This window comes from Salvelinus namaycush, chromosome 25 (assembly GCF_016432855.1).
Source record: "Salvelinus namaycush isolate Seneca chromosome 25, SaNama_1.0, whole genome shotgun sequence".
In the NCBI taxonomy this organism is placed as follows: Eukaryota; Metazoa; Chordata; class Actinopteri; order Salmoniformes; family Salmonidae; genus Salvelinus; species Salvelinus namaycush.
Genome location: NC_052331.1, coordinates 15977819 through 16181137, shown reverse-complemented (window position 1 = coordinate 16181137; position 203319 = coordinate 15977819). Strand labels below are relative to the sequence as shown.

Below are 203319 nucleotides of genomic sequence, written 5' to 3'. Positions count from 1 at the left end.
GCGTGACAAAGGGCTCTAAAAGCCAAACTCAGAGATTAAAACCGAACTGTCATCATATCAGAGACAGATTATTAAAATAACAAGTAGCCTAGGCTACTGTATTATAGAAGATGACATTTCCATAATATTAGCCTCACCCATAACACAACCAAGAAATGTAAAGGTGTAAACACAAAACGAAAATGTCAGTCAAAATGTGTCTCCAAACCTTTGTTAATTTACAGTTCAGATGCTCTAAACATCTGTCTGAAATGTATATCCTGTCATTAACTAATTAACGGTGAGTGACTGCTGAACAGTGAAACAGTATCTATGATAACATGGAACAGTGACAAACACTTCAAGTACCATTGGAAGAGTGTTACAGTTCACATAACTTAATTGCCATTTAACAAACAATACAGTAAAGGCTATTTTTAGTAAGGCAAATGTTGCTTCAATACACTGTATACCTGAGCTGAAGAGAACATTATCTTAATTGAGCCAGAATGAGAACCACCATCAATTCTTAAACATTTAAGTCCTCTATTTAGGGGATTTTAAGAGGTTCTGGACCGGTTCCGACCAATTTGTTTGTGTACATTGGACTCGTTGAGCGGCGCAACATAAATTGTTGTGCGGTCCGTGACAGCTCTGGTTGTACCACTTTGCATGCCATTCTCCCCTCTAATCTGAGATGCAGTCTGTGAAATCTGACACTTCATTTGCATAGGGAGTGACACGTCACATTTTCTGGCCTATCGACCCAAATGATGGAACTCCCCTGGCTGTGAACGTTGCAGTTCAGTTTACAATATGGCACATGTAACGGGAGACTAGCGGTTGCAGTAAATGCAGTCTCATCTCACTGTGATGTTCTCAGATGGATTAAGAGGGTTCTTAACATGAAAAAATACAAAATGATTTCATAGAATTGGAACACCACTTTCTCAAAATCACCTTGTACTTAAAGCTTAAGTTGTAATGAGTCAGCAGGCACTTGAACGGTGTCTGTGCAGAGCATTCAGAAAATGCTCTGTCATCAGTTATATGAAATGGTGCCAATTTAGTACTGTCATTACCCACTGGGTACACCAAGTCATTTCAACGTGGATAATTGGGTAATATTTGGTTAAAGATGTTGATCAATGAGATCACAACCTATATTCACCCACTCAAAAAGAGACAAAAGTTAGTTGAATTTCAAATGTATTTTCACTGTGCTCCAGTCTAAACCATCTAAAATCACAACCAAATGCTAGTGGAAAAACAAAGTCAGGTTTTTGGTTTAGTTGTCACCCAAATGTCTAACACTGCGCTATCAACTATTTAAAAGCCCAGCAAACCTAAAAAAAAATACACACAGTTCAAATGGGAATTTAAAATGTCAGATATTTTGTTTATTTATTCAACAGATTCATGTGTCATCACTGTGCCTCATCTAATAGCAGAGCCAAATGACCTGGATTGCCATTTGAGATTCTGCACAGATTATTACAGCAATTGTGAAGATCTCCACAGACCTGCGACAACCTATGCAAGCTACTATCTTGAACATGCACGCTTTATATGATTACATAAGAATACAATTATAGTTAGACTAAACTCAAAATGTGGCCATGGATGTGTTACTCATTTTAAGGTTGAATGTTAGATAGGCTTTAGGCTATTTACTGCATAGAGCCCCACAGTGGAGGTGTCATAATACCTAGCCGTCAAACAGGGAAATGGTTCCAATATTTTTCCCACCATTCATTTTTCCCACAGGGGATTTTAGAAACACTTCAAATAAGGCCTGTGTTTCGTGTAGGCTTACCCTGGCATGACGTTTTGATAACCATGTAAATCTCTTTCGGACAAGGTGATTTATCAATATATTTGGCTCTATTTACTCTTATAATTTCAAAAATGATAATTAGTATCAAAGTAGACATCATGCAAAACTACAAATCCCTGCAAGCTCCTGCACGTCATCTCTAGCTGACACCTTTGCTAACAGGTACTGTGTCAATTTAAAACTGGCACAAGACAGTTCACAGAATTGTCCATTTAAGAAATGTAGCCTATTTATTCATTACTACATTTAGCTAACATTAGATAGCTAGTCCAGAGATTCTTACCGTTGCCTCGATCCAGCAGTCTTGTCCAGATCATCATGGCATTGTAGTTTCTTATGACAGCCACATCAGCAGCTAATTAGCATTTCATTTTTGGGGGTAAATACAGGCGAATATATTGATAAAAGTCACCTTGTCCTAGAGAGATTTACACAGTTATCAAAATGTAACACCAGGGTAAGCCTACATGAAACACAGCCTCTATTTTAAGTGTTTCCAAAATCCCCTATGGGTAAAAATGAATGGTGGTAAAAAGATCAGAACCATTTCCCTGTTTAACCTCTAGGTTTTATGGGTGTTATGACTCATACTATGGTACTGTATTACACAAGTAATATTGAATTGTGTTTGGTTGACAATGCAACCAAATATCAACGTTTAAAGGAGTGGTATCTACTGCTTGGATAGTTTCATCTGAGCCACTGGCTTAATCCCATTCTTTAACTTTTGGTTGAGTTAGAGACGTGAATCCAACATATAACTAGTTAACAAGTTAAAAGGTGCAATGTGCAGAAATCGCTCCACAATGTCCTGGTTGCTAAAACTCAAATAGTTTCCCTAATACCAGTTTATGTGGCCAAACAAGCAGTCATTGTGAAGAGAATCATTGTACTATCTAAACCGTTGTGAAAAAACTGCAAAATATTGTATTTTCAGCTGTTTGAAGCTGGTGTACAAAAACACAACTTAAGAACAGGAAACATAGAAATAGGACACATAGAACATAGAAGCGCTTCTTAGACTTGCTGTCAATGAGAATGACAGTTCTATAACTACATACAGTGCATTCAGAAAGTATTCAGACCCCTTCACTTTTCCCACATTGTTACATTTTGCATTATTCTAAAATGGATTATATAAAAACATTTTCCTCATCAATCTACACACAATACCCCATAACGACAAAGTGAAAACAGGTTTTTGGTCAATCTGACAGAGCTCCAGAGTTCCTCTGTGTAGATGGGAGAACCTCCCAGAAGGACAACCATCTCTGCAGCACTCCACCAATCAGGCCTTTCTGGAAGAGTGGCTAGACAAAAGCCAATCCTCAGTAAAAGGCACATGACAGCACGCTTGGAGTTTGCCAAAAGGCACCTAAAGGACTCTTAGACCATGACAACCAAGATGATGTTGTCTGATGAAACCAACATTGAACTCTTTGGACTGAATGCCAAGCATCACATCTGGAGGAAACCAGGCACCACTCATCACCTGGCCAATACCATCCCTCTGGTGAAGCATGGTGGTGGCAGCATCATGCTATGGGGATGTTTTTCAGCGGCAGGGACTGGGAGACTAGTCAGGATCAAGGGAAATATGAACAGAGCAAAGTACAGAGATATCCTTGATGAAAACCTGCTCCAGAGCGCTCAGGACCTCAGACTGGGGGAAAAGGTTCACCTTCCAACAGGACAACAACCCTTGGCACACAGCCAAGACAACGCAGGATTGGCTTCGGGACAAGTCTCTGAATGTCCTTGAGTGGCCCAGCCAGAGCCTGGACTTGAACCTGATTGAACATCTCTGGAGAAACCTGAATAGCTGTGCAGCAACGCTCCCCATCGAACTTGACAGAACTTGAGAGGCTCTGCAGAGAAGAATGTGAGAAACTCCCCAAATACAGGTGTGGCAAGCTTATAGCATCATATCCAAGAAGTCTTGAGGTTGTAATCTCTGGGTCTGATTACTTATGCAAATGTTACATTTCAGTTTAAATTTTTTCTACATTTGGAAACATTTCTAAAAAACCTGTTTTTGCTTTGTCATTATGGGGTATTGTGTGTAGATTGATTATGGAAAAAATGTAATCCACTTTAGGATAAAAGTGTGTCACTAAAGTGTGTCAGCGCTAAGGCAGAAACAAAAACACGTAACCCCCGGGCCCCTGGGACAAGGACTGGGAGATATCGGTCCAGTGCAAAAGGCCTACATGCCATTCAAACCCCTGGACAGGATATTGGCATGCTCTTCCGGAACGTGGTCGATAAGTGGCTTCCACAGCCTCTCCAAAGGGAGAATCCTAAATATTTACCTGTACCACATTGTTACAGTAGGTGGTGTGTTGTCAACCCATTAACAAAAACAAAATGTCCCTGCCAACAAAAGCAGCTGTTCCAAAAGTTGTTGTTCGATCATATCCAACCGAGATAGGTCACGATGTACACGGAGTAAAAACAATCCTGGGTCTTTATAAATTCTTGAATTGAACATAATGCTCAATTCAATTGAGATTGTTTTCAATTAAAACTCAATCTTTGGGCAAGCCCAGAATCAGTGACAATAAGAGCCGATGACTGTTTGGGGGAATATCTGTGGGCCAAACTTGCTTAGAGTCTGAGGGTTTAAACAGAGCATCTGTAAGATTTTAAACTGGGTGTATATGAGCCTTTTTGATTCCTCTTCGAAGGAGAACTTTGAACAAAATTCCCACAAAGTTCTTACCAGGGATACCATATATAGTTTGAATATGTTGGAAAGACATGACCACCTTATCCTGGAATAGATCATTCCCTATCTTCACCCATCTGGTGTGCCATGAGTCAAAGATACCACTCTCAATACCTGGGAGGAAAGGCCTTGTTTTATGTTATTGATATGAGTCTCCTTTTTCCCTGTATACTTTTATATATCATGCCATATTCGTATTGTGCTGCTAACAATGGTGTTCTGCCTGATCTCTGGAAGTAGTTTAGGAAGATCACTGGTAAGCAAACTCAGCATAGAGAATGGAGCACAACACCACACATTTATTATTTGTATTTATCATTTAACTAGGCAAGTCAGTTAAGAACAAATTCTTATTTTCAATGACGGCCTGCACCGGCCAAACCCGGACGACGCTGGGCCAATTGTGCGCCGCCCTATGGGACTCCCAATCACGGCCAATTGTGACACAGCCTGGATTCGAACCAGGGGGTCTGTAGTGACGCCTCAAGCACTGAGATGCAGTACCTTAGACCGCTGCGCCACTTGGAAGCACACCTCCATCAAGAGCAACATGCGCAATGGGTGAGACACATGTCTGGTGAGTATGCACACCATGGAATAACTGGGACATTTTCAGCTTCCAGGAATTGTCAAATCAAATTTTATTTGTCACATACACATGGTTAGCAGATGTTAATGCGAGTGTAGCGAAATGCTTGTGCTTCTAGTTCCGACCATGCAGTAATATCTAACAAGTAATCTAACCTAACAATTTCACAACAACTACCTTATACACACACAAGTGTAAAGGGATAAAGAATATGTACATAAAGATATATGAATGAGTGATGGTACAGAACGGCAAAGGCAAGATGCAGTAGATGGTATCGAGTACAGTATATACATAATAGATGAGTAATGTAGGGTATGTAAACATTATATAAAGTGGCATTGTTAAAAGTGGCTAGTGATACATTGATGTAATAAATGTTTCCATTATTAAAGTGGCTAGAGATTTGAGTCAGTATGTTGGCAGCAGCCACTAAATGTTAGTGGTGGCTGTTTAACAGTCTGATGGCCTTGAGATAGAAGCTGTTTTTCAGTCTCTCGGTCCCTGCTTTGATGCACCTGTACTGACCTCGCCTTCTGGATGATAGCGGGGTGAACAGGCAGTGGCTCGGGTGGTTGTTGTCCTTGATGATCTTTTTGGCCTTCCTGTGACATCAGGTGGTGTAGGTGTCCTGGAGGGCAGGTAGTTTGCCCCCGGTGATGCGTTGTGCAGACCTCACTATCCTCTGGAGAGCCTTACGGTTATGGGCTCTCCAGAGTAATTAATTATCATGAAAGGGCCATAAACAATACATAGTAATGCTTAAACTGCACAAAATTTAAAAAATCTCACCTTTCTGGTAAAAATAGTTAGGCACTGCTGAGGTGTAGATACTTTTGAGGATACAAACTCAAGTTCACAGTACAAATATGATAAAAATATGAAAAATCATATGATTTCTTTCCTATTCAACAAAATTAGGGGAATAAGGCTGGTAATGACAAATAATTATTTACAAAATAATGAAACATAAAGTACGTTTTATGCGACATCTTCTTGAGTGTGGACCATCACACCTTTAGTTTGCAATAATATTTTTAATAATTATTTTTGAGTGACTACCTCATCTCTATACCCCACACACGCAATTATCTGTAAGGTCCCGCAGTTGAGCAGTGATTTTCAAACACAGATTCAACCACAAAGATCAGGGAGGTTTTCCCAATTGGTAGATGGGCAACAACAACAAAAAGCAGACATTGAATATCCCTTAGAGCATGGTGAAGTTATTAATTACACTTTGGATGGTGTATCAATACACTCAGTCACTTTCTGAAGGCACTGTATATTTATTTATATTCCGGACTCAGACATGGCTCATTCTGATACTGCTTGTTCTGATATTTCTTCATTTCATGTTTTTTTAATGTGTATTGTTATTGTATTGCTGTTGGAGCTAGAAACTTAAGCATTTCACTGCGCCTGCAATAACACCTGTAAATGTGTGTACGCACCAATAAACTTTGACTTGATTTAACTGCTTGGTTGTCTGACTGATCTATCTCCTGGGTTGTACACAGACTCAGTTACTGCATACAACATAACACAGCTCCTCCTTCTGGATGACCATCAGATCATGCATAAAGCATCTCAGAGTAGGAGTGCTGATCTAGCATCAGTTCTTCCCTGTCCAAATAGGCACGCCTACACTAAAAAGCTTTATGAATATTGGCCCAGGAGTGGCAGTCCCACTGCCAGCTGTAATATCCATAAAGCGACTTACAATACAGGGAGTGCATACGTTTTTAGTAAGTGTGCCAGCTTGTTTATTTATTTTACCTATTAATTTATTTAGGTTACCATGAAGGAAATCAGTGTGTAAACAGTGAGTGAGTCACTAAAGTGAGTCACTAAAGAGCTTAGGGGTGCATTCACTCTGACTATCTATTATAATTTCAGAGCATCCGCAACACCCGTTGAATATGACCGATGTCAGTACACATAGAAAAAAAAACGTAATTCAATTGTTGCCAGCAGCACAGCTACAGTCACCAGCTCACTAGATAACATGAAAACAGTCTAACCAGCTCTGCAAGGGCAAGTAAAATGATCAGAGTGAGGTTTTCACTCATGTGTCTGGAAGTAGCTAGCAAGCTAGCCAACTTTACCGGTTAGCTTGGGTGCTTGACTGCTGTTTTGAGGTCAGAACGCTCAGATCAACCCTACTCCTTGGCCAACGCTCTGAGGACAATCTGACAAGGCTCTGAATTTACCAATGCCCAAAGCGCACTCTGGCACTCCAGAGTGAATTTACTAGATGGGCTAAAAATAGCAGCAGGTTTTTCTTTCCATGGTCATTTCTGTTCCTCTTAACAAACCACAGATTAGTTATTTTCTTGAGGATTTCAGTCCAAAAACCCAATCTGGAGTAACAACCAGAAAACTTGGGTTATTAAACTGGGCTTATTCTACATAAGTGTGTGCATTCCAGACCCCAAAGCAGCAGACCATCTCCTATCGCTAGAGGATAACATATAAACGTATTTACCTGTGAGGACTGGTACAAGGACTTTACCTGTTTAAAAAACTTTTAAAAAACAGGTTAACACTCGCAAGACCGCTGGGCCAGATGGAATACCAGGGTGTTCTCAAAGCGTGTTCTCTTCATTCAAAGACTCAATCATGGACATTCGTACTGATAGTTGTGGCTGCTTTGCGTGATGTATTGTTGTCTCTACCTTCTTGCCCTTTGTGCTGTTGTCTGTGCCCAATAATGTTTGTATTATGCTGCTACCATGTTTTTGTTATGTTGCTACCATGCTGTGTTGTTGTTTTAGGTCTCATTTTATGTAGTGTTGTGTTGTCTCTCTTGTTGTGATATGTGTTCTGTCCTATATTTATATTTTTAATCCCAGCCCCGCAGGAGGCCTTTTGGTAGGCTGTCATTGTAAATAAGAATTTGTTCTTAACTGACTTGCCCAGTTAAATAAAGGTTACATTTAAAAAAAAAAAAAACATTTGTATTCGGCGCAAGTGACAACATTTTTTCTTTTTAAACTTTTCAAGTGCAATGAAGTGCTAATGATCAAAACCCATTAGACTGAAAAGGCTCCAAGACACACATTTCTGTGTGTGGGTGTGTGTACTCTAGTTTAGGTTGGATCAATAGCCAGGAGCCCTATTCCCACTGTGGAATCTTCTTAATTCTGCTGATACGGCAAGTAATCTGGGAGAGGCCAGCCACCGTGTGTGTGTGCCCATGTGCCCTGTCTCTTCCCTCCAGGGTTTTTCTCCAGAGACTCACGTTACCTGTGCTGAACTACAATACAGAGTGCAGGGCTGGGGCTTACCCTTAACATGGGAGGCCACACACCCATGCACACACAAGCAAACAGACACACACATGGAGAGAGACACAGAAACAGGAAGAGCGAGAGAAACAGAGAGGACAAAATGAAGAGAGGGAAAAACTATAAATTGGTATCTGATGGCAATAGAGAGGTAACACCTATGAGTCAGATAGGATTTATTCATATAGATATATTGAGGACCTTGACGAGTGAAGATTGTGCAGGAAGTTATGAGATGAACATGTGGTTGTGGGTCAACACTCATAAAGACTAGCTGTCAGAGAGTTAGGTATACATATAGGAAGTCCAGAAGAACGAAAACAAGAACACAGATTATGTGGAAAATAAGAAGTTACATTTATAAACATAAACTAATTAAAATGCTAGTACTGAATACATTCCCAAATATAATTCCAATGTACAGAATAGAATATAATAGAGCCTGTTCAAGTCCTATACAATCCATCTATTATATCAAAAAATATACATTGGTTCCTTTCATGCGTGTGTCCTGTGCTCTGATCTTATTCTGTGAGGGTTCAGACCGTGCTCTGAGGCAGGCCAGGGCCTGTGGCAATGATCAATAATCAGGTGACAGTGGCCACCTGCTTTGATCCTAATTAGCCTAGCTTTAGATGAGATTAGCCTGCACCTGAACCCTATTCTCAGTCTTAACAACAACTCCCTCCCAGCCTCACTACCCAGAACCCCTAGCATCAGCCCAATACAGGGAAAATAATCTGGGCCGGCAGGGACAAGACACCTCACTTTATGCACCAGATCTCTCTCTTCACAGTAACATTGAAAAAGTCATAGCTTGTCTTGTAGGTGATTCAAATCATATCTATTTTTACTAAGCTACTATGCTCTTTGAATGGGTCATAATCATGGGATATTTTTGCTGACCTGGATAGCTCTGACAGTCCTGTCAGTCTGCATAAAGAGAAACATGAATGTTCCCCCCTCCTTACCAATCCCTGGCAAAGACATACACTCTGAAGTACACACACACACACACACACACAACTGACCCCAAATGCCACCTTCAACCATCTCAAAACTCAAACACTCCAAATAGATGTCATCAAGTCCCTTCACCAGATTCAACATGCTCAGTTTATCTCCCCTTTTATTAACTCTCTCTCTTACACACACACACACACACTTCAGCCGGTCTCCTAGTCAATCTACTTCATCATTCAAAGAGACACAGGGATATTTGCAGAAGTGATACCAATGATGATGGCTCTATTAACCTGCAGGCTGCTGGGTCAGACAGGGACCTTTACACATCTACCATCTCATCCCTCTCTCCTGCATTCTTGTATGACCTCCAGTCACTGCCAATATCACCACTCACACTCCAGCAGGCCTGCTCAATTGAGGCTTCAAACGACTATATCATCCTATCAATGCAAGAAGAATCTTATCCCTTTGTCTATTTCATTAGTTAATTTTATGATGTGAAAAACAGATTTCACCTCACTCCTGACATTAGACACACTGTTAGTAGAAGGTAGAGAATAAGAAAAACAAAATCAAAGGAAAGAGGTAAGAAGAGTAGGAGAAAGGTTATGATGATAATCATCAATGATAATGAACATTTACAGTAGGGGATTGTGGGTAAAGAAATGAAGCAGAGAGAAGCAATGAAGAAGAGGGAATTATTCCTTAATGAATGGGAAATGGGATGGGGTATTTTTGGAACATATGATTCTAAACAGGGTTCTGATGTATGTGTTTATTGTGTGTTTGGTTCCCTCGGTTGCCTGTGTGTGTGTGCCAGACACTAATTTGATGAGAGCGCTGGGTGCATGGTGGGCATGATATGAGCTGGCCCTGCATGACTCCTCGCTCACTCGCACGCACACACACAGGTCTGTTCAAGGTTACAGCCTGCCTGTTCAGATGAACATGTAGGGACCACGGACCAGTAGGCCTACAGCTGCATTATGATCGGTTATGTTTATTTCACAGGGGTAATGCTAAATAATCAACATTTCTGTAAATCTGACAGATTTAGCCATTTCCAAATCTCACAAATTAACTAGAAATGACATACACAGACACAGTAATAACCTCCCAATCCTCACTGACACCCGTATGTCAGTTTCTGCCATCATAACTGTGTGTTTTAGAATAATTAGCGTGGAACTTCAGCTCTTACAGTGATTCATAATAACCTCTCCTCTCGCTATCTCTCGCTAACACTGGAGGACCCTGAACATGAGACTCATGCCATTAAGTCTGGACATTCACACTGGGGAACATAGACAAACACTGGGACACACAAACTGGAACACACTGGTGCAACCATGCACACACACAGTGCTCAGGTAACCTCCCTGTCAGTCTCTCCTTCCCCCTCGATTTCTCATCAACCAGGCCTATAAGAACAGATTCAGACCTTTAAACAGATGGTGACTCAGCTGGATGGGAACTTTTCTCACACAATATGCACTAACCTCAGCCATCAACAACCAAATCAACAGTAAGGAGTCAGGCAGAACCACCTCTGATGAGTAAACTTGCCTGTATTGTTTTGGGATGTTTACCGTGGTCTCTTTTTTCCCCACATCTTTGTGGATGTTTTCAATAAGACATTCTAAGTGAGGTCCTTCCCTCTGTATGACCTTTCACCTTTGACCTTGTGCGTTGTAAGAGAGGTCTGTCCTGCTTGGACCTTAGCAGGCAAATCCTCTCCCATAGCCATGCCTCCACCTCATGCTCTCTCTGGTTTCATTAGGTTTCTCACTCACTCAATAGATCAATACAAATGGAGACTCATTTCAGAATAGACAGAGGTCCAGATAAATAACTAAAATAGCTTAAAGATGGTCATCAAAGGACCAGGATTATGCCGTCAAAATGGCGAGTAGTTCACACGTAAAATTAAAAAGCTAATGTACAACATTATGATGGTCCAAATGAGCTCTCTGGTTTTGCTATCTACGGAAATAATGCTAGTGTTCACTTCACCTTGAGCAGAGCAAAACATTGTCCCAGAAGAAAACAAATCTATATTTCCTCTTACCCATGCATTCTAATTGAGAGATAGCCTGACTGACTGCAGACTCTCCTGGCTTCTCTGTCTGTTCAGAGGAGTTTTATTGAATCTACAGTCTACATACTGGCATCTACTGTTAGCTTTGGGAATGCAAACTCCCCCAATTACATATAGCATATTATGAAGACTGCAGTGATGATACAATTGTGTGAGAGAAAAAAGGACAAAAGTAATGCAAATTAATTCATAATGTTGTTGACAGTATTATATTTTGAAGCGTTGCATGAGATCTCATTACGTTGCATAAAAGCAAAAACACCTAAAGTAGCTAGCAGTAGTTGTAAAAAAGTACAAATACAATCATGATATCGAAGTATACACTTGGTTCGGTATAGAACATTTCCAACAACAGAGTTATTGTGCGTGATTAGGCAAAACAATATATTCAATGAGTAATACAAATTATATTTTTAAAGGGACACACTGGGATTTTGGTAATGATTTGATCAACTTCCCCGGAGTCAGATGAACTCATGGATACCATTTGTATGTCTCTGCATGCAGTATGAAGGAAGTTAGAGGTAATTTGCGAGCCAATGCTAACTAGCATTAGCACAATGATTGGAAGTCTATGGTATCTACTAGCATGCTAGCAGTTACCATAGATTTCCAGTCATGGTGCTAACGCTAGTAGCAATTGCGCTAACACTAGTTAGTAACTTCCTTCAAACTGTATGCAGAGACATGATATTTTCATCCACGAGTTCATCTTACACTAGGGAAGTAGATAAAGGGATATTTCAGGATGAAGCCCTTTAACACATTCTCATGCCATGTAACCACAGTATAACTATTGATAGATATTGATATGGTAAATACTGTACATGGACGGGAATACAATAGTCCAGGTTCAGCAATAGCCAGTTCAATGAACTGACTCTCTCTCTGTGACGTTGCTATGTACTTGAGGTTCAAAGCATGTATTTGGTCATGGTTGTGTGTATTTGGCCAAGGTTGTGGAAAACAGTTGGCCAGGCACATGGATTAGGTATTGTACTGTGTTGGAGTTAATACAGTATATCCTCCATAGAGTGAGAAAAAGGTTCAGCTATATGATTATATTACTGTACGCTACAAAGAATAATATCATCTGATCTCACAAGCTACATCAGCATGTTATATAATGTGTGTGTGTCATGTACAGCATGCGCACTGGCCTCATTAATGTCAAAAAAACAGAGCAATCAGCAAAGCCTGTACATCTGAAATATACTGAATTAGCAGTGAGAGAGAGAAATGTATGCTCACATGACTAAGTCGCTTTGGATAAAAGCGACTGCTAAATGGCATGTACTATTATTATATTATGATGTATAAAGACATGACACGCTCAAAACTCCGGAGAAGAAAACATTTGCCCGTCCTATATCAAGAAATACTTCTCCTTATTGCAGCTGAATACTCTTTTCTGCCTTTCAAGAAGAGACAATAACACATAACATCTCAGTTCCAGTTTAGTTAACCGAATAAGTATCAAGTATCCAGAAGACTATTCGACTATTCAGTCCTCTGCTGCAGACAGCAGCGCTCCCTCCACCAAGAGGAGCGCGTTTGAAAGTGTCTTAAGGCATGTTTTTTGGATAAGGGAATAATCACCATGGAATCAAACGGCCGTGGAGTGGATATGGGAGGAGCCCCAGAGGTTCGGACACCATCAGACTCCACCCCTTGACCGCTCAGACGACTTCAGACTCGTGACGCGCCAACGCCAGGGGTAGCGTGGCCCCACACGGGCCCTGGAAATGGTACCTGTACAGCAGAAGCACACACACACACACACACACACACACACACACACACACACACACACACACACACACACACACACACACACACACACACACACACACACACACACACACACACACACACACACACACACACACACACACACACACACACAGCAAGGATAAAAGGAGAAATCTGAGAAATGCTCACCAGTGTCCCTAAGGAAGTGTTTGGTTCTTAATTTCCCTGACACACATCTGATCAATCAGATCTAAGACCAAAGAGCTAATAACGCTGACTGATTTCAAACCTGACAAACTGTAGATGCAGTAGAATCATGAATAAAACACACTTTATCAGGCTCCGTTTTGGCGAAGAATCCCTATTTGATTAAATATATCCCGTTTAACTTAAAAAAAAAATATATACTATTTGACTTCCCCAAAATGTATTTGTATTTTGCACATCAAGAAAATGAATTGAAATTACCCAAAGAAACTTGTATTACGACAAAAACATATCATTTTCTAATAGTGGTGTGCTGTGGCTTACGTGAAGCGTGTGGTCTCAGAGGTGGTCTCAATGTTGAACTCTGCTACTGGCACGCCCCTGGACGCCACCTGGGGGGCAAACATGGCTGCCGGGTACACTATGGAGGAGGTGCCAACCTGCGGGCAGATATAGGGCATAGGCACCAGCAAAGCCATATAGGAGATATGTATGTATATTATACATTGGTCTGAACATCCGTTTCAGGTGTGTGGTGCTTTACATCAGGCTCTATCTCTACAGCGTATGACAACATCTTACTACATACTAAAGTGTGTATATAAAGATTGAGATACATAGCAACAAGATTATCCAGCGACTATGAGGCCAACTCACCACCAGACACAGATCACAGGTGTCCAGCACCGTCTCCACCTTGGTTAAGACGTGCGAGTCCAGAGTTTCCCCGAACCAGGTCACATTGGGCCTGAGCAGACCATGGCAGTCAATCTTCTCACACCTGCACATAAAACCACCAAGGGATGACATCACACACGTTATGTGTGACGCAGGCAAACATCACACATAACAGGTGTATGGTTACTTAGGATTGAGAAGAGGTCAAGTTAAAAGCAAATAACACTACCGCCACCATGTGGAAAAGATTTTATCACTGTGGCTTGGATTTTCTGTGGTAGACTTGTGTAAAAAAGTCAACAAATAGACAGAACCATACTAATCCTCCCCTACCTTGGCAGCTCCTCTGGGGGAATCTTGGCATCACTGGTATCTGGGTCAGGAGAACTGTGGAACAATTGAAGACAACCATTTTTCTAAAAGTCAAGTTACACATCCAATGTAGAAGATTCGCCTGAGCAGGTGGTTGTATTGTACTGAGGCGCTGTACTGCTGCTTACCCTTTCCCCTCTAGGGCAGCGCATATTGGGCTGCCTTGGTTCACAGCCACATGTCCACAGCTCACACAGCGCGTCTCAAACAGACTTCCTGATGATTCACCAGGGAGAAAAACAGAACTGAGCACCGTCCAGACACTTTGGAGAAGTCTCTCAAAAACATGCGGATAATGACAACATTTGTCCAAGTAGAATTTACCTTCAGGGACAATAAAGTCAATCTTATCCTTATCTTATGTTCAACGTTTGACAACAAGCTTTGGAAGCCACCACTCGAGCGAGGGCTAATTATTTGAGTACATCTTCTGAGCTTACTTATTAACAATGGAGCCTCTCTTGAAACAGTGCCTTCTAAAACATATTTGCCTGCCTTGTCTGAACCAATCCCTGCTGCCCAGCCCATTCCAGCCATCTAAAAGACCCGCTTAGCCCTGTCCCAGCCCAGCCCTCTCACCGTGGATCTTGAGGACATGTCTGGATCCGGCCTGGCGGTGCAGATCATCTATGACCTGGGTGATGACTACCACAGAGCGGCCCTGCTTCCTCAACCGGGCCTCACACTCTGCAATGGCCAGGTGGGCCTTATTGGGCACCTTACTCAGCATCACTTCTCGTCGGTAGTGGTAGAACTCCCACACCAGGGAAGGGTTCCGAAAGAAGGCCTCAGGGGTGGCTATGTCCTGTGGACAGAGATGGACAGGGACATGGGTGGGGAGGGTTAGGGAACAGAGTTCACAGGATGAGGAGGTAGAGTCTAAGGGTGTCAGGGTGGAGATGGATGGGATAAGTCTACATTGTTATGGGCAGACTGGATGAGAGTAAGTGACTAGGTAAATAGCAGGTGGGAGGACTGGGTCATAGTTAGAGCAGAGAAAGGCAAGGCACGTTGAGTTGTAGATATAGAGATCTTAGGGAAAAAACAAAATAAACATGACATTTTCACATATTTAAAAGAGTGTGAACAAGGTCCCATAAATAAACACTTGGGGGCACAGGATAGAACAAACACAAGTTGAAGGTTTGTTTTGATTCTCTCTCTCAAAGTGAATCTCTGATGAGACTGTCCTACTTAGATTAACTGATACTGGCTCCAGCTCCTCAGCTCTCCCTGGGAACTGCACACAGTAACCGTGGTTACGCCTAAACCCTCCCCCCTCCTCATTGTTGTTGTCAAGACAAATCCATTGACACGGGAGTACACTCCCCTCCGTATGTATTTGGACAGTGAAGCTAACACTTTAAATGTGTCTCAATACTCCAGCATTTTGGATTTGAGATCAAACGTTTCATATAAGGCGACAGTACAGAATGTCACAATGACTACATAAAGCTTGTGACTACAAACTTGTTGGATGCATTTACAGCTTTGGTTCTGTTTCGGATTATGTTTTTCCCAATAGAAAGTGAATGTGAATAATGTATTGTGTCATTTGAGTCACTATTTGTAAGTAATAATAATAATAATAAATTATTATTATTATTATTATTATTATGTGGGTGCTTATATTTATCCTATTTCACACATGTACAAGCGTTTATACAACGGGTAGTTTGGAATTCCCGTAGAGTCTATCCTGCCCATGATATACTGGACATTATACAACGGGTGGGTCTAACCCTGGATGCTGATTGGTTAAAACCACATTCCAGGCGGTGTCTATTCCACAAGTTACCACCGGCTAAATCTATGACGTTGAAATGCCAATTTACTCTGTTCCATCTGACTGCGCAATCCACTGTCTCATCAGCCCAGCCAGGCAATTATAAACTTGATCTCCACTATAAAAAGCATCTCGACATTATCTCCCATTTCTTTTAGACTAGCATTTGATTTTCAACAGCGGAGATTTGTATAAACCTTGCGGTCTTTCTCTTCGACATTTGCGACATTGAATTTCAATATTGAAACAAATCTCCAGCTGTCCCATAGTAATGAACGTGTCGGGAGTCAGGACGAGACAGACAGAGCTTTTCTCAGCCACTCGAAATCATGAATCAGCTGGCATCATTTTTATGGATATATACAAAGAAATGTCAATAGAAAACAGGTCAAATGAAACAAAATGCAGCTTTTTTTGCCATAGCAACCTACAAAGTTCTGGAACTATCAACCAGCACTTGGGTAGTTTTGCTTTACATGGCAGTCAATACGAATTGAACTAATGACCAGGGTATGGCTAAAATTGCAATTGACCACCAGTGTTTGTGATTGTAGCACCACGTTTTGTTGAAAAATGTATGGTTCGGGAAATAATCTTGCTTTTTAATGCTGGTAACCCATTGCATAAAAGCAATAATACTCTTGAGCCCATGTGTTATGGTAACATTTTTAAATGCATGTATGAATTGGAAATGTGTTTTTTGCATATACCAATTCACCAAGACACTCTAGGAGAGTGGGGTCACGGCCACGATCATGAATTGTGAATGATGATGAGTGAGACGGACAAAGATCATACCTCCCCAAAAAAGCTAACTATTGGTCATCGTGAGAGGTAAGCATGTGTTGTTGTAGCCTTCGTAACTTTCTCACTCATCACTATTAATTCATGATTTTTCTAAATTGTTCAGAAACATCTTATTTACTCACTTCGAAAGAATTACTCTAGTCATCATTCCCCATTCAGTTCCTATTGGGCAAAACATAATCCAAAACACAACCAAACAAACTGCAAATGCATCCAATGTATTTGTAGAGTAACAAGCTTGATGTAGTCATTGGTCCCATATTCCTAGCACGCAAACACTAAATGTTTGACTACTTTAATACCCTATAAGTGAAATTGTCTAAAAACTTATGACTTCTTCAAATGGGGGGGATTAGATATATAAAGTGCTTTCATTTCTAAAGGGTAAAACTGATATGTATGAAAATACCCTTCTGTACTGACGGCTCATATGAAACATCTCAAATCCAAAACGCTGGAGTATAGAGCCAAATGTAAAATTCTAGCTTCACTGTCCAAATACATACAGAGGGGAGTGTTTATAGCATTATGTAAATGTCTGCGTGTACATGAGCATGAAAAGATTGTGAAATGAATGCCTGTAGGTCGGTGTATGTCTGTTTTACATTACCTGAGATTGCCATTTCCTCCAGTAGCCCGCAGCACCCCTAAAGGTAGGCACTCCACTCTCTGCACTCACACCCGCCCCAGTAATGATGGCTATGTGCCTGGCTTTAGAGAAGACCTTTCGGAATTCAGACATATCTACAGAAGATAAAAATGTATACATTAACAAGAGCCATTAGAGCAGGGATGGGAATCATTGATTGGGGGGCCACAAAAACCTGAACTCATCATGAGGGGCCGCAGTGGCTTGGGGGTCTGCGTACCTACACATGCAGTCAGAGCCAGCCCTAGCCTTTTGGGGGCCCCAAGTAAAATTTTGTTGGGAGGCCCGCCCAACTTGCGAACAAAACATTTTCTCCGCCACCCTCTTAACAGCGGGGAGACATTTTGGGGGGTTTTATAGTTCATTTCATGCAATTCTACTCATTTTCCCATGGGGCTTAGAGAAAAGTTTGCAGTTTTGAATATGATAGCTGAGTGAGAGTGACTAACAAAATCAATTGGGCCTGGTCGGTAATTCGACCATGATTACAACAAGTTTAGATAGCTGGCTAGACTACCTTAGCAATCTAAAAATGTTTAGCTGACATGGGGTAATTGAGTGACTGTCAGTGACTGACATAACAATAGAAAAACTGCTGATGCCCAACCAAATTAGTTTTTTTATTTGGGGGGGGGGGGGGGGGGGGATTGATCTGAGGAGTTGCCCTTCCCTGCATTAGACTGTTCACTCAGCAGCAGCCTAGGCCTACTACAATGTACACTAGAATGTAAAGCCAATGTATGGAGAGCACTACATGCCTGGATGAAAAGAGGAACTTATGAATTCAGCTCATGCATGTGGTAGGACCTTACCTGAACTGGCAGACCTGGTCAGCTCTACCAAAGGCCCACGTGTCACTGGAGAAGACACGCGAGGACCAAGTCCAATTGAAACTAGATGTCGAAGAATCATTGTCACTACAGCTCTGTAAGAGAAGACAGAATGTTAGGATAATTATTTTCTGACTGCCTTAGAATAGTTTGTCCTAGTTAAATATAGGTGACACAGATGGACAAACTATATCATTACACATTTGCATTGATCAACTTTTAAGGCGACGGTCATTTATACACGTATCCTCATCGTGTAATTTACTTGTTTGAATGTGGGAATGAGAATTGTCACCAGCGCCTGATCAATGTCAACTGGCTGCGATATACATATTTACTTTTTACATTTTACATCGCGTTGTGTATGACAGCCTTGAATTTGAACAAGTTTTGCGTGGGCATAAGATTACGCATTCTAAATGGTATTTAGGCTAAAACGTGTCCAGACCAGCAGTCTACACAAGAAGTGTTAAAAGTTGTGATTGTCAGTGAGCAAACTCAAATCAGCTGCGGCTCGTAAACCAAATCGTTTTTTATAAAAATGAACAGAATATTGAAGAAATAAATATAATTTCCTCAACGATACTATAGCCTACATTTCTAAAACTTTGAAAACAGGGGTATAAAGAAGAGCCATCTTGAATACTAAAAGTAGCTAAATAGCAAAAGTAAAAATGTTACATGCAGGCAAATAAGTTCTACAACGATCATTACATGTAATTGCCTTTTTCAGAATAACTCGAGTTTACGCATAACACGTCCATACATACCCAGCAGAGTTACCAGATGGCGAGGTAGAGTTTGTTTACTTTTCTTAATGTAATTAATTTGAAAAACCGTAAAGACTCCCTTGCTGTCGCAAAGCATTGAAGATTCCGCTCCAAAATCCACTATTGAGGGTAAAGTTGTAGGTTAGTTTAGTTTATAGTGCCCTCTGGTGGTGTACATTTTTTTTTTAAATCTCCCCTGACCTCAGACAAGATTTCCACTTGCTGATACATCCATACAGGAGCTTATATTTATAATTTAACTCCACAAGTCCGTATTGGATAGGCTATTTTGAAAATGTAGGCCATTTACTTGATTATTCATAATTTTTTCCCTTTTTTCCATTCTCATTCTCCTCTGTCTGCTGTTGGGTTAAGGAGCTTTGTAGTGGCGGCTCCACCTCGCTTCAAAAGTCACATCTCCCTCTCGGGTCTCTACCGGTTCAGTTTTTTTCCTCCCCATCAGTACCTCCTCGTGAGCGGCGGTGGCTCTGTGTCTGTCCCAACCCTCCAGTCGTCACTGGACGCTGGTCAAATTGATGGCGGCTTCTCCAGAGGAACATATAGACCGACGGCCGATCAGGAGAGTCCGGTCCAAGAGCGATACCCCGTACCTCGCCGAAGCCAGAGTTTCCTTCAACCTGCGCACAGGTAGGTTGCTTCTCACGTTTGGCCAGTGATTTTCAGAGCGTTCGATGCATTGTAGCATATAATGCACTGCACCTAACCTTACTAGCCTATTGTAAACTAACGGTTTTGTAACACATAATTCTATTTTATAGTATTTGTTTTACTGAGACTGTGCTTGATCTGCACTATTGCCAGTGGGCTCTAGTGCATGTAGCCTATAATGTGGAAGTTTGGTTTTTCCTAATTTGCAATTTTGGTAGCATTTTGGACAAGTTTATCATATCAATCGAATTGTCTGATTGGTAAATTGATCGTTTGCGATTAGGTTTTGTAAGAAGAAAAACAAGACTAATGGTCATTGTTCAACGTGTGCGATTTGATTTCGTAAGAGAACGGCATTAGGCATTAATTCAATTCAGTTACATAATAGAGAAGCATTCGAATGGCAATCTGAGCCCCAACGTGATCGTAGTCACCAGCAAGGTGTCCAGGATTAGGCTACACCGGATAGATCCCTGACAGAGAACAGATTGGTGTTGACTGTTAAAGCTCCCGTGTACAGTGCATTCGGAATCTATTCAGACCCCTTCCCATTTCCCACATTTTGTTACGTTACAGCCTTATTCTAAAACGGATTAAATGTGTTTTTTCCCCCTCATCAATATACAAACAATACCCCATAATGACAAAGCGAACACAGGTTTTTAGAAATGTTTTCTAATTTATTACAAATAAATCAACAGAAATAGCTTATTTACATTAGTATTCAGACCTTTTGATAAGAGACTCGAAATTGAGCTCAGGTACATCCTGTTTCCGTTGAGCATCCTTGAGATGTTTCTACAACTTGATTGGAGTCCAGCTGTGGTAAATTCAATTGATTGGACATTATTTGGAAAGGCAAACACCTGTCTATATAAGGTCCCACAGTTGACAGTGAATGTCAGAGCAAAAACCAAGCCATGAGGTTGAAGGAATTGTTCGTAGAGCGCTGAGACAGGATTGTGTCGAGGCACAGATCTGGGGAAAGGTACCAAAAACATTTCTGCAGCATTGAACGTCCCCAGGAACACTGGCCACCATCATTCTTAAATGGAAGAAGTTTGGAACCACCAAGACTCTTCCTAGAGCTGGCCACCCAGCCAAACTGAGCAATGGGGGGAGAAGGGCCTTGTTCAGTGACGCTCCCCATTCAACCTGACAGAGTTTGAGAGGATCTGCAGAGAAGAATGGGAGAAACTCCCCAAATACAGGTGTGCCAAGCCTGTAGCGTCATACCCAAGAAGACTCAAGGCTGTAATCGCTGCCAAAGGTGCTTCAACAAAGTATTGAGTAAAGGGTCTGATTACTTTGTCATTGTGGGGTATTGTATGTAGATTGATGAGAGAATTAAAAAAAATACATTTTAGAATAAGGCTGTAAAGTAACAAAACGTAGAAAAAGTCAAGGGGTCTGAATACTTTCCGAATGCACTGTATGTTAGATACATCCAAGTTATTACATACAGTGTAAGTATATATTAGTGTATTGGATGTTGATTAGATTTAGGTTATGGCTTGTGGGAAACGTGCACAAATTGCTCCCCTCGCGGACCTAGATGTATTGCATTCCTTGTTACCATGGTGACTTGGCATATTTCGGGCTGAGTCAGTTGTTAGCCCATGAGGTATTCATATGTTTTGCATTGTAATAGCATACAGCCTGAACCAAATGCAGCCTTTCAATAAAATATCGTAGTTATTCATATTTCGATATCATGCAAAATATGGTCTGAGTGATTGCCATTTAAAGACATATATTTTTACCTTTATTTAACTAGGCAAATCAGTTCTTATTTACAAATTCTTATTTACAATGAAGGCCTAGGAACAGTGGGTTAACTGCTTTGTTTAGGGGCTGAATGACAGATGTTTACCTTGTCAGTTCGGGGTTTTGTTCTAGCAACCTTTCGGTTACTGGCCCAACACTTTAACCACTAGGCTACCTGCCTCCATGATGAATATGTTCATAAATAAATAGTCTCTGAGCCTTTTGCACGGATTTAGTTGACAAATAGTCAATGCATCAGTTCAATAGTCTTGCAGTGCTTCTGTCACACAGCTGGCTGGCTGTGGTGCTGAAACTGCTAGCTGGCCAAGTTTGCCCGCCAGTTGCGTACGTGCAAGACTTCAGATAACTTAAGGTAAAGTCTTTGAATGTTTTATTTTCTGGGCTTGTTTTGTCTTAATCTGCTATATTTTGTTAAACCAAACCATATTGCTACATTTCTGTTTTGATCATCATCATCCATTCCTCCATCCAGGCGAATTGCAGCTGTTTTTCCAGTCACACCCACACTGTGAATTCTGCTGTGACTAAACTGCAGCATCAGTCCCGATGGTGTTAAGATTGGCTTTGCTGTGTTGATTAACACACAATATTGCACACCAGCTGGTAGTCCTTTGCATAGTTTTGGGAAGAAATACTTTGCAGGCTATTGATGTATTTTGGAAATGTCTACATTCTTGTGTTTTGATTTGCCCCAAAACATGTTTTACTATAATCTGCAGAGAGAGACAGAGAATCACCAAGCCATTTGGCCCAGATGAGCCCTGAGGTAACCAGAACCTGGTTCACACTGTCTGTTCTAATGAGCCTGTCAACCGGTGGAGGGGAGCAGGCTGGGAGGGTTATGACTTTGCATGTCTCAGTCTTCCTTTTGCCACTGTGGAGAGGGGGCAGGAGAATTGGGGACCACCACTACTAACAGCTGAACTATACCCCACCAGCACCTACGGGATTCTTGGAATAGGCCTGAAGCAAGCTGCTAATGTATATTCCACTGTATATGACCACAAATCTGTCTTTGCCAGACACCACAGATCACAATATGGTGTCAGATATCCCACTCACTCATAGACACACACAAACTCCAACAGACACAACATTCTGAGAGGACAACAGTACAATTGTCTGAGGATACAGTTCCAAAGGCACTCGATTGTCTGACTGGCCGATGAACGTGGTGATCAACACAATAAAGATTTTTCATGTATTGGCTTGAAGAAATCAGTATGCAGTTCTATTCTGAAGTGAAACATTTGGTTCCCTGTCCCCCCAGGGTCACATAGAGTAGGCTCATGTAGTCTCTGCTGTCAGGCTAGCTCAGCCCTGCAATGTTATAGCACCATGGCATCCAATTACTTTATGATAGGAATTACCTCATAATTGAATCAGGGGTGAGTACAGTAAGGACTGAGTATGACAAGACATAGGTATATTGAATTGGCCTGTTTAGCATCGTGTGGCTAATTTGATTGGTCTCTTTGATTAGATTAACCGAAGCTGAGTCATGCTGCTGGCTGCCATGTGAGTTTATCCTTAATACAGTGGAGGTTTCTGTTGTTGGAAACAGCAGCTAGGCTAAGCCTTGTTGTCTCTCACTGTTATGAAGCACCCAGTGATGTGATGCTGTACAGGTGAGTCCTAAATGGCTCCCTATATAGTGCACCACATGGGACGCAGTCGAAAATCAGAGCAGCAGGTGACCATTCCAAAGGAGTATGTATCATGTATTAGAGGTCGACCGATTAATCGGAAGGGCCGATTAATTAGGGCCGATTTCAAGTTTTCTTAACAATCGGAAATCAGTATTTTTGGACACCGATTTGGCCGTTTTTTAAACATTTTATTTTTGTATTTTTACACCTTTATTTAACTAGGCAAGTCAGTTAAGAACACATTCTTATTTTCAATGAAGGCCTAGGAACGGTGGGTTAACTGCCTTGTTCAGGGGCAGAATGACAGATTTTTACCTTGTCAGCTCGGGGATTCAATCTTGCAACCTTTCGGTTAACTAGTCCAACGCTCTAACCACCTGCTTTACATTGCACTCCACGAGGAGCCTGCCTGTTACGCGAATGCAGTAAGAAGCCAAGGTAAGTTGCTAGCTAGTAGCATTAAACGTATCTTATAAAAAACAATCAATCAATCATAATCACTAGTTAACTACACATGGTTGATGATATTACTAGTTTATCTAGCGTGTCCTGCGTTGCATATAATCGATGCGGTGCGCATTCGCGAAAAAGGACTGTCGTTGCTCCAACGTGTACCTAACCATAAACATCAATGCCTTTCTTAAATTCAATACACAGAAGTATATATTTTTAAACCTGCATATTTAGCTAAAAGAAATCCAGGTTAGCAGGCAATATTAACCAGGTGAAATTGTGTCACTTCTCTTGCGTTCATTGTACGCAGAGTCAGGGTATATGCAACAGTTTGGGCCGCCTGGCTCGTTGCGAACTAATTTGCCAGAATTTTACGTAATTATGACATAACATTGAAGGTTGTGCAATGTAACAGAAATATTTAGACTGATGGATGCCACCCGTTAGATAAAATACAGAACGGTTCCGTATTTCACTGAAAGAATAAATGTTTTGTTTGAGATGATAGTTTCCGGATTCGACCATATTAATGACCTAAGGCTCATATTTCTGTGTGTTATGTTATAATTAAGTCTATGATTTGATAGAGCAGTCTGACTGAGCGATGGTAGGCACCAGCAGGCTCGTAAGCATTCATTCAAACAGCACTTTCGTGCGTTTTGCCAGCAGCTCTTCGCAATGCTTCAAGCATTGCGCTGTTTATGACTTCAAGCCTATCAACTCCCGAGATTAGGCTGGTGTAACCGATGTGAAATGGTTAGCTAGTTAGCGGGGTGCGCGCTAATAGCGTTTCAAACGTCACTCGCTCTGAGACTTGGAGTAGTTGTTCCCCTTGCCCTGCAAGGGCCGCGGCTTTTGTGGAGCGATGGGTAACGCTGCTTCGAGGGTGGCTGTTGTCGATGTGTTCCTGGTTCGAGCCCAGGTAGGGTCGAGGAGAGGGACGGAAGCTATACTGTTACACTGGCAATACTAAAGTGCCTATAAGAACTTCCAATAGTCAAAGGTATATGAAATACAGTACAAATGGTATAGAGAGAAATAGTCCTATAATTCCTATAATAACTACAACCTAAAACTTCTTACCAGGGAATATTGAAGACTCAAGTTAAAAGGAACCACCAGCTTTCATATGTTCTCATGTTCTGAGCAAGGAACTTAAACGTTAGCTTTCTTACATGGCACATATTGCACTTTTACTTTCTTCTCCAACACTGTGTTTTTGCATTATGTAAACGAAATTGAACATGTTTCATTATTTATTTGAGGCTAAATTGATTTTATTGATGTATTATATTAAGTTAAAATAAGTGTTCATTCAGTATTGTTGTAATTGTCATTATTACAAATACATTTTAAAAAAAATCGGCCGATTAATCGTTATCGGCTTTTTTTAGTCCTCCAATAATCGGTATCGGCGTTGAAAAATCATAATCGGTTGACCTCTATCATGTATGTATCTGTAAGCTATACATGGCTCTGCTTTGAGCGATTGGAAATGCATCTGTCAGATGACTTAACAAGGTGAAGCCAGGATTCCAATCAATCATCCCAACAGGAAATTACTGCTAACCTGAGAAGCTGGTTGTCACTTCCATTTCACACTGTGCACACAAATGCAGAATGAATAGAATCCAGTCCCATCTGTACAGGCAAATGATGGATTAGAATGACAGGCTGCGGAGTGAATGTTTGGGTGGGAGCTGTGTGTGTGCATTTGTGTGTGTGCATGCTTGCCGGTCAGTCCAGCAGCTCTCATTAGATTAGTCTGTTTTGTTTGCGCATCACTTAGGCATAGCTTAACAACAGTCACATCTGTTATCTCCCTCTCCCACACAGATACACAGACACACACACACTCTCACACACACATACATTTCTCCCTTCCCTATACACACTCCCCTTTATTTCTCCTCATTCATTCTCTGTCACACTCTAGCATACTGTCATCTTGTTTCACACAGTTCCACTTACTGAAGCCCACCTTTGCCTCTATCTCACAGTCACACAGTGTGTTTTAAGTTCAGATGTACTGGTTATCAGTGCTCCCTTCAGTTAGCTGTTACAGTGTTTTGTGGAAGGCATGAACCTTACCTTTGTGAATGGTGCTCTTTGGCTCTCTAACATGCGGTCAGATGGAAAGAGATATATACTTTCTCTGTGTGCGCGTGCCCGTGCATTTGTGTGACAGACATACAGAAAGATGTGTTATACTGTAGCTGTGACTGTTGACTCCTCAAAACCCCTACAGCAGTGGTATTCAAACTTTTTCAGCAGGGACCCCAATTTTTTTTTCTCAAATTTCTTGCGACCCCCACCCCAAATCTAATGAAACAACTTTAAAATCTGTACATTTAGATTTTTCCATCAACAAATAACCTTAAATTCATTGCATTTTCCTTTCTTATCAAAATGAAAAGAAAACAATAAGTACATTTACTCAATAAAATTGTATCTTTCAAATTGTCTTTCTTAAAAACGTTTGTATATTGTCCCATACAATAATCTGTACTCTTAAAGATGCACTATGCAGAAGTTGCTGTGCCATTTCCTGGTTGCAAAAATGTATAATATTTCACCTAATTTCAGTTTGTGACAAAACAAGCAAATATATTGTAGAAAATCATCGTACCATCTGAACAGCTGTGAAATATAACAACAAATATTGTATTTTCAGCTGTTTTGAAGCTGTTTTTACCAAAAGTAAAAGACGCAAAAACAAAACTTGAAAAAAAATGTGAAGTATAGAACTAGTGCATATAGAACAGATCTACTGCTTCTTAGACTTTTAGACTCACATTTCTGTGACTTTTGTGAGGTTTCCCAAAAAGTAACATATTCCGGCTGTACATTTTGGCGACCCCACTGCAGTTCCCCCGACTTTGAATACCACTCCGCTAAAGTATTGTGAAAAAAAATCCAATCAGACAGTGGAGCCTTTCCATCTGTGTGATTTTTAGATTTTATCTGTTTTTGGTTTAGTTTAATCACATCTTTTGTACACTCAATATAGGATTGCTACACTCATTGTTGATCTGTCTTACACAGTATTTGGTTTATCTTGTAATGTAATGGATGTGATACACTGCATTTCACAGGGCTACTGTGCAGTAGTTAGATGTCCTGGGCAGCTGAATACTGTGTGTGCAGACTGAGGTGTGGGACAGGGGACACTGATGGCTAGATCTCCATTGCAGCACATGGGCTGAATGTAAATAGCCTGTATGGGCTGGAGCCTGGACTGGACTGAGCTGCATTGCAGGGGACATGAATTTGAAGCTATTTTCATACACTTACACATGGATGCACACATGCAGTACACACACACACACACACACACACACACACACACACACACACACTCTCCATTTAACACATGACTCCCTTCCTCAGCACCAAACATACTGACAACCTCTTTACAATGTTACGGGAACATTATTTCCCATTCCCAGATGCCTTGTATCAGTGTATAAGCATTACCTGTCACGCCCTGATCTGTTTCACCTGTCCTTGTGCTTGTCTCCACACCCCTCCAGGTGTCACCCATCTTCCCTATTATCCCCTGTGTATTTATACCTGTGTTTTGTCTGTTCGTTGCCAGTTTGTCTTGTTCATTCAAGCTAACCATCGGTTTCCTGTCAGCGCCTATCGTTTTCCAGCCTCTCTTTTCTCGTCCTATTGGTTTTTGACCTTTGCCTGTCCTGACCCTGTACCCGCCCGCATGACCTCTCTGCCTGAGCCTGCCTGCCGTCCTGTACTTTTGCTCCACCCCTGGATTATTGAACTCTGCCTGAGTCTGTCTGCCTGCCGTCCTGTACCTTTGCCTTACCCTGGATTTTCGATCCCTGCCTCCCTTGAACTGTCTTTGTCTGCCCCTGTTGCCACAATCAACATTGTTACTTCGACAGTCTGCATCTGGTTCTTACCTTGATTTCTGATAGTACGAACTGGCCATGACTGACCCAGCAGACTTGGACCAGCTCCGCTATGCCATCTCCTCCTAGGGAGCCACCATTGGTAGGCATGAGGAGTTGCTTCGCGGCATGATGGAGGGGTTCCAGGCCACGGCCGAACGTCACGACCAAGCATTGGACATGTTGCGGGAGCAAGTCTGTGGGTTGCCTTCTAGGCAGCCAGCCACGAAGGGTAACCTCCCAGCCCCTCTGTAACCCGTCTGGTAGCAGTGCCATCACCCCAGTTTCCCGGGAACCCCGTTTACCTCCCCCGGAGTGCTATGATGGAGATTCCAGAACCTGCCGGGCATTTCTCTCCCAGTGCTCCCTTGTTTTCGAGCTGCAGCCTTCTTGGTTCCCCTCGGACCGCTCAACGATTGCGTATATTATTACGCTGATGTCCGGGAGGGCACTCGCCTGGGCCACGGCGGTTTGGGAGCAACAGTCTGCCTCAGAGGTATTCGTGGCGAAGGTTAGAAAAATATTAGTGGCGGAGGTGAGAAAAGTGTTCGAGGCTCCGGTGTCCGTGAGAGAGGCTGCCCGGAAGTTACTCCAGCTCCGGCAGCACACCCTCAGTGTGATAGACTATGCGGTGGAGTTCCGCACGCTAGCAGCGGAGGGTACCTGGAACCCGGAAGTGCGGTTCGACACGTTCCTGCATGGATTATCAGAGGAGGTAAAGGATGAGCTGGCAGCCCGAGAACTACCAACGGGTCTCGACTCACTCATCGCTTTAACCATCCGGATCGATGGTCGGCTACGGGAATGTAGGAGGGAGGAGGTTTGATTGCGGTACCAATCGCTCACTCAGGGATCCCACCTTGAGCTGATAAACTCTGGGCGTCCCTGAAAGGATCCGTGTTTACCTGTGTCCCTCCAAGAGCCTCCGGAGACCGTCGATTCACCTCTTCCCGAGCCGATGCAGCTCGGCAGGGCTAGGCTGTCTCCAGCCGAATGCGTACGCAGACTTGAGACCCAGAGTTGTCTGTATTGCGATACTGACGGTCATTTTGTGTCTTGTCCCTTCAAGAGAGCTAGCTCATTCGTTGGAGTGCGTACACTGGTGGGTCTGAATGATAATTGTTCTTCTCCCCTTAGTCTCCCCCCTCTCTATGCCACCCTGCTGTGGGGCGACCAGTCCAAGTCTCTCCAGGTACTCATCGACTCGGGGGCCGATGTGAGACTCATGGACGTTACCCCACCGTCCGAGCTGGGCATCCCCACTCAAAAGCTCTCCATTCCCATGGGTGTTAGAGCGCTGGACAGGCGCTCTATAGGCCGGGTCACACACTAGATCACCCCTGTCAGCCTATGAGTGTCGGGGAACTACAGCGAGGCTATCCTATTCCTGCTGGTTGAGTCCCCGCAGGTTCGCATGGTATTGGGATTCTCTTGGCTCCAGCGACACAATCCCTCCATTGACTGGGCTAATGGTGCCATCGTGGGCTGGAGCCTGTCCTGCCACACTCATTGCCTGAAGTCAGCTCTGCCTGCCCCGGGACGTCTTCCTAGGGGCTTGGAAATTCCCCCGGAGAGTTCCCTCCGCAGAGTACCAAGACCTCCGAGAGGGGTTAAGTAAGGCCTGGGCCACTTCGCTTCTGCAGCACCGACCGATATCCAAGAAGGTCAAGTCTGAGGCACTGGCATGTTGCTATAGGGCTGCGGCCACACCCCCGGAAGCTGAGACCTGTCCCCCCTCCCCCCCGCTCCAAGATCATTAGCCCCTTTGCTGTTCGTCCTCTTTTGCCCTGTACCCTCCATATCTTCCCAAACTTTTCTGTGTCTAGAGTCAAAACCATGTCTGACTGCCCCTTGTCTTCTGTTTCTAGGCTCACCCCCCCCCCCCCCCCCCCCCCCCCCGTGTCATCAATGGCACGGCTTGCCTTGACCTGTCTTTGCCTGCCCCTGTTGCCACAATAAGCATTGTTACTTCGACAGTCTGGGTCTTACCTTGATTCCTGATATTACCAGCCCATTGCGGTACAGTAATGTTGAGTTCTCACCCTCCCTGCTTCTCTCTCCTTCCTTCCCTCCTGGTCTCTTTAATCACTCCTGTTCCAGAGTACAATCAATATGGCCAGACGGATGGTGGAGGGCGGCAGGACAGAGCCCATCCAACGCCACCCTCTATCTTCCTGTCTCACCTGGGCCTTTCTGGGGGAAACGATAGTGTGTCAGAGGGAAGCACATCACATAACCACCGCCAGACAAGATCCACTCCCAGTTTTAAGGCTGCCTGTATTTGATATCTATTTGAGCCCGTCTCTGATCTACCCTGAGCGGATCTATCTCCTCTACTTCATACACTTTGCTTGTGCCTGGTTACTCTGACTGCCTCAATGCAGGGTAGGGTTTCATATACAATGCATTTGAAAAAGTATTCAGACCCTTTGACTTATTCCACATTTTGTTACGTTACGGCCTCATTCTAAAATTGATTAAATAGTTTTTTCCCCCTCATTAATCTACACACAATACCCCATAATGACAAAGCCAAAAACAGTTTAGACATGCTAATTTATAAAACATTTAACTGAAATATCACATTTACATAAGTATTCAGACCCTTTACTCAGTACTTTGTTGAAGCACCTTTTGGCAGCAATTACAGACTTGAGTCTTCTTGGGTATGACGCTACAAGCTTGGCACACCTGTATTTGGGGAGTTTCTCCCATCCTTCTCTGCAGATCCTCTCAAGCTCTCAGGTTGGATGGGGAGCGTTGTTGCACAGCTATTTTCAGGTTTCTCCAGAGATGTTAGATCGGGTTCAAGTCCGGGCTCTGGCTGTGCCACTCAAGGACATTCAGAGACTTGATCCGAAGCCACTCCTGTGTTGTCTTGGCTGTGTGCTTAGGGTTGTTATCCCGTTGGAAGGCCCTTCTTCCCCGATTGCTCAGTTTGGCCGGGTGGCCAGCTCTAGGAAGAGTCTTGGTGGTTCCAAACTTCTTCCATTTAAGAATGTTGGAGGCCACTGTGTTCTTGGACCTTGAATGCTGCAGGATGTTTTTGGTACCCATCCCCAGATCTGTGCCTCGACACAATCCTGTCTCGGAACTCTACGAGAAATTCCTTCGACCTCATGGCTTGGACATGCACTGTCAACTGTGGGACCTTAGACCTGTCTATATGTGCCTTTCCAAATCATGTCCAATCAATTGAATGTACCACAAGTGGACTCCAAGATGTAGAAACATCTCAAGGATGATCAATGGAAACAGGATGCTCCTGAGCTATATTTTGATTCACATAACAAAGGGTCTGAATACTTCTTTAAATATAAGTTGAAGTCGGAAGTTTGCATACACTTAGGTTGGAGTCATTAAAACACGTTTTTCAACCACTCCACAAATTTCTTGTTAACAGACTATAGTTTTGGCAAGTCGGTTAGGACATCTACTTTGTGCATGACACAAGTCATTTTTCCAACAATTGTTTACAAACAGATTATTTAACTTATTATTCACTGTATCACAATTCCAGTGGGTCAGAAGTTTACATGCACTAAGTTGACTGTGCCTTTTAAACAGCTTGGAACATTCCAGAAAATGACCTCATGGCTATAGAAGATTCTGATAGGCTAATTGACATAATTTGAGTCAATTGGAGGTGTACCTGTGGATGTATTTCAAGGCCTACCTTCAAACTCAGTGCCTCTTTGCTTGACATCATGGGAAATTAAAAAGAAATCAGCCAACACCTCAGAAAAAAATTGTAGATCTCCACAAGTCTGGTTCATCCTTGGGAGCAATTTACAAATGCTGGAAGGTACCACGTTCATCTGTACAAACAATAGTACGCAAGTATAAAAATCATGTGACCACGCAGCCGTCATACCGCTCAGGAAGGAGACGAATGAATTTACTTTGGTGCGAAAAATGCAAATCAATCCCAGAACAACAGCAAAGGACGTTGTGAAGATGCTGGAGGAAACGGGTACAAAGGTATCTATATCCACAGTAAATCGAGTCCTATATTGACATAACCTGAAAGGCCGCTCAGCAAGGAAGAAGCCACTGCTCCAAAACCGGCATAAAAAAAGCCAGACTACGGTTTTCAACTGCACATGGGGACTAAGATCTTACTTTTTGGAGAAATGTCCTCTGGTCTGATGACACAAAAATAGAACTGTTTGGCCATAATGACCATCGTTATGTTTGGAGTAAAAAGGGTGAGGCTTGCAAGCCGAAGAACACCATCCCAACCGTGAAGCACGGGGGTGGCAGCATCATGTTGTGGGGGTGCTTTGCTGCAGGAGGGACTGGTGCACTTCACAAAATAGATGGCATCATGAGGAAGTAAAATGATGTGGCTATATTGAAGCAACATCTCAAGACATCAGTCAGGAAGGTAAAGCTTGGTCGCAAATGGGTCTTCCAAATGGACAATGACCCCAAGCATACTTCCAAAGTTGTGGCAAAATGGCTTAAGGAAATACAAAGTCAAGGTATTGGAGTGGCCAACACAAAGCCCTGACCTCATCCCATAGAACATTTGTGGGCAGAACTGAAAAAGCATGTGCGAGCAAGGATGCCTACAAACCTGTCTCAGTTACACCAGCTCTGTCAGGAGGAATGGGACAAAATTCACCTTATTTTGGAAAGCTTGTGGAACGCTACCCGAAACAATTTAAAGGCAATGCTACCAAATACTAATTGAGTGTATGTAAACTTCTGACCCACTGGGAATGTGATGAAAGAAATAAAAGCTGAAATAAGTCATTCTACTATTACTCTGACATTTCACGTTCTTAAAATAAAGTGGTGTTCCGAACTGACCTAAAACGGGGACTTTTTACTGGCATTAAATATCAGGAATTGTGAAAAACAGTTTAAATGTGTATGTAAACTTCCGACTTCAACTGTATCTTTGTAATGAGGGATTTTTAAGGCGGTAACACCACTGACTTAAAACTGAGGGTCAGACATTATACTAGCAACAAAAAATATATTTTAATAGCCTTATTTGTTTTTATTGATCTCTATACAATATATTCAATACTTTTGTTCACCTTCTAGTATTAAAAATAATAGATAATAATATATCTCTAAATCCCTAAAACATGTTGCTACAACTCTACACATCACTACTGGGACAAATCAAATTGCTTACACTAAGTACTTTAAACAATGCGTAAACATAAATTGTTGCATTATAATTGACTTGCATTATGTTTTATCATTGATAAACAGTTCAATATAAACAAACATATGATATTTAACTTTTTGTAATATTAGAGTGTTTTTCAAGGTTGAAAAGTCAAGGGATGCAAATGCCACCTCAATTCAAGAACGACCCAGTAGTCATTGCGTCCTGGACATGGGCATCTACGTAACTATGGCTTTAACAGAGATGACAGTTTGAGTTTACCACCAGTTTAAGGATTAACGAGTTTAATTACTCTTTTTAAATTTCGACTCCTACCACAACCGGATTAGATTATCCTCCTTCTTTTTTAGCCCCAGTACAAATTCAATCATATATTCTGGAGGTGTTTGCAAGGTCAAGATTGTCTGGCAACATTTGCAGTCAGTCGTCAGTCCTAACGTGCCGATTCTTGTTCCAGTTAAGGTGCAGTGCATCTGAGATTGATTGCTTTGGGGTGGTGCCAGCATGGACTCTGCTGAACCTGCAGCATGTTAGCTGTTTGGTAACAATACGCACGACTATTATTAAGCATGTTCAACAAAGTGGCAAGAGGTTACACCCTTCACACACACACGCGCACACTCTCATTTTACAGTCATGCAACACACGTATTCTTATAGCCATCCATGTGAATCAGCACAGGTTGTACCCTACTGTATCATCTCTGAATAAAACATATCATATTGAAAAATGGCTGTATAGCTGTGCTGCACTGAGGCAACTAATAGTGCTACGAATCCTTTCAAACATCAGAACCAACCACCTGACTAGGAGATCTCCCATCATCCTCTACTTCAGATGAAAGAAGGAGACAGGCAGATGTCAACCATGAAAGGCCTGAAGAGATTGCATTTATTTTCTCTCTGTCTTTCTCTCTGTCCCTCTATCGCCCTCCCCATCTCTCTCCTGGAGTGTGGGAATGACTAGCTGTAATATGCTTTCCACGTGCCCTCCCATCCCCCATGTGAAATAATGCGTTCTGCAAAAGCTCTCCAAGCTGGGGAACGCTGCGTGACAATGAGGTTATTAATCATATTTATAGTCAACGTGGAAGAACGTTGGGGAAGGACGGTGGGGGGGATAGGAGGTGTTGAGGCACTGAATCCCAATGACAGCTCCACCACTGCCAAAAGCCAATATGCTGCCTGGAGGAGGTGGAGGAGTGTCTCTTTCTCTACACAGCCTGTTTTATTTGATTCAATCTGCAGGAAACCCGGTGGAGCGCAGTGAATTTACCTCTGTTAGAGTTTGTGCAGGCAGTCAGCATTGTTGTGAAACAATATGGAGGGAATGGCATAACTGCTTGTTGGTAGTATCGCAGTACAGTTCCCACTGCACACCACCAGCTCTTTATGATATTTCTGCTGACAGAGGAGAGCTCTCAGAAAGAACTCTCACAATGCGATACTCTCTCCTAAAAGGGTTCTTCGGCTGTCCGCATAGGAGAACCCTTTGCAGAACCCTTTTTGGTTCCAAGTAGAACCACTTTGGTTCCAGATAGAACTATTTTGGGTTCCATGTAGAACCCTTTCCACATAGGGTTCTACATGTAACCAAAAAGGGTTATACCTGGAACCCAAAACGGTTCTCCTAAGGGGACAGCCGAAGAACCCTTTTTCTCTCTGAGTGTATTGTACAGCAGTAACCTTGGCGTACATTCAGTCCAAGTTACACTGCAGTAACTTTGTAATAATCTGTGCAGTATCTCAAATAGAATTGATCACTTGCACTGTGTACTTTTAATGTATTCTCTACTGCAATCCAGGTCATTTGGTTCTGCTATTAGATGAAGCACAGTGATAAGACAATCTGTTGTATAAATAAACAAAATATCTGACATTGTATTCCTTTTTGAACTTTGCTCGGCTTTTAAATGGTTGAATGCGCAATGATAGATATTTGGAATTTGGTTGTGCTTTTAGGTGGTTGCTCGGAAATTCAACTAACTTTTTGAGTGGGTGAAGATAGGATGTAATGTACCAAATATTACCCAATTATCCACTTTGAAATTACGTGGTGTGCCCAGTGGGCAGATGTGTTTTCATTGTGCAGAACTAGAGCAGCCAATGAGAATGGGCCATATTTGACGTTGTGGTTCTTGTGGCTCACCCATTAAGACAGCTCATTACGGGAAATGATGTACCCACCATTCCGATAGTTACGTAAGTCCACATTAAGCCGGACCAGTAGGCTATATGAAGAGGAAATGGGTACAGTAGGTGTAGTAAAAGGCAAGAGAGGTTGGATTAAGTGCTTAATGTTATATTCATTTTTGCATATGATGCTCTTACCTGGAGCAATGCATGAATCAGGGGAGGCAGTATACTGATCTGGAATTCAACACACACTACTACTTCACTTCCACCATGCAAGATTGAAATTGCTCGATACTTTACATTGTGTTGTAGAGCTGCGTCAGCATTAAACTGGGAGCGGTTACAGCTGTCTACCTCCCCCCCTATCCCCCATCCCCTCTGCATTATTCCCCCTGGGACTCTTGGGGACGAGTCCTGTGCAATTAGCATAATTGTGTTGGGACTTAGCGGTGTGCTGTGTCGCCAGTGAAAACTACTGGGTGTAAGCAGTTACGTAAAGCAATGCCACCCACCCATGAGATCCAGAGCTGCATGTATAGCGTTTGAACTTCGACTGAGTCATCGCAGGCCAGCGGGAACGACTGAGCTCTGAGAGCCAGCAATCCATTCACAAAAGAGGAGGGAGAGAGGGGAAAGAGGGAGATGGAGAGTAGACAACAAGGAGCGCAGCGGTAGCTAGAGTTACAAATTAGAGATGTATAGATACACCAGAGGGAGAGCTATAGAAAGGAGATATGAGAAGAGGGAGTAGTAGAGTTACAGATGTATAGATACACAGAGCAAGTGTGTGTGTGTGAGAGAGAGAGAGGCCTAGCTACCTATTATGCACCTCCCAGAGGGCCGCCATGTGCCAAGCTGCTGCCAAGCCGTCAGCCTACCTGTGAGTGTTGTTGCTGTGCTCAACTCAGTGGTGGAGTGTTTGCTCTCTCTCGTCTCAGTGCCCACATAGCAACAGTACACTGAGAACAGATGCAGGAAGGAAGCACAGTCATCTGGAGGAATATCAAACTCACAGAGAGAAGGTTTTGAATTCTACCTATCGCAGTATATTGTATGATCCGCTAACAAACCTTGTATTGGAATGAGGGAAAAAAGACATCTTTGTTACTTCAAAGAGCTGCATATGTCCTACAATTCCTCACGGAGGCGCTGACTGTAGGGTTTATACTTCACTGTAACTGAATTAGGATTGGAACCATTCCTTCTCCCCTAGAAGACCTTGCTTCATTACTCTAGCTATGTACTCACACACACACACTCCTCTCACTAACCTTGTAGGGACACACAATTCAGTCGCATTCAAAATGCTATTTTCCTTAACCTCCAAACCTAACCTTAACCCTAGCTCCTAAACCTAAAACTAACCCTAAACCTAATTCTAACCCTAACACTAATTCTAACCTTAACCATAAACCCCTGTAGAAATAGCATTTGACATTGTGGGGACTAACCCCCCCCCCCCCCCACACACACACACACGCCCCTTCCTCCTCAGTTATTAAAGCAATATTCGTTTTCCCCAAAAGCTGCCGTGTGTCACCCTCGGTCACCCTGCTTGCAGCTTTGTTTCATCTTTAGCACACTAATGTAAACATCTAGAGCAGCGACAGCCTACTCCATAAGCAGGCACATACAAGGACATTTAGGGGATGTGCTGAATATACTACACTGTATTCATGTCTATTATCTCCAGTTGTGTAGTTTTGTTATTTTACAGGTATCTAATAAATACAGTTAATAAGGTGGTTTGCTGTTATAGTATTTGATATTAGTCGTTGTTTGGCTTTGTTATGTAATAGAGAAGTATTGACCAGTACATCTCTATCTCTCTCTGTTGGTCACTTTAATAATGGAACCCTGGTCCGTTAAATAATGTTTACATACTGTTTTACCCATTTCATGTGTATATACTGTATTCTAGTCAAGGTCATCCTATTCAACTATTGCTGTACATACTATTCTATCCACGTATTCTTCAGATATACTATATATTCTATCCACATACTGTCTATAAATCTATCAAATACATTCGGAAAGTATTCAGACCCCTTGACTTTTTTCCACATTCTGTTACATTACAGCCTTATTCTAAAATGGACTAACTAATTTTTTTCCCTCATCAATGCTGTGGGGATGTTTTTCCGGGGCAGGGACTGGGATACTAGTCAGGATCAAGGAAAAAATGAATGGAGCAAAGTACAGAGCGATCCTTGATGAAAAGCTGCTCTGGAGCGCTCAGGACCTGACCGTGGTGAAGGTTCACCTTCCAACAGGACAACGACCCTAAGCACACAGCCAAGACAACGTAGGAGTGGCTTCGGGACAAGTCTCTGAATGTCCTTGAGTGGCCCAGCCAGAGCCAGGACTTGAACCCGATCGAACATCTCTGGAGAGACCTGAAAATAGCTGTGCAGCGTCGCTCCCCATCCAACCTGACAGAGCTTGAGAGGATCTGCAGAGAAGAATGGGAGAAACTCTCCAAATACAGGTGTGCCAAGCTTGTAGTGTCATACCCAAGAAGACTCAAGGCTGTAATCACTGCCAAAGGTGCTTCAACAAAGTACTGAGTAAAGGGTCTGAATACTTATGTAAATGAGATATTTCAGTTTTCAATTTTTTATACATTTGCAACAATTTCTAAAAATCTGTTTTTGCTTTTTCATTATGGAGTATTGTGTGCATATTGACGAGGGAAACTATATAATCAATTTTAGAATAAGGCTATAACGTAACAAAATGTTGAAAAAGACAATGGGTCTGAATACTTTCCGAATGCACTGTACACCCATTCAGATACACATACACCTGCTCATCAAACATCTCATTCCAAAATCATGGGCATTAATATGGAGTTGGTCCCCCCCTTCGCTGCTATAACAGCCTCCAGTCTTCTGGGAAGGCTTTCCACTAGATGCTGGAACATTGCGGTGGGTACTTTCTTCCATTCAGCCACAAGAGCATTAGTGAGGTCAGACACTGATGTTGGGTGATTAGGACTGGCTCGTAGTCTGCGTTACAATTCATCCCAAAGGTGTTCGATGGGGTTGAGGTCAGGGCTCTGTGCAGGCCAGACCTCGCTTTGTGCACAGGGGCATTGTCATGCTGAAATAGGAAAGGGCCTTCCCCAAACTGTTGCCACAAAGTTGGAAGCACAGAATTGTCTAGAATGTAATTGTATGCTGTAGCGTTAAGATTTCCCTTCAGTGGAACTAAGGGGCCTAGCCCGAACCATGAAAAACAGCCCCTGACCATTATTCCTCCTCCACCAAACTTTTTACAGTTGGCACTATGCATTGGGGCAGGTCGGTTCTCCTGGCATCTGCCAAACCCAGATTCTTCCTGCAGATTGCCAGAAGGTAGAGTGTGATTCATCACTGCAGAGATCGCGTTTCCACTGCTTCAGAGTCCAATGGCGGCACGCTTTACAGCACTCAAGCCAATGCTTGGCATTGCGCATGGAGATCTTAGGCTTGTGTGTAGCAGCTCGGTCATGGATACCCATTTCATGAAGCTCCTAACGAACAGTTCTTGTGCTGACGTTGCTTCCAGAGGCAGTTTGGAACTCGGTAGTGAGTGTTGTAACTGAGGACAGACGATTTTTACTCGCTACACGCCTCAGCACACTGCGGTCCCGTTCTGTGAGCTTGGTTCTACCACTTCGCGGCTGAGCCGTTGTTGTTGCTAAACGTTTCCACTTCACAATAACAGCACTTGCAGTTGACCGGGGCAGCTCTAGCAGGGCAGAAATTACGAACTGACTTGTTGGAAAGGTGGCATCATATGATGGTGCCACTTTGAAAGTCACTGAGCTCTTCAGTACGGGCCATTCTACTGCCATGTTTGTCTATGGAGATTGCATGGCTGTGTGCTCGATTGTATGCACCTGTCAGCAACGGGTGTGGCTGAAATAGCCAAATCCACTAATTTGAAGGGGTGTCCACATACTTTAGTATATATAGTGTGTGTGTGTATAATTATACAGTTGAAGTCGGAAGTTTACATACACCTTAGCCAAATACATTTAAACTCAGTTTTTCACAATTCCTGACATTTAATCCCACTAAATATTCCCTGTTTTAGGTCAGTTAGGATCACCACTTTATTTTAAGAATGTGAAATGTCAGATTTTGATTTATTTCAGCTTTTATTTCTTTCATCACATTCCCAGTGGGTCAGAAGTTTACATACACTCAATTAGTATTTGGTAGCATTGCCTTTAAATTGTTTAACTTGGGTCAAACATTTTGGGTAATTTCCCACAATAAATTGGGTGAATTCTGGCCCATTCTTCCTGACAGAGCTGGTGTAACTGAGTCAGGTTTGTAGGCCTCCTTGCTCGCACACGCTTTTTCAGTTCCGCCCACAAATTTTCTATAGGATTGACGTCAGGGCTTTGTGATGGCCACTCCAATACCTTGACTTTGTTGTCCTTAAGCCATTTTGCCACAACTTTGGAAGTATGCTTGGGGTCATTGTCCATTTGGAAGACCCATTTGCGACCAAGCTTTACCTTCCTGTCTGATGTTTTGAGATGTTTCTTCAATATGCAACATCATTTCCCATCCTCATGATGCCATCTATGTTGTGAAGTGCACCAGTCCCTCCTGCAGCAAAGCACCCCCACAACATGATGCTGCCACCCCCGTGCTTCACGGTTGGGATGGTGTTATTCGGCTTGCAAGCCTCCCCCTTTTTCCTTCAAACATAACGATGGTCATTATGGCCAAATAGTTATATTTTTGTTTCATCAGCCCAGAGGACATTTCTCCAAAAAGTACGATCTTAGTCCCCATGCGCATTTGCAAACCATAGTCTGGCTTTTTTATGGCGGTTTTGGAGAAGTGGATTCTTCCTTGCTGAGCGGCCTTTCAGGTTATGTCGATACAGGACTCGTTTTACTGTGGATATAGATACTTTTGTACCTGTTTCCTCCAACATCTTCACAAGATTCTTTGCTGTTCTGGGATTGATTCGCAGTTTTCACAACAAAGTACGTTCTTCTCTAAGAGACTGAACGCGTCTCCTTCCTGAGCGGTATGACGGCTGCGTGGTCACATGGTGTTTATGCTTGCCTACTATTGTTTGTACAGATTAACGTGGTACCTTCAGGCGTTTGGAAATTGCTCCCAAGGATGGACCAGACTTGTGGAGGTCTACAATTTTTTTTCTGAGGTCTTGGCTGATTTATTTAGATTTTTCCATGATGTCAAGCAAAGAGGCACTGAGTTTGAAGGTAGGCCTTGAAATCCATCCACAGGTACACCTCCAATTGACTCAAATGATGTCAGTTAGCCTGTCAGAAGCTTCTAAAGCCATGACATCATTTTCTGGAATTTTCCAAGCTGTTTAAAGGCACAGTCAACTTAGTGTATGTAAACTTCTGACCCACTGGAATTGTGATACAGTGAATTATAAGTGAAATAATCTGTCTGTAAACAATTGTTGGAAAAATTACTTGTGTCAGGCACAAAATAGATCTCCTAACCAACTTGCCAAAATTCTAGTTTGTTAACAAGAAATTTGTGGAGTGGTTGAAAAACAAGTTTTAATGACTCCAACCTAAGTGTATGTAAACTTCCGACTTCAACTGTACATTATATATAATCTCCGGACTCTGACATTCCTTGGCCTAATATTTCTTTATTCCATTCTTTACTTTTAGATTGTGTGAATTGTTGTGTATTGTCAGATTTTACTGGTCTGTTGGAGCTAGGAACACAAGCATTTCGGTACATCCGCAATAACATCTGCTAGATATATGTATGTGACCAACAAGATTTTATTTTGATTTGTTCCTCCTCTTATACCACTTCATGTCTCTTTCTCTGTCCCTCATTATTTTCCCTTGTATCGACACGTCTACGGATCTGTCATGTCTCCCCCCACACACCTCCCTTTCTCTCTCTCTCTCTCTCTCTCTCTCTCTCTCTCTCTCTCTCTCTCTCTCTCTCTCTCTCTCTCTGTCTCTGTCTCTGTCTCTGTCTCTGTCTCTGTCTCTGTCTCTGTCTCTCTCTGTCTCGTGTCCCTGGTGGTGGAGTAGTGGGTGAATATTAATTTCCATGTCAATACTGTCCACATCCTTGGACCTCTGCACCTGCTGTATTAGACTGCCAATGACACACTACAGCAGGAACAGAAACACTACAAGACTACTCCAAAGAAAATGAGTAGGACCACATTTCTCACTCTGCACCTCAACCCATCCCCAATGCACCGTTCAGTAGATGAAGCAGGTAGATCAGCAGACTGCGGCTCAGGCACTGTTCAGGAGTTGAGGCAGATAAGGTGGACTGATTTCTGTGCTCTTTACTTGGTAGAGAAAGCCATATTCTGGGAGATGTACAGATGTAGCCTAGCTAGCTGCACAGAGCATCAAGAGCACGTCTACTGCTGTTCAGCTGTCTGCAGTACTGAGAGCAACTGTCATTGCATGGAGGGCCGAGAGTCTGCGGGCTTTTCGCTTCTCCCTTGTACTTGATTGAATTAAGGTCACTGATTAGGAAGGAACTCCCTCACATGGTTGTCTAGGTCTTAATTGAAAGGAAAAAACTAAAACCATGGAATGAGTTGGACACCCCTGCAATACACCATCTCCTGCTACTCAGCCTGGCTTGCAGTCCTGACTAATCAGAGAATATCAAACCCGTCGTCAACACCTTGTGATTTTCACTATAGATGGAAGATGTGCCTGTTGTGTGCCTGTTGGCAGGTGTGCCTGTTGTGTGTTTACTGAAGTCACTTTCACTAGCCAGTCAGTCTCTGTCACTAGAAGCCTGGCATTGGGAGCTATGTACTACAATGTTAAATAGAGGCTATGTCTGCAGCCATTGGTGGAAGTAGGTACATCCACTGTGGGGATTGAACCCGGGTCCCCAAGGCAAGTACGCTATCCGTAACACCAAAATAGTTAAATGCCTTTGCTTTGGGAAGGTAGTATTGCATTTACAGAGACTTGAGTCATTTCAATAGGCTTTTTTCCAACATGAAAGACCAATGTGAACTATATTGTTAATGGCTGTGTAAACCATGCAGTTGACTTTGACTAATGTCTCCACTGGGAAATGCTGTGCTGTCTTCTCATAGTACTGAGGGGCGTTGGTTTAACAGCTTGATAATAAATATTTAAAGGAGAGGGAAATGTGTTATATTTCCAAGCAGTTTAGAGTAGCTCTCAATGATAGGCTTTGTTTTTTAAAGACATGAGTCTTGGTTCTTTTTTGTACCATCATTCTCAATTGCATATCAGTGTGTTCAACACTTTTGCTTGGTCACACTGAAGACTTTCCCCTCTTGTCCAAGTGTTCAGTAGAGATCAGTGTGTTTCAAATGACCTTGGTGTTGGGATGAGGGGGGGAATTTCTCTGGTCAGTATGATAAGAGCTTATTATAGTACATTTTTATCCAAGGAACCCAGGTAGACTGCACTCAGACCAAGATGCCCAAAATAGTATGAGCTCTGTTCATTTCCAAAAGCAAACTGTCATCTCAACAATATGGTAAATGTATGTATGATTATGGTCACAACTTTTGACTTGAGCATTTCTGAATGTCAATTTCCTTGGGTTGTGAACACCACTAAGAAAAACCATTGGACTATGGCATTTTAGATTGAGTAATTCATTTTGTCTACTAATACTGTTTGATTTTCCCCTTCAGTAGCTCTAGCTAGAAATACAGTGCCTTCAGAAAGTATTACCACGCCTTGACTTTTTAAACATTTTGTTGTCGTACAGCTTGAATTTAAAATGGATCCAATTTAGATTTAGTTGTAACTGGCCTACACACAATACCCCATAATGTCAAATTGGAATTATGTTTTTCAAAATGTTTATAAATTAATAAAAAATGAGTATTCAATAAGTATTCAACCCCTTGGTTATGACAAGCCTAAATAAGTTCAGGAGTAGAAATGTTCTTAACAGGTCACCTAATAAGTTTCATGGACTCACTCTGTGTGCAATAATAGTGTTTAACATGATTTTTTTGAATGACTATCCCATCTCTGTACCCTACACATATTATCTGTAAGGTCCCTCAGTCGAGCAGTGAATTTCCAACACAGATTCAACCACAAAGACCAGGGAGGTTTTGCAATGCCTCACAAAGAAGGGCACCTATTGGTAGATGGGTAAAAAAAATTATACGTGAAAATCTATGGAACGACCTTAAAATGGTTGTCTAGCGGTGATCAACAACCAATTTGACAGCGCTTGAAGAATTTTTAAAAGAATAAATGGGCAAATGTTGCACAATCCAGGTGTGGAAATTTCTTAGAGACTTACCCAGAAAGACTCAGCTGTAATCGCTGCCAAAGATGCTTCTAAGTATTGATTCTTCTAAGTATTGACTCAGTGGCGTGAATACTTATACAAATTAGATATTTTTGTATTTAATGTTCAATACATTTGCAAGAATTTCTAAAAACATGTTTTCACTTATGTGGGGTATTGTGTGTAGATGGGTGAGAGAAAAATATAAATTCAATCCATTTTAAATTCAGGCTGTAACACAACAAAATGTGGAATAAGTCTAGGGGTATGAATACTTTCTGAAGGTACTGTATCACCATGTCAGTGTAGCTTTTTAGTGCTTGAGTGCCTGTCTTTATGAAATATTAATGTTTTCTGCATTCCACATCTCCTGAGAGGTCTTAGAGACAGGAGTCACGTGCGCTGATTTATGCCAGAGGCTGGATTGTTGTAAAAACCATCGGAAACAGGTTATAAGAGGTTTCACTAACTGGGAGGAGAAGAACCGCACCTGCAGCCTCTGCCACCTAGCCTGGTCCCAGATCTGTCTGTGCTCTCTTGCCAACTCCTTTGGTCACAACAACCATAGGAGTTAGCCTGGTGTTTGAACTGCTTTGCTATCTGCCACACAGCAGATCCTGAGATCATGGGAGCTGTTCACTCCCATCATAGAAGAAAGAGTATTCTCTAGCTAATTTGATCAAAGGGGGCTGGTCTTGTTGTAGCACATAATGTAACAATGCTGCTCTCTCGTGGAGAACATAAGGCTACTGCAACAGTAGTGCAGTGATGAAAATGCATATGCCTCTGGGTTAATACATGCAGTTACTGGACCGTTATGAGACTAAACCCCAGGAAAAGGGTCACAATGGCAATTAATATTTAAAGTCCACAGAGGAGGAAAGATTTGATGGAGCATTCTAATAAGGGGAAAAGTCATAATAGACTGTTTTTAATGGGTATATTCAATTATTTTCTGACAGCTACAGTAAATGGTTACCATGTTTAGCAAGGCCAGAAAGCATATCAGAATGCATGTTGCAGAGAGGAAGATTTTCTTACCTATTATATTTTTTATATGAGAAAATATATTTTATTTTATATGCAATATGTATATAATATAATTATATTACAAATTACAATTCAAATATGTTACGAATTAGCAATGCGTATGATATTTAACCAATTCCAATTTGTTGAGTCTAATGTTAGATATGTGGCTAGGTGGCTAATGCTAACTAGAGCCCTGCACAGGCATGAATGTTAAGTCCGAGTCCTAACCATGCCCACGACATTCACGCCCTCCCCTACCCAGGCCCAATTGCTTCTGCCAAATTTAAGGCCCTGGCCAAAATCGTAGTAAGCTGCTGTCACTCACTCCCTGCTTGCAGCTCGCTCTTCATGCACTCTGTTCATGGTGCTCTGAGTCTGAGTATTCATAGCAACGGCTCTGCTTCGGCTGCTCAATGAAGAGACCTAAGAGAGCGGTTAGCTGTTAGCTCATTTTTGTCACGCTAAACATATTATTTTCTGTGAAATAATCTCTCGTGTCTTTTATTTGACGAGGTTGAAGCACTTCTGACATCATGTTATGATCTTAGTCAGAACTGTACTTACTGCGCAGAGCACGCGCAAATGGCTCAGCTTCATAATGTTAGTGATCAATTTTGTGATACTGCAGCCCTGCCCTTACCCCAGTAATTGATGAAAAACAGGGCCTACCTGGCCCTAACCAGATGTATAGTGTCGGGGCCCATCAGGCTCGGGTTAGGTAGCAGAGCTTGGTGGCTAATGTTAGCTAGGCTAGGGGTTAGGGATCAAGGTTAGGGTTAAGGATATGGTTAGGAGTTAGGTTAAAGGTTTTAAGGTTAGGAGAAGGGTTAGCTAATATGCTAAATAGCTGCAAAGTAGCTAAAAAGTAGGAAGTAGTTGAACAGTTGCTAAAATTCTGAAGTTGTCCGTGATGATATTCAAACACGCAACCTACTGTATGGGTATCTAGACATTCACTTTATACAAGGTTAAGGTTAGGAGTTAGGTTAAAAGGTTGAGAGTAATGGAGGGTGCATGGCCTCTAATAGTGCGTCCGATAGCGAAAACGATGTGGATGGTCATGGTTATGTCTATCCAGGATTGAGGACGATGAATGAAGATGTCGAGTTTGAATCTGATGACTCCAGCAACAATGGGAAAGACGTTAATGAGAATATTGGATGGAAATCTAACGTTACAGTTAAGATGCCGCTTAGTAAACCAACTGCTCATGCTACTACTTCAGTTTATAGTAGGGGTCAGGTTTGGGGTTAAGGCTTAATCTGTGTCCAGGAAACTGTCCCTTAATGAGCAAATACCCCAGACACCAGTCTTGGGGTCAATACCAAGTTCCTTTGACTGCTTGGCATATTGTTAACTGAGTAAGTTATGTGAACTGGTGTACATGTAGTCTAATCCTTTTATGTACAGTGAGTGTTTTGTTCTTCATGTGATTGAATCAAGTTCTACTCTTTACATGCTTACTGACAAAAGCAACAAAGGTTGCGAATTAAAGAAATACGCTGCAGGCTGTAGAGATGCGGACATGCAATCTACAGTCGGCTACTTACCGTTTTAGCACTCAAATGCCCAATGGACACACTCCTCGACCATTAATCGGTTCCCGGGTCACGGAGGAGAGAGGACGGAGGACGAACTTTTGCCCAAACAAGGCATTTATTTTCATTTCCAGTAGGCCATTACACCTGCATGGTGTATAGCTGCTACCGAGGGGTTCAGTATGTCAATACTCAGCACAACCCATTTCTGACACTGAAGGTACAGAGCACAGGTGGCTGGTGGCACCTCAATTGGGGAGGACGGGCTCTTAGTAATGACTGGAACGGAGTCAATGGAATGGTATCAAACACACCACACACACAGTGATGTAAAGTACTTAAGTGAAAAAATCCTCAAGTAGTTTTTTGGGGTATCTGTACTATATACAGTGCATTTGGAAAATATTCAGGCCCCTCACTTTTTCCACAGTTGTTACGTTAGAGCCTTATTCTAAAATGGATTAAATTGTCAATCTAAACACAATACACCATGATGACAATGCAAAAACAGGTTATTAGATTGTTTTGAAAATGTATTAAAAATAAAAAACAGAAGTAAAACATTTACATAAGTATTCAGACCCTTTACTCAGTACTTTGATGAAGCACCTTTGGCAGTGATTACAGCCTTGAGTCTTCTTGGGTATGACACTACAAGCTTGGCACACCTGTATTTGGGGAGTTTCTCCCATTCTTCTCTGCAGATCCTCTCAAGCTCTGTCATGTTTGATGGGAAGCGTCGCTGCACAGCTATTTTCAGGTCTCTCCAGAGATGTTTGATCGGGTTCAAGTCCGGGCTCTGGTTGGGCTACTCAAGGACATTCGGTGACTTGTCCTGAAGCCACTCCTGTGTTGTCTTGGTTGGATGCTTAGGGTTGTTGTCCTGTTGGAAGGGTAACCTTCGCTCCAGTCTGAGGTCCTGAGTGCTCTGAAGCAGGTTTTCATCAAGGATCTCTCTGTACTTTGCTCTGTTCATCTTTCCCTTGATCTTGACTAGTCTCCCAGTCACTGCCGCAGAAAAACATCCCCACATCATGATGCTGCCACCACCGTGCTTCACTATAGGGAATGGTATTGACCAGGTGATGAGCGGTGCCTGGTTTCCTCCAGATGTGACGCTTAGCATTCAGGCCAAAGAGTTCAACCTTGGTTTCATCAGACAAGAGAATCTTGTTTCTCATGGTCTATGTGCCTTTTTGGCAAGCTCCAAGCGGGCTGTCATGTGCCTTTTACTGAGGAGTGGCTTCCGTCTGGCCACTCTACCATGAAGGCCTGATTGGTGCAGTGCTGCAGAGATGGTTGTCCTTCTGGAAGTTTCTCCCATCTCCACAGAGGAACTCTGGAGCCCTGTCAGAGTGACCATCAGGTTCTTGGTCACCTCCCTGACCAAGGCCCTTCTCCCCCGATTGCTCAGTTTGGCCGTGTGGCCAGCACTAGGAAGAGTCTTGGTAGTTCCAAACTTCTTCCATGTAGGAATTATGGAGGCCACTGTGTTCTTGGGGACCTTCAATGCTGCGGAATGTTTTGGTACCCTTCCCCAAATCTGTGCCTCGACACAATCCTGTCTCATAACTCTACGGACAATACCGTTGACCTCATGGCTTGGCTTTTTCTCTGAAATGCACTGTGTACAGTGGATTATATTGACAGGTGTGTGCCTTTCCAAATCATGTCCAATCAATAGAATCTACCACAGGTGGACTCCAATCAAGGTGTAGAAACATCTCAAGGATGATCAATGGAAACAGGACGCACCTGATCTCAATTTCGAGTCTCGTAGCAAAGGGTCTAAATACTTATGTAAATAAGGTATTTCTGTTTTAAAATTTTAATAAATTTGCACAATTTTATAAAAAACAGTTTTCATTTTGTCGTTATGGGGTATTGTGGGTAGATTGACGAGGGGGAAAAAAAACTTTAGAAGAAGGCTCTAACGTAACAAAATATGGAAAAAGTCAAGGGGTCTGAATACTTTCCAAATATGCTGTATATTTTTGGCAACATTTACTTTTACATTCCTAAATAAAATAATATACATTTTCCCTGACACCCAAAAATACTTATATTTTTATTGGTTAGCAAGACTGAAAAATTGTCAAATTCACACACTTATCAAGAGAACATCCCTGGTCATTCCTACTGCCTTTGATCTGGCGGTCTCACTAAACACGTGTTGTTTGTAAATTATGTTGGAGTGTGCCCTCTGCTACCCATAAATACAAAATAATGTAATATAATGAATTTGAAATTATTTTTACTTGTCTTTTACTTTTGATACTTTTATGTACTGTATATTTAAAACCAAATACTTTTAGACTTTTATTCAAGTAGTATTTTACTGGGTGACTTTCACTTTTCCTTGAGTCGTTTCCTATTAAGGTATCTTTACTTTTACTCAAGTATGACAATTGGGTACTTTTTCCACCATTGCACACACATGGTTACCATGTGTTTATTACCATTACAGTTATTCTATTCCAGAAGTTTTTATGGACCGTCCTCCCTTCACCAGCCTTCTTTGGTACAGAGTATTGTTTAAAAGAAAGAAAAATACAAACGTATGATGTCCTGGGACAACAAATGGGTATGGTGTCCCTGGGACAGCATATATGGTGTACTAAACAAAATGTAAAGGTATGAGATATATCATTTTGTAGTTTTATGACACTCCTAAACTGAATGAGGTGTGTGACATGAGTTATGTGAATTGGCTGACCACTAGATGGTAGCAGGAAGCCACACATGGGAAGTCATCTTTACCACCTTTCCACTGTAGCACTTTCATATAATAGACACAAGGTGGAACACTTTCCAAATCACATTTTATTGGTCTAATACACATATTTAGCAGATGTTATTGCGGGTGTAGCGAAATGCTTGTGTTCCTCACTTCAACAGTGCAGTAATTTCTAACACTACACAGAAATCTAAAAATAAAAGAATGGAATTAAGAAATATATAGAAATGTTAGAATGAGCAATGTCAGAGACCGGAGTATAAATATACAGTGCATTTGGAAAGTATTCAGACCTCTTGACTTTTTCCACATTTTGTTACTTTACAGCCTTATTCTCAAGTTAATTAAATTGTTTTTACCCTTATCAATCTACACACAATTCTCCATAATGACAAAGCAAAAACATGTTTTTAGAAATGGTTGAAAATGTATTAAATTAAAAACGAAAATATTACATTTACATAAGTATTCAGACCATTTACTCAGTACTTTGTTTACGCACCTTTGGCAGTGATTACAGCCTTGAGTCTTTTTGGGTATGACGCTACAAGCTTGGCACACCTGTATTTGGGGAGGTTCTCTTATTCCTTCCTGCAGATCCCCTCAAGCTCTGTCAGGTTGGATGGGGAGTGTTGCTTTACAGCTATTTTCAGGTCTCTCCGGAGATGTTCAATCGGATTCAAGTCCGGGCTCTGGCTGGAACACTCAAGGACATTGTGACTTGTCCTGAAGCCACTCCTGCATTGTCTTGGCTGTGTGCTTAGTGTCATTGTCCTATTGGAAGGTGAACCTTTGCCCCAGTCTGAGTTCCTGACCGCTCTGGAGCAGGTTTTCATCAGGGATCTCTCTGTACTTTGCTTTGTTCATCTTTGCCTCGATCCCGACTAGTCTCCCAGTACCTGCCGCCGAATGAAATTCCCCACAGCATGATGCTGCCCCCACCATGCTTCACCGTAAGGATGGTGCAAGGTTTCCTCCAGACGTGACGCTTGGCATTCAGGCCAAAGAGTTCAATCTTGGTTTCATCAGACCAGAGAATCTTGTTTCTCATGGTCTGAGATTCTTTAGGTGGCTTTTGGCAAATTCCAAATGGGCTGTCGTGCGTTTTACTGAAGTTGCTTCCGTCTGGTCACTTTACATAAAGACCTGATTGGTGGAGTGCTGCAGAGATGGTTGTCCTTCTGGAAGGTTCTCCCATCTCCACAGAAGAACTCTAGAGCTCTGTCAGAGTGACCATCGGGTTCTTGGTCACCTGACCAAGGCCCTTCTCCCCAATTTCTTAGTTTGGCCGGGTGGCCAGCTCCAGGAAGAGTCTTTGAGGACTCCAAACTTCTTCCATTTAAGAATGATGGAGGCCACTGTGTTCTTGGGGATCTTCAATGCTGCAGACATTATTTGGTACCCTTCCCCAGATCTGTGCCTCGACTCAACCCTGTCTCAGAGCTCTGCAGACAATGCCTTCGACCTCATGGCTTGGTTTTTGCTCTGACATGCACTGTCAACTGAATAACCTTATATACACAGGTGTGTGCCTTTCCAAATCATATCCAATCAATTGAATTTACCACAAGTGGACTCCAATCAAGTTGTGGAAACATCTCAGGGATGATCAATGAAAACAGGATGCACCTGAGCTAAATTTCTTGTCTCGTAGCAAAAGAGTCTGAATACTTACGTAAATAAAGTATTTCTGTTTTATATCAATACCTTTGCATACATTTCTAAAAGCCTGTTTTTGCTTTGTCATTATAGGGTATTGTGTGTAGATTGCTGAGTATTTTTTGTTATTTAATTCATTTTAGAATAAGGCTGTAACGTAACAAAATGTGGAAAAAGTCAAGGGGTCTGAATTCTTTCCGAACGCACTGTACAGTATATACAGCACCAGTCCAAAGGTTGGACAAACTTACTCATTCCAGTGTGTTTCTTTATTTTGACTATTTATACATTGTAGAATAATTGTGAAGACATCAGAACTATGAAATAAGACATGGAATCGTGTAGTAACCAAAAAAGTGTTAAACAAATCCAAATTATATATTTTATATAAAGAAGCCACCCTTTGCCTTGATGACAGCTTTGCACACTGTTGTCATTCTCTCAACCAGCTTCACCTGGAATTCTTTTCCAACAGTCTTGAAGGAGTTCCCAGATAAGCTGAGCACTTGTTGGCTGCTTTTCCTTCACTCTGCGGTCCAACTCATCCCAAACCATCTCAATTGGGTTGAGATCAGGTGATTGTAGAGGCCAGGTCATCTGATGCAGCACTCCATCACTCTCCTTTTTGGTCAAATAGCCCTTACACAGCCTCAAGGTGTGTTGGGTCATTGTCCTGTTGAAAAAACAAATGATTGTGGGACTAAGATGGGATGGCAAACCAGATGGGATGGCGTATTGCTGCAGAATGCTGTTGTAGCCGTGTTGGTTAAGTGTGCCTTGAATTCTAAATAAATCACTGACGGTGTCACCGTCAATATAAAATATATATTTTGATTTGTTTAACACTTTTTTGGATACTACATGATTCCATATGTGTTATTTCATAGTTTTGATGTCTTCACTATTATTAAACAATGTAGAAAATAGTAATAATAAAGAAAAACCTTTGAATGAGTAGGTGTGTCCAAACTTTTGGTTTGGGTTGAGTTGGACGGCAGAGTGAAGGAAAAGCTTTGTGTGTGTGTGTGTGTGTGTGTGTGTGTGTGTGTGGGATGTACAGACATTATGGACAGTATGTGGATAGAATATGTAGTGTATCTGTAGAATATATAATAGTATATGTACAGCAATAGTTGAAAGGGGGGAAGGGGGATACCTAGTCAGTTGTACAACTGAATGCCTTCAACTGAAATGTGTTTTCCGCATTTAACCCAACCCCTCAGAATCAGAGAGGTGCGGGGGGCTGCCTTAATTGACATCCACGTCTTTGGCGCCCGGGGTACAGTGGGTTAACTGCCTTGCTCAGGGGCAGAATGACAGATTATTACCTTGTCAGCTCGGGGATTCGATCCAGCAACCTTTCGGTTACTGGCCCAACGCTCTGACCACCTGCCGCCAAAGAAAGGGGAAGGAAAAGGGGTTGAATAGGATGGCCTTGACTATAATACAGTATACATATGAAATGGGTAAAACAGTATTAAAGTGACCAGTGTTCCATGTCTATGTACACAGGGCAGCAGCCTCTAGGGTGCAGTGTTGAGTAACAGAGTGGTAGCCGGCTAGCGACAGTGACTAAGTTCAAGGCAGGGTACTGGGTGGAGGACGGCTAGCAATGGCTATTTAACAGTCTGATGGCCTTGAGATAGAAGCTGTTTTTCAGTCTCTCTGTCCCAGCTTTGATGCACCTGTACTAGAGGTCGACCGATTATGATTTTTCAACGCTGATACCTATTCCGATTTATTGGAGGACCTAAAAAAGTCGATACCGATTAATCGGAAGATTTTTATATATATATTTGTAATAATGACAATTACAGCAATACTTAATGAACAATGAGCACTTTTATTTTAACTTAATATAATACATAAATAAAATATATTTAGTCTCAAATAAAGAATGAAACATATTCAATTTGGTTTAAATAATACAAAAACAGTGTTGGAGAAGAAAGTAAAAGTGCAATATGTGCCATGTAAAAAAGCTAACGTTTAAGTTTATTGCTCAATATTTCCAGTTCTTCAATATTCCCAGTTAAGAGGTTTTAGGTTGTAGTTATTATAGGAATTATGACGCTTCGACTATTTCTCTATACCATTTGTATTTCATATAGCTTTGACTATTGGATGTTCTTATAGGCACTTTAGTATTGCCAGCCTAATCTCGGGAGTTGATAGGCTTGAAGTCATAAACAGCGCTGTGCTTCAAGCATTGCTAACAGCTGCTGGCATACTTACGAGCCTGCTGCTGCCTACCACCGCTCAATTAGACTGCTCTATCAAATATCAAATCGTAGACATAATTATAATATAATAAACACAGAAATACGAGCCTTTGGTCATTAATATGGTCAAATCCGGAAACTATCATTTCGAAAACAAAACGTTTATTCTTTCAGTGAAATACGGAACCGTTACATATTTTATCTAACGGGTGGCATCCATAAGTCTAAATATTGCTGTTACATTGCTCAACCTTCAATGTTATGTCATAATTATGTAAAATTCTGGCAAATTAGTTCACAGTTTGCAACGAGCCAGGCGGCCCAAACTGTTGCATATACCCTGACTCTGCTTGCACTGAACGCAAGAGAAGTGACACAATTTCCCTATTTAATATTGCCTGCTAACATGAATTTATTTTAACTGAATAGGCATGTTTAAAATTATATACTTCTGTGTATTGATTTTAAGAAAGGCATTGATGTTTATGGTTAGGTACATTTTTGCAAAGATTGTGCTTTTTTTGGCAATGCGCTTTTTGTTAAATGAAGGCTGTGATTCGATGATAAATTAACAGGCACCACATTGATTATATGCAACGCAGGACAAGCTAGTTAACCTAGTAATATCATCAACCATGTGTAGTTAACTTGTGATTGTGAAGATTGATTGTTTTTTTATAAGATAAGTTTAATGCAAGCTAGCAACTTAACTCAGCTCCTTGCAGCCACAAGGTCCTTTTGATGCTGCACTCGCGTAACAGGTGGTCAGCCTGCCACACAGTCTCCTCGTGGATTGCAATGTAATCGGCGATTACCGATTTTGTTATGAAAACTTGAAATTGGCCCTAATTAATCGGCCATGCCGGTCGACCTCTAACCTGTACTGACCTCGCCTTCTGGATGATAGCGGGGTGAACAGACCGTGGCTCAGGTGGCTGAGGCCCTTGATGATCTTCTTGGCCTTTCTGTAGAGGGCAGGCAGTGTGCCCCAGGTGATGCATTGGGCAGACCGCACCACCCTCTGGATAGCCCTGCGGTTGCGGACGGTGCAGTTGCTGTACCAGGTGGTGATACAGCCCAACAGGATGCTCTCAATGGTGCATCTGTAAAAGTTTGTGAGGGTCACAGTGGCCAACCCAAATTTCTTCAGCCTTCTGAGGTTGAAGAGGCGCTGTTGCGCCTTGTTCAACACACTCTCTGTGTATGTGGACCATTTCAGATTGTCAGTGATGTGTATGCCGAGGAACTTTAAGCTTTTCAGCTTCTCCACTTCCCTGTTGATGTGGATGGGAGTGTGCTGTTTTTGCTGTCTCAATGTTCATACTGTATAATTTAAATGAAAGTTTACACCAGATGGATTAAATTATAAAATGTATTTCAGACATAGTAGTTAACTGTATGTGGGCAGTGTACTCTCCTGGAATATGGAATTGTGTCTCCGTTGGCTATCAATTATTTCATGTTTCTCTCTTGGGATGGGATTTATAACCTTGTAGCCAAGGTGCTCCCCTACAGCGTCAAATGGGTAGTTTGTTTCCATAGCTAGTGATACAGTCTAATAGTTCTCTCCTGGAATGTGGCAAGTTACCTCTGTTGTGATGCTCTTTCAGTTATCCCCTGTACTCCGACTCTGTGCTAATTGAATAACCACCTCACGCTGGCTCCTTACTCTTCACTCCCTGATTCCAATCCATAACACTGTGCAGGTACTACAGCTATAATTAAGTCTATTCTGAGACACTTTGCTGTCCCTGAAAATATGGTGTGTGTGTGTGGCCTCAGTTACCTTTTCTTTCATATTTTTCAGACTTTACATAAGCGACTACATTACGTTCTGTGTCTTGTCAAGTGGAAGATTGAGTTTAGTCTCAGGGTGGAACCAATAACTGTGTAACTAAATGGAGGAAGATTAGGTTCCTCCCAGATTAGAATTGCATAACGATTCAACACTGCCATTGGGAAACTGAAAGGAGATACAAAAAAAGCAACCCTGCTTTTATCATGTACATTTAATTCCCTTTCAAGTTTATGGGGAGGGAATATAGGAGATGTGCGTGACCTTTGAGAGAGAGAGATATTCAACGGGGTGGTTGTGTGTGTCAGTGCCAGACTCATGCCCTAACTCACAACACAGCAGCAGGACCCTAAAGAGCGCGCCCAGTGGACTATCTCAGCCTAGGCACTAACAGTAAGAAGTTGAGGACCTCCTCCTCTTCAGCGGTTCATGTACTTCTCTGTCTGGATGAGTGACTTTCCAATCCACTGGGACAAACTGACTGTACAGAACAGTAGGTTTTCTAATACCGTTTTTGGGGGGATGGTAACGTGCTGACAGAAAATGTTCGACAGTAATCGGTTTAGGGGAACTGAGGTGGCTGGCTAGACACTGCAGGGAGTGAATAAGCATTGACATTACATTTTTAAAATAATACAAATGATGTGAGCCATGTATGAAACAGGAACAATAGGTGTAATACTCTACCATGCTGTAAATGTTCAAATCTATCCAACAAGATAAATAATCAAACATAGACAAACATGACGAATACTGTACTTTTTGAACATAGGTTTAAATGCTTGTGGCTTACTGCTAGCTGAATGTGAGCGAAGCCTGGAGCTGAGGCTACTACCTGCTGTAGAGGGAATGAGTGACCAAATACATTTCCACTCTGGTGAAAGAATGGTATGGCCCGTGTCTACAGCCTTTTACATCTAAAGTATAAACTCACTTTAAAAAATCACTTAAAAAATCTCTACCTAAAATATATTTTTTCCCCCTTCAAGAAATGCTACTGTAGCTAAAACCAAACAACCTTGCTCTGAGCCTAAAATACATAAAACATACTTGGCTTGTTTCCCCATGAATGAGCCCAAGTAATGTGCTTGGGCCCTATCCACAGCCTGTAGTTACATAAGAATGCTGCCACACATCACGTGAGCCAACAGCTAACACTGGAGCTGCACACACTGATAGGGTCTGGCATGCAGCTTTGAACATGTGCTGCTTAGAGGAGTCATCGAAAGGAGACGCTAGCCTTCGCATAGAGAGCTGAAGTACGCAAACACATAGACCTACATACAATACATACAGTAGAAGGTAGTGAATCTGAGGCTTAAGATTGATCCCTTGTGAGCTAAGTTAGCCCTGTCAGCTTATGGATGTCTTATGGACAATACCTCATCCTTACACACGCACACCTGGAACTCCATCAATATGACCCGACAAGAATTGTTTAAGTTCATTTATTACTGGTCAAGTGTGGAAGTGTAGAGAACCTTAATGTCCATCTTCCCAGCAGTTGGTGTGAAAAGCACATGGTCATATTCTGTCATCAAAAAAATGGCCGAGGGCACTGACTCCACCGCATCGCACCGTGGCGGCAGTTGGAAAATCAGGCGCTTCTGTCCCTCATTTCGGATAGGGGCTTTGATGTCACTGGAATAAGCCGCAGCTCATTGAAAGGAACATCAAAGGCACCGCACACACGCGCACACGCACACACACACCAAAAATATATTCTGTCTGAAACATGATTGAAAATACCATGGGGACCTTTTAGATTTCTTCCCTATTACTGCCTCATTTAACTTCTGGAGTTGAACTTTGTGAGGATCGAGAGTCGGAGTGCATGGGGACTGCATGGCTATGGGGTGGCGTGGCTGGGTTAGTGGCTGGCCATTATGCACAATAGGCTGTACCCAACCTACCAGTTGCCAGTCTAAATAGATCTCCTCTTTTGATATATCAATCTTATCCTTCAATTAGGATTTGAAGCCCCGGTCGGTAGTTGGGCTGAAGAGGCAGTAACTCAATCTGCCAGGCTCCGGACATGCAATTCTCCAAGTCCAAATGATAAAGACGGTACGGCCGCCGCCAGCATAAAACAGCATGACGCACTGTTATAGAGCAGTTGTTATGATATGATTGTTAACATGACTGCGTAACCTCTCCCTTCCTTCCCTACCATGACTATGCATCATGATTTCCATCCTCAACATGTTTCTTTGGACAGCGAAGCTGAAACTTTCAATTTGGCTCTATACTCCAGCATTTTGGATTTGAGATCAAATGTTTCATGAGGCGACAGTACAGAATGTCATCTTTTATTTTAGGGTATTTTTTATACATATCTGTTTTACCGTTTAGGAATGAAAGCACTTTATGTATCTAGTCCCCACATTTTAAGGTGTTTTCAGTATTTGGCCAAATTCACTTATAGTATATTAAAGAAGTCAAAAGTTTAGTATTTGGTTTCATATTTCTAGCATCCAACACGTTTGTAGAGTCACAAGCTTGTAGTCATTGCATGCTAGGAATATGAGACCAAATACTAAACTTATTAGTACTCTAATACACATATTACTGAATTTGTCCAAATACTTATGACACCTTCAAATGACATTCTGTACCGTCACCTCATATGAAATATTTGATCTCAAATCCAAAATGCTGGAATATAGAGCCAAATTAAAAGTTGTAGCTTCATTGTCCCAAAAAATACATAGCTAAGTGTACTTATTTAACTTGGTCCTTTTGGCCCCATTGCGGGCATAGAGCGTCCACCATTACTGTCCACCTCACTTTCCTCGGAGGGCTTTTGCCTCTTGCCAGGAGCCTCATGATTGCATCCTGTACTTTACTAGAAAAGTACAAGAACAAGTACAATAACATGTGTGATGTAGCTAAAACCCAGGAAAAGCAGTAGCTAGTGACTAGTTTATTGATAAAGAGGATGATCTATAGGCCTATTGCATATTCTTGTTAGGCACAGTAAGGTTAATGACTCCCTTTATACACATTTGAAGGATAGTTGGTACAATTGCAGGTAGATACATTAATTAAAGTTAGCAGGCTAATGATTGATTTTCCTCTAAAATGACAAGAGAATTTTGCTTCATGCACAAAAATGGTGTGTGTGTTTAGATATAAAGGCAAGTTTAATTTTATCGTCCCTTGGGATTAATATTTCACACTATCATAACAAGAGCAGAAGTGAATTGCATTCAAAGTGTAATTCTTCCATTTTTTTTCAGTGCTGACAGGTGTATAAAATCAGGCACACAGCCATGCAATCTCCATAGACAAACATTGGCAGTAGAATGGCCTTACTGAAGAGCTCAGTGACTTTCAACGTGGCACCATCATAGGATCCAACAAGTCAGTTCGTAAAATTTCTGCCCTGCTAGTGCAGCCCCGGTCAACTGTAAGTGCTGTTATTGTGACGTAGAAACGTCTAGGAGCAACAACGGCTCAGCCGCGAAGTGGTAGGCCACCAGTGGTGGAAAAAGTATCCAATTGTGATACTTGAGCAAAAGTATAGTTACCTTAATAGAAAGTTGCTCAAGTAAAAGTTGGTCACCCAGTGAAATACTTATTGAGTAAAAGACTAAAAGTATTTGGTTCTAAATATACTTAAGTATCAAAAATAAAAATGTAATTGCTAAAATATACTTAAGTATCCTTATTAAGCAAAGCAGACGTCAACATTTTCTTGTTTTTAAAATGGGGCACACAAGTTCACAGAAAATGTATGTAATAAAAAGTACATTATTTTCTACAGTAATGTAGTAAAGTAAAAGTTGTCAAAAAATGTATAGTAAAGTACAGATACCCCCCCAAAAGTACTCTAAAGTATTTCTACTTAAATAGTTTACATCACTGTAGGCCACACAAGTTCACAGAATGGGACAGCCGAGTGCTTTAGTGCGTAGCGCATATAAATCGCCTGTCCTCGGTTGCAACACTCACTACCGAGTTCCAAACTGCCTCTAGAAACAACTTCAGCACAAGAACTGTTCGTCAGGTGCTTCATGAAAATGGTTTTCCATGGCCGAGCATCCGCACACAAGCCTAAGATCACTATGCGCAATGCCAAGCGTCGGCTGGAGTGGTGTAAAGCTCGCCACCATTAGACTCTGGAGTGATGAATCACTCTTCACCATCTGGCAGTCCAACGGAAGAATCTGGGTTTGGCGGATGCCAGGAGAACGCTACCTGCCCCAATGCATAGTGCCAACTGTAAAGTTTGGTGGAGGAGGAATAATGGTCTGGGGCTGTTTTTCATGGTTCGGGCTAGGCCCCTTAGTTCCAGTGAAGGGGCATTTTAACGCTACAGCATACAATGACATTCTAGATGATTCTGTGCAACCAACTTTGTGGCAACAGTTTGGGGAAGGCCTTTTCCTGTTTCATCATGACAATGCCCACATGCACAAAGCGAGGTCCATACAGAAATTATTTGTAGAGATCAGTGTGGAAGAACTTGACTGGCCTGCACAGAGCCCTGATCTCAACTCCATCGAACACTTTTGGGATGAATTGGAACGCCGACTGTGAGCCAGGTCTAATCGCCCAACATTAGTGCCCGATCTCACTAATGCGCTTATGGCTGAATGGAAGCAAGTCCCTGCAGATGTTCTATCATCTAGTGGAAAGCCTTCCTAGAAGAGTGGAGGCTGTTATATCAGTAAAGGGGGACCAACTCCGTATTAATTTCCATGATTTTGGAATGAGATGTTCCATGAGCAGGTGTCCACATACTTTCGGTCATGTAGCTGGAGCCTATAATCATTCTTGTCATTATCAAGTCTTGGGATTTGATGTTAAACCTTTACTTTCTGTCTGTAGGCTAATATAACTGCTGGAGTGAACACTGGGTAGCCAATTATGCTTGCCGTGAGCGGATTATTTTTGCAGACGAGGATGGGGACCGAGGGAGAGGCAGAGGCACTGCAATTCACACACTCGATATGTCTTCTAGCGGCACTGGTCCATCATCATAGTATAGTAGCATCCGTGGTTTTGACTTCTGCCCTTGGCATTGCGGAGGCAGGCGGATGTGAGTGCGCTAGATCGGAACCTCAGGTGCAGGTGTGGAAATTACAATATTCTATCTGACGTCGTTGATAGAAAAGAAAGGGGTTCAGCAAACGCGCGGAGCGAAACCCTCGTGATTGGTTGAAGGGGTGAGGTCAGGTAGGAGTCGAGGCGCCGGTTGTTTAAAAACCCCTCCCCGTATGCCGTGCATTTAGACGCGAATCAATTTTCGTGTCGTTATGTTCAAGACGGCCAACTCCCCGATGGCTGCGGATCCCGCGCCCACCATCATGCATGGGAGTTGGTTCAACAACACAGGCTTCAGGGAAAACAATACGCCTGTGGCGGTGGAGAAACCGAAGAAGAAGGCATTTTACCTGGTCAGAATGATGTCTCTCAACAACAATAAGAAAGAGCAACAAACCAACCATCAGCATCACCAGAATAACAATATGCCCTTCATGATCCACTGTCACATCGGAAAAGAGATCAAGCACATTTGCAGCAACTGCAGCCGCGCGAACGATACCCAGGACGGTGAGTAGCCTAGTCTATAGCGGCATATGGATATGGATGCGTTGTTGTACAGTCTCCCTTCAGCTCTGCTGGCCATCAAACACAGAGTGGTTTCATTGTACACACTCAATAGGGGGGTAACATGCGCAGTTCTTGTTTGCCCATTCCGCGATTATATATGTCCTAGAGTTATGAGATTAAAATTGCATGATGTATTTAATTCTGGTAATCCTGGTAACCTTAATCACAGGCACAATGTACTTTTCCAGCGGAGCCTTGACTCCATTGCTATGTGTAATCCTGTACTTGCTTTATGGTCATACTATTCTTTACACTGCCATTCTGTTGCATTCTGGGATCAATGTAACATCACTTAGTTTGACACAATGCGTAGTGGGCCACACATGTATCAAGACAAATTGGCAGCTGTAGTGTATTATTTCTGGGAAAGCGTGGTATGTAACAGCAGCTACAGTGTAGCTAAATGGCGTTACCCATTTTAGACTTGGAGAAATTATATGAGTTTTTGAACTGGTATTTTTGTTGGAGTTACTGGTATGGGTGTAGAATTGGCCTTATTCTAACACCACAAAGAGCCTGCTCCACAATATGCATAGTGGTTTACTACTCATAGACTTCATACTCAGAAGAATTCTCTTGATGACCCCCTCCATCCCAGCCTCCACTACCCAATCTCCCCCCCCCCCCCCCCCCCTCCTCCTCCTGATTAGCACCTGAAGTGGTCATTCTCAGTCCCGTACTGTGATTCTACTCCACCCCACCCAAACATGAAGGAGAATGTCACTCACTCAGCCAAGATGATTGAGGATGTACAATTCATGAGTGTCTTGGACCCAGATACATTTTGGTTCCTGGACTAGGCATAATCTGGTTCTGGGAAACTGGCCAGAGGAGTATAGATGTGTGTATCAGAGAATAGATGCTTGTAAAGAAACACTAGGGCTGTAGTAGCCTACAGTCTAAAGCCTCTTATTAGTCTTTGTAGCTTTGTCTTTAGTTTTTGTTGTGTTGGAAGAAGTTTGTAACTTTTGACTGCAAAGTACTTTTTATTTGTTGGCTGCTGCTCATATAACATGGTGGATGTCTCGAGGGTGTTTGGTGTGTTAATGGGCTACTATGGGAGTCTTTTTTTTTTTTTCACCAAACGCAGCCGGGAAAATAAACCATGTCGCTTTCAATTTGCATCCCTGTCAACAAATCTAGGAAGTGTGTGTGGCTGGCTGGCTGTCTTTTGTTGTTGTCTCAAATGCATAGTTTTTATCTATGAATATTTCTGAGCTCAGGTCTAACCCCCCCCCCCCCATCTCTTCTTTTTCTTTTTGGACTCCATTTGAAGCACCACTGGATTCAATTAGCATCGAGTCTGAATCTATTTATAGACAGATGTGGCAGGATTCCTAAGATGGTTGGCTGTGAGGCTGAGGCCGTGAGAGGCATCAGGCACTGCGTTTGGGTAATAGTCTGTTTCACTGCATTTGTCCACCTTGCTTCACATGATTTATCATGCTATACCCCCGGTGGAGCGGCTGACTGCCTACCTGTGAAGTGACACTCATGTTGTCGCTTGTCAACCATCATGATGGCGATTTTAATTTAATTATGCACGCTGTGGTCGGTGTCTGTCTGCACATGGCAGGGGTGGTGTGACACTGACACTGTCGCCCTGTCCCTGAGCTAGTGATAACTGAGGTGGCAGATTGCATGGCTGTCATCAGGGCAGACCTTGCCTATATTATTACTCAAGTATATAACTCACTATTGAACTGTTATATGACGAATACTTTCTAGGTTGGTCTGTGGCCATTACTGCTTCTGTAGCCGTGTGTGTGCCTAGTAAGAAAACCTCTTTCACAGTTTGATGTATAAGCCAGAATGTTAAATGAATTACATTTGAACTTACGCTACAGGTTGTCTATGCAGTTGGTCCTAATGTCCAAATAATATCCACAGGAAAGTATTATTAAATCGACTTTGCAAAACCCCGCGGGTCAATTTTGTCCAGTTGGGGAACTCGGCTCGAACACTTCCAAGACTTTGGTTAGTATACATAGTATACATGCATGTATTTACGTCTTGTGCATATACCTCAGGTGATGAACAAACCAATCTTGAGAGCCACAAACAGACCCTTGTTTTGAAGTCAGTTTAATAATACGTTCCTGTGGATATTGTCAAATTCCCAACGGCATAAGGACGAAATCAGCGAACGGGTAGAGTAAGTTTATTCAACATTCTGACTACTTATTCTGATGTATTTTTTTTACTAGGCCTGGGAATTGCCAGGACCTCACAATACGAAACTTAGGTGCCAATATGTTTTGCGATTTTTGATATTCCAAAACCAGAAAGCGCATGTGTTTGGCCAACATTAAATTGCGTGAGGATTATGTAGTTTGGAGAGTGTTGGTACACTGGGAAGATGTCGGCGAGACCTCGGACCGACATGAACGATGTAGAATCTAAATACATCTGAAAGATGTCTTGCCAATGCGTAAACGCTATCTAAACTGTATCTTCCTGCTGTATTGGGGATGGGCCTTTGGCAATTTTTGGCTGTTCTAGTACTCGCAAGTTTTTTACATTTTTAAAAAAAGTTTAAAAATATATATTTAAATTTTTTTAGTACTTCAATTAAGAAAACAGCATATTTTTATAACACAATGCTCGCACTGGAAAAAATTGGCGCATTTATCTATATGGCAACAATGCCTAATTTATCATAACCATTACAGATAACAAATCCTAATTGCTAAATTGGCCCATATACAGTATATTCAGTCAATTATTAAAAGAAAGTGTCATTTTTAAGATTAGTATATTGAAACTTTAATATCAACTGGATATATTTTGAAACACTGCCTTCAAAAAGACAGTTACCTCAGCAGGGGCGTTTGCTTGTAGAAGCCTATGGCTGTGTAATGGCATAGCCAGGTTTTGTAAATATTTTTTTCCTGAGCCCTTATCACAGTTAAGACACCTATTTTATATAAAATAAAAACATGATGTAATATAACAGAATAAAATGAAAAATAATATTTTTCCAAATGGGAAAAGTTGCCAGTGTGAAGTGATGTGCATGGAACGGTTATTCTCATATTTAATTTGAAACAGGGCTCAATTTGGAGACTGAAAAGATTTGGCATGGGTCCTCAGATCTTCAAAAGGTTTTACAGCTGCACTATCGAGAGCATCCTAACTGGTTGCATCGCTGCCTGGTATGGCGACTGCTTGGCCTCTGACCGCAAGGCACTACAGAGGGTAGTGCGTATGGCCCAGTACATCACTGGGGCGAAGCTTCCTGCCATCCAGGACCTCCTATACCAGGCGGTGTCAGAGGAAGGCCCTAAAAATGATAAAAGACTCCAGCCACCCAAGTCATAGACTGTTCTCTCTGCTATCGCACGGCAAGCGGTACCGGAGCACCAGATCTGGGTCCAAGAGGCTTCTAAACAGCTTCTACCCCCCAAGCCATAAGACTCCTGAACAGCTAATCAAAGTGCTACCCAGACTATTTGCATTGCCCCCCTCTTTTACGCTGCTGCTACTCTCTCTTTTATTATCCATGCGTAGTCACTTTAATAACTCTACCTACATGTATATATTTCCTCGACTAACCGGTGCCCCTGCACATTGACTCTGTACCAGTACCCCCTGTATATAGCCTCACTATTGTTATTTTACTGCTGCTCTTTAATTATTTGTCACTTTTATTTTTAAAAAAATCTATTTTTCTTAACTGCATTGTTGGCTAAGGGCTTGTAAGTAAGCATTTCACTGTACCTGTTTTATTCGGTGCATGTGACATACAATTTTGATTTGAAAACATTTTGTAAGTAAAAAAAAAAAACGATATAGCCTTGAGTTCCAATTTTATTTCACGCTGTTGCTGGTAGTGCACTTGATTTAGCAGCCCTAGCGCCGGGAAGGTTTTTAATAATTTCATGTGTCTGAAGGTAGAACTCCGACCAACTCGGCAGGCCCAGAAAGCAAATCAAGTGCACCTATAGGCCTACCGCTGGCCAATCATATGGCTCAGTTTCATATCATGGCACAGTTTCCTCGCGCCATAGACTGTAAAAAGAAGCCTCGAACGCACAGCAAAGTTGATCATGTGAGATTTCCAAACTTTTAAAACCATGACTATAGACTCAACGATACAGCAAAGAGCTGATTTTATTTTAAAAAATGTTATGATTGAGTTCGTTTAAATTCTGATTCAGCATGCACGTTCTCCCTACTTCCACTCACGCTACAACCGGCACTGCAGCTGCAATGAATGAGTATAGCAAAGTGTTTCAATAAGCTTACTTTCTTATTTGCGGCTTGTCTTTTTTAAAACATTTACATTTTTTATTGAGGAATATTTCCCTTTTTTTGGTCATAGGAGTAACAATATGAATTGGTGCATGAGGCAGAAATAATGCAGTCCCACTTAAGTTTCGCCATCAGCTGGAAGACTGTTCCCTTTTCTCAGCAAAGGGAGAGTTGAGGGACAGTGAGTCGGGTGAGGGGCAGCCTCACCGCTGCGCTCTCCCTCCCTCAGACTGACCATCAGATGCAGGCCATCAGTCCAGTAAAAAAAAAGAAGCTAATTATGTTCACTCAGCTGTGCCTCACAAGTAATGCAACAAATGATCTATTACCAGTGTGATCATATACCTACATGGTCTGAGGAGAAGATTGGCAGGGCAATAGGGCAAAAGCATCACACAGTTCTTCTCCCTAAATTCCCTTTCCCCTCTGAGTCTCATTCACGCAATTGCGTTCCGACACCAACACACACACGCTCCAGTTAGGCCTGAAAAAAGAAATGCCTATAAAAACGTATCTAACTGATGAGATACACAAGCTACATTCCTTGCCAAATGACAGTTATCACAAATTCAAAATCGACTGGTTGATTTAAAGTAGGAAAATGTGTGTTCCAACAACGAGCTGCAGTTTTGTAATAATTACGTCCCATCGATTTTCCGCTTACGCTACTTAGCGAACTGCTAGTGCCATTTAGAGTTGGTAAGCCTAGGCCAGTGGTCAGAAAGCTTAAGACCACGGAGTGAAAATGCAAGCTGAGAACTAACGCTCAGATTATTATTATACATTTTTTACACAACTTAAAAAACATAAGCCTAAGCAACATTAGCCAATTAAAAACAGAACTGTAGCAATGAGGTTTGTGCAGTAAGCGATATCCCCAATACGTTATCAAGAAGACAGTAATCTCAGCAGGGGCGCTTGCTTGTAGAAGACTATTGTTTCTTTTTGGTTGTGCCCTGCAAATACACATGTACAAATGGAACACAAGAGTCAAAGCAAATTTAACATTTGTCTTTAAGACAATTTCACTTGCCCGGGCAGACACAAAGCACATTCTACCAAATAGTTTTACAGTATATTAAAATAAATGGTACACTTAACATAGCACACTTGGTCTGTAACAAGTTATCTCATGAGAAAAGCTAACAAATAGCATTTTTGAGAAAGTTTAAAGCGCAAGTTTTGTAAGTATAGACCTCCAGAGACTAATCCTGTTCAGTGTAGATGTGATGCGTATGTGGATTACGACCGTAGCATAGGCCAACACACTGATTTTATCAGGACAAGTCTGGGAGAGTCTGTCGTTGTTTCAATATGGATGCGTTATCACTTATTCTGTTGCTATTATCTTGAGCACAGTTTCTCTTCAATTACTCCTCTTGATGATATCAAAAACTACATCAAAGGAGGACAAACGCTCTAGTGAATATAAGGAGCTAGTAGGCTAAACACGATTATTTCTCCCTGGTCTGTTTTTTGGCAAGCTAGTGCGAACTAATCCGCAGCATGCAGCTTCCTGCTGTTCAGATTCTGAATATATCCTGCATTATGCTGTCTGATAATACACAGGTCTGTTTACCCTCGCCAGGCTCACTTATTATTCCCATATCAAGCAGTAGACTACTGCAACACCGTTTCCTCTGCCATAGCCCCTCACATTAGTACCACAAACTGCCATGAACAAATGTGCAATTTGGAGTACACAATTCATTTAAAGCATTATTTAATCTGCAATTATTATACTTTCATTTATCCTGTTATGTATATTTTAATATATATATATATATATATATATATATTTTTTTTTTAGCTAAATGCAAAGTATTATCATTCAAACTGTATGTAGGTACATCCCTGGCTGTCCGATAACCTGTCCTGGTGGTGTGGCTTGTCCTGCATTCTGTATTCAATCATCAAGTTTGCAGACGACACCACAGTATTAGGCCTGATTACCAACAATGACGAGACGGCCTACAGGGAGGAGGTGAGGGACCTAGCGGCGTGATGCCAGGAAAATAACTTCTCCCTCAACGTCAACAAAATGAAGGAGTTGATCGTGGACTTCAGGAAACAGCAGAGGGAGCACGACCCTATCCACATCAACGGGACCGCAGTGGAGAAGGTGGAAAGCTTCGAGTTCCTCGGCGTACACATCACTGACAATTTGAAATGGTCCACCCACACAGATAGTGTGGTGAAGAAGGCGCAACAGCTTTTGAGAGCATCCTATTGGGCTGTGTCCCCGCCTGGTACGGCAAATGCACCACTCGCAACCACAGGGCTCTCCAGTGGGTGGTGCAGTCTGCCCAACACATCGCGTGGTGCACACCGCTTGCCCTCCAGGACACCTACAGTACCCGATGTCACAGGAAGGCCAAAAAGATCATCAAGGACATAAACTACCCGAGCCACTGCCTGTTCACCCCGCTATCATCCAGAAGGCGAGGTCTGTACATGTGCATCAAAGCTGGGACCGAGAGACTGAAAAACAGCTTCTATCTCAAGGCCATCCCTGTTAAATAGCCATCACAAGCCAACCTCCACCCAGTACCCTGCCCTGAACCTTAGTCATTGTCACTACCCGGCTACCACCCAGTTATTCAACCCTGCACCTTAGAAGCTGCTGCCCTATGTACATAGACATGGAATCACTGGCCACTTTAATAATGGAACACTAGTCACTGCACCCGCAACTAGTCACTTTTATAGTGTTTACATACTGTTTTACTCATCTCAAATGTATTTAACTCTATTTTAGTCAATGCCATTCTGAAATTTCCGTCCTAATATTTATATATTTCTTAATTCCATTCTTTTAGTTGTGTGTATTGTTGTGAATTGTTAGATACTACTGCACTGTTGGAGCTAGGAACACAAGCATTTCGCTACACCCACAATAACATCTGCTAAATATGTGTATGTGACCAATAAAATGTTGATTTACCCAGAGTGCATTGAGTGAATGTTTAAAAAACAGATCTTGGTTCCTTTCTAAACATAGCAAGTGATTGTAAAGAGGACTCGGACCACAGGAATCTTGAAGTGAACTGGCAAGAGAGCCAAGTCCTCATTTTAATGCCAAGGGTAGTGTGAATCCAGAGAGAACGGAGGTCTTTAGCTTTTTTTTCTTCACCCCAGAGTTAACTGAGATCGGTTCTTTTAAAGAAGAGTATAATGTGAAAACACCCTAATCAGACCCTTTCTCCTGTGTCCCTACAGCGGAGGAGGTTGAGAGGCTGGCCGCAATGCGCTCTGAGTCCCTGGTCCCTGGCACGCACACCCCGCCCATCCGCCGCCGCAGCAAGTTTGCCACTCTGGGCCGTCTCCTCAAGCCCTGGAAGTGGAGGAAGAAGAAGAGTGAGAAGTTCAAGCAGACCTCTGCAGGTAAGGGCCCAAGATGTGAGCGCTTCTTAGATATTCTGCACACGGCCCTGGTTTGCCGCTAGCCTTGGTGTGAACTCCCCTGTCAATCTGACCTCTTCCCCTGTCAATTTACTGCCCTCGCCTGACTATCCACTGGACATGAAAAGATTGAAAGATGTCTTGGTGTTCTGAATCAGCTCCCTCACTCAGACTTTCCATTAGGTCAGTGAGGTGGAGAGCTCAACTCCTCTCTATATTTGGGTTCTTGCTACTCCAGGCGCTAATGAAGATTTTGATGTTACCCCGCTTCTCTGTTCCCAAGAGTTTTCTTCCCTGAAGCTGTGCTGGGTAGTACTGGATTTAATGGTGCTTTCTTTAGTGTTCACATTTCCTATTCATGCAGTTGATCATTCATCAGTCAGTGATTTTATTGAGATTGGCAATAATGCGATATGCACTTTTTTTTATTTTATTTGTTCACTTAAGGTGTTGAGGGCTTCTCTACTGTGACTGTCGCCTTCCCCTCCAGTGCTCTTAGCTTTGAGTCTGGTTCGTATTGCTGTCCCAACACTTTACTCTAGCCTCGGGAACTCCGACAGTCCAATGGCTCTGAGTGAAAGCTGAGACCTTGACTTTACGACTCCTCGCTCTCTTTCCGCTTTGTATGCATGGTGTCGACCGAATGTTTTTACGCCCAGATTTTTTTCTTTTTCCCCTCTCTCCTGAGTGAAACGGAGCAGCAAAATTTAACACAATTTGTTGTCGTGTTAAATCAACGATAAAGCCCAATGAACAAGACTTCTCTCTCTATGTAGTATATTTTTGTTTAGTCTGTATAATGTAGTCGCCTCTATTGTATTTTTCTTGTCTCTATTGAATACATAATTTAAACATTCACAGTGTAGGTTGGGAAAAGTATGTGAACCCCTAGGCTAATGACTTCTCCAAAAGATAATTGAAGTCAGTCAGCTAACCTGGAGTCCGATCGATGAGATTGGAGATGTTGGTTAGAGCTGCCCAGCAATATAAAAAACACTCACAAAATTTGAGTTTGCTATTCACATGAAGCATTGCCTGATGTGAACCATGCCTCGAACAAAAGATCTCAGAAGACCTAAGATTTGCATAAAGCTGGAAAGGGTTACAAAAGTATCTCTAAAAGCTTTGATGTTCATCAGTCCACAGTAAGACAAATTCTCTATAAATGGAGATAGTTCAGCACTGTTGCTATTCTCCCTAGGAGTGGCCGTCCTGCAAAGATGACTGCACAGAGCACAGCGCAGAATGCTCAATGAGGTTAAGAAGAATCCTAGAGTGTCAGCTAAAGACTAACAAATCTCTGGAACATGCTAACATCTCTGAGTCTACGATATGTAAAACACTAAAAAAGAATGTTGTTCTTGGGAGGACACCACGGAAGAAGCCACTGTCCAAAAAAACATTGCTGCACGTTTGAAGTTCGCAAAAGAGCACCTGGATGTTCCACAGCGCTACTGGCAAAATATTCTGTGGACAAACGAAACTAAAGTTGTTTGGAAGGAACACACAACACTGTGTGGAGAGAAAAAGGCACAGCACACCAACATCAAAACCTCATGCCAACTGTAAAGTATGGTGGAGGGAGAATCTTGGTTTGGGGCTGCTTTGCTGCCTCAGGGCCTGGACAGCTTGCTATCATCGACAGAAAAATGAATTCCCAAGTTTATCAAGACATTTTGCAGGAGAATGTTAGGCTATCTGTCCGCCAATTGAAGCTGAACAGAAGTTGGGTGACCCAACAGGACAACGACCCAAAACACAGTAGTAAATCAACAACATAATGGCTTCAACAGAAGAAAATACGCCTTCTGGAGTGGCCCTGTCAGAGTCCTGACCTCAACCCGATTTGAGATGCTGTGGCATGACCTCGAGCGGTTCACACCAGACATCCCAAGAATATTGCTGAACTGAAACAGTTTTGTACAGAGGAATAGTTCAAAATTGACCGTTGTGCAGGTCTAATCCGCAGCTACAGAAAACGTTTGGTTGAGGTTATTGCTGCCAAAGGAAGGTCAACCAGTTATTAAATCCAAGGGTTCACATACTCCAACATACATGGTGTGTTCAATAAAGACATGAAAACGTATAATTATTTGTTGTTAGATTAAGCAGATTGTTTGTCTGTTGTTGTGACTTAGATGAAGCTCAAATTTTATGACCAATTTATGCAGAAATCCAGGGAATTCCAAAGGGTTCACATACTTTTTCTTGCCACTGTATTTAACCTTTTATTTAACTACTTACATAGTAATGGAAATCTGGACACTGACTGTAGCCTATTATAATATTAACTCCTGCAGAATGAAGTGTTTCATGCAGTAAAATTATAAACCAAATGTTAGTTTTGTCTCAGGAACAGGCGTGGAGTGCATCTTGAAAGTGTGACTGTGCTTAGGGACCGTGGTGTGTAGCCTAAACATGCAAATCTTTTTAGCTACATAAAAACTGACATTTTCACTTCTCAACCACATTAAATATGCATCAAGACTAACTGAAATACTTTCAGTAACATGTTGGATAATTTTCACAGCTTTTACATTTCCTTAAAACTGGCCAACAAACTGCATTTGGAAAGTTTGTGGTAAATCTCCCCGGTCCCTAAACCACCTCACTCTGGCAGAAATGAAAGGACTTTACTGATGTCAACTAGATTGTTGATGATGCCTTCATTCTATTGATTTATGATATTCTGGTGAGCACGGCTTTGAGTATTCTAGAGCATTAGTGGCAATATGTAACTTTGTGACCTGACCAAATTCACACGGAAATGTGAGTTTGAGCTCTATCATTCTACTTGAAAGCAAGTCTAAGAAGTGGTATAACTGTTCTATGTATGCTATTTCTATGCTTCCTGTTAAGTTAAAAAAAAAAAAAAATCCTTTCGGTTTTGTACACCAGTTGAAACAATATTTTTGCTTATGGAAAATATTTCAGAGGTTTAGATGGTACAATGATTCTCTACACTATACTAGCTTATTTTTTTCACAAACTGAAATTAGGCAAACTATTCAAGTTTTTCAGCAACCAGGAAATAGCAGCGCGATTACTGCATAGTGCAACTATAAGGAATGAAAAAGAGAAGCCACGTGTATCTACAGTAATTTATATACAAGTTGACTAACAAATAGCCTGCCAAATGTCGGAAATTATAAGCATGGTTTTTGTTATTTAATTGCACCTCGTTTAAAAAAAAACGTATGTTTATTCATGGTTACAGGGATACTCGTGAGCAGGATATCAAAGGTGTATGTAAATGGATGATCCTGAGTTAGACCTTAACCGGGATGTGAGCGATTTTATCTGGAATACTATGTGCATGTAAATGTGGTCGTTGATTGTGCAGTAGTTAAACTGAAATATTGCGCTAAGCTTAGGTTTGCTCATTGGTCAAGGCCGGTCAAATGTTATCCTTACTGAACATGACTCCTTGTTTGGCTTGGCTGTTTTTTCTCTTCTGGTGATTGTTTCATGATGTTTATCATTGTGACTCTGACGGCAGGCAGGAAGCAGACCAGCTGCTGGGCGTGCAGATGTTCCAGCCAGGTAATTGGATAATGTGAATGTGCACAAGAGGATTATGTATTCTAGTCAGGCAGGGGGGCTTTACTCATAACTCTAGGAGTGAGCTAGCAACAGTACTCTGAATACTGAGAGAACTGACAGCTGTGCCTCCTGCCCTATTCCCTGTCTGTCAGGTAGTCTAGTGATCTTATGGAACAGAACACCATAGGAACTAGAGGTTCATGGATCAGGCTTCATTCCCTGGGGGGCGGGGCACTAATCTGACCACTCCTAGGTTTGTATTTAATGTAGCCTATTTTTTAAATATTTTTTTTTTAAAGATTCCTTTTGATTTTGAATGCCATTGAAAATACAGTAAAAATATGCAGATTATTTTGGATTCCTTTAGTTTTTCATGTTATGTAGCTAGACCTTATTTAAAAATGCTGTATGCACCATGATAATTGTTGGGTTTAGGCTCCGGATGGGCAGCGGTCCTCAAGCTGCATTTTAATAAATCATTAGAATAATTTATATCTGCCTGTTCTAAAAAAGAAAAGGGTAACGAAAGGTAATGCCACCAGATGCCATAACAGCCACACACTGCTTTGTCACTTGTGTACAAAAACCCTCTCTAGCTTTCCCTAAACAGATGCTTGACTCCAGATGTGAGCACCACAACATCTCTGACACGGCATGGAAGTTTTTCAGTGGTTTTGTGAGGCTAACTGGTGAGTGAATTGCCTCGCTAAAAGCCTCCCATTGCATATCCCATGCCTGGGGCTTGGTACTGTAGAGAATGTTCTGCCTCTCCTCTATCTGGGTCAATTCACAGCAGAATAGATTTCTCTCTAAAACTAAGCGTAGCATTTGCAAGTCGATGCCAGTTTAATTTAATATGCTCCGAGACGAATCCTTCCAATGACTTCATAATCTGCTCATCTCGGTGCTGATCACGGGTAGTTAGTTTAGCCATGATCGTCAAGGTTTACTGTGAACTGACTGTGGAAAGAATAACTCTGACTTCACATTGTCACTTTTTCAAGCTCTGGGTCTGAACCAACTCGCACACTATTACTGTTGAATATCAGTTTTTAATACAGTTTCTGGAACCGAGTGACAAGTGGTGATTTTGTAGTTTGACGTTTTCTGTGAACACTGAATAGTTTATTTCTAAGTGTACAGTAATATTCTTTCCGTTCCCGTTTTCTAGAACCAAATGTTTTGTGACAAACCTGAAGACGTAGCTGGCCGAGGTTTGGTCCGAATCAGTGGAATTATTGCATAACTGCGCATATCGCTACGCAAGCCGTTATGTCATAAACCTTTTTGGTAATTACTCCCCCCCTTTTGATCACATTTTAAATGTAATCTCAGAATGCGTTTTGACATTGTCACACACAACCCGATTTACCTTCAATATTCAGCTGCTTGGAATCATGGGAAATATTTTGTGAAGCCTGTTTGCTCCTTGTCTGTTCTGATTTTATAAACTCAAATCATGCTAATCAGAGTAACACTGTATCTGTTGTGTTAAATGTAGCGGTTTGATAGAATTTAGATAAGGCTTAAAGTGAATCTTCTCTGACAAACTAAGATATATATATATTTAGGTTTGAGGCTTAATTAAAAAGAAAGCGTCATGGTGACCACCAGTCTCTACCAATAATCTCAGTTGTAACACTCCTAGCCTCACAGCAGTGTGGCAATACCTCTGTGATTTTCATTCTTGGCTGTTACAAATGTGATCTCGTGATTTGCCACAGCTGCCATTACAGAATCATTATCATTTGATTGGCCAGCTTGTGACCGACGTTGTGAATTAGACGGAGGGACGTGATTGGTGCATTATTGAAATGAGGCCATTTGGACCCAAACGGCCTGCTCCTCCCTCAGCCATATCCTCCACACACCAGGAGAGTGGAGGGAGGTATTGATCTACTCCACACACTCCCATCATTGAAACTGGCTGACTTCCTCTTGGGTATATACAGTATAGGGTGGGAGGAAGTTTATTTTTATTTTTATAACATTGCTTTCCTACTCCTCTGCCTGGCTGCTGTACTATTATGTAGGTGGAGATCCTTCTCATGGCATTTTATTTTTGTACAGCAGTCCATTTCTGCAAAATGGCATATTTTTGCACACTACCCAAATTCCATTTCTCCTGAGGCTCCAGTAGAGGTGACTCTTTCTGGACGGTGTAGGGCTGTTTTGATCCGGTCTACTTGCCAAACTATCTCTGCGGCAGCCAACCCGTGGCTTCCAGCCCAACGAGTTTCGCTGGGTAGCCTTTGAAGTTTGGATGGTGTATTAGATATCTGGATGTCCTGGAGGAGCTCATAATGAAACATAAGGTTACGATAACTTTATTCAACGTGACATTTTAGAACACCTGGGTTCACTCTGACTGGCTGCACTAGAGGCTCTCAACAGTTTCTGACATTTTAAAATCATTCTCATGTGTGCCTTCCCTTTTGAGTTTAAGCCATTAGTTATAATCCACACAGTGTATTGACTGAGCGGAGGGGTTGGAGGGGGGCCCCCTGTGGAGGGGATTGAGGGACCAAGCTGTTTTGTGTTCTAATAATTTTGGTGAACGGCCATTAGCATTGGCCCTGGCCCCTACTGTCGAAAGAGTTGCAGGCGGCTCCTTAGTCCACTCACATGTGCACACACCACATTTGCATGCACACGTACTATACGTTTGAGTACACACACACACAGTAATCTCACTTGAACAAGAGCTGGTGGTCTGCAGGGAGAATGTTGCGCAGTGTGCTGCTCAAGTGTTCTTGCTGATCCTCATTTCACATTCTTAATTGGTTCCTTTGCAGGGGTAGATTTTGAAATGACTAACGTGATGCTGAACTGCCTCGGTTCAGCCCAGCAATAGATAATGTCCCTCAACTGCTGAGATCTAAATATAGAAGGGTTAGCTTTGGGATATGCCTGCTTGACATGCTCATACATAATGCATTACTTTGGGAGGTGTTGCATTGCTTTTATATTATTCTCTTTCATTATTACAAATGAGGTTAAGATCTTCCTTCATGCCTTTGAAGAAATACCTTGAGTACTTTCCAACTGAATTATGTTAGACAGACATGAGTATTTAAACAGGCTTAACTTGTTTTTTTTGTTGTTTTTTTTTACACATTTGACTAATCCCTAAATTCTTCTGCTTGATTTTGATGGGCAGTTGGGCATCGATTCATAATATTTTAGACTACGTGAAGGCTATGTGAAACTGAGTGTGTTAACATTTTTGCACCCATCCCTCGTGTCCCTATGGTGAATGCATGACCTCTTGGGAACGTAGTGTGACGCACTGTACCCATGATGACCAGTGCCAGTGACGTGTGTGTTCAGTCCCAAGTGTGCAGATCAGTGTTGGGAGCCAAGTGAACACATTATGGAAATTACCAGGGGAAAATTGCCAATATTAACTAATTGATGATGTGGGTGATCCAACATAATCCTCATGCTTGTTTTTCTAATCTTATGATTAGCTCTACAACAGGGATCACCAACTAGATTTAGCTACAGGAGAATTTTTATTTAATTAAAATACATTTTAAAAGTGGATTGTCAGGAGGCCGGAACATAATTACAAATAATTTTGTAGACTGCAAATTGAGCTCAAGAAGGCCAAACAGATATTTTTGACTAAAACATAAATAATTTCAAACCTTGCTTAACATGTGTATATGATCATATACAGTGTCTTCAGAAAGTAGTCATACCACTTGACATACTCCACATTTTGTTACAGCCTGGATTAAAAATGGATTCAAGTGATTTTTTTTCTTCTCACCCGTCTACACACTATCCCATAATGACAGTGAAAACATGTTTTTAGACATTTTTGCAAATGTATTAAATGAAATACAGAGATCTAATTTACATAATTATTCACACCCCTGAATCAATACTTTGTAGAATCACCTTTGGTAGCCACTACAGCTGTCTTTCTTGTTAAGTTTCTAAGTGCTTTGCACACCAGGGCTGTACAATTATATATATTTTTGTATTATTCTTCAAGCTCTGTCATAGGTTGTTGACCATTGCTAGACAGCCATTTACATTTCTTGGCATAGATTTTCAAACAGATTTAAGTCAAAACTGTAACTCCGGAACATTCATTGTATTCTTGGTAAGCAACTCCAATTTAGGTTTGGCCTTGTTTTAGGTTATTGTCCTGCTGAAAAGTGAATTCATTTCCCAGTGTCTGGTGGAAAGCATACTGAACCAGGTTTTCCTCTAGGATTTTTCCTGTGCTTAGTTCCATTCTGTAAAAAAATGTCCATCTAAAAAAAACTCCCCAGGCCTTAACGATTACAAGCATACTCATAACATGATGCAGCCACAACTATGCTTGTAAATATTGAGTGATTTACCCCAAACAGAACACTTTGTATTCATTTTTTGCAGTATTACTTTAGTGCCTTGTTGCAAACAGGATGCATGTTTTGGAATATTTATATTCTGTACAAGTATGTGGAGTAACTACAATGTTGAGCCATCACCATTAAACTAACTGTTTTTAAAGTCACCATTGGCCAAATCCCTGAGCGGTTTCCTTCCCCTCCAGCAACTGAGTTAGGAAGGACGCCTGTATCTTTGTAGTGACTGGGTGTGTTGATACACCATCCAAAGTGTAATTAATAACTACATCATGTTCAAAGGGATATTCAATGTCTGCTTATTTTATTTTTACCCATCCACCAACAACCTCGCTGGTCTTTGTGGTTGAATCTGTTTTGAAATTCACTTCTCAACTGAGGGACCTTACAGATAATTATGTGTGGGATACAGAGATTAAGTAGTCATATTCCACACGGTGAGTCCATGCAATTTATGTGACTTGTTAAGAAATGTTTTACTCCTGAACATATTTAGGCTTGCCATAACAAAGGGGTTGAGTACGTATTGACTCAAGACATTTTCAGCTTTTCATTTATGAATTTCGCAAACATTTTGAAAAACATAATTCCACTTTGACATTATGGGGTATTGTGTGTAGGCCAGTGACAAAAAAATGTAATCAATTTTTACATTTAGGCTGTAACACAACAAAATGTGTAAAGTCAAGGGGTGTGACTACTTTCTGAAGGCAGTGTACCTCTATGCGTGGGAATATTTTGGAACTGATTTCCTAAATAAAAATCACTTGGTGCTGATTTGCATTTTATTTATATATACATTTTATAAACAATACAAATAAAACACTTGTAAAAAAAAAAATATATATATTTTGCTCAGAACATGGGGGGGCCAAAAAGTTGGGGAAACGCACTACAACAACCTTAATCAAGGATTACCGTGTAGGTTTGATATTGAAGATGTTTTTCCATATACGAATGCTCCTGCACACACAACTGCATCTGCACCATTGATATGATTTCATGTTTACATGATTTAACAATCCTCATGTTTTCTCCCATGTTTTTCCTTCAGCGTTGGAGAGGAAGATGTCGGTAAGGCAAAGCAGAGAGGAGCTGATTAAGAGAGGCGTGCTGAAGGAGATCTTTGAGAAAGGTGAGATGCTTTCCTCCTTATCAAAAATTAAAAGGATCAAATGAATTTAATCCTGTGCCCCTAAAATGTTTTGCTTATCAATGTTTTGTCATCCTACAGTAATTTTTTAAAATGTATTTATTGCATGTTCTGCTCAGCTAAATGCCAAATTGCATTACTTTCAGAAAGTCATTCATCCACTTTCTAGTTTAAGGCTTTTTTCTTGACTCCTAAAAGTGCATTGAAATCATTTAGTGATTTGTGTGTGTGGCTTGGAGACACCAGTTAATCCTCTCACTCAAACGCTTTGTAATTGTTTTTTATTTTCTTATGTTGCACCTACCCCCAAAATGTTTTATGATTCTTCTTACAATGTTACTAAATGTGTCCAGAGTATTTTTATTTTATTTTATTGACAAATGCTGTGAAAAGTGCATTAAATGTAGAATTCAGTCATTCATCCATGATCCATTCATTTGAATCCTTAAGGGTCTATTGACCACCCGTGCATCAACCTAGGTAACATTATAAAAATAAATTTTAAAAAATGGTCCCAGAAATTGGTCTTCTCAAAAACACCTGTAGCTTCCGAATGATTTGGCCTACAAACTAATATGACCACTCTATGGAAAGATGCTACCATGATTACGGATAGTCCTGAATGAATCGTGAATAATGATGAGTAAGAAAGATGCATAAATATCATACACCCCCCCCCCCCCCAAAAATGCTAACCTCGCTTGTTTTTGTAATGGCCCACAGGTTATTTTATTTGGCCCACCAAGTTCTGAGCAAAAAATGTTGTTTATGTTTTACATAAGACTACACCAGCAAATCAGCTCCAAGGATGTTCATTTTTGAAATCTTTTCCAAAGTACTCCCAAACATAATAGAGCGAGACAGTGCCTTCAAAGTATTCACACCCCTTGACTTTTTCCACATTTTGTTGTTACAGCGTGAATTTAAAGGAATTACAATAACGGGAGGTCCTTGGCCACATATTCCCTGATTTTCATTATGGTCTCCTTTTTTGCATCAAATGTTGTGCTCGGAAAAAGAATAGGCTAGGTGCAGCTGGTGCGCGTCAATTAACTCATTCAGTGCAGGGGTGTAGTGCTGCCAGAGCGCACCGGAGACACTCTGCCACATCTCACACGGTGGTGCACATTTAGGAAAGATAGGTCAAAGCTGACTCAGTCTTGGAAGATCACATAATGATTAATTCATTTTCTATATAATGGTACTGTTACAAACACCACCTAATTTCTTATGATATTTATGATATTTTGATGACTAGTCCAACCCCAAAAAATCTCATGAGGCCAAAACTCAACAGCGTGCGAATGTCGGCTACTAGGCTGAATGTGGTTTGATTGAAACAAAATACAGGAAGGCTATATAGTGTCTTAATAACCTCCTTAAAAAATCATACCCTTTAAAAAAATAATGCCTAAAATGACAGCCAAATCGAACTGCCTGTAGCTCAGGACCTGAAGCAAGGATATGCATATTTTTGATACCATTTGAAAGGAAAGACTTGAAATTTTTGGAAATGTGAAAATAATGTAGGAGAATATAACACACATTTAGATCTGGTTAAAGGTGATACAAACAAAAAGTCATGTTTTCTATATTCTTTTTGTTCCATCTTTGAAATGCAAGAGAAAGGCCATAATGTAATATTGCAGTTTAGGCGCAATTTAGATTTTGCAGTGTGTCCAAAGTTTCAGATTGATCCAGTGAAGTGTTGCAGTACTGGACAATATGTTGGATCAAGTGTGCCGAATTGGTCAATTGATACATTTTCAGGTACATAACTATAGAACATACATTTTGTATTACTATATCATTTTTAAGTTTACACACTCCCAGGAATGTCATACACGATGGATAATTAGCTTATACACTAACTTTCACACATCTAGATGGCGGGATGGGTGTGGAGCCAGAGACAGCAGGGATTCAAACTGTAGAACCCAATTCCTACATTTGAATATAAACATTGTTTTATCAAACCAACTATGCTACATTTTATCTCTGGGACCCTCAGGATGACAAATCGGAGCAAGATTACTGAATGTAAGTACATTATTTACCTTCAGAGGTGAATGTATCAAACCAGCCCATATAAGACATGTCTATGTCCTGAAAAGATGGCTGCTAATCACATTAGCGCACGTTAGCTCAACCGTCCCGGTATAGGGACACAATCCCGTAGAGGTTTTAACAGCTGCTCCAATTTGCTCACTAAACAGTTATTCAATTGCAAGAAGATCTAAATGCATATTCCAGGGTGTCCTGCAAAATCATCCTCTTGTCCTGTATTTGGTTATTTTAAATGTGGTCACCCTACCAGCATGATAGAGGGGAAAATAAATAACCTGCGGGAAAGTGGCCTGCATCAGCTATTCCAGTGCATATGCTGACATGTATTTTTGCCCCTGTTCCTGCCCATTTGATAATGGGCCATTCTAAATCAAAACTAATTTGACATAATAAAGACAATATTAAATTGAGAATAGTCTCATTACTTTATGAGAGAACAGTGTGTGCAGCTTGAGGCAAGGAACAGAGCGCAAGCATTTTTTGCGACTTTCTCAAATCCTATAGTCTCATCATGCAGGCCATAAGCTATACGTTTTGATTTCTAAGACATTCTAAGTTTGCATCATTCATAACTAAAGTTGCCACATAACTATAAATCTAGTGTATAGGACCTATTAGGTCATGGTCATAGCCACTTCATATGCTTTTGCATTTGCTCTGGAATGGGGAAAAATATATATATATATTTTTTTCAGCTAATTTCAATTATTCATTTTTTGTTATAAAATAATGGCACATTTACTTTTATATCTTGTCTGCAAAATTAACACGCCTATGGGATGGCGCATAGCCAGATAGCGTACAGTAGGCCAACTCATATTCTTCCTATCATGTTTCATTAGACCTGCCTAAAATAACTCATGGATTTATTGTGATGGTGTATATTAAATAGATTTTATTAGACATTTTTTATTTTTTATGTAGATGTTCCAAAGGCGTGCATCAGTGCCTTGTATGTGTGGAGGACTGAAGAGCCTAAAGGTGTTTATGTTAAAGGTCAATTACCATGAGACTGCCAGTCTTTTGCATGACAATAACTGACTAACACATTTTCATTACCACCACAGCCCTATTTGTGCGTCTAACTTTCCCACTCACCATTATTCATTCAGGACTATCCATAATCATGGTAGCATCTTTCCATAGAGTGGTCATTATTAGTTTGTAGTCTAAACCATTCGGACGCTACAGACGATAAAATTAAATTTGGTTGGCACCGGTATGGATGGGCAACTCAGTCCTTGGGAGCCAGAGTGATGGCACACCTTTTTCCCCATCCCTAGCAAACACAGCTGCTTAAACGAATTGCATTCTAAACTGAAGATCATGATTTAGTTGATAATTGGAGTCCGGTGTGTTAGCTAGGGCAAAAGTGTGACACCAATCAGGCCCTCGAGGACTGGCGTTGCCCGCCCCTGGGTTAGCATGTCTTGGGGGTATGATATTTGTGCATCTAACTTTCTCACTCATCATTATTCAGGATTCATTCAGGACTGTCCATAATCATGGTAGAATCCACATTCATGTAGAAGGGTTTAGAAGCATTCTCATTTAAAATAAACTTGACTCCAAAATGACACTACATTAATTACAATTTCTATTGGGCACGAAATAATCGGAAACATGAATGATGTAAAATAAATGTATAGCCTGTTTTCATACTCACCCTTCCTTTGTAAGGATGGCATTTGGGAATTGGAATAAGTGAAACAGGATTGTCTGATCGCTCTCAAACCTTGTCCTTTTATTGGAGCAATGGTTCCTCAAGTCTGATTTTGCTCATGTGCTGTAGTAGGATTACTCATTTGCATTCAAGCTTTTGTGGTCCTTTTAGAAACAACTCTCTTACCTGACAATGTCCATAAAGAAAAGTATTTTGAAACAGTCAACCAAGGAAAGTTTACTACTGCTATCAAGTTATGGTTTCAAAGGGGTATTTTCTCATCTGAGGGCCCAGATGAGGCCCCATGTGTTAGACATCAGTCTCTCTCTACGGAATTTCCCAGCTACACGTCCATGGACCTCATGCAGCCAGCCTGCCACAATCGTCATTATGCAACCGTTTCATAACTTTTTTTTGACGTGGTGAGGAATTGGTCCATGGGAAGCTGTCAGACTCCACTGTTTGAACATCTCTTAGAGTATCTTCACTTAAGAATGAGTCATTCTTTCCTCGCCGTCGTTGCTAGCGGGAGGCGACCTCTTGATGCGAAAGGAACAAGAAGCTGTGGTGCATTTGAGTTTCACAGCAGGATCTGATGGGTGCAAAACACACCTGTCTAGGAGGATTGATTTGTGCGTGTGTGTGTATATACACAGTGCATTTGGAAAGTATTCAGACCCCTTAACTTTTTCCACATTTTGTTATGTTACAGCCTTATTCTAAAATGGACTACATTATTTTTTAAATCTACACACAATATCCCATAATGACAAGGAATAAACAGGTTTTTATATATGTTTGCACATTTATAAAAAAAAACAGATCACATTACATAAGGATTGAGACCCTTTACTCAGTACATTGATGACACACCTTTGGCAGAGATTACAGCCTTGTCTTCTTGGGTATGACGCTACAAGCTTGGCACACCTGTATTTGGGGAGTTTCTCCCATCCTTCTCTGCAGATCCTCTCAAGCTCTATCAGGTTGGATGGGGAGCGTTGCTTTTCAGGTTTCTCCAGAGATGTTTGATCGGGTTCAGGTCCGGGCTCTGCCTCGGCACTCGGACATTCAGATACTTGTCCCGAAGCCACTTCTGCATTGGCTTGGCTGTGTGCTTAGGGTCGTTGTCCTGTTGGAAGGTGAACCTTCACCCCTGTCTGAGGTCCTGAGTGCTCTGGAGCAGGTTTTCATCAAGGTTCTCTCTCTACTTTCCTCCGTTCATCTTTGCTTCGATCCTGACTTGTCTCCCAGTCCCTGCCGCTGAAAAGCATCTCCACAACATGATGCTGCCATGCTTCACCGTGGGATGGTGCCAGGTTTCCTCCAGATGTGACACTTGGCATTCAGACCTAAGAGTTCAAACTCCAAGCGGGCTGTTGTACCTTTTACTGAGGAGTGGCTTCCGTCTGGCCATTCTACCGTAAAGGCCTGATTTGGTGGAGTGCTGCAGAGATAGTTGTCCTTCTGGAAGGTTCTCCCATCTCCAGAGGAACTCTGTAAGAGTTACCATCGGGTTCTTGGTCACCTCCCTGATCAAATCCATTATTTCCCGATTGCTTGTCTGTGGCCATCTATTGGAAGAGTCTTGGTGTGTCCAAACTTCTTCCATTTAAGAATGATTGAGACCACCGTGTCCTTGGGGACCTTCAATGCTGCAGAAATGTTTTTATACCTTTCCCCAGATCTGTGCCTCGACACAATCCTGTCTCGGAGCTCTATGGACAATTCCTTCGACCTCATGGCTTGGTTTTTGCTCTGACATGCACTGTCAACTGTGGGACCTTATATAGACAGGTTTGTGCCTTTCCAAATCATGTCCAATCAATTGAATTTACCACAGGTGGACTCCAAGTTGGAGAAACACCTCAAAGATGCTCATGGAAACAGGATGCACCTGAGCTCAATTTCGATTCTCATAGCAAAAGGTCTGAATATTTATGTAAATAATGTTTTTCTGTGTATTTTAAATGTTTTATATTTGCAAACATTTCAAAGTTTTTTGCTTGGTCATTATGGGGTATTATGTGTAGATTGAGGGGAAAAAATATTTAATCCATTTTATATTTAGGCTGTAAAGTTACAAAATGTGGAAAAAGTCAAGGTCTGAATACTTTCTGAATGCACTGTGTGTGTTTGTATCACGCAACCATATCCTTCTCATCAATGATGCAGCACCTAATTTCTCTTCACCTTTGTAGACCTTCATTTCCATTTCATCTGTACATTATGTTCATGATTTGTTTGTCTCTCCAGCAACCGTGGAGTTCCGATCCTCGATGGAGGGCGGAGTCTGTACTCAGGATCCCTCTAGTATGAAGTCGTCTATGGTCCTTCCTTCAAAGAAATCTGTTGGTTTCCTCTGCAACGTTCAGGACAACGCCGCCAAGCCCCCCATGTACCACAAACAGCCCCCTGCGCTCCCCCCCAAACCTTTCAACAGGATTCCCAACTACAGCAAAGGTAAGCGTACATACACCAGCGGCCCTGCCACTGATGCCCCTTGTATCAGACTTATACAAACGCACTTAATGTGCCAAAAACGTAGAGCTGGGCGACATGAAAAAATCCATATTGCGATTTAAATTAATTGATGCGAGAACAATACCTTTATGAAAGTGCTCTAGTTCTTTTTACATTTTTTATTACCCTTTAAACTACTACTAGTTTGATTTATTGTCGCCATCAATTCTCCCATTAGCAATCCCCCATATAGCAAACGTATTTCATTTCAAACGTCACATTTCTGTCGTACAGGCTACTTATTGCAATGAACGATATTAGCAAAATGCCTGTGATAAGTGGTCAGTGTAGATTTAATTTTCATCTCAGCTCCACAAAGACAACCCCGCAAAGATTTGCTTATCCTCTTCAACGAAGAGAAAGTGGACTGGACAGAGTCACAAGCGCTTCTTGTAATTGTCTCTCCCCTGAGGGTGTTGAAGGACGACCAAATGTCTTCATCTAAGGCTCAGACCTGTCAGCAACGGGGACATTGGGACAAGTGTTTTGTATACAGTATAATCATGTTTGGCACTCCGCACATTGATTACCAAGATTAAAGATTGACTGAACTGGCAAAGGGTTTACGGTACAGAGCTCTGAGACGGAGACGCATTGAACGTTTGTTTGGGCAGTTACGTAGTTGAATAATCCTAAACATATTGTCTGTGGACACGTGCACATGCACGCACACTGTGTCTATGCGGATGGAGAGATTAGTGTCATTAAGTCCCAGTGTAGCCAGGTCAGCTGTACTCAGGCCCTGACAGACAATCTGTTAGTCAGCTAGAAGTGGCAATAGCCTAATCTAATTCTCCCTGCTCATGTCCGGGCCTTCTACTGTACATGGTCATGTCTGTCCACTGTATCGGACTGCTGCCCGAGTCTTACAATATGGCCAAGAGCAGGTCACATGTCCAGGAAACTCATGCATGGCCCTAATTATACTCAACAATTAGCGGCTTTGAAAAAGTAACATGTCAAAGTAATTCAGAAAAAAGTGACCTTGACGTTTACCTGTTTCCGTCTCTTTTCTTTCTCTACCCATCTCTCTCTTTCCAGACTCTTGCCAGCAGATGAAGCTGTCCTGTATGCCAGGCCAGGGAGGGAAGCTCTCTCCTCCTCTACCTCCCAAGAAGGTTATGATCTGTGTGCCTCAAGGGGGAATGGACAGCTCCTCTCCCTCCCCCCTCGGCACTTTCTCCCAGCAGAAGTGTCCCCCTCCACAGGGTCACCCCCAGGGCCACCCCCCCCACCACGGCCCTCTGCTGCCCTCGCAGCTCACAGCCCTGACCAACCTCCACCAGTGCCTCCTGGGAGGTGGGAACCACCATAACCACGGGCACACCCACAACCATGGCCACAGCCACCCGCTCCAGCTGCAATACGGATCCATGCAAGGCCACACCCCCAGCCGCATCATCGAGGAGCTCAACAAGACGCTGGCCTTCAACCTGCAGAGGCTGGAGAAGTGAGTTGTTGTATACACCGTATTAAATAAAACTGTAATTGATGTATCTCTATGGTTGTATAGCAGGTAGAAATGAATAGTTTTGAGATGACACAACTTTATAATGGGAGTTGAGTGAAACATCAGTTCTATTTCAAAATTAAATATGATACTTTTTTTCAATGCATGTTCAGTGTAGCAGGTCCAGCTGGTTTGTAGTTCAGGTCACCCCTGCCTTGTGATATTGGGGTCAGGCTGCCACCATGTGGCTCTGCTGTAGATGTCTGACCCAGCTCGCCCTGTCCTACTGATACAGCGTGGCCCACTTTGACAGCAGTCTGTGTGTGCACCATGGCACCCGGATCTCTTCCAAAGGAAAACCTGGCACAGCATGTCCTGTTCTCTACCCTACCAGACATTGTAAAATGGAATACAGAGAAATGTATTGGTAAATTGAACATGTCATTTCTCTACAGCTTATGTAACATTTGGTTGCCTAAATCTAAAAATGGGACAAAAAAATAAAAAACTCGACAAGAATCAATCTGTCAGCCATTCTTCATCGCCCCCATCTTTCAATTGAGATGACTTGAAACGGAACATATCGCATGTGTAGAGGGGTAGATTAGAAGCGCTAGGTACCTTTTAATTATTCAGGTAGACTATGTATGCATGAGTACAATACAGCCTCACAACAGGGGTCCTCTATTATATATATATATATATATATCCCCACAAGGAAAACAATATATATATATATATTACACACACACACACACGTTTGTTTTACTATCCTTGTGGGGACCAAATAATTGATTCCCACTCAAAATCCTTTTTTCCCTAAACTTAATTGTAAACCTAACATCTGAGCCTAAAATAGCGGTTTTCCTTGTGGGGAAAATGTCCCCACTTGTCCTAATTTACCTTGTTTTACTATCCTTGTGAGGACTTCGGGTCCCTACAAGGATAGTAAAACATACACACCCTTCCTCCCTGGTCCTCTGATTACTTGCTTTGCGTGTCTCATGGTGAGCTGAACGGCCCTCAGTGGGCGCTCACAGCAGGGGCTTGTGGGTAGTCTGTGTGATATCCGTGTGGGCCGTATGATATGTTGATTTAAAACCCCAGTATGCAGCCAGTCCCTCGCACCGACCCAGTTAATTGACCACTTTGTTTGATTTGACCTGAATGGTCTGTGACATGAAGGATATGGGAAATCATCTCATGGTATGTAGACTGTGGCTGTCAGACTGAACTCCCAGCTAGGAACCTATGGCTCAGATAACCAGGAATGTGTGACTGTCTTACTAGCTCAATGGTTGCAAGTCAAGATGGACAATTTTGTGCTAATGGCCATGATCCAAAAATGGCTAGCTCATAGCCTCCGTCTCACACCGAGGTGCGTCAAGGTAATTCCAGCCAGACTTCCATTTCTCAGATGACTTACACAGGAGATGGGAATGAGTCAACCACTTGTAGAGTCATGGTCATAATGACTCAATAGCGCGTTGCATTTCTATAGCAACCATTAGATTCCCACGGGAACATGGGGAAGTGGTAGATGGGTGAGATTACTCTGAAGAAGATTATATCCATCATTATGACTCTCTTCTCCCTGCAGCAATGCAATGCATTCTGGTCAGTGTAGTCTGCTGGACAGAAGCCAGGTGCCCTCTGTGGTCATCGACGAGAACAACAAGGAGAACATGCCCAACGAGTCCGACTACGAAGACCTACCAAGCATGTACAAAGATGAGGATGATAACGATGAATATGATGACGAGGATGATGATGATGATTCGCTCTTTACAAGTAAGGGGTTCATACACACACACACACACACACACAGATAAAATGTAGTTCCCTAAGCCACAGATGTTTTGTATTTTTTTTTTAACTAGTGGCGTCTCTGCACTATAGGTACCCTGCTCTGGTCATTTCTTTGTATAACTCCTGTTGTCTGTGTGTAGGTACCCTGGCTCTGAAGGTGTTGAGGAAGGACTCTCTGGCCGTCAAGCTGAGTAATCGTCCATCTAAGAGTGAGCTGGAGGAGAAGAACATCCTGCCAATGCAGACTGACGAGGAGAGGCTGGAGTCCAGGCAGCAGATAGGCACCAAGCTCACACGGTGAGAGAGCTAGGGCACACAGACTGCCCAGGCAGAACTCTCATAACGAGGTGGACCAGAGTCTTCTCAGTAGTGCAATTATCAGCCACAGACGGATAATGACTAAAACAGACTCAATTGTATTTCTGTAAGTAGAGAGCCATGCCCACTTTATATGTTAAATATCTTCATCATCCTTAATGTAGCACTAGACTAAGTATGCCTCTTGTCTGCTGCAGTGAAGACTGGCAGCTCTGTGTTTTGAAAGGCGTGTCCATTTCTACTCTATAAGAGCTGTCAGGAAACTGTTAAACAATAAATATGGCACTTTGGCCCACTGGGAAAATGGTCTGACATCCCTTCTAACATAACTTGCTATGACTCATCTCAAACATTTTTTTATTCTCCTTCCGTCTTTTTTAAATTTTTTAAAAACTTAAACCCGCCATCTCATTTAGAGGGGAGCTGAGAAATGAGCTGACGTCATTTCAGCAATGCATAATCTCGGTCTCTCTGTTCGCTCTCCCTCTTTTCTTCCCACGGCCTGCCGTCCTCCCTCGCGCACTGAATCACCGCTGTGATATGTGTCAAGCCATTACCACCCCACTCCTCCTCACTCTCTCTGTACTGGCGGAACACGGTGGTTACACACACGCTAGCCGATCTCATGCAACCGCAGCAGTAACACACTCGATTCATATTTAATTTGAACATGGCAATAATACAGATGGGTTATTTTTAATCCAAGGAGAAAATAACATGGCCGTGCCGGCAGACAGAGGCTGTCTAAGGCACACTGTTATCATTAGTGCTTCCCTAATGATTTTATGGTTTTGAATTTATGGTTTCAATGAATCTACCATCACTGAAATGGATGCTGGACCGAACTGTTCGGTTTGGACCGAACAGAACCTGCGAGTGGGGAGACAATGAGATGGTAGTGAATGAAAGGCTGGACAGAGTGGAAAGGGGGGAGTAGAAGAGCGAGGAATGTGAGGAGAAGAGAGGGAACATTATGGTTTGATGTGAAAGAGAAGAGGCCGTACTCTGCTACTAATCCCTGCTGTGATTGGCACACGGTGTGGTGATTGGCACACGGTGTGGTGTTTGCTGAAGGCCTTGTTGTTATGTGGGAAGCAGCCGCAAGAGGAGAAGGAAAACGGAGTAAACTCTAAAAATGGACGTTACACTGAGAGTGGAGTGGATCTCTTGCGATATGGATATTGCACATGTCATTACATAACGACGTGAATTCCATTGAATTGTGCAGCCCTAGCGCTACCTTTGAGCAGGGGTCTTTTTTTAAAACAAATATTTTTTTCCCCAACCTTTTATTTAACCAGGTAGGACAGTTGAGAACAAGTTCTCATTTACAACTGCGACCTGGCCAAGATAAAGCAAAGCAGTGTGACAAAAACAACAGAGTTACACATAAACAAACCTACAGTCAATAACACAATAGAAAAATCTATGTACAGTGTGTGCAAATGTAGGGAGGTAAGGCAATAAATAGGCCATAGAGGCAAAATAATACAAATGTAGCATTAACACTGGAGTGATAGATGTGCAGATGATGATGTGCAAGTAGAGATACTGGGGTGCAGAAGAGCAAGAGGATAAATAACAATATGGGGATGAGGTAGTCGGGTGTGCTATTTACAGATTGGCTGTGTACTGTACATACAGGTACAGCTGCTCTGGCAGCTGATGCTTAATCATGGCTCTGGTCAAAAGTAGTGCACTATATAAGGAATAGGGTGCCATTTGGGACTCACAGAGCATCAACTCCCAATTTCATGCTATTTTCCACATGCATTGTGCTCCTCTGTAGCAGGTCTCTTTGTGGCAGGCCAGTATAAATGGATGGTTCTAATCCTGGAGGAGGTCATTAGGACCTTAACCATCACATATTTTCTTCTCCTTATTCTGACGGAGACGAGGTTAAGATGTGTTAGACGGCATAATATTTGTTATTTCATAAAACCTGTTGTCAGGGGTTTAAAATACTGAAATATCCTACTTCAATAGATGTACTGCTAATTTAATGATATTTCATAGAAGTATAAGTAAAACTACTGGTGTGTAAAATGATTCAAGTAATAATTAGTCAGTTAAAGTAATTTAGTTAATTATAAAAATATATAAATGTACCTTAGCTAATTTCGCTAAGGCGACACATGATCTTTTCCATGCAATAAATTGAAAAGGAAGAAGAAATTAATGTACAGTATGAATTAAGTTAATTTATTGTTTGAGTTGCAGCAAGGCACATCTGTATATAAAAAAATGAAGGATTTGTCCATACTAATAATTGAAAATAAATTAAACATTGCAAAGCAATTAAAATGTGTTGATGAATTTAACAAATTCACAACAGTCTAAATGGGGTAATGCAGGGCACACTGGACATACCTAAAGAATTTGATGTCAAATTAGCTCTGGATGCAACAATGGAACATCATGGAAATACTCATTTGTGAGCAAACCTCCCTGAAATACAGAAGGGGCTATAGATGTTGCATTAGATTGATCAATTATATATAGGCTACATGTAACAGAGAAGAGTTCTTCTCGGCTCAGAAACATTTGACCCGGACCCGACTTCATATTTAGAGAGGGGGACTCGGACCCAAGAACAATAAGACCTGAACTCTACCGGACCCGATGACACTCAGACCTGACCCCTATTCGAAAAAGTCCCTGTCTAGACTAGACCCGAAATTGATTATCAGCTCTTCTGAGTAACAAACAGGTCTTTATATGTTGGCTTTCATTTAACTTACAATAAATATGCTCTAGACTATGCAGAGCTCCGGTTGGGTCCACTCTATCAGCTGTAGTTACATACACCCGATGACAATCAAATATGACCAGACTCGGACCAAAGGAAAAGTTATTTTTATTTTGAACCTGGTCGGAGTTCGGGTAGACCCGGGAAGAGCACTAGTACAGAGTACATTAGGTTATGTAGTGTTCCTTGAGCAAAAACAAGGTGTTAAAGTATGTCCTAACGCCTTCACTTTTCTCTGAACTTGCTGTTCAGTTTCAGCAGGAGCTGATTGTCAAACTGAATCGAGTCTATCCTGGCTCGCTTTGCAGTGAAGACCAGTCCAACACAGCTAAAAAGACACGCACAGATGGTAAAGGCAGGAAGACTTGTGCTCAGTTTGAGGGACAACTTCTTTTTTTTATATGGAAAGGAATGCAGCAAGTCCATCCTGTCTGACACACAGGCAAGGTACCCATCCAGCTCCCCTCTACCTTGTGACCTTTTGGACATCAGTGATGAGGAGAAATCCTCTTCATCAGATGAATGCTGCCTCTTTTGCTCTTTCGTCCACTGTTATTGTGTCAAGATTATGCTTCAGGTAGACCACGAGATATTCAGTTCCTTGGCAATTTCTTACATGGAACAGCCTTCATTTCTCAGAACAAGAGTAGACTGACGAGTTTCAGAAGAAAGGTCTTTATTTCTGTACATTTAGAGCCTGTAATCGAACCCAAAAATGCTGATGCCGCAGATACTCAACTAGTCTAAAGAAGGCCAGTTGTATTGCTTCTTTAATCAGCACAACTGTTTTCAGCTGTGCTAAAATAATTGACAGAGTGAAAAAATGAAGCCTGTACCGAATAAAAATGTTCCATAACATGCATCCTGTTCGCAATAAGACACTGAAGTAATACTGCAAAAAAAATGTTTTGTCCTGAATACAAAGTGTTATGTTTCAGGCAAATACATTACATTACTGAGCACCACTCTCCATATTTTCAAGCATAGTGGTGGCTGCGTCATGTTATAGGTGTGCTTGTAATCGTAAAGGACTGGGGAGATTTTAAGGATAAAAAAGAAACTGAATGGCGCTACTGTAAGCACAGCCAAAATTCTAGAAGAAAACGTGGTTGTCTGCTTTCCACCAGACACTGGCAGATGAATTCACCTTTCAGCCGGACAATAACCTAAAATAAAAAGCCAAATCTACACAAGTTTCTTACCAAGAAGACAGTGAATGTTCCTGAGTGGTGAGTTAGTTTAGACTTAAATCTGCTTAAGTCTTATTGCAAGACCTGAAAAAGGTTGTCTAGCAATGATCAACAACCAATTAGACAGAGCTTGAAAAATTATAAAAGAGTAATGGGCAAATGTTACACAATCAAGGTGTGGAAAGAGCTTAGAGACGTACCCAGAAAGACTCACAGCTGTAATCGCTGCCAAATGTGCTTCTACAAAGTATTGACTCGGGTGTGAATACTTGCATTATGTAAATGGGGTACATTTGCAAAAACATGTTTTCACTGTCATTATGAGATAGTGTTTGGCTCAATTTAACACATTTTGAGTTCAGGCTGTAAAACAACAACAAAATGTGCAATAAGTCAAGGGTTATGAATACTTTCTGAAGGCACTATCTTACCTCTACAATGTTTCCTCAGGTTTGAAGCGGTTGTTGTTTTTTTTGTGAAGCTGCCACGTTTCGCCATCCTGAGTTGCATTGCATCACCTCTCCTGTGCTTGAAGGAGAACTGGTCAGGCTCCATTGTTTTCACACACACCGCTTTGATAAAAACCGTTCCTCTCTTTCACTATACGTCTTGAACTAAACCAAGTTATTTTTCAAAATCTTCTGACTATCATCGTTCAGTTTGTATACACAGCTCGATTTGATTGCCCTGTATTGGCATGATGTGTGAAATTTGACAATCTTTTTTTGGGTGAGGGGCTCCGAGGGGCTCTCAAACTTTCCATGCCCTCATGATCTACTATAATGGATGGCCTACAAAATTCTATATACATTAAATGACAAACTATGTGGACATCTGCTCGTCTAACAACTCATTTCAAAATCATGAGCATTAATATGGAGCTGGTCCCCCCTTTTGCTGCTATAAAAGCCTCCACTCTTCTGGGAAGGCTTTCCGCTAATGTTGGAACATTGCTGCGGGGACTTGCTTCTATTCAGCCACAAGAGCATTAGTGAAGTCGGGCACTGATGTTGATGATTATGTCTGGCTCGCAGTTGGTGTTCCAATTCATCCCAAAAGGTGTTCGATAAGGTTGAGGTCACGGTTCTGTGCAAGCCAGTCAAGTTCTTCCACACCAATCTTGATACATATTTCTGTATGGATCTTGCTTTGTGCATGGGGGCATTGTCATACTGAAACAGGAAAGGGCCTTCCCCAAATTGTTGCCACAAAGTGGAAGCACAGAATCTTCTAGAATATCATTGCATGCTGTAGCATTAAGATTTCCCTTCACTGGAACTAAGAGGCCTAGCCCGAACTATGAATAAACAGCCCCAGATCATTATTTGTCCTGCACCAAACGTTACAATTGGCACTATGCATTTGGGTAAGTAGCATTCTCCTGGCATCCGCCAAACCCAGATTTGTCCGTCAGACTCCCAGATAGTGAAGATAACAACTTGTTTCTACTGCTTCAGAGTCCAATGGCAGTGAGGTTTACACCACTCCATCCGATGCTTGGCATTGCACATGGTGATCTTAGGCTTGTGTGCGGCTTCTCAGCCATGGGGAACCCATTTCATGAAGCTCCCAACAAACAGTTATTGTGCTGACATTGCTCCTAGAGGCAGTTTGGAACTCGGTAGTGAGTTTTGCAACCGAGGACAGACTATTTTTATGCGCTTCAGCACTCGGCAGTCCCGTTCTGTGAGCTTGTGTGGCCTACCACTTTGCGACTGAGCCGTTGTTGCTCCTAAATGTTTCCACTTAAGTGATGATGCCAGAGAAGCCGAGGTTTGGAGGATATTAGCACGGTTTGCCGACCCTCGACTTAATCTTGGGCCTAACACCCGTGCCAATATATCCTCCAAACCCCGGCATTACCAACATATTTAAATAATGGTTTACATATTTTCATTAACGTTGTTTTGATCAATTTATTCATACTATTTCATCCTTCCACACGATATAGTCCCGACAAATCTAGGGATGCTACCTAAGCCGGCTGGTCGTTCGTTCTATTGGTTTGGTTGCCAGAGACGCGACCCAGTCGTCTTTTTTGTTCTGCATCTATGGACGCGTTCGTTCTAAAATGTGCCAGCCAATATGGCAATAGAAATGTTCCTTTCCCTTGTTTGCTAGCTAGCCAACTACGGCTAACTTATTCGCATCACACAGTGCAGCCAGAATAACAACAAAGTAGCTGCATTTGCATTTGTTTAAGCAGTTCAAGTGAAATTTATTTGGATACATCTAAAAAAACAATGAGCTAATGATGTGTGATTTCAACTGGCATAGAAAATGGTCTCTCTTGTCAGAACACTGGTGTTCAGAGGAGCTAGCCAACAACACAGCTAATACAATCACTTCAAACTGAAGCTGGAAAGACTGCAAATTAGCTGCACTTAGTTTCATTTTACCTGTTTTTCTATATAGTTATTTTGTATACAGTGCATTCGGAAAGTATTCAGACCCCTCGACTTTTCCCACATTTTGTTACAGCTTTATTCTAAAATAGATTAAATTGTTTTCCCCCCTCATCTACACACAATACCCCAGAATAACAAAGCAAAAACAGGATTTTAGAATCACATTTTTTATATATATATTTTTTAAATATCACATTTACATAAGTATTCAAACCCTTTACTCAGTAGTTTGTAGAAGCACTTTTGGCAGCGATTACATTTACATTTAAGTCATTTAGCAGACGCTCTTATCCAGAGCGACTTACAAATTTACCTTTTTTTTTTTAAATATTTAACTAGGCAAGTCAGTTAAGAACAAATTCTTATTTTTCAATGACGGCCTAGGAACAGTGGGTTAACTGCCTGTTCAGGGGCAGAACGACAGATTTGTACCTTGTCAGCTCAGGGATTTGAACTTGCAACCTTTCGGTTACTAGTCCAACGCTCTAACCACTAGGCTACCCTGCCGCCCCGATTACAGCCTCGTCTTCTTGGGTATGACGCTAGAAGCTTGGCACATCTGTATTTGGGGAGTTTCTCTTATTCCTCCCTGCAGATCCTCTCAAGCTCTGTCAGGTTGGATGGGGAGCATCGCTGCTCAGCTCTTTTCAGGTCTCCAGAGATGTTCGATTCCTGGCTCTGGCTGGGCCACTCAAGGACATTCAGAGACTTGTCCCGAAGCCACTCCTGCGTTGTCTTTGCTGTGTGCTTAGGGTCTTTGTCCTGTTGGAAGGTGAACCGTCGCTCCAGTCTTAGGTCCTGAGTGCATTGGAGCAGGTTTCCATCAAGGATATCGCTGTACTTTTCTCCGTTCATCTTTCCCTCGATCCTGACTAGTCTCCAAGTCCCTGCTGCTAAAAAACAGTCCTTTAGGTGCTTTTTGGTGAACTCCAAGCGGGCTGTCATGTGCCTTTTTTTACTGAGGAGTGGCTTCCGTCAGGCTACTCTACCATAAAGGCTTGATTGGTGGAGTGCTGCAGAGATGGTTGTCCTTCTTGAAGGTTCTCCCATCTCGACAGAAGCTCTGTCAGTGACCATCAGGTTCTTGGTCACCTCCCTTACCAAGGCCCTTCTCCCCCAATTGCAGCCAGCTCTAGGAAGAGTCTTGGTGGTTCCAAACTTCTTCCGTTTTTAAGAATCAGAGCTCACTGTGTTCTTGGGGACCTTCAATGCTGCATATATTTTTTGGTACCCTTCCCCAAATCTGTGCCTTGACACAATCCTGTCTCGGAGCTCTTTGGACAATTTCTTTGACCTCATGGCTTGGTTTTTTCTCCGACATGCACTGTCAACTGTGGGACCTTGTAGACAGGTTTGTGCCTTTCCAAATCATGTCCATTCGATTGGAGTCCACCTGTGGTAAATTCAATTAAGTTGTAGAAACATCTCGATGATCAATTTCGAGTCTCATAGTAAAGCATCTAAATTCTTATCTAAGGTATTTCTGTTTTTTATTTTGGCATTATTGGGTATTGTTTGTAGATTGAGGGGGATAAAAAAAAAAAGCAATTTTAGAACAAGGCTGTAAAGTAACAATGTGGAAAAAGGGTGTGTTTAAGTAAAATTTACTTTGAAAAAAAATACTCAAGGTACAAGTGCTCGGAATACCTTCTCAAATACCTTAACTATTGTATTTGTAATTCGTTACTTACTCGCCTGCCTATTGTTATTCCTTATGTAATATCATTGATTATGGCTATGCACAGGGCACTGCATTGTATAACAATGAGAATGATGACGAAGATGAATATTGATGGTTTGGGACAAGCGCAGAGGTCAGACTGTCTGAGGTTGGGTTGAGGTCAGTGTGTGTGTGGATCAGCAGAATGCTGACGCTGGGAGCAGAATGCTAAGAAGCGGAGACGTCCGGCAGTCACTAGCTAGCCGTGTCCGAATACCGGTACGTACGTTCTGAAATTGTAGGCAATTTGGGTATGCGAAAATATAGTTTTATGTGAAGAAAAAAAATGCCAGCATGTTATACTATACTGAACAGAAATATAAACACAACATGTAAAGTGTCAGTTTCATGAGCTGAAATAAAAGATCCCAGAAATGTTCCATATGCACAAAAAGCATATTTCTCTCAAATGTTGTGCACCAATTTGTTTACATCCATGTTTGTTAGCAATTCTCCTTTGCCAAGATAATCCATCCACCTGACAGGTGTGGTATATCATGAAGCTGATTAAACAGCACGACCATTAGACAGGTGCACCTTGTCCTGGGGACAATAAAAGGCCACTTTAAAATGTGCAGGTTTGTCACACAACACAATGCTACAGATGTCTCAAGTTGAGGGAACGTGCAATTGGCATGCTGATTGCAGGAATGTCCACCAGAGAATTGAATGTTAATTTCTCTACCATAAGCCACCTCCAACGTCATTTTAGAATTTGGCTGTACGTCCATCTGGCTTCACAACCGCAGACCACGTGTAATCACGCCAGCCCAGGACCTCCACATCTGGCTTCTTCACCGAAGGGATCTTCTGAGATCAGCCACTCGAACAGCTTAGGAAACTGTGTTTGCACAAACTGTGCGCTCGTTGTCCTCAGCCATTTGGCTTCATAACCAACTTCAGTGGGCAAATTCTCACCTTCGATTGCCACTGGCACTCTGGAGAAGTGTGTTCTTGACGGATGACACCCGGTTTCAACTGTACCTGGCAGACGGCGTGTAGGGCGTTGTGTAGGTGAGCACTTTGCTGTGAACAGTGTGGCTCATGGTGGGGTTATGGTATGGGTAGGCATAAGCTACGAACACAATTGCAATTTATCGATTTACAATTTGAATGCACAGAGATACCGTGACGAGATCCTGAGGGCCATTGTCGTGCTATACATCTGCCGCCATCACCTAATGTTTTAACATGATAATGCGTGGCCCCATGTCAGAAGACTCTATACACAATTCCTGGAAGATGAAGATGTCCAAGTTCTTTAATGGCCTGCATACTCACCAGACATGTCACCCATTGAGCATGTTTGGAATGCTGTGGATCGACGTGTACGACAGTGTGTTCCAGTTCCCGCCAATGTCCAGCAACTTCGGCCAGCCATTGAAGAGAGGTGAAACAACATTCCACAGGCCACAATCAACAGCCTGATCATGCAAAGGAGATGTTGCGCTGCATGAGGCAAATGGTGGTCACACCATACTGGCTGGTTTTCTGATCTAAGCCCCTACCCTTTTTTAAATTCTTTTTTTTCTTTCTATTTTTTTCTATGCATCTGTTGGTCACATATACCCATCTGTATTCTATCATGTGAAATCCATAGATTAGGGGATAATTAATTAACTACTGATTTCCTTATGAACTGTAACTCATTAAAATCTTTGAAATTTGTTGCATGTTGCGTTTTATTTTTTGTTCAGTGTAATTGCGACGTTTGATCTGGTAGAATTCTCTGCACACTAGAGGAATGGAATTGTCTTTTCAGACCTTTCAGTGCTTTTGACAATGGCTGATAATCAGATAAATTGAGGCATTGTACCAAAATAAATAAACGAATGGCGAGCGTCACATTCTGAGTCATTCATACACATTGAGTGTGGATGAACCTAGTGTGTTGGTAGTTGCTTACTGCATTTTTACTAAACAGTACGTTCACAATAGTATGTAGTACGATTAGTACACAGTAAGTAGTAGGCAAGCCAGATTTTGGACACGGGCACTGTCTTGTTTCTCCAGGATGTGTGCGGCCGAGTGAGACGAGACAAACCAATCCGTCTCGCTGTATCTCTGGGTTCTTGACATTGTAGCAGCAGATGCCTGTCAACCTCTTAGCTATTTCTTGCAGTCAAATTACCTAATGGCCTTATGGGTGGAATGTTGTTGTTATTATAAAAAGAAAGAAATGGCAAAAATCCAGTGTTTCTATGTCAAACAGTTTTGTTATTTCGTGTGTGTGTGAAAGGTAATATTGGGATTCAAACTCAAAATTGAATACATTTCAACTCTATATCTGACATAGTACAGGTGTGTTTTGTTTTTACAGCCCATAACCATGTGTGAGGTGTATACGTTTGTTTCAAAGTAGATTTAAGACTACCAAGAAACACTGCGGTAAAAGGAGCTCTAGCTAGCCATATTCGATTCAGTCCGAATAGCTACTTCTGCTGTGTTCAGAACTTATTCAAAGTGTATTCCAAAAAACCCGAATTAAAAGGGTCGCCGGTATCAAATCCTAGATACCATTGCTTACCGTTGTGCTCTTGAGCAAGGCAATTAACCCCTCATTAGTGCCCAGTGTGGCATCCCCTCACACCTCCAAAACCTGTATGCGTGTCTTTCGGAAGGGTTGGGTTAAAAGCTGAAATAGAATTTCGGTTGGACCTTGTGCAATTGACCAATCACGTGATCTCTATCTAAAAGCATTTTCAACGACCTTGTTATTGACTACATTTTTAAAAAATCCCATGTGTAACTGTTGTTTTTGTCACACTGCTTTGCTTTGACTTGGACAGGTTGCAGTTGTAAATGAGAACTTGTTCTCAACTGGCCTACCTGGTTAAATAAAGGTGAAATAATAAAAAATGTCATACTGTATTCAGCCAGTCATGTCAAGCACTTGATGCTAAAGATTGGAGATTTGATACGAGAGATCTCGCTCGTAGACCGTGCAGGCATAATAAAAGACGAGGGTAAAGTCAAATTAGTAATGGCATCTTTTCAATGTATTTACTATTTTCTTAGCTCTTGCATTCTCCCTACTTATTTTTTTCTTTCTGCCTAGATCCTTCTTCCCTTCTCTCGCTCACTCTCCCTCAATGTGACTTCCCTAGATAAAGTAACTAGGAGGGAGAATAGAGGTCATGGTTGACGTGTGTGTGAACCAGATGTCGTAAAGCGGGTAATCCATCTGGAAGTACATTAGGATCTCAATGAAGCAAAGGAGTCTTATATGCACATGATCTTGAGTATACTGGTGCTGGTCTATAACAAATATACGAAGATGAAGGAAAGAGACCTGCTCACTGCCTTGAATTCAGTCAGGTTCTATTCATGTCTGGCAGATAATGGGTGTAGATTTCTGTACTGACTGAGATGCCACCAGTCCTGGCGTGCCAACTCGGCCATAGTTGACACTGGTGCTGCCTGGCACTCAAGCTGTCACTCAAACGGTCACTTAGATTACACTGGCAGGATGGAGTCCGTTAAAGGAGAAGTGACAGCAGGGGAGTGACTAACTGGCTAGACGTGTAGGAAGAGAAACTGACAATTTTCCTCGTGATTTTAGGACTTGTCCTGAAACGACACGCACAGAAGTAGTGAGCTGCTAAATTGAGGGGGAATTTATTCATGTTTGCATATGTTTTTTTAGAATGGTAATTTGACTTGATTCTTACAGTTGTCTGTGGAGATTAGGCTAGTTGCCAAAGTTTGCTTTTGTTGCTCAGGGGTTTATCATGCTAGTTGGAGGTTGCCTTGGACCGTGTTTGCTGTGCGGTTGATTTGACGGTGTATGTTTTGGTTGTGTTTTTGTGCAGGCGGTTGAGTCAGAGGCCCAGTGCTGAGGAGCTGGAACAGCGGAATATCCTGAAACGTGAGTACTGTATGTACCTCTACTCCTTATCATTATAACATACCATCATTATATATAAACAGGACAGCAGCCATTTGCTTATCATCATCACCACTTTATGAAACCACACTAATGTTCTCCCGTTTACTACTATTCCCAGTGACTACTTGACTAACCCGATTTGTACCATTATTATTTCACGTTTAATAAGTATTTTACGCAAGCCACCTCGAACCACAGTTACCCTGGTTATTTCAGAGGCCTACTTATCCCAGAGCCAGTGGCATACATCTTGCCTTCTCTCTCTCCTCCATCTGCCTCCTCCGGGAAGGCAAGGCAGTGTGGTTCCCTCCGGATTCTAGCCCAGGGAGGCTAGTTTCTCAGCTCAAACGCACACTCCATATCAGAGACGCAGGCGATGGAGACCTGTTTAATACCAGTGCCTTGTTCCCCCAGAGGTTGCGCTGTGATTGGCTATGTGTGTAAGGAGAAGAAAAACATAGAGAAGAGGAAACCGTGGGGTGCAACTGTAAGACTCCAGGAACGGAAGTCTCCCCCACAACACTGCCTAGGTTAGAGAAATGTGGCACGTCTTTCAACGTTCTGTTGGGACTGGCACTCCAAACCAAGAGAACAGTGGCATCGTTACGTATTTAACACGGGACTCTGTGGTGTGTTTTCAGATGAGCTAGTCTAGTATGTGTTCGGTCCTCTGCCTGCTTTTCCTTTTAACTCATTCCCTCTAAAGCTGGAGAGTGCTTGTCTGGTAGTTTGGAGAGCATCCATGGAACAGCCTAAGGGGAATCTCTAGTGAGATGGGAGTATTTCTTTCTTCTGAGCAAAACTGGATGTGACTTTTGGTCTGAATAGTCCCGACGTTCCCTAGAAGCAAGCGATTTGTTATTTTAATGTAACTTTAAACGAGCCAACCAACCCCATGTTAATGAACGTGGAAGAACTAGCCATTTGGGAATGATGGATAGGGAGACAGCGTTTCCCTTCCTCCATTTCTGCCATGCAAATAGTCCAACATTACAAAGAGGCAACGATAAACAATTTAAGGCTTTGAGAAATTCAGCGACGTTGAATATTAAGAAGTGCGTTTGTGCTGCTGCTGCATTTTTAATCAGCTACATTATGTAAATGAGGTGTTTATTCTCCTTCCAGTAGTGTTCAAATGTTGTCTAAGCACCTCAGCCCACTCACCACCATTTGTGCCCTGAGACACGGACTAACCTCTGCTTCGTTGTGTTTCCCACAGCGCGCAACGAGCAGGAGGAGTTGGAGGAGAAGAGGGAGATAAAACGACGACTAACGCGAAAGGTAAGGCAGGAGAAGGAAAGAAAGGGGTGTCCAAAAACGGTAGAATTGGCAGTTCAATCTAAATAGCTTTAGAAAAATGCTGCATAACCCCTTTGCCCGACAGCGGGCCAACTGCCAATGCTCCCTGTTGTTCTCTAAGGTGTTGGATGTGACAACATTCACACAGCAAAACAAAAAGCACAAAAATGACTCACTCAGGGTGAGAGGAGAGAAAGGTGTCACAGCACTATATATCCAAGGTCACCCCAGGAGACGATCGTGTCTTCAGTGCCCTTGGCCTATCAGTGACCCAAGCCAGATTCTCTCTGCCCCACACAGTGAGGTGTCGGGCATGTTCCTATCACCTTAAATTGCATAGCAGCACTGTCTCCTGCACCTGCTGTCTCTACAAACACCTTGCTGTCGTCCCAGGGATTGGCTGTAGCAGCTATACAGTTCTGTACTTGCTGCCGTTTCGTGAACATACCGTAATGATCGGGAACTCATACACAACTACTAGTCTTTCATTCTCGTTGTAAAAAAGAAGCCCTTTATCACTACCAGATGTAGTAATGTAGCCCCAGAGACTTGTATTTAGTCAAGCCAAATTCACTAGTCTGATCAATCGGTATAACTTGGTGGTTTTAGAAACCATGCTCTATTGATGTTTAGGTTACCTTCAGTTCAGTAGCGTTCAGGCCTGATTTGCCGCCTCCTGGTCAACGGTTGACGTAGTGGTCTTTGCTCTGTACAGGCTATACTCCCAACGCACTACTCTATCATGTGGAGTACAGTATAACTAGGTTGTTTCAGAAACAAAGCCGTATCGAAGTTGGAAAGATACTCAACCTAGTAGCTTTTAAAGTACTGATCTAGGGTCAGTTTATATAGTATATGAACAGGTGGGACCTGATCCTAGATCAGGGTTCCTACTCTGAAATGTCTGTTGCACACAGTCCCAGATAGTTACTGCTCCTCTCTCTTGTTCCAGCTGAGTCAGAGGCCCACAGTGGAGGAGCTGAGACAGGCGAAGATCCTGATTCGCTTCAGTGACTACGTAGAGGTGTCTGACGCCCCGGAACACGACCGACGGGCAGACAAACCCTGGACACGCCTCACAGCAGCCGACAAGGCAAGTAGTGGTGGGGATGGATGGATGGGTGGGTTAAGAGATATTTACTCAGCGCTTTGTTAGGCATTGTCATTTAGCATCAAATGGCCTTTGAGGTTGTGTACCATTATGAGGTGTTTGTGTGTGTGTATATAGCTTATTTAAAGTCGGTAGATGCTGCAGAGAAAACCATGTATGCCTGCTGTACACATGCACAGCCCTGGGGAGCACATTAACATTTTCAGCCTCACAATGTGGATCTTCCCATCTATTCCTCTATATCTATTATTTAGGTCCAAACAAAGGTTCAAAGCCTGTAGGTCTGTATTGTTGTACTTTCCCTCTGCTGTTATAGCCTCTCTCAGCAGACTGCCCTGGATCAATCCCACTCCGTCCTTCAGTTCAGAACTCAAAGAAAAGCATAATGCAGAAGTTCAATGCCAGGAGATGTGTGCTCCTCTCCTCACAGCACTTCTAGTGCTGTTGTTTATTCGTTCAGATGTCTTCGTTGTCCCCCCCCCCCCCCCCCCCCCCCTTTTACCATTCCGAGAGTCAACACCCCCGAGCAATCCGCTGTACGCCGGCTGTCAGAACATGGTTCTGACTTTTAATGAGCTTTGTAGTTCTGAGAAGAGTGAGCCGTTCTCTCCCTCAGTTATCCCTGTGACGTGAGCAGCAGCGCTGGGATCCGAGCATACGGGGTCAACACCTGAGGACCATTTTGGGCGAAAAAAGCAAAAAAAAAACGAAGTTCACTAACTCTGCCTTCCGTTACACAATGTTCCCCGGCGTTACGTAAGATGGTAACGAGGGGAAGGACAGACGGTGCCGCAGGACCCCTCGCCCTTAACTGCACACGCTCCATTGACATTAGATTACGTTCCTTGCGTCTTAAGTTACCAGAGGTCAGGGCTTTTATGTCTTCCTGTTTTCAGTTCAGTAGCATCCAACACTGCTCAGGGGATGAGATGACGAGATGTTCCCCTGTGTCATCCTGTTAATTAGACTTGTCTGTGACATCACCGGCCTGTGTCGGAACATGTCAGGGGGATTATCCAAAAGCCTCGACTGAGTCACCTATGTCGTTCCTGGAAGATTGAGTCATCTTTTGGGACAAGATCATTTTAGGGATTTATAGCATCTAATCAGAGAAAGTACTGGTTGCACAATGCAAAACTTAACACTGGAGGCACCTTTATCTCAATAGATTAAAAGAAGGGGAAGATGACGAGAATGATTTTAGTTATTTTGTAAGATGTCATTATTCACCCTTGTAAGTGTTGAAATCTCATCAGCTTGATGCACCAACTTAAGCTAACCAGCCACAGAGTAGGAGGGGTAATGATGCCACGACACAGCTGGAAATCGCAGGATGGGGAGGGGTGTAGAGGGGTCACGATGTGAGCACACCGGTCACAGACTTTAGGATGACAAGATAATGCAGACAATTTGCATAACAAGTTCTCCCACAATGTAAAGATTCACCGTCTAAAGTATGCCTAGCTTGCACTTTCCTGTTGGTCCCTTTCTCAAACCAGTGGGAGGGGAAGGGGTGGAGAAATGAGAGGTAAGAGTGTTTAGTGGAGAGAATTTAGTTTATTCACTCTTGACCTTAAGAAGCGAGTAAATTATGTATAAAGTGTCTCTAAAAGGACACGGTGCAAGACTGCGCGACTTTCTTTTCGTCTTGGCACTAACCCTTTGTTTCCCCCTCTGTTTGTCCCTTATAGGCAGCCATACGGAAGGAACTCAACGATTTCAAGAGCAACGAGATGGAAGTGCATGAGTCAAGTCGCCATTTAACCAGGTAAAGAGATTTGCGTTAGCATGTTTTAATGCTATGCATTTGTAAGCATCAACACACCCCTGAATGTCATGGTGGAAAGCAATGGCTGTACAAACCTGTAAATACTTGATATATGTTTATAGCATATCTATAATAATGGAATTGCAATATTTGACCTTTGGAATCTGTACAAATGGCAGTATTTTCTGCTCCTTTCTCCCTCAGGTTTCACAGACCATAGACCATCACTGTCTGATTGGAACGCTAGACAGACTGGCTGTTTTCCACTGAGAACCATAAGTGCTGGACAGTAAATGGTGCCCATTTCTACAATAAGGCCATGTCTTCTGATCTGAAATGCCTTTCAATACCCTGCAACTGAGTTGGTCGGTAGCTTCCCCTCCAGAGACAAACAGTAGATGGACACCTGATTTAGTAGCACATAATCTAACCCCCCAATTCCCACCCATCTTCTTAACATCTTTTCTTTCTGTGTAACTGACTAGCTGGTCCCACACCCTAGTGCTGAACGCTCAGGAAGGCACCTCCGTGCTTTGGGGCTGATGGTAGTGGGATGGGCTGGTTGGGATTGGACACCTGCCATCTCTACATCATTGACTGGCTGTGATGACACCCTCACGGTGTCATTCTTGGCTGTGATTGAGCTGTTGCTCTTGGTGAGAGGAGCCTCCACGTCCTCACTCTCTCTTCATCAAAAAGGACAGTTTTAACCCATCTACCCATGGACCTTTGGAGAGATGGACTTCAACCACTTGGAGAATGTTATCCTGGCTTGGCTAAGATTAACCTGGTGTTGTTTGTAGCGTCACCTGTAGTGTTTGAATGGTGAAAGAGAAAAAGAAGTGGGGGAATCCATACGACACTCCAGAATTATGTGCAATATTTTTCCTCTGCTCTTCTTGGGTTATAGCGCCCTCTGGGGCTCACCCTGTGTCAGTATCATGTAATCCCACCTCTACTTCTCCCCGACATGGGCAGTTCAGTTCCCGCTGTTACTGACAATGTTGTCTATTGCGAACTGTGAATTTGAGAGTGCAGACAATTTTTGTTTTTTTGTTTTACACTCTCCAATTATACTTTGTTTATACAGACATGAAAGTAACAAGAGAATCACGCTTCAATATTGTCCATTTCATGTTGGGATCGTAAAAGGGTAAATTCAATGAAAAATGCAGCTGGCAGATAATGCACTAACTGTATATATGTGTTAAGGTTGAACAGCTTTTTATATCATTTTAGTTTTGTTTTTAAAAGTGGTGCTTTGATTTTAAACTGAGTTATGGCTTTAGGGGATGTCACAGGCCTCTGACGTTTGAATATAGACTTCCTCCGAGAAGAGAGGATCTGCTTCCCGAATGGCACCCTATTTCCTATAATGTGCACTACCTTTGACCAGAGCCATATGGTCCTGGTCAAAAGTAGTGCACTAAATGGGGAATAGGGTGCCATTTAGAACGGGACCCTTGGTTTGCCATCCAGGAATACTTTATGGTTTTTATTATTTATTGGTGAGAATCAAGCTTTTCTTATGTTTAATGAACTCTGCTGATGTGAGTGCCCTGCACTTACTTGGTTCTGTTTTTTGGGGGGGGGATTTGTCTTTTTTTCTTCCTGTGTCTATTTAAGAACAAGCTATATTCTTTCTGCCTCTGGGCAAACTGTATGAAAACCCTGTTTTTTTTGTTGTTCTCGTTTTCTTACTGTGAATGTTTAAATCCCAGAGTATTCTTTTTTTACTTTTCTTGAAAATGGTCCTCTACTTTTCTGTTTTTTTGTTATGATTTTACGAAAGGCTCCAATGGGCATATCGGGATTGGATTTTCATTGGCCACTGTTTGAGTTGTTTTTAAATGGTACCCAATATGATTTACTCTTAAAATTGCTATATGAAAACGTTTGCTTGTCATAAGACAGATTAGTTATGGTGAAGGGCCAGACTGGCCATGTACCTGCATAGGAAAATGTACTAACAAAAAGACATGCTCTGTCATTTTGAACATCTTTGTAGTTCTGTGAGAAGATGCCCCAATGAAATTTGCAAAAACATTCTGGAACATAGAAGGTATTGCACATTTGGTTATCAGCGATGTTATATTAGTTTGACGCATTTATGTTCCACATATTGCTTAATTTATTACACCGGTTATTCTCATTTACAATATTGTCCCTGTGTGTTTATCCTAATTTTCAATGGGGTACCTTAAGGCAGTAAAACCTTCAGAAGATGATAAGGTTATGTTTTCTGCTCAAACCAGCTACCTTTTTGATTCTAGCATCATGCCACCCACATGTTTTCCCCCAACACGTTTTGGGCATTTTGTAGAATCTTAAAGCTTTTGATCAATACTTTGAAGAGGCCCTTCTCCATTTGTCTATTGACAAATCGCCTCAGAGCAGGAGGATGGTGTAATGTTGGAATTGAGGAATATAAATTCCGCAATAAACTGTTTTCAGTTACATGTACGTGGAGAGAATTAAGTAATTTGAAAATGAGCTTTTTTTTTTCTTCTCCAATTTGGAAATATAGATTCCTTTCCATTTGCCATGTGAATGACCACCATGTCTTTATTAAACATCATGATGTATGTTGCAGTCTTTGTACGATCATTTATTTGACGTATATTTTCTCAAACCATGGCAATATTACCATCAGAGGCTATTGGGTCTATGGCTGCCCAGGAATTGTAGCTAATGTGATTTGAGTATAATAATTATGTAGCCTTACTACTTTGGCTTTCATTCCATCCCCTTTAATCTCAAAGCATATTTTGTGTCGATATCTCATTTATGCTTTTGGGATCTTTACGTTGATTACAACCTCTTCAGTCTCTCATTGAAGAGGTTATCCCACAGAGATCGTATGGGTTATCCTCTCGGTTTATGAGTTCGTGAAGCTCCTGATCCCGAATAGTCTGGATGTGCCACTTGTTGTTTTTGGGTTTCATATTAGATTTGAATATCTAATTTCAAACTATTTTCGTCAAACTAAAAAGTCAATTTTGACATGGTATAACAATCACTTGGCTATAATGGCCCTGGCCACCCCATTGACAACTGTCTTTTTAATACTTCCATGACATGCAAGTGTTCACAATGACTTGTTTAAACATCTCAGAAATAAGTATTGAGTATACTTAAAGGTCCTTTGTTACACTAGTAGAGTAATGTATAATAAATCCTATGTACAGAACTACAGGAGTCTCCCATAGCCTACCCTCTGTCATGCTTTACTTTGCACAGGTGGACAATGCATGTAACAGGTAGACTGATTTGTGTCTGTCCAATAAATCTTTATTAAAAGGATTTTTCCAGCAATCACCTTTTTGACTCGTGTCAATTATTTCAGCGTTTGTCAAACTCCAGGACTTAAACAGTTGGAGAGACGTTCAGGCATAGATCACCGAGAGCAGCACTGGTGTGACCTGGAAAAACATGACCCGATCAGAGTGATGGAAGACGTTATTCCATGGCCTCTGCACCTTATAGGAGCCACGGGTTTAAATCAAGTGAATCAAACTGTTTTATTACTCAGTCTAGTTGTTACACTGTAACCTACTAACACTGTGGGTATAGGTAAAAAAAATGCTCAAAATTCAGTAAATAAGTATTTTGGGCTGGATGGGTCAGTGTAGTTCATACATGCATAACATGTGAGCAGAATTACTGTTTTACTTCAATTTGCCATGAAATCCCTAGTTTGAAAGCAACTGTTTTTCTGGAAGCTGTGCTGTGCCATTTTCCCCTACATTTTCCCCAATGTAGGCCAGCCCCCTAGCAATTCGAGTTCTAGCCAGTGAGCTTCAGCCCCTGGCTCTTGAGTGACGGCTAGCAAGATGCGCACACAGCAGAGTGAGAGCGAGCGCGATGACGTGTGCACATATGTGACGTAATATGCAATATTACGGGGTTTACTTTTGGCTTGCGAGCGCTACTTTTAGAACTATTGGCAAAAAAGTATACAAATGTACCGAAAAATCTCTTTAAGGGTCTGGGGTAGCATTCGGAACAGTGTACAGTCAAGTGTACTAAATGATTAATTGAATGACTTCATTAGAATAAGGAGTGTTTGTACTGAGCTTCAGCAAAAGCCTGCACACCCAGTGGGTCCCCAGATCATGATTGCGACCAGGATTATTGTCAATATACTGAGAGGAAGCTTCACTAGGTGGCAGAAGAGGACAATAGAATATCCTTGAGGACAGCAAGTCGGCCAGTAGTTGTGGCCTTGTGAAATGGCGTCCTGATGAGATGGTGCTCAACTGAAGTTGATGGTCATCACTGGTCAAGAAGACTAATGTTATTTTCCCATGGTATTTGATGCAAGCACAAATCCTAATAAAACTGCTGCTAGATTTGGAATATATTTGTATTAGTGTTGGGAAATACATGTTCCGTCTCCTATTGTAACATTTTGATATAGGCTTTAGAATGGTTTTATGCTTGATGCACTTGACAAGTTTATTTTCCAGGTACAGTAACTTCATTTTCTACATAGTCAAAGGTTGAAGGTATCAAACAACTCCACAAGAGGGATATTCACTAAGGACATGGGCAGTACATAAGGTTGTTGCATATATAGTGTCTTCAGATGGTATTCACAACCCTTGCCTTTTTCCACATTTTGTTGTTTAATAACGCCTGCATTTTAAATGGATTAAATTGAGAGAGAAAAAAAATCACTGGCCTACACATAATACCCCATAATGTCAAAGTGGAATAGTTTAAACTTAATTTTTTTATTGATTTGTCAATAGGTCTTGAGTCAATAAGTATTCAATCCCTTTGTTATGGCAAGCCTAAATTAGCTTAGGAGTAAAAATGTGCAATAGTGTTTAACATGATTTTTGAATGACTACCTCACCTCTGTACCCCACACATACAATTATCTGTAACGTCCCTCAGTCGAGCAGTGCATTTGAAACCGTTTCAACCACAAAGACCGGGAGGTTTTCCAATGCCTCGCAAAGAAGGGCAACTATTGGAAGATTGGTCAAAATAAAATATAAAAGCAGACATTGAATATCCCTTTGAGCATGGTGAAGTTATTAATTACACTTTGGATGGTATATCAATACACCCAGTCACTACAAAGATACAGGTGTCCTTCCTAACTCAGTTGCCGGAGAGGAAGGAAACCACTCAGGGATTTCACTGAGGCAAATGGTGAATTTAAAACAGAGTTCAATGGCTATGATAGGAGAACTGAGGATGGATCAATAACATTGTAGTCTGTACAGAATAGAAATGTTCCAAAGCATGCCTCCTGTTTGCAACAAGACACTAAAGTAATACTGCAAAACATGTGGCAAAGCAATTCACTTTTTGTCCTGAATACAAAGTGTTATGTTTGGGGCAAATCCAATACAAAACATTACTGAGTACCACTCTCCATATTTTCAAACATAGTGGTGGCTATATCATGTTATGGGTCTGCTTGTAATCGTTAAGGACTAGGGAGATATTCAGGATGAAAATGAAATGGAATGGAGCTAAGCACAGTCAAAATCCTAGCGGAAAACCTGGTTCAGTCCACTTCCCACTAGACACTGGGAGAGGAATTCACCTTTCAGCAGGACAATAACCTAAAGCACAAGGCCAAATCTACACTGGAGTTGATTACCAAGATGACAGTGAATGTTCCTGAGTGGCTGAGACAGTTTTAACTTAAATCTACTTGAAAAGCAAGACCTGAACATAGTTGTCTAGCATTGATCAACAACCAATTTGACAGTGCTGAAGTTTGTGCAACATTTGCCCATTATTCTTTTCAATCTAGGTGTGGAAAGCTCTTAGAGACTCGGGGGTGTGAATAATTATGTCAATTAGATTTCTGTATTTCTTAATCAATAAATTTGCAAACATTCTAAAAACATGTTTTCAATTTGTCTTTATGGGTTATTGTGTGTAGATGGGTAAATATATATATATATAATTTTTTATTTCAGTCTGTAACACAAAATGTGGAATAAGTCGAGGGGTATGATTAATATGTTCTGAAGGCACGGCAGAAATGTTTCCCTTTGCTTAAACATGATAAGGCTCTCTACCAAACAGAAGCTGTATTTCTGTGTATTACATATCTATTTACACCATTCTGAACATTGTCTGCTGTGGGTATTCACTTCATTTGGGAAATGTAGTTTTCACTTCGGTATTTCAACATGAAATCCTTACATTCAAATACATTTCCCAGAAGGCAAAACGGTGTTGCGCCCCATTTGTCACATCATGAATATATATCGTTCTGTATTTGCGTAAGCGGTCTCCCGACGTTCATTTCATATTCTACCATAGTATTTAGTGTAAATGAGACACACAGTCACGTCTCCGCCCTTGTACCGATCTCAAACTTCGAGTCCAGACTCTTTTTGCGGATTTCCTTGGTAAAAATGTTTTCGGGTACAGCAGGGGAGATTCCAACTGGAGCACGAAGGCAAATAAGTGAATGAAGAGCGGGATAAGTACACCGCCCAACCGGCGGATATTTACTGTGTTGTGCTCATATTGACGCGCTTTTTTAATGTAGAAGGCTGATGTTAAGCGAAGTACGCACGGAGATTTAGTGTACTTTTCATTTGCCAAAATGGAAAGTGCGCGGACTGTCGTTGATAAAGGCTCGGCAGATGTAAGTGCGAATAAGTTTAAGAAGCCTAGTGGACTGTCTGTCGCCCAGGGGACGCCAGTGGATGATGGCGGTGGAAATTTGGCAGCCTCTCGTCTAGATATTAGAAATTCCCAGGCTGCGTTGGGGTCTAGTGCTTCGAATAAAAGTAATGGAAGCACATCTACGAATGGTCGGAGTTTATCCAGTAACTCCAACTCGCTCCTGTTGAGACGGAGGAGGCTGAAGAGGAACCTCTCTGCAACCACTGCCACCTCAGCTGTCACTGCCGCCTTCGGCGCCAAGATGAACTCGGCCATCTCCTCTGCGTCTCTGCATACTCGGAGTCTGGATAGGAAGACGTTGTTGCGGCATCGGCAAAACATGCAACTACAGCCTTCAGATAGAGAGTGGGTGCGAGGGGATCTTCACAGGGGATCCATACATGTCCACGATAAACTCACGTCGCCTTCATATCCTAGGCCGGTGGTGTGCACGATGGATACCACAGCCGGCGAGATGGCGCTCCGTATGAGCACACTCTGCAGTAAGTCGAGCACTGTATTGCGTATATTTTGTAAAGACAACTTAAAGACTGATCAAAACGGAAACAGTAATGTGAAGTATACATATAATGACGCCCAGTCTAAGCTAAATGAAGATGGAAGTATCAAGTGCAACCATTCGGGACCCCCAGAACTCAGTGGCGGCCTATCGGACCAGCCAAGTGACAGGCTGAGGCTACTGCTTATGGAGAACGGCGATGAGAGGCAAAAGCAACAGGATTTAGATGCACAACTTTTTACTCCAGACTCAGAGTCGCAAGATAATATAACTAACTCGTCGGATCTGAATTCTAACCTGGATACTCCTAACGATTATGATTCAGAACAGAGGCTGAACGGACTGGACAGCTACGGGCTCAATTCTGGTTCAGACGTGGAGAGCAGCAGTGCATTCGATGACCTCAGCAGCTCCGGGGTCCGGCTCAGTGAGCACCGGGACTCCCTCAGTGACGACATGATCCTGGGCACAGACGCATCCATCCTGAGCCCTACTTTTGATAGAGCCATGGAGGGCCACGAAACCTATGGAAGCTCCTCAGACGAACTCGAGCTCGACTGTCCTACCACAAACGTTGACCCCATTCTCTCCAATGGCAACACTGTCTCTGCCAACTACAAGTTTAGCAATGGTGGGCATTTAAATGACGTGACAAATGATATGGGGGCAGGTGACAGACTCAAACTTCTCAGTCTGGGCAGCCTGCCACCCAGCAGTAGCAGTAGCTCATTGCCCCGGGCCTGTTTGAGAGTTAATAGGCCCGACATCCAAGAACCTGACAATCGGCAAGGCGGTTTGAAAACAGGGTCGGGGGCGACTGATCAGGATAGAGACGCAGCAGGTGACACCAGTCCCACACTTTACGTTCAGCTCCACGGTGAAGCGGTCAGGAGGCTTGGGCAAGACGAAAGGCCTCTCCAGATCCAGAATGACTTTCTCTTTAAACTGGGATTTAAGGACCCGTGGCGCGTGCAGGAGGAAGGGATGAACACCGAGCTTGGCTCTCTGTTGCGGTTTTACGCAGGTAAAAAGCCACTTGTTCAATGATGTTTATGAGGCGCTGTTGAGGTGTGAAAGAGGTGTGGATGTTATTACACTGGGCCTTATGTTGACACATGGTCAGAGAATCAGTGGCCTGATTTAATAGGTGGCTCTTGAAGTTGGTAAGAGCGAAAAAGCCATGTACCTTGTCTTCATCATTGTGCACAATTCACTTTCTTGTGCATTTTGTGCCATTTTTGGTGATGGAATTCAAGGAAGGAACTGTTGCACCTAATGTACACTTGTGCGTTGGTGTACACCTCCCTGCATGTCATTCCAAAGCCTACAATATCTATTTGTATTAGAGAATGGCATTAGCCTACATGGCGCAGCTGAATGCCATGTTATACCATTGTAACTTTGATTTCGGCCTACCCTGCAGGTGCTCAAAGTCAACCCTGCTGCACCTCACCTCTCCTCATCCCCAGTGTAGAAAGACTATTGTCCTCTGTTACAATGCCCTGCAGATGGTATAGGACGTGCCCATTCTTCCCTGTTGTCATTAACTGTGGACTTTGACAGGCGAGGTGAGCGTAACAGTCCATATTCCATGCAGGACGGTAATGATAGGCAGATATAAGGCTCTGGGAACAAGTATTGACAAGGTAAGTAGGAAGTGAAGCTCACCACACAATAACTGCCTATCCAGTATCACCATAGTGTGTGTATAGCTTACACACATTTTGAACACCAGTCACCTATCGTGTTCAGGCTTGCCGACCAGGCCTGACTGTGTGTAAATACTGGCATGAGGTGTTTTAAGAATAACAGGGAAGCTATGCTTTGGGCAAAGTTGCCCTGCTGAAGGCAGTAGGGACAGTCTTGTGTGGTTGTTTTGCCCCTTCTCTCCCTCCGTCTTTGTTGAACCGTGGCAGCACACTCCGTCCCATCGACACGCATGATATGGCCACAAAGCCAGCGCTGCAACTTATGGCCCTCAGACATGGGCCCTGTTACAGCTTTGGCCCATTATCATTGCAATGAAAGGCATGAATGCCTGTTTGGGCGGATGGATGGATGGATGGATGGAGAGAGGGAGAGGGATAGAGGAGTAGATGGGTAGAGAGAGAGGGATGTAAGGGGGGCTTGGGGGACCATAAAACCCCAGCTCTTAAATGTATTCAGTAAATTGTGGTCATTTAAATGCTGCACGGGCCCTGTCCTCCAGGCACCCTGCATCCTGGACTGTCACAGTAACTGCCTGCCTGCCAAGCTGGGTTTGCATGCCCCAGCCCTAGCCTAAGTTCCAGCCCTAGCCACAGCCTCAGCCTCAGCCCAGTCCCATCCTCAGCACTAGCCCCAGTCCCAAACTTAGCCCCAGTCCCATCCTCAGCACTAGCCCCAGTCCCAACCTTAGCCACAGCCTCAGCCCAGTCCCATCCTCAACCTCAGCCCCAGTCCCATCCTCAGCCCCAGTCTCAGCCCCAGCCCTAGCCACAGCCTCAGCCCAGTCCCATCCTCAGCCCCAACCTCAGCCCGCCCCAACCTCAGCCCGTCCCAACCTCAGCCCCAGTCCCAACCTCAGCCCCAGTCCCAACCTCAGCCCCAGTCCCAACCTCAGCCCCAGTCCCAACCTCAGCCCCAGTCCCAACCTCAGCCCCAGTCCCATCCTCAGCCCCAGTCCCATCCTCAGCCCAGTCCCAACCTCAGCACTAGCCCCAGTCCCAACCTCAGCACTAGCCCCAGTCCCAACCTCAGCACTAGCCCCAGTCCCATCCTCAGCACTAGCCCCAGTCCCATCCTCAGCACTAGCCCCAGTCCCATCCTCAGCACTAGCCCCAGTCCCATCCTCAGCACTAGCCCCAGTCCCATCCTCAGCACTAGCCCCAGTCCCATCCTCAGCACTAGCCCCAGTCCCATCCTCAGCACTAGCCCCAGTCCCATCCTCAGCACTAGCCCCAGTCCCATCCTCAGCACTAGCCCCAGTCCCATCCTCAGCACTAGCCCCAGTCCCAACCTCAGCACTAGCCCCAGTCCCATCCTCAGCACTAGCCCCAGTCCCATCCTCAGCACTAGCCCCAGTCCCATCCTCAGCACTAGCCCCAGTCCCATCCTCAGCACTAGCCCCAGTCCCATCCTCAGCACTAGCCCCAGTCCCATCCTCAGCACTAGCCCCAGTCCCAGCCCCACCAGAGAGCAGGAAGCGCTTTTCATTCACTCTCCCACCACTGATACACCACCTCTGCTTCAGCTGGCGGGAGAAACAGAGAGACAGAGAAGTGGCAGTAATATAACCAAGGCTTCTGGGTAAGCAGGGGATGATTAGCACAAACACTGTGCTTGCCTATCTGAATGTGTCTTTGTTTCTAGAACGTTCACCAGGGACATGAAGGTCTTAGAAACGTGAAGGTGAGCTTTTTAAATTTAGGAGCCTGGTACTGCACGTGAACAGAGGCCAAAACACACTCTGTCTCCCCAAACGTGTGTCCTGTCCTGCCCGGACTGAGAGAGGCTAGCTATTGTTGCAGAGGTCGTTGTCAATGTGAAACTGAAAATGGCTAACATGTTGTTGTCCCATTCACTGTCAAATGTGCCAGGCCCATAGTCCTTTTGTGTCTTTGTTTAAAAGCCAACAGTGACTTTAAAAAAAAAGATATATATCTATCTGTTATTTTACCAGGTAAGTTGACTGAGAACACATTCTCAGCAACAACCTGGGGAATAGTTACAGGGGAGAGGGATGAATGAGTCAATTGTAAACTGGGGATTATTAGGTGACCGTGATGGTTTGAGGGCCAGATTGGGAATTTAGCCAGGTCACCGGGGTTAACACCCCTACTCTTACGATAAGTGCCATGGGATCTTTAATGACCTCAGAGAGTCAGGACACACGTTTAACATCCCATCCGAAAGACTGCACCCTACACAGGGTAGTGTCCCCAATCACTGCCCTGGGGCATTGGGATATTTTTTAGACCAGAGGAAAGAGTGCCTCCTACTGGCCCTCCAACACCACTTCCAGCAGCATCTGGTCTCCTATCCAGGGACTGACCAGGACCAGCCCTGCTTAGCTTCAGAAGCAAGCCAGCAGTGGTATGCAGGGTGGTATGCTGCTGACTTGAGTGGATACTAGAATCAGTTCATGTAGATGGTGTGTGAAAGTGTGTGTGTGTGATATTGGTGGTGAACAGTAGAGCTTGGACGATTAACCAAAAATGATCGACACCAACCACTTATCGCAGGCATTTTGCTGATATCGTTCATTACGAGAAGGGGTAAGGGGGATACCTAGTCAGTTGTACAACTGAATGCCTTCAACTGAAATGTGTCTTCCACATTTAACCCAACCCCTCTGAATCAGAGAGGTGCGGAAGTAGCCTGTACTACAGAAATGTGAAGTTTGAAATGAAATAAGTTTGCTATATGGGTGATTGTTAATGGGAGAATTGATGGCATAACCATTAAACTAGTAGTAGTAGTTTTTAAAGGATAATAACAAGAAAAATGGTGCACATTGTTATTAAACGTATTGTTCTATTTGTTATCGCACCAATTCAGGCAATTTATTGCAATATGGATTTTTGTCCATATCTCCCAGCTCTAGTTAATATGCTTAACACTAGGCCTGCAGCCTCCCTGTGTGGCATACATGTGCAGTCAGCTGAGTCGAACTAGCTAGCCAACCATCCAGCTGTGACAGCCATTACAGTACAGTAGCTTTGATGCTGCTCTTCCTCCAGGAGCCAGCCAGCCAACACTTCCCTCCCTCCCAGTCCCCTCCCTGTCCCACGTAAGTCAGCTTAACTCTGCTCATCTGAGCCCTCCTCAGGCCCTGTCTGACCCTTTACTCACCCCCCTGGGCCACTACCCAATACCCAGGTCCCTGTCTCTCTACAGTTCAAAAGTCCAACCGCCTGACTCTGGTCTTAAAGGCCAGTGGAGCAGGAGTAGCAGCATACAAGGTGGTTCAAAAGCAGCAGCCCATATGCCCTTGTGTGAGGCACTCGAATGGTGGAGGAATGTACGCTGGCTCTTCTAGAATGCCGGGCACGTCTGCTGGGGAGGAAGTGTCCCTGCCCAGTCCCTTCCCATCTTCTGAAAATGTCTGAAACCCGACCTCTTCAAAGAATATCTTAGAATAAGACCCTCCCCCATAAAAAAAACACAGCTTGCTCTTGTCTTTTCCTACTTCCACTGACTTAGCAGCTAACTTCTTTATTGAGGAATAGTGTACTTACTACTACGCCTGTGATATGTGGATGTCTCACCCGGCTATCTTAAAGACGAATGCACTAACTGTAAGTGGCTCTGGATAAGAGCGTCTTCTCAATGAAATATAAAGTGGGAGGATGGAGAGGATCAGAGGAGGGAAGCTAGTAGTGCTACTGCCACGTCTTCAGTTGACTGACTGACGTTGAGTGACTGTTCCTCTCAGATAGTGAATATAAGGAGAGGGGAAACGGGAGCTGCCTCGGCTGATTGGCTGACTTGCTGCAGGCACAGCTGCTTTTACTGTAGGCCACTGTGGCACTGCAGGCCTTTCTGTGTTAGATGTGTGTGAAGCCTCTGTAACAGGAAGTCCAGTAGACTCTAATATCTAATCTCTACAGTCATGCATTATTAGGTCTTTAGGTGTGTAGCGGAGACGGTCATGTCTTTACAATCAACAACCCCTGTTTGGTACCTGTGAAATATGCCTGTTGGAGATATAGGCCTGAACGGCGGGCAGATGCAGTGAGATTGCTCAGTTGTAGAACCTTTACTCTAAAGCCTGTGAATCCAACCAGACCTTGCCCTCCCTCCCTCGGTGACCAGATGAGATACAGTATCTTACCTGGGTGAGCAGAGGGTCTGCCAGAGAGAGATACACACACACACACACACACACACACACACACACAGAGCAGGCTCAGATCAAAGGGCCATGGCGGTGCTCTTTGACAGTCTGCAGAGTGAGACCTCTAGTTCTGCCCACACAGGGGCCATTACTATGACAGGTCAGTAGTACAGTACATTACTGTATGTTGGTAATTAAATGACTTAACACTTATTGCAGGATAATAAGACCGAGACCTACACAGACAAAATATTGTTTATTACAATACTTATTACATAAACTAAAGATAGACCTAACCCAAGTAAAAACTCACAGTTCAAGGCTGTGAGAAAACATGTTGTGTTGACAACCGGTGCCATGTGAGTTGAGGGCTTTTAAGACTCAGGGGAGCTGTGGTTGAAATGGCGATTCCCAAACCTGGTACCTTTTTCCAGAATCCCACTGAACTAGGATCAGCTCATATTTCAGGGACTTCAGTGTCCCTCCACCCTTAGCAGCGTTGTCAGAAAGCGGATTGTACTGGTTTTCAGGAAACAGTATTATCAACCTAACTTCCATTTCCCCTGAAAAACAGAAGTGGGGATTCCGCTGGGGCGTATTTCTACGTTAGGTTAGTGTCCCTCTGTGACTCCACTTAACTAGGATCAGCCCAGAGACCTCCCAGGAGAATAACCTAACAAAGCTCTCCCTTGCCAAGAGGATGTAACTGTTTCCCCACTAACAAACTCAGAGTGTGTGAGAGAGAACAGAAGCAGTGGTTTAAACCTCAGCATCGGAGCACACAGGGCTTCCCCAGAGGCTGAGGTGCCAGAGTGCTTTGTACCAGCCCTGAAAAATTTACTTGTATTAGGCTACTCCTTAGTTTAGCTTAGCAAACAACCCACATTTAGGAAAATGTAGGATTTTACTTTTAATAACTGTCTGCCCCGGACTTGTTTAAAAAATATATATTTTATTTTCCAGTCTCAATCAAACGTATCACAAACTGCAGTGCTCCAGTTGAGTGAAACTTTGCGCTTAGTTGACAGTGCATTGCTTTTAAACTGAGATTCACTGCCATTATACTGTTATTGGTTGGCCTATTTATTCAAAAGTCACTCAAACAATACATTACTTGGCCTATTGTACTTTTAGGCTACTGCTGTCTCCACTTCAGAGTAGGATACTATGGGTGAGCTAGACCGTCAGCTGAGAGGGCAGAGTTGATGTTTTTTCCTTCACTCGGGTAAAGAGTTGGGTAATGTTTTACAATGTTGCTGTGTCACACGTCTTTGAGGCAGCGTGTGTTGGCGTGACGGACAGGTGCAGCATGGGAATGCGTCCTCATGTGGAACTGATGACGAAGGAGATATCCAACGCAGCCAGCCAGCCAGTGCCCAAGCTGAAGGACCCCTTTGTACACAACACGTAGCAGACTAATACATGCCCGCTCAGAAAATGTCACATGACCATTATACGAGTTTCAAATAAAAAGGCTAATCAGTCAGACTCAGCTGTCTTAAAAATGCCCTAATCCAGGCTGGTCATATTTCCATGTACACACACTCATAGCACAGTGAGGCCAGAGAGAGGATGTTTTCACTACATAAAGAGGAAATTCTTTTGGTGATAGTATTTGCATACATGTGGCCATTTCATGCCATTAACATTTACCTTACATTCGTTTGTTTGATTAGTTTGTCCACAGTCCACACATTTAAATACATAAAACAAAACAAAAGATTACTGCGCGTCTTGTTTTCCCCGTCACATAGCTGAGTAGTGAGCAGGAATTTGATGGTGACTTTAAGAACTCCGCAGCTAGCTAGGGGTTTAAAGGCTTAATGAAGCTTGAAGTTCTCTGAAGCAGCCTCGGCAGCCGTTAAGCTCACAGCTGACTCGGAGTCTTCCTCTCCCTGCTCCTCTGATCTGCTCTCCTCTCACTCAACACCCCAGATTGGTCCCACATTCACAAATCTGTCTTCTCCAAATCTTTTACATCATGGCAGAAGAACACGGTTTCTGACACCTTCTTTATGTATGTGTCACTGGTCGTCTTGGCAACACATTTAGGAGCTCTTCATTTTTTCAATGTGTTTTAAGTTATTAGATTCAAGGTCCTCAAGGTTTTACTAGTAGTTTAGTAGTAGAGAGAAAATCGCTTCAAAATGAATGCCAACCGATAGTGAGAATGAGTCCCCTAACAGTAGTTGTCTCCCCTCATCTCATCTCCTTTCCTGGCTGGAAGCTAATGGTGTGTTCCTAAACAGCCCATTGGTGAGTCAATGTAATTGTCTAATCAGATTTCACACGTTCCAGGGCTCGAATCCAATGTGTTTTGTGTGTGCACACCCAAGGAGGGGGGGGCAACAGGGCACTGTTGCGTTGTCTCCTCACGGGTGGAACACGCTGTTACATAAGAGGTGTGTGTGGGGGTAGGGAGGATGTGTGTGTTGGGGGAGGTGGTCTGCTCCGGGATGTGAGGACGGTGGTTTTGGCTGGTGGTGTGTGTGAATGCGTGCAGCGAGATGCTTTTATGATAGTGGTGTCAGCCTGCAGAGCCAGAGGAGCATGTCTGTTTTCATTCTAATATAGATCCCCCCTCTTGGCCGACATCCCTCCCTCCCTCTCTCCCACTCCACCCCTCCTGCTCTCAATTTATCCCTCAATCTGTCCTCATCTCTTTCCTCTCGCTATCATTTCTCACATCTCCTCCCTCAGACCATCTGACAGATTCCATTCATCTCTCGCTATATCTTTCTCTCCCTCACCAGACCATCTTTTTTTTTTGATTCTCCCTCCCTCTCTGACTGTCCATAGGCTACCTTTTCTCTGCCACCCTCATCTAGGGCTCTCCTGTCCTCCCCCTCCTCTCCTTTCCTCATGTACTGTGATGAACAGTAATGCACAGTATTCGTGGTGACCATGGTGATTGAGTTTAGCCCGAGGTGGTTCTGAGAAAGGCTTGTGGTTTTCAAATGTAAAGTAGAGCAGGAACCAATAACCACTTTTTGAAGTGAACACTGTTTTGTGGTAAGCAGCTGAATCTCTCTGGGCTAAAGAATGTCATGCTATGCCATTCCTGTCTAGCCTGCTGAGGGAGGGAGGGAGTGGAGGGGGGCGTGAAGGGGGCGGGAGCCTATACACCCTATGGGAAATGCCTGCCTTCTCAGCTGTCTGTCAAACTGGCCTGAAGGAAAAGCTTTATTCTGTGAGAAGCTTTGGATATAGAGGAGGGAGTGAGCCCACATGGGGTTAACATGGCAGGGAAGGGGTCTCCCCAAAGTCAGGACAGCCCTAGAATCCCAAATCCCATCCTCTTGTCAGCCCCAATCCCCAGTAAGTCACTCTTCTCCACAGTCCCCACTTTCCTCTCCTTTTCACAGCCCCCTCCTACCCTCCGCTCCTCCCCAGTCCCTTCCTCCACTCCACTACCCCCCAGGCCCCTCCTCTCCAGTCCCCTCCTCCTCTCCACTCCTCCCCAGCCCCCTCCACTCATCCCCAGCCCCCTCCTCCACAGTCCCCCCCTCTCCACAGCCCATCCTCTCCACTCCTCCCCAGCCCCTCCTACCCTCCACTCCTCCCCAGTCCCTTCCTCCTCTCCACTACCCCCCAGGCCCCTCCTTTCCAGTCCCCTCCTCCTCTCCTCTCCACTCATCCCCAGCTCCCTCCTCCACAGCCCCTCCTCCCCAGCCCCTCTTCCTCTCCACTCCTCCCCAGCCCCCTCTTCCCCTGCTCACTCCTCCCCTCTCCTCCTTCCCAGTCCCCTGTGCTCCTCATGCCCATGCAGGGGGATTAGGTCCAGGCCAGCAGGGCGCACTCTACCCAGCTTTGATCAACAGCAGCCCAGCCTAATGCCAGCCTGCATGTGCAACCCTCGGCATTAAAGCATAGCAAAAAAGCAGCTCAAAACTCAAAACACTCTGATTAGGAAACACTGCTGCCTGCCTGCTTTAAGTTGGGTCCTTAAATGCCATCTCAAATGTTGTTTAACCAATTCGCTCTGCCTCAACTCACTCAAGTCTCCAGGGAAATCATTACGACTTTCACGTTTCTAACTGATGCATTAGATGGAGATCAATTGGATGTTGTCAGAATTTAGGTCTAATCTGCTATCATTTTCTATGGCTAGACACTTTATTTTATGACAGTTTGCCATGGGTTTTGGACTGATAAGTGGTTGCTTGACAACCACATACAACGGCTGTGGTCAGAACAGAAACGGTTACAACACCTACGTGTGTGTGGTCCAGACTAGGGTTGAATGGCGGGAACCTGGTTACCGAGATTCACCAGGATTTATCACCCAAATCTACTCCATTTTCCCAGTATAAATAACTGCGAGAAACCGGTAAATTATAATAAATGATTTATATGAACAGGCTTCTCTACGACCTCTGCATGATGAATCAACACTCGGGGTGAGGACAGACAGCCCATCTCAGTATGGAGCACAGTTCACAATGCATGTAGATCTATCATCTCATCATGGTAACTTATTTTCTTGTGACAGGTAGGCCTACATTTGTTGCAGCATTGTCTATGGTACAGTAATATAAAGACCGAATACGCGTCTAATTTACCCATCTCTATCTGGCTTTCGGGGGTCACCATGTTTTTTAATTGTAAAGATTAGAATTGTTTTTATTGCATCTGCAGAGTTTTAAAACAACCTGTCACTCGAATATCGTTGCTTTAAATCAGTGCGTGCACTCTCGCAGTCTTTCCCTCCAACTCCATTCAAATTGCCCCCAAAATAGATCATCCTATTTTAGATTGATGTATAGCCCTATATATAGAATTAATTGCAGTATTAGCCTTATATTTAGCTAATTAATGATGGGTTATGCATAAGAAGCTTCTAATTTATGGCCTCTTGTCTCTTGCGCAATACGCAAGCAACTGTGCCCCGCTGGCCTCCTTAAAAAAAAAGAAGCTCCTTAGCTGTTGGAGACCCATGCAGGAAAAGCTAGACTAGAATACCTTGCTGGACATTGTTTTAAAACATTTTTTTTTATCATTCTTATACCAGTAGAGTATTCGAAGAGGGACGCCAGCTCTTTTTTTGCTATAGCCTACGCTCGATGGCGGTATCTTTATTGCTTCTTTAATCAGAACAACCGTTTTCAGCTGTGCTAACATAATTGTAAAAGGGTTTTCTTATGAGCAATTAGCCTTTTAAAATGATGAACATGGATTAGCTAACACAAAGTGTCATCAGAACACAGGAGTGATGGTTGCTGGTAATGAGCCTCTGTACGCTTATGTAGATATTCCATTCAAAATCATCCGTTTCCAGCTACAATAGTCATTTACAACATTAACAATGTCTACACTGTATTTCTGATCATTTTGATGTTATTTTAATGGACAAAAAAATGCTTTTCTTTCAAAAACAAGGACATTTCTAAGTGACCCCAAACTTTTGAACGGTAGTGTATGTAAATAAGGTATTTCTGTTTTTTATTTGTAATACATTTGCAAACATTTCTAAAACCTGTTTAATTTTTGTCATTATGGGGTTATTTTGTGTAGATTACTGAGGATACATTTTTTCAATCCTTTTTAGGATTAGGCTGCAACAAAATGTGAAAAAAGTCAAGGGGTCTGAATACTTACTTTCTGAAGACACTATGTTCTTTATAATGCTTTTGAAAGACACTTCCGGTTGTGGCGGAAAATATTGGGTTACCTGGGAGAAAAGTGCTGGAACATTTGAAAAATACCGGGAAAATATTAAACCATTGTCCAGACAAATAGATAAGTTGTGTTTGGGTGGCGTTCTCTATGGTGGGAAACTAAAGGTCACAGTCACTGATACCATCTGACTTCATTTAAAACTCCAACTACTTTGTACCACTGGTACTACCAGGAAGTAGGCTAACTAACATAACTTCCCTATGTGTGGTGTTGTCCCGCAAGGCAATGTAGAAAACTTTGTGTTTATTGAGTACAAACAGATAACCTGTTCTGTAGGTGAAACAAAATGAACAAACTGTTAGTGGTTCTATACCAGTTCAGCTCTGCCCTGTCAGTGGTTTTGTATCAGCACCAATGGTTCTACAGTGTTAGAGGTTGTAGCTCTGCTCAGTGCTTCTGTACTGAGAAAAGGCAGCACTATGTTGTGCTGGTGAAGCAGCACAAAGTTAAAGAGCCAATTTAAAGGGACAGTGAGTGGTTCCCTGGTGGCCCCTCTGCCTCCCCTCTCCACAGTGAAGGGCCCAAGGACAGGAGCAGGAGCAGGCCAGGCCCAGTGTGCAGCTAGCCTTATTCATTACAGCGCTGCAGGCTATTGTTCTCAGCTGTGGCCTCTGATAATGTCCCAGGCCATGGGAAAGGAGAAAATGTCACCTGCTGCGCCAGCCCGGCCGAGGAGATCTCTCTCTCTCTCACCCTCTTTCTATTGTTGTCTCTCTTCCATATAGTTCTCTCTCTCTGTAGCTCTCTCTGTGAAGGCAGTAAGGCACTCTCAATCTCTTTTCTCACTCTCCCTCTTTTTCTCACTCTTCCTCCCTCTTTTGCACTATTTCTCTCTCTGTCTCTCTCTCTCTCTCTCTCTCTCTCTCTCTGTTCTGACTCTCTTTCTGCCTGTGTGCCCCTCTGGTTAAAGACTTCCCCTCTTTAGTTATATTCTTCCCATCACACTCCGTCTCTCCCCCTCCTCCCTCCCTCCCACCCTCTCTCTGTCAGTGCCACTGCGTTCACATGGCCCCAGCATGTGACAGGGAGCTAAGCCAAAACACCCCGGATGCCATGCCCACTGTAGCCTCAGCCTCCCTCCTCTCTGCCTGTCTGCCATTCCAACCAGGCCTCGTTAAATTTTAAACAAAACAAAAGAAAGTAAGAGTGAAAGAGGGAGAAGAAAGAGAGAGCAAGCGGCCTCAGTGTTTCCCCTAGGATTTGTTTCAGCCGGGGGGGTGCTGTGGACGGTTGGTCTTTGCTGGGGGAGGTCAGGGGGCATGCTGAAACTGCTTCTCCAATAGAATCACGCTTGTAGGCGATGTCATGGCGACGTTGGCTAGCTAAACTTATGCTCAGGAAAACATCATCGGTCTAATGGTCGTCTTGCGCATGTGCAGGCCATCAAATCAAAGGCACTCTTTCGATATAAAGTCATTTTTGATGAAATTGAAAACGTCTCAGTTTGTCACTTTCACGAGGTTGGAGTAATAACATGTTCAACTACTTAAGACATTGGTTCCAAACTAGGTTGTGCATTTAGATTGAGAAAATGAACAAGAAAGGAATCATTTTTCACTTCTGTAGTTTACTTTACAAACCCTGGACTGGTTTGCTTGCCAAGCGTTCCCAAAAGTTTTGCGATGTTGCGCCTCTGGGTATAGAAACTCTGTGATTCTACTCCAAAATGCATGAACATTTAATTATGTTGATACCATCGGAAATCTAACTGATTGGTGCCACTGCACTGTAGGGAGATACTGAGGAACAAGCGGTGGCTGTAAGCTGGTGTCTCTCATTCTCCTTACTGCTCGCTCTGTTTGCTACAAATATACGTTGTAACCTGTTCCTCTTAAAGGGATAGTGCGAGATTTTTGCAAATAAGCCCTTTTTCTACTTACCCAGAGTCAGATGAACTCATGGATACCATGTTTATGTGTCTGCATGCAGTTTTAAGGATGTTAAAGGTCCCTCTCAGCTTTAGCGCAATGACTGGTAGTAGGGTTGCACATTTTGGGGAATATTCAGAGGTGGAAACTTTCCATAGGAAATAATGGAAATATAGGCAAATTAATATTAATACCATTTAAATGTAGATTTTTTTTGCATTGGATATATTGACCATATCATATGGAGACAGAAACATAAACCTTTTACCTTGTCATAAGTAGACATCATTGCAAATGATTAAATCCTTCCAATAGAAATAAAAAAACAATTTAGTTATGAATTGAACTTTAATTTAATGAAATTAATACAATTTCACTGAACAACAAAAGAAAGAGAATATTGAATGATCCCCAATGATCACATCTCCCAAAAGTGTTTTCAACATACATCTGTAAAATGAAACTAAAGCTTTGGTTGTCTTCCTCTCAGGCTTCCATGTCTTCTCCCTGGACCTCCTCAATGTCCACCTCTTGAACATCAGACTCTGAGACCTCATCTTCACTCTCACTTTCCAACCTTGTTGAGGATGGCTCGTTGTCAGGCTCAAAAAGCCTCATTTGCCTGGATGGTCACCAATTTTTCAACCCTTGTATTGGTCAGCCTGTTGCGTGCTTTGGTGTGTGTGTTCCCAAACAAGGACCGGTTGCGCTCTGAGGCGGCTGATGTTGATGGGATTTGTAGGATGATGGAGGCAACAGGGGAAAGCACCTCAGATCCACAGGATACCGGATACTCTTGCAGTGTGATATGGCCCGTGGCATTTTTCTACAAAGATTAGGGAAAAAATGAGTAAAAAACCCCCAAATACAATTCCATTTACAGATAAATAGTTAAGCAGTTAGATTAAACAACTCCTTTGTAAGATAAATGTTTTAAAATGAAACATGTATGAAAACAAGTGAATTAACACTCCTCAGTTAGCAGGCTCAAGCAAGCTAAAACCCACATGGTAGCAAAAACTAACTAGCAGAAATTGTTAGAATTTAGAAATGATTTAAACACACTTTGCTGTAGGCTACTATTTACTAGTTTACAAAAAATGATGTATGTAATATAAAATATATTCTTACCACCCAATATTGTAATCAAAACTTAACAGAAAGCATGTACTCCTTGGGTCAGACAGTGTAGTAGTGTGGGCTCAATAGCATCTCATTAGTGATGGAAGAGTGCACTGTGCATGCAGAGGTTTGCAATTCTATTGAATTGGCGATAGTTTAACCAAAATATGCCACAAGACCTAGAATTGCCTTATGTGTATCCCACAACAAATGTTCACTGTTATAAGCTAACTTTTTTATGAATTTAAGCAAAATTCCCCAAATTCCCGGGCTTAACCTACCATGGAAAATGTCACGGAAAAATTCTGGAAATTTCCCGGAAAGTTTCCAACCCTTTGCAACCTTAACTGGTACTCTATTGGAACAGTAGATGCTATGCTAGTCTATGCTAACTGTTCCCATAGATTTCAAATCATTGCGATAACGCTAGTTAGCAATTGCGCTAATGGTAGTTAACGACTTGCTTCATTCAATCTGCATGCAGAAACATAATACTCTGGGTAAGTAGAAAAGGGGCTTAATTGCCAAATCTTCCACAATCAAAACAAAGAAATATATATATTTTAAAATATATATATATACACACACTACCGTCAAAACTTTGGGGTCACTTAGAAATGTCATTGTTTTCCATGAAAACATAATGAAATGAGTTGCAAAATGAATAGGAAATGTTGACAAGGTTATAAATAATGATTTTTAATTGAAATGTCATTGTTTTCCATGAAAACATACATGAAATGAGTTGCAAAATGAATAGGAAATATTTTCTTCTGTGTGGTGTCTAATGAATGCGACCCTGATGACTCCAGCTTCCCCAGTCCCGGTCTCATCCTCCAGTCTCATTAAGCAACCTGATGTTTCATGACTGCTGCAAATGAAAGCCATTAGCATGGAGCAAACAGTACAGGTTGGGGCAGAGAGACACACAGCGAGGCACACAGAGATACGGTGAATCAGTGAATAGTGGTTTGGAAGAGGTGTCGCTCTTACTGTAATTAAAAAATATATACAGTTGAAGTTGGAAGTTTACATACACCTTAGCCAAATACATTTAACCTCAGTTTTTCACAATTCCTGACATTTAATCCTAGTAAAAATTCCCTGTCTTAGGTCAGTTAGGATCACCACTGTGAATGTGAAATGTCAGAATAATAGTAGAGAGAAGGATTTATTTAAGCTTTTATTACTTTCATCACATTCCCAGTGGGTCAGAAGTTTACATTCTACCAAATACTAATTGAGTGTATTGCCTTTTTAAATTGTTTAACTTGGGTCAAACGTTTCGGGTAGCCTTCCACAAGTTTCCCACAATAAGTTGGGTGAATTTTAGCCCATTCCTTCTGACAGAGCTGGTGTAACCGAGTCAGGTTTGTAGGCCTCCTTGCTCACACACACTTTTTCAGTTCTGCCCACAAATGTTCTATAGGATGAGGTCAGGGCTTTGTGATGGCCACTCCAATACCTTGACTTTGTTGTCCTTAAGCCATTTTCCACAACTTTGGAAGTATGCTTGGGGTCATTGTCCATTTGGAAGACCCATTTGCGACCAAGCTTTAACTTCCTGACTGATGTCTTGAGTTGTTGCTTCAATATATCCACATAATTTTCCTGCCTCATGATGCCATCTATTTTTTGAAGTGCACCAGTCCCTCCTGCAGCAAAGCACCCCCACAACATGATGCTGCCACCCCCTTGCTTCACGGTTAGGATGGTGTTCTTCGGCTTGCAAGCATCCCCCTTTGTCCTCCAAACATAACGATGATCATTATGGCCAAACGGTTCTATTTTTGTTCCATCAGACCAGAGGACATTTCTCCAAAAAGTATGATCTTTGTCCCCATGTGCAGTTGCAAACCATAGTCTGGCTTTTTTATGGCGGTTTTGGAGCAGTGGCTTCTTCCTTGCTGAGCGGCCGTTTAGGTTATGTCGATATAGGACTCGTTTTAAATGTGGATATAGATACTTTTGTACCTGTTTTCTCCAGCATCTTCACAATGCGAAGGGGGCGGCAGGTAGTCTAGTGGTTAGAGCGTTGGACTAGTAACCGAAAGGTTGCAAGATCTAATCCCTGAGCTTACAAGGTAAGAATCTGTCGTTCTGCCCCTGAACAAGGCAGTTAACCCACTGTTCCTAGGCCGTCATTGAATTTGTTCTTAACTGACTTGCCTAGTTTAATAAAGTAAAAAAATAAAAAATAAAAAAGGTTCTTTGCTGTTCTGGGATTGATTTGCACTTTCCGCTCCAAAGTACGTTCATCTCTAGGAGACAGAAGGCATCTCCTTCCTGAGCGGTACGATGGCTGCGTGGTCCCATGGTGTTTATACTTGCGTACTATTGTTTGTACAGATGAATGTGGTACCTTCAGGCAGTTTGAAATTGCTCCCAAGAATGAACCAGACTTGTGGATCTACAATTTTCTTTCTGAGGTCTTGGCTGATTTCTTTTGATTTTGCAATGATATCAAGCAAAGAGGCACTGACTTTAAAGGTAAGCCTTGAAATACATCCACAGGTACATCTCCAATTGACTCAAATGAGGTAAATTAGCCTATCAGAAGCTTCCAAAGCCATGACATCATTTTCTGGAATTTTCCAAGCTGTTTAAAGGCACAGTCAACTTAGTGTATGTAAACTTCTGACCCACTGGGATTGTGATACAGTGAATTATAAGTTAAATAATCTGTGAGTAATTGTTGGAAAAATGACTTGTGTCATGCACAAAGTAGATGTTCTAACCGACTTGCCAAAACTATAGTTTGTTAACAAGAAATGTGTGGAGTGGTTGAAAAACGAGTTTTAATGACTCCAACCTAAGTGTATGTAAACATCCGACTTCAACTGTATATATTACACTACACACCAATACAATAGCAGAAGTCTAGTATGGACTGTGTTGTGGTTATAGTGTATGTACTACAGGTGTAGGCTATGCAGTGTATTCTACTGTATATCCTGAAACTTCAGAAAAACAGACAGGCACTGTTTCAATGCCTTTATTAAACGTTGACCTTTGGATATGTGACCTAACTCACTTATCATCAGTCGTGTGTGTGTCATATTGTCCTGTTCTCGGTTATTGCTGATGACAGGTCTTTGTTCCCATAATGTTACCACATTACATCCAGTAGGTAGGGCTGGGCGATATAGCCTAAAAATCATATCTATTTTTTTTTTCAAACTTATGGGCGATTCACAATATATACTGTACAGTATCTAGATTTGTAAAAATATTTTCTCTAAATAAGCATTGTTGTACAATTAAAGGTAAAATACACTGCATTTCAAACAGTCAGCAATAATGAAATGATTTCAAGGCTTGTGAAGTCATACCTTGGCTAAATATAAGCCTTCCACAGCCATAAGAGCCACTAATAATTTAATTATTTTATCAAAAAATAGTTTAGCCTGCTTTTTTTTTTTGCAATGATCACTGATCTGGCTTTCAAGTCGGTCTATGAAAATACCCTTTTTTGTTACAAATTGAACTAAAAGCATAATGCACATTCACTAATAATGACCAACTTCTTGGAGCAGGCATTAGGCTATAGAGAATGAACACGTCTCAAGCCCACATGCTAGTGTATAGCCAGCTGATCTTCATATTTACATTTCAGCCAACTTAGATGTATTGCTAGATAACAAGGTTGAGCAGTTGAATTGTTATGAACACACCCTTCTGTCTGTCTCCAACTGTTTGAAAAGTATGTTAGCCTGTCCACTTTGTTCAGATGTTGAACTCAAGTTGTCTACCTTATTTCTCAGAACGAATTGCCAATTCCTTCTATAATTGTATGTCATGCTTATTGCACATTTATAAAACAGACCAGACAGCTAGTATAATAGTCTTTGGCTAAAATGCCGCTAATGGTACCCTAACGCAGGGTAGCGCGACAAACTGACTGTCCGTTGATACTCTGGTTTTAGTGTCTGCTCGGCGTGCATTTTGAGTAGTTGAGACATAGAAAGGCTATCATTAGAAACGTTTACTTCTCTATTACAGTAAAATAATGTCTCAATGTGTTTTGGTGTCCATATTACCATTTCTGTTGGATCAAACCTCAAATATCGAGTTGACACCGCTTGTCAGAGAGGAAGATGTGATCTCTCATTTTATTGGTGTTAGAGCCAGGGGGAGGGGCTTAGTGTGTGAGTAAACCATAGAGGAAGAGGTGAAGCAAGAGGTTTCACTCTTGCTAAATAAAATCTGTCCTAAATAAGGCCATTGCGTTTCTAATGGCTTATGTTGGACCTAAGCTTGTCGCCTACCTTCCCGCCTTTTGGACAACGACTCCCATTGTTAGGGCGGAGGCGTGCGTCTCGTCATTATATACAGATCTCTGGTTTAACTGGAAAGGTGCACAGAGGAGCGAAGGAGACGAGACCAAAAATACATGAGAACAAGCCGACTTACACGCTCATAAAAACAAAAAATAACAAAACATTGATTATTACGGTACAGGCATTTGGAATATCGCGCAAAAACATACATTCATTCAATATATTGCCAAGCCCTAGTAGTAGGTACATGGACCTACAGCTCTGCAGTGAGTGGAGACTCACTGACTACTTGGCAGACTTTCCCTGCAATGCTTTAGTGACAGAGGGAGAGACAAGATGGAGAAATAATGACATAGAGAGGGAGACTGGGAAAGAGAAGGATATTAAGACAGGCACTGAGAAAAGGGAGAGAGACAAAAGACCATTGAGAGAGAGCGAGGGAGGGTGAAAGGTATTGAGAGGGAGAAATGGAGAGAGATGCAGACAGACAGGTGTCCTGGCAGTAGGAGCAGCAGCAGGCCAGGGTGAAACGTCCAGCAGCCATTAATAATGCAGTGCTGCAAATAAACAAGGAAACACAGGACCATATTAAAGACAGGCAGGAGTCACCCAGTGCAAGGTAATTAATCACTGAATACATACACACAAGGACGGAGAGACGCGCACACACACATGGACGTGCTCAGACACACGCACAAACACACAGATGTAATCGCACACACAGAGACAAGCACACACATACGCAAGCATGCACACACACATACCATGTGTGATTACTAAAACATGTCATTACAGTGTTTGTATGCAGGTTTCAGGACTACCTACCCGACTGAGGTCATTTTATATAGGGATTGGAGAGAGAAATCTGTCCATCCCTCAATCACCCGTCCTCACCCCTCTGCTCTCACGTTACACCCTCCCATGGTGTACTCTCTTGGGGGTCCGATGCTACTGGGGTAAACCAAAATGACACTGTGTGAGGGGGCTATTGTATCCTACCTCAAGACAACAACAATATTGTTACCGCTCTCCCTCTCTCTCCCTCCCTCACAATAAAGTACACCCACCTGCAAAGACCATATGGAGTGATATGGGAGTGGGTTGCTTAGTGAACTAATGACTGTGTTGATTGACAGAATGTGGATGTTGACGCTGAATGGTCCATATTAGGGCTGGGCGATATATCGAATTCATTTGAATTATTGTTTTTGTGCGATATTCAAGGTTTTATTTTTTATTTTTTTATGAGCGCTTGTCAGCTTGTTCTAATGTTGTATTTTTGGTCTCGTCTCCTTCGCTCCTCTGTGCTGGGGGCACCACCTTTACACCAGAGATCTGTATATAATGACGAGATGCATGGCTCCGCCCTAACATTGGGAGTCGTCGTCCCGAAGGCAGGCGACAAGCTCAGGTCCAACATAAGCCCATAGAAAAATGCATTGGCCTTATTTTGGACAGATTTTGGCGAGAGTTAAACCTCTCACTTTGCCTCTTCCTCTATGGTTTACACACACACCAAGCCCCTCATGCCAAGTAGTTTCATCTCGATATTTGCATGTTTGTTCCAACAGAATCGGCCATATGGACACCAAAACACATTATTTATTGTAATAGAGAAGTAAACTTTTCTAACAAAATACTTTTTATGTCTCAACTACTTAAATTGTGCGTTGAGCAGACACTACAAAAACAAGAGTATCAATGAACATTGATTCTGGAAAATGAATACTCAGTTTGTCGCTCTCATCATTGGAGCACCACGTACCGCTAGCAGCATTTTGGCCCCGAGACTGTTGTACTAGCTGTCTACCAGTGGAGGCTGCTGAGGGGAGGACGTCTCGTAATAACGGCTGGAACGGAGTAAATGGTATGGCATCAAACACAGAAACCATGTGTTTGATGTATTTGACACCATTCCACTTATTCCACTCCAGCCATAACCACAAGCCTATCCTCCCCAATTAAGGTGCCACCAACCTCCTGTGCTGTCTAGTCTGTGTTTTACAAATGTACAATAAGCATAAAACACAATTATATAAGGAATTGGCAACTTCTCATTTTGAGAAATAAGGTAGGCCACTTGATTGCAACATAGATGATCAGATCTGAACCAAGTAGACAGGCTAGCATGCTTTTCAAACAGTTGGAGACACTGAAGGGTGTGTTCATAACAATTCAACTGTTCAACCTTGTTAGCTAGCAAATAGATTACATTTGGCTAACTGTGAAATATAAAGATTAGCTGGCTGAACACTAGCATGTGTGCTTGAGAGATTGTTGATGAGACGGGTTCATTTTCTATAGCCAAATGAACTGCATAATGCACATTCACATTATTAGTGAATGTGCGTTATGAATGGTTATAGTAAAATTTGCAACAGACTTGAAAGCCAGATCAGTGATTATTGCAAAAAAAAAGAAGGTTAAACTATTTTGATGAATTAATTAAATTATTAGTGGATCTCATGGTTGTGGAAGGCTTCCACATTTACAAAAAATTTAGATATTTATTGTGAATTCCCCATAAGTTTGAAAAAATGAAGATATGATTTTTTTAGGCCATATCGCCCTAGTCCATATGGCATGTTGCGTTTCAGATGCTTGTCTCAATTTAATGTTCTGAAGTGGTCTTCGGAAAGTACTCAGACCCCTTGACTTTTTCCACATTTTGTTACGTTACAGCCTTATTCTAAAATGGATAAAACATTTAATAAATCCTCAGCAATCTACACACAATATCCCATAATGACAAAGCGAAACAGGTAATTTTTTTTTTGCAAATGTAATAAAAATAACAGACATACCTTATTTACATAAGTATTCAGACCCTTTGCTATGAAATTCGAAATATAGCTCCGGTGCATCCTGTTTCCATTGATCATCCTTGAGATACTTTGACAACTTGATTGGAGTCCAGCTGTGTTCAATTCAATTGATTGGACATGATTTGGAAAGGCACACCTGTCTATATAAGGTCCCACAGTTGACAGTGCATGTCAGAACAAAAACTAAGCCACGAGGTCGAAGGAATTGTCCATAGATTTCCGAGACAGGATTGTGTCGAGGCACAGATCTGAGGAAGGGTACAAACACATTTCTGAACCATTGAACGTCTCCAAGAACACAGTGGCCTCCATCATTCTTAAACGGAAGAAGTTTGGATCCACCAAGACTCTTCCTAGAGCTGGCTGCCCGGCCAAACTGAGCAATTGGGGGAGAAGGGCCTTGGTCAGGGAGGTGACTAAGAACCCGATGGTCACTCTGACAGAGCTCCAGAGTTCCTCTGTGAAGATGGGAGAACCTTCCAGAAGGACAACCATCTCTGCAGCACTCCACCAATCAGGCCTTTATGGTAGAGTGGCCAGATGGAAGCCACTCCTCAGTAAAACGCACATGACTGCCCGCTTGGCGTTTGCCAAAAGGCACCTAAAGACTCTCAGACCATGTAAAACAAGATTCTCTGGTCTGATGAAACCAAGATTAAACTCTTAAACCTGAATGCCAAGCGTCACGTCTGGAGGAAACCTGGCACCATCCCTACGTTGAAGCATGGTGATGGCAGCATCATGCTGTGGGAATGTTTTTCAGCAGCAGGGACTGGGAGACTAGTCAGGATCGAGGCAAAAATGAACAGAGCAAAGTACAGAGTGATCCTTGATGAAAATCTGCTCCAGAGTGCTCAGGACCTCAGAGAGGAGTGAAGGTTCACCTTCCAACAGGACAACGACCCTAAGTACACAGCCAAGACAACGCAGGACTGACTTCGGGACAATTCTCTGAATGTCCTTGACTGGCCCAGCTAGAGCCCGGACTTGAACTCGATCGAACATCTCTGGAGACCTGAAAATAGCTGTGTAGCAACACTCCCCACCCAACCTGACAGAGCTTGAGAGGATCTGCAGAGAAGAATGGGAGAAACTCCCCAAATACAGGTGTGCCAAGCTTGTAGCATCATACCCAAGAAGACTCAAGGCTGTAATCGCTGCCAAAGGTGCTTCAGCAAAGTACAGAGTAAAGGGTCTGATTACTTATGTACATGTGATATTACATTTGTACATTTCTAATAAATTTGCAAAAGTTCTAAAAACCTGTTTTTGCTTTGTCATTATGGAGTAGTGTGTGTAGGTTGCTGAGGGGGGAAACAACGATTTAATACATTTTAGAATAAGGCTGTAACCTAACAAAGTGTGGAAAAAGTCAGGGGATGTGAATACTTTCCAAAGGCTCTGTACCTTGTTCTCTGTGACGTGTGGAAAAAGTCAGGGGATGTGAATACTTTCCAAAGGCTCTGTACCTTGTTCTCTGTGACGTGTGGAAAAAGTCAGGGGATGTGAATACTTTCCAAAGGCTCTGTACCTTGTTCTCTGTGACGTGTGAAATTGGCCAGCACATTATGTTCTACCCCCAATTTTCTCTCCATATTATGTTCACTGTGTAGCGTTCCAGAGACCTTTGAGATGTGTGGAGTCTTGTTTATGGGCTTTGTTATGTGTATGTGTGCGCGTGTGTGACAGACCTGTAAGGCTTAAGCAGTGAGTGTATTTGTGTGTCGGTGTCCTGCATCATTCATGAGTGTGTCACCCTCTCCCTGGACTGCAATGACCCATGACTGTCAACAGTGTATCCTTGAGCCTGATGGCCACTGGCTGTGTCGAGGACACACTGCTGAGGCTGGGACTGGGGTTGAGGCTCGGGCTGAGGCTGGGACTGGGGTTGAGGCTCGGGCTGAGGCTGGGACTGGGGTTGAGGCTCGGGCTGAGGCTGGGACTGGGGTTGAGGCTCGGGCTGAGGCTGGGACTGGGGTTGAGGCTCGGGCTGAGGCTGGGATTGGGGCTGAAGTTTAGCAGGTAGAAGGGATTCATCTGTTGTCACACTAACACAGACCACCATCTACTCTATCTACAGAGAGATGATGAGAGGAGGATGGAGCGAGTGAGATGGAGAGGTGGTGAGCGGTAGGGAGGAAGGGAAGACAGGAGAGAATAGAATAGGAAAGGAATGAGGGGGAGAGGGAGGGGGAGTCCAGTGCCTCAGTGTTCTCACCTCCCAAACACACACATCTGAAATAAGCAGAGACACACTCAGGGGTGTTACTCAAACCTGGGAGGGTCACAGCCTGGAACCAGAAACCGGATGATGTCTGAGCGCTGTCCTGTGCGTGTCGTTCAATTCACACGTGACACATGTTTGTGGGTTGTGTTTGTGTGTGTATACTGTATACAGCCTCCCATACTGTATACCATTCAATGAAATCTCCTGCCCTCTGCTAGCATGTTATCGTCAAACATGGCGTGGTGTTGCTCATCCCAATGACCTGACACATCATTCATGTCATGACTTTCACACTCTCTCTCTCACACACACACACACACACACACACACACACACACACACACACACACACACACACACACACACACACACACACACACACACACTGTGTTCACAGTGAGTCAGACAAGAGAGCCTTGTGGAGGTTTGAGGCTATAGATTTGACCTAGAATTCAACATTGCTCAGTGGCCCAACTAGTACCTCAGTGGCCTTGTGGTTAGAGTGTCTGCCCTGAGATTGAAAGGTTGGGGGTTTGATCCCCGGTTCAGTCCTACCAAAGACTGTAAAAATGACACCCAATGCATCTCTGCTTGGCATTAAGAAGATGGATTGGTGGTAAGACCCACAAGCTACAGGAGCTCTATGGGCTGTTTTGGCTCAGACACGGCTCGTCTACCTTATTTCTGATGCAATGTCTCGCAACAAAGCTACAACACAACCCAATGAGCTGAACAGTGTCATTGCATTGGAGTTAGACTGGGAAAATGTGCTCCTTTTTTAAAATTCACGATATGACTTGACTCATAAAAACTGTGGATGGAAACGTGGTTACTGTGATGCTTCAAATCTATTTCTGGCTTATGTGTTGAGCGTGGCAAGGGGCGTGGCAAGGAACGTGGCAAGGGGCGTGGCAACGGGTGCGTTTGGCCCGTCTGCGTGGCTTAATTTCTTCCATCTTGGCGGTGTAGACTTTTTGGGGCATTTTGAAGCCAATTTACTGCAATTTCCTCCATGGAGCTGAGCTAATACTGTACAGTTTTAAAGATAATTTCCTGCAGTTCTACACATTTTGCCATGGCTGTGTTCTTATGCTCAAACATAATAACAAAATCAATACTGCAAAATGAATTGTTTTTGGAAATTTCAATTCTCCCTGTTGAGCTTTTATTTAGGTTATGGTTAGTTCTCAAAGATTATATTCCCAAAATATAAAGGTCTATTATCTTTTCTACATACTTTATATCTGGTTTTAGTCATGTAAGTTTACACTGAAAGTGTTTTTCATCCCAATTTTATATATATATATATATATATATATATATATATACACACACACACACACACTGAACAGAAATATAAATGCAACCATTTCAAAGATTTTGCTGTGTTAGTTTATAAGGAAATCAGTCAATTTAAATAAATAAATGAGTCCCTAATCTATGAATTTCACATGAATGGGAATACAGATTTGCATCTGTTGGTCACCGATACCTTAAAAAAAAGGTAGAGGTGTGAATCGGAAAACCAGTCAGTATCTGGTGTGACCACCCTTTGCCTCATGCAGCGTGACACATCTCCTTCGCATAGAGTTGTTGATTGTGGCCTGTGGAATGCTGTATATTGCTGGATATTGGTGGGAACTAGAACACTCTGTCATACAAGTTGATTGAGAACATCCCAAAGATGCTCAATGGGTGACATGTCTGGTGAGTATGCAGGCCATTGAAGAACTGGAACATTTTCAGCTTCCAGGAATTGTGTCCAGATCCTTGCGGCATGGGGCCGTGTATTATCATACTGAAACATGAGGTGATGGCGGGGCGGATGAATGGCAGGATCATGTCACGTTATCTCTGTGCATTCAAATTGCCAATACCATTACCCCAATGACACCATGGGGCACTCTGTTCACAATGTTGACATCAGCAAACCGCTCGCCCACACTTGACGTGAAGAGCACACTTTTCCAACGTGCCAGTGACAATCGAAGGTGAGTATTTGCCCACTGAAGTCAGTTACGATACCAAACTGCAGTCAGGTCAAGATTCTGGTGAGGATGACAAGCACGCAGATTAGCTTCCCTGAGACGGTTTCTGACAGTTTTTGCACAAATTCTTTGTGTGCAAAAACAAAACAAAAATGTTTTATCTGCTGTCTGGGTGGCTGGTCTCAGACGATCCCATAGGTTAAGAAGCCGGATGTGGAGGAACTGAGTGGACGTGGTTACACGTGACACCTACTCCTGTTGCCTGCTGCACTGCTTGGATGCCACCTGGCGATCTGTTCACCGTTAGCCCTGGCCTGTCTCCCCCTGTCTGGTACGTTTGTGAGGAAGGGTTGGACGTACTGCCTAATTCTCAAAAACGACGTTGGAGAGGCAGCTTATGGTAGAGAAATTAAACATGACATTATCTGGAAACAGCTCTGGTGGACATTCCTGCAGTCAGCATGCCAATTGCACGCTCCCTCAACTTGAGGCATCTGTGGCATTGTGTTGTGTGACAAAACTGCACATTTGAGTGGCCTTTTATTGTCCTCTGCACAAGGTGCACCTGTGTAATGATCATGCTGTTTAATCAGCTTCTTGATATTCTTCACTTGGCAGGTGAAGCATAGCTCTTTATAGAGAGAGAGACACAGCTGCATGTGAGCTATCACATTTTTCAATATGTTTTTTACAAAACTATATTTTTGGAGTTAGATAAACTTGGATTTTTGGGCAGGAACATATACAGGATGCTACCCTCCACAGCAGAACCTTCACTCCAGATTCAAAACTCCAAACCTACAACCTAATTTTGGACAAAATTACCTGGAAGGATTACTACTACTAAGGATTCCTTTTTCCAAGCTATCCAGAGGGTGCTCTGAGACAACTTCAATTAGCACTGAGGGGTGAAGTGAGAGGTGTCGAAGCCTTTCAGGCTAACAAATGGCAGGAGTCTCTCACAGCCAACCCCACCCAAATCAAGAGGCCTTTGAAGCCCACTCCCGCTGTTCAGAGAACTTCCACTGGCATTTTCTAAAAGAAATCTGCCTCCAGAAATAAAAGATTCACCCAAGTGGGTTTGACACCTACGCCTGTTGCCTGCTGCACTGCTGCTTGGATTCCAACTGGTGATCTGTTCACCGTTAGCCCTGGCCTGTTTCCCCCTGTCTGGTACAGGTACACACTCCCCCCTCTCTCCCGAGCTTTCGCGCTCTGTTGGTGCGAGTGACTCTGAACTTACAATGGCTAGCCCCAAGTCGTTATATTTTTTTCTTGTGCATTTTGCTATTTTGCTATTTGCCTCAAAACTCCTGCTTGCTTTGTTGACTATAAACTCTTGTTTACCCAACCGTGGGACAAACTTTTGCCATCCCATCCTATAATAACCACCTCTCGCTGGCTTTGTATTAATGTTACCTGATGAAATTGCTGTACAATATGATCTTGTTCCCAGCCAATGCACATTCAAATGTCATAAATGAACACTGCAGAGCTCTCCCTGGCCTCTGCCGTGCCCTGATTGTGTTACTGATGATTATATCTGGAAATGTGCATGTACACCCTGGCCCATCTACTGTTGACTTGTGCTCTGATATCTGCTTCACTGATTTCTGCTCTCGTAAAAGCCTGGGTTTTCTGCACGTTAACACTAGACGTATTACCTAAAATGGATCAATTGAAAGTGTGGGTTCACAGCTCCAATCCAGATGTGTTGGTCATTACTGAGACATAGTTAAGGAAGAGTATTTTGAATACTGATGTTAACCTATCTGGTTATAACCTTTTTTGGGCAAGACAGATTTTCCAAAGTTGAGGGAAGTGGCAATCTTTACCAAGGATCACCTTCAGTGCTCAGTTGTCTCCACCTAGTCTGTCCCCAAACAATTTGATTTGCTGGTTTTAAGCATTACACTTTCAAATAGCTCTTTGTTGACTGTTGCTGGGTGTTATCGTCCTCCATCAGCACCGGCCTGTAGCCTACCTGCCCTAAGCTCTCTCCTGGCACCTTACACTAAGTCTGAATTTGTCCTGCTAGGTGACCTAAACTGGGACATGCTTAAACCACCTGACCAAGCCCTAAATCTTTCTCAGATTATAAACAATCCCACAAGGTATGACTCCATACCTTGTGTTAAATGCTCTACAACAAAGCTTTCTTATTGTCCAACAAGCTTTCTCTGCCCTTCACCTTGTTCTGACCACCTCCAAAACAACGGTATTTTGGTTTGGTAAGAAGAATGCCCCTCTCCCCACCGGTGTGATTACTACCTCTGAAGGTTTAGAGCTTGATGTAGTCAGCTCATACGAGTACTTGGGAGTATGGCTAGACGGTGCGCTGTCCTTCTCTCAGCATATATCAAAGCTGCAGACTAAAGTTAAATCTAGACTTGGTTTCCTCTATCGTAATCGCTCCTCTTTCACCCCAGCTGCCAAACTAACCCTGATTCAGATGACCATCCTACCCATGCTAGATTACGAAGACATAATTTATAGATCGGCAGGTAAGGGTGCTCTCCATTCGCCCATCAGATTTTCGACCAATGCTCCTTATAGGACACATCACTGCACTCTATACTCCTCTGTAAACTGGTCATCTCTGTATACCTGTCGCAAGACCCACTGGTTGATGCTTATTTATAAAACCTTCTTAGGCCTCATTCCCCCCCATCTGAGATATTTACTGCAGCCCTCATCCTCCACATACAACACCCGTTCTGCCAGTCACATTCTGTTAAAGGTCCACAAAGCACACATCCCTGGGCCGCTCCTCTTCTCAGTTCGCTGCAGCTAGCGACTGGAACGAGCTGCAACAAACACTCAATCTGGACAGTTATCTCAATCTCTTCATTCAAAGACTCAATCATGGACACTCGTACTGATAGTTGTGGCTGCTTTGCGTGATGTATTGTTGTCTCTACCTTCTTGCCCTTTGTGCTGTTGTCTGTGCCCAATAATGTTTGTACCATGTTTTGTGCTGCTACCATGTTGTGTTGCTACCATGTTGTTGTCATGTTGTGTTGCTACCATGCTGTGTTGTCATGTGTTGCTGCCATGCTATGTTGTTGTCTTAGTTGTCTCTTTATGTAGTGGTGTGTTGTCTCTCTTGTCGTGATGTATGTTTTGTCCTATATACACTACCGGTCAAACGTTTTAGAACACCTACTCATTCAAGGGTTTTTCTTATTTTTTACTATTTTCTCCAATGTAGAATAGTAGTGAAGACATCAAAACTATGAAATAACACACATGGAATCATGTATTAACCAAAAAAGTGTTAAACAAATCAAAATATATTTTATTTTTGAGATTCTTCAAATAGCCACCTTTTGCCTTGATGATAGCTTTGCACACTCTTGGCATTTTCTCAACCAGCTTAACCTGGAATGCTTTTCCAAAAGTCTTGAAGGAGTTCCCATATATGCTGAGCACTTGTTGGCTGCTTTTCCTTCACTACGGTCCGACTCATCCCAAACTATCTCAATTGTGTAGGCCGGGTCATCTGATGCAGCTCTCCATCACTCTCCTTCTTGGTAAAATAGCCCTTACACAGCCTGGAAATGTATTGGGTCATTGTCCTGTTGAAAAACAATTGATAGTCCCACTATGCACAAACCAGATGGGATGGCGTATCGCTGCAGAATGCTGTGGTAGCCATGCTGGTTAAGTGTGCCTTGAATTCTAAATAAATCACAGACAGTGTCACCAGCCAAGTACCCCCACACCATAACACCTCCTCCATGCTTTACGGTGGGAAATACACATGCGGAAATCATCCGTTCAGACACACCGCGTCTCACAAATACACTGCGGATGGAACCAAAAATCTCAGATTTGGACTCCAGACCAAAGGACATATTTCCACCGGACTAATGTCCATTGCTCGTGTTTCTTGGCCCAAGCAAGTCTCTTCTTATTATTGGTGTCCTTTAGTAGTGATTTCTTTGCAGCAATTTGACCACAAAAGCCTGATTCACACAGTCCTCTGAACAGTTGATGTTGAGATGTGTCTTTTACTTGAACTCTGTGAAGCATGGTGGTGGCAGCATCATGCTGTGGGGATGTTTTTCAGCAGCAGGGACTGGGAGACTAGTCAGGATCAAGGCAAAGATGAACATAGCAAAGTACAGAGTTCCTGGATGAAAATCTGCTCCAGAGCGCTCAGGACCTCAGACTGGGGCAAAGTTCACCTTCCAACTGGACAAAGACCCTAAGCACACAGCAAAGAAAATGCAGGAGTGGCTTCGGCACAAGTCTCTAAATGTCCTTGAGTGGCCCAGCTAGAGGCCGGACTTGAACCCAATCGAACATCTTTGTAGAGACCTGAAAATAGCTGTGTAACAACGCTCCCCATCCAACCTGACAGAGCTTGAGAGGATCTGCAGAGAAGTATGGGAGAAACTTCTCAAATACAGGTGTGCTAAGCTTGTAGCGTCATACCCAAGAAGACTCGAGGCTGTAATTATTGCCAAAGGTGCTTCAACAAAGTACTGAGTAAAGGGTCTGAATACTTATGTAAATGTCATATTTCCGTTTTTTTATGCAGGGCTGTGAAAAGTGTGCAGAGAGGACATCTAAATGATTGAGTGTGTTAGTTTGTTTGTGAGCATGTGTATAAGAATGTGAGAGTGAGAGGGACAGAAAGATAGGGGAGGGGATAAGAGAGAGTGACAGAGAGCAGAGGGAAGAGAAAACAAGGACAGCATGAGAGAGAGGAGAAAGAGTTTTTAGAAATGTATAAAAAAAAAAAAAAAAAAAATTCATACATTGTAGAATAAGGCTATATATACAGTTGAAGTCGGAAGTTTACATACACTTAGATTGGAGTCATTAAAACTTGTTTTTCAACCACTCCACAAATTTCTTGTTAACAAACTATAGTTTTGGCAAGTTGGTTAGGACATCTACTTTGTGCAAGACACAAGTAATTTTTCCAACAGTTGTTTAGACAGATTATTTCACTTATTCTTCACTGTATCACAATTCCAGTGGGTCAGAAGTTTACATACACTAAGTTGACTGTGCCTTTAAACAGCTTGGAAAATTCCAGAAAAAGATGTCATGGCTGTAGAAGCTTCTGATAGGCCTTGAAATACATCCACAGTTGACTCAAATGATGTCAATTAGCCTATCTTCAAACTCAGTTCCTCTTTGCTTGACATCATGGGAAAATCAAAAGAAATCAGCCAAGACCTCAGAAAGAAAATTGTAGATCTCCACAAGTCTGGTTCATCCTTGGGAGCATTTTCCAAATGCCTGAAGGTACCACTTTCAACTGTACAAACAATAGTATGCAAGTATAAACACCATGGGACCACGCAGCCGTCATACCGCTCAGGAAGGAGACGCGTTCTGCGAAAAGTACTTTTGTGCGAAAAGTGCAAATCAATCCCAGAACAACAGCAAAGGACCTTGTGAAGATGCTGAAGGAAACAGGTACAAACATATCTATATCCACAGTAAAACGAGTCCTATATCGACATAACCTGAAAGGCCGCTCAGTAAGGAAGAAGCCATTGCTCCAAAACCGCCATAAAAAATCCAGACTACAGTTTGTAACTGCACATGGGGACAAAGATTGTACTTTTTGGAGAAATGTCCTCTGGTCTGATGGGAAAAAAATAGAACCGTTTGGCTATAATGACCATTGTTATGTTTGGAGGAAAAAGGGTGAGGCTTGCAAGCTGAAGAACCATCCTAAACGTGAAGCACGGGGGTGGCAGCATCATGTTGTGGGGGCATGGTGCACTTCAAAAAATAGATGGCACCATGAGGCAGGAAAATTATGTGGATATATTGAAGCAACATCTCAAGACATCAGTCAGGAAGTTGAAGCTTGGTGGCAAATGGGTCTTCCAAATGGACAATGACCCCAAGCATATCTCTGAAGTTGTGGCAAAATGGCTTAAGGACAACAAAGTCAAGGTATTGGAGTGGCCATCACAAAGCCCTGACCTCAATACCATAGAAAATGTGTGGACAGAACTGAAAAGGCGTGTGCGAGCAAGGAGGCCTACAAACCTGACTCAGTTACACCATCTCTGTCAGGAGGAATGGGCCAAAATTCACCCAACAATGGATGCTACCAAATACTTATTGAGTGTATGTAAACTTCTGACCCACTGGGAATGTGATGAAAGAAATTAAAGCTGAAATAAATCATCTCTCTACTATTATTCTGACATTTCACATTCTTAAAATAAAGTGGTGATCCTAACTGACCTAAAACAGGGAATTTTTAGTCGGATTAAATGTCAGGAATTGTGAAAAACTGAGTTTAAATGTATTTGGCTAAGGTGTATGGAAACTTCCGACTTCAACTGTATAAATATGTATATATATATATATTACACTGTTTGGACTTAGGTTGCCTGAACAAACACTTAGGCTGCCTGCCCAAGGATTACAATTGCAGAAAAATCCATGCTACTCTGTGTGTGTGTATATATATGTGGGCTAGGTACACTGATTTTTCTGCTCTTTGCCATGCTGGCAGATGACTGATGTTCACACACAATGTTACTGTACAGTTCCCTTCATCTGGGTCTCAGTCTCCCCCCTAGGCTAAAGGATGTGCCTTTAGCTGCTATCTCTCTCTCTATTTCTCCTCTCTCGCTCTTATGTTGTCCTTGTTTTCTCTACCCTCTGCTCTCTGTCACTCTCTCTTATCCCCTCCCCCTATCTTTCTGTCCCTCTCACTCTCACATTCTTATACACATGCTCACAAACAAACTAACACACTCAATCATTTAGATGTCCTCTGCACACTTTTCACAGCCTTCCATATTGTCTGGTTTTACTGTTTATAGTTATGTGTTTGGGTAAAATGAACATTTTACTACTGACAACATTTCTCCCTATTTCTAAATAAAAAATATTGTCATTTAGAGCATTTATTTGCAGAAAATGACTATTGGTCAAAATATTTAAAAAAGCAGTGTTGTCAGACCTCGAATAATGCAAAGAAAATTAGTTCATATTCATTTTTAAACAACACAATAGTAATGTTTTAACATTATGTTCCCCAACTCTGAGGATTGGTTTTCCCAGCAGGACAATGCTCCATGCCACACAGCCAGGTCAATCAAGGTGTGGATGGAGGACCACCAGATCAAGACCCTGTCATGGCCAGCCCAATCTCTTTTGTTATTTTGACTAGTTGTCATTTTCTGCAAATAAATGCTCTAAATGACAATATTTTTACTTGGAATTTGGGAGAAATGTTGTCAGTAGTTTATAGAATAAAACAAAAACTTAAATTTTACCCAAACACATACCTATAAATAGTAAAACCAGAGAAACTGATAATTTTGCAGTGGTCTCTTCATTTTGTTTGAAGGTAGGCCTTGAAATACATCCACAGGTACACCTCCAATTGACTCAAATTACGTCAATTAGCCTATCAGAAGCTTCTAAAGCCATTACATAATTTTCTGGAATTTTCCAAGCTGTTTAAAGGCACAGTCAACTTAGTGTATGTAAACTTCTGACCCACTGGAATTGTGATACAGTGAATTATAAGTGAAATAATCTGTCTGTAAACAATTGTTGGGAAAATGACTTGTGTCATGCACAAAGTAGATGTCTTAACCGACATGACAAAACTATAGTTCATTAACAAGACATTTGTGGAGTGGTTGAAAAAATAGTTTTAATGACTCCAACCTAAGTGTATGTAAACTTCCGACTTCAACTGTATATATACATATACATACATATGCGCACACACACAAAAACAAACACACAGGCCTCTGTCACTAAAGACAATGTTCTGTGTGTGCGTGCGCACACGCTTGTGATCTCCCTGGCTCTGTGTTGGCTGATCAAAGGGCTCATGTTTTCCAATGTAAGGTTTCGTAACACTTGCATAACAGCGGGAGTCGGGAGAGGAGAGAGAGAGTACACACACACATCACACAAGCATCACATCTACGTCAACCTCCCACCCTTCCATTGAAGGAGGGAATCACTGGGGAAAATCCTTTCTCGCTCGCTCACTCACTCTCTCACACACACATACACAATTGGGATTCGGAGCGCTGTACAGGGAATGCACTCCCAATCGACGACCTTTACTTGATCTAGATTTATGGTCACTTAAAAGGTTCCCTTAATCTTCAGGGCTACTCTTAAGAATAGACCTATTGCCTACCCTTGGCTAGGACAACTTTCTTTGGTCATTAGGCATATCAAAGATCTGGAGTTGATCTGAAGTGTTTGTACAACATTTCCATTGATAATAAATGGTAGGAAGGTAGGCAGGTGCCTCCCTGACAACACAATAGATGGACTACTACTGTATTGGTTTTGTTGGCATTTCATATTTTCCCCTCTATCTCTGGATGGAATAGAATAGAACTAGAATGGAATCATATGTTTGTGGTCTCCAGTTCTACTAGCCAGCCATGATTCATGTGGAAGGCTGTAGCATGACATCCCTTTCTCTACCTACTCCTTCTAAATGATCATAGTTACATCCCCGGCCAGGGAGGCAGTGTTTCCCCATGCGTGCCCTGTGTGTGGGCGTCCTGGCTATTGGTGTGTGTGGTGGTGGTGGTGGTAGATAGCTGCTTAATGCCCACTGCTGTTATATAAACCCACAGAAGAAGCAGTAAATGTGAACATGGGCGAAGTTCACTGGAGTCTAGCAAAGATTATTCAGCACTACACAACACTCTGGCTGGCTCTTGCTCCAGGTGTTCCCCCTAGGAGGAACTCACCCCCACGCTGCCCATTGTGGCACTCGGTGCTACTGCACTGACCTGGTGGGAAAGCACCAATGATTTATATATACACTAGATGATTTGTAGGGGGTGTTGTGTTGAAGACACCCCACCTCCATCATGGAACTCCCCCACCATTATAATAAAATATTTTGGAAGCAATAGGAATGCATTTGTTAATGTCTACATTTGTGTTTGCCACGTTTATTCAATTTACAGAAACATTAAAGGGATACTTTTAAATTATATTACGCTCGTAGATACCCATAGACTTTCAGTCATTGCGCTAACGCTAGTTAGTATTGGCTAACTAGCACTAGCGTAATGTTACTGTTCCCACAACAACAAATATTTTGTACCGTAAACATTTAATTGAAATACTGTAAATTCCATTCCTTCCTATGGAGGACTGGCCCTTCTGGGGAGTGCCAGTAGGGCTGACTGGTGGCTTCAGAGCCTTTCATTAGCCAATATATAGCATTTGCAGGGTTTATGGAAATTATTGGAAAAGTCCTCCACTGGATTAGCAGTAGGCTCTTCTGTTTTGTTTAGTTCTGTACCCTCTAAGGGCAAAGGTTTGATTGGGAATGTTTAGCTGACCAGGGTGGTGTCCTATGAACAGTATCAACGTTCACTTCTTACTGTATATTGCTGATCTGTCATTTCTTTTCACTGAATTCTAGGAAATTTATTTTTTTCAGCTGTGTGTGTGTGTCATGTCGTGAGTGTGTGCTCATTTATATTTGTCTCTTGCTCATCAAACACTGGACCTGAGTCAACTCACCAGGACTCCTCTGTGACATCCATCAAATCATTCATCGTCCTCTTCTTCCCTCCCGTAGTCTCCCTAATTTGACATGGAGGTTTCATGGTCACCTGCTCCATGGCAACAGATTGTCCCTTACCCCAGCTCCTGTGGTAAATTAACAATGCGGAGCGGGGAAAGGAAATGGAGGAGAAAACACAAGGGGAGTAGAGAAGGGGAGAAGAGAGTAGAGAAGGGGAGAAGAGAGTAGGGGAGGGGAGAGGGGGGGAGAGGAAATGGAGGAGAAAACACGAAGGAGATCAAGGCCTGTTGGACAGCATCCTAGAACATGTCTAGAGGCGCTATGAGCTGAGTTAACTGAGAGATGCTCCCTCGCTGTAACACTCACTCACTCACTGTGAGATGCTCCCTCAATGTAACCCTGTTGTCAATCTGTGTGACAGGAGACGAGTGCAGTCAGAGCACTAAACCAGATGTCACTCAGCCCAGCCTAGAGGGACTTGGGCAGTTGTCAGCACGCTCAACACTCTTCCCAAGAAAAACCACACACACACACACATCCAGAAGCTAGCACTAGAAGTAACCCCCAGTAAATCTTCTGTGCAGACTCGTTTAGTGTGAGAACATCTGGGAACTTTTAAAGAGGATGTTTAGCGGATTAAGAAGCTACTAATTACAGATTAGGCCTTTCAGAAACTGTGAAAGTGTGGATTTGTAGGTTTCACTCTCTAAGTAAGCAACAGTGTCTCCCTAACTGTTGCTTGGTCGTCACTAGTTACTACAGCCACAAAATCAGAAGGCCCGCCTACTTGACCAATCAGATGAGGGAGTGTGACGAATATTTCAAGTTAAATTTTGAGGACCAAATAACTAAGTCAGGTTAAGACCCTAGTGAGGATAACGAGCACGCAGATGAGCTTCCCTGAGACGTTTTTTTGACAGCTTCTACAGAGATTCTTCGGTTGTGCAAACCCACAGTTTCATCAGCTTTCCGGGTGGTGGTCTCAGATGATCCCGCAGGAGAAGAAGCAGGATGTTGAGGTTCCTCAGCTGGTGTGGTTACATGTGGTCTGCTTTTGTGAGGCCCGTTGGATATACTGCCAATTCTCTAAAACAATGTTGGACGTGGCTTATGGTAGAGAAATTAACATTCAATTATCTGGCAATAGCTCTGGTGGACATTCCGGCAGTCAGCATGCCAATGGCATGCTCCCTCAACTTGAGACATCTGTGTTGTTTGACAAAACTTCACAGTTTTAGTGGCCTTTTATTGTCCACAGCACAAGGTGCACGTGTGGTAATGATATTGCTGTTTTATCAGCTTCTTGATAAGCCACACCTGTCAGGTAGAGTATCTTGGCAAAGGAGAAATGCTCACTAACTGGGGTATAAACAAATTAGTGCACAACATTTAGAGGAATAAGCTTTTTGTGCGTATGGAACATTTCTGGGTTATTTTATTTCAGCTCATGAAACCAACACTTTATGAATGCCACCAGGGTAAAGACAGACAAATAAAAACCAAAGAGAAATATGCTGCTGAATTGAACAAGAAGGCAGTAAGTTCAAATACAGATCACTGTTTATACCATACACTTTTAATACAACAATTGAATTTTATGTTCGTCAATGTTCCTCAATAACACTTAAGAAAATGGGACTTTAAACAGGTGTCCCAACTCTGTGGTCACTAAAGATCCCATGGCACAACTGTACAGTGTTTTCAGAAAGTATTCATACCCCTTGACTTTTTCCATATTTTGTTGTGTTACACCCTGGCCTACACACAATACCCCATGTCAAATTGGAATTATGATTTTCAATAAATTCAAAATAAAATAAGACAAGTTTTTAACCCCTTTGTTATGGCAAGCCTAAATAAGTTCACATGTAAAAATGTGCTTAGCAAGTTGCATGGACTCACTCTGTGTGCAATAATAGTGTTTAACATGATTTTTGAATGACTACCTAATCTCTGTACCCGACACACATACAATTATCTGTACGGTCCCTCAGTCGAGCAGTGAATTTCATACACAGATTCAACCACAAAGACCAGGGAGGTTTTCCAATGCCTTGCAAAGAAGGACACCTATTGGTAGATGGGTAAAACATTTTAAAAGCAGACATTGAAGATCCATTTGAGCATGGTGAAGTTATTAATTACACTTTGGATGGTGTATCAATACAGTCACTACAAAGATGCTGGCGTCCATTTGCCGGAGAGGAAGGAAACCGATCAAAGATTTTCACCATGAGGCCAATGGTGACTTTAAAACAGTTAGATTTTAAATGGCGGTAATTGGAGAAAAGTAACGCTAACTGAGGAACGATTGACGGAACACAAGCGGTCATATTTAGCTAAAACTCGGCAGACAGAAACCACAATATGAATTAGCTAATAGCAATTGCTGTTTACAATTCATCACATCACGGGAGAGCTCACCATTGATCGAAATAATTTAGTAAGACACTTTCTAAAAATCGATGGTGTAATCCGACAATGGGTAGTTTGTGCGCGCCACCATGTTTTTTGTGTATCTTTTGCGTCAACCAAAGATATGAAGAGGAGACAAGATGAGTTTGGTCCGTTTGCAGAATGCATGTTGGAGGAGGTGTGTCGTCTACGATCATTCACTTCCCTTCATTCACCGGAAGTTTACTCAAAAGATGAGTGTACAATTCCATTGGTCTGTACCATACATCTTTGGTCTGACAGACGTTTACGTGACACCCAGAATGCATTGTGTAATGTCAACAAACATGGTGCCACACATAGTTGTTTAAATAGCTTAGCATTAGCTCATCATAATAAGTACAACCTTCAAAAAAGTATTTTACACACATAGGTGTCCATTACAATCTATGCAATAATCGGAATGGATTATTTATCACCAGTTCTTGAAAACTTAATAAAACTGTAAATACATTATGCTCCATACACACATACATACTGTATGCTACAGTAGAAATGACAACACAATATACAGACAATAAGGCCTTTACTTTGATAGGAACACACACATGTCCAAAGTTATTATTTGTAAGGAAAACAACAATGAAGGCAATGCGAGCACTAGCCAGAAAATGTGCCAGGGGGGGAAAGTTTGCAAGACTGCGCAAATGTCTGCATACTTGATCTGCGTGAAACACTGGGGAAGTGCTTTGGCTCTCCTCAAAGAGAGAAGTTTGTCTGGCTCAGTAAAGCCTCAAACATAAATTGTCTGCAACAGAGAAATGGGCTACTTCTATGTGAATTAATGAGGAGGCAGAACACACTTCAATTCAAACTGTTGTTAGAAAATAAAACTTGTTAGACAAATTGAAACATAGCAGGCAGCGCGGTTAGATAATTAGCAGACAGCGCGGGTTAGATAATTAGCAGACAGCGCGGGTTAGATAATTAGCAGGCAGCGCGGGTTAGATAATTAGCAGGCAGCGCGGGTTAGATAATTAGCAGGCAGCGCGGGTTAGATAATTAGCAGGCAGCGCGGGTTAGATAATTAGCAGGCAGCGCGGGTTAGATAATTAGCAGGCAGCGCGGGTTAGATAATTAGCAGGCAGCGCGGGTTAGATAATTAGCAGGCAGCGCGGGTTAGCTGTCCTGTTGCATAACAATCACATTTTCAAACAGTGAATGCATTCTGACATCACGTGCATAAAACATAAAACAGCGATCGTTAGAGATATTTGGAATTCACACGTGAAACGGTTAAATGTTTTGCCATCTTCTATAACTTGAAGACCATGTCTTTGTACAGAGACGGAAACTGGTAAAAATGAATACCTCATTAATACCTGTGAGTGTGTGTATATAAAGTCTACACAAAATAACTCATGGTAAGCTGCAGACCCTTTTATCTACCAAGAGAATTCTTATCCGTAATTATCACGGCTTTCTGCATTCTTCCACAGGCCAACACCACTCTGGCACTCAACGAAATGTATGGGGCCATAAACAAACAAGAAACCGCTCACCCAGAGGCAGCGTTTCTGGTGGGCAGATACTTTAACGCATGAAGACTTAAAACTGTTCTACCTCACTTCTACCAACATGTCTCCTGCGCCACTAGGGGCGCTAAAACCCTAGACCACTTTTATTCTACCCACAAAAACGTTTCCAAGCCCTCCCTTCGGCAAATCTGACCCTGACTCCATTCGCAGGCTTCCTGTTTACAAACAAAATCTCAAACTGTGGTAGGCAAGAAGATGGTAGGCCTGATCACAGACGGCGATGAGTCTGCCTACAGGGTGGAGGCCAGAGACTTAGCAGTGTGGTTCCAGGACAACAGTAAGACCAAGAAGCTGGACTATAGGAGAAAGAGGAGAGAGCACGCCTCCATCCACTTCGACGGGGTTATTGTGGAGCGGGTCGAGAGCGTTATGTTCCTTGGCGTCCACATCACTAAGGACTTGACATGGTCCACACACACCCGCAAAGTTGTGAAGAGGGCACGGCAGCGCCTCTCCCCCCTTAAAAGGCATTGGCCCTCAGATCCTCAAAAGTTCTACAGCTGCACCATCGAGAGCATCTTGACTGGCTGCATCACCGCTTGGTATAGCAATTGCACTGCCCTTCACCGCAAAGCCCTACAAAGGGTGGTGCGGACAGCCAATACATCACTGGGGCCGAGCTCCCTGCCATCCAGGACCTCTATATCAGGCAGTGTCAGAGGAAGGCCCGAAAAATTGCCAAAGACTCCAGCCACCCAAGCCATAGACTGTTCCCTCTGCTACCCTCCGGTAAACGGTACTGGAGCATCGGCTCTCGGACCAACAGGCTTCGAGACAGCTTCTACCCCCAAGCCATAAGACTGCTAAATAACCAGACTGCCAAATAGTCAGTTATTGGTACCCAAATTACAGTATCTGCACTGACTATATCTTGCAATGACTCTACGCACACTCACTAGACTTTATATACATACCATATACACACTCACTAGACTTTATATACATACCATATACACACTCACTCAAACACACTACACTGTAATTCCCACAGAAATCCCTAAAACATTCAAACTCTACATACGCACACACATAATACACACACGCATACCGAAACAACACCAACAAACATACATACATTATATATACAAAAGTATCTGGACATCCCTTCAAATTACTGGATTTGGCTATTTCAGCCACACACGTTCCTGACAGGTGTATCAAATCGAGCACACAGCCATGCAATCTCCATAGACAAACATTGGCAGTAGAATGGTCTTACTGAAAAGCTCAGTGACTTTCAACATGGCACCATCATAGGATGCCATTTTCCCAACAAGTCAGTTTGTCAAATTTCTGTCCTTCTAGAGCTGCCACGGTCAACTGTAAGTGCTGTTATTGTGAAGTGGCAACGTCTAGGAGCAACAACGGCTCAGCCGCGAAGTGGTAAGCCACACTAGATCACAGAACGGGACCGCCGAGTGCTGAAGTGCATAGTGTGTAAAAATCGTCTGTCCTCAGTTGCCACACTCACTACCGAGTTTCAAACTGCCTCTGGAAGCAACGTCAGCACAGTAACTGTTTTTCAGGTGCTTCATGAAATGGGTTTCCATGGCCGAGCATCCGCACACAAGCCTAAGATCACCATACACAATGCCAAGCGTTGGCTGTAATGGTTTAAAGCTCGCCACCATTAGACTGGAGCTGTGGAAATGCATTCTCTGGAGTGATGAATCACGCTTCACCATCTGGCTGTCAGACGGACGAATCTGGGTTTGGCGGATGCCAGGAGAACGCTACCTGCCCGAATGCCAGATGTAAAGTTAGGTGGAGGAGGAATAATGGGGGCTGTTTTTCATGGTTCGGACTATGCCCCTTATTTACAGTAAAGGGAAATCTTAACACTACAGCATACAATAATAATCCAGATGATTCTGTGTTTCCAACTTTGTGGCAACAGTTTGGGGAAGGCCCTTTGCTGTTTCAGCATGACAATGAACCGTGCACAAAGTGAGGTCCGTACAGAAATGGTTTGTTGAAATCGGTGTGCAAGAATTTGACTGGTCTGCACAGAGCCTTGACCTCAACCCTATCGAACACCTTTGCGGTGAATTGGAATGCTGGCTGCGAGCCAGGCCTAATCGCCCAACATCAGTGGCCAACCTCACTATAGCTCTTGTGGCTGAATGGAAGCTAGTCGCCATAGCAATGTTCCAACATCTAGTGGAAAGCCTTCCCAGAAGAGTGGAGGCTGTTAAAGCAGCAAAGGGGGACCAACTCAATATTAATGCCCATGATTTCAGAATAAGATGTTCACACACAGCTTTACACTTCATTTGCTGCTGCTACTCTGTTCTTTATTTTACACTTATTATTAGTCACTTTACCCTAGTCACTTTACCCTGCATTCATGTACATATTGACTCCAAGTAACTTGTACAGAGGTACAAGTTACTTGAGGTCGAAATGTACATTGATCTGGTACTGGTCCCTGTATATAGCTCCACATTGATCTGGTACTGGTCCCTGTATATAGCTCCACATTGATCTGGTACTGGTCCCTGTATATAGCTCCACATTGATCTGGTACTGGTCCCTGTATATAGCTCCACATTTATCTGGTACTGGTCCCTGTATATAGCTCCACATTTATCTGGTACTGGTCCCTGTATATAGCTCCACATTGATCTGGTACTGGTCCCTGTATATAGCTCCACATTGATCTGGTACTGGTCCCTGTATATAGCTCCACATTTATCTGGTACTGGTCCCTGTATATAGCTCCACATTTATCTGGTACTGGTCCCTGTATATAGCTCCACATTTATCTGGTACTGGTCCCTGTATATAGCTCCACATTTATCTGGTACTGGTCCCTGTATATAGCTCCACATTGATCTGGTACTGGTCCCTGTATATAGCTCCACATTGATCTGGTACTGGTCCCTGTATATAGCTCCACATTGATCTGGTACTGGTCCCTGTATATAGCTCCACATTGATCTGGTACTGGTCCCTGTATATAGCTCCACATTGATCTGGTACTGGTCCCTGTATATAGCTCCACATTGATCTAGTACTGGTCCCTGTATATAGCTCCACATTGATCTGGTACTGGTCCCTGTATATAGCTCCACATTGATCTGGTACTGGTCCCTGTATATAGCTCCACATTGATCTGGTACTGGTCCCTGTATATAGCTCCACATTGATCTGGTACTGGTCCCTGTATATAGCTCCACATTGATCTGGTACTGGTCCCTGTATATAGCTCCACATTGATCTGGTACTGGTCCCTGTATATAGCTCCATTCTTGTGTATTTTATTTTTAAACTCTGCATCGTTTGGAAAGGTTCGTAAGCAAGCATTTCACTGTAAAGTCTACACCAGTTGTATTCGGCGCATGATAAATAACATTTGATTTGATTTGGTGCAAAATACCAAAAAGGTGGACTGCAAGGCTATAATAAAAATGGCCCACGCCATGCTTTTCTGCTTTTAAGGTAAATATTTTAAAGTATATCATCAACCTACTGTTGGTCAAAGTCTAAGGCTGCGTTTACTCAGGCAGCCCAACTCCAATTAAAACGTGTTTTATCATTGGAAGATTTTAAATAAGTAAAAAAATACTATAATAAGTGCCCAAGTGGCAAACAGGGTTGACGTTTATATCTTAAAGCAGCCAAGTTCAAAATGTTTCATTTCCCTGAAACTGTACGTTTTATATTGAAAATATAAATCTAAAATCAAGATGTCAATTTGTTTGTCTACATGCCATTTTAAAAACAATTAGAGCAAACATCATGATAAGCTTCCCAGCTGAGTTTGAATAAGACATCTGATTACCAATTTACATTCTGAACTGTTGGTTTTATTATAGCTAATAAATAACCAAATAATTTATGGATCGGTACATAAAATAAATTGGTCCTCAAACTTGAACTGGAAATATACCGTAAACTGGCATACGTGTCAACACACTCCCTCGTCTGATTGGCCGAGTAAGCGGGCCTTCGGACTTTGTGGCTGTGGTAACTAGTTACGACCCTGTTGCTTACATACTTATTACAAAGCTATGTAGTTAAAAAAAACACACACACAATACCATAGATAGCCCTGAAGGCAGACAGTGCGGTATGGTAGATAGCCCTGACGGTTGTCCCATGATTGTTGGAAGGTTGTAACATGTTGCGCCAGGCTGGCAGATGGGAGGAGGGGATAATAGCACTGCCTTGGCCCGCGCACTAATTGTCCCTAGCAGCTGTCACCTCGTCTGGTCCTCACCGTCACTACCATTACACCCCCATGTCTGTTTGTGTGTGTCACCTACCTTAGAGCATGTCCAAATGAGCCTATTCCTGTTGCCTTGGGCCTAGCAGCACTAAAAACGGTTATTCCCGAGAGAGAGATTTACTTCAACTATTTGCACATTGTTACAACACTGTACATAGGCAATAATAACATTTGAAATGTCTATATTTAAAAAAAAAAAATCTGATTGTTTACTTCCCTTTTGTTTATTGTCTATTTCATTTGCTTTGGCAATGTAAACGTACAGTATGTTTCCCATGCCGATGATGCCCATTGAGTTGAATTGAATTGAGGGGGAGAGGGAGAGTGAATCCAGGTAGTAAAGCGGTTTGATACGACATTATTACAACATCTGTTTAATATGACACTATTGCAATTTGTTGAAATCTGTCTGCAAAGACGTCATTGCAACCAGTTTTGCCAGCTGGGAAAAGCAAGGATTTGGGTTTATACGGAGAAAGACAGAAGGTCAGATCAAGAGATGACAGGCAACACACACACACACACACACACTCTCTAACCCTCAGGCAGGTTCGGTGCCACATGGTGCGCGTGCCCCTATAGGAGGACAGCAATTTACAGGCCACAGAAACAGCTTGATTTCTTTCTTTGTCGTTCCTTCTCTCTTTCTTTCCCTCCCTCTCTCTTCCCCCTCTCTCTCTCTCTCTTCCCCATATGTGTTGGCGCTTACTCACTTCCTCTTTCTTCAATATCTCATTACTCCTTTTCACTGTCAGTGGCGGAAAACAACAGCCATCAAGCATCATTTGATAATAATAACAAGCCTCTGAAGGACACGTTACAGTATGTGTTATTTTTAGCACTATTTGACAGTGATGTGTCTCTACAGCTCCTCAGTAGCAAGGAGGGCCTTGATACAACACCTAGATCGTAACAATCTCATACAGGAGACGAGACAGAGGCTGGCAGCTCAAATGGCACCCTATTCCCAAGATAGTGCACTACTTTTGACCACAGCCCACAGGGCTCTGGTCAATGGTAGTGCACTATCTAGGGAAGAGGGTGCCATTTGGGACGCAGGAAGATGTGAGAGGCAGCCAAGGCCAGGCAGCAGGAGCCAGTTATAGCCTGAACACAAACCCTCCTCTACACTACGACCCATACATTAGTCTCATCTGTGCCAGTCCACAGCACCATAGCATGTATTGCATTGTAAGTAAATGGGCTCGTTCTCATTCCCACCCAGTGTGTAATGTTGATCAGAGCCCTGAGGTACGGCGTGCCCAGACCCAGTGTGTCATGTTGATCAGAGCCCTGAGGTACGGTGTGCCCAGACCCAGTGTTTAATATTGATCAGAGCCCTGAGGTACGGTGTGTCCAGACCCAGTGTGTAATGTTGATCAGAGCCCTGAGGTACGGTGTGCCCAGACCCAGTGTGTCATGTTGATCAGAGCCCTGAGGTACGGCGTGCCCAGACCCAGTGTGTCATGTTGATCAGAGCCCTGAGGTACGGTGTGCCCAGACCCAGTGTGTCATGTTGATCAGAGCCCTGAGGTACGGCGTGCCCAGACCCAGTGTGTAATATTGATCAGAGCCCTGAGGTACGGCGTGCCCAGACCCAGTGTGTAATATTGATCAGAGCCCTGAGGTACGGCGTGCCCAGACCCAGTGTGTAATATTGATCAGATCAGGTTATCACATGGGGGAGGGCCTTACACTCTGTTAAAGATGGAATCCACAGTAGGGGAAACAGCACCACTGTCTACCCCACCGCCGTTGTTTTTCATTAGTCAACAAGCAGAGCTGGTGGGGTTTGGAAGTCAGTTCCTCTTTGCGTGCGTGGGTGTGTGCGTGCGTGGGTGTGTGGGTGTGTGTTGGCACGGAGAGGGGAAACCGTGGCCTTTCCTGATCTTGGGGAAGGGGAAGGAAGACATCTTGATAAACCACAGGTAGTGAACACCCTAAAGTAAACATACGCCACTCCCTACTCACACACATATATATTTTGAGTACTTTATTTGAATCCACCAATCAAATTTACAAAAAAAGGTCCCTTTCTCCATAGCACTCAAAAGGTAAAGAAAGCACCTCATTCTCCAAACACACACACGCACACACACACACACACAACTAGCCAAGACCATAGTGTCCTTTTGACCCAAACCCTATCCCCTGCATTGCTTCCATCCTCAACCTTTAACTTGAATAGACTCCTGGCCTGGGATAACAAATAGTCCTTGTTCCGATGACTCAGTTGGTTGTCTGGAGCCTGGTTCTTGCCCCACCAGGGTTGTGGGTTTGATTCCAGCATGAGACTAAAAGTGACCACTACATAACCATATTATCATTGTGATGTCAAGAGGTTGTCTAGATCCAATGTAAACAGTCATGCTCATGTGGGAGCCCCAGCCACCCACTCTTCTCCTTCAATTGAACTAACCTAGACAGTGTAGTGGTCTGGTCTACACACAGGCACATCCACTGTGTCCATGTGACTGGGCTGGGGAGGGAGAGTTACTGTAGTCGCCAGGGCGAGTCAACACCCGGGCAGACAGAGGCTGTTTTAGGCCCACTGTTATCATTAGGGCTTCCTACTGCACCACTCCATATTGTTCCCCTTTTAAAACGTTTGTTCCTGCTTTGGTCCATCCTCATCCAGGCGAACAATAAAGCCCAAATCACATATAGAGGAGGTTTATCACTGTCACTGAATCAGTGTGTGAGGGCGGGGGTTGTGTGTGTGCGTCTGTGCATGCGTGTGCAGTGTGTGTGTGTGTGTTTGTGCATATGCGTGTGTGGGAGAGAAAGTGTTCCAACAAAGCCCTAGATATAGTGAGATTGCCAGTGTGACTTATTGAGGCTAAAAGTTGGTGAATAATTTGTCTGTTCAAACAATTTCTCATCCGACTCGCAAACTTAATTATGAAAATGAACTGGGTTGTACTGTAGAGGTCTGAGCTCTATCGTAGCATCTCACTTCTGACCATGTGTTAAGGTACTGCATTGCACCTGCTCAGTATTTAACCAGTCCATTTGCAAAGTAGGTTATTGATTTGATTTCAGCGTGAAAATGAGGCCAAAGCAAGCATGGCGCAAAGGTCACTGCATAGTAATGATACAGCGGGAAAAAGTGCTGATCACAGTAGCTCCTATTAAAATGTAGCCCTTTGCCCTGGGCTCAGAGTCTGCTTTTCAGAACATGAGCACTTCCTCAGTGAATTTATTTTTCAACCCTTGTCTCTGACAATATCAAGCCTACTTCACAGTATCTTGAGCTACAAAGAAACGAGCACAATCACTGTTCCAGTTGCTTTAGGACCAGACTGAAAGCACTAGGTACATATTGTGTGGAAGAAGGGTGTACATGTAGTCCTGAACAATGTTCCCTCTAAGCTGTGCCGAGCAGTAGCCCGAGACGGCCGTGCAGGAAATATCAGCCCACAGAGAAAAGCAAGAGATTGAAGTTCACTTAACTTTCTTGAGCAGTGGTCACCAACCGGTCGATCGCAAATGGCTGGTCGATCTCCAAGCATTCCTAGTCGATCGGTAAACATTTCTGTAAAAAAAAAAAACTATGATAAAGCCTTGTGCCTGTGTTGGTCTCGGGCTGTTGGCGGTAGGTGCACCCGATTCAGCTGCCCTGCGCGCTAGGTAGGCAAATTGTTGCCATTTTTAACCATTGCATGTGTCTAAAGATACAAACTCTGCCTTCCAGCAGGCCCAGAGAGCAAATCAAGTGCAATATAGGCCTACCGCTGGCCAATCGGATGGCTCAGACGACCGTGTCTGCAGTAACGTAGCAGCCATTAAAGAAAGCTACAGCAAAGTTGATACTGTGAGATTTCTAAACGTTTAAAAACCATGACTAGAGAGAGACTGTCAACGAATACAGCAAAGAGATGAGTTCATGTTTAAGTTCTCACTCAGCACTGTCAACACTTTGTATTCATTATAAGCCATAAAATGCGCGTTCTTCCTATTTCCACTCAGCGCTACAACAAGCAGTGAAAGTGTATCTACAGGCTTGCGTTGTTATTATTAGCGGCTTGGGTCTTTTTTAATATCAAGGGATATTTCACTTTCTCTGGTCAGAGGAGTAACAACATGAATTTGTGCAAGAGGCAGAAATAATGCAGTGCGACTCGAGTTTCACCATCAGCTGGAAGACGGTGTCCCTTTTTTGTCAGTGGACGAAAGGGATGTTGAGAGGTGGACCCTCACTCTGCTGCGCTCTCCCTCCGCTGAGACTGACCATCAGACGCAGGCACCATCAGTAAACAATAAAGAAAAAGCACATTATTTAAATATATGCTCAATCATTACCGGTGTGATCATATAACCTTCCTCATTTAAAAAAAAATATCTTCTTTTTTTTTTTAAATGGCCCAAACAGCAATGCATTCATTGGCAGGGCAATTCAAGCAAAGCCAATTTGCGGTGATAATGCATTGGGGATATAGCTTACTGCACAAACCTCATTGCTACAGTACTGTTTTTAATTGGTTAATGTTTTTTAAGTCGTGTAAAAAAATAAAAAATCTGAGCGGTAGATCTCGGCTTGCATTTTGACAATGTGATCTTGACTCTGAAAAGGTTGGTGACCACTGTTCTACAGTTTTCCCTGTTAACAATATCAACATTTCCCTTTACTGTGGCAATTGTGATCGAATCAACGCAATATTAGCCACTTTCAATGCAACATACCGAAACAAAACGAACTATGCAAGAGATTTTGTTGGAGGCAGAACGCATCGGAGTAGGATTCTATTGCATTTGTATATATTATGGATCTCCATTAGCTGCTGCCAAGTGCATTGACACACAGTACTCAGCCGTACTTTACACAGACCGGTGTGACATAACCAATCAGAGCTGCAGTAGGCCTATATGCAAATAAACCATTTACTGTGCCATTTACTTTGAACTGGACTGTGTTTACAGCATGAGCGGTCGTGAGTAGATGCGCTTGTTTTGAGATCAAAGTGAGAGCTGCGTGTAGCCACGTGTAAACATTTTGTTAATATCCTTTGCTAGTTAGTGAATTATTAGCCCAGTTATAGATCCTTTGTAGTCAGCAATAGGGGAGTGATTGCTTCCTAGAAGAGCACAAAACGTGTACATTTCTAGACATCTTTGAAAAGAGAGTCAAGTAAAGAGATTTATTTTGTCTTAAAGGGGCAGTGTTGTATTTTGAGACAGGCTTGAATCAGCTAAGTAGCCAATAGGCAGAGTGTAGCATAATTTGTCTGATTCTCTGTAATAATGGTATGGGAAGTGGTTTCTTGCGTCAAACAACACAACAACATTTTCAGTCACCTTATCTGAAGGACAAGTGGCTAAACAGGTTAATGTCAAGCCATGCATGTTTTTTTCCATAAGTCTCATGGAATGTAGGCCTACATTGAACACCACACTTTGCGCTCAGCAGACCTGAAATTTGCTCAGTGGCGATAATCTTTTGAGGGTACCTTGGTCCTGACCGGGGCTTGAACCTGGGACTTTGCAACTGTCAACCCTACAACCCTAGAGATCCAAACCTCTTGAGGCGGTCGCTAGGTTGTAAGCTCCCTACAATAGAGTAGGTAACTTGTGTGTAGTGTTCTCTAGTTGGGGGAGTTTTAAAGTGATGCTAAAAGTGTTAGCCCTGGGCCATGTGTCATACAGCATTCTCTCGTGTTAGTCTAACAGTCAGCATGTAAGAGACCTGTGTTGAATTATTCAAAGCTGTAAGAGCTTGTCCTGGTACTTAGTACTTACCCCATAGTACTACCCCACCAGCTCTCTGTCTATCCCTGTCTGGGTTGGAGTGGATGGGAGAGATGGAGGAGTGGTTTACAGTGGGTTACATAACTGATGAAATAAGGTAACATAAAGTCTCTTAATACGGTGTTGGGCCGCCAGAACAGCTTCAGTGCACCTTGGCAAAGATTCTACAAGTGTCTGAAACTATCGCAGCGATGGACACCATTCTTCCACAAGAAATTCCATAATTTGGGGTTTTGTTGATGGTGGTGGAAAACGCTGTCTCGGGCGCCACTCCCGAATCTCCCATAAGTGTTCAATTGGGTTGATATCTGGCGACTGAGATGGCAATGGCATATGGTTTACATGCTTTTCATGCTCATCAAACCATTCAGTGACCACTCGTACCGTCTCCTATGGGAGCATAGCCATGGTAGCCAAAATAATGGCCTACCCCAGCATTTTTATACAAGACCCTAAGCATGATGGGATGTTAATTGCTTAATTCACTCACGGTTAGTTAACAACTCAACCATGTAAATCAGAAGTATGTGCCCAGTGGGGGAGATCTCTTCTAGCCAAGGTATTAACTGGGTATTTTTATACAAGACCCTAAGCATGATGGGATGTTAATTGCACACAACTGTGTGGAAGCACCTACTTTCAATATACTTTGTATTTTAATTTTTTTATCCCTCATTTACTCAAGTGTTTCCATTATTTTGGAAGTTACCTGTATCTCTCTGACCTGGGATTGTTTCCTATCCGCATGTGTACTTACCCTACCCTTCTATACTACCGGCAGCAGCTCCTTCTCCCTCATAAACCCAGTGTGGAGTGGATGGGAGAGATGTAGAGGGCAGGAGTGATTTACTGTCGTTTACAGTAATATGTGAGTCATTTTCTATGGCCCGGGGTCATGTCCATTCCACATCTGTTCTACATCAGATGCTTTGGCGTAGCGTTTTGGCCTAGCACACATGGTGGACACATGAATAATAAAAGACAAACAACTGTACAGGTAGGCAGAGATTCTGTTCATAGATAGATAGATAGGAGAAGAACAGAGAGGCACATGCAAGTGGAGAAGAATGTGAGAGAGCGAGAGAGTTGGCAGGCCAGTTTTCAAGATGGAGAGCAGGTGGATGTCTTGGAGAGACAGAAAAGACAGATGGGTAGACTGATTGACAGAACAACTTGATAAACAAGCCATTTGGCAGGGTAACGGAGAGAACGAGGGAACACGTCACAGAGGAGATGAACCGATGGGTTCATAAGGGAATAAGGGAATAAAGACAGCTCAAAGAATGCCATAACAAATTAGTGTTGAATTAGTGGACAGCACCTGGCATCATCCGAATCTATTATCTGACTATCAGTGTTGTGTTTAATGCTATGCTAAAAGCTATTCAGCGCAGTATGCTAACAGAGTGCGGCATCAGTGCTGACTGTGACTGTTTAGCGCTTATGCTAACACAGCATTGAATTGACTGGGTGCTGAGCGCTAGGCTGCTACGCTATTTAATTATTCATATCTCTCAGGGTTGACAATATACTGTATGTACAATATGCAAATAAACAAAATTATCATTATTATCTGCTTTATAGTAATACACAATTACTATGTCACTTGATTAGCTTTGGGTTAATAGATTCAGGGCCAGGATACAGGTCTCTGTGCTACTGGCCCTGTGTTGAGTTAGCTGAATGCTAACTATGCTAATTCTCGCTCCCTCTCCTCTGTGTGTTGAGTTAGCTGAATGCTAACTATGCTAACTCTCGCTCCCTCTCCTCTGTGTGTTGAGTTAGCTGGATTCTAATGATGTTAACTGTATCCCCCTCCCATTGTGTTATTAGCTGGATGTTAACTATGCTAACTCTCTCTCCCTCTCCTTGTGTGTGTTCCAGGAAAGCCCCACAGCATCGAGAGCTCGGAACGCGTGCAACTGTCGGGGACGTATAATGTCCGCAAAGGGAAACTCCAGCTGCCAGTCAACCGCTGGACCAGACGCCAGGTGATCCTTTGTGGCACCTGCCTCATTGTCTCCTCCGTCAAAGACAGCCACACGGGCAAGATGCACATCCTGCCCCTCATCGGAGGAAAGGTACAGTAAGACACAGGACTGCTGTTACTGACAAGACTGCTGTTACTGACACTACTGACAATGTTTTGTGACGGCTGAACCGGCAGCCATATTGAGAGTACCCACGCCAGGAAGAAAAATCGCAAAGTTCATTCTAATTCTATGACACCAATGTGGCATCCACAAAACTTACTTTACTCTTTACTTTACAAACCTTACTTTACTCACCAGCTTTCCATTTCCATTTGTCTTCATTCTTGACTCCGTCTAATCAGTGTGTAATCACAGAGCTAAATCAACAGTCAAAATCAAATCAACAGTCTTTAATAATCAACTCTGTGACAGAGTCCTGGTGAAGGGCCAATAAGTCATCGTTGCAAATCCATGTTTAATCTTCCAACATCCTTATATCATATCTGCTTTCTCCACATCAAGTATTCTATACCCTAAATGGACTGTTGGCCTTTATTCACTTTGTCCTCCAATTTAAAAGTCTTATCGTGGTCCTGCCTAGTTCAGGCTGGATCCTCACGATACATTTTCTGGCTTGGGATTTCACATTCCAAAAAGGGAGTTAGGGAGAGAGCCTTTGGTTTATGACTATTATCCCTTTATGGCTTTATGGCTGTGTATCTGCAGCAGGGAAGGACAGATAGGCCCATTGAATAAGCCCTAAGGGCACTCCTGAAAGGGTCTTTCTATCAGCCTGCCACATACTATATCTAGGCATATAAAGGACTGTGACTCCCCACATCCCACCGCAACCGCAGCTCAAATATCATGTCGTGTCAAGACACGACCTCTAGATCTCTAGATTCCCATACATCTCCGCAGCGTGCGTTCATAACTGTATGTGCGTGTTCGTGTATGTCTATGTTGACGCTTGACCGGAAATTGCAGCCTGAGGCCCTTTTAATATGACCATCTGAACCTTGCAGCCCGTGCTGATGACGTCACTAAATTGACCATGGCCTGTAACATGGACGCCATTTAAAAACAGGGACTGTGTTGAATACTGAAAAAGTCCCTGGATGCTGTATGTGTTATTTTTTTCCTATAGGTATGTGTGTTTTCTGTACGCAATCGATATTTGTTCAGTCAATAGCCCTACAGGTTTGTTTATCTTGTTTGTCTGACCCTGAAGGCGTGTGTGTTGTCGTTGTCGTGTCTAACTGGCGATTTGTTTTCCGACAATGGTTATCTTGAATGTGTGACTTACCCTGGAGGTGTGAACTGAAGGTGTGTGTTTGTTAATGCTGTCTCTTGGCCTAACGTGGGGTGTGTGTGTGTGTGTGTGTGTGTGTGTGTGTGTGTGTGTGTGTGTGTGTGTGTGTGTGTGTGTGTGTGTGTGTGTGTGTGTGTGTGTGTGTGTGTGTGTGTGTGTGTGTGTGTGTGTGTGTGTGTGTGTGCAGGTGGAGGAGGTGAAGAAGCATAGCCACTGCCTGGCGTTCAGCTCAGCAGGGCCCCAGAGCCAGACCTACTACGTCAGCTTTGACAGCTTCACAGAACACCTGCGCTGGCACCGACATGCAGCCAAGGTACATCAGTGTGTATTTGTGTGTGTGTGCAGAGGAGTACAGTTCGGGGTGAAACAGTAGCTCTCTCTCTCTCTCTGTCTCTCTGTCTCTCTCTCTCTCTCTCTCTCTCTCTCTCTCACTCACACAAACTCTCACTCACTCACTCACTCTCCTCTCTCTCATCCTTACTGAAGTAGGCCAAAGCCAGGAAACCAATTTTATAAATATTATCAGGGACGAGCGTGTCATGGAAGCCCAGGGGAACACTCAGAATAGAACCTACTGTAGGACTGGGAGGAGGAGTGGCATGAGCAGTAGTCAAGGCCTGGAGAGTAGCTAGTTAACCGTGTTCAGTAAGGGAAGTATTGTAAAGTACAGTAGTAAGGAGAGTATAGTGGAACTGGATCATATAGTCGAGAGTATATTAAGGAGAATATAGCAGTAAGGAGAGTAAAGTAGAGCAGTGTTTCCCATCTCCAGTGCTCAATTGACCCCATCACCACACATTTCTATTGAGAATCCCCGGACAAACACACCTGATTCAACTTGTTGACTAATCATCAAGCCCTCAATGAGTTGAATCAGGTGTGTTTGTCCGGGGCTACACGGTGTGCTGTTGGGGGTACTTGAGGACTGGAGTTGGGAAACACTTTAGTAGAGGGTATAATAAGGAGAGTATAGTGGAACTGGAGAGTACAGTAGAGAGTATAGTAGTAAGGAGAGTATAGTAAGGACAGTATAGTGTAACTGGAGAGTATAGTAAGGAGAGTATAGTAAGGACAGAATAGTGTAACTGGAGAGTACAGTGGAGAGTATAGTAAGGACAGAATAGTGTAACTGGAGAGTACAGTGGTGAGTACAGTAAGGAGAGTATAGTAGTAAGGAGAGTATGGTGGTAAGGAGAGTATAGCAAGGATAGTATAGTAATAAGGAGAGTATATTAGTAAGGAGAGTATGGTGGTAAGGAGAGTATAGCAAGGATAGTATAGTAATAAGGAGAGTATAGTAGTAAGGAGAGTATGGTGGTAAGGAGAGTATAGCAAGGATAGTATAGTAATAAGGAGAGTATATTAGTAAGGAGAGTATAGTACAGATAGTATAGTGGAACTGGAGAGTACAGTAGAGCGTATAGTGGTAAGGATAGTATAGTAGTAAGGAGAGTATAGTAGTAAAGAGAATATAGCAAGGATAGTATAGTGGTAAGGAGAGTATAGTGGTAAGGAGAGTATAGTGGTAAGGAGAGTATAGTGGTAAGGAGAGTATAGTGGTAAGGAGGGTATAGTGGTAAGGATAGTATAGTGGTAAGGAGAGTATAGTGGTAAGGAGGGTATAGTGGTAAGGATAGTATAGTGGTAAGGAGAGTATAGTGGTAAGGATAGTATAGTGGTAAGGATAGTATGGTGGTAAGGAGAGTATAGTGGTAAGGAGGGTATAGTGGTAAGGAGGGTATAGTGGTAAGGATAGTATGGTGGTACGGGGAGTATAGTAGTACGGAGAGTATAGTGGTAAGACGAGTATAGTGGTAAGGAGAGTATAGTGGTAAGGATAGTATAGTGGCAAGGAGAGTATAGTGACAAGGAGAGTATAGTGGTAAGGAGAGTATAGTAGTAAGGATAGTATAGTGGTAAGGAGAGTATAGTGGTAAGGAGAGTATAGTGGTAAGGAGGGTATAGTGGTAAGGATAGTATAGTGGTAAGGAGAGTATAGTGGTAAGGATAGTATAGTGGTAAGGAGAGTATAGTGGTAAGGAGAGTATAGTGGTAAGGAGGGTATAGTGGTAAGGATAGTATAGTGGTAAGGAGAGTATAGTGGTAAGGATAGTATAGTGGTAAGGATAGTATAGTGGTAAGGAGAGTATAGTGGTAAGGAGGGTATAGTGGTACGGAGGGTATAGTGGTAAGGATAGTATGGTGGTACGGGGAGTATAGTAGTACGGAGAGTATAGTGGTAAGACGAGTATAGTGGTAAGGAGAGTATAGTGGTAAGGAGGGTATAGTGGTAAGGAGGGTATAGTGGTAAGGATAGTATAGTGGTAAGGAGAGTATAGTGGTAAGGATAGTATAGTGGTAAGGATAGTATAGTGGTAAGGAGAGTATAGTGGTAAGGAGGGTATAGTGGTAAGGAGGGTATAGTGGTAAGGATAGTATGGTGGTACGGGGAGTATAGTAGTACGGAGAGTATAGTGGTAAGACGAGTATAGTGGTAAGGAGAGTATAGTGGTAAGGATAGTATAGTGGCAAGGAGAGTATAGTAGTAAGGATAGTATAGTGGTAAGGAGAGTATAGTGACAAGGAGAGTATAGTGGTAAGGAGAGTATAGTAGTAAGGAGAGTATAGTGGCAAGGATAGTATAGTAGTAAGGAGAGTATAGTGGTAAGGAGAGTATAGTAGTAAGGAGAGTATAGTGGCAAGGATAGTATAGTAGTAAGGAGAGTATAGTGGTAAGGAGAGTACAGTGGTAAGGAGAGTACAGTGGAACTGGACTAAGTGTTCAGTCATGCTATGACAGATAACAGTAAATATACAGTAGATATACGGGAGATATACAGTAACTAACATGAGGTGGCCTGTTATGTCCTGCCCTGTCTCACTCATGGTTGACTTCCTGCCTTTCTAATCTTAAAACGCCTGACCTATCGATGACCTGTTAATAACCGCCCTAGGCCACACACACACACACAATCCTCCCACAAATGCACAATCCCCCCCCCCAGTCACACACACATCCCAGCGGAGTCGGGATAATTATGTTTGACACCAGGTTTCCCCTTTCTCTCCCCTCCCCCGGTGGGTCAGATGGTGTCCCAGAGGATCAACTCTGTGGACTTGTCCTGCTGCAGTCTGGAGCAGCTGCCACCCAACCTCTTCTACAGCCAGGACCTCACCCATCTCAACCTCAAACACAACTTCCTCCCCACAGACCACCGTCTACACCAGCTACAGAGGTAGGTGGTACCATCCAGGGGAATTGGACACTCAGGGCTGGAATGATATGGGATGGGTTGGGTCTCAAGAAGGGGTAGGGTGGGGTGGGCTTGGCCTGGTTAAGTTGCTCTGCCTGGACAGATCTGAGCATGGCATGGTTTGGCTTGGTTGGCTTAGTAAAGGGTCACAATTAGGGTAGGGCTGGACTGGGCTAGACTAGACTGAACTAGCCTAGATTGGAGTGGACTTGGCAGAATAGTGCTGGGCTTAAGATGCATGAATGGGGTAGTGTCAGTTAGTGGGCAAGGCAGTGTCAGTGGTCTTTGGTTGGGCAGACTTGAGCTGCTTAGGACCAGGTCTAGCAAAGCTGAGCAGGGTAAGGCTGGCCTGAGCTGGGATGGTCAGAGTTGGGCAGGACCAGGACAGGGCCTAGTTGAGTTGACCTGGACAGTCGGAGTGGATGGAGTCTAGTAGGGTAGCCCAGACCTGTCTGCCTCTGCAGGGAGGCTTTTAATATGGCCTGGCTCCCTCACTCTCCCTCTCAGTACTGCTCAGTGGGCACCATCTGGCCCCAGATTAAAGCACATAGCCAAGATGTACTATACACTGTGTGTGTGTGTGTGTGTGTGTGTGTGTGTGTGTGTGTGTGTGTGTGTGTGTGTGTGTGTGTGTGTGTGTGTGTGTGTGTGTGTGTGTGTGTGTGTGTGTGTGTGTGTGTACTCACGCCTGTCACAGCCTGTCTTAGAAATTCAGAAGATGATTTGTCATTTAACTGCACGTGCAAGTGTGTATGTATATTAGTGTCCTTGTAGTCTACGATGATAGAGAGAGAGCGAGGACTAGAGTGGGGGATTGTATGTGTGCGTGAGAGAGAATATTGGGTTGTGTGTTTGTCTGTTTGAGACAGACAGAGAGGCTGGTTGAAGGCAGAATTAGGGCATACAGAATCTTGATCACTGCAGATTAGAGTAGTGTATGCATGTGCTCGTCTGATCCTGTCTGAACATGTGCCAGGACCGTCAACATTATACGAGGCTTTTGCCTTTTCATATTCTATATCCTGGCTAATGCAGGGGATAATCTGAATTCAAAAGACGGACATGACCGATGAAAAGCTGCTAGTTTGGAGATAAAAGGATATGATGTGATATGGAGGTTGTTTATGTATTTGGGTTTAATTGCTACAGAGCATCCCTGCTGGGCATCAGACTCACACAATGTACTAATGAGTATTAACTACATTAGTAGGGTCACTCGTATTTAAAGTGTTATTGGCTGAGCGAGAGCGAGAGAGAGAGGGGGTGGATAGAGACAGGGAAAGAGAGAGGGGAAGAGAGAGCGAGAGAGAGGGGGGGAAAGAGAGAGAGAGAGAGATAGAGGGGGAAAGACAGGGAATTAGAGAGTGAGAGAGGGGGAGAGAGAGAGAGAGAGAGAGGGGGAAAGAGACAGGGAAAGAGAGAGAGGGGGAAAGAGAGAGAGAGAGAGAGGGGGAAAGAGACAGGGAAAGAGAGAGGGGAAGAGAGAGCGAGAGAGAGGGGGGAAAGAGAGAGAGGGGGAAAGAGAGCGAGAGAGAGGGGGGGAAAGAGAGAGAGAGAGGGGGGGGAAAGAGAGAGCGAGAGAGGGGGGGGAAGAGAGAGAGAGGGGGAAAGAGACAGGGAAAGAGAGAGCGAGAGAGAGAACAACATGGCCTAGTCTAGACTCCTCAGCTCTCACCGTGTCTGTGAGCATGTCACAATGTGTATTGGCCCAGGTTTGTGTGTGTGTTCAGACACACATTTTTCCTGAGAGAGAGAGTGTGTGAGGAGCTAGGTTTCCATCCACTTGGCGACAGATTTTCATGCAAGTATTCTAAAATCTGCATAAAAACAATATGCGCATTTTCCCACCAGAGATGTTTCCACCAAAGTGACTTGTTGATTAAAGGCTGTGCGTGATGACGTAGTGCACATCAAAATAACTTTTGCAGTGAAATTCCCATGTATTGAATAAAAACTACAAGTTAAATGGGTTTCCATCGCATTTTCAACTCTACACATTTATTCCTGAGGTGCTGACCTGTTGCACCCTCTACAACCACTGTGATTATTATTTGACCCTGCTGGTCATCTATGAACGTTTGAACATCTTGAAGAACGATCTGGCCTTAATGGCCATGTACTCTTATAATCTCCACCCGGCCCAGCCAGAAGAGGACTGGCCACCCTTCAGAGCCTGCTTCCTCTCTAGGTTCCTGCCTTTCTAGAGAGTTTTTGCTAGCCCCTGTGCTTCTACATCTGCATTGCTTGCTGTTTGGGGTTTTAGGCTGGGTTTCTGTATAAGCACTTTGTAACATCTGCTGAAAATACATTTGATTGATTGATTGTAACGAAAAATGTTGCGTTATATAGTCAATGTCAGCTATCTGAGCAGCTAACCGATCGCTGCAGCTGTACATAGCCCATTGGTAAATAGCCCACCCAATCTACCTACCTCATCCCCATATTGTTTTTATTTACTTTTCTGCATTTTTGCACTCCAGTATTTCTACTTGCACATCATCATCTGCTCATCTATCACTTCAGTGTTAATTTGCTAAATTGTAATTACTTCGCTACTATGGCCTATTTATTGCCTTACCTCCTCACGCCATTTGCACACACTGTATATAGACTTTCCATGTGTAACTCTGTGTTGTTGTCTGTGTCGCACTGCTTTGCTTTATCTTGGCCAGGTCGCAGCTGTAAATGAGAACTTGTTCTCAACTAGCCTACCTGGTTAAATAAAGGTGAAATAAATCAAATCAAATAAATAAAATGTGCCACTCTGGTCTTGGCACGTACCTCTAGCCAACAGCTGGCAGGTACAGTGTGGGTATAGCCTACCTGATGAGATTATTATGGACAAAATAGCAAGATTAGTTTTATTTGTCAAATGTCAGCCAAGCATCGATCATAATGTCACCAGAATTAGACCCTTGATGTTTATTGAAAGGGGCATCAAGCTCATCACCCTGTACTTTCACCACCCTGTGAAGTTCATCATCATTTATAGAATCTGTAGCCTAATAAACGGCATTGCTTTCCCGCGTCGTAGTGGGAGGACCAAACAACATATCATTGCGTGACTAAGTTTACTTCAATATGATTGCAATGATATCAATATTTACCCAAAAAGGCGTTTCCACCACCATTTCTCGCATAATTAATTTTACCGACACAAAAAGATCCCACCTTGTCTAGCGTATTTTGTTTTGCCGACATTTTGAAAGTTTACGGACAAACGTTCTGTTTCCATCAGGCCTGCTGTGACATTTTTGAATCCGACATTTACTTTACTCGCATAAAAAGGTTGGAAGCCTGGTTTGTCTCCCTTTTTGTTTCCCTATAAACACTGGGTTTCCGTCACACCATGGCATCTGACTATTTAGTATTTTTCCAAGTGGTGTTCCTCCTCTCTTTCTCCCCCTCCCTACCTCCCTCTTTCTTTCTCGCTCTCTCACACCTCCCACTCTCGTCCTTCATAACTTTTAGGCAGCATTATAAATATGATAATACACGGACGGGGTCAAAGGTTTAAACACAATGCACGGAACCAGATCCAGCCCCTCCCTGTGTGATGACCTTTGTAATAGAGCATTGCATTATGGGATTAGGGGAGGGGCTAGTATCCTACACACCTGATTACCCATATTTGATTGGCACATCACTCTCTAGAGTTAATCTGGCTAATCTGGGGGGGGGGGGGGGGGGAGACAGATAGAGAGATGCAGCGAGATGGAGAGCGGGAGAGAAAGACAGAGGGGAGCAGAGAGGGGGGCGGGGTATGTGGTGTTAGTCAGCAGATTTGAGCTGGTGATCTACAGGAGCACAGGGTTGTCCCGGCCTCCTTGTCTCGTTCAGCTCCTCCAGGAGGACGCCTCCCTCCCTACCTCAGCTGGAATTAAATGGCCTTGCAAATTAATAGCCCTGTCATCTAGCTTCCCTTTTTCTAATAACACATGATGAAGAGGCTGGCTGAACTGGCTGTGTGCGTGTGTACGTGTGATCGATTCAAAGCATTGCCAGACTAAAAGCCAGCAGACTTGTTTGTGAGGTTATCAGCTTTGATGCTAACATGGCAATCGGCCCAGGAGTGGTGGGGCCGTGTGCCATCCACCTCTCTCCTGTCCCCTTTCCCCTGTAAGGGTGACTTGACTGAAGGTCACTGCTGAACCATAGGACACAAAGCCAAATGCCACTAGCCTCTGGTGTTGCTACTGACAACACACACTGCCTGTTTCCTCTACATGACAATGTATTTGTATTTTCATTTTGACTGTTGAGTCAGACCACTGACTTTGCTAACTTCACAATATCACAGATGTGTGATATTTAACATTTTACCACAGTATGACAGAGGAACAGAAAAGGTCAGAGAAAGTCCCATAGTCTTTTGACGCTTGTTTTAAACTTTGGGAGCATTCTAACAGAGTGCAGTTACTCTTATAACAGTGTGGTTACATGGGCACAGCAGCACACTACTCTTGAACCAACAAACTACATAATACATATTATAAACTGGCTGGTTCGAGCCCTGAATGATGATTGGCTGAAAGCCGTGGTATATCAGACCGTATACCATGGGTATGACAAAACATTTATTTTTGCTGCTCTAATTACATTGGTAACCAGTTTATAATAGCAATAAGGCTCCTCTGGGGATTACCAATATACCACGGCGGCTAAGGGTATATTGCATGATGCCTAAGAACAGCCCTTAGTCGTGGTATATTGGCCATATACCACATCTCCTCGGGCCTTATTGCTTAAATATACTACTCACAACCCCCCTCTCTCTCCTCCCTCTGCTCCCTCTCTCAGGTTCTCTCGTCTGCGTAGCCTCAACCTGTCTAACAACCAGCTGGGTCAGTTCCCCGTGGTCATCTGTGACATCCCCACCCTCACCGAGGTCAACCTCAGCTGTAACTATCTGACCAACGTGGGCCAAGCTGTGGGATCCATGACCAAGTAAGAACCAGAAAGTGTCTAGGGGTCAATGGCACCCTATAGAGTACCACAGTATGAGTGATAATACCCATAAAACCTAGCGGTCAAAACAGGGAAATGGTTCCAATCGTATTTCCACCATTCATTTTTCCTATAAGGGGTAAGCCTACACGAAACACAGCCCTTATTTGAAGTGTTTCTAAAATCCCCTATGACCGCTAGGTTTTATGGGTATTATGACATCACCACTGTAGGGCTCTATTCCCTATATTGTGTACTACTTTTTCCCCCCAGAGGCTCTGGTCAAAAGTAGTGCACGTCATAGGAAATAGGGTGCTATTTGGGATGCATGCGAGGGGTCAATGGGAATATAGAGAGGGACAGAGAGGTCGAAGGTTGCTCTTAACCACAGTTCTAGGATCAGATGACCTCACCCGCGACCCTAACCTTCAACATGAAGTATCAGTGGTTAGTGTTAGTTTCTATCCACCTTCTCCAGACACAGGAGACCATTGGATAGATTCTGAAATATCATAGATATATTAAATATGTTTAACATTTCAGATGATCGTCTGACGATCTGATGGTAACCTGAAGTGAATGCAGACTGAGCTGATAGGGAAACTGATAGTAGTTCACGTGGGGTGATACTTTAGGACGGGAGAGAGACGCTGTGATGAGGTGATGTCTGCTTCCTCGCAGCAGCTGAGCACCTCTCCTCTCCTCTAATGGAAGGATCTGGAATGCAGCCTGTGAATTCCTCAGTATGCCCACTGAGCCTCAATGCTACTACTGCCACCTCCTGGTTGTAGAGGGAAAGACCTTAGTATCAGAATGTGGAGAATGACATCGTTGAAAAAGGGACTCGGCTGTTTGTAATGTAGCTCTTTTGATTGTACTTGATCACCACGCATTAGACAGGGATTCTTAAAATAACAGGGAAATATCAGCGTGTTTTTTCACACAAAGTTAAGATGCTGTCTTCTCACATCATGCTCACCCTCCTCTCTCTCCCTCTATTTCTCTCCCTCTCTCTCTCTCTCTCTTCAGCCTGCAGACGTTTCTCCTAGACGGTAACTGTCTGAGTGAGTTACCCAGTGAGCTGGGCTCACTCCAGAGACTGGGCTACCTGGGCCTGTCCTTCAACCAGTTTACCCACGTGCCCCAGGTGCTAGAGCGTCTGGTGTCCATGGAGAGGCTGTGTATGGCTGGCAATAGCCTGGACACGCTGGTGCTGCAGAGCTTCAGACTGCTCCGAGTCAAACACGTCGACCTACGGTACGCAGAGAGACAGATATAGATAGACAGATAGATAGACGGACGGACAGACAGAGGAACGGGCAGACAAGCTCGATTCAGATCCTATCTAGAGCTCGTGATAAAGAAACATTTTGTAATCCAGTCAGAGTGTCCTCATTACAAGCAGACGTCAAGCTTTGCACCCAGGCCAAAACATTGGGTGTCCCATTTTTTTCCCATTGCATGTACAGTAATGGCAGATGCATGCAACTCGTTCACCCAATGAACGCCATGCGTGTTTTGTCCATTCTTATGATCTGAACACAGTCTACACCTAGCCGTAATCATGTCTAAACACCTGGCGGGAAACATTCAATCTCACTGATGTTGGTCACAATCCAATCACAGAATGTTTATAATCCAGCGCATGTGTAGACACATGGGTATTGCCGGCCGGACACGTTTGACTGGACTTATCTCTCGATTGCAAAACTCAAACAGTGAGAGGAAACTACACTAAACTGTATGGAACAGAACCAGGCTGAACAGAAAGTCGGCAGGGAACAGAACCAGGCTGAACAGAAAGTCGGCAAGGAAGACAACCAGGCTAAACAGAGAAAAAGAGTGGAACCGAACCAGGCTAAACAGAGTCAGCCTGGAACAGAACCAGGCTAAACAGAGTCAGCATGGAACAGAACCAGGCTAAACAGAGTCAGCATGGAACAGAACCAGGCTAAACAGAGTCAGCATGGAACAGAACCAGGCTAAACAGAGTCAGCATGGAACAGAACCGGGCTAAACAGAATCAGCATGGAAAGTCACGTAATCATTACTAGACCGATGTTCTCCCTGCCTGGAAAAGAGCAGGCTTTGAGTGACTTAGCATTATTTGTCTAGTTAATACATCACTCCTGTCACGACGATGGGACATTCACTGAAGTGCCTCTGTGTCATGTTGTGAAGCCCAGGACCAAAGATCACACGTGATTGTAGCTAGAGATGAATATGGAGTGGTCTGTTCTTTTTGTCGGTCGGTGCGGCTTTTTCCAGTCTTTTACAGAAATATGTAGAAATGTGTTGAGTGTCAGGTCATTTGGCACGTAAAGCTGTTAATGAGTAACCCCGATGGTGCATACCCAGAGACAGGGCCGTTGAGGTCAGATTTCAAGTATAGCAGAGGAGACCTCAGTACATTTATTTGGTCACACATATGAGATATCAGACCATCTCTTATTTGTTATTTATTGAACCTTTATTTAACTAGGCAAGTCAGTTGAGAACAAATTATTATTTACAATGACGGCCTGCACTAGCCAAACCCAGATGTCGCTGGGCCAATTGTGTGCCGCCCTATGGGACTCCCAATCACGGCCAAATGTGATACAGCCTGGATTCGAACCAGGGACTGTAGTGTTGCCTCTTGCATTGAGATACAGTGCCTTAGACCACCGTGCCACTCGGGAAGGACTGTAGATATTGAATCAATGTGTTCGCTTCAAGTAAAATCAGATTTGATTTCAAAATCCCCTTAGTTGACAACCCCCCCCCCCCAAAAAAAATAATTCAATCCATACAGACATTGATCTTGATCTGATGAGGGTTAATTAGGCTACGGCCCATACTGCCAACTGTCCAATTATGCATGGCCTCTAACATTTGCCCTCTGTGCCATCAGGCTGAATAAGATCCGGGTGGTGGTTCCAGACGAGCCAGACCTGCTGAGACACGTGACCCAGCTGGATGTGCGTGACAACGGGCTGGAGGAGCTGGATGCCTCCCTGTTCCCACGCCTGGAAGTCCTCCACTGTGAGAGGAACCACATCGCCACCCTCAAGGTCAAGGGCTCCATGCTCAAGGCCGTCTACGCACAGAACAACGGTAGGTCTGCGTCCCCAGTTAGAGTCCATCGGTGCCTGCTGTGCTTGTAAGGACGTAGGAGGGTGACGTTGCCCCTAGACGCTGATCTTGGGTCAGTTTTGCGTTTTTCACACTAACGGTTAAGGCTGAGATCCGCGATAGGTGAAACAAATGCCACTGGCCGCCCCAGGTGAATTGGTTATTCTTTTTGTTTTGAGGAAATGAGCATCCAGCGTCGTTGTAAAGACATATAACTGCTGTTCTATTGCACATGCAGGGAGAAAAAACAGCATTCGCTGTTACAAGTAACGTCTTTGTTGTTGTAATATCGCAAAACGGACGTGGGGAGAGCCTACTGCGTGTGGAATTCCTCCTCTATTGCCAGTGTCATTCTCAGTCTCTGTCACCACCTAGCTACAGCGTCTGCTTCCATTCGTCACGTCACACCCCGTCGGTGGTTTAATGCTCTCTAATGTGTTCTCTTCTATAGAGCTACGGGAGCTGGAGGTCAGCCCAGTGCCCTCCACCCTCACCTACATGGACATCTCCAGGTGAGGCCAACAACTTCCCTTCATCACTCAACATTGCAGAAAATACTGTGCGGACACTCTAAAACGTAGCATACTCACAAAGCCTCTTCAAACCTGGCCTCTCCTCTCTGCCTCTCCCTCTCTCTCTCTGTAGGAATCGTATGGAGGCTGTCCCAGAGTGGCTGTGTGAGATTAAGAAACTAGAAGTTCTGGACATTAGCCACAACCTCGTTACTGAGCTCCCAGCACGGTCAGTTTTTCTTGCTCTCTCGCTCTCTCTTGCTCTCTCTCAATTCAATTCAAAAGGCTTTATTGGCATGGGAAGCATTGCCAAATGTAAATCTCTCTCTCTATCTAACGCCAGTCTCTCTCTCTATCATCTCTATCTACGGTCTCTCTCTCTCTCTATCTACGGTCTCTCTCTATCTACAGTCTCTATCTACGGTCTCTCTCTCTATCTACGGTCTCTCTCTCTATCTACAGTCTCTATCTACGGTCTCTCTCTCTCTTTATCTACGGTCTCCCTGTCTATCTATCTCTAGCTACGATCAGTCTACTCCCAATGGCTCAATACTTTTTCAACCAGGAAAAGCCCATTGAGACCCAGAGTCTCTTTTTCAAAGGAGATCTGGCCAAGAAGGCAGCGACCATACATACATTACAGAATGAAAACATAGAACAATACAGTAGAATACAACAACATGATCCAGCCTAAAAAAAAGCATTTACACTCCTGTAACAGAGTCTCCCATCAAAATGTTAATTCATTCAGTGTCACTAACATATCTAGATGAAGCATGAGTTGTAGACTATTCCATGCCTCTGGTGCACAAAACGAGAAGGCAGTCTTGCCTAATACTGTGAATGTCCTGGGGACTTTAAGTAGCAACCACCTAGCAGACCGGGTATGGTAACTGCTGGTGGTGAAGGAGACCAGTCTACAGAGGTAAAGAGGGAGTTTACCCAAAAGGGCTTTGTAGATGAACACATACAAATGTAGCTTTCTGCGCATATAAAGTGAGGTTCAACCTACCATTTGATACAAGGTGCAATGGAGGGTGAGTGACTTGGCATTTGTAATAAAGTGCAAGGATGCATGATAAACAGAGTCCAGTCTCTGTAAGACGGAGGAGGTTGCATGCATATACAACAAGTCACCATAATCAATTACAGAGAGAAAAGTGGCCTGAACAAGCTTCTTTCTAGCCATAAGCGGGAAGCAAGCCTTAATACGAAAATGAAAACCCAATTTCAATTTAAGCTTCCTCTCAAGATTGTCCACATGAACTTTAAAGGACAACTTGTCATCCAACCATATACCTAGGTATTTGTAGGATGACACTTTTTCAATGGATAAGCCACCAGATGTGACACCGCTAACCTTCTCTGGTAAAGGTCATGCATTTTGTTTTTTGTAGATTCAAGACCAGTTTGAGACCATAAAGGGAGGCCTGCTGTGACTGAAAAGCAGTCTGGAGCTCTTCAACAGCCTGAAACAGAGAGGGAGCACATGAATATATGACTGTAGCATCTGCATATAGATGTAACTTTGCTGATTGCATCCCATTTCCCAAATCATTAATAAAGAATTGAGAACAACACAGGAGCTACAATGGAACCCTGGGGCACACCTCTATTAATCTCAAGAAAGCTAGACTTGTGATTGTCAGTATATACACATTGTGTTCTGTCAGAAAGATAGTTCCTAAACCAATTTACTTCCCCTTCACTGAGACCAATGTTACTGAGTCTAGTTAGCAACAATTCATGGTCAACTGAATCAAATTCCTTTGATGAATCAACAAACAGAGCAGCACAATGTGGCTTTTTATCAAGTGCATTAATGATGTTGTTTGCCACTGCCATAGCTGCAGTTGTGGTGCTGTGCCCCGATCTAAAGCCAGACTGAACCCCGCTCAGTATGTTCTTTTCAATTAAGATGTTTTTTTAACTGTGAGTTCACTAGGGATTCATAGAATTTGGCCAGGACAGGGAGTTTGGAGATAGAACAATAGTTATTAGCATCTGAGGGATCTCCACCCTTTAGCAGTGGGAGGACATAAGCTGATTTCCAAATGCTGGGTATTGAATTGGTCAAGAGACTCAAGTTGAAAATGTGAGCCACAGGTTCAGTAATAATACCAGCTGCTATCTTTAAGAGGTAGGGGGTCCAGGTTGTCTGGACCTGCAGACTTTTTAGTGTCTATGGCCTTTGGTACTTTATAGACCTCAGGATAAGAAACAGGCTCCAAGTTAAAATGGTTGACATAAGGGCCTATATCATAGTTGACTGTAACAGAGCTTACACTAGAGGCCTGGACCCCACAATTATTAATAACTGAACCAGCAGATATGAAGTGTTTGTTAAAAACTCCTACAATATCTGCTTCATCCTTCACTTCATTAGAATCCATCATTAAATGGTCAGGAGGCCAGAGGAGACATTAGAACCTGACACTGATTTGATCAGTGTCCAGAACTTGGTAGAGTTGTTTATGTTCTCTGCGACTGCATTTAAATAGTAATCTGATTTGGACTTCCTGATCAATCCTGTGCATTTGGTTCTTAGCGCTCTGAAGGAGGCCCAGTCAACAGGAGCATTTGTATGCCTAGCTTGAGCCCAAGATACATTTCTCTTTCTAATTAATTGTCACGTGTGCTCCCTCTCCGGGCCTCTAGTCACCAGGCTGCTGATTATTGCGCACACCTTACCCCATCTTCACGCGCGTCAGCGCCTAATGACAATCACCTGGACTCCATCGCCTCCTTGATTACCTGCCCTGTTTATGTCACTCCCTTTGGTTCCTTCCCCAGGTGGTATTGTTTCCGTTTCTTGTCTGTGTGCTGTTAGTGTTTCTTGTTTTGTGTTATGTTCTGTTTATGTATTAAATATTCACTCCCTGTACTTGCTGCGCCGACTCTCAGCCCACATCGTTATATGAATTCCGCAAAGTTATCAGGAAACCAGGAATTGTCCCTTCCACTGATTTTGAATTTCTTCACAGGGGCATGCTTAGTCCCAGGCAGTGTCAACATGGGGAAACAGACTTACTCTGTCTATATTATGGTACAGATCATGTAAGAACACCTTCTCATCAAACTGTCTAAAATATCTTTTAAAAATATAACGTTGTTTGGCTTGGGTCATTTTTGTATTTCTAACACAAGCGACTGCACAGTGATCACTGACATCATCACAGAATATCCCAGTCCATGTGTGTTTGCGAGGGGTATTCGTTAGAAGAATGTCCAACAGGATACTGTACAATCCCGCTCTGTATTCTCCAAATGGCTCTTTCTCAATACTCTAAAATAGCCTGTTGTTGTCTCCTTTCCTTCGTAACCACTGATAATTCGAAAGACTGGATGGGTTTTCACCATGTGTATTCCAGCTCTCATGTCCTGCCAGATCAGTGATCATGGAGGGAAGGACACAAGGAATGGAAAAAAGGAAGCTAGTTTGGACTGTTGAGACGCAGCCAGTAGTCTCATTTAGTCCCTCTGGACACTTCATCTTATGCCTGTGTGCCCTGCACATGGACAGTCTTCTATCCCCAACTAAGCGCCATGAATCAACCAGATCCTCATGAATCAACCAGATCATCATGAATCAACCAGATCATCATGAATCACCATCCCATCCTTTCTCTTTTTATATCCCCCTCTAGTTCACTTCAGATGCTCCTTCCTTCCTTCTGTCTTTCTCACTGTATTATTCTCGCTCCCTTTCTCTCTTTTGCTCCCTCTCTCTCTCTCTCTCTCTCTCTCTCTCTTTCTTGCTCTCGCCCCACTCTTTCTTTCTCTTTCTCACGCCCTCTCTCTCTCGCTCCATCTCGCTCCTTCTCTCTCTCTCTCGTTCCCTCTCCCTCTCTCTCTCGCTCTATCCCCTATCTCCCTCTGCAGATCTATATTTTACTCAGGAAGTGTCAGAATGACGAATCTTAGCTGCAGGCTCCACTAGAGGTGCCGATATGTTCTGTTTTCATGTCTTCATCCCTTCCCCACCCCCATCCCATGCCTTCTGTTACGACCCAGTTTAGACGCACATCACGCGCACGAAAACGCATGCACACACCACCCCAGCAGACCAGCTGCACTGTGACAGTGTGTCTGTGTGTCTTTGTAAGCACAGAAGGTCTTTTATCGGCGTTAAGCACAAGCCACAAGTCGGTTTAACGCCAATTCCCTAAACGTATGTGTCTTCTTTCTGAAGATTTATCGGTGCATCTTTTACAAGCATACTTTCCTTGTCTCCACGCCTTTGTCTTTACTGATCTGAACACACAGACTAAGTGAAGGTAATATGAAGGCATTTTCTTTACATTTACATTTAAGTCATTTAGCAGACGCTCTTATCCAGAGCGACTTACAAATTGGAAAGTTCATACATATTCATCCTGGTCCCCCCGTGGGGAATGAACCCACAACCCTGGCGTTGCAAGCGCCATGCTCTACCAACTGAGCCACACGGGACCACAAGGTGTCTTTCACCTGTCCCGCTCTTAACTTCTTTGTCAGTACAGTTGGAGAGAAGGAGAAGAGGCGAGGAAGCCACTTGAGACAATTGAGATGCAGCCCCTGTTTCTCTCCCTGTCTTACTCTGACCATTGAGATGCAGCCCATGTCCCACCCATTGCGACTGCGATGTTGTTACTGGTTTGACACTGACGTCTCTCCACTCCCCCCTACTGGCAGGTTGCTGTGTAGCAGCAGTCTGAGGAAGCTGAGTGCAGGACACAACCACCTGCAGAAGCTGCCTGAGAGAGTAGAGCGCCCATTACTGGAGGTGTTGGACGTACAACACAACCAGCTGGCAGAGCTGCCCTGCAACCTCTTCCTCAAATCTGACAGGTAACACAACATTATGAACATATATTACATATAGGCTGGTAAACATACAATGAATATGATTACATGGTAGTGAATGAAACTCGGTGTGAATAAAAGTAAATGAATGATATGCCTGTAGTGTTGAGATAAAGTACAATCTGTGTTGTTTGTATCAATATAACAGCATGATGACAATGGGTGTCCTTTAGTTATTACCCCAGTTATTTACTAGTTAATCTAAGTTATTACACCTGTTAATACAAGTTATTACATGCTATTACTATCGCTGCTAAAGTATGTCTAATGGTTGAAAGACTGACATTCGAGCTCACTTCCTGTTTCAGTTTACGGTGCCTGAATGCCTCAGCCAATAAGCTGGAGCACCTGCCTCCCTCCAGCCTATCAGAGGAGAGCAACAGCGTCCTACAGGAACTGTACCTCACCAACAACCGTCTGACTGATAAGTGTGTTCCCTTACTGACGGGACACACACACCTCAGAGTACTACACATGGCCTACAACTACCTGCACACCTTCCCTGCCAGGTGAGTGGATGTAGGCTACATCACACACACACACACCAAATAACTGCTTCTTTGTCTACCTCACAATACAGTTCACTGTCTCTTATACATACATACTCACTGACTCTCCCTTTTCCTTCACTGTAGTAAAATGGCCAAGCTGGAGGAGCTGGAGGAGCTGGACCTGAGTGGGAACAGGCTGAAGACGGTGCCCACCACCATCATGAACCTCAGACGCATGCACACACTCATCGCCCACTCCAACACCATAGAGGTCTTCCCCGAGGTCATGCAGCTTATGGAGATGAAGGTAAGTGTGTCGCGCATGCATATGCATGTGTGTGCGTGTGTGGATGCGTGTGTGTATGTGGATGCGTGTGTGTGTGTGTGTGTGTGTTAACCCTCTCCTGTCTCTGCTCAGTGTGTAGATCTGAGCTGTAATGAGCTGAGTGAGATCAGCCTGCCTGAGAACCTGCCTCCTAAACTCCAGGAGCTGGACCTGACAGGCAACCCTCGCCTCAACCTGGACCACAACACCCTGGAACATCTCAAGTAAGTCTTCTATTAGTGTAGACAAGTTGTGATTTAAAGATGGAATCAAATTGAATTCTTTATTTGTTTGTCTGTGTATCTGTATTCCTGCACTGTGATCGTTTTGATAAGTTTCCTCTCTCCTCTTCGTTGCAGTAACATCCGCTGTTTCCGCATCGACCCGCCCCCGACCTTCTCAGCCAATGAGGCGTCGGGTGGGCCGGCTGTGTGGAGTCATGGTTACACAGAGGCCTCGGGCGTCAAGAACAAGTGAGTAACGCACTACGCTACACTACACTACAGGATACAGCCACATCATGTGTGAATCAAATGGACCACCATGGGAGAGCTTTCAAAACACTAGCAAAGTTACCATGGTGACTGAGACGAATACATCAGTCAGTGAGGTCAATGGGGGGTGGGCAGTAGAGATAGTCTGGGTGGGTGTATGCACACGTCCATCTGTCCGTGTGTGTGACACATGTGAGAGAGAGATGCAGTGCTGTGGAGCTACAGTATGTGTTAAACTCTTAACATCCTCGAGGGCATATCATTAACATTTTGCGTGTCTGTGTTTTTGTGCGTGTGTGTGTGTGTGTTTCCAGGCTGTGTGTGGCCGCCCTGTCGGTGAACAGTTTCTGTGGGAGTCGTGAGGCCCTGTATGGGGTGTTTGATGGAGACAAGAACGTGGAAGTGCCATACCTGCTGCAGTGTACCATGAACGACGTGCTGGCCGAAGAGCTACACAAGACCAAGAGTGAAGAAGAACATATGACCAACACTTTCCTCGTCATGCAGAGGTATGTATGGAACACACACAGAGAGAGAGTCAGACACCTTCACATTTAAACAGTATCAGATAGTCAACCTTCTCCTTTTCTCTCTGTCTGTGCCACAGGAAACTGGGTACGGCAGGGCAGAAGCTGGGTGGCTCGGCAGCCCTGTGCCACATCAGACACGACCCCACCAACCCAGGCGGCTGCTTCACCCTCACCGCTGCCAACGTAGGCAAGTGCCAGGCCATCCTGTGTCGCGACGGCAAACCACTGCCCCTCTCCCTGCTGCACAACGTAGGCCTGGAGGAAGAGTACCGACGCATCAGACAACACAACGCCATCATCACTGAGGTACACAGGGAGGGGGGTGTGGAGGTTGAGTATTATGCGTGTTGTGTGGGGGTGTGTAAGAGGCTGTTCATTTAAATGAAATAGTACTGATATTATAGCTTGTGATGCACATCAATTCCATTTCACTTTAAATTCTATAACCCCCAAGGTTATGCAGGGCTCCACATCCAGGTACATTTTCCAGTGTCACACTAGGCCAGTAGCAACAGAAAGCTACTTGCCCCCAATGAAAGAAATACTGGCCCGGGTCAAGATCTAACAGTAAAGCGAATGATGCGTACATCATTTCAATTAGCAAGTGATTTTATATTTCATTTGAGCTGGGCAAGAAACCTATACTATACATGGTTCATACAGACATGATTTTTTCAAGCACTTAACTGTAATTTTCAAGGACCTGCATTGTATATTTAATTGTTGTAATAGACTATAGAAAAAAACAAACCATTACCATAAAACATTTTGAATAGGCCTTCCATTTAATAGGCCTTCCCTTTAATAGGCTTTCCCATTGGCATTATGCATTGCCATTGATATTATTTTTACATTCTAAAATATCTCAGAATAATGTGGGCATTGCCTGACTAAATACACTGCATGCACCGTTAGTCCCCGGTGCATGCTAGTGAAGTCTGTCCAGGTGGTAGCTAGTCAGTCTAGCCAGTTGAGATGTTGTGTTGCCCATAATAAGCACACATGGTTCTTTAACTGAAATGTCGGGAAACAAACAAAAGCGTTCATAAAAACGAATCAGAAATGAAATCACAGAATAATTATATTGCAGCTGTAGAACCTCTAAATCGGCTCACCTACCACAACGTCAAGGACTTTTCAAGGACCAAATGCCTGATTTCATCCATTGCATGATGACTGATTTACGCATCGCAAATATTGAACCAAGACTTCTGGTTTGTATAGCCATTCTTTTACTGCTAGATATCATAACTTGGAACATCTTTCCTACCCAGTGGTGATGTAAATCTTGGTATGGCAAACTAAAAATATATATTTTTGATGCATGCCAGCAAAGCCACTACACAACAAAATACACTAAACAATACATTCATTGCACTATAACGGTGACAAACGGTGCCCACAAACTGTTATGGCCTACATAAAGCTGTCCCAACAGCAGAGCTTTCTTTTCAGCATCGTGGAGTGAATCCTTACCACCTCTACACCTGGCTATCAGAGGAGCCTTGTCTGCCAGCGAAACAGTTAATTCAGCCTCAAGCAGACAATGAAAGCGCTTACAATATTCAATGATTACATTTCTCTAAAACAGGCTATAGGCTACAGGTGCACCACCAAGTCAGAACAGTAGGCTAAATTATGAGGGTGGAAAGTGACCAAATTATTAGGGTGAGGCACATGGGCTGCTAACAGCTTATTACACAACATATACATTACTTTCTTGGCTACAGTATACATATCTCTCTTGCATATTACATAATTTACACAGCAGCATACAAGACATTTTTGGACTCACCTTGTTGTGCTGTGCTCACTTGAACAGGAAGGTGGCGCGGCGTTCCTTCTTTTGCGCTCTGGAAAAAGGTCAGAGTTCCCGACTTGGAATTCCGAGTTGGATGACCATTCAAAATGATTGTCTGTGTTCTCCCAGTCGTAGATAGTTCCCAGTTCTCTTGAACTCACTGAAGTCTGAGATTTCCCAGTTCCAAGTTTCCAGTTGTTTTGAACGCAGCAGAAGTCCTGCTGGATTGACAGCATGGCCAATGTATTCAAACGTTAACAATTGGATACCACGAAATTGTGGCGAAAAAGGAGGTAAAACAGTTTAAAAGTATAAACATTTACATTCAACACCATGGGCGAGAAGTTACGATCTTGTCTCATCACTGCAGCGCCACTACGGACTCTGCGAAGGTCGAGAGCCAAGCCGCACTGCTTCTTGACACATTGCTCGCTTAACCTGGAAGCCAGCAGCACAAATGTGTCAGAGGAAACACCGTCGAACTGACAACCAAAGTCAGCTTGCAGGCGCCCGGCTCCCCACAAGGAGTCGCTAGAGTACAATGAGACAAGGAAATCCCTTCCGGCCAAACCCTCCCCTAACCCGGACGACACTCGGCCAATTGTGCGCCATCGGCCGTCCAATGGGTCTCCCAGTCACGGCGGGCTGTGACACAGCCTGGGATTGAACCCGAGGCTGCTGTCGCGCCTCAGCACTCATTGTTGAATTTGCGATTTCCAACTTGTTGTGTAATGTTTATGTCCAATGGCCAATGAGCACTGATACGTTTTATCTATAATTTTTCAAGGATTGAAAAGGATTTGCCAGTAGATTGTCAACTTGATTCATGATGATGACTGCTAGCTAAGCAACTGTAGATATAACGTGATTTGACATCATCTTATCTGTGGCCAATGACCTTGAGCCTTCTTGGATGGGCACTTCTAATGTAAGTCTATGGCAGCACCCAAGGGACATGAATTTTCAAGCTCTACCAGTAGATTTTTGTGTCCCCATGAGTGACAGAACATTAAGCCAATCACGGCACAACAAGACAACATTACCAACCCCTACGCTCTGTATTTTCTGCTGGCTACCCCTCCACCACAGAAAGAACTGAGCTAGGCTGAAACACCTGCGTTTTGGAGTGGCCTTACTCAAGAAAGCAAAAAAAAGACCATGTTTGTATGCAGCTTTATTAACTCAATGATTTATTTATTTGACATTGTTTGCAAACTGATATGTGACACATGCAAAACAGGCACACAAAAAACATGTATACAGTACCAGTCAAAAGTTTGGACACGCCTACTCATTCCAGGGTTTTTCTTTATTTCTACATTGTAAGTTCTACTTTGTAGAATAATAGTGAATACATCACTATTATTAGACATCACACTATGAAATAACACACATGGAATCATGTAGTAACCAAAAAACTGTTAAACAAATCAAAATATATTTTATATTTGAGATTCTTCAAAATAGCCACACTTTGCCTTGATGACAGCTTTGCACACTCTTGGCATTCTCTCAACCAGCTTCATGAGGTAGTCACCTGGAATGCATTTCATTTAACAGGTGTGCCTTGTTAGAAGTTAACTTGTGGAATTTCTTTCCTTCTTAATGTGTTTGAACCAATCAGTTGTGTTGTGACACGATAGGGGTGGTATACAGAAGATAGCCCTATTTGGTAAAATACCAAGTCCCTATTATGGCAAGAATAGCTCAAATAAGCAAAGACAAATGACAGTCCATCATTACTTTAACACATGAAGAACTTTGAACATTTCTTTTAGTCCAAATAATGTGCCTCTGTACGCCTATGTAGATATTCCATTAAAAATCAGCCGTTTCCAGCTACAATAGTCATTTACAACATTAACAATGTCTACACTGTATTTCTGATCAATTTGATGTTATTTTAATGGACAAAAAATGTGCTTTTCTTTCAAAAACAAGGACATTTCTAAGTGACCCCTAACTTTTGAACGGTAGTGTATGTGTTAGAAATACTAACTGCTCCCACTGTAAACATACTGTATGTGTATATGTTTCTCGGAGGGGTTGGGATAAAGCAGAAGACAAGTTTCTATTGAACAATAAAGTAATCATCTTCTTCCTCTACCCCTCTAGGACAACAAGGTAAATGGAGTGACAGACTCCACCCGCATCATGGGCTACTCCTTCCTGTACCCGGCGGTGATCCCACGGCCCTATGTCTCCAAGGTAACCCTCACGCCGCAGGACGAGTTCTTCATCCTGGGCAGCCGGGGCTTGTGGGATTCTCTGTCGCAGTCGGAGGCGGTGGAGGCTGTTCGTAACGTCCCAGACGGCCTGGCTGCAGCCAAGAAGCTGTGTACGCTGGCCCAGGGCTATGGCTGCACTGACAGTCTCTGTGCCGTGGTGGTCCAGCTTTCTGTGAGCGAGGACTGCTGCTCCTGCTGCTGCAGCGACGCACCCCAGCCGCCCCCCAGCCCCGGCCTGGGCGGCTACCCCTCCTCGGGGGGTTCGTCAATAAAGGAGCGGCCCTCAGGGGATGGCTCCCTCCCGGTCCCTCCGTCGTCTTGTAGCGAGATAAGCAGTGAGATCAGTACCAGTGAGATGAGCAGCGAGGTGGGATCCACAGCCTCCTCTGACGAGCCTCCCCAGAGCTCCCTGGTGCTGCTGCACGAACAGCCCCACCACCACCAGCTCCACCTGCACCACCAGGCCAACCAGCTCTCCCTCCAGGCCCAGCATGCCGCCCAACCCTGCCCATACCCTCACCCAGGCTCAGAGCTTCCTGCCCGGGGCTGCTGTGCACTCCACCCTGCCTGTCTGAGCGGCTCCTTCCAGAGGCAGCTGTCCAGTGCCACCTTCTCCAGCGCGCTGTCTGACAACGGGCTGGACAGTGAGGACGAGGAGCCCATCGCCGGGGTCTTCTCCAACGGGAGCAGAGTGGAGGTGGAGGCTGACATCCACTGCCTTAGGGCTGAGGCCTCTTCATCATCATCATCATCAGGATGGGAACGCCTGCTGGCCCTTCCTCCACCTCCTCCACCCTGCACCCCGGAACCACTGGAGGAAGGGGTGGAGCTGACCTTGGGGGAGGCGGAGACAAGGGAGCAGAGAGAGGAGGGCTGGTCAGTGGGGTCTGGCAGAAAGGGTGATGATGGGAAGACCCTGGGCAAGAGGAGGGGGAATGGCTCCGTGGCCCCTCAGGAGAAGAGCCACAACCTGATCGAGGTGGCAGCAGACGCCCCTTCTAAGAAGGGCGGAGGGTACTTCACAGCCCCCGCCCAGCCCGACCCGGATGACCAGTTCATCATCCCTCCAGAGCTGGAGGAGGAAGTCAAGGAGATCATGAAGCAGCATCAGCAGAAACAACAGAAAGCACCTAGCCCCGACCAGCCTGCAGACTACTACGACACACCCCTCTGAGCAGACACACCCCCTACTGCAGTCTACTACAACCCTCCACTATGTTCCTGCAGACTTCTAGGACACACCCCTGATAAATCCATACAGTGGATAGTCCCTACAGAGTCTGCAGACTAGCTGAGTAGCCTATGTGTCTGAAAAACAGCACCTTGTTGAGCAGTCAACAGACTACAAGCTCTCAACCCGTTCCTGAGACCACATCACTGGAGTACCATGCACTGTAACCTGCTCCGCCCCTTTCCCCAAAATGGCCTATAGGATAGGACATGCAAATGAGACCTTTAAGATAACCGAACCCTATAGGGTATCCTACTTATGGACACACCTTTTATGGTCCAAAGTAGTTCCATGACTACTCAGACTGTACGGGATGTTGTTTTTACATTAGACAACAAACCTCTGAGTACCAATGTAATCAACACTAGTCTCTCTGCAATAGGGTTAGCCTACCACAACACACAGTTAAAATGGATAATATGATTACATTTATTTTTTACTTACCATATCTTTTAATGTGAAGAAAATTAAGTCACTTTTTAAAAATGAAACACGGAGACACAATCTTATTATCAATGAAATACATTTGAATGGTACACACCAATATTAACACGCTTAACTTTTGTAGATAGGGCACTTAATGATACTGTATTCTTTCAGTAAATCCTGGCTCTTGGCCTGTAAAAAGGCATAGAAATTTGAAAGACTAACTCTTAGGAGTTGCATACTCTTTATGGTGACCTAGTCACTTTTACTAATCTTCTCTGAGAGAAATTGTGATTTTTTTCTCCAATGATTGTAAATAAGAGAAATGTATGCTGATGCTTTTAAAGGAACTGTGTACACATATGTCTGTGGATGGATTTAATGGTGTGGAGGGGGTGTGGGTCAGACCAGGTTTAGCCATTAATGAGAGCTCACCTTCCTTTCTCTCCTAGACATACATACAGAGATATGCTCAATGCTCAATGCACACACACACACACACACACACACTATTATACAATTCACAGTGGATCTTTTCTTTCAGTTCTGTCTTATATCTTGGTTAAGTCAGCAGTCCCGCTAGTGTGCTCACAACACACACACAGTAGAATACATACAAACAGTATTCCGTCCCACCTCCCTCCTAACTGTTATCATCAGCATGACTGTGTCCAGTTCAGTAATGCAAACAAATTCTATATACACATGGAAAGTAAACCACAAACGTTCCTGTCTTTGGTATAATAAATCTTACATTTGTGAATATAAGCTTCGTTTTTCTGGTGGTATTTGTATATTTTGGGGTCAAAATTCAAATTCTCTCTTTGTGTATTTGAAACGTGTGTGTCTAATATTTTCAATGTACAGCCCTTTTGTATTTTTCAGATGCAAATGTAACTGCAAAGGCCACACAATTTTAAGTTAATATAAACAAACAGAAATGCTGCTAGTAGCACTCAGACTTTACTATACACTTTTTTTGTATTTACATTTTACAACACATGACATATTATCAAGAAATGCAGGATAATAATCTCTTTAATGTTGCGTGCGTGGCTGTCGAACAGTTTGAGTACGTTTAAAATCACAGGTGTATGTGCACCTTATGACCAGAAGAGGTCGATATTGTCCAATATTTTTATTAGCACTACCTCAATGAAGCTCTTATTTAACTAGGCAAGTCAGTTAAGAACAAATTATTATTTACAATGACGGCCTACCAAAAGGCCTCCTGCGGGGACGGGGGCCTGGGATTAAAAATAAATACAATATAAATATAGGACAAAACACACATCACGACGAGAGACCTAAGACAACACAGTATGGTAGCAACACAACATGGTACAAATATTATTGGGCACAGACAACAGCACAAAAAGGTAGAGACACCAATACATCACGCAAAGCAGCCACAACTGTCAGTAAGCGTGTTCATGATTGAGTCTTTGAGATAAAACTGTCCAGATTTGAGTGTTTGTTGCAGTTCGTTCCAGTCGCTAGCTGCAGCGAACTGAAAAGAGGAGCGGCCCAGGGATGTTTGCTTTGTGGACCTTTAACAGAATGTGACTGGCAGAATGGGTGTTGTATGTGGAGGATGAAGGCTGCAGTAGATATCTCAGATAGGGGGGGAATGAGGCCTAAGAGGATTTTATAAATAAGCATCAACTAGTGGGTCTTGCGACAGGTATACAGAGATGACCAGTTTACAGAGGAGTATAGAGTGCAGTGATGTGTCCTATAAGGAGTATTGGTGGCAAATCTGATGGCCGAATGGTAAAGAACATCTAGCCGCTCGAGAGCACTCTTACCTGCCGATCTATAAATCATGTCTCTGTAATCTAGCATGGGTAGGATGGTCATCTGAATCAGGGTTAGTTTGGCAGCTGTGGTGAAAGAGGAGTGATTACGATAGAGGAAACCAAGTCTAGATTTAACTTTAGCCTGCAGCTTTGATATGTGCTGATAGAAGGACAGTGCACCGTCTAGCCATACTCACAAGTACTCGTATGAGGTGACTACCTCAAGCTCTAAACCCTCAGAGGTAGTAATCACACCTGTGGGTAAAGGGGCATTCTTCTTACCAAACCACATTACCGTTGTTTTTGAGGTGTCCAGAACAAGGTTAAGGGTAGAGAAAGCTTGTTGGACACTAAGAAAGCTTTGTTGTAGAGCATTTAACACAAGGGGGGCCAGCTGAGTATAAGACTATCATCTGCATATAAATGGATTAGAGAGCTTCCTACTGCCTGAGCTATGTTGTTGATGTAAATTGAGAAGAGCATGGGGCCTAGGATCGAGCCTTGGGGTACTCCCTTAGTGACAGGCAATGGCTGAGACAGCAGATTTTCTGACTTTATACACTGCAATCTTTGAGAGAGGTAGTTAGCAAACCAGGCCAAAGACCCCTCAGAGACACCAATACTCCTTAGCCGGCCCACAAGAATGGAATGGTTTACCGTACCAAAAGCTTTGGCCAAGTCAATAAAAATAGCAGCACAACATTGCTTAGAATCAAGGGCAATGGTGACATCTTTGAGGACCTTCAAGGTTGCAGTGACACATCCATAACCTGAGCGTAAACCAGATTGCATACCAGAGAATACTATAGACATCAAGAAAGCCAGTCGATTATTGAGCCAGTCGATTATATACATTTTTCCAACACTTTTGATAAACAGGGCCAAATAGAAATAGGCCTATAACAGTTAGGATCAGCTTGATCTCCCCCTTTAAATAAAGGACAAACTGTGGCTGCCTTCCAAGCAATGGGAACCTCCCAAGAAAGGAGAGACAGGTTAAAAAGGTTGGAGATAGGCTTGGCGATGATAGGGAAAGCAACCTTAAAGAAGTAAGGGTCTAAACCATCTGACCCAGATGTTTTTTGGGGGTCAAGTTTCAGGAGCTCCTCTAGCACCTTGGACTCAGTGACTGCCTACAGGGAGAAACTTTGTATCGGGGCAGGGGGAAAAAAGAGGGAGAAGCATCGGGGATAGTCGCATTAGAAGGGGTGGGAGATGAGGAAATGTTGGACGGGCAAGGAGGCATGGCTGAGTGAAATAGGAATCCTGACTTAATGAAGTGGTGATTAAAGAGCTCAGCCATGTGCTTCCTGTCAGTAACAACATCATCAACATTAAGGGACATGGGCAGCTGTGAGGAGGAGGGTTTATTCTCCAGGTCTTTAACCGTTTTCCAGAACTTCTTGGGGTTAGACCCACAGAGAGAGAACTGCTCCTTTAAGTAACTAACTTTGGCCTTCCGGATAGCCTGAGTGCATTTATTTCTCATTTGCCTGAACGAGAGCCAGTCAGCCTGAGTATGTGTGCGCCGAGCCTTTTGACAAATGCAATTCTTGAGGTGGAGTAACTCTGCAAGATCACGGTCGAACCAGGGGCTGAACCTGTTTATAATTCTCATTTTCTTTATGGGGGCGTGTTTGTTCACAATACCACTGAAAATATCAAAAAAGAAAGGCCAAGCATCTTTGACAGAGAGGATCAAGCTGATTCTATACCATTTTACAAAGGCCAGTATATGAAGGAAGGCTTGCTCATTAAAGTTTTTTAGCAAGCGTCTATGACAAATCAGGACAGGTCATTTCACTGAGCAGCCAATACAAACACAGGCTGTAAAACAGTGATCACTAAGGTCATTACAGAACATATTAAACTAACCATAGAAGCACTGTAATGATATGCCGCTAAAACCATCCATTCTATGACTGCAACTATAGAAAAAAAATGGTATTATGCATATTTTAAAAATAATTATCTGCATTTAAAACTGTTAAGATCCTGGTATGATGGAAATGACGTCAGCAACAGTAATGCAGCATCTACCGTAAACAATACTGTAGGCACACTTCATAGCATTATAACCCTTTCTCCATCTTCATTACATCTACTTAATGCTGGCCATGGGTCGTTTTGGTGCTGGCAGGGAGAAAACACACTACATCCCTGTAATGCTGACATTGAACATTGTGATGCCCCAGTCTCCACCACCACCACCACCACCACGGTTCTTGTAATTCCTCTTCACACACAACCACACTGGCCACGGTCACCACCAACATGCCACCCAGCACAGAGAAAGAGGCTATCAGCGCTGTGGTCACCGTGTCCTGGGTGAAGCCAGGATACTGACAAGTCTCTCCATAGTACCACCAGTCATCACCAACTGCACACCTGGACAGAGAGAGGAAGAGAACGAGTGAGAGAGAGAGAGTCAACAATCTACCCACTGCACACCTGGACAGAGAGAGGAAGAGAACGAGTGAGAGAGAGAGAGTCAACAATCTACCCACTGCACATCTGGATAGGGCGAGGAAGAGAACGAGTGAGAGAGAGAGAGTCAACAATCTACCCACTGCACATCTGGATAGGGCGAGGAAGAGAACGAGTGAGAGAGAGTCAACAATCTACCCACTGCCATTGAGCGAAAGAGAGATCTAACACGACACACCTATATAGAGGGTGGAGAGAGAAAGAGGGAGTCACTACACAGGCAAAACTAGTTGAAATAACATCGTTATAACCACAAGCTCGTCATTATAACACTTAACCAGTTTTGCCTGCTGGACTGTTTGTGTGTTTGTAAAGGGAAAGACTGAACACCCTCTGGGGAAAAAGGAGGGAATAATTACAGTAGCTCTGTGACGCTGGAGCGAGATTATACAATGAGAAGAGAAACACATAGTAGTTATTAATGAAGCGAGAGAGATACATACAGTACAGACCATTGTACTGTGTAAGCTACAAGCCCCGACAGTAAAACGCCCCGCAAACAGCATTTCCAGCATCCAATACACAGACTCCCTCATTCCCACATGTGATGTTAGTGCAGGGGTCAGAGTGCGGCATGGCGGTGGTAACCATGGTGACGGGTGGCACGGTAGAGGAGGGGACGGGTTGGATCACCGTCAGATGGGACACATCTGAAGAGAGTAACGAGATGGGGGGAAGGGGGGGGCATATAAGTGATGAGAACAAGCACATACAGTATTAACATAGAAATGAATGTACAGACACGGATAGGATTGGATAGCATGATTGTTATAGAAATGGCGAGTGGGTGTGAATTTCATACCTTCATATGATGTGGATGTATTGGTAAATAGGGGGACCACCACAACCTATGGTATTTCAAATGAGTGTGATGATAACCAACAAGGTAGCGTTAATGGGATACTGTATGTATGGAACATGGTATGCTAAAGATAGATTCTATCATACTTTCAGAGAATGTAGAGAATAGTTTTAGCATGTTTTTGATCAACTGCTAAATACGGTAGCCTGGTCCCAGATCTGTTTGTGCAATCTTGTCAAATGTGGCAATGACCATAGGACTTGGCGAGAAAGCACTTAACAGATCTGGGACCAGCGGAACTTTTCAGGGCTTCTTACCCTCCATGGTGAGCATGAAGATGGTGTCTCCCCCATTGATGAAATCCCTGCTCTTGGCCCTGGTACACGGGTGTCCCGGTGCCCGGCCCATGGAAATATTTGGTCCCATCCGCCTCTGACACCTCAATGCCCACCTTACGAGGGTCTTCCCAGAAGAACAGCTCTGAAGTCTCTGAAAGGTAAAAAGGTTTCTCAATATGCTGTACACATGACTTCATCTATGACGTTACAAGACTGCTACTTTAAGTCAGTGCAAAACCAGGTGGAAAATCTCAGAAAATAATGGTAATTTCACTCATCTGTCAATGGAATGTAACTCCATGTCTTAAAGGAATTCCCTTTGTCTCAAATCTTTCTGCACTTGTCTTGGTCCATATTAATTAAGCATCTCATTAGGATCATAATGAATAATATTTAATGGACAGGGGGAACCTGATCCTAGATCAATACTCCCACTCTGAGGTGCTTATTTTATCTAGGCAAGACAGTTAAGAACAAATTCTTATTTACAATGACGGCCAACTCCAGCCAAACTCTAACCCGGACGATGCTGTGGCAATTGTGCGCCGCCCTATGGGACTCCCAATCACAGCCAGTTGTGATACAGCCTGGAATCGAACCAGGATCTGTAGTGACACCTCTAGCACTGAGATGCAGTGCCTTAGACCGCTGTGCCACTCGGGACAGTTCACCCAAATTACACATTGGTTTCCTTCCCTGTAAGCAGTCTATGGACAGATAGAATTAAAGTATCTAAAACTGACTGTAAAGCTCAACAAAGTCACTTATAGATAATTTGAAAATGATGAGCCCAAAATGCTAATATCGGTACCAGGACTTGGATGGGATTTGTACTACAAATGCTAAAACGTTAGCTTTTGGAAACTTGTGCTAGGGAAACTAAACCAAAGCATGGATTTCTGTAAAACCTTGTCCATAGACTGCTTACAGGGTAAGAGAATGTGTAATTTAGTAATTTGGGTGAACTATGCTTTTAATGAATACGGGCCCTGGACTGACTATTTCATGAAGCTGGTTGAGAGAATGTCAAGTGTGTGCAAAGCTGTCATCAAGACTTTGAAGAATCTTACTACATGATTCCATATTGTTATTTCATAGTTTTAATGTCTTCACTATTATTCTACAACGTAAAAACCCTTGAATGAGTAGGTGTCCAAACTTTTGACTGGTACTGTATATAAATATTGTTACATACACCTAATAGGTGCAGTGAAATGTGTTGTTTTACAGGATCAGCCATAGTGGTACGGCGCCCCCTGGAGCAAATTAGGGTTAAGTGCCTTGCTCAAGAGTACATCGACAGATTATTCATCTTGTCAGGTTGGGTAATCGAACCAGCAACCTTTTGGTTACGGGCCCAACACTTACTGCTAGGCTAGTCTCCCTAATGATTCTATATTATACACATTAAACAGGTGAATTAAAACCAATACGATGGGTCTAAACTACTGATGTTAGAGATGTTACCAACTAATGAGCTAAATAACTCGCTGGTTCCGGTTGGGGTGGGCTTCATCCTACTCTCGAACCAGCTGATCGTTGGAGGTCCCACTGTTCTAGAGAAAGAACTGCAGGCACTGGTAGCCTCTCAAGGTAGAGTAGTCTGCTGTCCAACCTGGCTGTGTCTGCTGGTTTGGTGGGGCAGTGCTCAAGTGCATGAAGTAGCCCAAGCCTGTGGACACCAGTATCAATTTTCCTTCGGATTGTTAAGTAGAGCCGGCTATAACTTGAGCCTATATCTAGGGCTCAGAAAACTCTGGGCTCTATTTATAACTGCAGTTTTTATAACACACAAATGAACTCCTTTGATCATCCTTTGGACTATAAGATAAGAATAATTCTGATCTGCCCTGTCAGGTACTGAGGAATGGAGGTTGATAGTGTTGTTTTGTGGTTGTTGTGTACTGGGGGGGTGCTCACCGGTGCATTTGCCCATGTTGGATTACTCCGTGGTGGGCCCGCTGGGGGCCTGGGTCACCGTGCTCCAGTCTGCCTGGTCTTCCGGCCCTTGGATCATACCACAGATGTTCTCCCTCTCAGGTGTCCAAGAAAGTGGTGGAGCGTGCTGGATCAAAAGGACACATACTGAACATCGACTTGCCAACAGCTAAACAGCAATCACAGGAAAACTTTGACTTGCTGTAGACTCCATCCAGACACACATATCAATTATACAGTATGTGCCAAATGTTTTGCCTTTTTATCTAGTTTTACCATGTACCCAGGCAGCTAAGACATATATTCTCTCATAAAGTAACAATCAAATCATGTTTTATTTATCCACTAGGGTTCTCAAATACACCTACTGTTCCCGTTTTTCCAAAATACACAATTTCATCAAAATCAACAGGAGTTTTGCTTTGTACGTATTACCTAACTAATAACTGTACTTCAGATATGCTTTTTATAACAAAAATGTGAAATTCCAGCAAAGGAGATCTCCTGCACTGTGGGTTTGATTGAGCTACAGCCACTGATAAATATATCGGTAGATCAGCAGACCAAATGTGACTGTGTCTTACTACTGACTTGGTAGATCAGTCAGTCTGCTCAGACAGTTGTAGAATAGAATATATACTTTATGACGGAAATGTGTCTTCTGCCTTTTCCAACACAACCAGAGATACACACACACGTTGAGAGGCACAGGGTCAGCCACAGTGCAGCACCTCTGGATGGTGAGCAACTGTGGGGGTTAAGTGCCTTGCTCAAGGGCACAACGGCAGGAGATGGTACAAGGCTCCGGACCTTGTCGAGGTCATTGTCGCAGAACTCCATGCACTGTCCGACGACATCGGCGAAGGCAGGGATCTTGGTGATGATGTTGGGCTCGGTGCCGTAACGCTGTCTTACTGTAGTGCATCATGGAACCGTAGTTGTAGGGGACGCCCAGAGAACTCGATGTGGTGTCGTTGTAAGTGTTGAAGTTGTGTTCACTGCCTGGGGATGGAGGGATGGAGAGAGAGGGGGTGTGAGAGAGAGCTGGGACGAAAGGGAGCGAGAGGGGGGACGAGAGAGAGCAGGGAGGGGGGAGTGAGAGGGGGGACGAGAGAGAGCTGGGAGGGGGGAGTGAGAGGGGGGACGAGAGAGAGCTGGGAGGGGGGAGTGAGAGAGAGCAGGGAGGGGGGAGAGAGAGAGAGAGAGTTCAGCCGGGTTGGAGGGTTCAATTTCATTTAAATTTGGCCAGTTTAGCCATTATTTTCAAATCTAGCCTTGGATTTTCAATTTGTCTCCTGAGTGGACAGAGTTGACATGTAATTGACCTTCATCCCCTAAAAGGTCAGGGAGACAAGGAATCTCCCCAATGGCAGATCTGCAGGGTTAGGACTTCATGTGGAATACAGCATGCTGACTGGAATCTTACAAATCATGTCGCTGCTCTTTGCCCTTCAATTACATCTGACAAAAGTAAAGCAATGACTTGATAACAATGGATTGATAAACCATGCCCTAATCTCAAATCTCACTTTATGCTTCCATTGATGCTTATATGGTGTCCTTAGCCTGCTTATCTGAGAAGATTAGGCACGTGATCAGCACAATAAGACATATTTGTTTGTCCTGGTCACATAGCTTATTGCTCTTGGAAAAAGGCAAGATAAATCAACTGTGTCTTGTGTGTGAAACAACTAGTGTTTGATTAGGCTAGCACTAATCTGCCTTTTTGTTGTCATTGTGACTAAAATGTTCTATCTGCAAAAAGCATAGTTCTGAGATATTGAGCATCAAAGTTTTCACATCCCAGATCTCAGAACTGTTTTGTTCTCACCTTAAAACCTCTTGGCAATAGGGGGTGCTATTTGCACTTTGTAATAAATTCGTTCCCAAATTAAACTGCCTCGTACTCAATTCTTGCTCGTACAATATGCATATTATTATTACTATTGGATAGAAAACACTCTCTAGTTTCTAAAACCGTTTGAATTATTTCTCTGAGTGAAACAGAACTCATTCTGCAGCACATTTCCTGTCAGGGAGTGAGATTTCAGAAATCGAGGTCCCTGTTCTGAGGTCAGTTTATAAGTCCCCATGTAAGCCATCGGGCTACATGCACTGCATACGCCTTCCTCTAGATGTCAGTAAGCGGGGAGAATTTGAATGGAGTGGATTGCGCAATCTGGGGCCCTATATAAGACCGTGGAACGGAAGTACCGTTCTTTTCAACGGTGCGCCTGGCGCATCAGGGACATCACAATGGCCTCCTGCAAAGCTTTCGTTTTAGCAGTTCTGTATCTCCGGTCATGTTTTTATTCGTTATAGTTGTTAAAGACATCATAAGGTAGTTAATTTAAACCGATTTATAGCAGTTTATATCAGTTTATTACGATTTTCCTGGATTTCTTTGTGATGCGCTTTCACGAGTTGGACACCTCTCCAGTGGGTGGCTAACGTTAGCGGCTATTTCGACAGGACAAGAGGACATCTTTCAACCAAAAGACGATTGTTCTGGAGAAAGGACACCTTGCCCAAGAGTCTGATGGAAGCTCAGCTAATAGTAAGCAGTCTTTATGCTGTTAATTCGTACTTATGTTGACAAATGTCAAATAATAATTCCGCCATGAATTATGGTGCGGTCTCGCTTTAGCGCACGCTGTATTGCGCAGTAACGTTAATTTTAAAAATCTAACATAGCGATTGCATTAAGAACTAATTGATCTTTCATTTGCTGTCCAATCTGTATTTTTTAGTCAAGTTTATGAATAGTTTTCGATTAGATTAGGTGCCTCTCCAAGATGGCGCCGGACAGATTGCTTGAAGTTTTGGCCACTAATCACATTGTATAACCACGATTTGTGCCGCTAAATATGCACATTTTCGAACAAACTCTATATGCATTGTGTAATATGATGTTATAGGACTGTCATCTGAAGAATTCTGAGAAGGTTAGTGAAAAAATTAATATATTTTGGTGGTTTATACGTTATCGCTATTTTTAGCTTGAATCAATGCTGTTGTGATGTTTGCTATTGTGGTAAGCTAATATAACGCTATATTGTGTTTTCGCTGTAAAACACTTAGAAAATCTGAAATATTGTCTGGATTCACAAGATCTGTGTCTTTCATTTGCTGTACGCTGTGTATTTTTCATAAATGTTTTATGATGAGTAATTAGGTAATACACGTTGCTCTCTGTAGTTATTCTAGTCGCTTTGGTGAGAGTTGTGATGGTGGCTGCAATGGTAAACTATGATTTATACCTGAAATATGCACATTTTTCTAACAAAACATATGCTATACAATAAACATGTTATCAGACTGTCATCTGATGAAGTTGTTTCTTGGTTAGTTCTGTTTCACTCTAACTTTATTTGTTCCGGCTTGTAATTGGATTGCAGATAGAACCTTACAGCTCCACGTTCAAATGGGTTTACGCAGATAGATCTTTCAAAAAAGAAACATTTCACTTAAAATGTACTTCACAGGCATATGAATAATCATCTAAAAATCATAGTGGCGGTCAGTGCCATTTTTAAGATGAGGGAGGATTTTTTTTTTTTATGAGCATAGCCTTATTTCTATTACAGCATATTGGATGACTCTCAATCATATTCCATTCACCCAGTTCAATGTAACAGCGATAGGTTTAGGCTACTACATGATACTGAATGTCCCCTATAGCCATCATGAGGTTGCTACAACCTAGCCTATGAATGAAATTTACAACCTAGGTGCACATACGTCGAGAGACAAACTTGAGGTGACAGACAGTGACATTAAATACTGCTCTTGCCTACATCTAGCTGATATGTGGTGTAATCATTAGTCCAACAGTTATGTTTATCCCCGTTTTGTTCTGTTTGCTTCCGTTTAAGAAACGTTTTTCTACAGAATCAGCGGAATGAATACACACCTGATCACGCGTAAACTGAGTTCACTCTCATAACAGCAACGTTGTATTCCCTCTCTTCCATTCGCTCGTGGACTTCAGTTCGCAACAAATCAGCTGTATGTGACCAGGCGAAAAAAAACTTTCCAAGCCAAACCTTTACAAACAGCCTACATCGTTGTCACCATATTATCTAAAGTAACGTCATAGTCAGCATCGCTAATATAACTAACATGTTATTATACAACGGGTGGGTTTAATCCTGAATGCTGATTGGTTAAAACCGCATTCCAGCTGGTGTCTATTTAACAATGGCCTGGTGTAAAATTGGGTCCTTCTAGCAGTCGTAGGGACAACAATTCAGCAGTAGGTTGGCAGGTAGAGGTGTAAATGGTGATTGATTTGATTTACACAGCGCTGGTGATGATGGTACAATATACAAGATGATACAAGTTGATACACTACTAAAAGTATGTTGACACCTGCTTGTCGAACATCTCATTCCAAAATCATGGGCATTAATATGGGCAATTAAGTTGGGTGATTAGGCTTGGCTCGCAGTCGGCATTCCAATTCATCCCAAAGGTGTTCGATGTGGTTTAGGTCAGGGCTCTCTACAGGTCAGTCAAGTTCTTCCACACCGATCGACAAACCATTTTTGTATGGACCTCGCTTTGTGCACAGGGGCATTGTCGTGCTGAAACAGGAAAGGGCCTTCTTCAAACTGTTGACGCAAAGTTGGATCACAGAATCCTTTAGAATGTCATTGTAGTGTAGTGCACTGTAGTGTTAAGATTTCCCTTCACTGGAACTAAGGAGCCCGAACCATGAAAAACAGGCCCAGACCATTATTCATCTTCCACCAAACTTTACAGTTGGCACTATGCATTCGGGCAGGTAGCATTCTCCTGGCATCCACCAAACCCAGATTCGACGGTCGGACTGCCAGAACGTGAAGCGTGATTCATCACTCCAGAGAACGGGTTTCCCTATGCTCCAGGGTCCAATGGTCGCGAGCTTTACACCACACCAGCCGACACTTGACATTACGCATGGTGATCTTAGGCTTGTGTGCGGGTTCTCAGCGATTGAATGTTTGTCTATGGAGATTGCATTGCTGTGTGCTCGATTTTATACAGCTGTCAGCAACATGTGTGGCTGAAAGACTAGCCAATGATGTGCTTTAGTAAAGTGACATTACATGCATCCACTCTGTAGGGCTCCCTTTCCCGGGCACATAGCTAGCTATGAGCTAGGAACTAAAATGCCCCACAAATTGTTCTCATGAAACAATAATCTTTACATTCCCCTTTCAAATGTTTCTTTTTAAATCAATCTCAGGTTAGTTAAGAGGTGATATTCAACATTAAATCACATTTTCCTAGAATTTGCTATTGGGAAATTGATCAAATGCATTTGTTGCCAACACTGTGCGATAGTGAAACTGCAATTCATATTCAAATCATATAAATATATATATATTTGTAATATTGACATGACTAATGTGAATTAAACTTATTTTTGTAAAGATAACAAACTATTTTTGGATGACAAATGGATTTTACATGCATTTTCCCAAATTTTTATAAACTGAGATTAACTCAAAAGTAGAATGTTAATGCGGGTTTAATTATGTTTGTTTTTATTATTTTTTTAAAAATATGGCTGACAATTTTGACACATCTTTTTGAGAAAAATAATAATACTTGTTTAACAAAATCTCTTTCTCTGAGCAACTGTATAGGTATAAAATAATATAATTTCCCCATATGTTTGTGCATACAATATACAGGTAACTGTCAAAATAAAGGAAAAACTTGAGTAAATGTATAGTATATTGAAAGCAGGTGCTTCTACACAGTTGTGTGCAATTAACATCCCATCATGCTTAGGGTCATGTATAAAAATACCCAGTTGCTACCTTGGCTAGTGTCAAGTTCTGACCATAGTTCTTGTCTGTTTTACTTGTTTTAGTGTTGGTCAGGACGTGAGCTGGGTGGGCATTCTATGTTGTGTGTCTAGTTTGTCTGTTTCTATGTCTGGCCTAATATGGTTCTCAATCAGAGGCAGGTGTTTTGTGTTGTCTCTGATTGGGAATCATATTTAGGTGGCTTGTTTTGTGTTGGGATTTTGTGGGTGGTTGTTTCCTGTCTTTGTGTTCGTTTCACCAGAGAGGACTGTTTCGGTTTGCCACGTTTGGTATTTTGTAAGTGTTCACGTTTCGTCTTGTTTATTAAAACATGTTGAACACGAGCTACGCTGCGTCTTGGTCCGATCCCTGCTACACCTCCTCTTCAGACGAAGAGGAGGAAGGCTGCCGTTACAGCTAGAAGAGATCTCACCCACTGGGCACATACTTCTGATTTACATGGTTGAGTTGTTAACTAACTGTGAATTCAATGTGAAATAAACAACAAATGTAAAAATTTCATTGGATTCAGGTTAAAAGTTGGGTGAAAAAAATACAAAATGTCTTTACTTTGATTACTTTTTGCAAATTGAGTTTTCCTCGTTGATTCAACGTCATCACATGGATTTTCTGGGTTGAAATTATGTGGAAAAACCATTGATTGAACCAGTTTTTGCCCAGTGAGCTGTGGCTTTGAAAGGTCTTAAATGAGCATAGCGGGATTAACGTGTGTGTCTCATTCACCAGATCTCAACCCAATTGAACACTTATGGGAGATTCTGGAGCAGTGCCTGAGATGGCATTTCCAACACCATAAACAAAACACCAAATTATGGAATTTCTTGTGGAAGAATGGTGTCGCATCCCTCAAATAGAGTTCCATACACTTCAAGAATCTATGCCAAGGTGCATTGAAGCTGTTCTGGCGGCTCGTGGTGTCCCAACGCCCTATGTTAAGACACTTTATGTTGGTGTTTCCTTTATTTTGGCAGTTACACGTAGTTCATTATTTATAGTATTTATTTTATACAGTATTTTTTGTTCATGTTTATCAAGGGTGCCAATAATTTTGGAGGTGACTGTATTTGTCATTAGAAACATGCTGATTGCATTTCTTTGGAAAACATGTCTTCCAATGTCTGGAAAAACAGTAATCTGTTTTCTCCCCACAAACATATTACAATTTCGAGATGTCAAATGTCAAAAATGTGTTAGTCACATATAATAGATCTTTCAGTGGAGGCTCCTCAGAGGAGGAAGGGGAGGACCATCCTCCTCAGTAAATTTCATAAAGATTTAAATCGTCAAACATTTAAAAAGTTATCCTTTTTAGATAAAACTGTACTAAATATAATCACGTCAACAAATAACTGATTAAAACACATTATTTTGCAATGAAGGTCTACAGTAGCTTCAACAGCACTCTGTAGGGTAGCACCATGGTGTAGCTGGAGGACAGCTAGCTTCCGTCCTCCTCTGGGTACATTGACTTCGATGCAAAACCTAGGAGGCTCATGGTTCTCACCCCCTTCCATAGACTTACACAGTAATTATGACAACTCATGGAGGACGTCCTCCAGCCTATCAGATCTCTTGCAGCATGAATGAATACACAATCAAAGGATCAGAGAATGAATCTAGTACTGGACGCATAAACTACAGCTAGCTAGCACTGCAGTGTATCAAATGTGGCGAGTAGTTGACTCAAAGAGAGTTGAACAGTTTGGAACAAATTGTATATGCTAACAACTATGTTAGCTAGCTGGCTATGACTTTCCAACACTGGAACTCTTCCAAGTCAAAGTAAGTTTTTGGTATTATTAATTTAGGGTTTCCTTAAGTGATAATGCCCAACAAGCCGGTGTTTGGAGGATATATTGTCATGGGTGTTAGGCAAATCTTGCCAATATAATCTCCTAACACCGGCTTTGAGGGCATTATCACTTTTATACAATGGGTTACCAACATATTCAAATAACGTTATTTTTTAATTTATTCATACTATTTCATCCTTCCACAAGATATAGTCCCGACACAAATCTAGGGTTGCTAGAGACGAGACCCAGTCGTTCAGTCTATTTGTTCTGTATCTATGGACCTTGTCGATCGTTCTAAATGTTCCATTGCCATACTGGCTGGCAACATTCGAATCCCTTGCTTGCTAGCTAGTCAACTACGGCTAAGTTACTGTCATGTCAGCCAGAATAACAGCAAAGTAGCTGCATTTGCACTTGTTTAAACTGTGACATTTATTTGAGTACATCCATAACAATGAGCTAATGAGGCGTGATTTTGCCTGGCATAGGAGCTAGCCAACAACACAGCTACAATAACACAATCACTTCAAACTGAAGCTGGAAATCCTGCAAAGTAGCTGTGTTCCGTTTGACCTTTTTTCAATTTACATTTTTTTGTATATATCCATAAGATTATGGCAGCTGATTCATGATTTCAACTGGCTGAGAAACACTGCCTGTCCCGTCTCGACTCATTCATTACTACGGGACAGCAGGAGATCCAATTTGAATATTTAAACAATGTTGCACATGTCGGAGAGACAGACAGTAAGGTTTGTACAAATCTCCGCTGTTGAAAACAAAATGTTAGTCTAAAAGAAATGTGAGATAATGTCTAGATGCTTTTTATAGTGGAGATCAGGTTTATAAGTTGCCTGCCTGAGCTGATGAGACAGTGAATTGCGCAGTCAGATGGTATAGAGTAAATAGGCATTTTAAAGTCATAGATTTAGCCAGTGGCAATTTGTGGATTATAAACTGGGTGGTTCAAGCCCTGAATGCTGATTGGCTGAAAGCCGTGGTATATCAGACCGTATACCATGGGTATGACAAAAAAAATATTTCTACTGCTCTAATTACTTTGGTGACCAGTTTATAATAGCAATATGGCAGCTCTGGGGTTTGTGATATATGGCCAATAAACCACGGCTAATGGCTGTGTCAAGGCACTCAGAGTTGTGTTATGCAGAAGAACAGCCCTTAGCTGAATATTGGCCATATACCACGCCCCCTCGGGCCTTATTGCTTAATCTCCATGAACTCTAAACAGAAGGTTTATTTAAAGAGGAAAGAGAACGCTGATGGAAGGGATGATTACACTGCATCCATACCTGTAAATCAGAATTAAGTCTGTGGCTGATATACTATATGTCACATATGATATCTAGCCATTTTAACACCTTCACAAGTTATTCACAAATGTAGTCACTTCGGACGATTTATCATCAAAGAGAACAATTAAATGAAAAAGTTTCTGTCCTCTTGTCGAAGATCCAATACAATGTGTCCTGTCCTTGATTATAGGTTCCAACTGGGACAAGGTAAAGATCGACCAATCAAACTGAGTTGTGAGCTTAATATAGAATCTGAGTAGTTTCACTGTTGTGGAACTAGGACTCAGGACTCAGGTGATTGGTTATTGATATTCTTAGGACGCTGCTTTATTTTACTTAAAAGAATAGGATCTTAGGGAGATGCCTAATAATGTAGAACTGATTCAGTCTCAGCTCTGGCCATGCATTCACCTTCACTGACCATGAATAGTTCTGGATAGTTACAGCACTAT

The 203319-nt window shown here is 42.9% G+C and overlaps 3 protein-coding genes across 3 annotated transcripts; 2 read left to right on the top strand and 1 right to left on the bottom strand.

Moving 5' to 3' along the window:
- Positions 1-11677: 11677 nt before the first annotated feature.
- LOC120020298 (NAD-dependent protein deacylase sirtuin-5, mitochondrial-like) lies at positions 11678-19453 on the bottom strand. Its single transcript, XM_038963863.1, has 9 exons — positions 19339-19453; positions 18551-18663; positions 17700-17833; positions 15076-15301; positions 14625-14712; positions 14458-14511; positions 14104-14227; positions 13771-13886; positions 11678-13239 (listed from the first exon to the last, which is right to left on the bottom strand). Exons 2-9 carry the CDS (start codon positions 18648-18650, stop codon positions 13167-13169), a joined length of 915 nt encoding a protein of 304 aa, XP_038819791.1. The 5' UTR covers positions 18651-18663; positions 19339-19453; the 3' UTR covers positions 11678-13166.
- Positions 19454-19874: 421 nt separating this feature from the next.
- LOC120020678 (phosphatase and actin regulator 1-like) lies at positions 19875-103184 on the top strand. The gene is made up of 12 exons (XM_038964380.1): positions 19875-19986; positions 67435-67599; positions 76579-76659; positions 82664-82870; positions 83972-84380; positions 85981-86171; positions 86330-86486; positions 98387-98442; positions 99683-99744; positions 100715-100859; positions 102569-102641; positions 103127-103184. Exons 1-12 carry the CDS (start codon positions 19875-19877, stop codon positions 103182-103184), a joined length of 1716 nt encoding a protein of 571 aa, XP_038820308.1.
- Positions 103185-108918: 5734 nt separating this feature from the next.
- Positions 108919-187343, top strand: LOC120020297 (PH domain leucine-rich repeat protein phosphatase 1-like). Its single transcript, XM_038963862.1, has 17 exons — positions 108919-110830; positions 160977-161173; positions 162565-162690; positions 165465-165613; positions 170432-170578; positions 171608-171835; positions 173472-173674; positions 174144-174204; positions 174338-174433; positions 178879-179034; positions 179358-179558; positions 179685-179847; positions 179959-180089; positions 180225-180338; positions 180674-180868; positions 180967-181195; positions 184806-187343. Exons 1-17 carry the CDS (start codon positions 109225-109227, stop codon positions 186090-186092), a joined length of 5289 nt encoding a protein of 1762 aa, XP_038819790.1. The 5' UTR covers positions 108919-109224; the 3' UTR covers positions 186093-187343.
- The last annotated feature ends 15976 nt before the right edge of the window (positions 187344-203319 follow it).

What these genes read in the sequence shown, in the direction of transcription:
- LOC120020298 (XM_038963863.1), bottom strand. Translation starts at nt 18,650, where the DNA reads ATGATTCTTCGACATCTAGTTTCAATTGGACTTGGTCCTCGCGTGTCT. An exon ending in GGAGGAAATGGCAATCTCAG is followed by an intron (nt 15,302 to 17,699) that starts GTAATGTAAAAC and finishes CTCTGTCCACAG; the next exon opens with GACATAGCCACCCCTGAGGC. An exon ending in TCTGAGACCACACGCTTCAC is followed by an intron (nt 13,240 to 13,770) that starts GTAAGCCACAGC and finishes TCTGCTGTACAG; the next exon opens with GTACCATTTCCAGGGCCCGT.
- LOC120020678 (XM_038964380.1), top strand. Translation starts at nt 19,875, where the DNA reads ATGGCGGCTTCTCCAGAGGAACATATAGACCGACGGCCGATCAGGAGA. An exon ending in TTCCTTCAACCTGCGCACAG is followed by an intron (nt 19,987 to 67,434) that starts GTAGGTTGCTTC and finishes GTGTCCCTACAG; the next exon opens with CGGAGGAGGTTGAGAGGCTG. An exon ending in GAAGGAGATCTTTGAGAAAG is followed by an intron (nt 76,660 to 82,663) that starts GTGAGATGCTTT and finishes TTGTCTCTCCAG; the next exon opens with CAACCGTGGAGTTCCGATCC.
- LOC120020297 (XM_038963862.1), top strand. Translation starts at nt 109,225, where the DNA reads ATGGAAAGTGCGCGGACTGTCGTTGATAAAGGCTCGGCAGATGTAAGT. An exon ending in TGCCCCTCATCGGAGGAAAG is followed by an intron (nt 161,174 to 162,564) that starts GTACAGTAAGAC and finishes GTGTGTGTGCAG; the next exon opens with GTGGAGGAGGTGAAGAAGCA. An exon ending in GCCTCGGGCGTCAAGAACAA is followed by an intron (nt 180,339 to 180,673) that starts GTGAGTAACGCA and finishes GTGTGTTTCCAG; the next exon opens with GCTGTGTGTGGCCGCCCTGT.